General features: G+C 54.3%; 5 protein-coding genes and 1 non-coding gene across 11 annotated transcripts; 1 reads left to right on the forward strand and 5 right to left on the reverse strand.

Annotated features, from left to right (window-relative positions):
• Positions 1–8,296: 8,296 nt before the first annotated feature.
• PDCD6 (programmed cell death 6) lies at positions 8,297–24,292 on the reverse strand. Of its 2 annotated transcripts, none has more exons than XM_060009718.1 (6): positions 24,136–24,292; positions 23,162–23,223; positions 16,540–16,584; positions 15,507–15,659; positions 11,778–11,887; positions 8,297–8,866 (listed from the first exon to the last, which is right to left on the reverse strand). In XM_060009718.1, exons 1-6 carry the CDS (start codon positions 24,228–24,230, stop codon positions 8,768–8,770), a joined length of 564 nt encoding a protein of 187 aa, XP_059865701.1. In that variant the 5' UTR covers positions 24,231–24,292; the 3' UTR covers positions 8,297–8,767. The 2 variants fall into 2 exon arrangements, with proteins under 2 accessions (XP_059865701.1, XP_059865700.1); XM_060009717.1 differs by having other exon boundaries at positions 15,501–15,659.
• Positions 24,293–27,984: 3,692 nt separating this feature from the next.
• Positions 27,985–50,274, reverse strand: SDHA (succinate dehydrogenase complex flavoprotein subunit A). 3 transcript variants are annotated; one of them, XM_060009720.1, is made up of 16 exons: positions 50,191–50,274; positions 44,863–44,952; positions 43,713–43,874; positions 41,677–41,820; positions 41,294–41,458; positions 40,531–40,679; positions 39,766–39,890; positions 38,066–38,234; positions 37,056–37,251; positions 36,243–36,414; positions 34,328–34,446; positions 32,918–33,029; positions 32,625–32,755; positions 30,717–30,830; positions 29,319–29,446; positions 27,985–29,234 (listed from the first exon to the last, which is right to left on the reverse strand). In XM_060009720.1, exons 1-15 carry the CDS (start codon positions 50,251–50,253, stop codon positions 29,360–29,362), a joined length of 1,998 nt encoding a protein of 665 aa, XP_059865703.1. In that variant the 5' UTR covers positions 50,254–50,274; the 3' UTR covers positions 27,985–29,234; positions 29,319–29,359. The 3 variants fall into 3 exon arrangements, with proteins under 3 accessions (XP_059865703.1, XP_059865702.1, XP_059865704.1); XM_060009719.1 differs by having other exon boundaries at positions 27,985–29,446; XM_060009721.1 differs by having other exon boundaries at positions 27,985–29,446; positions 44,863–44,949; positions 50,191–50,273.
• A 106-nt stretch (positions 50,275–50,380) lies between these two features.
• Positions 50,381–63,956, forward strand: CCDC127 (coiled-coil domain containing 127). 3 transcript variants are annotated; one of them, XM_060007124.1, is made up of 3 exons: positions 50,381–50,458; positions 51,604–51,734; positions 62,717–63,956. In XM_060007124.1, the coding sequence occupies exons 2-3, from the start codon at positions 51,614–51,616 to the stop codon at positions 63,370–63,372; spliced, it is 777 nt and encodes a 258-aa protein (XP_059863107.1). In that variant the 5' UTR covers positions 50,381–50,458; positions 51,604–51,613; the 3' UTR covers positions 63,373–63,956. The 3 variants fall into 3 exon arrangements, with proteins under 3 accessions (XP_059863107.1, XP_059863108.1, XP_059863109.1); XM_060007125.1 differs by lacking the exon at positions 50,381–50,458 and adding an exon at positions 50,466–50,571; XM_060007126.1 differs by lacking the exon at positions 50,381–50,458 and adding an exon at positions 50,686–50,697.
• Positions 56,227–56,338, reverse strand: LOC132423749 (U6 spliceosomal RNA). The gene has a single exon (XR_009519064.1). It is a non-coding gene; the product is annotated as a U6 spliceosomal RNA (small nuclear RNA).
• Positions 63,957–70,921: 6,965 nt separating the features above from the next.
• Positions 70,922–75,911, reverse strand: LRRC14B (leucine rich repeat containing 14B). Its single transcript, XM_060007127.1, has 2 exons — positions 75,019–75,911; positions 70,922–71,809 (listed from the first exon to the last, which is right to left on the reverse strand). Exons 1-2 carry the CDS (start codon positions 75,909–75,911, stop codon positions 71,164–71,166), a joined length of 1,539 nt encoding a protein of 512 aa, XP_059863110.1. The 3' UTR covers positions 70,922–71,163.
• A 1,891-nt stretch (positions 75,912–77,802) lies between these two features.
• On the reverse strand, positions 77,803–143,339 carry PLEKHG4B (pleckstrin homology and RhoGEF domain containing G4B). Its single transcript, XM_060007215.1, is given in 25 exon segments — positions 77,803–80,788; positions 81,925–82,129; positions 82,363–82,479; positions 83,686–83,866; positions 84,462–84,632; positions 85,159–85,428; positions 85,498–85,541; positions 85,544–85,586; positions 86,531–86,779; positions 89,079–89,353; positions 89,356–89,456; positions 89,511–89,818; positions 90,418–90,579; positions 90,661–90,774; positions 94,731–94,878; positions 95,388–95,530; positions 96,125–96,223; positions 96,569–96,685; positions 98,760–98,846; positions 102,881–102,974; positions 106,702–106,825; positions 107,733–107,924; positions 110,321–111,545; positions 120,869–121,066; positions 143,266–143,339. Coding segments are annotated over 25 exon segments (4,857 nt in total). The 5' UTR covers positions 143,317–143,339; the 3' UTR covers positions 77,803–80,649.
• Positions 143,340–279,317: the final 135,978 nt, after the last annotated feature.

Raw genomic sequence — 279,317 nt, forward strand, 5'->3', positions numbered from 1 at the left:
TCCACCGTTCTTGACCATTTTGCAAGAAGCATGGCGTGCTTTTGTACCATTTTGTCGGGTTTTTTTTCTTTCTTTTTGCTAAAAAAAATAAGTAAGCATGTGTATGACGTTGGGAAGGCATATCTTGGAGTGGCAGAGGTAAGGTGGGTCCACCCTGTCAAGTCCAGGCCTGTAGGGGAACCCTCAGACCCAGGAATTTGGGCAGAGACACCTGGGTGGGTGCCCCGAGGATCTGAAGCTTTGTAGTCAGAGCCTGCGTCCCCTGCATGGGAAGACAGAGCCCACGTGTCTCAGAGGACCCGTTCTAGCCTGTTGCCTAGGCATCAGTCACCTCCACCCACCCAGTCCCATCGGGAACCAGCCTGAGCGAGACGCCTCTTTGCTTCTTGCTGCCACTTCCGGGGGCAGGACAACGGCAGGTGAGGCCGCACAGCCTGAGGTGCAGGAGAAACCCGTGTCCACTCCCCCTCCTTCCCTCCAACCCACCTTGGCTGTGCCTGTCCCCGAAGCCTGTAGTCTCCGTAGACCTGGGGGCAGTCACTGGGACTGGACACGAAAAGGATGACCCTTGCCTGTGAAGCCCCCTTTGTGGGAGACCTTGGGTGTTGTTCCCACCAGAACGCGGGTGACTCCAGGCCCCCCAGGCAGCATTCCCACGAGGTCAGCTGGACACGACTTCCCCCTGAACTTCCTGTTCACACAGATCCTGCAGACACACACAACAGTTTGCAGAGTACGCCTGGGCGTCCCCTATTTTCTTCTCCACCGTGACCACCCTGACCCACCCCCGCACCGCAGTGTTTCCCCTTTGGGGCTGCAGCTCGGGAGGCCTTCTCGGAACCTCCCTCCTCTCTGCACTCGGGACCTCCAACTGCAAGTAGGCTCCGTGTTGCTGCGTCCTCCCACTCCGCCCAAACTTCCGACCAGCTGGGGACAAATTCCTCTTTCCTGGATCGTTTGTCCTCCCAGGGTGGGAGGGTGGCTGACACCTGGCAGGAAAGAGGGCTTGGAAAAGAGACAACACCGAAGGTGCCCCCTGGCCCTCAACTGCCCACGCTGTGTCTCCACGGCTGTGTCTCAGACGTGGCCGTCCTGGGAGCTCAGTGATGTGACAGCTACACGAGCTTAATGGCCATCTGGCTCTGCCCGCCTGTCCCCCCCAGACACACCAGCCGAGGGGTGTGCTGTCACCCTGCAGGTGCCGGGCGCAGGTGTCAGGCCGCACGGTTCCCCGGGGGGACAGCTGTGTTGCTCGGGCAGTCCTTGTTCTGGTCTGTGCTTTCTCTCCCCCACCTCACTTCGCCTGCAAGCCAGAGAAAGATCTGGAGCATTTTGTCAAGAGCCGCTGCTGCCCTTGTCTCTGTGGGCCGTCCCTTGAGGGCCCCTCCCGTTGTGTGCACAGCCAAGCAGGGCTTCCCACTCCTGGGAAGGCTGCCATCATACAAGGTCTGTCAGCTTGGGGAGCCCGCCTGGCCTGCAGCAGGGTGGGGGCAGGGAGGTGCAGGACGAGGCCGCCAGGTGAGGGTGGCCGACATGCACCTGCACCCTTGAATCTGCAGGAGTGTCCGTGGGAGGCCCAGGGTCCCCGCCTGCAGGTGGAGAGGGGCCCAGCAGCGGGGGCTCCAGGTGCCTCCCCAGAGGCTCACTCCCAGGAGGCCCCAGGACAGAGGTCCCAGGAAAGGGCAGGGGCCACCCAGTGGATGCCCGTCCAGAAGGCCCTGATGTGGCTGGGGGTCCAGGACTGCCTTAGAGCCAGGTGGTGCCTGGGACGCGGGCAAAGCAGAGTGAACCAGGAGCTCTGCTGGCACAGGGACATTTGAGTCAATAAACGCGATTCAGGGGTTGTTCCCGAACACCAGAGACGTTGCTTGTGGCGGCTGGCAAGGGTCGTAGATGAAGTGGGAGAAGGTGAGGTGCCTCAGGGGATGGGCAGAGCCAGGGTCCCCACCCGGTCTGACCCCACCCCTCACCTCCACCTCCCAGCGCCCCTGCCTGGTGCCAGCAGTCACCCTGAGGCCCCTGCAGACCCCGGCCTGGCCACACGGCCCCCTGCTCCCGACATCCCCTCCTCTGGGGCTCCTGTCAGCAGGAAACAAGGAGCGGTGGGCAGGTCCCACCCCTCAGCAGACCCTCAGGGTCTCAGCCAACTCGAGGGTCCAGTGGGAACCCAGCTGCCTGCACATTCACGGCTCATGCAGCACAGAGCAGGGGAGGGACAGTGCCCTCCTTCCAGGGAAGCAGCTGGCCCTGGGAGCTGTGGCCTGGAAGGGGAGCCTGGCATGGCCTGGGGGCACCCATGTGCTGAAGCTGAGCTCCCTTCAGGGTCAGGATCCACAGGACCCCGTGCTTGTGAAGAGGGTGTAGCCAAGACCCTCCAGGCTCTGCCCTCTCCTCTGCCTGCTCCTGGGGCTTCGCAGGTGCTGTTCCTTCTGACTGGAACTCCTCCCTGAATATCTGTCCTGTCATTTCCTTCAGCTTAAGGCAGAGGCCACCCCTACCGTCCCTGGCTAGCTGACATTTGGGTTTACTGGGGGGAGAGGACGCAGGAAATTTCATCTCTAACCCTAACCTGCTACAGTCTCACAGCCCAGAACCAGCCATTGTAGGGGCAGAAGGGGGTAAGGAGAAAGAGGGGGAAGGGGAGGGGAGGGGAGGGAGGGAGGGGAGGAGGGGGAGGGGAGGGGAGGAGACGGGGGAGGGGAGGGGAGGAGAGGGGGCGGGGAGGGGAAGGAGGGGAGAGGGAGGGGAGAGGGAGGGGAGAGGGAGGGGAGAGGGAGGGGAAAGGGAGGGGAGAGGGAGGGGAGAGGGGGGAGAGGGAGGGGAGAGGGGGGGAGAGGGAGGGGAGAGGGAGGGGAGAGGGAGGGGAGGGAGGAGGCCAACTTACTACAGTTATTTCCTTTCATGCACAACCCCGGCCCCCACTGAACAATGACTCACTAGCCTGGTTTTCTTTGAACCTGCCTTGTCCTCCACATCCTTTGGTGGCCCCGTGGAATGAGCCTTCCGCAGGCTCTATGAGTCAGTCTGTCTCAGTCCCCCACCCCACCTGCATGGTCCGTCCAGGCACTGCCCACTCACGACCCCAGCCTCCTCTAGGGTGACTCCCTCTGTGTTGCTGGAGCACATTCTCCAGGAACTTCCCAGTTAAAGGAACATGGGAGGAACGTTTCTCAGAAACTGTCTCCTGTTCAGCTGACCACGGCTCCACCAAGGACTTGCAGGGTGGAACCCACTTTGCCTGCTGCATCTGAGGTCCACCCCAGCTCACCTGTGCTTCCTCCTTGTCCTGGGCTCCGGTGGTCCTCTTTGCACCCTGTCCTCCAAACCTCACCTCACCAACGTTAGCTCTGGAAAAGGTCCTTTTCAGTTTTGAATTTTTATTCCCTACAGTTTTTGTTCGTAACTTTTTCCCTTCCAGATATTCTATCTTTGATTTCTGAGTTATTTCCATTCTGTGTTATTTCTTTTTTATAGAGTTGGTACTTTTTTAATGGATGCCTTGTCTTTGGTCACCTCTGAGATACTGGCTGTAGACGACAGGGGTTCTGAGATGTTCCTTCTAGTCCCTGCTTTGCCCCTTTTACTAATGTCAGGTGAACTTTCCTGAGCTTCATACAAGAGGGAGGCACTGCCCTAAATGGACAGAGTGGTGGGCTTGTTGGGCAGTGGGTACCTGTGGGCACCATCTCAGGTGGTGGGTTTCTCTGACCTCCTGCTCTGGGGGGATGGGGTTTGCTCTGCAGGGTCCCTCAGCTCTCCTCCACCCCGCTGTGTAGGGTCCCCCTCAACCCCTTCTGCTGCCACTGCTCTTCTGAGCCTCCCCTGGCTCTTAGGGGACTGTCAGCTTTTCCCTGGAATTTGCCCTGTCTGGGTCTTTGGGGCAGGTATTTCCCTCTCTGGTTCTTTGCACTGTTTGAAGGCAATTTCAGTGGGACCTTTGCCATCTTAAAACTTCCCTGAGTTGCTGGCAGCTAGCATGAACCTATATAAACAAGGTGAGGCCCAGCGCAGCTGGTGTGGAGTGTCATCTGGTGGGAAGAGTGGGTGGGTCAGATGCGCCCCCTGAGCTCCCCACCTCTGCATGAACAGGGCGAGGACCAGGGCACCCTTCACCCGAATCCCAGCCTAACCACCACTTACCATGTGACCTCGGCCAAATTGTGGGCCCTCTCTGGGCCTTCACTTTTTTATCTATAAACCGGGTAAGTATAGGCCAACGGAACAGAATAGAGAGCACAGAAATAAATCCTCACACATATGGTCAATGATGTTTGACAAGGGTGCCAAGATCGTTCAATGGGGAAAGGACAGTCTTTCCAACAAATGGTGGGGAAATGGACATCCACTTGGAAAAGAATGAAGTTGGACCCGTACCTACCACCACATACAAAAGTTACCGCAAAAGGGACCAAGACCTAAAGTAGACATAAAACTCGTAGAAGAAAACATAGGCGAAAAGCTTCATGGCTGAATGTGGCAAAGCTTTCTTGCATATAACACCAAAAGCACAGGCAAGAAAGGAAAAAAGATCAATTAAACTACATCAAAATTTAAAACCTTTGTGCATCAACGGACACTATCAGTAAAGTGAAAAGGCAACCTATCATAGGAGAAAGTATTCCAAATCATGTATCTGACACGGGATTAATATCCAAAACATATGAACAGATCCTACAACTCAACAATTAAAGACGAACAACCAATTTAAAAATGGGCAAAGGATGCGAACAGACATTTCTCCAAAGACACAGGAATGGCCAATAAACACATGAAGAGATGCTCAACATCACTGATCATTAAGGAAATGCAAATAAAAACCACAAATGAGATACCACCTCATACCTGTTAGGATGGCTACTGTCAAAACATAACAAGTGTTGGCAAGGATGTAGAAAAATAGGAATCCTTCCTCACACACTGTCGGTGGGAATGTAAAACGGTGCAGCCACTGTGGAAAACGGTATGGAAGTTCCTCAAAAAATTAAGCATAGAGCTACCATATAATCCACTACTTCTGGGGATATAACTGAAAGAACTGAAAGCAGGGTCTCGAGGAGATGTACGTCCACCCAAGTTCACAGCAGCATATTCACAATAGCCAAGAGGTGGAGGCAGCCCAAGTGTCCATCAGCAGATGAAGGGTAAACACACGGTGGTCCATTCACACAGCGGAACATTATTCAGCCTTAGAAAGGAAGGCAATTCCCACACAGGCTTCCAGCACGGATGGACCTTGAGGACAGACATTATGCTCAGTGAGATACACCAGTCACAGAAGGACAGATCCTGTAGGATTCCACTCACGTAAGGGACCCAGAGGAGTCAGATTCCTGGAGACAGAGGAGGACGGTGGGGCCGGGGGCCGGGGGAGGGGGAGGGATGTTTACGGGGACAGAGTTTCAGTTTTACAGGATGAAGAGTTACAGAGATGGATGGTGGTGATGGTTGCTAACACTGTCAGTGTACTTCATGCCAGGGAACTGTACACTTAAAACTGGTTAAAATGTTAAATTTTATGTTACGTATATTTTAACACATGTACAACAGGTAAGAATCTCCACCTTTACCCATTTTCCCACCAGGTACGTACATTCCCAATCTCAGGGGCAGACCTGGAGTCATGGGCTGGCTTCCTGGAGCCTCTAGCCTGGACACCGATCAAACAGTCACACGCATCCTCGCACACTCACGTGCTCTTAAATGGAGCCACGCGGTGAACTCCGAGCTGGCCTGGGCCCACCTCCGTCAGGTGGTGTGAGGTGAGGAGGGCACACGGTGCCCCAGCCCCTCTGGTCCTCGAGTTCCAGGGCAGCAGGGCGGCCCCTGTGGGCTGGGGGCCGTGGTCAGACGAATTCAGGGACAGGAAGAGGACCCAGCGGGGACTCCACGGGGACTGACTCAGCCACACTGCAGAGAGTGTGCATCTGACATCAGCGCTGCCTGCAGCCCCCGACCCTCCACAGGTGAGGGGTGACAGCCTCCACCCCCGCCCCAGACCTCCCACCTGGTCCTCCCTTGACCAGGCTCACCTGGACCGGGAAGGTGACTCTCCCAGCCGGCTGAGGTGACTAGTGGTGACCAGGGTGGTGGCCACAGGTAGTCCGTCCTACCTGCCCTGGACTATTTCCTCTTCATGAAGCACCGACTTTGAACCTGGGCCAGAATTCCGGAGTCTTGAGCACATGCTTCGTGTCCCCAGAAGTCAAACGGGGAGCTGGTTCATCAGCACACGGCGCACGTGGAGAGATGGAGCACGAGAGCAGGCGGCCGGGGCGGAGCGCCGGGTGCAGACGGACAGGCACCACGGGCAGCAGCCTCCCGGAGGCCAGGCCGGCTTCCCCTGCCCCATCCCCGAGCCCCGACTCCCAGGGGGCTGGGCACGGCCTGAGAACAGAGCACCCTGCTGGAGGAAAAGCTGCAGACGTGTTGCCACCCTCACTTGACCCCCACTCCCTCTGGTTTCTCTGTTGCTTCTGTAAGTTCCACGCTGGCTGTCCCTCGAGGTCACCCCTCTGGATCTAGATGAAGCACCAGGGTCAGGCATCCCTGCAGGCGGGACAGCACTGCCCCCGTGTGGCCGACTGGCGCTAGACCAATCAGGTGCGGCCTTGGCGGAAAGGAGTCCTCATCTTGCTGCACGCCCGCCTGGGCAGGGGCTTGGGGCTCGGGACGGAACCCCCAGACCTTAAGCCCATCGCAGCCACGTCCCCACCCACTCCTCAACGTGCGTCCACTGGTTCAGGCCACAGACTCCACTGAGGGTCTGTGCAGTGCGTATCTCTACCACACACCTGACTGCACCTGTGTACCACCCACCTCTATCTGTGCCACACACCCGAGTGCGTCTGTGCCTCTCACCCGAGTATATTTGTACCCCACACAATCAGACCTTTCTTCACATTCCGCATCTCCCCTTCCCCTCGCTTCCCTGAATCAAGGAAGGCACCTAACCACGCATGCACCATCCCCTGCCCAAGGCTGACATGCATTTGAGAGCAGGCCTCTCAGGGTCCGCTCTGTCAGGCCCCCAGTGATCCTCGGAGATTAAACTGTGTACTGGGCAGGTTCCGCACTGAAGCCATGAATTGCCGTTGCCTGAGACCAGTCTGAGGGGTTCCAGCTTCCTGGGAATCCGGAATGAACCCAGAGTCCAAGGTGCCACAGGTGCAGGATGGGGGAAGAGGTGGACAGGAAAGCCAGTACGTGGAGGGCGGGGTTCCCACGTCACAGGGGGACAGAGTCCACAGAGGCTGGACACCTGCTGCCCTCACTCTGAGCCTGGGGTGTCTGCAGGCCAGAGCTCAAGGGACAGATGAGCACAGTGCCTCCCAGGGGGAGGAGGGGCCCCGCCGTCCATGCCTCCATCTAAAGGGGAACCTGTGGGGGAGGAGGGGCCCCCGCTATGCACAGCTCCATCTAATGGGGGACAGGGAGACAGGCTAAGCGGCGGTTTGGGCCGAGGCAGTGGGGCACCAGCTGGAAGAGTCTACCTGAGCACCTGGAGGTCCCAGGCCTCACGGAGTCAGGAATTTGGGGAGTGACCTCACTGGAGTACAACTTGGGATCGTGGGCTGCTGTCCTCACAAGTGTGTTGAAGTACAGAGAGGCACCCAAATGGAAAGGCGTGGAGATCCTCAGAGACCCCCTTGGACCCTCCTCCATGAGCTCACAAGGCCAGTCTGAGCCACACAGATTCTTTACCTCGACCCCCGTCGTGTGGTCAGTGACATTCCTTGTAATCAGACACCACAGATAAGAAACCCACAGCCCCCAGGCTCCATCCCCAACCAGCACAGGTCCCCCAGAACAGACCCCACGGATACCCAGTTTCTGATGCCCCAGACCCATTTATAGATCACTGCCACCCACCCAGAATCCCAACGTCCTCACAGCCCCCGCCCCAAATCCTGGTTTGGGGAAGCACACTTAAAGCGTGAGGGGACAGAAAGAGCCTGAAGCGATTCCGTGGGGGCAGGCTCAGGGCCACCCTGGGACTGGCTGTGCGCCCACCACGTGGGGGGCTGACTGCATCCCTCCTTCTGCTTTCATGTGTGAAAAGCCGTAATTAACAGTCGATCAGAGGGCACAGAGGTGCATCATTAGTAAGTGAAGGAAAACCCATTCCCTTCTACATCAAATTTGGGTTTGTATTTCCAAAGAAGTTTCACGAAATGCAAACCACCTCCTGTCATAGTGGATGGATGAATCTCGGGACTTCCACGAGCAGAGCCAGGGTGCACCCCAGAAGGTGCCGGACCCCTTGGAGCTCCAGGTGAGCAGAGCTGAGACGGATGGGGACAAGGGCACATGTGCTTTATTGCTTATGCTGCACGTTCAAATGAATACAATAAACCCCTTTAAAAAGTAAGGCACGTGAGCAGCCTTCTGTGCAAGTTCCGTATTATTTAAAATTCCTATTGGCTAATGAAGTATTTCCACTCTAGAACTGGAGCTATCTAGAAAAGCACATGATGAGTTTTTTGCAAGCTGAGTACCTGTAACATTATTGTATCGTACCTCATGGCACAATTAAACAGCCTCAAATCAAATGTATGTATCTAAGTAACGATATAACTACTGTTACAATTGCAAAACATTAACCGGCTTATCCACATATGTACAGTTGGGTCCCCAAATGGTAATCATACAAAATTTAAAGGAGGAACAGTATCTAACTCATCTGTGTACCATTTCATTACAGGTAAGAGATTTGGCATTTTCAGTCTTTTCTTCCGTAAGTCCCGTCAGTATCCGCAGGAGACGAGTGTCATACGATGCTGAAGACCATGGAAAGATACTGCTCATACGACACCTGAATCCAGCCGTCCTGGTCCGTGTCATAGCGTCTGAATATATCTGTCAACCTCTGAGGAAAAAACAGCAGGTGTTTAGATCTAATACTTATCAAACAGAAGGAACCAACTGTACTGGTAAAAGGGCATTCAGGAACCCAATTTCAGAAGCATTCACGTCTCTGCCCGCAGAGGGCCACGGGCGAGGTGCCCTCGACCACCCTCAAAAGCCAGGCCGGTCCACCCAGGAGATGCAGGACAGCAGCGCGTAGGCGGGTGGGCCGCCAGCCCAGCTCCACTACACACCGTGGCCCTGGGTCCTGGCGGAGCCCTCTGGCCCCAGAACCTGGCCTCCCAAGTCCCTGGTGGTGAGCCTGGGTCCTCCCTTCCCACTCGAAGGCTGTCCTCCGGGGGGGCCTCCCTGAAGGCTCCCCTCTGCTCTGGCCACTTGCCGCTCAGGACAAAGGGAAACCAGCCCCCACTGGGCTCCTCCTCTAGAACCTGCCGCCCAACAGGGGAAGCCCAGCGCAGGGCCAGAAGGGCAGGATGACCTCGTGCCAGCCCAGGACGCTGGCTGAAGCCCAGCCGCCCTCCCCGCTCAGGGCCCGCCCGCCCACCTCCTGTCTGACCACACCCCCAGGGCGCCGCCTCAGTCTGTTCACAAGCCTGGCCGCCTGAGAGCAGGGACGGTTAGGTAAGTACCACTCCAAATGACAGATGCTGGGCAACCATGGCAGGCTCTGAAGAATCCTCCTGACAGAAGACAGTGCCCCAGGCTCATCGTGACCTTGGTGGTCGCCTGTCCACATGCCCAGGGGCCGAGAGCAAGGCTGCAGCCTGGCCCCTGAGCCGTGTCCCCTGCACCTCAGTCTCTCCAGTTCCACCCCTCTCCTGTGCTGGGCAGGCTGACGGCCAACAGCATACGGGCTGACACAGGTGACAGTCCACACGGGCGTCAGCCAGGAGCTTCCTGTGTGTGAAACACTGGCGTGACACAAACCACAGAAACCACCAGCAGCAGTAACCTCCCACCGGGAGACCGATGGGCGATTTCCCTTTCTTTACACTTAACTGTCTTTTCCGAAGATTTCTACAAGTTTCCACGTTGCTTTGTAGAAAACAATTTTCAAAAAGCCTTTTTCTTTTTGGAAAGAGGCAGATGAAAAGAAAACGCTTTTGAGGGCTTTTGAGGATTTTTTACATGTGGCCTGCAGCTTAGCCTTTCCTTTTCGATTCCCCACCTCTGTCCAGCGTTTAGGCTCCTTCTCCAAGGCTGGGAGGGAGCAGGGCAGCAGCAGGCTTCCAGCATGGCCCAGAGGCAATGACCAGCTGCGGGCAGCCTCCCGGCTGGCCTGTGCTCCGCTCACAGACGAGCAGAGGCGCCACGTGAACTCCTCAGGGGACTCACATGCTGCTACTCTGGGGGCTGAATGCTGCCACGTGATGACCCTTTCTTAGGCAGAGATATAAGGATGAGGTGGTCACTTATGGGACGTAACCTCAGATGAAAATCCTAAGCCCACAACAATCCAGACGCAGATCCTAGTGAGAGACTTTCACGCTACACCTGTTCCTAACGTGTGCCGACAACATTGCAAACATGTAATCCTGCCTCACCAGACACCGAGAGGGAGAGACAGGGTAGGGTTAGGCTCTCCGCTTTTCAGAGACGTGAGGCTTAAATGCTCTCCAAGTCACTGAGGGACTGGGACTGCTGGGCCCAGATTCCCCGGGAAAGAAATCGGGATAGCAGACCAGGCAGAGAAACTTCACTTACTGAACTATCACTTTAACAGGGAAAAAACCTGAGAGTGCTTTCCCAAATTCCAAATTATACTGATAACCTCATGCCTAGCACACCCCTCTGTGGATTCTAAAACCAACAAGATGTAACCTCGATTTGAATGCGAAGTGCAAGGGTATCTTTCGGAGATAGGTTCTACTGAAATACTTACGGAAAACACATTCGCTTCCCATAAATGGAATTGTGACAGAATTAAGAGGGAGGGTGTCACAGAGTCTTACGTAGACTTGGCCATGAGTTGATAACTGCTGAATCTAAATAATGGGCACATGGGTTCATTATACTGTTGTCTCTGCTTTTTTTTTTTTTCTCTTGCGGTACGTGGGCCTCTTACCGCCGCGGCCTCTCCCGTTGCGGAGCACAGTCTCCGGATGCGCAGGCTCAGCGGCCATGGCTCACGGGCCCAGCCGTTCCGCGGCATGTGGGATCTTCCCGGACCGGGGCACGAACCCATGTCCCCTGCATCGGCAGGTGGACTCCCAACCACTGCGCCACCAGGGAAGCCCTTTTTTTTTTTTTTTTGAGATTTGTCAAAAAAGAAAAAGTTTTGCAAGACATGAGGGTTTATACCAATTCACTGCATTTCTAAAGCTTAACTCTATGGGCCTTGGCTCCCCACCTAGAAACAGGAGCAGGGCCTGTGTGGGAATAGCCAGCGTGGGTGCGAGCGCTCGCGCCCTCCATCCTAGGAGGGGCTCCCCTGGATGCTTTGCCCAGGCCTGCACTTACTTCTCTCCTGGGTAAGGCAGGGAGGCCGCAGGAGGATCCACAGAAGCACTGCAGGGAACCGCGAGGCGGTGGTCACTGTGATCGCCAGCCCTGCCAGACACTGTGTCTAACACCCGAACAGCCACCTGCGCTCAGGGCACGGCTCCCAGCTTAGGAGCCAGCAGCGCACACGACAGCAGCTTACCCGATTCTCATAAGACACACCAAAATAGCAGGGTATGCATGCAAAGAGGCCATCGATCCCCTCCAGAAGGACAGCTCCCGGTGCTTCCAGGGCAGGAGGGGCCCTGCTGTCTGCACCTCCGTCTAACAGAACGACCAGCTACTCCTCCAAACAGCACGCTAACTTCTCTAAGTTCCGGAACCAGTTTCCGTGTCTGACTCCTGCTCGCCTGCTTCGCCGTCCCGTCCCTTCCCGCAGTCGGCGCCTGCGGGCCCCGCGCAGCCAGTACCTGCAAGACGATGCAGCCCTGGATGAAGTCGTCAAAGGCGATCTGCCCCCGTCCTTGTCTGTCGAACTTCCGAATGAGGGTGTCGTGAAACTGGTCAGAGAGCCGGTACCCTGGAGGAGAAGAGCAGAGTCAGTACCCACGCTCCCTCCCCAGACCCCAGCCTCTCCCTCCCCAGAGAACACGGCATGGGCCCCAGGGGACGTGGGCCCCAGGGATCCCCGGCTGCAAGCACACTGCAACACACTGAGAGTCTGGTGGCCACTGTGCAGTGCCGGCCCCACCCCGAGGAGGGACTCACTCAGAGACCAGCAGCCCCTTCCTGGAGGGTCCGGAGTAACCCAGTCACCAGTTGCCGTGCCCCTCGCCCCGAGGGGTCTCCTGGACCCTGTGGACTCAGCCTCCTTAACAGCCCCTTATTGTTGAATTTTCCTACCGTATTAACTTAATGGTGAAGCTGTGAATAACTGGGCTGCCCTGGGTTACTCATTGCTGGAGGAGGCTTCGCACGCTAAGACCTCGTGCGGAGGTTGACTGACGGCCCCTCCCCTGCCTCAATCAGCTCACTGACGTCAGGACAGGAGGTCAGGACAGGAGGCCGTGAGGAGTAGGGTGGCCTCACACACACTGAAGCCCTCCAAGGGTCACCCAGGTGGCTCCACCTTCAGCTTGCTGGGCGTCCCGGAAGGTCTCCAGCAAGGACGCCCTGGGGCGGCTCTAAGCCCTTCCCCTTCCTTCCCTCCTAACCTCACCACCTGTGTGACCGTGGTTTCCTTACTTATTCAGGAGACAAGATCCAGGTGCCAACATATTTTTACTGGTTTTCAGTCTCGCTGGAATCTTTGCAAGGATATGTACACCTACTGTCTGAGTGAACGTCACAGTTAATTACCTGCACAAGCACTTCATCACTCTACTGAAAGAGTCACACATGCAAACACGTGCCAGTACTTTCCAGAGTGGTCAGCGCGCTCTATGCGTCCTGTGACTTAAATCCAGGGCCCCCTGCCCTGCAGCTGAGTAGAAGACAGGACCCCAACTTAGAAAAGAGCGACGGGCGGGTGCTGGATGGGCGCCCCCTCACGCCCGGTACCGGTGCCTGTGGCCCAGAGAGACAGAGGCCCGGCTGGTGAGGGTGAGCCTGGGACACGGTGACAGGGCAGTGCCCGCCCAAGCCATCGCTGTGCAATGGTTTCCTGCCCAGGCTGGGAAAGGACACACGAGATGGTGACAAAGACACAGCAGCAGGGAGAGCAGAGCTCCGGAATCAGACAGGGCTCCACTGGCCGCTGGGACTCTTGGGCCTCTGGGCCCGCTCCTCCCTCCAAAACCCAAGACGTGAACCCCCCTCAGCAGACCATTTTAGGGTCAGTGAGGCAGGTGGAAACCCTGCTGGCCCCTCACTGTGTGTCCCCCGGCCCCGCTGCTGCACTTCCAGGGCACAGATGCCCAATGGAGGGAACAAGCCCTTCTTTCCTGAGAACCAGCAACCTCCACTGGGCATCCAGCGCCTGCTCTCAGCACCAGGAGAAAAGCCAGACGCCAGTCAGTAACCATGGCAAAGGACAGACCCGGATCAGGGCACCACCCGTGTCTACACGGAGCCAACAGCACCAAGAAAGGGGCGGAGGCTGCCGGAGACCTGATGGGGCCTAACTCAGCCGACCCGGCTGTAAACACACTGCTAACGCGGTCAGGGGAGCCAAAGGCTGGAGATCCAGGGATGAAGTGACAGGGTGCCGGCTCGGACTCCTCAGCATGAAAGGGGGGCAGAGCAAATGCAGCAGGAAGATGGAAAGTGGTTGAAAGCGAGCAAGGAGGAAGTGAAGGTTCACTACACTCTCGTGAAATAAATTCCTTATAAAAACCACACTGGCCTTGAGCTGCCAGGGGCTGGGTGCGGGACGGGGTCGTTTGCTGGGGATGGGGCTGTCAGCCCCCCCCCACACACACACCAGCAGAGTATGAGGCCCAGGCCTTATGCACCTTCTTATTTCCAGGTCTCTGAACCTGGCATGTAGCACATACTAGGAATTAGAGCCTAAATGATGAACGGGTGCGCTGGTCAGTCACAGCCCCGCCAGGGCAGCCTGAGACCCTGTGTGACACTAGCAGAGATCAGAGGACACCTTAGGGCTTGACCTCCCCCCGCACCCCCGACTCCCTCACGCATCTGCTGGGCTACAGCACAGCCCCCAGCTGGGCTGACAGACGCTTGTTCTTAGGAGGGAAACCAAAACAGGCAATTTCACTCCGGGGGCACATTTCCTAACAGTTACTAACAAGTAACCTGCGAAAGGATGGCAACGCTCCTTGTGTGGAAGAAAAGGCTCCAGAGAAGGCCCTAGGAAATGGCGGACCAATCACAGGCAGAAACTTTGTGGAATGACTGAAGAAATGCTGCAACCGGATATTTACTTTTTCCAGGAAAAGCTGGAAGTCAGGAAGGATCTCGGCTGTGCCCAGCTCGACGGGGCCTGTCGGCTCGTGACCTTGAGGGACCACCGCGGACCTACCACGGCCACAAACGCCCCAGGTCTGACCGGGGCTTGTCAACCTCAGCGTTTCCAACGTGAGCTCCCAGGACGCGAGGGTCACCGGCACTAAGTCAAAAGAGGGCTCCGGGGCCTGACGAGGTTAGAAACACTGTGTTCGGGGACACCTGAGGTCACCAGTCCGGAAGCTAAGTCACAGGGTCCAGGTTCCAGCCGGCCAGGCCTCCGGCTCCCTCCTGCCCAGGACTGCTCTGCGGGGGCCACCCCCCTCCCAGCCCCCCACCTGAGGCACAGCAAGGCCAGCTGCGTGCCGAGTTTCAATTCAGAGAACCTGAGGTCACTGTCCTGCCCAAAGCCCGACCCACGTGTGGTAGGCTCACAACACAAACTTCCTGTGGGGTCCCAGAGCCTCTAAAGCAAGAAAGAAAACCGAGAGGACAGCCATAAAGCGCACGCCCAGAGAAAGAGAGGGGAGGGCAGAAGCACCTTACAGCCACAAGCACAGAAATGTACTTCAGATTATTAAACGCTGAACCAGTCGGAATAAAGCACATTGTGATCTACCAGAAGGGCCCTGCGAACAGAGGGCCCAGTGAATGTCAAACAAGCCAGAATGCTGGTGTGACGACCGCAGTCCTCCCTCCATAAATGACAAACCCCAAGTTCCCCTCAGGCCCACGTGGGCGCTGGACCAGAAGGCCCGCTGGCGTGCTCTGGAAGGCACCACGTGAACACTGCTCACAGCACGGCACACACTCAGGCTGGCACGCGTGTGGCACGCGTGCTGACATGCACTTGAGAATGGGAGCTTCCACACTCAGGCCTACGCTCCGCGCAACTCACGGGCTCGTCCCCTGTGGGCATTGTACCTTCTTTCTGTGTATTTTCACGTCAGGAAATATAAATAGCCCTACACTGTTTTCTTCTGACTCGTTCACTTTAAATTGTTTCAGAAGCCACATTCTCAATGTGCCTGTGACATCACTCCACTTCACAAAAGACAAACTACTGCATAGCCCTTATCTCATTTTGGATGAAAAACCGTATAGAAGCCTCCAAGTCAAGCATCAGCCTTCACGATGTAAGTAACAGGAAGATATAAAACCGTGTGACGTAAACAAAGATTTCACAGACTGCTTTCAAAATCAGTAAGCTACACGAAGTAACAAGATAAACTTTATGGCCCTGGCTCCAAAATGAAAGAGCTACGCAGTCAAGACAAGTGTTTTACCAAAACCTGAGAGGGCTTGCTTGAGCTCGTTCTTGTCGATCATGCCCGAGTTGTCCCTGTCGTAGGTGCGGAAGACGTTCTGCCAGTCCGTGATGTACTTCCAGACGCCAGTGAACTCGCTGAAGTTCACGCCGGCCTTGTTCTCTCTGTCAAACATGGCTGAGACGGAAGGGCGTGAATCAGCAAGAACCTAGAGCAGAGGCGCGCCCACACCCCCGGCGGGCCTGGCTTCTCCGGGACCCAGCCTGGTGTTCGGCCAGCGGGTCCCCAGGTGCTGGCGGTGACCCAGCCACAGCCCTAAATCGTGCTAGGTGGGCACGAGGCGTGCGAGCCCAACACCCTGGTGGAGCCACAATAAAAACGCTTTACACTGAAGGAGGTTCCTCAAAAGCATGACGGCGGCAGGGCGCACCCGCGCTCAGGAAGGAACTGGAGCCGCAGTGCAGAGCCGTCGAGGGGCCCACCCCAACCCTCCCAGCTCCGGGTCCCATTCCTGGAGCCTCCCCCTGTCCCCCAGCGGACCCGAGTCCCGAGTGGGGGCTCAGAAGAGTCCTCGGGCGAGGGAGGCCTCTACTCGGATGAGAACAGGACTATCGGCTTTAGATTATTTTAGTAAGGCCTGCCTTTCACTGAGAAAAACATCAGCCTGATTCCAGGTCCAAATAAGAACGAACTTCTAACTACATTTACATACAACTGCAGGCACAATGGGTAAAAACTCAGTGTGAAACACGGCTACAGAGAAGTAATACACCGTTCGGTGTCTTTTCAGGTCATCTGAGCGTTCTTGGTTTGGTCAGAAGCACATGCCACTTCAGAGACATTTCACATGAGAACTCGCACGCTTCCTCTAGTCAACAGGCATGCAAGACGTGACTGCGTGTGAAACGTAAGTATGTGAGATCATTAGACTGAGAAAGGAAGGACGGGTTGGACAGTCAACTCAAAGTCAAGACTCAGTGAAGGGCCAGGGCGGGTGGCAGTTCCGGAAGAGAAATCAGCTCAGAAGCACAGGCAGGATGGTGTTGCCCCTACTTACATATGATTGACCGGACAGTCACTGGATTAAACGGAGTCCAGGTGCCTGAAACAAAGAGCAGAAATTAAGAAAGAGAAGAAACTCTGAATCCCCAGTTGTAACCCCAGAAGCCAGAGAAAATAAGTAATTAGCTTTCAACATCAAGACCCTAGAGCCACGGTTCGTTCTCCGCAGGGGACGCCACCCCCAGGACGATGGGTCTGTCAGGTCCTATCCACACTGCCCGGGGAATCGCTCAGGTCCAGCCAGACATTCAAAGCTGCTCAGGAAGACCTGCACCTGGAAGCTCACTCTTGTTCACTTTATAACCAAGAGATGCTATTTTAATACTCACTGAACTTCCCAGGGCCACAGCACCAAGTAAGCTGAGAAGATGGCACTAAGCTGTGCTAAGAACGTCACCAGCTACCACTTCAGAAAGTCCCACCCCAAGGGCACCACCGCTCCCAGGACCGGGGCAGCTGCACACGTCGTGCAGCGACCCTGCTGGAAAGCACACCGTGAAACCATGCTTTACATTTTTCTCCTAAAATGACAGTCTGGGCAGCATACTATTTTCTCTGAAACTGTGAAAAGGCAGGACACACTGTTCCACAATTCACTGCAGAGCAGTAAAGGGGATGTTACCGAATATCTATCATAAAGGAGCCTGCTGACACCGATGGATTTGACGATTGAGAACCATTTATCCACTGTGATGATGGACTGCTCACCAGGTACCCTTATGCCCAAGAATCTGTTTTCAGAGTGATTTGCACCTTTACCAATTTTTACACTCACTAAAAACAACGTAAAAACATTTTTATGGGGCGGGAGAGCAGCGTCTCTTCCCATCCCCCCATTCTTCCCTCTCTACAGACGGTTTCAGCTCTGGGTGGCAGAGTCCCATCCCCTGGCCACACACGAGGCAGCACCCTTCCTGCCTGGCCGCGACCACCGGGCTCCGAGCACGTCCCCGACCTGGCCCACACGCGCTTCTCCCGATGCCCAGCATGGCCCCCCAAACACACGCACACCTTCACCTCAACCCCTGCCTCTCCTTACGCCTCCGTTTATACAAGGCTTCCTCAGAGGAGCCCTCCTGAGCGCCCCGCACCCAGGCCCCTCGGTCACTGCATCTGCTCCAGCGGCGCCCTGAGCCTGGCCCGCAGCGGGGACCCCTGGGCACTGGTGCGCATCTCTGCAGACTTTACAGGCGTTTGGGGGAGGGCAGGCAGGAGGATGTATATAAAGGTACCAGAAAAGGTCAGCATCGTTGGAAACCAGTGTACAAAGACACTGTGCTACAGAGAAGCCAAGAGAGAGAGGGGGACTCCACGTGCACAGAAGGGTGTCGCTTCTTCACCGTTCCTGACTTTCTAGCTGCCCTGGCTGGTGTTTCCACAGGAGATAACCCACCAGGACCAGGAGCCCGAGAAACCAAACGCAGCCGCTGGACTCCTTCCCGCCTTGCCTCCGCCTCGGACGCAGGCTGTGACCTGACAGCCCTCAATGATCGCCCCGCTGAGCGGCCTGCGCCCACTGCCCATCCCGGCTGTGAGCGGGGCTGCGCCCCTGGCCACGCAGGCCACGGCCGAACGCGTTTTCCACAGAAGTGACACGAGTAAGATAGTCAGATGATGATGCAAACACAGGCACTTTTCGCGGTGAGGGCCAGGCAGAGGGAGGTGTGGACCAGAGGAACCGGCAGCCGAGCTGAAGGGCCGTGAGGCTCAGCAGAGTGGCAGGTCACCCCTGGCTGAGTCAGGGGTGGAGAGGAGACCCGCAGGCTGTCCAGCTTGGGAGGTGGAGGCAGGCTCCTGGTGCCTCCCCTGGCCCGCCCTTGTTACCCAAACGGGGCCTGACTCTCCAGGGAAACCAAGGGATAATCACAATAGCCAACAGTTAATTGACTGTTTAGCTCATGCCAAGCCCTGTGGCCTGGTTCTCAGACTAAACATCAAAGCTTCACAGCCCCTAGTGAGGGCAACATTTAGTATTCCAGTTATACTAAGTGTTAAACACACTGGAGCGTCGGCCTGAAAATCTGCAGTTTTCTGTAAGAAAATGCACTGCAGTGTGGACAAGCATGTCTAACAGAGCCTACTGGAAATACAGGGTACACCGAGCAGCGAGATTCCCTTCAGTGCCAGTGACCCTCACCCGGATTTTCCAGGCCAGCCCCAATTGCAAACACTCCCAGTAAACAACATGTCTAGGAATGTCACAACCAGCAGCTTGCAAAAGATTTCCTGTCAGACTTTTACTTAGAAATACAATATACGGTCCCTGTTCCTGTAAGTCTTGCCTCAATTTCATCTGAAAAGACCAAAGAAAACAGAAACATACACAGTATTTTCCATGTAAACTGAGTACACATAACTTTTTTCACCCATAATTTGGGTACGAGTGCGTCGCAGCTCCGTTGAGGGGTGGGTCAACATCAGGACACTTAGCATTTTCCCCTGTAACCGTCAAGCACACAGATGATTTAAAGAATTTATATCTGATCCCTTCTCAAATGAGAAAAAACCCCACTCTGCTCTGTGATAGTATATTCTGTTTTTTTGCTCTCCAGAGAGTTTTGTTTCTTGAAATTGCAACCTGTTACCACAAACTTGGACTTCAGTGAGAGATAACGGGCTAAGTCGTCATGGCATCCAGCAAACGCACACTGAAATACCTGTTCATCTGGAATCTTTGGGGGAAAAAAACAGACTTTTTTTTACAGCACCACTGGCGATCTCCTTCCACTTTACTGCATCAGATCTGGGACTCCCAGCCCTTCTGGGAATTTCTTCCCGCAAGCGGAGCCAAGTAGGAAGGGGTGAGAGCAGTTCTACGGGCTCGCATGGAATCGGCCAGGACACTGGTGCCTCTTCAGGGTCACGAACTCTGTATCCCACCAGTCTCCCTCAACTACGGCCTCAAAGAGCCACGACTGGAAATACGGCCTTTCAAAAGGCCATCTGAACACCATCGATAGCCGTAACAACACCTACAGCCTCCGAGCTGATAAACGCCACTTCTAGAAACTTGTTCTATGAAATCACTACAGTATCTACATCGAAGAAAATCAGAAACAACCTAAGTGTCTCACAGTGAAACTCTGTACACTCAGTTCTGCTAGATGAGTGATGTCTCCGGTTCTGTACCAGGCGATGTGGGACCTGGTGGACATGGGCTGGGCCCGAGGCGGAGGGGCTAAGCCTCCAGTTGTCCCAGAGTGTGATCTGCCCAAGGCCAAGGTCGTGGAATAAAGCCAACCCTGTCTTCCTCTGCTTCCACCTGAAACACTGCTGCACAGGTTTCTGGGACGAGCAGATACAACAGGCTGTGTTGGGGGCCTCCAAGACCACCCCCAGGCTTGATGACTCGCTAGGACTCACAAAACTCACAGTCAGTTTATTACAGCAAGAGACATAGAGTAAAATCAGCAGAGGGAAAAGGCACAGGGAAAAATCTGGGGGGACCAGGCACCCGCTTCCCGGGGAGTGCACAGGGCGCCCCTAATCCTCCACCGAAAGCTGAGACCACACCTCGCACGTGTTGTCAACCAGGGAAGCTCCAGGCAGCGAGGGAGCACGTGCCCGCCGCAGCTGCAGTGCAAGCATGAGCCGCCCAGGCAGAGGGGCAGCAAGTTCCAGGAGGCGGCCAGCAGCCATGCAGGCAGGCCCTCCTCGGGGACGTGCAGGCTCTGAGCACAGCAGGTGCAGGGTGAAGAAGGTAAACGCCAGACCCTGCGCTGCCTCATAGGCTGGGCCTATGACGGAGTGACACTGAGGTGACCTGATGGGCAGTCAGCAGGGAACTGTCGGCTTATGTGGTCTGATCTCTCTCACTGCTAGTCAATATGGGATCCCCAGAAGAGATGAAATCTATTTTGCTAAAAATACCTCTAAAAGAATATATGACTTATTATTATTTAAAGTCCAGCTGAAAAACGCCTCCTCAAAATACATCAATATGTTATGTCAACGTAAACCTACAGAAGCACAAAAAAAGAGGCTTGAGCAAAATTAATTTCCTGTAATTCCAAGTAACAATGCTGAAGTAAAGATTAAAAAAAAAAAGCACCTAACTGAAGACAGTTTGCGACATGTCATTTCAAACAGCAGGCAAGACAGTCCTGTCTCTATTCACACCTCTTAACCGAGCAGTCATTCTCAGACGCGCTCCGGGGAGACAAGCTGCATAAAGGACTCAGTGTACAGGACCCACGAGTACTTCTTCAGGGCGGTTTCAGCTGGATTTTAACAGAGCGCGTCAGAGGCACAGATCTCACTGCAGAGAGAAACCATGCTACTTTGAACCTCCAGTTTTTCCACCAGTAACAAGCTAATTAAACTGATTTCCTGAAATAGCTTAATATTCTAGTCCTAATATGAAAAAAGAAGCCCAATCCTGGGGGAGAAATCAAAAGTCAAAAATAACTCCAATCGTATCAGCTATGGGAATTCGAGGACAGTGAAGAAAACTGACTTGTGTCCATCCTTGGTGACAGAGGTGACACGACACGACTGCAAACAAGAGGCCAGCTCGACCAGCTTCCTCCAAAAGCTGATGCTGCAAAACGACTCCAGAGGAGCCAGGAGGAGGAAAAGGGCAGCATCCAGGAAAGGAAGGTGCCGCGGGTGCCTCGAGGAAAGGCAGGTGTCCTGGGTGGGAGGAGCAGAGCCCGGCAAGCGGTGGGAGCCACGGGGCACCTGTGCGTCCGGGGGCGCCAACGGGAAGACACAGGTGGGACAGCACAGGGGTGGGGCGAGCGCCTAGCGGTGCAGGCACACACCCGGATTCTGGTCCCGCTCTCAGCCTGAGGGCTCACCGCGCGCTCTGAGGCTGCGGAAGGACGAGAGATCTGTACCCATTCATAACCTGCCTTCCTGCAGAAAGGGCCGAAGGGAACGTACAAGATATTCACGGCACAGCAAAAGAAAGCAGACTCTGGTCATGCTGGATGGGAGGAGAAAAGCATACGAAAGTTAGGGGTCTCAGACTATCAGTAAAATTCACGTCTTCAAATTCTAAGCTCATGGGACTGGCGAGCCAGAAATTTAATTTAAAATTTTTAGCAGCTAATTTGAAGAGAAAATGTGACTGGTTACAAGATTCAGGTTAAGACAGACAAGACAAGACAGAACAGCCATCACAGTTGCTCCACACAAGAGGCACCACACCCCCAGGGAGGAGTGAGGCGGCCACATGGGGGGAAGGGGGGCTGCCACGCCCGTCCCGCTCAGGGCTAGGCTACTACCCGCTTCACGGGGCAAGTTCTTACATCGCCCCAACAGAAGCTGAGGGAATCCCTCAGGGCAAATCAAGAAAAGTGACTCTACAGGGCCGCTGTGAGACGGTCCTGATACACACTTTTCGGTGGGCTTAAACCAGGTACCGATTTCAAAGCATCTTAGGAATGGAGGGCTGAACATCCTGTGGGCAATTCTGTTAAAATTCTCTCTCCAGGGCTTCCCTGGTGGCGCGGTGGTTGGGAGTCCGCCTGCCGGTGCAGGGGACACGGGTTCGTGCCCCGGCCCGGGAGGATCCCACATGCCGCGGAGCGGCTGGGCCCGTGAGCCATGGCCGCGGAGCCTGCGCGTCTGGAGACTGTGCTCCGCGATGGGAGAGGCCACAGCAGTGAGAGGCCCGCGTACCGCAAAAAAAAAAAAAAAAAAAAAAAAAAATTCTCTCTCCAGCAGGCTCCTGATTCAAGGGCACAGAACCATCTGCTTTAACAACCAGCTCAACTGGAAGCAGTACTGACTCCCCCTAGGGAAAATATTACCTGTGTTCACCTGTAAATACCAATCCACCAGCAGTAACAAAGGGAACATCCGTGGTGTGCGCCACGCGCAGGGCTGTGAGGCAGCGTCCGCCTGCCACACCACCAGCTGCTCCCACTAGGCAAGGTGAGCCTTTCAACATCTTCATTACCTCTTAAAGTCAACCCCCTTCTGGCTTAAATGCCACACCTCTGGACGGCACCACAAACTAAGAATCAGAAAAGACAGTGGCATCTGAGGGGTTAAAAAAAGGGCCACACAGCCAGGTATTTATGGAATCAAGGTCTTCAGTAGTACCTCCACGGATCAATCATGCTGAAGCCAGCAACAAGGCGACTCCACGGTGAGCTCCCAGCACCAGCACCAAGAGCTGTAACCCCCTCTAACCCATGTCTGAATGACTAGCATCCCCCACTGAGAAGCCCACCTCCCCGCGATCCGGCTGTCAGAGCCTCCAGTATCCTTAGTCGCTTCCCTATCGGTGTCTCTGGGGTCTTGATGCCCCTCTCCAGAGGAGTCACAAGACGCAGTCACCTGTGAAATTCAACAGCCCTCGACAAACCTGAAGGATGTCTGCCCTACAAAGCCGGGCTCCCTGCGCTCCTGAAGCCGACACCCCAGCCTCCATTTCTCAGGCTTTCCCCGTGTCCATGCAGTTGCCCCACCCGCTCGGCAAGGACTCAGAGCGGCACCGACACAACCACCAGGAAACCACCCGACAAAACAAGCCAGAAGCTCCTCCACCACGGGCCAGAGATGATAACTAAGTCTTGGTGATTCGGGAAATAACTTAAGAAGAAAGTGATTCACTACGGGTGGTCAGCCTTGCGGTTTACAAGTCCAGACGGCCGGGTGCCACTCACCATTGGATAGCGCTTGTTGGAGCTCGTTGTCCGATATCACACCGCTCCTGTCTTTGTCAACCCTACAAAATTAAGGTCAGTTAAGCTAGCGATTCAAAGCGCAGGAAAAGCAAACGAGGGCAAAAGCAAAGGTTTGACTCTGCAGTCAACCCTAAATTAACTCTGGCCCTTCCTTCCCTGGGCCCTTCCCTTCGGCTGCTGGACCTCTCAGTCCCATGACCCGCTGGGGAAAAAGGAAGCGCGCCTCCTTCGCTGTCCAGGCACGCTCCCTGCCGAAACCCAAGCTGCTTCTCCACTTTCTCAGGTCTCCCTCCCTCGGCCTGGCTGAATTCCACCTGCACCAGGTTTTCTCCTTTTCACAAGCAGGAAAAGATTCTCTCAGCTAACTAAATCGTTCCCTGATCATGAGTCACTCCACTTTGGGTCATTCGTTCGCTGGAAGGACGACCAGGGACGGAAGGCACTGCGGTGATGGTCACCTGCCCAACAGCCGCGGCCCGGCTTCTTTCCCGCTTGCTGGCATTTCAGCAGCCGGGGAAGAGTCTGCGTTTCTGCTCCCCTAAACAAGCATCCCTGGGAGACCCTCCGCCCCGGAGCAACTCCGGGCACCGGCTGTGAGGGGAGAGGGATGGAAGCCGAGCCCCAGGGCGAGCGGGCTGCGACCCCCGGCTGGCGGCTCTGCACCTTGGGAGGGGCCTGGGGACTGCGGGAGACAAGGCGGGGGGTGGAGAGAAGGCCAAGGGTGGGGGGGGACGGAGCAGGGGCCGGCGTGGGAGAGGCCGAGGGGATCTAGGAAGGGGGCCGGACAGGACGCCAAGGATGGAGCGTGGGGGGACGGAGCAAGGGACAGGGGCCTGGGGGCACCAGGAAGGAGGCCGGACTGGAGGCCGGGGTCACGGGGCGGGGGAAGGGCCGGGGCTGAGACCAAGAAGAACGCAGTGGAGGCCCGCAAGCGCTTGCGCGGCCGGCCGCACCTCTGGAAGACGTTCCACAGGAAGCTCTGGTCCGGCAGCGCGGCGCCCGCGGAAGGGCCAGCCCCGGGGCCCGGGCGGTACGGGTAGGCGGCCATGGGCCGAGGCGCGACTGGGCTGAAGCGCTCCTGGGACACGGACGGCTCCGGGCGGCTCCACTTCCGCCTACGCCTAGACCGGGGCGGGGGCCCGGAGCACGCCACTTCCGGGGCGGTCACGAGAGCGAGCGCAGCCAATCCAGTCGCGGCCCTGTTGCCAGGCGACGCCCGTGCATCCGGCCAGCGTGTCTGGGTCCCGTGGGCATCGCGCAGCAGGTGGCCTAGGCCAGGGTACCCCTAGGGTCGCGGACGCGCGTTGGGAGCCGCTCCCTGCAGCGCAGAGTGGACCTGAAGGGCGGAGGCGGTTCCCTCGAGCATGGTCCATTCTTGCACCAAGAAGGTCGTGGAAGGACTGTGATGGAGGGGAAGAACGCGCCCGACATTCTTGTTTTTCTGGACTTATCGCCCGCCCCCGCTCGCGCATCTCAGCGTCCCTGCGCCCCGCTTCCCAGGAGCACATGAAGCCCCCCCTCCGACATCTGACAGCGCCCGCCGCTTCCCGGCTCGGCCTGCAGGTGCGTGGCCAAGCCCAAATAGCCCCTGCTGGCCATGGTGGGCGGCTAGCGTGTCCCTCTCGGCCAGTTGACGCCACCGCCTCTGTCTGGACACCGACTGAGCCGCAGCGCACCCCGCGCAGGGAAGCCCAGCTTCATTCAGGGCGCTCCCGCCGCCTTCCAGCCTCTCAGGATTTTGAGCTCCTGATCCAATCATACGGACTCGTTTCATCCTCCTCCCCTACTTGGTTTGTGGAAGGGCCGAGCACCAAGGAAGCGCCTGACACTTCCTTCCTTGGACACGAATCCATTATTCAGCGCTTTGGCTCTGTATCTGACCTGCTGTTATTCTCCAGTTGTATTGTCCTCAGTCCCTTTTCTCTTCTAACCACCAAAGCATATGCTGGAGAGTTCTTTAAAACTCTTCAAAGAGATTAAGATACTCTGACTTGACACACAGATTATTATTCTACAAACCTCAACAATGTGGCTTTTTTCATGACTTAATGAATTCAAGTGTTTTCTAGTTTTATCCTCATAAAGCATTCACATCACTCGTTGACTAATCCTTTCTACAGTTTTCCACAGCTTTTTGATCTCTAGTTTCTGAAACCCATTTTTTCCTATCTCCCATCTCTGCCTCTTTTTTTGTTCTCTAGAAAGCTACAAAATTAGTAACTATGATTTTGCAACCCAATTTATAAGTTTTCCAGTACAGAGTGTACAGGGAAACTTCAGCAAGAAACTTCTCAGCGACTCCAGCTGGCCTCGGCTTCCCTCTCCTGACAGTGTCACGGGTTCCACCAACCCTTGATGGAGTCCAGCCTCGATTGCCGCAGCCAACACCATCTGTGGGGCCCAGGAGTGCTCCGTTCTGCTTTCCGTTTAGTTCCAGGGGTAGGAAATGATTCATTCAAGGGAAGAAGCATTTACTGAATCTACCCTAGTGTTTAAATATTACTATGTGTAATCCTCACACCAGCACCTCGTGGCAAGGTATCAAGGTCCACATTTTACTGATGAGAAAACTATGCTGGTCTAAGGTCAAAGAGGCAAGAAGAGATTGTAGCCCAGGTCTGTCTGTACTTTTCCTGCATCATCTCACCGGTGGCAAGGCTGACTCTTAAAAGGGAGATTAATTTAGGAAACGAAGATTGAAACAAAAAAAAATCATCCCCCCTAATGTATACCCCTATATATGTACAAATGAGTCTAGGATTCATCAGAGACTGGCCTGGTGCTTTCGCAACTAGGCAGCCTGTCACCTCAGCCCTGATGCGTGAGAAACTGAGACTCTGAGAGGCTAATGGGAGTGCACACATGGGCCATGGCACCTGTGCTGTGCTCTAGGGCAGGGCTTAGCCTGCAGTCCTGGCCACAGACAGTTGCCATCTATTCTGGGCGCGGGGGGGTGGGGGAGGTGTTACCTGGAGTCCTGACACCACCTTACAAAGATGTACAGCAACAGTGGCGACCGCCTTCTTACAAGAGAAAAAGGCAGACCGTTTCCTGCCCCTGGTGCTGCTGACCCAGTCATTTAAAGTATTGATGTGCTTTTGCCACTATCTCCTCGCCTATCTTGGGATTCAGTTCCCTCCTAACCAGGTCTGTTCTAAGCTTTCCATTTATATAGTGCTTCTGCGTGGAGGAGAGGAGAAATGAACTGAAAGACAACACTCCCCTAATATTGGGCCAGCCTTTCCTTTGGTCTAATTTCTCTGAGCTAATTGGAAAATGCCTCTTATTATCCTTAGAATTTTTCTAAACATTGGCCCTAGACATAGGGTGCTAGCACTCCTAACACTTTTCAGTCCACCCTCTTGTTCATCTGTCTTTGGCACATAGTAGGCCCTCAATAAACATGTTAAATGAATGGACGACCAAGTACCTTATGTGCCCTCGTTCTGTCCTTTGTACGCTTGTGCACTCACACAATCTTGTGTTACCTGCCTCACCAGCTTCCCCTCTGAAGACACTCCGGCTCGTTACTCGTGTTTATCTTCTTATCAGGACCACTCTGGCATTTGGACTGGAGACTTTTCCTCTTTCAGTCACTTTCCCCTTTTACAGCCTGGTGTGGAATTCCAGGCACAGGCTGACTGAGCCCTGCTCTCCCCTTCCTTTCCAACCAATACTCTTGCCAGAATTCAGATGAAAGCGAATGACCTTCCGGTTTTGTTTTTCCCTCGGCTTCTTACTGAGTAGCTGTCAATTTACTGAACATAGGATGTTTAGTATAATGAGAAACTACCAAACATCTACACTAGCGTTGGCCCACAGCACTTCCAATGAAGGAACTGCTCTTTATCAGCCATCCAAGTGTGGCTACTGAGCACCTGAAGTGGATCAAGGTGACTGGGGAGTGGAATTTTAATGAACTTAAGTGTAAACAGCCATGTTGCTATGGCCGTTGCTATGGACAGTGCAGGTCTGAATATTTTACCGTATATCTTACCTTTCTGCTTCTTTTGATACATATTAGAAATTACATCTCTCTGGGCAGTATTCTATTTTGTGTTATTTTATTTTTTTAAGATTTTTTTGATGTGGCCCGGTGGTTCCACACCTAGCGGAATTCCATAGGAACTTACATTTCCAGACTACCCGCTCCCCAGTGGTTTTCTTAGTCTCAGAATGTTCATGAAAATAGTTTGAAGGTTTGTTTTTGGCTCAGAAGTCGCAGACAGACATAAGGAAACCACCCCCATCCATTATTCCTTTGCAACGATCAGCCCTCCTGTTACCCTCCCTTGCTTCAGGGCTACCTGTGCTAGCTTTGAATTCCCTGTCCTAACACTTCAACGCTGCTCAAATGCCCAGGTTAACACTCCCACCTAGTTTACTAAATGCCCCGGCGTCTACTTCCTCATTATACCCACTGGCTGGAATGAAGCGGTCTGAGGCTGTCAGCAGTCTTTCCGCCAGTTATTTTCTCCTGAAAACTACCTCCTTCATATTTGTTAGGCCACATCACATTCCATGCAGGTGGTTTTCAACGTGTGGTCCCTGGACATGTTAGGAATCCAAATTCTCAGGCCCAATCCCAGAACCTACTGAGTCACAAGTTCTGGGGCAGGGCTGGGAATTCTTTACCGAGGTGATGTTGATGCATTGAAGTCTGAGAACCACTATATTAGGATTGCAAAATGGTGATCTTGAAATTCTATCATTCCTCACTCATTCATCTGCGGAATTCCTCTGTAAAGTTCCCTGATCAACTAGGTTATCGTGAATTGCAATTTGTAGAAAAAGGCAGGATAATCATTTCATCATTTTCCTTTAATTGTCCATTTTCAGTGTCAGGGTTAGTGCCCTAGTTACTTTCAGGAGTGACCAACTATATTTCTTGTTCGGTTACTTTTGGCTTTCTAAAACTATCATTATGGATTCAGTTTTTAATATATTCCATCCATTCCAATCGGATGTGGCCACCTGTTGTTTGAATTGGTAAACATCCAAAAGCTTCCCATCATACTTTCTCTGCGAAGCTGTGGGAAACAGGGACTGAGACACTGTGGTGGGAATGCAGAATGTCACAGCCCTTTTGAAGAGAACTTACCAGCATCTAACAAAACGACAAGCGCATTTGCCCTCTGACCCCGCAACCCTACTTCTAGAAATCCACTTCTAAGCAACTGGCTAAGAAAATGACTTCACAGTTACTCACTGTGGCATCAACACAAATGTCCTGCCGGGGACAAGGTACGCCCGTGCAGTGGAGGAGGGCGCGGCCGCAGGATGAGTGACAAGGAAGGACCTCCAGGATATGCAGGCAAGGGGCAGGGCCGGCTGTCTAACACAACAGAAATACACACTTGCTTTCTGTTTTCTTAGGACACTGACTAGAAAGAAAAACAACAGTGGGTCCTGCGGAGGAGAGAGAGGAGAGCATGAGGGACAGTTAAGGAGGTGAGCTCTGAACACAACAGGCTTTGAAATCATGTCAATGCTTTACATATTTACAAACTTTAAATTTTTAAAGGCAATCCCTAAACTACAAAAATAGAATCTGAAATGAATGAACTCAATTGCCTCGGACTGGATTCTACAGAAGCCGACCCTGAGACAAGAACTTGGAAGGTGGCCCCAAGCAGCATCTGCATGGAGGTGGAAAAGGAAGAAACCCATTTGCACCCACATCAGTTTCATTTAGTATTCGGTCATTTAAATACTTCAGGACACACGTTCACATGTGAAACCATTTGCTTCCTAAGAACTAGGAGGAACCGTCTGTTTTCATTTGCTCTCAGGCACTTAAACATACACTGCAGCAAAATTTCTGGATTCTGATGCAACACAATAAAAAGATAGTCACGTTTTATGTTTCAGGTCAACAAATATGCCTCAGGTCAAACAGTAAGATTTTAAAGGAACTTGGAAATCAACGCAAGTTTGTAACTTATGTTTCATCTAAGAATTGCGCCCAGTTTTATTATCTCTCAAGAACGAAGCAGGGACAAAGGCAAGCTGAACACTTCCTGGCTGTTGATTACTGGCGAGCTGCCGGCCTCTGGTAGGAATCTCTGTCAAGCAGCATCCTCAGTCACTCGAGGACAGTTTAAGAAGGCAGTTACAATGTGAACACGTGCATGAGCTATTATACATAATTACAAGAGCTGGTAAACTCCGGTCTCCTCAGTAGGAGCGGATGGCTGGGGGGACAGTGGCGCAGTCAGCCTCGTTCAAAGTTCTGTCGATTACGGGTCTGTATTCCAGGGAGACCTAAGAAGAGTCGGTGATGAGTTAGCGCACAAAAACGTACAAACAACCCTCTTGTATACTTTTGGAAAATTAACCATAAAAGCAGATTTGCAGACAAACAGGAACTTAAAAACAAAGGTATTCACAGGAACATTTTTCAATAACAAACTCAGGACTGACTATGTAAATCCATGTATGGAATACAGCAATTAAAATAACACTGTACCAAATTCTCAATGCTTGAAACTAAAACTTAAACTGAAAATGCTCAAAAAGTGGGTGAAACCCTGTATGTACTATTATCCTTTATCCGTAAATTATGTTTGTATTTGCAGTTTTTCCTACTTCTAAGTGAACGATTTTATATACATACGAAACTTGAAAGAAATATTTCAAAATGATAATAAAAGATCTCTCTGACTGGTGAGCTTATAAAGGTTGATTTTCTTCATTCTTCTTGTACTTTCTAAAATGAGCATGTATTTCTTTTACGATCATAAAAAAACCCAAACACTACAAAAGTAGGCTTGTATTAAGAGGATCGTCTGAATACACTGTCAGAAAAGAGCCTACATGAGGAACTATGAAAATTGCTGTCTGCCTGTATTAAACAATCGCACTAGGCACTCTAGAAGTATAAGGACACAGCATAACTTCTGTAAACCCAGATAGACAATTAAGACTATCCCTTAGGGAGCTCTGAAAAGCTTACACTTTACATCTTAATTATTTCTGAGTCTTAATGCCGAGCAGAAAGGCCAAATGGGTGAGTTATGCTTTGCTGGGGTAAGACCGACGGGAGCCCCACTGCTCTCTCAGCTGGTGGTTTCCAGGACCCTGCTGGCCCCCTGGCCCTCCCAACTTGTTCCCTGCCCAGGGAAGTTAAGAGCTGAACAGCATCCCCTGGGCTTCCCTGAGGCTGAGGCTGCGTCCAGGTGGTCCAGTCAAAGGGAAGGGAGGGGAGAGGTGCCTTCCCGCCCCACCCCCATCCCTGCCCACAGCTCTCTGTGGGCTCAGAACCTCCATCTGCCCCCCTACAGCAGGCCTCTGGCGCTGGCCCACCCCTGCCCAGCACCAGCACAGTGGGGGCGGCCCTTATGGACCACCCGCCCACGCGGGGTTCTGTTTCCAGGCAGAAGCCTGACTGTGTCTTTTCAGTGGTGTCTCAAATCTGTCCACAGTCCGTTTAAACCCATGCTGCTTCTCCCGGTTCACCAAACACTGACCGGCATAACATGAGGGATGGCCCACGCGCCATGGCGTACGTGAGCAGAACCCGTTCCCCGCGTACCTTCCCAGTCCTGATGTCCACGTAGGAGAGCGTGTGCTTCCTCCAGTGCCCCTCAAACGGCCTCTTGTGCTGCCCCTGGATGGGCTTGGAGTAATCGTACTCGTCAACCCGCTCCTGAGGCCACAGAAAGTACGTTTATTTCAGACAGTGCCGTCAACAAACATTCTACACGGCAAAACCAGAAAACACGGCAAAACACGGCAAACTCCTTAAAAAGATACACGAGACTAGTCTGACATTAATTCCCCAGATCCCACTCAACAAGGAGGTCTCCATCGGCAAAGCGGACCTCGTGCAGAGCCAGGACCTTCCCAGTCCAAGCATGTCTCTACAATCCCCACCGAAACCACGCGTGCAGATCTGACCCGGAAGAGCACATGGCAAGAACACGCGCCACCGACCACCACACGCAGAGGAAGGCCACGAGACTCGGGATCCCTCGGCCAGTGGCCAGTCCTCTAGACGCACCCGTGGGCCCTCACTGATGACCTGTCAGTCCTCTGGACGTAGAGATAAGCCCTGCACTCTGCGCTGGCCCAGCCTAGGGCCCCCTCCCCTTTATTCATCCCATCTGCACCCCAGCAGTCTGACAAGGTCAGGCCCCGTGCAGCACAGCTGGGCAGCAGGCTGCAGCACAGTGGGACCCAGAGCTCCACTTCTGCATTTTCTCTCTACAGCTAGCAGACGGGCGTTGGAATTAAATTGATCTTTTATGCACTTAAAAATATATCAAATCCTTTTCCTGTCTTTTTGCTCTGTACTCTTGCAGAGTTCGACTTTTTCTTTCAGCCTTTTTTATTTAAATGTTCTAGTTTTAGCAATTATATTAAATTTTTCAGAAATTTTTAAAGAGAGGCTGAATGCTGCTAAGGAATATCTTGCAGGTGGCAACAGATAAGACACACAAAAGCCTCTTCAAATAAAACCCAAAACATCCAACTACTTAGCAGCTTCTGCTGAGGGAGGCCAGGCTCTTGCCGGGGGCAATGGGGCGGGGAGCACACTCCCTCACTCCCGCACCCACACCAGTGCCTCCGGGAGGGGAGGGTCGAGCCGCCCAGGGTGAGCGGGCTCTGCCCGCACATGTGCAGTGACGTCTCAGCCGCAGGAACCAACCACGGGCTCTGGGAGAGGCTTCTCCCAGACCTGTACCTTTAGATGCCCTTTCTCCATGCTTGGTGCACAGGACGAGTGTGCTCACCAACCTCCTCCTCTAACCAAGTACTCGGCAACTGGAATCCAGCTCCAATCAGTGTCTCGTGGTGGATCGAAATCCAGTTCTTCTTGCCCAGCCTCTAGCTGAGCCACCCAAACACTGTCCCGGACCAAAGCCTCTGTGTCCACCACGGGAAAGCAGCTCAGCTCCTGCTAATGTGCTCCATCCTTAACTTGACCGCCCCCAAACAACCGCTTCCGTGAAAATCTTAACTACCACATGCCGAGTACTCTTCTCTGAAGAATCTGATAAGTGAGCTCTGCATAAAAACCAGTTCATTAAAACAACGGTGATCCAAGATGAGGCTCTATAATCCTTTCCCAAACCAGAGGTGGGTCTGAAACAATGAGTTACTCGTCACTTCAAGTCAGCAGGTGAGCACTTCCAGGCAACAGAACCCGCTGCACGCTAACCTTCGCCCTAAAGAGGCTGAGAGATGCAGCACCGGATACTGATCCAAAGCCAGAACAAGGTCAAACTAGTACTGAACTCGGTGAGAACAAAGGTACGAAGGTTATCAGAAGAGAAAAAGCATTCTTCTCAACTGACTTGCGGGAAGTGCAGAGAAAGTGCAGAGAAGTGAATGCAGAGAGTGCGGGGTCAGGGCTGAGCAACGCAGCGGGGAGGACAGCGGTGCACGCGGTGTGGCAGCGGTGGGCGGGGCGCGGGGGGGGTTGGGCATGAAGGTGCACCTTGAAATCCTCCCTGGCGTGAGCGCCGCGAGACTCCTTCCGGGCCTCTGCTCCATGAATGGTCTGCAGGGCACAAAGCATCAGGTTCTGCAGCTCCAGGGTCTCCACCAGGTCAGTGTTCCAGACCATTCCTGGGCACACAAGGCAGCCGTCAAAGACACCAGGATGCAGCCAGTGTCCACTCGGCAAGGACGAGTTACGTCAGCGCTAAACGGGTCGGGCTGCGCCCAGAAGCAGCCCGCCCTGCAGACATCCAGCAACAACCGTACGCAGGGGCCCGAGGAACCACTCACCCCTGTCAAACGTCTTCAGATGCTTTAGATCTCCATAGAGCTTGCTGATCTTCTCACAGCCTTCCTGTAACACGCTTCCCACACGGAACACTGCGGCATGACTTTGCATCGACTGTAATACAAAATATCTGTAAGCTTCTAATCCATGTGGAAAAGCCACACCAAGAACTGTTAAACCTTTAGGTTCTTTTTCTTATGCATTTCATTTTTTGTAAAATATTTATGTAAATAGAAAAACTAGGAAATTCAGACTGTGACTTTATTACTCTGAATTCTAAAACGAAGTTTGTTTGTGAGAACTTAAAAGACCTACTCTTCAAGCAACTTCCAAATGCATAGTACAGTAACATTAACTATAGTCACTATGCTGTGCGTTAGATCCCCCGGCCTTATTTTCACCTGGAGACTTGTACCTTTAGATGCCCTTTCTCCATGCTTCTGTTCCTTCACTCCTGCCCCCTGCCTTACCATCCCATGAGGCCTCCCCGAAGCCCAGTCTCGTTTGAAGATAGAACCACAGAACCACAGTCTTAGGAGAATGGCCATATTCACCTTTTCCCTTTTGGTGGTGTCTGTGTGGATGACCCAATGGAACCCTTTCAGGATGCAACTAAAGCAAGGGGCTTCTTTCCAGAAAATGCGCCCACACAGAAATTCTTGCAAATAATTTCAAGTGGATAAAGGTCTCATTCATGGACCAAGAATCCCGGTATTAAAGAATTTGATTGATTCCTAGCTGTTTTATTTACTTATTTATTTATCTAGAGAAGTCAACTGGTATTTTTAATTGACCTAAACCTGTGTTACCTCACGCAGTAGCCACTAACCATGTGTACCTACCTACATTTAAACTGAAATTGAATAAAATTAACTTAGACCGGCCTCATTTCCCACGCTCCACTATCACGTCAGAAATACAGACCGTTCCAGCGGACGTGCTGACGCAGGTGAGCACGGCTTCCGCACGCCACCCACACTCCCCTCCTGACCTCATTCAGGGGCATCAACGGGCCCAGTTTAAAGACATTTCCCAGAGTTGCCGTAAGTAGGTGTGATGATGGGATTATTCCTCAGCAACGAGACGTGCTGGGCTTGGGAAGCTCCCAGCTGGGAACCGAGCTTCTCGGACCTTCCACTGTCCCTCCTCCTTCAGGCTGGGACAGAAGACCAGGGCCAGAGACGGTCTGAGCAGGGAAGCTGCAGCAAACGCCTAGCACGTTTGACAGAAGGCCGAGTCCTGATGCTGCAGAGTTGCTGTGTCTGCCCTGGGCGGCCCTCTCCAGCCTTCAGTGTGGAAAGCACACCCTTTTATCTTACTCGGGCCTGAGCTCGCCTCCGTGACTCAGCAACCCCAGTGCAGGGCTACCAACACAGCTGGCCCGCTCATCCAGAGCGTGTCCAGGCTCCTACCTTCTGCATGTTCAGCCGTAGTTCCGATGTTCTTATGCTTCCGTTGGCAAATCTCAATTTGTCAAGATTCATGACAGATTCTTCCCCAGCATTTGGTTTAATCAAGGGAACTTTATCTCCTTTAAAAAAGACAAAAAAAAAACCAAAAAAACCCACCAAATGTGTATTATACCTTTGCAGGGAGTTTGGAAAATGCATGCATAACCTGAGTTAATATTCCACCTGGACCACTCTATCCCTGAGGAAGCATCTATTGACCTGGGGCCAAAGAGTAAACAAAAAGACAAAATTTCTGGCAAAAAGTTGGTGCCCAATAAGTAATCTTTGAATGAACAAAACAGAAACCCTCTCTTAAGGTCAAAAATTAGATTTATGCAAACAAACCTTGCACTGCTACTCTGTGAAGGAAAAAAACTTCATCCTCCATAGCTATTCTCATTCTGCCCAGCCCCGTTCTGGTTCTCAGACCTGGTTGGGGGGGGGGGGGGCGGGGGGGGGCGGGCGGCACCTGGCTGGAGGTATTTAACAGCCTCCTGCTGACCCTGGCCCTGCACCCCCTTACATAAACCTCAAGATCTTCTGTTCTTGCCTTTCTAAAAAGATAAACGCTTTGAGGGTTTTTAAGCTGCCCTGGGATGACATGTTTTTAAATGTATTTTCTGTAGAAGGTAACGCACGCAGGTGTGAAATACAGAAGACAAAGCCCTGCAGCCACTCTCTCTCCGAGGCGAGACCTGCCCAAGCTCTTCTAGGCAGGCAATTTTGCTAGCTTTTGTTTTTAATGCTTTAAAAAATGATCATTCCGTAAAATGGAGTTTTATCCTTAGGTGCACTGTTCTACAAATTTGAACACACACGTAGACTCCTGTAATTATCACGATCAGACTATAGAATTTAAGCATTTTAACGTTTAATATAGTCCCACTTTGGGGAAAGTAGTGGGGCAAACACTTTTCCTCTCCTTTTGTCTTTAGAAACTAAAGCATAACGAAGGTGTGATACCACTTTTAGTGCAGTTTGCTGCTTTTGACAAGCAGAGCTGCGTCAGCCCCACCACAAATGGACCCAGACCCTGGTGACCACCCACCGTCTCCTGCCCCGGCTTCCCTTCTCCAGATGCCACACACAAAAAATTGCACATATGTGGTCTCTTGCGTCTGGATCACACAGCCTAAGGCCCACCCGTGCTGTGCACGTGTGGGCAGTCTGTTCCTTTTTAATGCTGAGTTCCCAAGGTTTTAAACGCGTGCATTGATCCTTCAGAGAGAAAAGTATTCTCAAAACACTTCCTTTTTCTCGCTGTCAAAGAAAGGGAACCTCAGATTTTCTGTTTTGCTCTGAGAGATTGCTCCCGGGCTCTGGCGACAGCAAGAGGAGCACTAGAACTGTTGTGAGACCAGCACATGCAGCTTTTCCTCGGCAAATGACTTTAAGTCACCACAAAAGAAAATCACTGATGGAAATCCATTCTCTCACTGAGGGGAGAGAGCTGTGACCCATCTTCTATTTTGTTTGCATTAACTCCTCCCTTTCTCCCTTAACAGATTTAGTTATAGTTTGTTTTTAGTATTTTATTAATTTTCTCTAAGTACCAAAAAATTATATATTCATTTATACCTACCATTTAAAACATTTCCTTGGAGATAAGTCATACCAGACAAGTAGTATGTCATAAACCCCTATTAAATAATGCTTTCCCAACAGTGATTTTTCTGAGAACATGATGACTGCAAAAAAACCTGACTGAAGTTACTCTTCTAACTGCCCCACCTACCCTGAGTCTAGCCTCAGGTCTCTCAGCATAAAAATCTCTGACTTTCTGTTTCCTCGCTTCCAGGGAGGGAAACCGGACGCCCGCTAGTGACCGCGATGCAAAGCGCCCTGAAACAGCCAGACCGCCGGAAGGAGCACGCACCAGGCTTGCAGGACTCCGCGATGCTCAGCGCGCACGCCCGGCCGAAGACGACCAGGTCCAGGAGCGAGTTCGCCCCCAGCCTGTTGGCGCCGTGCACCGACGCGCAGGCAGCCTCCCCACACGCGTACAGGCCGGGCACGACCTGGTCCTGGCCGCCCACGTGCTTCAGAACCTGGCGAAGAAGGCTGAGATTACGGGGTGTGGTCTGCTCAGCCCCCCTCCCCTACAGTGGGGGGTCGGAAGGAGAAACGGTAAAAACTGGGCCTGCACCACCGACAGGGACCCCCACAGACACCGTGCAGCCTCCTTCCCTGGCCCCCGTGCCGAAGTCAAAGGACCCCAGGGCCACTCCACACACCCGGCAGCGCCTCACCCACCTCCCGACGTGCCCCTGCGCGCCCGCTCCGACGGTGGGCTCACAGCAGCGGAGCATGGCGGGCGGAGGGCCTTCAACGGGGAGGCGGGGGACTGGAGTCGTAAGTCAGCCTCTTACAACAGTCCCACCCAGCTTACAACAGTCCTGAGGACTGAAACCAGGTGACTAAAAAGCTCTTTGTGAGCCGCAAACCATCCAAAGGTGTTAACTGTAAAGAACACTTTGTAACACACAAGCATGCAGGAAAAACTGCAAATGACCTCATGTCTGTGACTGCGTACCAAGAAGGGATGAATCAGTTATCAGCGGTTACCTGAGGTGTGAACGCAGACACCGCAGCCAAGCCGAGGCCCCTGCCCTGCCCACCAGACTGCCCAGGGCTTCTGAGGGAGGCCCCGCGCAAGGGGCCTGCTGTGGCATGGGCTCGGCACCCTTACCTGCCCCTTGTAGTTGGTGGGGATGCCGCCCATGTTATAATGCACGGTGGGAAGCACAGGGATCGGCTCCTTGGTGACGTCCACACCCGCGAAGATCATGGCTGTCTCCGAGATGCCAGGCAGGCGCATAGCCAGCTGTTCCGGGGGGAGGTGGTGCAGCTGCAGGTACACGTGATCCTTCTCAGGGCCACAGCCTCTGGTGAAAGAGGACATCACGCCGTAAGGTCGAGAACAGCAATCCAGAAACCGTGAGGTCACAAAATCCTGGCAGCACACGAGGTTCCACATGCTTTGATGCTGGAGAAAATGCTCCCTTCATTAAGGCCACCTTTTCATGGCGTCTCTTCTCAGCACCCACCATGTGCCAGGGTAGACACCAGGTGCTGGGATGCAGCCACGAACGCGACGGAAGCCCTGCCCTCACCGGCTCCCACCTGAGGGTCGGGAGGTGCCGATTTGCCGCACTCTCCCTGGTGGGTGCATTACAGGGGTCTTTCACACCAGAGGCTCCAAAGAACCACCTGACGTCTCCTTTCTTGTGTGCGAACGTGACGCCTCACCCGCAGATACTTAACCAGCGTCACCACAGCGGCACGAAGTCCGGCACTGAGGCTTCACGCTGCTTCACCGAGGAACAAACAACCCACCCACCTTGAGGGCCCCAAGCACCCGGGACTTCAAGCAGCACACCAGCTGAAGCTCGCGCACTGCGCTCAGGACAGGGGTGTGTCTTCTCCCCCATACTGTCCGCTTCTGTCACACACTCACTCACACACACAAACCATCTGAGATGGACTTACAGCTAACTGGCTAAACTTCTCAAATGTAGAGATCCTAAACTGACAGACAACAGTCAGAGGTAACTGCACATAGGCCTCCGGGGTGGGCGGGGTGCCGACAGTCACACAGAAGCCCCCCAGCCCGTGCTGAAATGCAGACACAAATCACAGCCGCCAGAGGGGTGGGGCGTGCAGACACGCTCAGACCCCTCTGGGTACACGCACACAGACCTTCCTTCACGGATCTCCAGGGTCATGGAGCGGGATACGACGTCCCTGGATGCCAGGTCCTTTGCGACAGGAGCATAGCGCTCCATGAACCTCTCGCCTTGACTGTTGATAAGGATGCCTCCCTCTCCACGGCACCCTTCCGTGATGAGACAGCCAGCACCGTATATGCCTGCAAACAACGAACTGATTAAACAAGTATAACCTAAGGACCGCTGGGCCTACATCTCAAATGCAGATGTTTTTCCCAAGATACTTTGGGAGGAGACAGAAAGGGTGTGCGAAGAGCACCACACTCACGAGCGTAAGAGACGAAAAGTTAGGGCACAGCGCAATGCCGCGGCATGAAAAACGCAACGACCAAGCTGCAGAGAAGAAAGGTCGGCTGTGTGGACGACGCGGCTCTGCTCAATACTCCGATTACAACTGTGCTTTAAACTCTCAACACGACAAAGTTTATGTTAAGTATCTCGGTTTTAATTGTTACTACAACCTTATCAGGTTTTAATTGCTGAATGTCCTTCTGCACCATGAAATCGTGTTGGCTCCTGTAGGTCCAGAAATCAGCTTGGAAATGTGGCGTATCAAGTAACCGAACAATACGGCAATGATCACTACACCCGATACTTGAGTTGCACCCGCTGTGTACAACCCTAAGTCTCACCACAACCTGTGGGATGGTCCCCCTCTGCCGAGACAAGCCCACCAATGCGACGCCGGGAGACGCAGAGCCCCAATCCAAATGTGGCAACGGGGAGTGGGGAGCTGCGCCCCGATCTCAACCGTCCCTCTGCGTAAGGAGCACAAGGACGCCCGGCACTGGGTGTTGCGCGCCCAGCGTAGTTTGAAGGTTATCACTTTTGTTAGTGCACCAAAGGGTTACCTTGCCTTTAAAACAAGGTGCAAATTCCTGTATCTCATCTTCCAGTTTTCCTAGTTTCAGTGGCCATGTCTTCTGGTGGTTTATTTCTCATACGTTGAAAAGCAAGCAAAAGAAATGGAGCTCTAACTACAGAGGGAATTCCGAAGTCTCAGACATTGTACTGGTTAAAAACAGCAATAAGACTACCACCTACTTCTTTTTACTACTCATCCCTGCCAGGGTCAGAAGGAACACACGGACGGAGCAAAGAGAAAAAACAGGCCCTGTTCTTTAGTACAGTGGCAGCTCCTCAGCTGACAGATCAGTAAACAGCCCAGAAACAAAGTTCAGGATGGGATTCACCAACTCCCCTCCCAGGCCCCCTCCCACGTTTGTGCACTCATCACCCTCACTTGTGGACATCTCAGGGCCCCGCCTGCCGTGCTCTGTCACTGTGGCAGCCTGCCATCTGTCTGTGCCACTTCTCCACTCAAATGCATTCCCTCTGGCTCTACTGACCGAGGCCCTACCATGTGCTGGGCGCTGCGAAGACAGCGGTAAATGAGACAGACCTGCCCCCACCTCCCAGGGGGAGCTGGCACCCTAGTTGAGGAGAGGGACACCAAACAGTCACGGCCTCGCGTCTGGCTAAGTGCGCCGAGACAAGGCGCGGAAGTAAGACGCTGGCCTCCACTGCCTTGGGGGACGCAGCGAAGAATCTCCTCGGGGAAGTCACGAGTTAGGATGTGAGATATGAGAAAGCAAGTGCACGTAACTGCAGAGGAGCCTTCCCACAGGTACCGAGCACCTGAAAGGCACAAAGGGCCTGATGCCATCCTACCTGTGGGGTGGAACTGAACAAACTCCAGGTCCTGGCAGGGAAGGCCTGCCCTGGTGATCATGGCAGTGCCGTCCCCGGTGCTGGTGTGGGCGGATGTGCAGCTGAAGTAGGTGCGCCCGTAGCCTCTGGAAAACAGACAGGCCGGCAGAGAGGTGACTGCACAAGCGTCCCATCAGGACCTCCTTTCTAATGGACTGGAGTGGACCAAGCACCCAGGCAGCACCTCTGTGGGTGCGTGTGCACACGCTGCCCTGGGCAACTGGGACGGTAGCCTGGGGGGCAGAGAAGGCGCTCTCGCTTGTACCTCAGGGCGCTTCTGTGCTAAGTAACTGATTTCCCTGATAAAAATGTATAAGATAATAAAACCTAAAAACATTTATGGATGCACTTCTTAAAACGGTTAAAATAACAGACTGACAGTATATAAGATGGAATTTACTTATTTTCCTCATGTGAACAAACAACACTGTTCTACCCCAGAAATCAGCGTAAACACAGCATCCCTCAAAGCAAAGGAGACGCTGCTCCAGACAGCATCAGACTCTCCAGGCCTGTCTCCTCAAGGGTCCTCCCAGCTATGAACTGCTGACACTTTCCTGCCGCCGTGAGGCAGGTGTCGTCCCTCAGGCCCACAAAGCCACCCCTTGCCGGGTGAAGTCACAGCCTGCGCCTCAGCCATTACTCCGGGACACCCCTACTCTCATCAGAATAAATAAATTCAGCTCGCCTGCAGAGAAGTTGAACACGACTAAACCAGACTCTTACCCAGTAGCTACAACAGTGTTCTTTGCTCTGATGCGGTGGATGGACCCGTCTTCTATGCACAGAGCAATAACGCCTCGACACTCCCCGTTCTCCATCAGGAGATCCAAGGCAAAGTACTCCACAAAATAGCTGGTATCATATCGCAGAGACTGAAAAAGAAAGAAAAACAACCAAAAAAGGGGGTCCCACATTTGCAATTGCACTGTTAAAGCTAACAGATTAGAGACCTTGATCTGGAGTGGACACAGCGATCAGGCAGACCCTAGCGGAACACTGGCTTGGAAAAGGAGCCACAGACTTCAACCCATGGATGGCAGTGCTGATGCATCGTGTGACAACTCAGCTGTACAAACAATGCACCTCAGAAGAGGATGCCGCACGTGGGACACATCTCTCAGCTCCACACACCCCGAGAGGCGCCAGAGAGGCAACACTAGCCTCCCCTCAGAGCTGCTGCGAGAGCTGCGCCCGTGGGCCACGGGGTCCCGACTTAGCCCAGGGTGTACTGCACGGCGTCTGCTGCCGTCTGGCCACTTAGTCCAAGTAAGGCAAAACGCTCAGCACATTTGTGATGACTATCAATTTAAGTTTTTAGAACAGATACTTGCAAATTAACAACTATCAAGTTACTCTGCTGCTCAAAAAGCGATCCCTGGGCGGACAGGCTGACACGCTGACCTGTCCCCGGGGTGGCCTGCTTCCCATGTCACCACACGCCTGGCCTGGCCGCGTCCCACCACCCTATGCACCCAGGGCACCTCACCCTTCCATACAAAGTGTGCAGCAGCGAGTGGCCAGTGCGGTCGGCCACGCAGCAGCACCGATGGGCCTGCCCGCCTTTCCCGAACTTGAGGCTCTGTCCACCAAAGGCACGCTGGTAGATCTTCCCATCTTCAGTTCTGCTGAACGGCATGCCGTAATTCTCCAGCTGAGAAACAGAAAAACACCGAGCGCTTTAACGGGATCCAGACGCTCACGGCTAACTCACGCTAGAACACAACACAAATCTGCAAGCCCCGAACGAACACATTCTACGGAGAGCCCAGCAGCAGAAGACAGGAGCGTTCCCGTTAGAGCAGCTCGCTGCAACGGCTGAGCACTCCCACCACAACCCCCCCTGCATCGGACAGCCGGCAAGGACGTTACCTCCACCACGGAGGCCGGGGCCTGCTCCGTCATGTAGTGGATGGCATCCTGGTCCCCCAGCCAGTCGGAGCCCTTCACGGTGTCGTAGAAGTGCCACCTCCAGTTGTCCTCCTCCATGTTCCCCAGGGCGGCGTTGATCCCCCCCTGAAACACCAGCAGCCCCGTGAGCTACAGCAGACTCACCTCCCCACTGCCTCCTGCCCGGAGCCAGATTCGGAAAAAGCCAGCTACTCGCGCGAGAGGGCCAGTGAGGGATCTCACCGTCCGGCAGACTCCGAAGCGCATCTCCTCCCCCTGCAACCTAGAGGCAGGGCCCAGTTACGGCATCCCCCAGCCTCAGGCGCCTCACCCATGAGAGGGACCCGGAGCCCAACCCCTTGGGGCGTCATCTGGAGGGTCGGCAGAGGTTCCTCAGATGAGGCTTCTTCCTTACCAAGCCCGGCATGTAAAAGGGATTCAAATCTAATAGCTTCATGACAAACGTTCCCAATGGTACTGGAGTGCAGGCGCTAAAGGCAGAAGCGCTTCCTGCCGAGGGCTCAGAGCCCCAGCCCCCACCCCGCCCCGAGCCTGCCCCTCAGTCACAGAAATCGCAGTACACCTGCCCGCCCCCCAAATTAAAACTGCACATCTCTTCAGATAATCTTTCTCACAAGGCACGCTAACCTCCCTTTCTCCCAGTTGTTGCTCAGTCATAACTTTTGAGTCAGCACTCTCATTGGAATTTCTTCAGCTGTGGCTGCTGTGCGTCAGTTTCCCATGTTATGCTTGGCTACCACTAAACGAGTCACTAGCACAGAGCAAGGAACGCTGGACAGACACGCACCACGAGTCACCACGTTCCTTCCTCCCTCCCTCCTCCATCCCCTCCAATCGTAAACCCAAACACAATCCTGATAAAAAATGTTAAGTACCAGGGCAGCAGAATGTAGAAAGCTGGTTTAAAATAATGCAGAAACGAAACTGCCTTCCAAAGGGGTTATATAAATTTATATCCTCACCAGCAAGGTAAAAAAAATGTGTTTCCCCATAGCCTTGCCAACAGAGTTTTGTCAAACTTGGAGTTTTGCTAATCTAGTAAGTAAAAAATAATATCTCAATAAATAAATAATACAAAAACATGTGGCCCAGTGCATGCAAAAATGCTGTTATCCTTCCCCCAATTAAACCTTCTTTTCTCGAGAACCAGCATTCAAGTTAAGCTACCCTTTTCTCATTCTTTTTATTGCATTACTATTGCACTACCTGAAAACTGCATTTTTTGCAATACCGTTCAAAATTACCTGCTTAGATCTATTCTTGCTTTTAGACAATGAATTATCCAAGGATATTTATTACTTATTCTTCAGTTTAAAAAGCACAGCTTTCGAACAAAGTATCTAGGCAGTTGAGTGCGTAAAGAATGTGGCTGGACCCTGACTATAGCTATTCCAGATGTAACGGTGATGGGAGCTCTTGTTGCTTCGTACAAAGTCAGCACACCCTCTGTTGTCTCAATGGGGAAATGCGTTCGAATACCAGAAAAGATGGTCAAATGTGATTGTAGAATACTACCTGCATACCAGCTGGGCACTCCCTATAGTGTGCCTACAGTGAATAAACAAAATCATAAAGTCACATAATTTCCCACCTTACTTTTTCTTCTTCCCTAAAATCAGAGCATTAAAGGCCACTGTTTTCTGTGCTGCAGCTTCACACCATCATCAGAGCTCGTCACCACCACTCGAGGTCTGCCCTGAGGTTCCTCCGGCAGGCACAGAGCGAGCCCACAACAAACTTGTTCACATCGGGTAAGGGCAGTGAAGGAGCTCACACCATGATGGAGGCGGGCATGACTGGAGCAGAAATAGGAGTGACAACAAGGCTCTGGGCAGTGGGGCGGGGACAGGGTGGGCAGAGACCTCCTGGCGAGGGAGCACCAAGAACAGAGGGAGCCCAGTGGAGGGCGGCCCGAGGCGGGAGGCTGCTGTGGTGGAGCGCCGGGCTGTGCAGTGCCTCGCGAGCACCAAAAGGACGGAGAGAGCCCTTTCTCATACCTGGGCTGCGACGGTGTGTGACCTGGTGGGAAAGAGCTTTGTGACGCAGGCCGTGTTAAACCCTGCTTCAGAAAGGCCAAATGCAGCTCGCAGGCCCGCCCCTCCGGCGCCGACCACCACTGCATCGAATTCATGATCCACTACTGGGTACTGAGTAGAAATCTGGAAAAGAAAATGCCCACTGTCAATCACTGGTTCAACTAGGCCAGACACTGAGGCTGTGGTTACGGTGAAAGAGAGTCATTGCCACGCCCAGAGGGCCTCCATCCTGTGCTGAGACTGCACACCAGGTACAATGCAGTAGTCACAGCAGACGTGGTGGGCTCACCCTCGAACTGAAAGGGGACGGCAAACAGCTCTTATCAATAGCAGAGCACCAATCCCATGGAGCTAGGGCACCCACCATTTGTTGAAAGGCCGAAAACTAAGTAGGGGACCAGGGATGCAGAGGAAAGCAACATCACAAATCAAAATACCAGTTCTAACTACGGTTTTTCTTTGCAATTATCCTTTTTACTTATCTTCTCTTTTTACATTTATACCCACATGCATGTACAAATCTAAGCTTACAGTGTAGTATAGATCATGATTTGAAGCTTCTCATGAAAACACTGCAATGTTGTTTCATTTAGATAAGGACAGTCCATTCACCTGAGTGACCATCCAGGAACCAAGGACACAAGTCTACTGCAGGTCCATGTTGTATTTACGACTGAGAAAGCGCCAACAAGCATTCAGTAACTATTGTGAGCTTATGAGATAGAAACTTAGAAGCAAATTTCAGTTTCTTCAACAGACCGCAGAAGGGCCTCGTAAACACAAAAGAGCCCAAGTTGCTACACAGTCCTCAGCTGAGGAGGGTGTCTGTCACCATCCATTCCAGTAAATACCGTTCATCTGACATTTGTATTTCATTATTTTTTTACTTAAAGTTTAATCTGGCTTACAGATATGTAAGAGCTACAAACAAAAAAATGTTAATATCTATGCTTGTATTTATACTATAATTAAGTATTATTACACTAAAAATAATGAGCATGAATGAAAAATTTTTAAGTAAAACCTGTGTTACTCAAATACATTAAAACCTGGTATAGAACCCTACTCCGTTAAGTCAAAAAAATCACTTATAACAAAGTCATGAACTTACTGCGTCTGAAACTTTAGCGGACGACCTCTTACTGCTATCAACGGTGAAGTGAAAACTGCGGGCTCCTGTGTGCGATGCTGCTGGCCGCTGCTGAAACACAGATGGAACACTAAGTGTCTTCACGGAACAGGGGACTTGTAATTAAAACTTCCCTTCTAAGTTGACAACCTTCTTATGTACCCAGGTGCTCCCTTTTAAAAAAAAAAAAATTTAATTTATTTATTTTTGGCGGCGTTGCTGCATGCGGGCTTTCTCTAGTTGCGGCGAGCGGGGGCTACTCTTCGTTGCGGTGCGTGGGCTTCTCACTGTGGTGGCTTCTCTTGTTGCGGAGCACGGGCTCTAAGAGTGCAGGCTTCAGCAGTTGTGACATGTGGGCTTCAGCAGTTGTGGCTCGCGGGCTCTAGGGTGCAGGCTCAGCAGTTGTGGTGCACAGGCTTAGCTGTTCCCCAGCACGTGGGCTCTTCCCCGACCAGGGCTCGAACCCGTGTCCCCTGCATTGGCAGGCGGATTCTCAACCACTGCACCACCAGGGAAGCCCGCTGGTGCTCCCTTTCACCCAGAAGCCTTACCTGGAAGCCTCCACTTAACCCTGAAGGTTAAGGCAAGGGCTAAGGACCCAGGGTAGGCCCAGGAGGCGAGGAGTTGGCACTCCAGCGAAGGCCCTTCTAGGTGAAGTTTGTTTCCAGACAGGACACTGACTCGGGAAATGACAAAAGGCACACTTTCACATTAATGTCTTAATTTATGGTACTTCGTGGAGAATGGGGAAGGCATCTGTGCTGCCTGAGTGGCAGTTTTGCCAAGAATGAAGTACCTTCCCGGGATCCATCCCAGCCCTCTGCATGCTGGAGCTCCCCTGTGAGGTTCTGCGGGTCACTGGAGGAGGCGCCAGGCAGCGTGTTGGGAGTGGGTGCTCCAGAGCAGGCTGTCACTGGGTGTGGTGACGTCCCTTCCCCGAAGACGAGAAGATTCGGCCCCAGAGATGCTCCTGGTCCTGCCTCACCACTCTCCACACCTGCGCTAGGCTCAGCCACGCCCCTTTACCTGGCATACTCCGCGCGCCGTTCCCTCTGCTAGGACACCTGTCCCTGGGCAACCTCTACAACTACAAGTCTCAGCTCAAATGTCCCATCCTATAACCATTTACCCAAGAAAATGGTATTAATGAAATCACAGCCCAGCATGAGAGGCAACCTTCTCCATAGGCTAGCAATGGTCAGCAACTTAGGGAATGAGTTTTTCCATTCTGCTGACTGCATTTTACTAGACCACTGATAAAACAGTCTTAGAAATATCTTGAAGAACAGTTTTGGGAAATAAGTACATTCAACGATGACAAAAGGGATGCCTTCAAGTATTCTGCAATTGGAAGAGATGTTTCAATTCTGTGGGGAAAGAAATTATGCGATGGGACAAACAAGTGGGGATAACAGGGAGGAGAATTACCAAATACAAAATGAACTCCAACTGAGCCGTTTGAAACTGGACAGACTTCCCTGTAAGTGAGGGACTCAGGCCGGAGCTGGACGACCTGACCGACTACTTGCGAGCAGCGCCAGAGATGGCTCCCTCTAACTCTGAGACTGAGTGGTAGCTGACACAAACACTGAGTTGACTTTAATAGCTCCGATTCAAAAGTAGTTTCCTGGGTTTTTAAGTAGATCTGAACTGATAAGAGTCATACTCTTGAATTCTCCATTTGCAATGTTAAGTACGTTTGTTTTTATGGACAAGACCACTCTTTCAGATATGAACTAAAAAAACAAATATTTTTCAGCTGTATAATTTTTAAATGGTAAAATCATATTTTAACAAAAAACTAAGTCCCTGAAAGAATTCTAATACAAATGTTCTTGAAAATTTCATAAAGAATAATATAAATACAGCTAATAGCACCAATAAGAACAGTACATTTTGATGCCAAATTAAAATTAAAACAGAAACCGTGAGATTCCCTGTTTATTTCTTCTTTCTAGGATGTTCACACACACACACCCCCCCCAACAAGCACACAGTTAGCTTAAAAAGCAGTAGCTACCGTAAAGAAATCTTTAACAAATATCATATTATCTCTCTGTGGAAAACAGTAACATTATTTTTTGTATCTAAATCCAATTTGGGGAGTGATATTAGAATCTGGAGCCCAATTTTAATCCCATTTCTGTCTTTAGATAAAACTTGTATTATGTCACTTCTTAATCTAACGTTTTTTGAAGAGAAATTATCAAACCTTTCCCAAGAGGGTAACGAAAAAGAATGCAGAAATCTACCTAAGGTAGAATTAAAAGAACACAGAGCTCTTAATAGCATAAAGGTACAGGTGACTGAATTAGGAGGAAAAGGAGAGAAAAAGTGAGAAGGGTAGAGATACTGATGCCCTCCATCCAGCAAAGTGGTGCTGGGGGCTGTCCTCATCTAACAGAATACACCTGCGAATCATGAACAAGAAACCAATTTGTAAGCACAAGCTACACAATTACAAAAGTAGACAATAAAGGATCTGAAGTGGTTGCATAATTATATTGGGAGAACTGAGGATGTGGGTAGGAGGATGGTTTAAGTGAGCTAAATCCTCATTTACCAGCAAAAGTCAATGTCTAAACTGGACAAAAATGCACCTGCATTATCAGCTAGAGAAATGGAGGTAAACACCAGGGGCCAATACCAAAAACAGTTCAAAGTTGTTTCCACTGGGGAAAAGGTCTGGGGAAGGAGGTGGTCTTATACCTTTTCACTTATAAGGGCTTCTGTACTGACATTTTCTTTTCCAACTATGTGTAATTATTTTCACTAAAAATGTAAAGGTTTTTAAAACAGGGATGTTTCAAATACCATTCACATGATTACCGAGGGCAGGCTGTGAGCTGTGGGCCCGGCACGGAGGCCAGCTCTCCCAGGTTACCTCACAGAATCCTCATTCACCCCACAGAGAAACCGAGTCTCTTCAGGACGCAGCAGCTCTGGACTGGGTCTGCCCGGCTGGCTCCAAATCCTGTACTGTCCCCACCATCTAGGGACCCCTGGGGAAAATCTCTGGGACTCCAAACTAAGATGAATATCCAGGCTGTATGCCCAAACTGAGCCACAACTTTTCAAGTGAACCAGGAAGAACATGACACGGAATGCAGAACTGAAAACCAATGGCATTATAATTACCCCAAGAAACAAAACGTTACTACAGTGGCCTAAATAATGTAAATCTAGATACACCATTAAGACATACTCAGAATGATACATTCAAAGAGAAGAAGCTGACTTATTCTAGAACAATAGCTTGTTGAAAATTGAGAAATCTCAACTGAAGGGAGAAGGTAAGCAACTGAAGTTCTTGGCTTTACCTTCCCTTTCGATTTAACTGTCAATACTTTGCAACAGTTTGTAAAGTCTGTCAGTGCACTGGGACAACGGGAAAGGAAACAAAGGCAAAATAGGTTTGATAATTTTGTAACTTTAAAGCAGCTGTAAATATGACTTGGAAACACCACAGAATTGAACAAAATGAGATAAAGAAAAATTTTGTAGACTTTATTCAAATTATCCTCATCAAGAAGGCTTTATGAACATTCCTCGGCTGGAGATCATGAATTCCTTTCTTTTTTTGTTCTGCTAATTTGATGCTTTTGTTCTTGCCAATCTGAAACTCCAATACACAGCTTGTGGACAGATTAATTTCCATAGACGGAAATAATTTCCAAAGCTATCTACATCAGAATAAAAAACCTTTAGAAACCCAAGACCATCTTCGGCAGACCTAACCTGTGGTTCAACTTTGCTAGCTCTACCTTGCCATCATGTTCACAACCACCTGAAAATGGGACCATGGTGATGATTCAAGGAGACAGTGGAGCGCAGTGCTGGCAGCCAAGAGCGGGTTCAACCGAGATCACTTCCAATCAAGCCAATAGGAAAGGAGAGGTTTAGGCTCCAACTTGTGGTGCGCCGGAACTTTACTCTTACTTTCAGCTAAAAGCTCACAGCTGAATTCCTTCCAGCCCAGCTTGTGTAAAGGACAGCAATATTTTCATAAAATGGCAAAGGGCGAGGGGTAGGTGAAGGGTGTCTGCAGGATGGAATAAGGAACTCCTGGTTCCAGTCTGGTCTGAAGACAGACGTGTCAGCTCTTCCCCAGTCACCACCACATACCAAATCTGTCATCTCACCTAACGACAAGGGCCCACTCAGAAGTTTGCTCAAACTTTGTTGACTAAAACTACCGCGCTGACCATGTACTTCATTTCCTGCTTATGGACCCCCTGCTACAACTGTGTCTTAGAGCCCAAGATTTGGGGGCTGGGGGAACCTCTGCTCAGTAAGAACCAGCAACACATGAAAGCATTTAAAATGCTTTCTAGTGTTGGTAGGTTGTCCGACTAAACCACCTCACATTTAACATTAACTTTTAATTCCTGTATTTTAAAAAGAAGAAAACTGTGGGTATAATTACAGGCATAAATCAAGTCAACATTGTTGAAAGCCTTGGTTCCCACTGGGACCTTTACTTTGTAATTAAATTACTAACTAGTAGGCTCGAGGAGTTCATGTAAAAGAACCAAATAACTAAACCCTCTAAATTCAGTGCTTCCAATAAAACCCCCCAGGGCTTCCCTGGTGGCGCAGTGGTTGAGAGTCCGCCTGCCGATCCAGGGGACACGGGTTCGTGCCCCGGTCCGGGAAGATCCCACATGCCGCGGAGCGGCTGGGCCCGTGAGCCATGGCCGCTGAGCCTGCGCGTCTGGAGCCTGTGCTCCGCAACGGGAGAGGCCACAACAGTGAGAGGCCCGCGTACCAAAAAAAAAAACCCAAATCGACTCTGAAGGCCTCACCGTCAGGAGTGCAGGAGCCACGGTCCAGCAGCCAGGCCTCGGGAAAGCACATCCCGGACCGACCCGAGTGGGGCTAGCGGGACTCCGCAGCCCAGGAAGACACCCGCCCCGCGTCCGCCCCAGTGGCTTTGCGGTCAGTGCTCAGGGGTCACCGCACAACACCCAGAAGCAAGGTCGAGCCTAGTGCCGGGGCTCCGCTCGGATCCCACCCGCCCGGGTCCACCGCGATCAGGCCGCCCCGGGCCCGTCCCACCGTGTGACCTTGGGCGGCCGTGTCCTGGAGCGCGCGCCCGGGGCTGAGCGGGCTGCCTCGGCCGTCGCCCCGGGCTCCTGACCGGGCCCTGGGAGGGGACGGGTCCCGGGCGGCCCGCAGCGTCGTGACCTTCACCGCGCCGCAACCCGCTCGGCTGGAAGAGTCCGGCGGGCCCTCCCCAGCCCGCCCCACCTCGGGGTCGGCGTCGCGGGACCCAGCGTCCGCCCTGCCCCACCCGCAGCGCCAACTCACCGCCCAGGTCAGCGCTAGGCGCCGGGCGCGAAGCAGCCGCGACACAACCCCGATCCCAGACATGTCTGCCCTCCGCCACGGTCCCGCCAGTCCCCGCGCAGACCGCGCCTGCGCACGTCGCCGCGCTCGGGGCCGACGGTGGTGGGGCGGGACGCCGCGCCTGCGCACATCGCAGTGCCGGGGGCCGACGGGGCAACGCGGCGCCTGCGCAGAGGGACGAGCGGACGGCGGGGCTCAGGGCACAGGGGCCGAGACCTCCCGGCCGGAGGTAGGTGGGGGTCGGGGGTCTTCACGGGCTCGCCTGATTTCTCCTTCGGTCCAGACGGTGTTCGAATTTTCTCGAGTTTACGGCCGTTTTGGGAGATGAACCGGTGCTCGCAGGTAACGTGGTGTTCGCCCCGCTTTCTCTCCGGGACAGAGAGGGAGTTCCCGACGTTTAGGGGTCCCGCGGGTCCGTGCCGGGTTCCGCTGCTTTATTAGGACTGCGCGTTCCGGGAGGCGGACCCTGTAGGTTATCGGGGGGTGGGGGCGCGGACCCTCCAGTTCATGAGGTCTGGGGGGGGCGCGAACTCCATAATATAGTTTACGGTGTCGGGGTGGGGGGCGCAGGCCTTGTTATTTATGGGATCGGGCGGTCATGAACCCTGTGGGGTGGGGCTGGGGGCGCGCGGACCCTGTCGTTTACGGCAGCGGTCCCCAGCCTTTTTGGCACCAGGAACCGGTTTCGTGGAAGATTATTTTTCCACGGGGTGGGGGGAGGGGATGGTTCAGGCAGTAATGCGAGCGATGGGGGGGGGGGATGCGGAGCGACAGGTGAAGCTTCGTTCACTTTCCCGCCTCTCGCCTCCTGCTGTGCGGCCCGGTTCCTAACAAGCCGCGGACCAGTATCGGTCCACGGCCCGGGGATTGGTGCTCCCTGGTTTACCGGGTTGGGGAGAAGGGAATGCTGCTCCCAGACCTCCCCTATGAGGGTTACGAGCTTCACTACTTTAGATCTCTTTTTTATTCTGTGCTCGCCACAAGCTCCTTAAGTACTGAGCCTTTTTGTGTGTATGTCATTGCTTTATTGCCAGTTAGAATTTTATATCTTTAGGTGTTGAACAAGTATTTATTGAAAAGCCTGTTAAGAGTCTTTGAAGTTGAATTAAGTTTCTTTTGACTATATTTGCTTCGTCCTATTTGTATTTCAGTTATTTGAGACACATCTTCTCCCCCACGGTTTGTGAGTTGCTTTTGTCTGAAGTCTTGTTTTTTTCTTTTAATCCCATAAGGCTCAGTGCTGTGCAGCGCATACCTAGATCTGAACAAAATTTTTTGAAAGAAAAAAAGTCTCACGGCCATGTAGGTGATATAATTGTGACCAATGTGTTTTGTTTTTTGTGTGTGTTTAATGGTTTTATTATTTACTTCAAGGTGTATCTCCATGAATAACTTAAATGACCCCCCAAATTGGAATATCCGGCCCAGTTCCAGGGCTGATGGGGGTGATGGAAGCAGATGGAATTATGCCCTGTTGGTTCCAATGCTGGGATTGGCTGCTTTTCGTAAGTCATCGTTTTCCTAATGTGTGTTTTCTGGGCTGAAAGTGTGGCGCTCTAAGATCTTGGGCTTTGGAACCTGACAGATGTTGACTGTAAAAAAAAATGTACAATGTGAGAGCTATGAAGACTGTAGCCCAGGATACAGTCTCTCAGATAGCTGTTAGGAACTGCTCTGAAGAGGCAGGGGAGGAGCCAGGAAATACATGTGGTCCAGCATACGTCTGGGTAAAAGATTAGTACTTGTCACAGAAACCCAGGTGTGTCAAGTTAGTGACTTTAGTGCTTACCTATGTATGGGAAGATGCAGGAATTTGGGGTCACTGAAATTCTTTCTTAGTCATGTATCTTAACGCTGTAGGGTCCCATGTATCCAAAACACAGAGTGCATTCACCCTGAATCCCTTTCCGGCTGAACTTGTAGGTCAGTGACTGTGGCTAATGACTTACTCATAAATGGCGGGCAGCAGTCTTTGTTTACAGAGATGCATGTGTACAGCCTAGTGTTTTCGCATATGGTACATTGTGCGCCAATTATTTACCTCTGAGCCTCAGTTTCTCTGACCATCATAACTGCCTCAATGCAAGTGAGGGTTAAATAAGAAGATATTTAGAGGCATTTTGTGTGGAGTGAGTTCAGTAGCTGTTAGCTCCCTTCAAGGCTGTACAGCTCTGAGGGGGGCTCCCTTGCTTCAGTTGCCCTCATAAGCACTGATGAGGCAGAATAAAACAGGCATAAAAGAAAACTGGTTTTGTATGTCTGTGTCATGTTTAGGAAATCAGTCTTTGGGAGGCTTCATCCATGAAACCTCTGCTCAGGCTGGCCAGAAATTCTCTCTACTTTGAATCGACTTTGTACCTCTTTGGGGAAATTACCAGTCACCAGTCAATTGTAATTATTCCAGCTCTTAGCTTATATGCCTACTACATGATGAATTTCCTGATGTTTAGGGGTTGGTTTTATGTTTTGTCACTGTTGCAGAAGAAGAAACTTTCCTCTACCCTTTTAAGTTCTTCTGGCTGGTCTAAGAATTAAATTGATATGAGACAGATTAACAGGAGAGAATCAAACAAGTTTTTAACATGTATCCATAGGAGAGACTCAGGAAAATTGAGAATGGCATAATCCCTCACCTTAAATACCATCCCAAGCTTAAGACAAAAGAGGATGTTGAGGTTGGGGAGAGTTAGTTACCAGAGGAGACTAGAAAAAGTGCAATCATCAAGGGTAAGGTTGTTATGCAGATATAAGCTCTAGCCTTTTCCTATGATAAGAGTTTCCAGAAATTTGGTCAGCCTCTTCCTGGTACAGCCAGGGAGACACCCTTACAAATGCAGAACTCCCTTATAAATGTAAGTGTTTCTTACAAAAGGGTAACTCCTACTTGGCTTTCAAAGTTTCTCCCATGTCTGCTGTTTCTTAGAAAATAACTAGTTGAAAATAATCCGTATGCCAAAGAGACATGTTATTTCTTTTTTTGATAGGTAGGAAGTGGATTTATTTAGAGAGAAACACACTCCACAGACAGATTATGGGCCATCTCAGAAGGCGAGAGAGGCCCCGAAATATGGAGTGGTTAGTTTTTATGGGCTGGGTAATTTCATAGGCTAATGAGGGGGAGGGTTATTCCAATTATTTTGGGGAAGGGGTGGGGATTTCCAGGAACTGGGCCACAGCCTACGTTTTGACCTTTTATGGTTGGCCTCAGAACTGTCCTAGCACTGGTGAGTGTGTCATTTAGCATATGCTAACGTATTACAATGAGCGTATAATGAGGCTCAAGGTCTACTGAAAGTCAACTCGTCTGCACTCTTGGACCTAGTTGGTTCTAACCAGTTTTTGTCATGTCCTATGGCTGTGTCATTCTTTTAAAGGTTGTGCCCTGCCCCCTTCCCTCCTGTTTCATTCCCCCGTCGGAGATTTTACTCCCATATTTTTGTGGGAAGCAGAGGGGCGATGGTCCATCTTCTGAAGTTGCTTTGAGGCTGAGTAGGGGCATCGACCCCGCCTGTCAGGGAGTAAAAATCTCTAGGATGCCTGATCTAGGGGCCCCAGGAGCAGGACAGCTCCTTGTTTTAAGTCGGTATGGGCTGGAATCCTTGCATAGCCATTGTCTTGATGTGGAAGTGTTGTAACTGTTTCCTTAGCCTTCCCATGAATCTTCTTGATGATGAAGCACTTTTTTGTAACAGCATCAGAGTACAACAATAACTATCTATAAATGACAAAAGACTTAAAAGGCGTGGTTAACCGTCTGATTACATTTAATTTAACAAACGAAATAATCCTAGTTAAATGTTTTTCTTTGAGCGATCTCAGGGACCTTCTAAAGTATCCCAAAGTTAGCTGGAAATCCAAAGAACTTTGATTAAAATTTGATATTGGGAAGTTTGTCAAAAAGTTTTAAAAGACTTGGTCAAATAAGATCATAGGTCAGAGACAATACTTATTTCTTAACCAAAGTTAAAACAGATCTTGAAAGCAAATACAGATCCCTTTAAGGCGAAGTAACTCATGTTATTAAAAGCAGTCATTCAAGAAAACTTTGCAGGGAGAAACCAAATCCCGTCTTGCCCCAGCCCACTCCCAACAAAAGCCGTTTACCCAACTAAGTTTAATCCTATCTTAGAGAATCTTGATCATGTACAACTCTTTTTATTTATTATTTATTTATTTATTTTGGCTGCACTGGGCCCTTGTTGTGGCACGCGGGCTCTAGAGCGTGGGCTCAGTAGTTGAGGCGCGCAGGCTTAGTTGCAGTACGTGGGATCCTAGTTCCCCGACCAGGGATCGAACCCAGGCCCCCTGCATTGGGAGCTCGGAGTCCTAACCACTGGAACACCAGGGAAGTCCCAAGATCATGTACAACTCTTTTTTCCAGTATTTTTTTTCTCACTCTTTAACTTCTTTTACTGAAAACATACATCTTTTCTTAAAAGTTTTTTTTTTTCCCACTTCAAGTTACTTTTCTTGCTGACAGATTTGCAACATACAATAAGGTCTTATTTGACCTCTAGTAAACCTAGGTACAGCAGAAGTACTATACTTAACATTGATGACTCTAAAGACATACCTGTATTAATCAAATCAACAAGTTTAAGCCTCCTTCAACACCAGATATTAATTTAATGTTGAATATTTCCTGGATTGCGTGAACCTGAAATTCATTCTGGCCAGTTTTATATTTCTATTTATATAAGCACTTAATTTTTTTAAGTCAATTAAGTAGAGCTTCTTTACAAATTAATTTTGGTAATACTATTCATCTACAACACACATAGATACATACAAAGACACAAACACACACAGAGACCTTATAGTTCTCATTTGAAAATTTCAGCCCTCAGTCAGGTACAACAAGGTAAAACCCATCAGTTACAAGGGGTTGGATTCAAATTGGGCTTCTGGCAGATGGATCAAATCAAGGTCACCTGTCTAGATGGCTAAACCCTTTTTTCTAATGTTTACAGAAAAGACACTTAGGATTTCTTTTCGTCCTTGACAAGTCAAGTTCCAAATTACCTACCCCGTTTTTGAAATTTGCATTTTATTTTATTTTTTATTTTTTTAACCCAAATTCTTTTTTTTTTTAATTTAATTTAATTTATTTTTGGCTGCATGGGGTCTTCGTTGCTGCGTGCGGGGTTTCTCTAGTTGCGGCGAGCGGGGGCTACTCTTCGTTGTGGTGTGCCAGCTTCTCATCGTGGTGGCTTCTCTTGTGGAGCGCGGGCTTCAGGAGTTGCAGCACGGGTCCTCTGCATTGGCAGGTGGATTCTTAACCACTGCGCCACCTGGGAGGCCCGAAATTTGCATTTTATTTATTTATTTATTTATTTTTGAAATTTGCATTTTAGAAGGATGCTGGAGATAAGGGTTCCTGGAGAAGATCTGGTAGACATTTGCATCTTAAAGGCATAGGCAAGTGAGGCAAATGCCTCCTAGGATGACTTTGTTCTCTTAAGGCCAGAAGAAACAAGGTTTTTTCCCCCTAAGAATTGAGTAGCCGCCTCAATGATATCAAATGACTGACACACCCATTCACCTATGTGGCAAGGTTTTACCTTCCCTCATTTAGCTTAGGAGAGGAGAAGGCCTCCCCCCCAAACTCCTGTCAGGCCCCAAATGTCAGCTGTGGTTAGACCAGTGGCCCCCCATTTTGGTTACTGCTGGTTACAGGGATATTCCCATCCAGGTCTTAATTTAATCGTCACCAGTTGGATATTTCTGGCCAAGCCTAGAACCTTGATATTCTGCACTCCTACTAAGGCTTCTCTTGCAGCTCCAGATTTAATCTGTTACCTTCCGCTTCCGGTTAGAATCATTTGGTGATGAGGGTGGTTCCCTTGCCCCTTGAGAACCTTAGTAAGGCCCAAGGGGCCCATTTAAGGGTGGCATGTTGTGCTTCCCTACATCATACCCCATGCTTCTGGGTAGGCACTTAAGAATATGAGAAACGGGAAAAAGCTGCCCTCTGTCGCAGGGGTGCTTTTATTTTTAAATTATATGGAACACGTCACGAATTTGTGTGTCATCCTCCAGCAGGGGCTCTGCTAGTCTTCTGTGTGTTTTTCCAGTTTTTTGGTTTTTTTTAAGTATATGTGCTGCCAAAGTGAGCAGGCAGTGGTGCTTTCTATGGAGTGGCCTCGTGTGCCTGGATTTCTTAGGTGAGCAGGTTTGAGTAGAGAAAGTGGAGGCTGACGAGTAGCATTTATCAGCTTCATTTGTCTGCCTTTACTTCTAGGCTATGCTAGGGGGCTACTTAACACCCATATGTTCGATATGATTTCTTAATCTTGCAATAACACATTTTTGGAGAATCCTTACAAGAAAGCAAAGTTAAAAGTTTCCTCTGATCGCATTACCTAAGCAAGATAACCAAAAAGAAGAAAATACAATATTCCTCAACCCTTCTCAGGGACAAAAAGCATCATTTCAAAAGTATAAGAAAGCAGGAACTTCAAGAATAAAAATTACTATGAAAAGCTATAGAAGCTGGAGATGAGTCTGCAGAAACAAACGGAAAATGAAAGTCACCTCAGGGCCTCTCCCAGCCTCAACACTAATTAATTAATACGTCAGTCAGTGTAATACCTTTTTTTTGAATTTTATTTTATTTTTTATACAGCAGGTTCTTATTAGCTATCTATTTTATACATATTAGTGTATACATGTCCATCCCAATCTCCCAGTTCATTCCCCCACCCCTGCTGTCCCCCCTTGGTCCATACGTTTGTCCTCTACATCTGTGTCTCTATTTCTGCCCTGCAAACCAGTTCATCTGTACCATTTTTCTAGATTCCACATGTATGTGTTAATATATGATATTTGTTTCTCTGACTTACTTTACTCTGTTTGACAGTCTCTAGGTCCATCCACATCTCTACAAATGACCCAGTTTCGTTCCTTTTTATGGCGAGTAATATTCCATTGTATATATGTGCCACATCTTCTTTATCCATTCGTCTGTTGGTGGGCATTTAGGTTGCTTCCATGTCCTGGCTATTGTAAATAGTGCTGCAGTGAACATTGGGATGCATGTGTCTTTTTGAATTATGGTCTTCTCTGGGTATATGCCCAGTAGTGGGATTGCTGGGTCTTACGGTAATTCTATTTTTAGTTTTTTAAGGAACCTCCATATTGTTCTCCATAGTGGCTGTATCAATTTACATTCCCACCAACAGTGCAAGAGGGTTCCCTTTTCTCCACACCCTCTCCAGCATTTGTTGTTGGTAGATTTTCTGATGATCCCATTCTAACCGGTGTGAGGTGATACCTCATTGTAGTTTTGATTTGCATTCCTCTAATGATTAGTGATGTTGAGCATCCTTTCATGTGCCTCTTGGCCATCTGTATGTCTTCTTTGGAGAAATGTCTGTTTAGGTCTTCTGCCCATTTTTTGATTGGGTTGTTTGTTTTTTTAATATTGAGCTGCATGAGCTGTTTATATATTTTGGAGATTAGTCCTTTGTCCGTTGACTCATTTGCAAATATTTTCTCCCATTCTGAGTGTTGTCTTTTCGTCTTGTTTATGGTTTGCTTTGCTGTGCAAAAGCTTTTAAGTTTCATTAGGTCCCATTTGTTTATTTTTGTTTTTATTTCCAAATCTTTTCAAAAAAGATCTTGCTGTGATTTATGTCAAAGAGTGTTCTTCCTATGTTTTCCTCTAAGAGTTTTATAGTGTCCGGTCTTACATTTAGGTCTTTAATTTATTTTGAGTTTATTTTTGTGTATGGTGTTAGGGAGTGTTCTAATTTCATTCTTTTACATGTAGCTGTCCAGTTATTGAAGAGCTGTCCACTTATTGAAGAGACTGTCTTTTCTCCACTGCATATCCTTGCCTCCTTTGTCATTGATTAGTTGACCATAGGTGCGTGGGTTTATCTTTGGGCTTTCTATCCTGTTCCATTGGTCTATATTTCTGTTTTTGTGCCAGTACCATACTGTCTTGATTACTGTAGCTTTGTAGTATAGCCTGAAGTCAGAGAGTCTGATTCCTCCAGCTCCGTTTATTTCCCTCAAGATTGCTTTGACTTAGTCAGTGTAATTTTAAGCCTTCCACTTCACTCGCCAAGTTCATTGCCCTAGCCATAGGCAGCAGGCAGCCTTTCCGAGCATTTGGTAGGGGTTTTCAAGATGGCAGGCTAGTGAGTTTCTAAGTAGCAGCCCTTAGGGCTGCAATTGGGTCTTTCACTAAGACGCAGACACTGCAGGTCATTGAATCATAAAAACTACCTACTCTTGTCAGCCTCCTTGGGAGTTGATGTTCAGTTTTTGAAGAAAGTAAAAGGGTGGCGGTACCATTTTGCTTTCTGGCCAGCAGTGTATGAGGGATCCAGGTTCTTGGCATCCTCAACAGCATTTGGTGTGATCACTATTGTTTTTATTTTGCTTGTTCTTGCAGGTGTATAGTGATAACCCCATTTTGGTTTTAATTTGCATTTCCATAAGGGCTAATGATGTTGGGCATTTTTTCATATACTTATCTGCCATCGGTGTATCCGCTTCCTTGAATCCTGTCTTTCAGATTCAATCTATTTTCTAATTGGATTGTTTTTTTAATGTTGAGTTTTGAGAGGTTTTTGTTTTGTTTGTTTTGCGTTTTGTTTTGTTTTGTTGTCACCACACAGCTTGTGGGATTTTAGTTCCTTGACCAGGGATTGAACCCTCGCCCTGGCAGTGAAAACGTGGAGTCCTAAGCACTGGACCACCAGGGAATTCCCGAGTTTTGAGAGTTTTTACTGAGTTCTAGATTCTAGTACTTTGTTGGCTGTCTTGTTTTCAAATATCTTCTCCCAGTCTGTAGACTCTTACTGGAGTCTTTCATGGAGCAAAAGTTCTAATTTTGATGAAGTCCGTCTCATCAGTTTCTCCTTTTATGGGTCATGTTTTCATACCATGTCTGAAAACTCTTTGCCTGGCCCTTGATCGTAAAGATTCTCTCCTGTGTTTTTTCCTACAGTTTTAATTCTACATTTTACATGACAGTCCATGATCCATTTTGAGTTCATTTTTCTGTGAGGTACGAGACAGGTTTTGTCTCTTCCTTTCCAGTCTGTTGGCCTCTATTTCCTTTTCTTGCCTTCTCGCACTGGCCAGGAATTCTGGGACGTCGTTGGATAGTTCCTGATCTTGGAGGAAAAGCATTCAGTCTTTTCACTGCTAAGTATATGTTAGCTGTGGCTTTCATAGAGTATCAAGACAAGGAAGGTCCCCTCTGTTCCTGTTTTTCTGAGTTGCTATCATGAATGGGTGTTGTGTTTCTGTATCAGTCAATATGATCATGTAGCTTTTCTCCTTTAGGCTGCTAATTTGTTGGATTACAGCGATGGGTGTTTGAATGTTGAACCAGTCTTACATTTTTGAAGTAATCCCCACTTGGTCATGCCATGTCATTCTTTTTATATATTTGCAGAACTGTATTTGCTAGTATTTTGTTCGCATCTTCATGTCCGTGTTTGCAGGAGCTGTACTGAGTATCTTGGTGGGGTGCTCTTCTCCACACCTGTTTCACATTATGTTTTTTATTTCAGTTCCTGCCTTTGTCAGTTTCAGAAGTTCCGTTTGCTTTCTTAAATATTTTCTATTTCTCCGCTGAGACTTTCTGTATCTTTGCTTAGACTTTATATTACAATGGCTGCCTTAAACTGTCAGATGACACTAACATCTCTGTCATCTTGGTATTGGCATCAACTGATTACCTTTTAAGTCACCTTGAGATCTTCCTGACTCTTGTTATGAAGAGTGATTCCCAGCTGAAACCTGGGCATTTGCGGTATTATGAGGCTGTTCTTCATTCATATCTTCTTAGGCTGGCTTCTTGGACAGGGAGAGGTAGCACTGCCTCCTCACTCCCAGGTGGGAGTGGACGCCCAGGCTCCCCACTCGTCCTCCAGCCTGTTGACACCAAGGAAGGGTCCCCTGTTACTGCTGGGCAAGAGTGGGAGGTCCAGCTCCCCTGCGATCTGCTGATGCTTCCACACGGGAGAATCCCCACATGGCTTCCTCTGCCACCATCACCGCCCCTCAGGCTTTGCCCACATGGATGGAGGTGGGTCACAGTGTCTTCTGTGCTACGTAGCAGGGGCAGAATGGTTATTGTTTAAAAGTTTTCTGTCTTGCTAAGCCCCTTTGCTAGTTGTTTGGCCAGAGAGAGCAGACTTTTGTTGGGGCTTTTAAAGGAAATCTGCATCATTGGCATTTCAGCTTTAAGTCTGGGATCTACAAGGCAAAGTGAAGCCCCCAGGGACTCACCAGCACGGTGTTCCTTGGGTGCCAAGGCCCCTCAACAGTCTGCCTGCCGCTCTCCGCATTTCTGGTCGTCTTGTGTTAGTTTTACATACGACGTCCAGGTTTTTTGTTGTTCTTAGCAGGGAGAATAGGAGAGAGTACTTCCCTTCCATTTTCCCAAAAGCAGGAGCCCCAGCGCTTTCACAAGCCTTCTGAGACTGAGGCTCGAAAAAGTTGTGTCTGTGCAGAGTCATGAGGCGGGACTCCCCGAACGGACCAGAGCTGGGTGTCCAGACGTCCGGTCCACCAGCCTGCACTCTGGTCTCCGTACCCCCCGGCCACCTCCTCGCCCAGCCTGTCTCCACGTCCCTGTGCCACCTCTTCCAGGAGGCCTTCCTGATGAGAGGTGTTCTGTGGTCTGAGGGCCGGTGTGTGCCTGGGTGTGTATCGTGTGAGCAGTGTTGCCTTTGGGTTATTATAGCAGGACTGGCGCTCTGCTTCTGGCCTCCCGTCTGCCCCCTCCGCCCATGCCCCCTCATCTTCTCATCACAGCCAGGGCGCTGTCAGATCAGGTCAGTCCGCTTCCTGAGCGGAGTCTGGCTTTCCCAGCGTCTGCTCCAGCGTCTCCTTGGCATAAGCCCTGTGCCCCTGGACAGCAGCTCCTGGAAGCTCTCCTGTACCTGTTCATTCTGCCTAGAGGGACCTTCCTGCCAACTCCTACTGGCCTTCCAGACGTTGTCCACATTCACCCAAAACTGAATTAGTCCTTCTCTCCTCTCTTCTCCATGCATACCTTTTGCCTGCCTCCAGGGCGTGTTGAGTCATACTATGGCCCCTTCTTTCCTGGTCAGCCCCAAGGAGGAGACAAAGATGGCATGTGCGTTGGAGTAGGAGTTGTCAGCTGGGATAGGACTAGGGGCTGCTTTAGTTGCGGGAGGACGAGTTTGGTCTCCTGGTTGTAGAATCGGGGCAGCAGCACCGCACGTGAAGAGGCTCTCAGGTGCGCGGGAACGCTGTCCTCGCGAGGTGACGGCTGACGTTGTGGACTAGATGGGCTTCCCTGGGACCTGGGGAAAGGCCACACAGCAAGCAAGGACAGCACCTCGGGTGTTGATGGGAAGGGACCAGAGAGCAGCAAGAGAACCGGAAGGAGGACGGACGCCGTAGGGAGTTAGAGAAGGCAGGAGAGAAACGCGTGCGCCGCCTTGGCTGTGTTTGGAGAGCTGGGCATAAGTGATGCTTTAAGTTGCTGCTCTTGGTAACTTTGCCAGTTAGCCTTGTTGGGCAATCCTTCTGTTTTCCAGAGGACTTGGATCTGTGCTGCGTTTTGCACGTACAGGCTGGACAGGTTACCATTGTGAGAGACGAGGACTCGGCGTAGCTGCCCCAACGTTTATGAAGTTACGGGCAGGAACACCGGTACAGAACACGGTGGAGGTCCTGTAGCAGTGAAAGCCGCGCGCTGACGTTTATCTTGTTACCGGGACACACCGGCCTCTTATTGGCGGGACGGGGAAGGATTGGTGACGACACCCAGACCCAGGCACCTGCTGGCCGCAGGCTTTGTGGTCATCAGACTCCCTTTCTCTGTCCTTGGACTTCTCCGTGCAGCAGAGGCCGGAGGCCTGGTGGCTTCTCACTTTGGGGCAGAGCGGGGCATTACCCACCCCAGTTGCCTGCACCCGTCTGTCCCATGTTTGTTAGATTATGGTGGAGCCTCGTCTTAAGGCTGAACTTCCGACTCCTTATTTACATGACCCCCTGTCAGAACAGAAGCAAACACGTTGGGCTTCAGCTGTTTACTAGTGATGACCAGGCAAAGCTGAACACGCGTTGAACTTTACTCAGTTCTTAATAGCCTAGCCAACACTCTGTGAAGCACACTCACCCGTACTCATTGCTAACCCTTGCCAGTAGTATGCTGGGGCACCGTAGCCAGAGTAGGCACAGGGTGGTAGGCTTGGGAACAGAGGAAGGCAGCGGTGGCTTTTCTCAGCCATCAGACGTTAGGAGGAGGCTGAAAGGGGTCTCTGCAGCCTTGCCGTGCTTGCCTCTGGGGAGCCCTTGTCTGATTTAAGATAAGAACTTTGCAGTTGTATCGCTTCATTCAAAATGTTGTCTTTTTTGTACCTCTTGGGACTTAAGATTTTATTGAAGTCCCGTCCTTAGCTGCTTTATGTTTTCTGTGAATAAATACTATAGAACTTGAGCTTTGACTTTTCATCGTGTGTGTTTTCCTCCTCCACTTTCTTTGTGTCAGGTTGGATTTGGTCTAGGGAGTCCCGAAAAGAGATAGAAAAAGAGAGGGAAGCATACCATCAGAGAACAGCTGCCTTCCAGCGGGACCTCGAAGCCAAGTACCGCGCCACGATCTCAGAAAGTCGGCGGGCCGTGGCACAGTTGTCCCTGGAACTTGAAAAGGAACAAAACAGAACGACTAGCTACCGAGAAGCCCTCATCTCTCAGGGGCGCAAGATGGTAGAAGAGAAGAAGCTTCTGGAACAGGAGCGGGCTCGGGCCCTGCAGGAGAAGGGGCAGCCCTTGCGGAGCGTGTACCTGAGCTACCTGGGCAAGGAGGAGGAGTGGCAGCGGAGGGCCAGGCTTCTGCTGAGAGACTTCGAGGACGCTCTCACGGAAAGACAGAGCGTCTACTGCAGTCTGCTTCTCCCTCGCCACAAGCGGCTGGAGATCGAGAAGAGCCTGCTGGGCCGAGCGTCCACCGACCCAGTTGCTGCTGACCTAGAGATGGCAGCTGGCCTGACCGACATATTCAAGCACGACACGTACTGTGGTGACATCTGGAACACCAACAAGCGCCGAAATGGGAGGCTTATGTGGCTGTATCTCAGATACTGGGAACTACTGGTCGAACTGAAAAGGTTTAAGAGCGTAGAGAGAGCCATACTGGAAAAGTAAGACGGGGCTGAATGGCTCAGCGTCAGACTGTTGTGTGTTCTGGGTTATCCGATGCTTTCCTTCTGCCAGCACTCCCTGTGTTGTGGCCACGCATGCACACGGCCACCTCTCAGCAGGGGCCTTGCACTCCCACCACCCTCCGAGCAGGACGGCGAGGCCTCAGGAGACTCTCCGTCCCCCTCAGCGGCTAAGGACGCAGTCTCTCAGAAGCGTGTTCTAAGCCGTCAATATTTTATTCAGCGGAACAGGATAACCTCATAGCTTTAGGGAAAAATCGTTTCTAAGAATGCGAAAGATAATACTCACCCTTGCTGTAAGTGGTTTTTTGTCTGTTTTTATCACTCCCTAAATCAATTCTTTTTTTCCTCAAATTATTGTTCTCTCTCCTAAAATTACAGTTCGAAGTTGTCAGGTAGTGGATAGAACTGCCTAATAGATGAGAAAGGAAGGTAGTGATACCGTCAAGGTTTTGTGGTGTTTTGACGCTCTTTCCCGCCAAAGGGGAAAAAGTGTTTCTTATTTCCAGTTGATACCCTTGTGTGTGTTTATAAGCAATGACATATGATTAAAACACCTCAATTTAAAAGCAACAGTGCCACTTTTTATGTGTGTAATTCCTTACTCTTTACATTTTTAAACAGATTATCTCAATTTTTACTGCAAACTTAGACCCATTTTCCATAAAGTTAATATGACTCGGCCTTTGCGCACTTTACGCACATCACTCACGTCACCTTGACCCCTAGTGCTGTGCCCTGAGCACTGTTCTTACCCTTGGGCTCCGGGTCCCCAAGGCCACCCCACACTTGCTCAGGACTCAGCACATGGTTGTACTCACAGCTGAGACTCAAGGGACAGGCACATGGGCAACGCGGGGAGACGAGGTGCAGCTTCCAGTTCCCTCCCAGGGGTCACACGGCCATGCGGACGCTCTTCAGAAACAGCGTCCGGGGTTTCTGCGGAGGGCCGGTCACACAGGCACCCTCTGCCTGGCACAGGCCCAAATTCCAAACTCCCAGAGGAAAGCAGGTGTCCAAGCTGTTGGCAGGGTTTGGTCGCAGTGATCCACTCTTACCAGTTGATGGTGGAGGGAACCCTCCCAAATCCAGGTCCCAGATGCCAGCCGAGGGCCGACCTGTCAGCAGGCCTCTCAGGCCCACGGTCTCAGGCCTGTGGTGTGAGCCCTTCTCCGCAGCCCTCATTCTACAGGTGAGGGGTGGGAAGTCAACCTGCCCGAGGTCACACAGGTGGTCCTGGAGCTAGTATGAACCCAGGCAGCTTGGCTTCAGAACTGCCCTGATCCATGTGAAACCAGGTCCTTTTCGAGTGACTGAGCGGGTTTTCTGGGCTGATGCCAAAAGTGCTCTTCCCCGCCTGGCATACGACAGAAATAGCTGCCCTGCTTCCCTAGACATCAGGGCTTTGGTAGCAAACAACAGGGGTCAGTTCTGCTACTTACACAGTTAGGGGGCATTTGTTTTAAGGCTACCTTGTGGCACCTCAGGGCAAGGATGGAGAGTGATGGCCGGACCTCAGAGGAGAGCCAGAAATGGCTAGAAAGCAACACTGGGAACCTTGCAGTAATGACCTGGCCTCAGATGTCTGCGTGTCTGTTTAATCTTCTCTCCCTGCAAACCAGCTTTCTCTCCCCGGGCCCCATGGTGAGAACAGCTGCCTTGTTCTACTCCCGTGTGTGGCAAAGCCTGGGAACCACTGGGTTGTGCTGTGCCGTGGCTTGTGAGCGCAGTGGGAGCAGAGAACCGAGAAAGCGGGGCTCAGACGCCAGCCACTGGCTCGGGCGCTCCGAAGGAGGCGGCAGGCCCTCCAGCAGATCGAGGATTTGCGCTCACCCGTGGGATTGCCAGCGGCTGGTGGAGAGAGAAGGGGATTCCGGGGATCTAGCGGGTGGCAGCTGATGAGAGAGGGAGCTGCAGGCTGACGTCTCCGGGTCTCTGGACACGGCCACTGCACAGAGGGTCTGCTGGGCCTGCAGGTGTCTCCTAGTCTCTGAGTATATAATTGGAGAGAACCGTCTGGAACAAGAGTTGCTAAGGTAGGAAAGAAAAGTGGAAGTCCCTGAATCTGCATCCCCTCCTTGCCAGGATGGTCAACAGGAAGCACTGCTGAATTCCTGGAGGAAGTGCAATGATAAGTCCACCACAGGGGACGAGGGGAGGTGAAGACGGTGGTCCCAGAGTGTCCATCATGGTCCCCATCATGTCCCCATTCAATGCGACTTCTGGCCCCTGGGAAGACCAGGTAGGTTTGTGCAGATGATAGCCCGCCCAGGCTCACCGGGAGGAGCCCAGTCAAGTTTGCCGTGTGGCATATTCACGCCCTCCTGGCCCTTGGCACTCTGTTCTGCTCTTCACCTGCTGAGCGTGTTTCCTTTTCCCAGTTTGCCTTTGCGTGAGAGCCACGCCGTCTGCAGCACGAGAAGCACAGGAACGCTCCTGGGCCCTGACAGATGCCCACGACTGCATTCGCAGCCAACGTCACCTTGGGCATCCTCAGGGCCACCAGTCTCGGGCTGGGCAGGTACAGGTAAAACCCATCGTGGCTGCAAGTGGCACATTCAGTGTTGGGGCTGAGCGGGTCCACAGGAACAAGTGAATTACATGCACTGGGGTGAGTGGGAGGCGTGGTCCCACCTGGGCTGCTCCGTGTGCCTCAGAATTGCTCCGACGAGCCTCCCAGCCTCTCCAGCTTCACAAGAATGGGTTATTCCTCAGCGTGGGGCGGGGGCTGTCAGGGACATTCTCCACTAGTAGACACCTGTGTGCCCAGCCCTGCCCCAAATTTCAGGTCCTGGGTCACCGCAGCATCCCTGGGCTCTTCTCCACCACAGCTGCTGGGCCCAGCCATGCCCATGCTGGGTCCTACCTGCTGACCACCCAGAGGCTGGGTCTCATCAAGAAAATTCCACAGACACAAACAGCAGAAGCTACTCTACTCTTTAGAGTTAAAATCAAACCATTTCCAAATTTTGCCCTGTGCCTACTCTCTTTCCAAGAGCTTCTTGCAATAGCAAAGTCCATGTGGCTGAAACAGGGTTCCAGCATAACACAGCTAAGGAGATATGCAGAGGTGAGCAAAGAAGGCAGAGCCCAAGAGCACAGGGAGGTAGAAGCCACCACGTCCCTCCTTGCTCCTGCCCACCTGGTGGCGTCTCTCCTCTCCTGAAGGCCCAGTAGGAAGGTTACTGCCTTCCTCAGCAGGCAGATCCTGAGAGGACTTTCACTCCATTGTGGGGGGAAAGGCACGGGCCATACCTGGGGGAGGGGCTGGCACAGGAGCACCTGCAACGGGGACGTACCTGCGGAGACAGCAGCATGGCGTTGGACCTGAGGGCAAAGCCCACTCACAGGGTGATGCAAACCCCCAATGACCACTTGGGTGGTTCTAGTGTGAGGAGCATTTGGCCACATCAAGCAGTAGCCACTCTCTTGAGAAAATGTTTTCTTTTCAGACACTTACATCCTTTTTAAAATTCTGAATTACATTAAAATGTCATTTGAGTAATCAAAAACCTTCCAACAAACAAAAGTCCAGGACCAGATGGCATCACTGGTGAATTCTACCAAACATTCAAAGAAGAATTAATACCAATCCTTCTCAAACTTCCAAAAGAGAAAAGAGGGAGTTTTCCAAACTCATTTTACGAGGTCAGCATTACCCTGATACCAAAACCAGATAAAGATGCCAAAAGAAAAGACAATTACAGGCCAATATCCCTGATGAACACAGATGCAGAAATCCTCAACAAAATACTAGCAAACCAAATTCAACAATACATTAAAAGCATCATATATCATGAGCAAGTGAGATTTATCCCAGGGATGCAAGGATGGCTCAATACCACAAATCAGTCAATGTGATATACCACATTAACAAATTGAAGAATTTGAAAATCATATGATCGCTTCAATGAATGCAGAAAAGTCATTTGGCAAAATTCAACACCCATGTATAATAAAAACTCACGACAAAGTGGCTATAGAGGGAACGTACCTCAACATAATAAAGGCCATATATGACAATCCCCGAGCTAATATCACACTCAACGGTGAAAAGTGGAAAGCATCCCCTCTTAAGATCAGGAATAAGACAAGGATGCCTACTCTCACCACTTTTATTCAACAGCATTGGAACTCCTAGCCACAGCAATCAGAAAAGAAAAAGAAATAAAAGGAATCCAAATTGGAAAGGAAGAAGTAAAACTGTCACTATTCGCAGGTGACAATACTATATACAGAAAACTCTAAGGACTCCATCAAAAAACTGTTATAACTAATAAATTTAGTAAATTTGCAGGATACAAAATGAATACACAAAAATCTGTTGCATTTCTATACACTAGTAATGAAATATCAGAAAGAGAAATTAAGAAAACAATCCCATTTACAACTGCATCAAAAATTCTGAATAAATTTAACCAAGGAGATGAAAGACCTGTATGTTGAAAAGTACAAGACATTAATGAAACAAACTGAAGAAGACACAAATAAGTGGAAAGTCATTCTGTGCTCATGGATTGTTAGAATTAATATTGTGAAAATGTCCGTCCTACCCAAAGCAATATACAGAGTCAATGCAATCCCTATCAAAATTCTAATGGCATATTTCACAAAAATAGAACAAAAAAATCCTAAAATTTGTATGGAACCATAAAAGACCCTGAATGGCCAAAGCAATCTTGAGAAAGAAGAACAAAGCTGGAGGGCTTCCCTGGTGGCACAGTAGTTGGGAGTCTGCCTGCCGATGCAGGGGACGCGGGTTCGTGCCCCGGTCCGGGAAGATCCCACATGCCGTGGAGCGGCTGGGCCCGTGCACCATGGCCGCTGAGCCTGCGCGTCCGGAGCCTGTGCTCCACAATGGGAGAGGCCACGGCAGTGAGAGGCCCACGTACCGCAAAAACAAAAACAAAACAAAAACAAAACAAACAAAAAAGAACAAAGCTGGAGGCATCACATTCCCTGATTTCAAACTATATTACAAAGCAGTAGTCATTAAAACATTATGGTACTGGCATAAAAACAGACACATAGATCAATGGAACAGAATAGAGAACCCAGAAATAAATCCATGCATAGATGGTCAATTAATTTACAGCAAAGGAGCCAAGAATATACCATGGGGAAAGGACCCTCTCGTCTATAAATGGTACTAGAAAAACTGGACAGCCACGTGCAAAAGGATGAAACCGGGCCACTATCTTATAACACACATAAAAAGTTAACTCAAAAATGGTGGCGCAGTGGTTGAGAGTCCGCCTGCCGATGCAGGGGACACAAGTTCGTGCCCCGGTCCAGGAAGATCCCACATGCCGTGGAGTGGCTGGGCCCGTGAGCCATGGCCGCTGAGCCTGCGCGTCTGGAGCCTGTGCTCCGCAACAGGAGAGGCCACAACAGTGAGAGGGCCGTGTACCGCAAAAAAAAAAAAAAAAAAAAAAAAAATTAAAATGGATTAAAGACTTGAACGTTAAGACCTAGAAGAAAACATAGGTGGTAAACTCCCTGACATCAGTCTTGGCAATGATTTTTTAAAAATCTGACACCAAAAGCAAAAGCAACAAAAGCAAAAATAAACAAGTGGGACTACATCAAACTGAAAAGATTCTGCATGGCAAACAAAGTCATAAAACAAAAAAAAGGCAAACTACAGAATGAGAGAAAAATTGCAAATCATATATCTGATAAGGGGCTAGTATCCAAAATATATAAAGAACTCATACAACTCAACTGCAAAAAAAAAAAAAAATTCAATTAGGAAGTGGGCAGAATCTCTGAAGAGACATGAAAAGATGCTCAACATCATTAATCGAGAAATGCAAATCAAATCCACAAAGAGATATCACTTCACACCTGTCAGAATGGCTATTATCAAAAAGACAAGAGATAAGTGTTGGCAAGGAAGTGAAGAAAAGGGAAACTTTGTATGCTGTTGGTGGGAATGTAAATTGGTGCAGCCACTGTGGAAATCAGTATGGAGGTTCCTCAAAAATCAAAATTAGAACTACCATAGGGTTCAGCAATTCTACTTCTGGGTGTTTATCTGAAGAAAATGAGAACACTAATTCAAAAAGATATCTGCCCTCCCATGTTTAGTGCAGCATTATTTACAATAGCCAAGATATGGGCAACCTAAGTGCCCATCAATAGATGAATGGATAAAGAAGACGTGGTATATGTATACAATGGAATACTATTCAGCCATAAAAAGAATGAAAGTCTGCCATTTGTGACGACATGGATGGACCTGGAGAGCATTATGCTAAATGAAATAAGTCAGAGAAATACAAATACCATATGATCTCACTCATATGTGGAATATATATCTCCAAGTTAATAGATGCAGAGAACAGATTAGAACCAGAGGTGAGGTGGGGGGGGACTGTCTGTGGGGGGAAGGGAGAAGTGGGTGAACTGTTTTTGTTTTTGTAAATAAATGAAATTATTTAAAAAAATAATACAAGTGGGCAACAAGCATATGAAGACATGCCCAGGGACTTCCCTGGTGGTGCAGTGGTTAAGAATCCGCCTGCCAATGCAGGGGACACAGGTTCGAGCCCTGGTCCTGGAAGATCCCACATGCCACGGAGCCACTAAGCCCGTGCACCGCAACTACTGAGCCTGTGCTCTATAGCCTGTGCGCCACAACTACTGAGCCCACGTCCTGCAACTACTGAAGCCCGCGCGCCTAGAGCCCGTGCTCCGCAAGAAGCCACCGCGATGAGAAGCCCGCGCACCGCAATGAACAGTAGCCCCCACTCGCCGCAACTAGTGAAAGCCCGTGCACAGCGACGAAGACCCAACGCAGACATAAATAAATAAATCTATAAAAAAGAAAAAGACATGCCCAGTTTCATGAACATGTGGGAAACACAAATTAATGCAAGATATTTTTTTCGTCCATTAGATTGAAAAAGAAAGAAAACCACATCTGAATAAGCCACACTTTATTCGTATTTAATTACCCTAATACTCAGCACTGCACAAATCAGATCTCAGCAGAAACCAAGTCCAGACGTTGGCATTAACCACTCCTCAAGCACCAGGACTCAGACAGCTTCCCGGAGGAGCCTTCCCGCCCTCCCCGCAGCAGCAGCCCCCGCCCGCCGGGCCTAGAGTCGGTGGAGGTGGGAGTGGGGGCGGCGGCGGGCGGGGCACCGCGGTCGTGCCCTCAGAGCCAGAGGCCGCCGGAGCCCGGGGCTCAGCCTGGCACCAGCAGAGCGCACGCCTGCCGCCCAGTGGCCCGAGGGCAGGGGCAGAGCCGTCAACTACCAAAGCCCATGTCCTCGCTGGACGGGAGTTTGTAAACATCCAGACAGGGCAGCGCCGCACACCCGCGACGGGAGGGCGCCGGGCCGGCTCCCTGCCCCCCCGGACCCAGCCGCTGCGGCAAAGGGATGCGGCTTGCCCTCGGTTTTACTCTCTCCTCAGCTGCTCGCTTTCATCGCTGTGCCCCGGGAGGTGTCCTCTCACTTCCTCCCCCGCTCACGCCGGCCGGTCGTCCCGCCGCCCCGCCCCCCGCCCCGCCCCCTGCGGCCCGCACTTCACGCGGCTGCCGAGGCGCCGTGACCAGGACGGCCGCTCGCCGCGGGCTGCTTCTCTGGCGCCACCGCCGTGCTGGGCGCTGTGCTCCGTCACAGCTCCTGGGAGGCAGGGCCGTCGCTCCCGGAGCGCCTGAGGGATGCGCGTGCAGCTGCCACTAGGAGATGCGTCGGTGGTGGCGGGGGCGGAGGCTCCGTCCCAGCGCCGCCGCCGGGACCCGCCTCGTACAGTCCAGGGCCTACTCCATTTGCTTCAGCGCTCTGGAGAAGTTTTCCAGAGCAGTTTTGAAGGCTTGCAGCAAGAGCGTTCCGAGTTCATTGCTCGTTTCTTGAATGTCCGGGTCGAAGCTTCCGAAGAGGGGCGTGGAGACCCGGATGTCGTCGCGGCCGGCCCGCAGCAGCAGCGCGCGCAGGTCATCTGCGATCGCGCTGTATTTCTGCTGGTCGAATTTGGACATGGCCAGCTCGTCCTGTGGGTAGGCGCTGCCCTCGGGGTAGCAGTCCCTGGGCACCGGGAACTCCACGCTCTGCAGCCGTGGGAGCCCACAGAGCGCCACGAAAAGGCGCCGGAGCGCGCGGGCCGACATTGGGTTCCCCAGGAAGCGGAGCTCCTGCAGCCGGCGGCAGGGGCCCAGGGCCAGGCTCAGCGCGCCCACGTGCCGGTCCGCGAGGCCGCACTCCTCCAGGGTCAGGGCCCTCAGCGTCGGGGCGGCCTGGCCCAGCAGCCGGAAGAAGGTCGAGGGGAACAGGTCCACCAGGCAGTGCCCGCTGAGGTCCAGCACCTCCAGGTGGGCGGCGTGGGTGCAGTTTGCCAAGAAGGCCATGTCCGCGTGGTTCAGGGCGCAGTTGCCCAGGTCCAGCACTCTCAGCGGAGTCCGGAGGGGGCTGCGGGCAGGGCAGGAAACAGCGCGGTGAGAGCAGGCCCGGCAGGCGCTCTGGGGGCCACACACACCCTCCCTTGATTGCATTCAGCCCGAGAGCTGAAATGGGTTTTACCTTTTTAAGTAGTCGAACAAGTCAAAAGAAGAAGAATATTTTGTGATACGTGAGAATTATATGAAATTCAGGTTTCAGTGCGGGTAAGTAACGCGTAATCAGAACAGCCACGACCTTCATTTACTTCCCGTTTGTGGCTGCCCTGGGGCAACGGCAGAGCTGGGTCAGTGTGAGACCATGCGTAGCCACTGGCCGCTGTAAAGACTTAACTTCACCCAAAGACAGGCCTGGCCTTTGTCCTCAGCAATTAAAGTGATCGATCTGTTTTGTCAGCAAGGCGTTGTGTGTTCCCAAGCTTGCTAAGGGGGCAGTGAGTTGCCTGTGGATTGGCAGGAAATGAAACACTGGCTTGGCTCTGCAAGAAGAGCCTGAGCCCACAGGATCAGGGCCGGGAGGGCCCTTGGAGCGTCCAGTCCACCCTCAGCACTGCCTGGGACCTCAGAGACCCTCCGTGCTCTCCTGTAGGTGTGTAGGGGGCGGCCACGCGGAAACGCACAGTCGGTGGCTCCCTGCCCAGAAGTTCTCAGAGTCGGGAACAGACCCATAGTGGCCCTCCGGGATCCTGGGCCTGGGTCTGGGGTCACCTGGCTGGGCACTGAGTGCCGGGGCCGGGGGGGTCCGCTCTCTATTCGCCTGCTGAGGCTGCCGCTCCCACCACCTCCTGCACCTGTACTCTGGGCGCTGAGGGTCGCGGGCCCACCCGCCGCCTCCACAGTCCACGCCGCAGCGGGCTCTGTGTCTCCTTGCCCGGCTCTGAGGAGGCTGTGGCTCAGGTCCTGAGCTGTGGGGCGTGTTTCCACCTCCATCTCTCACGCCCACATCCATCCATGAGGGACCCTCTCCCCACCTGCACTGCTCGCAACCCCTTGGGGGGCTTCCTGTGTGGACAAGGGTCAGAGGACAGGCCTGACTGCGAACCGCGTCTGGGAGCTTGGATTTGGGGAGGGTCCCTCACTCAGCTGATAAGGGGTCCCTGGCCTGAGCTGTCTGCACAAGCAACGTGGTCCCTGCTGACACCTGCCTCCTCTGGGGTCTGGAATCTCGGCACATGCCAGGCTGAGGCGCCCACCCAACCAGCCCCCAGGAAAACCCCTGGCCTGGGTCTCTCATGACTCCCCCGTGGACGGCACCTCCCACGTGCCATTACAGTCCGTGCTGGCTCCACTGCGACAGGACCCTGGACTCGTGCGCCGTCTCCCCGAACCCCTCCCCACAAGCCCTTTCCCTTGGCAGATTCTGCCCCGTCCGTCTGCTGTAATAAATCTTAGCAGTGAGTCCTCCCAGGGAGTCAGCAAACGTGTCTGCTCTGTCTGCCACTCTCCCTGCCCCTCCAGCTGGGTCTGCTGTGTGGGCCAGGGAAGCCAGAGTGAGCTCTGTAATATGAAGCTGATCACCCACTGCCCTGCTCAGAGGCCTGGCTCTTCCGTCCTTCTCCTCCGCTCCCTGCTCCCTTCTTCACCTGCCCAGGACCACAGCCCCCGTCCCCGCTGCCCCAGCCCCGCCCCATCCCTGCCTACGGCCCTGCCGCACCCCCAGCTCTGGGCAGCCCCGCCCCGCCCCACCCCTGCCTACAGCCCTGCCACCCCCAGCTCCGGGCAGCCCCGCCCCGCCCCACCCCTGACTACGGCCCTGCCACACCCCCAGCTCCTGCCCTTCACCTGCGGGGTTCCTGCCTAGCACATGCTCTCTGGGCCCTCCGCTGGCTCACTGTGCCTGGTCTCCGCTCAAAGGTCACCTTGGGACCTAGCCTTCCCTGACCACTCACCCATCTCCCTCCCACTTAGGCCTGACACACTCCACGCCTGGACCTTCTGGGGCCTTGGACAGGCTCTCAGCAGCCAGCTGACTGAAGACCGAGCGTGTAGAACAGGTCAGAGTGTGACAGGCGATGTCAGGGCCGAGCTAACAAGATAGCCCTGCAGGCTTGTGACGAGTCGTCTGGCTTGTGGAACACGTTTCCCCAGAGCACAGGCACCTCTGGCTGAGGGCCCAGGCCAGCCAAACGCAGTACTGTCCTGAGGGTCCCAGGGAGCCGCCACATGGCAGAGTCGTATTTGTGTGTGGGCTCGAGGACCACCCCTTCCCCAATTGGGCGACTGGGTTCCAGGCGGGGAGGAGCAGGGATGGGGGATGGCGACGGGATCCCAGGTGCCCCCCAGGGGAGGAGAGGCAGTGTGGGCCCTGGCCAGCTGCGGCCAGCTACTTCTGGGTTTCCTTTGTATAGAAGAGAAATTCCTGTAAGCCACGGACTCCCTAAGCCAGAAAAGACATCCTTACACCCACTCAATGAGAAATGAGAAGAAATGAGAAATTTGATTCTCATCAAATTTCTCAAGAAATGAGAAGTTTGATTTTCCATAAATTTTCATGAGTATATTCACAGCTGGTGGCCGCCAAGGTGGCCCAACGGCCCTTGGGTATTGGGACCCTCGGTGGTGCCTCCCGTGGCCCAGTGACGGGCCCTCACCACGCAGTGTGCCGAAGCATCAGCACAGTGCTCTCCAGGGAAGGTCACGGGAGGCGGGCCTCCCTCCGGAGGGCCTCTGGCCCTCTGATCCGCAGCCTGTTGGGGGGTCCACGGGCCGGGCAGCCGAGGCCGCCTGCCGACAGCCATGAGAATGAGCGTGCAAGTGGGTGGCTCCGCTTTCCCGCCTCGACAAGCCTTCAGGGGAGACCACAGCTGCCCCCACCCGGCTCCTGTCTTGCCCTCGTAAGCCCCAGCACTGGGGTCATTTGTTACAATGACAGGTAATTAATACAAGGTAATGGAGTTACTTCTATGTTGTTTGCTTGCTAATGAGGACTCTTCTCTTTTTCTTACGAACTGGAGGCGGTCTCCTTTGGGTTCTGGTGCTCCCGGGTTGCACCCGACACCAGCCCCAGCTGGGCCACCTCCCCCTCCGTCTGTCCCCTCCGGCTGCTCTGGGCTGGGCAAAAACCGAGGGGACGGGGGCTCGTGGCCTTGTGAGTAACCAGGTCTGTTTTACGGTCCCCTAGTGCGTCCTCAGCCCAGGCCCCGAGTCGCCCTGACCTGGGCTGAGGGGCTGTGAGCAGATGCCCTCCCCCCGCCGCCCTCCTTCTGCTCACCCTAGACTCACCCGAGCAGTTTCTGGAGCTTCCCGGTCAGCGTGGAGAAGGCCACGCTCAACTCGGTGAGCTGCGTCATCCGGCTGAGCTCCCGGGCGATGGAGGTGAGCAGGGCGTCCTCGCCGTCAGGGGCGGGGGTGCTGGTAGGCGGCGCGTCGAAGGCCTTGGCGGGCAGGGTGAGCGACACCAGCCGGGGGAAGCCCAGCTGGGCCAGCAGCTGCTGCACGTGGCCGGCGTGCAGACGCACGTTGTGCACCACCTCCAGCCGGCGCAGCTCGCCCGGCCCCGCCAGACGCAGCACGTGCAGCAGCTGCCCGGGGCCCAGGCTGTCGGCCCGGAAGGAGAGGCAGCGCACGCGCAGTGGGGCAGGACCATCTGGCCCCAGGGCCCGCACCACCAAGTCGAAGTTACCCCCGGTGACGAAGATATCGGCGAGGACCTCTACGGGGCGCCGGGCCGCACGGGGCTCCGCCTGCAGCTCACAGCAGGTCCTGGCCAGCAGCTTGGTGCGGCCCCACCTGCCCAGCGCCCTCCCACAGGGACAGCCCTGCACCTGCACGTCTCGGATGCCCGTGAGGTCGGCCACCCGCAGACGCCGCCGGCCCCCGCCCCAGAGCGTGTGGTCCGCGAGGCCGCGCACGCAGGCCTCCAGGCAGGCCCTGCAGGCCCGGTCCCGCAGGTCCCCGGGGTGGTCTGCGCTGGGGCCCAGCAGAGCACCCAGCCGGAACTCCTCTAGCGGCCAGCGCTCCAGCAGAACGCGGATCACCTCCGCCTGCTCCAGCAAGTAGCTGGCTTTGAAGAGCAGCGGGTAGAGGTTGTGGGCCACCCCGTCCAGGCTCTGCCGGGCCGCCTGGGGGTGGGACGCCAAGGCCTCAGCAGAAATGAAGCGTAGTGACTGCATCATGCCCACCTGCAGCGGCTGGAGCCAGGACAGCGCTCTCCCCTGTGCTTCTCCCGAAGACGCGTCCCCTTCTCACCTATTTTTAGTTGCAGCTGCTGTGAGCAGCTTGCCTTGGACTGCGGTGAGCCAGCCCTCTGGTCATCTGACGGCTATTTTCGTCCTGGGTGCCTGTATGGCTTTGGCTGTGGAGGCGTCTGGTGGTGGCCGGCTTGTCCTGCTGGCGCTCAGCTGAGGAAAGCAGAGGTGCCTGAGTGCTTGGCTAGGGGGAGGGGGCTGGGCCCCTGGAATTACCGCCGTGTCCACTGCAGGGGTGGCCTGTCCGGGGGGTACCTCACCTCTCCATGGCGTGGGTCTGCCCCAACCCTGGGCCATCCCACAGGCCGGGAACTAACAAACCTTTTCTTGGACTCCCTTTGCCCCACGTCCAGAGTTAGGGACGCGGCAGTGGGCATGGGGTGGCACCTCTGATAACTGTTTCCTGACTTCAAGAGAAGTTAAATAAAGGCCCCATGAGGCGCCCGCACACTGCTTGGCACCCCCCTTCCTTTATCGTCACTGAGGACCGCGGCCGAGGCTTCCCCACCGTCCATGGGAGGGAGCTTGGCGCCCTCCAGCTGCAGGCCTCCCTGGGCTGAGCCCCAGGACCCACGCAGTGGGCGGGGCTGCAGATGACGTGCGGGGAGTGGGGGGGGGGGGCCAGGAGCCGGAAGCTCGCTCGCACGGCCTGGTGTCTGGTTCCTCGCTCTGGAGGGTGGCAGAGCATGTGCCCCAGACCACGCCGCTTTGGCTGAAGGAGTATTTTGAGCTAAGGGCGCTTGGCCCCCCCGCACCCCGTTTCTTCCTGAACGGAGATGGAATTCCGGGCAAGCCACCCTCCCTGAACCGGGAGGGGAGACATTCTCATCACCGGAGAGGGCGTCAGGATACTTCACTGTCAAAGTTACTGTCCTGTGTGTTGTAGTTACTTTTCCACAATCAATCAATCACCTCCTCGCTCAACTTAGTCCAGAAACACTTAGGCCACTGGGGTCTTCGTTTCCTTATGACGGCTCCCATGTCATCAAAAACTTATATTCAGTAAATCTGCGTGCTTTTCTCTCATGAGTCTGTTCTTTGTTACAGAGCCCCAGAAGAGAACCCAAGATGGACAGAGAAAAATTCTTCCTCCCTCCAGCTCCAGCTCTGACGGGTATTCGATCATCTCTGAATGACTTGACCTCCGCCCCACCCCCATATCACCATCATTGGAGGCAGGGCTGGAGCACTTAGCCTGACAGGCTACCCGGACAAGCGCTGCTCTGGGAGGGACCTCAGTGGGACAGAGAGAGAGACCGAGACAGTAAGATAGGGAAAGACAGAGAGACAGAGACCCACAAAGACAGAGATCAAGAGAGGGAGGAGGGGAGAGGCAGACAGAGGCACTAGGAGGGAGAAAGAGTCAGGGGCCAGGGGACACGCTGGGCTGTGTGTAGGGCTGTGGATATGGACGTGGGTGCAGGGGGTGCAGGTGCCGCTCATGGGGACCCACACGGGCCGGACCCCCCAGACCCCCCAACCCTACACTCAGGTGGGACCCTCCGTCAGACACAGTCCGGCTTGCCGTTCCCTCAGAGCCTCAGCAGTGCCTCCCCTAGGGAGGGGGCGGCATCGTGCTCCAGGGGCCCCAGCGTTGCCAGGCAGGCCAGGTGTGAGCGGAGACGGCGGGAACCCCCCCTGCCCTCACCCCCGATGGGAGGCAAGGACGTGCACCAGGCAGACCCCAGAGGGCGCTCTGCTGCCCACGCCCTGCCCCCTCAAAGTCGCAGGGGCTGCGCTCCCTAGGGGAGGCTTGTTGGTGACGTCCCTGACACAACAGAACCCCGTAGAAGAAGCACGACCATGTGGTAGAAAAAAATGTCCCATTTATTTATGTTCCTAAAGTTCGGAACAGTCAGCCCTGAAACAGGGTAACAAGGAAGAGAGTTTACAGCAGCCGGCAGATCACAAAGGCGAGGGCCGTGCCCCAGCCACCTGCTCCTGTTCTGGGTGGATGGTAGCTGATGTCGCCGCTGCCCCAGGATGGGGTCTGGGGGGAGCACCCGTGGCAGGAAGTGCGCTGAGTCCTGCATCTACCCAGGCTCTCCACCCTTGGGTGAGGGGGGGGCCCTCTCAGGGCCCCATCCACACGACAGGACCTCCCAGCACAGGCTGGATCAGAGCTTCCGGCCCAGCTGCTGTGCCCCCAACTCCACCTGGGACGCAGGGACCCTTGTCCCAGGTGGAGCCCAACTCGAGTGCCGCTGGCCACACACAGCTTGTTGAAAAGAAAACGAAACCGAGATTCCAGCTAAACTCAGGAAAGCTCCCCCTGTGTCCGGGACGCACCCCGTGGGGGCTGCACCTGGGGACTGCCGTCCATGGCCTGCATTGCCTGGAAGGCGGGGGAACACGCTCCCAGAGGGCCCCCTGCTCTGAGACACCCCACGTCCATCGTGGGACTCTGCTCGGGGGTCCACGTGATCCTACCCGGGCCTCTTGCAGCCTAGGAGTGTGGGAGCGTCCAGGGCATCACAGGGCGTCTTTGTAGGCAGGACAGCGGGGGGCCCATGACGTGATGCCCAGGCCCCGAGGGGTGTGCTGACTGGTGGCCCCGTGCCTGGCAGAGGACGTGGTCAGGAGCCTTGGCTTGAGTGTCTCCTTCCCAGACCTCGTGACCTGCTGTGCACACGTCAGGGTCGAGGTTCCTCTGCTCTGAGGGGGGTTCTCCCTGAGGGGCCACATCTCACCCAGATGCGTCACAGCTGCCCAAAGAAGGACCTCTCTTACTCGGGTCCCCTCCTCCCCCAAGGTGCTCTCGGGCTCGGGACGTGCATCTTCTGAAGAAGCAGTTGGGGCCCAGCAAGGCCAGGGATAGGGCCCCAGAAACGAGTGCGTCCTCTAAGGCTGACACCCACAGGTCTGGGCGAGTGAGTGAGCAGTGTGCCGGCTGCAGCCTCAGCCGGCAGCCCTGGGCGTCCGAGTCCCAGGGGAAAGAGGTTCGGGCCCTGCAATGTGCCAGTTCAGTGTTCGCCGTTCTGACCCAGCACGTGAGTGTGAGTGTGCGTGTCTCCCCACGTGTCCCGCAAGCAGCGACGGTGTGAACGGGAGCACTTGGACAACTTCGCATGTGGTTTGTAGGAAACGGTCTACTTGACAGGCACAAGGAATCCACCTTTACCGGCAGACCTTCAATCAGATCTGGGCGCACGTTCGCAGCTGCAGGCCCTCAGTGCAGCCCAGCGCAGGAGCGGAGAGAGGGGCTGTGAGACAGGCGGGCCCCTGCCTGGGACGGTCTCCTGGCGCCCTTCACAGCCCCCCAAGACGCCCAGGCTCTGAGACCTCCGCGGAGGAAGTGGCCTCACAGATGAGGACCCTGCAGGGCCTCTTCCTAGAGACGGCGTGTGTCCCGCGGCTCCCACCCAGGGCGGTGCCGCGCACGGCGCGCGGGGTGTGTGGGGCGCGTGCGGGCTGTGGCGCACGCAGGGGACTCCCCCGCTGAGTCGGGCGTGGGGAGGGGTGACAGTGCCAGCTGCGCCGTCTGGCGAGCAGGGCGGGAGCCTCCTCTCGGGGGGGAGTCGGGGGGATGGGGGAGCAGCCAGGCCTGGCCCGCCGCCCCCTCCCGGCGTGCCGTTAACATCCGTGGTGCATCCGCGCTCTGGAAGCATCGGGACAAGCTGGAGACACGGTCGGGCAGCCTGGGTGGTGGCAGTGTGCCCAGCGCCTCAGGGATCACGGTGGAGCTTGTGGCCTTCCAGTCAAACCACCGTCCAGACGCCCGAGACGTGAGGGGTTTTGTCCTGGCAAAGGGATCAGGTCACTGTGAGTGACCCAGGGTGTGAGCACCAAGGACTGGTCCCTGGACTCTGGCTCAGCACACACTTAAAATCGGACCTCCCCTTCTGGTGCTGCTCAGGAGGGGGCCGGAGGCATCGCCCCAGAACCTGGGACGTGCCTGCAGAGAGGAGAGCTTTACGACCCCGTGTGGGTGAAGGCACTGAACCGGCAGGCCCGGCTGGTGACGAGTGGCTTCCTGTGGGATTGGTCCCCTCAGTCTCTCCTTTTCAGGGGATGATGTCTCTGTGTGTGCGTCCAGGGTTTCTGGGGTCTCCTGTGCTCCCTACTTGCGGGGTTAGGTGTCATGGCTCTCCTGACACCCCTGAAGGTAGAAACACACGTCTGCATCAATGCAGGGAAATACTGCGTCTTGCCCAGGACGCGATCCCGTCAGAATGCGGGACTGGGGGCCGAGCAAGCGTCCCAGGGAGGGCAGAGCCCCTGAGCCTGGTCCATCTGGGACTGGGTTCAGAAACCTCCTTGGCCAACCAGTAGCCCTCCTTCACCCAGGACTGCAGGGGCTCTAACAAGGCCCGCCTGGAGTCGGGGCTCGGACGAGCCTGGAACCAGCACATGCCAGACGGCACAGGTGCAGCCTCCGCATGGCAGGCAGAGTGCGGCTGATGCTTCAGGAGGCCTGCAAACCTCTCTAAGTGACTCAGAGTCGCTGGAGACAGAGCCAGGCCTCTGGATCACAGGCAGCCCGCTGGGTGCCGGAGTGTGCGTGTGGGGTTGATTCACACACAGGATGGCCCACGAGGGGGGCTCTGTGTGGTCACCGGCGGCCCAGCATCTCTTGGGCGGCTACTGACCCCCCCACCCAGCACCTGGGCCTCTCTCGTGGGGGCCTAGAGGAGGGGTACTCATGGCCGTGATGAACTGGTCCCCATCAGGCTGCTGCTGTGAGCCCTCCCGAGACACCCTGACAGTCCTCGTCAGACGACAGCTCCGCAAGCGGCAGGGACGGCCTGCGAGGCTGGGGCCGCTGTCCCCTGACGGGCGGTGGGAAGACTCGGAATTCCCGGTCCCTGCAGAGAGAAGCCCAGTGAGGACCGTCCTCCGGCCTGGCCGGCTGCCCCTCAGGCCTACTGTGCCCGGCACTCTGGCCCTGAGGCTTGCACAATGAGAATGACTTACAAGGCACAGATTTATAACCAGATGACCCGTGATGCCGGGCTAAAGCAGGAGGACGGCACTGCCGGAGGTCAGACACCACTTATGCTCATGAACAAGAGGTCTGTGACTTTGCTTTTCTGAAATCAGGAGGCCCAGTGCAGCCGGAAGGGGAAGACTGGGAGGGAGGTCGACCCCTCCCCCAGCAGGAAGCCTCACCCTGGGCGGTAAGAGTGAGCCCAAGCAGGGGACAACACAAAACGCGGCAAGAAGGGCCACGCGGCTTTGACAGAAAGCGGGACAGGACGGGACGGGAGGCGCGCTCCCAGGGGCGTGTCCTGTGCCACCCCAGACAGAGTCGCGGCCGCAGAGCCCAGGCCCGTGGGGTCACTCCCCAGGGTGGGGCCCCTGCCAGGGTGCAGCCACAACCTCGAGTGTGGCTGGCGGGTGGCTTCTGCGGGCCGTGCTGGGGATGGCAGACCTGAGCCCTCCGACACCCTTCCGCCTGGTCTTCCTGCCGGGAGAAGTCCCGCCTCCAGATCCTGGTCTGACTGAGGCTGCCGCAACCCAGATGGGGGCCACCCGCGGTCCCGGAGCCTGAGGGACGTGTCCAGGAGAGCGCGGCCGCTCTGGGCGGGCGATGGTGCGTGCTCCCCGTGGCCGCTGCCTGTTCTGAGCAGCTCCCGCCCAGCGCTTCGCGCAGAGGCACCTCTGCGGTGGTCGGGACGCCCTCAGGGGTGACTTCACGGTGGCAGTGGTGCATTTTGGGCTTTGGAGGGCACTTGGTTTGCTTTGTCTGGTTTCTCTTTTTGCTTGTTTTAAACTTGTTCCCTGTTCCCTTGTCTTGAGTGGAAATGGAATTTTTTTTCTTAAGTAAATGAAAATTTCTAATCTGGAAACCTTTGGCAGCGTACGAAATCGGGGAAACGATGAGCACGTACGCCGGCCCCAGGCACTCATGCACTCTCACGCACACACGCAGTCACGCACTCTCGCACTCATGCACTCACTCACGCAGGGAAGGTCGGCCCCGCCTCCTGCTTCAGCTCACCCTGCTCCGTGCAGGTGTGCACGCCGCACGGACAGGGGTAGCGGGCGGGACTTGTGGGCGCGGGCGGGGGGCAGCGGCCCCCGGGCAGAGGAGGACCGGCTGCTGGAGGAGGACGTGCTGCTGTCTGAGAGGGTGGAGTGCAGTCTCTTGAGGGGGGCGGTGTGGTCACAGGAGGGCACAGCTGTGGACGCTCGGGTCCGTGCCTCTGGACGGGGACAGAAAACGAGGCTTTTGGCCTCTGCTGTAGAGGTGCAGCCTAGATTCAAGAACAAGATGGCCAGCCAGAAAACTACTAGGTTCCTTCCCCCGCGGTCACATCGGGCCTCATGGGGCCGCCACCCGTCCAGCCCGATGTGTTGGTCCGTGGGGCCCGGCGCACTGCGGCGCCTGCGTCTGAGCTGGCGGGGCCGAGCGGGAGCTGGGGCTGTGGCCGCTAACCTGTTCCCTTCCCGGTGTAACTGATGGCCCGGTCACTTATGGCCGCGTTGCTGGGCTTGACGTCCATGGATGGCTTGCTGCCTATCCCAGTGGACACCATCTCCTGTGTCCTGAGTTCTAAGATAGGAGCGTGTGGGGGAGTTTTCTAAGCAGCTCCCTGGGTTTAATTCCACCCTGAGTGTCTCTGGGGGACTGGACAGGCTGAGGTGCCCGTTCCGGCCTCTCTCAGGGAGCCCAAGGGGGTGAAGCAGGAAAAAGGAAGACGTGGGACCATAGAAACTGGGTGTCCAACCGGGAGGGGCAGGTCTCCGTCTGCGGATGAAGGGACATCCACTTGAAGTGGGACAGAGGCCTCCAGGCAGGGCATGGCTCCGGGAAAGACAAACTGACAGGTATCCGCCACGCTTGAAACTGAGAGGGGATCCAAGCACAGGGTGAGGGCCTGAGCACGAATGAATGCTCGGTAAACCAAGCAAAGAGAGAGGATGGCGATTACAGCGGGGGTGCCCAGAGGGAGGGGACACCAGGCCTTGGGTTCGTGCTGCTCCTACCGGGCGCCCCGAGCAAGGCTGCTGCGTGCGTGTGTGCACACGTGTGTACATGTGTCTCTGGGTGTCTGCATGTGTCTCTGTGAACATGTGTGTCTGTGCATGTCTGTGCATGTCTGTGTGCCTGTGTCTGTGTGCATGGGGGGGTCCATACTTAGAAGGACGTGGCAATGAGGAGGCCGTGGGGCATCGCTGGTGACAGGTCAGGGCCCTGGCCAGGGTGGTAGCCTCCGAGTGCCAAGTGGTCATGTTTGGATGTCAGGGTGTTAGCATATTAGGGTTTCTCAGGCCCAGCGGGGTGGTCAGAGCCGCCAGAAGGAGGGCCAGCTTGGAGGGGTTGCGATGAAGATGGCATGTGTGGCAGCCAGCCTGGATGAACTGCCACTCTGAAGTAGACAGAGGTGTCCCAGTGATGAACTCAGGGGAGAGGAGGGACTGGGGGCAGACATGAAGGAGGAGGGAACGAGGTGGGGGGTCTTACCTGTGGGGAGACCACAGGCTGGCCATCGGCGCAGCGTCCAGGAGGCCGGGGCCTTGACCACAGGGAGAGCAGGAGGCTGACGCCACGGGTCTGAGGGCGTCTGGGAGCTGGGGCTGAGACCTCTCTCGGAGCGTGGGGGCCGGGGTCTTGCTTGTTGTTTTAAGGAGAAGTAAGTGTTCGGTGCTGATGGGCGGTGCTAAGGAGCCCCTCGGACCGACCACGAGCCCTGCGCCCAGCCCGAGCCCAGCCCGAGCTGGCCCTGCACGCCGAGCGCCCTCCAGCCGCTCTGCCCACCTCGGCTCCGCAGAGCCTGCCACCACAGGACCTTCCCTATCACGTCCGTCCAGGAGGTCTTGACCTCCGCGGAGCTCGCCTGGCGAATGTAGGTGTCCTGGGATTTCCGCCGCCTGCGGAACCAGATCTCAAACCTCAAGCCACTGTCCCCGACGTTCTCCGTCATCCTGATCTGTGCCATCTGCAGCCACGAGCACCGCGAGGGACCTCAGATCCTGCCCTTTGGACAACTGACCACTCTCTGGCTGACGCTTGACCCCAGCGCCTCCGTGCCGGAGGTCCCCTCACCCAGACACCGAGTGGTGTGGACGAGGCTGGGCCGGGAGCCCATCGCCCCTGCCCCCCCGTTCCCCCTTGCCCCCACCCCCGCCATCCACACTGGCTCCCTTGTGAGGGCTCAGTGCCCCCCCCAGAAGGGCTCCCTGGCGCGTCATCACAGGACCCCTCCGATGAGCTCGCTGGCAGGGAAGGGGTTGTGGTGGGGCCTCTCCCGGGAGACTTCGCCCCCAGGGCCTGTCTGGGGGGAGGGGTGAGGCCCTGAGACCGCCCAGGGGAAGGCTGCCTCTGTGCTCTGCCCACCTTCACCCAAACCTGAAATGGAGTCACCGACGAGGAGACATTTGTTTTCTAGCCCCTGGACTGGCACGTGGAACACGAAGGACAAATGGCTCCTTGCGGCTTCTAGAGGCCCCAGGCTCCAAAATTCAGCCTAAGAGCCGCAATAGCAAATAACCTGGCGTTCCCTCCGGCCCCCAGCACCCTCCCTGACGCGGTACCTTGAAGGACTGCTCGTACGCGTACACGTCGTGGCCTCCGTCCACCTTCTGGGTCTTGCTGAACAGGATGAGGTCTTCAAACAGGAACACACGCCTCAGGTGCTTCTTCCCTCGGCAGCAAACGAGGAACTCGTCCTGGCATATCAGCCGCCCCTGTTCCTTCAGATCCACCTGCAGGCAGGCTGGCCTCTCTCAGGGGGACGGGGCATGACCTGATCCCAGCCCTGCCCTCGCGCCCCTGTAACGAAGCTTCCACAAGGCGACGGCTGCGTGAGGGCCAACTGCGCCCAGCCAGGCCGCCCCTTCATGGGAGGTGCCCCCCTGCCTCCCGTGGACGGCCCTGTCCTGGGTGACGCCTGGGCTGTCCCAAATCGCTGGGCTGAGCTCACTGGACAGAGGGCTCGGGGGCCTTCGGGTCTGCGGTGGCCGCCTGGGGCCGATCTATCGTCTTGGAACTCTTACTAACGCTGCTCTAACAAGGCGACCGCGTCTTCACTTGGGACGGGGAATTCGGGGCGGTCCTGCCTGACCGGGAGGTCCGCTCTTCCTCCTGGCCCTGGGCGCTGGCCCCACCATGGCCCCCACAGGGGGCGAATCGGTAGGCTCAGGCCCACAGCCTAAGGCCAAGCTCAGTTTTTCCCATATCCAGTTATTTCAGAGTAGCCCCAAACACTGACGTTTAACATTGAGAGCCCGCCTGCCTCTCCTCCCGTGGCTCCCGCCCCAGCAGCCTCTCCCGGGCGTTCCCTTCCCTCTGGGCGGGGGTCTGGGGGGTCTCAAGTGTGGGCGCCTCCCCGCAGGCCTGTCCTATGGCCCTCAGCTCGCCCAGCGCCTGCTCACGGGCGGGGCAGCCGCCAGCCTCCTGGACCAGGGCCCGGAGCAGCAGTGCGTACTTGCCCACGCGCTGCACGGGCTTCAGCAAGTAGGAGGCCAGGTCCATCTTGTCACCCAGCTCCTGCTGCTTGTTCTGCAAGGCCGGGCGATAGGGTCAGCCCGGGCCAGGCCAGGCAGCAAGGCTCACGGGCGGGACGACGACCTTGAAGAAGGCGTTGCCGTGGCTGCAGAGCAGGGCGTCCGCCCGGGCTTGTTCTTGCTGTACAGCGCGTTCCTGCCAAGCTGCTCCTCCTGCGAAGGGAGGGCTGGGGTCAGAGGCCGCCCAGCTCCGCAGGGTCTCGCCGCAGTCGGGAGCGGGCACTCGGCTCCCCGGACGTGGTGGGAGCCCTAGACTCAGTCTCAAAATACCAGTTTTCAGGGAAGAGGCAAGAGGGGTGCTCAGGGGGTGGGCGCGAGGGAGGGTTTGAAATATTCATTAACAGTCAAGAACCAACTTTGGCTAAACATTTAAAATTCTCAAGATCACTGTCAACATAAAACAACACGGAAGCTGCACACAATGGCTAAAAGCATTTTTTAAGAAATAGCTGAAAAGACACAACATGTGGGACGTGCTCCAGCGCCGGTGCTTTTGTCATATTCATAGTTAACAATGCTGAACCAGGACTGTCACCTGCCCCCAGCACAGACGCTGCCCCGGTGCCCCAAACTGTGTTTCGTAACTAACTACTTGTTGAAAGAACCTTCTTTTCAGAGTAAATTAAGAATTTTATAAAGACTCAATATTCATGGTTGAGAAGAGACTTATCAAAACCTCAGGTCTCCTCGGAATGATCTATACATCCATGCGGCTCTCAGAGCTGGTCAGGAGGGTCTGGCGCTCCTCTGGAAGGGGAGCTGGGCAGGCTCGCAGGAAGACCGTGACGGGGACCAGGTGGGCTTCCTACGTGCAGGGAGCAAACCGATTTTGGACGCTGCTTTGCGCCAGCTAGCTGTGAGGGGTGGGTTGTGGACAGATTAGGTGTGATGACACAGGTGCAGCCCCAGTGCTGAGGGGCTCTCGACCAGGGTGCCGTCTGCTGACCCTGAGGCCCAAGTGTCCAGAGCCAGGTCATAACTGGCAGGGACGTATCTCCTGACCCGGACACAAGGGATCCACTCGCCTGAAACGTGGGCCGCTCCCAGCACGAGTGGGGCTGGCCTCACCCTGTTCACACAGTGGGCTGGGGACTCACATATCTCAGGAACGCGTGGCCCACGGCCCAGGGGCAGTGCCGGCAGTGCTCCAGCCCCGGGAGGAAGCGCCCGTGGTGGAAGGCGTAGAGAGTCTCCCAGTTCCCGAAAATGACGCTGCGCTTCCCTCGGAGGTCCTGGGGCAGGTCCGTCCTTTCCATTTCTGGAAAATAGTTGTCGATGACATATCCTGAGGACCTAACATACTGCCTCTCCGTGGAGATCATCTCGGCCATCACGTGCTGCGTCGGCTGCTGAAAGACAGAGAGCCGAGGGGACGCTCAGGCCTCGCGTCATCAGCGTTATTCCTGCCTCGGAGGAAACCAGAGACTGAAACTCCAGAGAGATGAACGCGGTATGCACAGACGGGAGGCGCACAAAAGCACTGTCTCCCGTGGTTTCCCGTCTTTGGGGACGAGTAATTTGCAGGCGCTTCGCACCTGAGCTGTCCTCTCACCGGTACTGGAGGCGCTCCTCTGGCGTAGCGGAGCGCAGGGAGGTCACAGCAGAAGGAAAGCTGTGGCGACGTTTCCACGCTGCCGACCACGGCCTTTTCAGAAGAGAGATCCCTTCGGGAACTGGAAAGGAGAGATTCGCAGGCTCCCTAACTCCAACCCTGAATCCAGACGGCTTGATTCCAGCACCGTCTTAGCGGGCAGCTCTGGCAGGAAGAAGATTCGCACGCCCGCAGCAGGGAGCCCTCTGCCAGGAAGGCTGTGCTGGGGATTTGCGGGAAAACCGGTTTCTGGCGCACACCGGCGGCTAACCTACCACAAGGCGTCCCTGAAAAGTCAGCTTTACTCAGGGACCTCTGACCCAGATGCACAGAAGCCGCTGCAGCAGAGGACGGAGAGTAGGCCTGGGGGCCAGTGTGCTGCGGAGATGGACAGTAGGCGGAGGGGCCTGTCTGGGCTGGAGGTCCCCACGCACACTACGCGTTTCTTCCCTATTTGAGAGCATCCCACCAGCCGCCTTCTGAAACTACTCCATCCTAATGACACCAGTGGGGGTTGGTAGAGTTTTTCCTGCCATTATCTGTCTTTACTTTTTGTTTTTAATTGGAAGAAAAGCAGCTAACCATAGGAAATGCACCGTGGTCAGAATGCTGTGAGTTCATCCTGTTTGCAGCAGACCCTGGACGGCCCCTCTCACGCCTGCAGCACGGATTTTACAGGTGCTTCTTGTTTCTGGGAAGACGGCGCCTTCTGCTGGTGGGGGCCCTGGAGCCCTTGGCGGTGGCAGTGCCGACAAACACGGCTGCTGCCACGCGAGGTGCCCTTGTCACACCCACGCACGGCCGCTGAGTCACCTCCTGTAGACACTCGCCGAGAACAAGTGTTCTTCTTCAATATCCAGAAAAAAAATACACACTAGCATGGTCTGGGCATCTGGACCAAGTAAATGGAAATTGACTCATAAAGGATGGAAAGTTCTGGGGAAATGACTGCTGGCCAAGCGGCAGGAGCTCCCTCCAGACAGCTGGGTTTCCGGGAAGACGGGGCGGTCCGCGCAAAGCTCCCGCCCTGGCCCCGGCATGTGGGAGGACTCGCTCCCTTGAAGGTTGTGTGCGAGGTCCCCACCGCCAGGCCTGGGCTTGGTGGGTCTGAGGCCCGTGAATGGCGGGAGGGGGACCCATCCCCAGCGGCAAAGGCAGGACAGCTTCGCCAACCTGCTCCCTCCCAGACCCAGGACGTGCACTCTGGGTGGCCAGGCGGCTCCCGGTGAGTGGACCACGCCTACCCCTGCCTTCTGCTGCCCAGACACCTTCAAAATGAGCTGGAAGGCCATCCACAGACACGCAGCTCTCCCTGCGCCTGCCCACACCCCACAAGGTCCACCTTTAACAAGGTCGTTGAAGGTTGTTTCAGAAGAGCATTTTGTAACCGTCTCAGTTCAGATTCGAGCTGCTCTCTGGAGGAAACACACGTGGACCCATCCGATGAGCAAAGGACACCAGGGGATGCCCCTCCAGCCAGGGCTCACTGCAAACAGGGACAAACAACCCAGAGGCTGGGAGGCCAGGCTGGCGTCACGGACTGTCACTGGCGTGGGCGGGGTCCTTGACCACTTTTTATCCAGACAGTTAACAAGAAGTATCTTTTTGCAAACATCTTCCTAAACATTTAACAAAATAAACGGACATCTTCATTTGGGCAACAGATAAACGGGCACACACCTCTCACCTCAATACTTAGAGACTTTTTTTAAAAGCAATTTTTAAAGTAATTTCTTCACGTTGTGGGCTTGGTTTGCTTATTGTAATTTTCTAGAAATGGGCTCTAAACAACTAGAGTTGGTTGTTTAACCATCAGAGCGGGGGTGCTAGGTCACTACACGCCCTGAAAAAGGAGGCGGCTGTCAGAGATTCTGTTCTGAGCACAGGGAGATCGCTAACGTCTTGTTTAAAATCAGACGTGAGTGCTTCAGCCTGGACCTGACGCGGAAGGCCCGGGGGGCGTCCGTGGGTTTCCCACGCTGGGGAAGGGCATTTCACGGCTCTGGGTCTCTAGACCCCACTGACCACTAGGCCCACAGGTTGAGGGCATCTGCCTCACCTTCCAGCTTGCCCTTCCCATCCTCCTCGGAGGGGTGGGTCCTGGAGGGAGAGGACAGACTCCGGTTCCGAGGGAGCCGAGGGCTCTCGGCACGTGGCCTCAGCGGGGGCCGCTTCTCTGAGGCCACAGCAGTGCCGATCACCTCCAGGCCTCTGATGAAGACCCCAGTGTGGCCCAGCCGGAGGGAGTCGCTGGGGCCACTGTCAAGCTGAGGAGTCGCGAAGCTTTGTGCTTTCTTCCTAATTTTCTGCGGGGGGTGCTTCCTGGGGTGGGCGGGGAGCAGGTGCCGCTGCTGTCCTGTGCGTGCACACCTGGGCGCAGGTGCTCGCCCTGCCCACACACAGCAGCTTGTCCGGCGAGGCCGGGCAGCAGTCAGGCCCACTCCCCAGCTCGGCCCTCGGGGTCAGCAGGAGGGGTCCAGGAAGGCTCAAGGGGCTGCCCCTCGGGTCCCTGGGCAAGCTCGTGCTTCAGGGGGCTCCAGCCCAGAGGCAGGGTGCCGGGGCCCGGGGCCTCTTCTCCAAGGGCCTCTTGCCAGTGGCGTCGGGTCTGCCGGCTCTGCAGCCACAAGGTTTGGCCCCGTGGCAGCGCCCACTGGCCGCCGGGGCCCACCACCACCACGCTCGCCCTGGGGAAGCTCTGCACGGCCTGCCGGCGACACCGCTTCAGATCCTCGGTGACCAGCTCTGGGTCCGGGCGCTCTAGGCACTGACTGCACCGCAGCGTCCGCCCGCTCACCTGCCCGGCACAGGAGGGCACCGGTCAGTGCAGTGAAGGACGGTCACGGCCAAGGCGGCCTGGTAAACTCAGGTCACGCTCTGCCTGCTGACCAGGTCGCCCAAAGTGAGGACCAGGGTGAGCCAGAGGCCAGAGTGAGAGGAAGGCCCTGTGCTCGCGGTGGCAACTGCCGGCCGGACTCGACCGTGGGCATCAGGGCTGGAGAGGCCGTGAGACGGTCCGCCTGGTGTGCGACCCATGGGCCAGGGACCTCGGGCCGAGAGTTCCAGGCCTGCCCTGGCCTCTTGGGTTCTGTGCTCCTGAGGAGTCTGGCCCTGGCGCCCTAACGGCAGGCATTCTAGGGCGCTAGCGAGAGTGCGGGTGCGGCTGTGCTGCAATCGTTCTGGGATCTTTGACAGTAAGTGGACTTTTATAACTGAGCCGGTAAACAGAAAGAACAGTTCACGAGTCCTCGTGGCCTGTCTGTCCGGTACAATAAATAAACCCCTCACAGGTCTACGGAGAGCCTGGCGGGGGGGCGCCCACCTCGCAGCGAATGTCCGCAGCAAGGACTGGGCAACGTGTGCACACCCTGGGAGGGACTGGGCCGGGGCTCTTACCGTCTCGCAGAACTCGGACCCGAGGGCCTGCCTGGCCAGCTCGCCCTCCCTCCGCTCAGCCAGGCCGGCCTTGGCGCTCAGACTCCTTCTGAAGTCCTGGGTCCCTTCCTCCGCACCTTGCAAGTCCTCTTCCATCAGCCGTAGCCCTTTCGGACGATATTGCTGCGGCCCAAGGAGCAAAGAATCAGAACAAGCCCCAGCAGTGCCCTGGGTGTCCCTGCATGTGTCCTGGTGGGCACCCACCGTCAGCCTGTCCGGGAGAGCCTGGGACGCCTGCCACTGCTTTGCATTCCCCAGAGACAGCAGCTCCAAAGGCCCGAGGAATTTCTCTCTTTCTTTTTCAAACCACGATGTGATCTACGTAGGAAAAGAAGGTTTTACTTTTAAATGTGCTAAGGAGTCCGGCCCTAAGACTTCGGAGGACAAAGGAGGTGTCAGATGCCGCCTCGGGGCCGGTGCATCTGATTCCTACAGCCACACGCCTCGTCTGAACGGCGTCTCCTGAGCGCATCCGAAGGCTACTCGGCCTCAGTCTGAACCACGGTTCTCACTTGTGACTTTTCAATCTGTGAGTGGGAGTGACGCTTGGGTTGGAGAGGGACTGGGATGACCACAGACCTCCACGGCTCACATTTATAACTTTTAATTGTTTGGAGGTGGAAATTAAGATCATTGAAAAATGGATCCAGAAGTTTCAGTTTCAAAACTTGTTACTATGCTACACAAACTCCAGAAACATTCCTCAGGCTGGTGGCACCTGGGAGGGACGGAGGGGCGATGGCAGGCCTGCCTGCACCTACACAGTCCGATGTGGTCACGGTCATCACTTTAGAGACGCAGTTCCCATGGCAACAGCACTACGCTCACTGCGGGCACGTCAGAGGCAAACCCTCACAGGGCAATGCAGGGGCATCCGGTCGTTAGACACCCAGGAAGAGGTTTGCTATTAAAAAATGGAGCGATTGGGCTGGATCTATCAGGACAATAATTGTATTTAATGAACTCAGATGTATGAGCAGAGGAGAGAGACCAGAGTACATGCTCTTTGTGGACAGAGTCATGGAAAAAAACCATCAAACCTAGATTTTTGCAAGGAAGCACCTGCAGTCCTAGAACTGCCAGGTAGAGAAGAGGAAATGGTCAGCAGGGCAGAGGCGCCTCAGAGGTGGAGTCCCACTTCCGACCTCGAGAAAAAATAAATTCCAGTCGGTTTGAAAATTAAATGGAGAAATTCAAACCATGAAAGTCTTATAATGGAATACATTAGTCATTCTGTAACCGAAAGACAGGAAAAGCCACATAAATCATAAGCAAAGTTAAAGGACAAATTACAAGTATCTGCAACACAATCAAAGGATTAGAAGTGACATAATGAAACTATTACAAACTGTAGGGAAATTGGCCAAGTACACGAAAAAGCAATTTATTAGGGAAGTAAAAATAACCAATAAATGTAGGAAGAAAAGGTTCAACTGCAGCATAAAAGATCCGAATGCAGACAATGATGAGACACTTTATCGTCACCTGTCAGATGGCAAACGAGAAAGCCGGCCTCGAAGGCTGCCGAGAGCCCAGGCTGGGCCAGCTGTCTGGAAGGCTGCTGGAAGATTCTGAAAACCTCAGGAGGTGCGCCCTGACCCTCCAATCCAGCCTAGGAATTTGCAAACAATCACCAAGTGTGAAGGATGTGCAGGTGGCGATGTGAAGGATGTGCAGGTGGCGATGTCTGTAATAGCGAACAGCAGGGCAGAGCCCCGGGGACTCCCAACGGCGTGCGTGCCCACGCAGCCCCACCTCAGGGCCCGCCAGAGGAGCGCATGAGGCAGGATCTCACTGTGGTTAAAACCTAGGTCCTCTCTAGTTCTTCCACAGTGTGCGTGCAATTGCTTAGGAAAAAAAAGCAACTTAACACACTATATAGGATGATCCCATTTTTAGGTTAAAGTGCATTTAGTTTTGGGTGAAGACGGCAGGCTAAAACTTATCTAACTTTGATCCCTCCTGGAACACTGCTAAAGCTTCAGTAACCTCTTTCAAGGCATAAAGGATGGGGACAACAGACAGGCTGGGAAGGAGCGACACTGTGGGGGCCCTGGGCATCCTGCGCAGGTGGCGCAGCTGACGAGGAGGTGAGGGAGACCTGGAGCTGCGAGAGGTGGGGGCCCCAGTGCACGCGCCGTCCACCCCGCAGCGCCCGGGTGCTCTCTGCACAGGGGGAGGCAGGCAGAGGCCACGGGAACACGGAGTCTCACCTCCTCCCTGACGTGCAGCCAGGCCCTCCCCTCGGGGGTCGGAGGCCGCATCTCTGGAGGAGCCCACGAGCCCAGGAGGTGGGCCCAGCAGGGGCCTCCAGCGGCCCCGCCCCACTCGGCAGCTGGGCAGGCAACCTAGGATCACCAGGAGAGCCTCCAGCATGAAAAAGAGAAGCCAGGACAGGCCTGCAGAAGCCCTCTCGGAGGGGAGAGAGGCTGGGCAGACACCACGGCCAGTATTTCAGCCAAGAGTAAGTCAGGTGCTGTGAAGAAGGTCCATTGAGAGGAATAAACAAACAAAACCCCCATGGAAGTTAACAACGTTAGAGCAGAGGCAGAAACACACAAGTGGGGTTAGAAGATAAAGTCGATAAAATCTACTCTGAAAGTAGAGGAAAAGGCCAGCGACATGGAAAATGGAAAAGGAAGAAAACGAGCGGACCAGCAGGAAGCGTGGAATTTGGGAAACGGGGGTGCTCATCAAGAAACCCCAGAATCCCCAGAGCCTAGGGAGGCAAAGGAGGAGCCTCTGCTCACCAGGCGGAGGCGGCCTGAGGACCAGAGGTGGACGAGGTTCCCGGGAGAAAGCAGGGCCCAGCCCGAGGCCGACAGTGCAGCAGAACAGACTCTCCACCGCAACCCGTGAGGCTAAATGACCAGTACGGTGCCTCTGTTCCGGCGGGAAAATAAACTACTGAGAACTGTGAAGGAGAAGAGACAGCATCGGATGCGCAGGTCTTAGAGTTTCCATCCTTCCTCTGGGAAGTCCTGGAGGGCATTTTATAATAAAATACATAATATATAAGAAACAGTAGACCCCATAGGATGGAGGAGGCCCCAGAGGCCAGGGAATCGACCCTACGGGTAGACGGGGGACCCCACAGGATGGAGGAGCCCCAGGCAGGGCCCACCCCCAGGCTGGGGTGTCTCGAGTCAGCCATGCTCCAGGCTGCCACCACCGGGCCCAGGTGAGCTGGTCAGCCCCTTGTCTGTGCTTCCCTGCAGCCTGGATCAGCTGGGTCACCATCTCCCACCACCCAGGCCCCCCACTGGCCCGTGGCTGGGCGCTAGGGCTGTTTGTGGGGAGACCAGGGAGGGAAAATACACAGTGTGCAACCCCACTGTGACTGCTGGCTGTCCTGGGGACCAGCCTGGGGTGCCCTGGGGGTGGCGCCCCTCCCACCCTGACTGCCCCACGGTGACCAGACACTGGAGGACGCAGGGCCAGCTGAGGGTCCAGAGAGTCTCCAGCCACTCTTCACTGCCCCTATGCTGCTGGCTGGGCGGGGGGCCCTGGCTTCACATTCACTAACCAGGAAACAATGGCTGATAAAATAATAAGGATTTTACTTGAAAAACATAAGCTTTTGGAAATCGTTATATGCATATGAATATAAAGAAGATCTGGATTCAAATAGTGAGTGTTACACTGGTTATGTCAGGTAGCCCAGTGCCATACCTCCTGGAGCCCTGACTGTCACCTCCCCCTGGAGCCCTGACTGTCACCTCCCCCTGGAGCCCTGACTGGTCACCTCTCCCAGGACACTGACCTGGTAGCCTCCCCACTGGAGCACTGACTGTCACCTCCCCCTAGTGCCTTGACTGGTCTCCTCCTCCTGGAGCCCTGTCACCTCCCCATGGAGCCCTGGCTGGTCACCTCCCCCTGGAGCCCTGACTGTCACTTCCCCCTGGCTCCCTGACTGGTCACCTCCCCCTGGAGCCCTGACTGTCACTTCCCCCTGGCTCCCTGACTGGTCACCTCCCCCTGGAGCCCTGACTGGTCACCTCCCCCTGGCTCCCTGACTGGTCACCTCTCCTGGACACTGACCTGGTCGCCTCCCCCCTGGAGCTCTGACTGGTCACCTCCCCCTGGAGCCCTGACTGTCACCTCCCCCTGGCTCCCTGACTGGTCACCTCCCCCTGGAGCCCTGAATGTTCACCTCCCCCTGGAGCCCTGACTGGTCACCTCCCCCTGGCTCCCTGACTGGTCACCTCCCCCTGGAGCCCTGAATGGTCACCTCCCCCTGGAGCCCTGACTGGTCACCTCTCCCGGACACTGACCTGGTCACCTCCCCCCTGGAGCCCTGACTGGTGTCCTCGCTCCTGGAGCTCCTCCAGTGCCTGCAGACACCTGTTGGAGGCGAGGACCAGCCTGTGGACCTCTTCGTCTACTTGGTCGTACAGCCTGCAGGCAGCCTCGATGGTGTCCCTGGAAAGAGAAGGCAGCTGTCGGAGTGTCTGTTCACAGCAAGCCCCGAGTCGGTGACACCTGGTTACAAACACCAGCTGCACTCTGTACATCTGACAAAAACGGAAGCCCCCGAGGAGGCCCACAGCCTGAGCAGAGCATAAACACGCCTGTGAGCTGCAACACCCTGCCAGCCACAGGTGCGGGCACCCCGGAGGTGGCAGGGAAATGTGGGTGGGTGGACCCGGTGCCCGGGAGGCAACAGGCAAGGAAGCATTTGGTTAGGACGGATGCTGAATCCCAGGAAGTGACCCTTCTCCACTTGAGCCTTCCAAGGAATCTGCTAGGCTTCCTTCAGTTACAAAGGGAATTAATCTCTGGTCAGTCACAGTGTGTCCGTCAGAGGAATGGAGGTTTGAACTCCTTGGAGACACTGCAGGTGATGAAGACGGGCTTCCCGTGACTGGGCAGAGCACTGGGAATCGCCCCGGCTGGGCTGCGGTCCAGCGCTGCCCCAGCGGGACACTCACTGGTAGTCTTGGCCGGCGCCGTGCTCCTCCCTCCTCAGCCGTGCCAGCACGGTGCCGCCTTCCAGCCGGAGGGCCACCAGCCGCGCGTCTTCCAGGACATGCTTCATCATCGCCCTGTGCTTGCCGATCAACTCTGCGACCTCCTGCCCGGGGTAGGAGAAACGTGCTTGGAAGCCCTCCTCCAGTCCTCCCAAGCCTAGCGCTAATGGACACGTCAGTGTGACCCACGTCCTTGCTCTGTCAACCGAGCTAAAAGTGGGTGGGCTTGGCACACCCCACACGCCGCCCAGTCCCCGTAGGAACGTAGCACAGCTCCAGATGCCCTTGCCCAAGGGAAGGGAGATCTGAGGGCAGAAAGCAAGAGGGAAGCTTAAAGGCGGCAGCAGGAGGAGATGCTGGCATTTAGACGAGGCCGTGGATTTCACCGCGCACCCTGGGACCGGGAGGCATCTCCAGGGCCCTGGTTCCTAGGCTGTCGAGGTCCCTCCAGCCAGTCCACCTCTGTGTCTCCTGACAGCAAATCACTTGTGCCTCGGTGGCATGTCAGCAAATGTAGTGGTGATGTTTCTTTTCTGGGCAGAGTGGGATTTTTTTGGTCACAAGGGAAGTTTTTTGCTAATTGAAAGGGATCTATGAATGAGAAAGGGCTTGAAAATTTTTGCTGAGGATGATGGTTTTGACCCAACTGTTGTGTTCCCACCTATCTGTCAAATAAAATAAAATACACGAGAACCTACCTGTGCTGTGCTTGGGGTCCTGTGGGTGTTCAGGGAGTGGACCGAATTTTGTAGGAAAACAATGGCTTCCTCGCAGTTTGAGGTGAAGGGCTCCAGCTTCTATTGAGGTTTGAGAGCCAGGAGACATAAAGACAGGTTCTGTTAGATGTTGAAACAAGCAGCTGTGAGTTCCCACATTTAAACCCATCTCAGGTTGCAAAGCCTGCCGTGCGGCCGCCCGGTGACCTCTGCACATCAATAGAAGTTCCTCCCCTGCCCAGGGAGGGGTCTCAGTGGCATTCTCAAGGGTGCCATGGTGTGGCTGTCCAGAAACAGACTGTTGATGGCGACTATGACAGGTGTGACACTTGGTGGGGGGATGCCCTTTTCTGATTTAAGTAAAAAATCCATCTAAGGAGAAGCCCAGGAGACTGGCATGTGCAGCAGCTGTGAGTTGCACCTTACCCGACGGAAGCAGATCCAGGCACTGTGGCTGTAGGGAAAGGAGCCCTCGAGGTCTGCAGTCAGCTGGGAGCTGTCGACAAATTTGTGCAGGGCCTTCAGGGAACCCACCAGCTCACACTGCCAAGGAAGGCATTCACTGGTCATGGCCATGGACGCAGCTCTCGGGAAAAACCACTAGAATGGCTCACTCCTGGGAAAACTGCTGGGTTACTCGGTTGAGAGGATTGAGAAGCAACTTTAGGGTTCAGCTATCCTGCCTGCTGGTGGCATTACTGGAGTATATGTGGGTGGACACAGGAATCTAACTGAGACGTGAAAGGAGAGACAGCAAAGAGAAATAGAGGAAAGACCAAAAGAATGGAAAAGTTGGGGAAGAACAGACGGCACGATGTTAACAGGAAAAGGGAAAGGGCAGGACGAGGAAGGGAAAAGTGAGAGGATGAATCAAGGGTGAGCTACTTCTGGTTTGGCAGAGCTGAACCTCCCCAGACAAAACCAGACTCTGGATAAAGTATAGTGACAGCCATCCGAAAGCTCTGGCGGGTGAACAAAGCCACCATGGAGGCAACTGACACTGGGTAAAGGGACTGGCATGGGGTGGCTCCCTGTTTCTGTGGCTTTGGCCTGAAGGCAGGCTGCCAATATGGTGAGGCTGGAGTGGCTGAAGCTCTGATAGAAAATGGGCATCTTTCTGGCCTAAACAGCCAGAGGATAGAGCTGGGGCAGAACGTGAAGGTCAATATCCACCCCACGGAGAAAGCTGGGGAAAGGGAGCTCCAGTTGTGTGCAATTGGACCTACTCAGTCTAATCAAGTTAAATGCATGCTAAAACAGCATTCTGTGAAGGTTTATAATAGAGTCCAGAGTCTCTACAACAGAATATTCACAATGTTCAAAAGGTAATCCAAAATTACTTGACACACAAAGAATCAGGAAAATGTGACTATTCTGAAGCTTCAGGAAAAGACAATCAACAGAGATCAACCCAGGAAAGACCACAGATGTTGTAATTAATTACGACAGGACTTTAAAAGAGCTATTATAACTATGTCAATGATGTAAAGGAAAAGATGCTTGCAATTAATGAGACAATAGGAAATCTCAGCAGAAACATAGAAAATCTATTTTAAAACCCACTGAAAATTTTATAGCTGAAAAACACAATATCTGAACTAAAAAACTCACTGGATGGGCTTAATAGCTGAATGGAGTCAGTGACCTTGAAGATAGGTCAAGAGAAACAATCTGATCTGAAGAAAAGAGAAGAAAAAAAGTGAAAAAACCTCCCAGATTCTCAAAGACTTATGGGACAATATCACTACTGTATGTGTAACTGAAATCAAGAAAGAGAGGAGAGAATGAGCAGAAAAGACTCTTAAGAAATAATGATTGAAAACTTCCTAAATTTGGTGATAAACATAAACGTAAATGTTCAAGAAGTTCAGCCAAACTTAACAGGATAAATAAGGAGAAAACCATGCCGAGTCACGTTATAGTCAATTTGCTAAAAAAGAAGGAGAAAATCTTAGACGTGGCCAGAGAAAAATGACACATTTCCTATAGATGAACTTTTTTACTATGAACTTTTCATCAGAAACTAGGAAGGCCAGAAGACACCAGAACAACATCTTTAAAGTGCGGAAAAAACAAACAAACTACTGTCAAGCCAGAGTTCTATATCTAGCGAAAATATCCTTCAAGAATGAAGGCTGGGAACTCCCTGGCGGTCCAGTGGTTAGGACTCTGTGCTTCCACTGCAGGGGGCACAGGTTCGATTCCTGGTCAGGAACTAAGATCCCGCAAGCCACGTGGCATGGCCAAAAATAAGTAAAGAAAAATAAAGAAAAACAGAAAAGAAATCTGAGGGGAAGAGAGAACATTTTAAAAAAATGAATGAAGGCAAGGTAAAGACATTTTCAGATAAAAGAGAAAGAAGCAAGAAGAGAAGGAAAGAAAACAAATGAGGTGGAGAAGAAAAACCAGATTTTTAAAAGTTTTCTAATGTTATGCTCTGCAGGGGTCCTGCAAGAATTCAAGGCATTGGAGACAGGTTTCCAGGCTCCTGTACGGAAGCAACTACATCTTACAGAAATTCTTTCGTGCGTTATCTCATCTAGGTGCCCTAATATTTAATTTTATGCATCACTCAGGGTCTATCTGTCAGAGTCATCAGTCAGTCTAAAACCATTACCTGAATTGTTGCATCCTTGTCAGGCCTAAATGCTGATTCTTTATCCACCAGCAGCAAAATACTATGAATTAAGGGAGGAGATGTGTTCTGAAATAAGAAATACTGATTAGCTTTCTAATTTTTAACTTCATTGAGTTAATAAAATTGTCCAATTTTTATTGGTTCTCCTTTGATATGTTCCAAAAGTTCCTAAAATGCATAAAATGTAGTTGCCTTTGCTGTGAATATAAATTATTTGCCCTTATGAATTTTAAGGTAGTCAGGTTTATTGATTATAATTAACATAGGATAAATTCACCCTTTTTTGTGTACAGTTCTCTAAGCTGTGACATGCCTTATGGTCATGTAACCACCACCACAATGAAGAAATAAGACAGTCTAGCATCCCGCACATTTCTTCATGTGCCTTGTAGTCCAGCTCCGCAGTCCCTGGCAATCACCCATCTGTTTTCTGTCTCCGTAAACTGCCTTTCCATATATCATATGAGCGGACTCATGCAGTGCAGTATCGGCTTCTCTCACTTAGCACACTGCCCTGAGACGCATCCCCATTGCTGGGAGGTCAGTAGCTCACGCCTCTCACTGCTCATCATGTTACCTCGACTGCAGGCACCACAGTCTTGTCGTTCACTCAGCAGATGAAGGACATGTGTGTTGTTTCCAGTTTCTGGCCATCATAAACAAAGCCTGTAGACACTGTGTTTTCATTTCTTTTGTGTAACTAGCCAGCCATTGGTTTGCCGGGTGCTATGGTTAAGTGTATGTTTAGCTTGTGACTAACAGCCAAATAGTCTTCCCGAGTGGCTACACTGTCCTGCATCCCACCAGCAACACCCCGGTCTTGTTCTTGTCAAGTTTGTGGTTGTAGTTGTATGTGTGATCTCATTTTGGTTTTAATTTGCATTTCTCCAGTGACTAAAGACGTTGAACATATATATATATTTTTTCTTTAGCGGTACGTGGGCCTCTCACTGCTGTGGCCTCTCCCGTTGCGGAGCACAGGCTCCGGACGCGCAGGCTCAGCGGCCGTGGCTCACGGGCCCAGCCGCTCCGCGGCATGTGGGATCTTCCCGGATCCAGGCACGAACTCGCGTCCACTGCATCGGCAGGCGGACTCCCAACCACTGCGCCACCAGGGAAGCCCTGACCATATTTTCATGTGCCTATTTCCCGTTCATCAATTGTTTTTGGTAAAGTCTGTTCAAATATTTTGCCCATATTTTACTGGACTTTTTTTCTCTTTCTATTGAGTTCTGAGACTTTATATATTCTAGATACAAGTCTTTTTCAGATATGTGTTTTGCAAACATTTTATCACAGTCTTGGCTTTGTATTTTCATTTTATTAACAATGTCTTCTGAGGAGAAGTTTTAAATTTGGATGAAGTTCAATTTATCATTTTCTTCTTTTACGGATTATGCTGTTGGGGTCAGAGCTAAGAAATAGTTGACTAAACCAAGGTCATGAAGATTTTCTGTTTTCTTCTGGTGGTTTTGCAGTTTTAGATTTTACATGTAGGTCTAAGATCCATTTTCAGTTAATTTTTATATATCATATGAAGTATGTGTTGAAGATTTCTTTTTTCTCTTTTCTTTTGCATACAGATGTCCAATTGTTCCAACTCTATTGGTTGAAAAAAATCTTATTTTTAGAGAGTGTTTATGACTTTAATCAAACTCCTGTTTCTGTCTGCTAGATTATACTGAGGCCAGATCATTCCGCAATAAGATGCTTTTATTTACCCAGTGTTTCTTCATTCATATTCCCTAAGGCTTTACTTTTTAATACTTTCTTATAAACAAATTTTAGGCTTTTTTGTAATCCCCTAGTTTGAAATGAATTTACTGGATGAGCCTCAGGACTAACTGATATCTTATCTATTTTAAGTTCATCCTATGTACTTATATTTTTGTTAAGTGGCTTCTTGTGGATGACACTTTGTAAATATTTGTTGAATGAATAAGCCATAGAAAAGCCACAGAAAAGAACAATCTTGTTTTCCTATTTTAGAGCCATATTCTATTTCTCTTACTCAGTTTAGCTAAAATTTTGAGTTATCCTGCATTAAAACTACAAACAGTTTGGAAAAGTGTTTTATATTTCTTATATATTCCTATTTGAGTGAATTTTTACCATTAGGATTTGTTACTATTCCAAAGAGAATTAATGTTAATTCTCAGATAAGAGAGAACAGTTAATGATTTATGACAATTACCATGTTAATAAGGTAATAGTTACCTGCTGTGAGTGGGGTAAGGGATGCGCAAAGTCTCAGGAGTTTCTTCCACCAAGGGAAAAAAGTCACTATTCCCTTTTCAAAATGGAAAGCTTTTTATGGTATCTGAACTTTAATAATTTAACAAATTTGAAGTATACTTACTTGAGGTAGATATGAAGAACAGCTGAGATTTTTTGCCCTTTGTAAAAATATTTAAGTACTTTTATACATCCCTCAAAATTTAAATTGAAAATGGACACATGATCCTTAAATTCCAGCTCATTTCCATTCCTCTCATTTGCATCGGAAATCTTGCTGTCAGCTGAGCCAAAAACAGGGCAGAGGTCTGCAGGCCAGCTTTCTCTGCAAGGCCCTCAGGGCTGTCTGAAAGCCAGCTTTGTGGAACAGTTATGTCCAGACATGGAAAAGAATTGGATCTCCTCTCGTAACCCCATCATGAAGCTCCTTAGACTATTAGCGTGTCATAAAAGGTCCCAGACGTAGCTGACGTTTCCCCAGGTCCTAGCTTCTGCTCTGGGAGTTGCGTGGGTGGTCAGGGACCACCGCTCTCAGGCCTGACTCCCGCATGGGACCCGAGTGGCCCAGGATTTAAGGGAAGTCTGAACAAAAAGAAATGCTGGGGAAACCGGTAAGTGGCCAGGTCCGATCTGCCTAGATCTCAGGTCAACAGCTAGGGTGGGGAAGCGCGGCAGACTTTCTGCGAAGGGCTCGCTCGTCTCCGCCTGAGGCTGGAGCCCTGATTTCCACGGGCTCTTCATGGTTGATGATATTCACGTTCCCATCGGATGCCAAAGGAGCAGAGCTGCCAGTCCTCCCGCTTTAGGAAACGCCCGCAGAGTGTGCAGACGTGCATCTGCGTCTTCCTGGCTGTCTGGCCCTGCTCTGCTCCGTCCCGCACACAACACACACGCGGTACAGCACGCGGCACGGCATACAGCACGCTGTGCCCACCTCTCCCCTCGCCTGGAAGTTCGGAGCCTCTCCCCAGGCCGCTGCGGCCTGGCCTCCCCCGAGCCCCGCCCCGTGCAGAGCCTGTCTGCTGGGCCCCTCTTTGCGTTCCCCAGACTCTGCTCTCCAGCTGGTCAGACTTGCTCCAACCTCACTCACTAAATCTTTCCTTGAAAGAACTTCTGTTCGGCGTCCCTAAAATGCAGGCGCCTGGGTGAGAACAGTGACCAGTGCTGTACCATTAGAGATGGAACAGAGGAAACGGTGCTCAGGAGCCGCCGGAGCAGCTGCAGCTCCAGGTGCCTCTGAGAGCCCGGACCCCAGCACAGCGCTTGGCACACAGGAGCCCTGTGTGCACACATCTGAGGGAGACTGAATGTTCTCAGGCTCCCATCTGGCCCTGGGTCCCTGAAACATGCAGTGGTGCCTCTCTCCCTGTTCCAGGGACTCCCTGGATTCTACTCATGACCTGGAATCCAGGCTTGGGGCTTCCTGAGGCCACCGCTAGACCACCGGCCTTGACCCCGTCCCAGAGGGCTCCGGGACTCCTGGCCGCCCAATGACCAGGGCCCGCACCCCACAGTGAGTGGCGGCCGCCCCTGCAGGCCTCCATTCCTGTCTGGGAGGGTGACTAACTACCCTGCACCCGGATTTAGTCGGACAGGAGACACGGAGACGGTGTGAAGGGACGTCATCACCGTTCCTGCTGAGTCAGAGCACAAAGCAGAACGTCTGCACGGCTGACCCTGGCCAGCTGGACTTGAAGGTCTGCAGCGAGGCCGGGAGGGGGCAGAAGCAGGAACCTGCTTTGCTCCTTCCACCTCTAAGCACAGGCCCCTCCCCACGTCTCCAGATTCACACGAGGGAGGTGGCGGCCGCTGACCCCCTGTGCCTGGAGAAGCTCAGCGCCCCAGGACGGGACCCACCTGCTCACCTGCAGGGCTGCCAGGGCCCGGGAGAGGGCGGGGGCGGCCAGGCTCTTGCGTGCGTCCACCAGGATGACCAGCCCCAGCTCCCGCACCTCCTTCCTGGAGAAAGAAAGACAGGACGTGTTAAATCTTGTCCAGAGCGAGCTTCCCTGTCTCTCCACGAGACGCGTCCCCACCGAGATGCTCTTGGCTCTGCGAGTTCGGGACTCTTGGCTTGATACACATCCGCCTTCCGCTTCCTGAGGAATCAGCTGCTTCTCAGTTGGAGGTAGGGCAAGCGGGACTCACTGTGGTGGACCAGCGGTGGGGAGGTCTGCTTTCTCTCTCCTGCCCACCGACATCCACGCAGGTGCAGCTCCGGGTGAGTGAAGCAGGGCCTTCATCCAGGAGCCAGAGGTTCCTGGGAGTCTTTGTACTCGTTTGTGTGTTTGGGTTGATGCAGGGCTGCAGAGCATCCCCTGAAACTAAAAATCTCGCCACGTGCTTTTGAAAACCCCGTTGTCTGCATTGTGTGATCAGAAGCTTCAGTTCCAGATTCAATAGGAAAGAATAATAGGCCGGGACAAGTTGGTATATTCATTCTTCAGAACTTTCAGTGTCCCCGGGAACCGCCTTCCACTGTAGCTTCCGGTGTCAGCGGGCGTTCTAACTCAGCTTCCTGTCTGGACGCTGATCTCTCGATGCACACGCAGCAGCGCTGAGCCCGGGCCCTGATGCCTGCTTACACAACGCTGCAGAGCTGCACAGCTTTAGTGCCATGTTCCTGTTCGCCCCCCAGTCAGGTGTGTTCCATTTGGGGTAAAACTGCTAAAGAGCATTTGAAGGGTGTTTCTTGGGGAGGCCAGGTACGAGGACAGAAGTGGGGCTGCGGAGGCCAAGCTGACGCGTCTGGTGCTGGCGGCTCCTCGAGGCCCAGGTGGGAGCAGGCAGGTGGACGCTATGTCTCTGCCCAGGGACTTCTCGGTGCCCGCCTGCTTGGCCACACGTGTCCTGGTCAGTGCTGTCAGGAGCTGGGCGAGAGGCTGCATTTCGTCAGAGGGTCTCGTGTCCACCCTGCCGGTCAGATCGGAGGCCTCCAGCAGGGACGGCTGGATCTCGCTCTGTCGTCGTGGGCCTCCCTTCTCTGGCGCCCCCGGCCCTGGGGGTTTCCCTTCATCTGCCAAGTCAGTCGCGGCCCCACAGCCCAGCAAGTGGCCTCACCAGGACCACAGGGGCGGTCGTGCTCAGTGACTCACAGGCTCTCCTCTACGACGTCACCCACTTGGCGGCTGGCAGGACAGCCCCGCCCTTCCTGGGGGCTGTTCCCGGGGTCAGACGGCCGCTGGACCCTGGTCCTGAGTGGCTGAGACGGACCCCTTTGCTCATTCCTGCATCCACATCGGTACCAACTGGAACCCCAGAGCAGATCCCCTCCCCTTCTGCCTGCCCCTGCTCTGGATCCCCTGACGCCTCTGCTTCGCCCTCACTCCCAGCGGCAGGCAGCCTCCAGGCCCCCCAGTCTGGCCCCTTGGGGTCCCTGATCCACCCCAGGCCGCTGTGCAGACCTGCCTGGATGTCTCGGTCTGCATTTCTGCGGAAGCCTCCGAACTGTCTTCCTGAAGCTGCAGGCCGCTCGGCCTGCCACACGCCATGGTCTTCGGCCCAGGGGGGCCTGCTGTCTTCACAGCGTCTTCCGTCCTCACAAAGTGCCCGACGGCTCCAGGCCTTGTGTGTGCTCTTGCTTCCCCTCTTGTCTGCAAACCCTCTCCCTCCTCCAGGACACAGTATGTCTGGGAAGTCCCTCTCGGCACTGTGGGCTTGTCTCACCATGGGAGCTGCGACAATTCGGGTTCACCTGTGTGTCTCCATCAGGGCAGGAACTTCTGCTGTTCCCTTTTGTATTCCCAGGTAAGTGTGGATGGCAGGATGGATGGGTGGATTCCTGCATGGCGCAGGAGGGTGCATGGATAACAGCCAAGATCCTTTCCGAGTTTAAGGTTCTGTGTATCTAAGAGTTTGATGGTAGTCCTTTCACGAGGCCAACTCATAGGAATGCGGGGCTCCTTGTAACGCACCTGCAGGAACCGACGATGAGACTCTCCCGGGCGCTCCCCCCAAAGGTGCGGCATCTCAGGTGCCTCTTCCCAAGAGCTGAGGGCAGTGGCTTCTCCCGGTGCCGCTCTCTATCAGGACGTTCACGGTTACAGCCCTTGTTGGGGAATAACCAGACAAACCTTCGGGCTCCAGAACAAGCTCCCCTAAGTCTTCAGAAACATTCTTCTCCCGGGTCTTCATGTGCAGGTGAGCAGCGGCGCACTGTCTGCACCGTCTGTGGCAAAGTGGAAAAAGCAGGGGTCTGGACGTCCAGCTCAGCCCCGGTCCCACAGGCTCCACAGCAGTCTCACTCCTTTCTCTCGGGGGGCCCTGGTCAACCAGGACCTCCCTGCAGTGGTCAAAGGAAAGCTTCTGGTAAATAGAAAATGTCATTATTCTAGGGCTTTGAAGGTGTTTACCTGAGGCTTACAGAGTATGAACTAGTGCAAGGATGAAAGTAATTTTTTTCAGAGTCGTTTCCTTATGTTTTGAAATCTCTGCTGAAAGATAAGTTTGAAATCCTAGGCTCAGCGCAGTGAAAGTAGGCCCTGCAGGTAACTGCGAGCCTCGCTCTGCGAAGGAGCCTGGGGGGATGCAGCATTTTAAGTCCTTTCCTGCCTGTGTGTCCCACACTGACTGTACCCGTGCTACTTCAGAAAAAATTTCAACAGAAAGTCAATACCCCACAAACAAGCATGAGGTCACGGGTGGGAACGCTCCCACGTACCAGGAACGCTCCCACGTCACGCGAGGGCACACCAGGTAGCATGTTCCCACACGTGCGCACACGTGGCCATGAGTCACCCAGCACGCTCTCACGTGAGGTCATGTGACTTCACTCTAGGGACTGCAGAGAGATTATTTCTAGCCCCTCTAGCACACCCATGAGACATCCCTCCATCACAGGACACTACCGACTCCAGCCAAGGGCAGGGCTGGGACTCGGGGCCGGGATTCAAACCTGGGCCGTTGACCTTAGGACTGAGCCCTGGGGCTACGTCCACCCGGCACCGTGGAGGCTCTTGGTCTGATGGCCGTGAGGCAGCCCGAAGCCCGTCTGCACCTGTTGGGGGTTAGGGGCCCCAAACAATGCGCGTGACTCCGGTTCTCCATCCGCCCCCATCTCTGTCCTTGGTCCGTGGAGAGCCCTGGGGAGGGTCACCCAAGCGTGTCTGCTTCCTTGTGTAGGGCGCAGGAGGCAAGGTCCCCTGGAATTCCACACCAGGAAGGTGCGGCTCTGGAGGGGCTGGTGCACTTTCTTCCTGGCGCGTGTGCTGTGCTGCTGGCTGCCCGGAGGCCCAGCGATGCCACAAGGCCTAGTTCGTGGTCAGTCTTTCCTGCTTTCTGGCACCAGGTACCTCCTATTTGTACAATTTCTTCACCCGGTTATACTAAATATTCTGTTTCTATCAGCTCGTGTCTTTAATCAAGGTCACTTCAAATCTTTTTTAGAAAGACGTGGAGCATAAAACATGTAGACAAATAATGCCTAAAGCCAGTACTGCGCAAGGAAGAGCAACGCAGAACTCAGGCCTGCATTCGGAGGACAGGGGTCCAGGTGCACGGGAGGGACGGGGTGCGTGGGGGGCGGCACGTGAGAGCCCGGCACGAGGGCCCGGAAGGAGGGGGAGGTGGGAGACGGGACCTGCCGCAGTGACGCGCCAGACGGCGGAGCCCGGGAGCCACCCGAGATTACACCTCAGCTGGGTTTATCCTCAAAGGGTCTGAAAACTGGAGGCTGGCTCAGTCCCACCTGGGGATGGTGTGGGGGTACTTCAGCAGACGGGTTAGCTCGGCACTGGACATGTGTTCGCTGGACCAGAGTGGGCCCCTTGTACAGACCTGCACCACCGCTCTTCCCTGACGGTCTCGGGTTCCTGCAGAAACAGAGGTGCTGGAGGAGGTCACTGAGACGATGCGACCGCTAGCCGACCCCCGAGCTGGACCCAGGCCCCTGTGCTCCTCCGCCCTCCTCGTTCCCGGAACCTGCCTCAAGACGCACCTTGGAGATAACGGTGTGGCATCGAGACCGACTGGAGAGTAACATGACTGAGCCCAGTTAAGGCCTCCCTCCAGGTGAACTTTAAGACTCTGGCGGGCGGGGCGGAGATCTTGAGGCCGCCCATACAAGCCTAGTGTACAAGTTACCTGCCACCCGCCAATGTGGAGCGTGGCCTCTTTCTTCGGTCTCTCTCTGCCCTCTGTGGGCAATTCCAGATTCCACCCGGGAAGGTCCCAGAGGCTGTGAACTAACAAGGGGCCATCGTGAAAGGGGGCAGCCCCCACAGGGACACCCGCGGCTTCAAGCTCGAGGAGATGGAGCCAGGATCTGCAAACACTATCTGAGTTACCGGCTTAGATGTGAGATCTGCTGGGAGGGTAGAGCCCGGCATTCACCTGGGCAGATGACAGCCAAGCTCACCTGGGAGGGTGAGGCCCACTGCCATGCTCTGACTGTTTGTAACCCCCCAAATTCATATGCTGAAATCTTAATACCTGATTTGATGGAATTTGGAAGTGAGGCCTGTGGGAGGGGCTTTGGTCCTGAGGGTGGAGCCCACATGAATGGGATTAATGCCCTTATAAAAGAGACCCCTTGCCCACCTGCCATGTGAGGACACGGTGAAAAGGTGCTGACTGTGAACCAGGAAGGGGCCCTCACCGGCACCCACCACGCTGCGCCTTGACCGTGGACATCCAGCCTCTAGGGCCGTGGTAAGTGAAGTTGTGTTGTTGAGAAGCCGCTGGCCTGTGGTGTGTTGTTAGCAAGACAGCCATGCTCACCTGGGAGGGTGACCGCCCCGGACTGCAGTAGCTCCTGGTTGAGTTCCAGCTCCTGCCTGGGCGCCCGGCTGGGCAGGTCTCCTGTGCCAGGTGCCCACGCTTCACCCTCGGGGCACAGCGGCTCAGCAAGCAGGTCCGAACACCGGCTGGGGCTGCTTCCTCGGACGCTGCTGCCCTCTGCAGAGACATCAGCTGCACAAAGCAAAGAGACCTGGTCAACGATAACGTGCTTCTCTGGCCTGAAGGCAGCTACAAATGCAAGGAGAAAACAGGAGACCTGTGAACTTGTCCCATTTCTGGTGGGAAAGGTCAGTGAGCACATCTGCAGGTCAGGCTTTTCCTGAGGAGTAATGAATAAATCACATAACTAAACGGGTTCTCAGATCCTGACAACCAGAAAACACCCAAGGGAGAAACATTTTATACCGAATGATGTCACGGATCGTGACCGCAACCTCCTGCATCACCCCAGAGATTGAGGCCTCGAGCTCACACATAACCTCAGAGGGGGCGTCCTCACCCTCCACGCTGCGTAAAAGAAGGGATTCTCCCTCGGCCATCATGTCAGAAGGGGGCCTCGCTTTCACTCGTCCCCTCAGAGAAAGGGTCCTCGCTTCATACGTCAACTCAGAGAGGAGGCTTCACCCTCACACATCCGCTCAGTGAGAGGAGCCTCGACCTCAGGAATCACCTCAGACAGGTGGTCGCTGCCTCACACGCCTCTCCACAGAGGGAGGCACCACCCTCATGCATCGCCTCAGTGTGGGGGTCTGGCCATATACGTGGATCTTCACGCATGTATCACCTCTGAGACGGGGGCCTCATCCTCCAAACACACTCCTATTTGTACAATTTCTTCACCCGGTTATACTAAATATTCTGTTTCTATCAGCTCGTGTCTTTAATCAAGGTCACTTCAAATCTTTTTTAGAAAGACGTGGAGCATAAAACATGTAGACAAATAATGCCTAAAGCCAGTACTGCGCAAGGAAGAGCAACGCAGAACTCAGGCCTGCATTCGGAGGACAGGGGTCCAGGTGCACGGGAGGGACGGGATCTTCACGCATGTATCACCTCTGAGACGGGGGCCTCATCCTCCAAACACACCACTTCAATGAGAAAGGTTTCTTTTCGCCCTCACACATCTCCTCAGAGAGTGGGTCCTCGAGTCACTTGTCACAAAAGAGAATGGGGCCTTGCCCTCCAGTGTCACCTCATAGAGGGGTGCCTGGACCTCAAGAATCACCTCAGAGAGGGGGGGTTGCACCCTCACACAACACGTCAGAGAGGGGTTCCTCATCCTTAAGAATGATCTCAGAGAGGGTGTTTCACCCCCACAAATCTCCTCAGACAAGTTCTCACCTCACACATCTGCTAAGACACAGGGTCCTCGCTGTCACACGTCACCTCAGAGAGGGGGGCCTTGTCCTCATGCATCATCGCGACTCCTTTTTGAGCATCACCTCAGGGAGAAGGGGCCACGTCCACCAGCATCACTCAGAGAGTGGGTTCCTGGCCCTCACACATCACCTCAGAGAGGGGGGCCTCACCCTCACACGTCACCTCAGAGAGGGGGGCCCCCTCCTTGAGAATCACCTCAGAGAGGGGGGCTTCACCCTCACACGTCACCTCAGAGAGGGGGGTCCCCTCCTTGAGAATCACCTCAGAGAGGGGGGCTTCACCCTCACACGTCACCTCGGAGAGGGGGGCTTCATCCTCACACGTCACCTCAGAGAGGGGGGCTTCACCCTCACACATCACCTCAGAGAGGGGGGCCTCACCCTCACACGTCACCTCAGAGAGGGGGGCCCCCTCCTTGAGAATCACCTCAGAGAGGGGGGCTTCACCCTCACACGTCACCTCGGAGAGGGGGGCTTCACCCTCACACATCACCTCAGAGAGGGGGGCCTCCTTTTTGAGCACCACCTCAGAGAAAGTGGGGCCTCAGCCTCACACATCTCCTCAGAGATGGGTCCTCGCTCTCGTGCATCTCCTCAGAGAGGGGGGCTTCACTCTCACACAAATGCGACCTTATTTGGAAAAGGCTCTTTGCAGAAGTGAACTAGTGAAGTTTAGGGTGGGCCCTAAATTGAATGATAGGTGTCTTTACAAGAGAAAGGAGAGGGAGCTTGGAGGCACAGTGAGACACAGGGTGAAGGGCAATGAATTTGGCCAAGGGATGCCTGGGGCTCCAGTAGCCAGAAGAGGCAGGAAGGACCCTCCCCTGGAGCCTCTGGAGGGAGTGGGACCCTGGGACACCTTGATCTTGGACTTTAGGACCAGAACCGTGAGGATAATTTTCTGTTGTTCAGAGCCACGAAGTCTGTGGTACCTTGCTGTGGCAGCCCCGGAAATGAATACATGTAAACATTTTCAACAGTTGATACGGACATGGAGACAGGCTTCTACTGAATCAAGTGACCAGACCAATTGTCACAGGTGGGAGAGGGGAGGAGGAGGAGGGGAGTGTGGGGGGGAGGAGTGGGGGGGGGAGGAGAGTGGGGGGGAGGAGAGTGGGGGAGGGGAGTGTGGGGGGAGGGGAGTGTGTGGGGGAGGGGAGGGTGAGGGGAGCGGGGGTGGACATTTACCTTCCTCTCCTGTGCAGCTGGGACTCTCCACTGTGCCTGGACAGCTGGAGCCTGTGGTTCTGGTCCCCACAGCTTGTCCTCCCAGGAGACCCCCAGGCCTGGTGCTGGCTAAGTGCTGGGAGGCCCGCCAGGTGTCACCTCGGGAGCTTCTGAGGGACCTATCCCAGGATCGAGACCTCCTGGGAAGGGTCCTCCCTGCAGCTCCTGGACCATTCTCTTGTCTCGGGATCTCCTGGGGGTCTCCCGCAGGGCCAGGGATCTCTTTCTGGGTAAGACTGGCCGCTGCCCCGGCCCCCCTGGCCCTGCGGCCGTGGGTCTGGGAGCCACAGGCCTCATCCCCGATGGATTCCTCAGAGCTGGAGCCCAGGGGCATAGGGTTCTGCAGGGCCTCCATGTAGGACTTCCTGAACCAGCGTCTGGCCTCCACACTGGCTGGGGTTCTGGGTGGCCGCCTCCTAGAGCTCGGGCTGCCCCCCTCTGCGTGGAAGGCGAGGGCCTTGGAGCCGTCCTTCTTGTCCATGGGGTCCAGCCTCCCTCCTGGTCCTTCAGGGCTCTCAGGACACTCCCAGGGGTCCTGCTCTGAGGGGCCAACCCCCCTGAGGCCTCCACTGGGACTCCCGGACAGGGTCCCGGGGCTTTCGCACTCAGCCCTTCTTGGGGAAGGAAGACGGCGGGGCTGGTTACTGCTGGGATGCCCACCGCAGTGGGGCAGGGTTGGGGTGTGCTTGGAAGGTGTGCCGCCCTGGGGAGCGGGGCTGGCCACGGTTGGTGCCGGGGCTGGAGCCTCCGAGGCGCTGTCGGGTGGCGGCTGCTGAGGCCCAGGACCGCTGGGGCAGCTGGGCAGGTTGGTTCCGGTGGTGGGGACAAAGACAGGGTCTGTGACGTTGTTCCAGGGGGTGCGGTAGACCACCGAGCCCGAGGTCAGCAAGCAGTTTTGCAAGGGGACACCGTTCTGCTTCCCGTTCACCAGTTCCAGGAACTCTCCCGTGAAGACACAGCCGTACATGGTCTCAGGGACAATGACTTCCTCCGAGCCTTGTCCAAGCCGGGAAAGGCGTTTCAAGACCAGTCTGGCGCGCTGCCTCCCCGCCGCCACAGTGATCTGCAGGTAGAAGTCCCCAGGCCTGAGCCTGACTCCGCGCAGGGGCGCCAGCTGCACCACCACCTTCTCGTGGATGCACAGCGGCCACCCTTCGTGCAGGAAGAGGAGGCCTGCGTACCTGGCCTGGGACAAGAGAGGGATGCAGGGAGATTAGCGGCTGACGCGGAACCTGTCAGAGCCCCTGGCCTCTGTCCAGCAGGAGGGTGGGCGACTGGCCCCCAGCACCCCAGAACAACAAGGGCATCAGGACTGAAGACAGGGCGTTAGAAACGCATTTCTACCGCTCTTCCTGGGTGGCTGGGGGAGGCGGGCAGCTGGGGATGGGGAGACACCGCAGGCACAGTCCCAACCCCAGGGGCTGTGGGGCGAGCCGCTCCCAGGGCCGGCCCCACCTGGGCAGGGCTGGGCTTTCACCCTCTCGCCCCTGCAGCCCTTGGTCTAAGCTCGCGGCACCCACGGGCAGCCCCCAGCCTCTGGAACTGCAGGGTGGGGACCATGGTGAGAGGGCACGGGTCTAGGGCCCCGATCTAGGGCCCCCACATCACGCCAGCTCCCACCCACAGCAGCCGTCCTTTCTGCTTATTTGAAGGGGTCACTGCAGTTTGCAACCAAGCTGTCGATGATGGGGTGAGTCCTTAACCACTTCTTTGAGAAGAACTTGCTCTAGAAAAAAGGTTTCGACTTCAGGATGGATGAGCCAGTGTCTCCGTGGGGCAGGAGGGTGTCAGGCTGTTAGGGAACAGCGGTGGGACGCCCACCTGCCAGAGCTGCAGACACAGGTTCTGAAACGGGATCACATTCTCCTGTTTGGGTTTAGTTCCAGCATTTTTTTTTTGCAGCTTTCCCTACTCCAGTGCTGACTTACTGCACAAACCCTAATTAAATAATACAGAAAATGAAAAAGAAGAGAGGGCTTCCCTGGTGGCACAGTGGTTGAGAGTCCGCCTGCCGATGCAGGGGACGCGGGTTCGTGCCCCGGTCCGGGAAGACCCCACATGCCGCGGAGCGGCTGGGCCCGTGAGCCATGGCCGCTGAGCCTGCACGTCCGGAGCCTGTGCTCCGCAACGGGAGAGGCCACAACAGACAGTGAGAGGCCCGTGTACCGCAAAAAAAAAAAAAAAAAAACTCATCCTAATATACCTCTAGAGACTTTTAACTTTTCTGTGCCCTTATCCACTGTTTATTATTATTCGTTATTTAAACTGCAATAGTAATGTAGACAGAATTTGGTATTCTTGTCAGCAGTCACCCTAAACGAGCACTTCTGTTACTCAGTTACCATCCTCATGGCCACTTAACGATCCTCTATTGTCAGAACCAACAGTGCTTCTGTGGATTTCTATTGTAAATTAAAAATGCAAGGAACATGTTCATGATATCATTTTCATGATATTCTTTTAAATTATCATTTTCTGGGATTAGGATTACAGGATCAAAGGCTATGAATGTCTTTTATGATTCTTGACAGTATGACCAATTTGTCCTCAAGAGACATACTGTCAGCAGTGGGGTATCACAGTAAGGTATCACCGTGCCCACTGATTAGCAGCGTAAGGCTTTACATCAAGAAACTGTTTCCTGAATTAACACGTATGCTGTGGAATATTGTTGTTTTAATTCACATCACGTGACTGTGAAGCCAACGGTTTCCTGATGCTTGTTTTCTGTGAATTCTCATGTACTTTTGCTCTTTCTATGAATTGTGGTCCTATTTTTGCCTTAGTTACTGCGAGATTTTAAAAAAACATTTAACAGACAGTAATTTTTTTGCCCTCATCGTTAGCGGACACGTATCCACCACAGTTCTGAAAGGCAAACTCTCTACAGTTTTGATTGTAAATCTTTCTACTCCTCTGGAATCCAAATTCAACAGATGCTATAAATATAGTCACGTTCTGAATAGTTCCAGTTCTGAGAAAACTCCAGGTTGAAAAGGAGCTTTCTTTCTCCCATTTCAACGCCTTCTCTAAATGGTTGTTTGAGACTTCCCTGGTGGTCCAGTGGTTAGGGCTCCATGCTCTCACTGCTGAGGGCCCGGGTTCAGTCCCTGATCAGGGAACTAAGATCCTACAAGCCGGGCGGTGCAGCCAAAAAAAAAAAAACCCAAAAAGAACCCAAAACAAATCAAAAAAAGGTTGTTTGAGGTGTTTCAAGGAAGAGGTGTTAGAACCAAAGCTTTTTTATTCAAAAGGAGGTGGGTGGGCTGCACTGTTTAAGAGCTACAGTTCAGCTGCTAAAAACAAGTGCAGAGTCTTTCTTTATAAGGAGCTTTCACAAAGCGGTTCAGGAACCTGCATGTCACAAGATCACAGCAGGTTTTCAATCATCATAGATGCATCACATCAGTTATTACAATATTCCAAAAATCGCAGCATTCCTTTCCCGCTTGGGTGACTAAGAACAAAACAAAACAGAACTTTTCTGGTCCCTTGGAAAAGCCAGAACAGGGGCTTGGCTGTGGATTAAACGTGAAAACTACTGCTGAGCTTCCTGGGCCCTTGACGGCTTCACACACTGCTGCTCCGTGCAGACCATCCACTGTCCGGGCTGTCCTGGGCAAGGGGGCAGGCGACCTTCCTGGGCCTGACTGGGCACAGCGGGACGAGCTTCCCTCTGCGTGTGTCCATGGAACACCGTCCCAACTATCTGCCTGTTGGGGTCCTGTCTCCCTGACCCTGTGGCAGAGGATGGTGCCCAGGTGGTCCGCTCAACAACGTATTACCAGGCTCCAGAAGCACCTGAACATATTTGTTCAAATTGCAGGAAGACTGACCAGCCTCCCAGATGGTGACTAGGTGTTCTTCAACGTGCCCTTGGCCTGAGCTCTGTGCATGGGGTCTGGCTGCCACACGCAGCTTGCTGCCTCCTCAGTGTCTGTATGTTTCAGCCAGGGCTGAGAATTACACACCCAGGTCCGGAGCAGTCAGTTAGGGCTGCCATAGGCTACAACATCACCTTTTATCTCCAACTTTTTAAGCTTTCCTTTCTATCTTGCTAATTGGGGGTGTTTCCAAAGTGAAGAAAGTAGAACAAGCAGAACTGCCCTGGATCCACACTCACGGGCCTTCAACAGCACAACACGCTGAGGTCACTGCCTGTCCTCTTGTGCTTGTTTTATTTATTTATTTATTTGTGGCTGCGTTGGGTCTTCCTTGCTGCGTGTGGGCTTTCTCTAGTTGCGGCGAGCAGACTCCTCGTTGCGGTGGCTTCTCTTGTTGCGGAGCACGGGCTCTAGGCACATGGGCTTCAGTAGTTGTGGCACGTGGGCTCAGTAGTTGTGGCTCGCAGGCTCTAGAGCGCAGGCTCAGAAGTTGCGGCGCACAGGCTTAGCCACTCCGCGGCATGTGGGATATTCCCAGACCAGGGCTTGAACCCGTGTCCCCTGCATTGGCAGTTGGATTCTTAACCACTGCGCCACCAGGGAAGTCCCTTGTGCTTGTTTTTAAAATGTATGTTAAAAAACACAGGTATAAAAGAAACTTACAACCTTTTTTTGGCTTAATATTCTATCACAATCTGTGTATACTAATCCATCATATTTGTACATTATTGATTTAACCTTTCTCCTAAAATATATACCTGTTTTTTACTATTATAAGTAACATTGCAACACATATTATTGGGAATGAATCTGGACCTGCATTTTATTTTTGTTTGTTTGTTTGTTTGTTTGTTTGTTTCTGCAGTACACGGGCCTCTCACTGTTGTGGCCTCTCCCATTGCGGAGCACAGGCTCCGGACGCGCAGGCCCAGCGGCCATGGCTCACGGGCCCAGCCGCTCCGCGGCATGTGGGATCTTCCCGGACCGGGGCACGAACCCGTGTCCCCTGCGTGGCAGGCGGACTCTCAACCACTGCGCCCCCAGGGAAGCCCTGGACCTGCATTTTAGATCACTTGCTGTGGCTAAACTTTCTGAGTCAAATTGTGCATGACAATTTAAAGATTCTGCATTCATTAAAACAACTGCTTTCCAGAGAGGTCATCTCAATTTTCACCACGATGAGAAGAGCGTCACCTTGTCTATCGTACTGAACTCTCTCTGCTCTGAATACTAACCTGTCTATTTTTCTGCTCATTAGTAAGCAAAAATTTGTGTCTTGTCATTTGCTTTGCATTTCTCAGACCACATGGTATGTCTGTTTTGATTCTTTTACTTCCAGTCTTTGGATTGTCTTTGCATTTAAAGGGCAATTCTTATAACTAGCATTTAGTTGGTCTTGCCTTTTTTCCAGTCTGACAATCTCTGTATTTTAGTTAGAATGTTAAATTCACTTAATGACATTTAATATAATTATTGACATGGCTGGATTAAATCTATCATCTTGGCATAAAATTTCTATTTGCCCTACCTTTGTACCTTTGTTCTTCCTTTTATCTCCTCTTCTATTTTTTAGATTCCATTTATTTCCTCTATTGAACTTTTAGTTATACCTATCTGTGTTATTTTTAGTGGTTGTTCTCAATATTACGATATGCATCTTTAACTTATCACAGTCTATCTTAAAGCAATAGTTTATTATTTTAAAACAATGTAAGAACCTTACAGCAGTAAGGTAAAATAATGACGTTTCCAGATAAATAAAAGAGTAGACTAGCACAGATGCTATGCAAGAAATGCTAAAGCTATAATTTCAAATTTATAACTTTAGCATTATAAAGCTATGATGCTAAATGCTATAATTCGATTTACTCCCTTCCGCAGTCTGTGCTTTTGCTGTCATATGTCTTATTGCTACATTTGTTATAAATCCCACAATATGTTGCTTTAAGTGGTCAGTAATTTTTTGTGTGTGTGTGTGGTCGCTAATTTTTAAAAGAAATTCACACTTACAAATTTAACCTTTCTCTGTGCTCATTTTTCTGTAGATCTGAGCTTCTGCCTGATACCATATCCCTTCAGACTCTAGACCTCCCTTTAGCATTTCTTGCATAGCATCTGTGCGAGTCTACTCTTTTATTTATCTGGAAATGTCATTACTTTATCTTCCTGTTGAAAGATATTTTTTGCTGTATATAGAATTTTAAGTTGACTTTTCTTCCTTTAACTTTTTAAAGATATTTTTCCATTGTCTTCTGAAGTCCAATGCTTCTGATAAAAAGCCACCATCATTCTTATCGCTGCCCCTGTATGTTAAGATTTCCCCTTGATGATGGGTTTTCAGCATTTAATTACAATGTGTCTAAGTGTTGTTCTGTTGGTATTTATCCTGCTCCGGGTCTGATGAGCTTCCTGGATCTATGTGTTAGATCTGTGTTTTTTAACAAATTGTTAAATTATCCAACAATATTTCTTTAAATATTTTTTCGGCCCTATTTTCTCACTCCTCCCCTTCTGGGAATCCTCTTGCACATGTGTCTGACCTGATACTCCCGTAAGTTACTAACGCTTGCTCACCTTTTCCCCTCCTCTCTCTCCTCTCTGTGCTTCCATCTGCTTCGTTTCTTCAGGCATGTCTTCAAATCATGTATCCTATCTTTTGCTGCATCCAGTCTGCATTAGTCCCATCCAGTAAGTTTTTTTTTTTTATTGCAGATACAGTATTTTTAGTTCTAAGATTTCCATTTTGTCCTCATTTTACAGTTTCCAAATCGTTCCTGAAATTCTTCATCCACTTCATCCATATTTACTTGTAGATTATTTAATATGTTTATCATAGTTTTTAAAAAGTCGGCCTTATAATTCCAAACCTGGGTAGTCTGTGAGTCTCTTTCTATTGACAATTTTTTCTCCTTTTTATGGGTTGATAATCTGGTGCCTTTGCACATTTTGTAATTTTTAAATTTTATGCCTGAACTTTTGCCTAAAGCTGATAGTTTTTAGAAAGAGGAAAGCTTTACTCTGTTAGACAGCTAGGATGAAGGGTTTATCAGTTTAAAGCACTTAGAAACAGAGCAAGTTGCGGGTGGGTTGTGGCTTTAAACTCTCCAGGAGTCCAGTGAGGTATCTCTTCACTTTTCAGCTCAGCCCCGACTCTCTTGGCCACCAAGAATAGCTTATAAAATTTACATTGCTTGAGGCTTGGTTCAACTTTCAGAAATTTCGGTTTACCAACTGTTTCAAGTGCTCCAGTGGTTGGGTTCACAACTCTCCATCCAGGGAGGCCTGGTACCAACTGCTGCTGGACTTCTGAACTGGGACATGTTAAAACTATGAGACGAAAATTTTAAGACCGTGAGACCATGAGACCATGAGAGTTGGAAATCACACTTTGAAACTGTGTGATTTTAAGATTTTGATATATTTTGCTTTCTGGTCCCACCCCTCGGTCTCCACTTATTCTGTCAGAGAATTTCTAGGGTTAGTGGAGAGGATCATCGTTACATTCGAGGCTCCTCCAGACTCCAACCTGGTGCTCCAGCCCTGAGGTCTCTGAAGCCCGGTTCCTCCTGGTCTGAGCAGAGACGGTCCTTCTCTGGCAGCTCGTCGCCCGTCCTCCCTGAAGCCTCAGTGACTCGCCCCAGGGATGAACGTGTCTTCTGCTCTTTGCTCACTTAGGAAGGCACTGCCACTCCACGGTTAAGTTCTTTTAGCTCTTTGTGTATCCACAGGTCTTGGATGGCTTTAAAGGAAGGTGTAATTGTTTGGTTCATATCAGAATTTCTTGTTGTTTTGGCAAGAGTAAAGGTCTTTCATACACTTCTACATCCTAGATGGAAATACGACTCACCTGTTCATCAGCTCTGTTTTGCCAGTTTCCTTTGTGGTTCTCTGTTAGGAGTACCTTTACAAATTTCCAAATAGAAGGGTGTCTTTTAAAAACTTGATTTCTAGCTTTATTGCTTTGTGGTCTTAAGAAATCAATTCTTTGGTATTTGTTACCATGTTATTGCTAATGGTCAATTCTGGTCAAATTTGGTAAATGTATATGAATGCTTAAGAATGTATGTTCTTTAATATTCTCTAATTGTATACATTCTTGAGATAAATGTATATCTTCTAATGGTAAAACTTGGCTAGAATTTTATCAAACTTGGTTAAGTTTGGAGAAGGTTCCATCTGTGCTTGGGAACTATATGTATTCTAAAATTGCTGGGCTCAGCGCTCTGCGCATGCCCGTTAGCAGAGAGAGATACCGTGTTCAGATGTTTATCTTAAGTACTATGTGGCTGCTTTTCCTCTTTGCTTTGGAGGGAGGCGAAACCTCCCACTTGTAATTCCCTCAGTTTATGCTTCAAGCATTTCAGGCTGTGCTGTTAGTTTACACCTTCCTGGTTGTTAGCAGCATTATTATCGAATGGTCCTCTTCAGCCCTATCAATGCATCTGCCTTTTACTGTATTTAGTTTGTTATGAACATCGCTACATCCATGATCCTTGGTTAGAATTCTGCTGGCCTACCATTTTCAACCTGTTATTATATATGTTGTACTTTTATTTCCATGTTTTTATCTTGTTTATTCCCTTCTCCTTTTCTGATTTCCGTTTGATTTCATTTTTTAATCCCTTGCCCCTGCTTGCCCCTTGTAGAAACATTCTGTTTTATATCTTTCTGATTACTTTTCTTTTTTTTTTTTTTTTGCAGTACGCGGGCCTCTCACTGCTGTGGCCTCTCCCGTTGCGGAGCACAGGCTCCGGATGCGCAGGCCCAGCGGCCATGGCTCACGGGCCCAGCCGCTCCGCGGCATGTGGGATCCTCCCGGACCAGGGCACGAACCTGCGTCCCCTGCATCGGCAGGCGGACTCTCAACCACTGCGCCACCAGGGAAGCCCTCTGATTACTTTTCTTTAAACTTCTCCAAGCATTTTTTTGACACAAACCGTGATGAAACAAAGTTACAAATAAGTCAGCCAGTGATTTTAAGCCTGTCTGGTTTCTACAGAGGGATGGGAAAATAGTGGTCATCGAACTCTCAGGTTAACATAGAAACTTATCTTAAAATTAATATGATTAATAATGATCTCCAAGCCACATGCTTCGATGACACTTGGTAGATGAATAAAAAGTGCATTGAATTTACATTAACTAAAGTATTTTTATATTCACAGTTGTCAAGATAAGTTCATTTTCTCCGATGTCATACAGATGATCAAATTTTAATTTCTTAATTAAAAAGTAAAAAGCAATATAAATATGAAAATAGTAAGGCTGTCCCTAAATTTCATTTTATGCTTTTTAAATACTTATAAATATGCATCATATTAAAGAGTAACATTATTCATATGGCTTTTTCAGAAGATAAGCAGTTTGGAAGTGGAAAGGGTGATGACTTGTTAAAATGGAAGGAAAAAGAATATTAGAAGAAAGAAGACAAAACATTAGCTCAGAAAAGCTCTTCAAGACACGCCTTTGAAAGGGAGCAAGTGTTTTCAGATCCAACTTAACGCAGCTTGGCTGTGTGTGCTGCTTTTATCTCCTGACAGGCAAATTTCTCTGCTTCGTCCCTATCAATAAACACCCTTTACATGTGCAAAAGGTACATAATCATGAAGGAAATACCCTCTAGGCAGACTACTGCAAACCAAGAATTAAATCGAGGATATCCATGGTCATTTCTCTACCACACTCAGTTAAAAGACATTCAAAGAGTTCAAGAAATCAAAGTAGCCCAGGGGTAGTTTTTCCAAAAGCCCTAATTCAATATGAATGGAGCAGGAGAAGGTGCTGGTTAATAAAGGTCTTACTTTTTAAGATCTCGCCACGAGTCTCTGCAGCAGCTCACTGCAACACACCTGCAACGTGGCTGTCATTAGTTTTAACACGGCCTCAGAAACAACCTACAAGAAAAATATCCTCCAAATAACTAAACACATAAGAGATTCACCCAGCAGGGTCTGTCTGTGTTACTGGAACTGCTCCTGTACGTCCTGAGATGACCACTCAGGAGGGGGACTCAGTCCCTTCGTACATAGACTGCAGCGAGAGTCCCCTGGGGCACCAGAGAGAAGCCTGCGGACGGTGGGCTCCATGCTCACTGGCAGGTTGAGAAGCCCTGTTTCTGGGACATAGGCCTTATTTCACCAATTATTTGGAACCAGGGAAAGGTGGAGCCAGAAGCCAAAGGGAGTAAGCGGAGCCAGTGCCCAAAGGACCAATGGAACAGAGGAAAATGGGACGGTTGCCCCAGTCATGTGTTTAAATGCTACCAAAACAATGGCTGAGACTACAATTTATTTTTATTTTTTAATAACACCCTGCTTTCTTTCAGAAAGAAATCAACAAATGCTCACTTGAAGGATGTCCGCTTAGCCCCTGGATTAGTCTGAAACGCACAGAAGCACATCCTCCTCCTTTGCTTCCTTCACCAGTGTATTCCCCTGGATCTAAAATCCCTACGGCTCAGATGAGGTGTTTTCCAGCTACCAGATTAAGACCCTGCCTGTCTCTTCTCCCTAGTCAAAAGTGAGCGGGCGGGCCTCACACGGGCCCCATCCCCGAGGAGGTACTCACACGGGCCCCATCCCCGAGGAGGTACTCACACGGGCTCCATCCCTGAGGAGGTACTCACACGGGCCTCCCGCTGCAGGTGCTGCAGGGCCCTCTTGGCTGGGATGAGGAAGTCCAGGAGGCAGCGCAGCCCGTCCCCACCGTAGAGCTTCTCGGCCACGCTGAGCAGCTGCCAGAGCACTGTGGCTGCCGTGGCCTCAGAAGGTGGGTAGAGGGCAGAGAGCGTGTTCTGTATGTAGGTGTCGAGGGATTCCAGGTCCTGAGGTGGAAGAGAGGTTTGCGAAATTTAATACATCTAATGAGACAGGTGCACTGGACACCTTCACAGGCTAGCACTGAGGTGTCCACTGTGAAGGCACCTGTTGTATGTCCGGGGACGTGAGTTATCTTTGTGAAACACAGGAGGTATGGGCGAATCCCCAGCACAGAGAAGAGTTCCTGTCGGGGAGGATCGGTTGGTCCTCACGTTGTCACAGAGCAGAAGCATCTGAGGAAGTGCTCATGTCTGTAACGGGTACACCTGACACCTGTGCCCACGAGGGGAACCCTATCTAATGCCTGTGAGTGACGGCTGTCATTGTTATCACGGGAGGCACCACCAAGTTTGGTCTGACATAAGTTCCATCCCATCAAATTCTGAAACATGCACCTTAAATGATGCTTTTTAGGATCTTCCGTGGAGCGTGGGGAATCTCTCAGGGGCTTTCCCCTTCCCCAGCACTCCTGGCTCTGCATAGGGAATGGGGGGCCCTTGTGGGGAGGACAGAGCTGGTCCATATGCCACTTTATACTCAGAAAAGAAGTTCATCCTAGGAAATACATTTTACTTGTACTGATGATTTTTTTAAATTTAAATAGAAACCATTAGGGCATCCTGCATCATAATCCCAGAATTGTGCTCATTCAGTCATTCCAAAAACAGCTATCATTGGTATCTGATTTCCCTTAAATTTTGGTGCAACATGCTTTTATATAAAGACAGAGAGCTTTGAGTTTAAAAAATACTTAATTCTATTTTTAGATGTAACATTTCCTGAGGAATGCCGTAAGGCTTATTTGTTTGGAGAGGAAATGCAAGGCCATAAATAACAGCTAAAAGCCAAAGAGGTTAAAATTGCATAATTGATTTTTAAAGGAACAATGATTACTGTCTGAGACTCCTCTGAATGGCTAATCATACTTTCCCAAGGAAACTGAAAATAAAGCAGTGCATCCTCTAAGTCTGCAGTAAATGAGGACTCGAAGAGAAGCCATCTGTGCTGCCCGAGAGCCGAGCGCCGGGAGCCGGGAGCCAGCAGCCGGGAGCCGGGACCCGGAGCCGGCAGCCGGGAGCCGAGGGCCGGGAGGCGGGAGGTGGGAGGCGGGAGGCGGGAGCCGGAGCCGGAGCCGGCAGCCGGGAAGCGGGAGCAGGGAAGCGGGAGGCGGGAGGCGGGAGCCGTGTGCTGCAGGGTCGGTTCTGAGGCTGGAAGCCCTCCACCTCCCCGTCAGCCTGGTGAGGCCCCCAGGCCCGCACAGGCCTTCCTGCCACGTCCTGTCCCCCGCCAGACAGGGCCACTCCCTTGTCAGTAGGAATTCTCTAAATACTGATTCTTCCCCAAAGTGCCACATGCTCTGGCTTCCAAGAACTCAAATCACACCTGCGCCACAGACAAACGTCAGTCCAGGGACTGAACGGAGCTGGTCTGGAGTGTCGGGGGGAAGGGAACGCTCCTTGAGATCCCACAGCCTTGGTCACCCACGGGGCAGCAACGGCCTCCCCGGCTGCTTCTCTGCCCTTCGGTTCCCGTGGTGACGGGGTCTGGGCCCGCACTCAGCCTGGGGGACACCCCTCCACCAGCCCCCATGCCCTGTGCGGTTCCCCCACTCGGAGCCTGGTCCTGGCAAGAGCTGCCCAAGGGGAGCTGCCTGCCGTCCGAGAGGCCACTTCCCAGGTTAGGTCAGTCGAGGAAGCCTCGGGAAAGCCAAGGGAGCGGCTCCTCCAGACTCTCCCGCGCTCGCGTGCCCGAGGGCGCTGCCTGCGCAGCCCTGTCCGACTGTCGCCGCTCTCTGGGAACTGCCGTGGGAGCCCCCTGCCACCCTGGTGACGGGGCTCACTCCTGTCCTTGGGAAGAGAGTTCTGATGCACCAGCCAGGTTACCTGACCGGAGGTGGACATCCAGGGCCTGCAGCCCAGAACAGACACGAACCACCCTGCAGCCTGAAGGGTGCCCCAGGCTGGCGTGCTCGGTATAGGCAAATGTTCCTACTTGCTCACAAATTATAGCAGGCGGCAGCAGACATACAGGAGCCTGAGAGCAGAGAGGCAGGAACTATTACATTATAGCAAAACCACATTACCTTGAATACATTCAATTCTGCTTAAGAAAACAGCAAAGTATACAGTATGTTTCAGAAAGATTTCCATAAGAAATTCTTAAAAAGAGAACATTGTTTTAGTATCGTAAAGGGTGAAGTTCCATCATCTGGTACATTTGTCTGTTTAGCAACGTCTTCCGTGATGTTCGCTGGGCTGTGCGTGTGTGTGTGTCTGTGTGTGAGCGTGTGGGGTGTCTGTGTGTGTGTCTGTGCATGCGGGCGTCTATGTGTGTGCCTTTGTGGGGTGTCTCTGTGTGTGTGTACACCTAGGTAAGTAGGGAGCCAAGTGGGCAAATCCTTAAAATAGTCCCCAGGCCTCTGGGTGCAGAGGCAGAGGAGGGAGAGTGGACACAGGGAGGGAGGATGTCCGTTGAGCATTTCTGTTTCCACCTGGCCCCGCTCTCCATACGGTACAACTCACCCATTCACCAAAACCTGGCAAACCAGCAAATCATCCCAAGTAGACAGGAAAGGGCTGACTTCTGAAACGACTCAGGATTCCCGTCTGAAGCAAATGCACATATGGACATGGCTGGCTTCAGAGCGTAGGACTGTGCCTGTTTACTTGATCGTAAGTCTAACCGCGCCTTGGACTGTGACAGGTGTGAACACACAGTAGCGGGACGGCTGGGACAGCACTGGTGTGAAGACATTTGATTACCATTCCGCTGCACTGCGAATCCTGCGTTATCTGGCCGACAGCAGAACTGCTTTTTCCTTTTAACAACAGAAAATTTACATCTGGAGAAACATTGTAAAGCTTCACTCTTGACGAAGGGTTTTTTTCCCCCCGCTAAGTTTAGTAAAATTGGGGTGACATGAGAGTGACTTCGTGGCAGTAAGCTCCTCCTGCCCTGCGCCTGCAGGAGAGGACGCAGTCTCGGTGCACAGGCCCGCCCCGTGACCCTCTAAGCTCGCGTGTGCTGCAGGAGAGGAGACAGAGGCTGGGGCCTAGTGGCGGCCGGTCGCAGGGACTCGGGAAAGATGCCCGCTGGAAACAACCTGCTTCTCCCTCCCGGGGGCAAGCAACAGGCAAATGTCACAGCAAACGGAGTTTCTTCTCACTTGGAGGCTTGTGCTGACTGAAGGATGCCAGCTGCACGGGCGAGGGACCAGCAGGGTGCCCGTCCAGGGGCCGGCTGGCTGCAGAGATGCAGCTGAGGCTGGTCCGCTGTGCGGTGCTCACGTTTCAATTCAAGTGCAGCGTCCCTGAGGATGAGTGAGGGTGTGAACCCAGGATGGAGCCGCAGGCCGTCTGCAGCCGTGGCAAGGCAGCGCACACGTCAGGAGAGGGTCTGCGGGGGCCACCCCAGGGAAGGCACCCAAGACGACAGAGTGCTGGATAGAGAGGGTCCCCGGCAGGTGGCGCACAGACCAAGTTCCGAGACCCTCGCCCACTATCCTGAACAGACATGCGCTGGCCTCTGACCCAGTGCAGCCCCTCACATCGCGATGGGGACAGAGAGTGCAAGGAAGTCAGAGGCATCGGCACAGCCACCTTGGGGACGCCTGCCCTGCGGCCACCCTGACGACCAAGGAGCCCAGATGCCCAATCTTGTGGGTGACCCCTTGACGTCTGGGTCGTCATGCCCAGGGACAGTAGGGCGCGTCTAGGACACAGGACGCGGTCTTAGATGGGGTAAGGGGAAGACCGGGCAGCCAGTCCTGTCCACACCCCTCAGCCAGGCTGGGGGGCTTCTCCAGGACACAGTCATGTCACCTCGCTCTGAAAATCCACAGTGTGCTGATGTCAGGGTGCAGAGAGCAAACAGAAAGTGGGCTGGGGCACCGTCCCGGAGGCACCATCCCTGGGTGGCTGGGTGGGGGGCAGAGCAGTGGTCACAAAGGGCCCCCTTCTCGTCTGGGAGTCGGCCCCTCCTGCATCCCCATGACCAGCCCCCAGCCACACCCCAGATGGCGCACAGCCTAGGATGAGACCATCGGAGCTGGGGTGCCTGTCAGCCAGGCACTTCCACCCCAGAAATTCACCACTGTGGCCTTTGCCTTGGCCAGATTTTATAAAGAAAACTCAGGCTGTAAGGGCGGCAGCAGGTACCCAGCATGGGACACTGGAACCCTTCCGGCAGTCCGTCCGAGCAGGGGCCCCGGGGGTGGGTGGGGTGCCCACAGTGGGCCTCCCTGTGGCCCACTTTCCATCAATGGCCACTTTCTCAGCCCCATCGGCACGAATGAGGAGGCTGGCATGCAACCCACACTCCCCCGGAGGGCTGCTCTGGGCAGCCGACCTGGTTACAGCCACTCAGCTACTCTTAACAGAGGCCTCCTTCCTGCAAGGGCCCAGTGACGGCCCCCGGTGTCCTGTCCAGGGCCCCGATGGCCATCTCTGATTTCCTGTGTGCAGAGACCCAGAAACCACCTTTGAGTCAAAGGAAACCTGTCTAGGAAGCCTGGTCCCCTTGGCTGGGCTGGTGTGCTAGCCTGTCTATACCAGATCTGGCTGCATCCAGCCTGCCCACACCCGGCCCTGCTCTCCACTGGCCAGCGGCTGTGTGTTAGGGCTTCGTGGCCCTCCCGGCTGTGGAGGCTGAAGATGCTTCTAAGCCCAAACCTGTACAGGGAGGGAAGCGTGGGGAAGGGAAAGCGCCTGGCCTCTTGAGGTCCGCGCTCTAGGCTCCCGGAAGAGTTCGGAGGTCACCGAAAGCATCGTGCGCCCCAAATCCCGCTGGCCTAGCTTTAGAGGCCCCGGGCCTTGGTGAGCAGCCGCCTCCGGCACAGGTCTAGCTCTCCTGACCCGCGTTCTAACGAAATTGGCACAGGAAGCCTCCGGGAGACTGTGGATGCCAGCAGCTGGGGAGGGGGCTCCAGGGAGCCCTCGACTGCTGAGACCCTTTCTCTCTGAATTCCACAGCCCATCCAACAGCCACCTCTTAAACCTCAGTTATAACTGAGCCCAGGGTGGTGACTGTGCAGGAGGGGCATGGCTTCACTGCTCTCACTGCAGTGCCTGTCCTCCCTGAAGCCCAGGGACACTGGCCCACCTGGGACCCAGGTCTGATGCTACAGTCCCACCCAGAATTCTCAGGACCTGGGGGTGGCCTGGCTGAGCACTGGGCCTCGTGGTGACGTCTCATGCTGGTGACGGACACCACTGTGATCTGGCCAGAGGCCCCCTTCCCATACCAGGCTATGTCCTCAGGATGCCCACGGCTGGCCCAGCTCCTTCCCTCTGTCCACACCAACACAGCCAGCAAGCCCCTGCCCAGGGAAACTCTGCCCTTCACTAACTCACAGTCTGCAGGGGAGGGGATCCCCAAAACCTGACCCCAGGGAACGAGGCCAGATCCAGGGGCAGGACATGCAGGCGGGGGCACAGGGCAAGCAGACAGGCAAGCCCGGGGTCCAGGCTGGCCTTGCCACGGAAGCAGGGGGCAGCTGTGGGCGAGAAGTATTCCAGGGATCCCTTCTCTCTTCCTGCGATAGCCAGGTGCTATCCAGGAACCCACAGCAGGAGGACAGGAGGAGGATGCGGCGAGGGCCCGAGGGCCTGGGACGGGAGATGGGCAGCTGAGAGGGGCCAGGGCCCGAGTGCCTGGGACGGGAGATGGGCAGCTGAGAGGGGCCAGGGCCCGAGTGCCTGGGACGGGAGATGGGCAGCTGAGAGGGGGGGTTCAGCAGCGTCCAGTGGGCCAAGGAGGGTGTCTGCGTGGGCTAGGTTCCCAGGAGGAAGTGTCCCGTGGACGCCAGGGCCTGTCCTCGTGGGCACACGCCCTCCTCCAGCAGTGAGAGAGGCTGAGGCTGGAGCTAACTTTACAGCTGCCGAGATTGATGATGAGCCCGTTGTGTTTAATTCCTACAGCCTGAGAGAGGCAGGTCTGCGTCAGCACGTCCCAGTGGGCAGGCCCCAGAAAGCCGCATATTCCAGCCTGCTGCCTACAATCCGCACTGAGCAAATCTCAGAGCACGCCAAGCGGACAGGACTGCGCCCCGTACCTCGGCCTTCCCACATGCACGCACACACGCACACATGCATACACGCCCACGTGCACACACGCATGCACCCATGAGAACTGTGCCCTGCACCTTCATCTCCTTCTCACGCACAATGCACACACGTGCACACACACCCTCGCCCCACTCCTGCCATGCACCTCCCTGGACTCTGTGTCTCACTTCTGCAGCCTTGTTTTCCATCAAGATCTGCTCTGGATCCAGCAGCGCGTGTAGCTGGCAGAGAAGAGGCATGAGAAAACACTCTCTAATTTGAAACTTTTAAAAATGCAGTGCTAAATATTCATTACATTAAACATTAAATACTGCTTACAGATTTTTCTATCAAACTAACAACAAAGGTATTAAAATAAATAAACATGCTAGTATTAAAAAACAACAACTCTTTGTATTTAGGCCTAAAGTGTTTTTAAAATCCCAAAAGGAAAATTTCAGTCTAAGGACCAGGACCTTCATCTGAAGAAATGAGGGGGCTGGACGTGGACCTGCCCCAGTGTCTCCACAGAGCAGCCTGTGTTTCCTCAGGTCACTGAAAATAATTAAGGAAGGAACCACCTTATGCTATTCCTAGCTCTTTCATATTCAAACAAGGGTCCTTAAATTTCATGGCAGTCAGCAGAGTCTCTAAGAGAGCCTGTTCTCTGAGCTGCGGTTGGCTCTCCAGCCCTCCCTGTCTTTTCTGATATTAATGACTTGCCGGTTTAGGGTCTTGAGTGAGCGTAAACCAGGGTTCCTACACGTGCGATTTCCTTCCTGAACTGGACCTTCCACAGCTATCTGTTAGAGCGCCCCAACGTTGCTAAGGTTACCGGCTGCAGAGGAAGCAGCGGGCCTAACAGAGATGGGGGTCTCTAGTTAAACCCCTTGCAGGTGTCAAGACAGATGCAAAAGGCGGTTGTTTCCAGTGAAATTCTGGCTCCTCTGAGCAGATGTCCAGGAGTTGGGTTCTAAGGGTTCAATGAACTATGAAGCCAGAGCAGGGTTTCATAACAAGGGGCAGGAATACCGCTAGGCCCGCGGGAAGCAGCCTCGGCAGCTCCTGCCACCTGGTCGACTCTCAGGTGCCGATGGGTCCCACAGTCAGAGATGCACATGGGAACCAGCTCTAGTGAGGCCCTTCATGTGACGATCCCGAGGTGGGGGGGCGAGGCGTCCATCCACGGGGGACTGGAGGTTTAGGACGGCCTTGCTGCAGCTGCCTCTAAGCGGAGGGCCTGGGGGAAGGGAGGTTTACAAGATCAACATTGGTGTGACCTGCCTGTCCTTGGCTGGGGAAGCAGGAGCTGGACCGCTCCATCCAGCCACCACCTTTGGGCCTTTCCTGGGCTGCGGCGGCAGCACCTGCCACCTGTGGGGTGAAGCTCCTCTCCCAGCCAGTGTCCCGGCCAGTGCTTCTTGGGCCCTGACCCTTGGGCCATTGTAGCTCACCTCACGCCCTCCACAAATGCGTCTCGGCCTCCCTAATCCAGGCGAGCTCAGATCGCTCACTTAGCACTTAACTGTCTTCTCGTCCCGTGTCTCCAAAACCAGGGTCTGCTTTCAGCCAGTGCACCGTGTGGCCCACCCTGCCTGTTGATGGAGCGGAGTTACAGCCACAGCATCTTTAGAAGAGAAAGGCAGAGGAATGTTGGACCAAACGTTTATGACAAAGAAGCTCGGACTCTAAGAGAGCTTAACTTACATGGAAAGATCCCTCTGGGGGGCAGTCAGTCTCCAGGATGCTGGACAGAGCAAATGTGTTCCACTAAGGTGCCGAGCTGGCAGAAAACAGGGCAAACCCTCTGTGGGGCTGTTGTTCAGGGACCCCTGCTTCCCCAGGGAGGACGGTGCGCCCTGCCCGCCCGCATCAGGCGTGGCCGCGTGGATGCCAGTTCTGGCAGAAGCTCTGCAAGCAGGCTCGTGCTCCACCTTGAACCTTCCACGAGCCGCGCAGCACCAGAGGGGGGCCATTCCATGATTTACCTGATCACAGATAGAGTCGATGTGATGATTCCTGGGACTCAGGGTCACTGGTGACCACAGCGTCCGGGGGACACCTCCCACGAGGGCGGGCAGGGCACACATCTCCACCGAGGGGCCCCCTGGACAGGTGTTCTGCAGTGCACCTGCAGGGACAGAGCTGTCTCCACAGTCCTGAGCTGGAGCTTCCTGGGTGACCGAGCCCCGAGAGGCGGGGCCAGGAGCAGAGCCTCATGAGGCATTGAGAAGCTCCCAAAGTCGGGGGCTGTGAAAATCTTGGGAGGGTCTTTCACACAGCATCCGTCAGACAATGATGGACGCACATGGGAAGCCCGATCACATGTTCACTTGGTCTTTACCCAGGACAGAAGCAGCTGTGAACACAAAGTCCCAGACCAAAGCCTGCCCTGGGCTCAGGAACCCATTGCACCAGCAGAGCCTGCCCTGGGCTCAGGAACCCATTGCACCAGCCGAGCCTGCCCTGGGCTCAGGAGCCCATTGCACCAGCAGTGACCAGGGAGCGACCCCCTGCTTACTGTTCACCTGCTGATCCCACGGTGGTCAGTCCGACAGACACGGTCCTGCCCTCAGCACAGAGGGGAAACGGACCTCCCGGGGAAGCAAAGGAAGGAAGGGCCAGAGGGGGCTGGTGTGGAGGGGCCAAGGAAGAGGAGTCTGGCCAGGTGGTGGAGGGCATCCCCTGGCTGAGGCGAGGGCGTGTAAATGTCAGCCCTGGTCTATAGCAGCTGTGGCACAGCGCAGAGTCCCCGAGATTTCTGCACTTCTGGTTTCTCCATTTGTAAAATGGAAAGGTTACGATGAATCTACTCCACCAATTATTCCACAAGGTAACAACGTATTTCATCTCGAAAGGACTTCAGAGCTTTTCATTTTTTAGTACAAAATGCAAACTGACAATGAAATGTTGGCTTTTAAGGCATTTTGGCTGAATTTAGCTCTTAGTTCATTTAGTTCTTTGAAGGTGTTCGATAAAAAGTGTGCAGAGCTGCCATTAACCACCATCAGTCCAGATTGGCGTCCTCGTGATGAAATATGATTTCAGCTGGAAGTAAGAGTTTTGTTCATTCTAAACCAGAAAAGGTCACGTCAACTTAGAAAAATCTCCCGTAGTCTTCATTACAGCAAACCAAACTTTTCTACCCCGGGTCCTCCGTGGAGACCCAGTCCCAGCAGAGTGTGCGCGAGCTTCGGGGCCTGCAGACGAGTTTGGGCTGCTCGGCCAATGGACACCGTTTGCCTCTGCAGCCATATTTACAGTTCTTTCGGAGAAAAATTGATAGGAGCCATTCTTTCCTGCTTAATTTATCTGGAAAACCCTTTGGCAGGAAAGAAAAGTGCTCTTGAAATTTGTCAGCTCAATCAGACGTGTGGCTTCTCACGTACAAAGATAAAAACTCATTTTCATCCCTCCAAGGTTTTGTTGTCCTTTTTTGTTCACATCACTGTTAAACTGAGCCAAAACAAAACACCTTCAAAAGCAGGTTCCCTTTTGCCTGAGTCCAGCTGCTTTGCGGGCGTCTGCCTGCCTGGCATCCTGTCTTCAGCCAGCACACCTGGCCTCCCTACGCCTTTCGCATGTTTCCAACAGAGAAAAAACTAATTCTAGACGACACTCAATGGATGACTGAAATTAATTTTTCTAAATTGTAGATCTGACAGCCGATTTCACCTAAATCACCAATTACATGGTTTTTTTTTTCTTTGCTTGCTTTTCTTTTTACACTTTTGGATTACATTCCTACATAAATAAAGAAGCAGCAGGTACAGAGACGGGAAGTGGGAGTGTGATATTGTATGTTTGCACTACTAGGTTTAAAGTGTTACCTAACATCTTTCCAAAGCATCCTGAGTGGGGACCCCCGACCACAGCTGTGACACAGCAGCTGCGAGGAAAGTTGGGAACTAGTCTGACTGGGGTTCTTCAAACAAGGGTGCAGGAACCTGGAAGAGTGCCCCTCAGGCTGGCCCTGCTCCTCGCCTGATGGAGCCCTAAGGTAGCTGCTACCGGATCCTAACTTGATACTAACCACTGAGGCAGGACGCCCACAACGTCTGGGCTTTTCCACGTGGCTCCTGTGCTTTCTTAAAGGACCTCATGATTTAGCCTTAATCTTTAGTTTTGGTGGGACAGGTGAAGACTGCTGACACTGGGCTGAGGTTGTTTGGGAATTGGGGCTGGGCCTGGGCCTGCGCTGGAGCACCTTTGTTTTTTCCAGAAGGAAGGTGGGGTGAAAGCTTCAAGTCTGCAGACATTCTAGCAGGGAAAGCGCTACAGGGACACCTCACGAGGCCATATTGGAGTGCAGGAATGCAGAGGTAAGTGACAGCACGTTTAAGCAAAATTTAAGGTATTTTAAGGGAAATGCAAACTCTATATGCATGATTAGAAGAACAAAACAGATATTCTAATAAGAAACCCGTACTGTGTGTACTTGCAATGCTAAACGGTGCTTTTCATGCACCCTCCCTGCCACCGAACTGCCCCAAGAAAGTGACCACAAAGCATAATGGTCCCAGGCACAGACAGGCAGGGCATGTGTGGCTCCTGCCATGTGAATGGGCCCTGGGTTTCCTGAGAAAGGGACCTGAGAGGGACAGAGAAGGACTTGTCACAAAACTGGGAGGGATGTCGACTCTGAAGATGAAGCTAACCCTGGAGCCCCAAAGCACACTCTGAAAGGGCCTGGCAGGCCCTACACAACAGCGGGAGCCCTGGGGGCAAACACAGTAGAGAGGGGGTGGTGCTGGTGGTGCAAACTAGAAGCTCCCAGTGGCGGCCAGGCTCAGACTGCGAGGAGTCTGACGGGCAGAGCCGGACAAGTGCCGGCTGGTGGCTCTGCTGGGGGCCGCGTAGGCAGCATGTCTGCAGAGCCTGGCTCTCGGGCGCTCACTGGGAGTCACACGCCTGGTCCACAAGGGAGGTGGGCAAACACCTGTGCATGAGCACTCCTCACCCACGGAGAAGAACGACCCCAGGAGGTGGAGATACCCCAAGCCACAGACCGGCAACCAGGGCAGGGTTTCCCACACAGTTTGGGTTTTCACCTGTGGTCAAGGCAACAGCTCTCTCTTTCTCCTCAAAGTGTTCGAATTTGGACAATAAATGATATGGCTAGTCTGCTTATAACATGTGGGTTTCCTTGAGCCCATAAGGGGATAGCTCTCAGCTCAAGTCCCGAAGTTTAACCCTGAATTTTCAGTTTGATTGCTACTATAAATGGGTATACCACACTGAACAAAAGGAGGGAGTGAGTGAGCGTGGAGGTGAGTGTGGAGGTGAGTGTGGAGGTGAGAGTGGAGGTAAGGGAGGGTGGAGGTGAGGGAGGGTGTAGGTGAGGGTGGAGGTGAGCGTGGAGGTGAGGGTGGAGGTGAGTGTGGAGGTGAGTGTGGAGGTGAGAGTGGAGGTAAGGGAGGGTGGAGGTGAGGAAGGGTGTAGGTGAGGGTGTAGGTGAGGGTGTAGGTGAGGGTGGAGGTGAGTGTGGAGGTGAGGGAGGGTGGGGGTGAGTGTGGAGGTGAGTGTGGAGGTGAGGGTGGAGATGAGTGTGGAGGTGAGGGAGCGTGGAGGTGAGGGTGGAGGTGAGTGTGGAGGTGAGCGTGGAGGTGAGGGTGGAGGTGAGTGTGGAGGTGAGTGTGGAGGTGAGAGTGGAGGTAAGGGAGGGTGGAGGTGAGGGAGGGTGTAGGTGAGGGTGTAGGTGAGTGTGGAGGTGAGGGTGGAGGTGAGTGTGGAGGTGAGGGAGCGTGGAGGTGAGGGTGGAGGTGAGCGTGGAGGTGAGGGAGGGTGGAGGTGAGTGTGGAGGTGAGCGTGGAGGTGAGGGTGGAGGTGAGGGTGGAGGTGAAGGTGGAGGTGAGGGAGGGGGAGGTGAGGGTGGAGGTGAGAGTGGAGGTGAGCATAGAGGTGAGGGTGGAGGTGAGGGAGGGTGGAGGTGAGCGTGGAGGTGAGTGTGGAGGTGAGGGCGGGTGGAGGTGAGGGTGGAGGTGAGGGTGTAGGTGAGGGTGGAGGTGAGTGTGGAGGTGAGGGAGGGTGGGGGTGAGTGTGGAGGTGAGTGTGGAGGTGAGGGTGGAGATGAGTGTGGAGGTGAGGGAGCGTGGAGGTGAGGGTGGAGATGAGTGTGGAGGTGAGGGAGGGTGGAGGTGAGTGTGGAGGTGAGGGAGGGTGGAGGTGAGGGTGGAGGTGAGGGTGGAGGTGAAGGTGGAGGTGAGGGAGGGGGAGGTGAGTGTGGAGGTGAGGGAGGGTGGAGGTGAGGGTGGAGGTGAGTGTGGAGGTGAGGGCGGGTGGAGGTGAGGGTGGAGGTGAGGGAGGGTGGAGGTGAGGGTGGAGGTGAGGGAGGGGGAGGTGAGGGTGGAGGTGAGAGTGGAGGTGAGCATAGAGGTGAGGGTGGAGGTGAGGGAGGGTGGAGGTGAGCGTGGAGGTGAGTGTGGAGGTGAGGGCGGGTGGAGGTGAGGGTGGAGGTGAGGGAGGGTGGAGGTGAGCGAGGGTGGAGGTGAGCGTGGAGGTTAGTTTGGAGGTTAGTTTGGAGGTGAGGGTGGAGGTGAGCGTGGAGGTGAGTGTGGAGGTGAGGGTGGAGGTGAGGGAGGGTGGAGATGAGTGTGGAGGTTAGTTTGGAGGTTAGTTTGGAGGTGAGGGTGGAGGTGAGGGTGGAGGTGAGTGTGGAGGTGAGGGTGGAGGTGAGTGAGTGTGGAGATGAGTGAGGAGTGGTTTTTTTTGTTTTAGTTTCCATTTATAATTCTGTTTTAAGCCGATTCAGGATATGTTGAAGCTCACTTTATGAAGACTCTGTGCTGGGTCCGCCCATGTATTCAATGGCTCAGGAATTTGATGAGACACTAGTAAATATCTGACATCTGTGCCCTCAGAGGACAGTGTTTCAGTAGCAGAAGGCCTGACCCGGGTTACTGAATCCTCACAAGGACTGGCGGCGATTCTGCAAATAATGGCAGTAAACCCGGAGTGAGGTGGGAATGCAGCGCAGGGGTGCGTGTACTCGAGCAAGTCGCAGGGGTGTGAAAATAACACCCCTGCGTGCAAGGAAACCGGAGAAACAGTGTGTGAGGTTGGGACCCGCACCCGGGTCTCTGATCAGTGCTGTGCAGAAGCCCCTCTCCTCCCAGAGCGGGACCGCTGCTCTCCCCCCTCACTTGCTACATTTTACTGACCGTGTTTGAATTCAAGAGGCAAAACACATGGGCCCTGAAATATGTCACTCTGTGAACTAAGGGGGAAGGAAAAGGCAGAATGGAGATCAGTGGAACCCTACTCACGCAGGGCTGGGCCTGGCAGGGATGATGCACTTCGGCAGGAAGAGCGAGAGGTGTCAGTCTCCACCCAGCAGCTTGCTGTAAGTGTATGAGGTTGGGGGTTAACAGAAGACCCCTGATGCCGTCACAGAGCGGTGACACCCAGGTCTGTCCTAGACCAGCCGGAGCAGGGTCCAGAGAGGAAGTTGTGCCGCCACTCAGGATGGGAGGTGCAAGACTCAGGAGGCCTTTACCAGATTTGTTCCTAACAACCACCCCTCCAGGACTGCAAAGGGAAAAGCCACGTGCAACACCACCACCTGGGCAGCGCTCGAAGGCTGTGAACACCTAGGAGATCTAAGCCAGCAGTGAAGAGGCTGCTGTCCTAGTATAATTCCCGCGCACAGAGGTAAGTGGGCCAGAGGACGGTGGGTGCACAGGCTGCACAGAGCTCAGGCGTCCTGAGGATCTAGGGCCCAGGGAAGAACTAAGAGCGCCACCCCTCTAAGGCGAGGGGCAGGAGACCAGGGGAGGGGTTGGCCACTGCCAGCACCCCATGCAGCCTGCCCGAGACCCCCAAACTCATGGTGGTTGTGAACCATTTGGAGTGTGGTTGGAAGGCATCTGTTTCCTCTAGCTGGGAAGAGTGTGATGGATCTAGATGGGGTGACAGGAGGGACAAAATATTAACTGATGTGAAAACACGGAAGACAAAGCTTACGGGAATATTGAAATAACATCTGTACTTTTTGGCAGCGTGAAATTGGCTAATAAAAGCATCTATGAGTGTTGGCATTTCAGGATTTGAGAGGTGGGCCCTCGTTTGCCTAAACACCATTGAAGGGGCTGCCGAAACCCACTGCAGGGTCCAGGTGCCTCTCTCCAACTGTCGCTCCAGCCTGGACCAGGTGCTCTGCTTCCTCTCCCCTTGTGGTTTGAGCAGAAATCCCACAGGAAGCACAGCGTCAGGGGACACTTCCTCCCAGGCCCGGTCCCGATGTGCTAACCCTGTGTTTCTGCTCTTTCCTCACTCCTTACCTGTGGTCTTTCTCATGATACACTGGTCACAGAGGCACCACTCTCCTGGATCACTAAATATTTTCCACTCTCAACACCAAAGTGCATTTACGGAGTACCTACTGTGTGCTAAGCACCCTGAAGGATACAAAGATCAATGTCCTGAGCTGACAGCCTAGTAGCGGGTGTATCACAAGAAGGTGAAAACTATAGTACTGAGGCGGGTATTGCCACAGGAGAGGACGCAAGCACCTCCTGGATACTTGATTGTGCCCCAAAGACAACACGATGGGAATGTGTGAACTCTGGTATGTCAGACATGGCTTAAGCATTTTATACGGATTAACCTCATCACAGCCCTTCCCCAAGTGGCTTTTTACCCGGTAGCTACATTTTGAAGTCTTAAACTTCTGCAGATTTCCTAGTAATTTTATATTTTGGCCTTTGACACAAACTTGTTTCTTAAAGAGGTTACTTCTTATTTCAAAACATACATTCTTAAGAATTAATCTTCTACAATATAATGAAATTTTAAAGCAGAGTTATAAAATTTGTTCCAAATTCTCAACAAAATACTAGGAAACCATATCTAACAGCATATTACAAGGGTTATTGACCATGACCAAGTGGGATTTAGTCCAGGAATGCAAGGGTGGTTCAACAATCAGTCACTATAATACTCCACATGAACAGAATGAAGAAAAAGCCCCTACGATCATCTCTAATGATGCTGAAAAAGCATTTGACAAACTCTAACACTTTCCTGATAAAAACACCCAGAAAACTAGGAATAGAAAGGCTCTTCCTCAACATGATAAAAAGGCACTTATCAGTGCCCACAGCTAATTTCATACTCAACAGTGAAAGACCAAAAGGCTTTCCTCTAACAACAGGAACAAGGCAAGGATGCCCACTTTCTCCACTGCTATGCAACACTGCCCTGGAAGTTCCAGCCAGAGCAATTAGGCAAGAAAAAAATTAATGGCAAATTAATTTAGAAATGAAGAAGTAAAACTATCTCTATTTGCAGATGACACGATCTTATATACAGAAAATCACAAAGAATCTACAGATAAAGCTACTAGAGCTAATAAGTAGATTCAGCAAAGTTGCAGGATATGAGATACAAAATCAACATGCAAAAATCAGTTGCGCTTCTCTACACCAGCAATGAAGAATCCAAAAAGGAAACGAAGAAAACAATTCCATTCTATAATAGCATCTAAAAAGAATAAAATACTGAAGAATACATTTAACCCAAGAGATGAAAGACTTGTACACTGAAAACTCCAAAACATTACTGGGAGAAATTAAAGAAACCTAATTAAATGGAAAAACATTCCTGGTTCATGGATTGGAAGGCTTAACACTGTTAAGATGTCAATACCATTCAAAGTGATCTACAAATTCAATGCCATTTCTATCAAACTTTCAATTGCTTTTTTTCTAGAAATGGGAAAAAAAATCTGCAAATTAATATTGAATTTCAAGGGGTCCTGAGTAGCTAAAGGAATCTTGAAAAAGAAGGACAAATTTGGAGGACTCACACTTCCTGCTTTCAAAACCTGCTACGAAGCTACAGTAATCAAAATAGTGTGGTTTTGGCATAAAGACAGACACACAGACCAATGGAATAGAACTGAGGATTCAGAAATAAACCCCCCAAACTACAGCCAACTGACTTTCAACCAGGGTTCCAAGACTATTCAATTGGGAAAAAATAAGTTCTTCAAAAAATGGTGATGGGGCTTCCCTGGTGGCGCAGATGGTTGAGAGTCTGCCTGCCGATGCAGGGGACACGGGTTCGTGCCCTGGTCCGGGAAGGTCCCACATGCCGTGGAGCGGCTGGGCCCGTGAGCCATGGCCGCCGAGCCTGCTCATCCGGAGCCTGTGCTCCGCAACGGGAGAGGCCACAACAGTGAGAGGCCCGCGTACCAGAAAAAAAAAAAAATGGTGATGGGAAAAGTGGATATCCATATACAAAATAATTAAGTTGGACCCCTATCTCACACCACACACAAAAATCAACTAGAAATGAGTCAACGACCTAAATGTAAGCACTGAGTATACAAAATTCTTAGAAGAAAACATAGGGATAAATCTTCATGACCTTGTATGTGGCATGACCTTGTATGTTTTCTTAGATACGACACCACAAGCATGAACAACGAAAGAAAAAATATATAAATTAAATTTTATCCAAATTTAAAACTTTTGTGCATCAAAAGATACTATCAAGAAAGTAAAAGGATAGCCAACAGATGGGAGAAAATATTTGCAAATCATATATCTGTTAAGAGCCTAGTGTCCAGAGTAAAGAACTCTTAGAACTCAACAATAAAAAGACAAACAACTCAATTTAAAATGGGCAAAGAACTTGAATAGACATTTCTCCAAAGAAGATATGCAGATGGTCAACAAGCACATGGAAATAAGTTTAACATCAGTAGTCATTAGGGAAATGCAAACCAGAACTACAATATCACTTCATACCCACGAGAGTGACTATAAAACTGGAAAATAAAAAGTCTTGGTGAAGCGGTGGAGAAACTGGAACCCTCATACATTGCTGGGAAAATGTAAAATGATTAGGCTGCTGTGAAAAAAAAATCTGGTGGTTCATCAAAAAGTTAAACATAGTTGGGGACTTCCCTGGTGGTCCAGTGGTTAGGACTCTGAGCTTCCACTGCAGGGGGCATGGGTTTGATCCTGGTCGGGGAACTAAGGTCCCACATGCCACGCGGCAAGGCCAAAAAAAAAAGTTAAACACAGAATTACCATATGACCCTGAAGGTATATACCCAATAAATGAAATAAATGAAAATATATGTACACACAAAAACTTGTAAAGACATAATCATAGCAGCATTATTCATAAAACCTAAAAGATGGAAACAGTCCAATGTCCATCAACAGATAAATGGATAAACCAAATTTATGGTCCATGCATACAATGGAATATGAATTTTTTTTAACTTTTAAAAAAATATTTATTTTGGCCGCGCCAGGTCTTAATTGTGGCGTGTGAACTCTTAGTTGCCGTGTCCATGTGGGATCTAGTTCCCCGACCAGGGATCAAATCCGGGCCCCCTGCATTGGGAGTGTGGAGTCTTACCCACTGTGCCACCAGGGAAGTCCCCTACAATGGAATATTATTCAGCCATAAAAGGAATGAAGTTCTGATAATGATACAACATGGGTGAAACTTGAGGACATTATGTTCAGTGCAGTAAACCAACCATAAAAAGACAGATACCGTCTGATTCCACTTACACTCAGTGGTACTTAGTGTAGTCACAATCATAAGGACAGAAAGTAGAATGGTGCTTGCCAGGCTCTGGGGCAGGGCGGAGTCAGGAGTTACTGTCCAATAGGTGTAGAGTTTCAGATTTACGAGACCAGGGAGTCATGGGAATGGACGGCGGTGATGGTGCACAACAATGTGAATGTTCGTAATACCACTGAACTAAAAAATGGTTAAAATGGTAAATTTCATGCTATATGTATTTTAACACACAAAAAAGTCACATATTTTATGATTCCACTTATATGGAATATTCAGAGTAGACAAATCCATAGAGACAGAGAGCACATTAGTGGTTCCAGGGGCTGAGCAGAGGGTGGAATGGGAGAAGCTGCCTAAGGGGTGTGGGGTTTTGCTTTGGGCTGCAGGAATGTTCTGGAACTAGACAGAGGTGGTGGTTGCACAGCATTGTGAATGTACTAAACGCCGCCAGATTGTTTGATTTAAAATGGCTACATTTGTGTCATGTGAATTTCACCCCAGCTGTTTTTTAAAGAATTAGTTCCGGTACCTTCCAGTAATTGTGATGGTAGTTTCCTTCTCATATGTGGCTTTTGTTGCTCTGTGCCCCCAACAACCCTTCCACATGCTCCTCCTATTTAAACATGTGCTTTCGGGGGAGCTTATACTGGGCTTTGAGGCTCATCTGCTCGGTTCACATCGCCGTGCTCCTCTGGGTTGCCGTCTCTGGACGGGCGAGAATCAGTTTGAGAACCAAACGCTCATTCCTTACCCAGCGTAGTACTCTGGGCTGACTAAATGCTTCTTCCAGTTACCTTTTCTTTAGTCTCTTTGAATAATCCATAGGGAAAGCTCTGGGACCCTTGAACTCAAGTGGAGCTCATGACCTATTGATCTGGGCACTTTCACAAAGCATTTCTTTAAAAAATTCACAAATACATTGTTAAAATAGCACATAATTGTAGTTGTAACTCCTCTTCCCTGGTGATATCTTTGAGCATCAACATACCTTGAAGATAACTTCAATGAATATTTTGCCTTAAGTGATTCAAGGAAACATTATAACTCCATCGTTTTTCTCTCTTATTTGTATGAAAATCTCTCTTCCTCTCTACCACAGTCACAGAATAGCCAACATTTACTGAGCACTTACTGTATGCTAGACAGTATTCTAAAAACATCGTAATACTATTATCTTCCCCATTCTAAAGATGGTGAGGTTGAGGGGCTTACCTGCCCACCCACTCAGTGGGGGAACCAGAACTGAACCCAAGCCACTATGGCCACATAGCCTGCATCCCTAACCACCAAGCCCACTGCTTCCATCCACACTGCCCTGTGTCTCATTCTAGCCAGAGACAGAGCCCAAGAGCTCTCAGAAACTCTTTCCAACCTCTTCACTCTCCGGGCAAGGCCACCTGATGGCCCGCAGCTAATTCCAAACCGCTTGACAATGAAGGGAAGGGTCAGCCTTTTCCATTCACTGAAAATTCATTCAGGCATTTCTTCTCTTCTGCACCGTGCACTATCATCTCCACCTCAGAAACTGCAGGCAAAGTTCGTTCACTATGTCACAGCAGGTATTGCCAAGCTGTTCTCTGTACTTGCCTTGAACCTGCTTTACTGGAGTGCAGTCAGGCAAGTAAAGCTTCCCAGAATCAGCTGTAACCTGGCTGCTCCCTCTGAGGCCGTGACTTTATTCTTAAAAATCTCAGGAATCGCGTTAGCTCAGGTCACCGGGCAAGCCCTGCATCTGTGTAGCCCCGTGAGGTTGCGACTGGGCGGGGGAGTGACAGAGAGCTTCAGAGGAGGGGATACAGTTGCCACCTTGTGACAAATACTTGTTGAGCACCTACTGTGTGCCATGCACTACCCCAGGCACCAGGGAAATACGGGGAATGAAATAAAGCCGGTGCTGCCTGGGGAAGCAGGCTACTGAGGGTAGTCAGGATAGAGTGACGTCAGTTCAAATCACTGTGGGGCCGGGGGCTGCGGCAGCATGACCCAGGGGAGCTTTCTGAGGCTAACGCGTACCAGGGTTGGGGGTCCCACGTTGGGGGGCTGCAGGCAGGTGAGACTTCGCCAGGGGAGGTGCACATACTCATCACCTGGCAGACTTGCACAGTTTTAGTGCAGAACTTCAAATTAATTCCTGTCCCAAACTGTTGTTGGCATTAGATTTAATCCCTATCCTAGGTCTCAGAAACATAAGTAGTTTTAAAGTCATATAAAATAAACTCACCACAAAGTGAGTTTTCCACAACCTGATTTTCTCACTTTTGGGGAAAGTTCTGTAAGGTTGGACACTTGTCTAAAAGTATCTGAAAGCTCTGTCTTTGAGAATTTGGGCCCAGGTGTGAACTGAGGCACCTGGAAAGTTGTCCCAGATATCAGGACAGAGACAGCCTTCAACTCAGGAACATTCAGCTCGGTGATGACCTGGGTTTCCTTTCAAGAAGCATCAACTCATCCACTGTAAAATTAGACGCTATGGTGCTCCAAGAGGTGGGTGGCCACAGGTTATCCTGTAAGTGAACAGACTGAAACTCCAAGAGGCTGAACCACCGGCCCAAAGGCTGACAGATAACAGCGGGTGGATGTGGGTGCACATTCAATCCAACACCCCAGGCCTGTTCTCTGGGCACCAGGTGGAGGTCCAGAGCCTCTTCTCCACTCCCAAGGCACCTGCCCTCCTTGACCCCCTTGTAGGGTAAATGGCAATTGTGGGATGCCTTCTGCTCACAGGATCCCAGATTCCCAAGGCTTCTCAGGACCAACAGGTTCAGGGCAGGACTTGCCACCTTGCAGCCCACCCCTCTGTCCCACCACCCTCCTGACCCCTTCGGAAGTGTGCTGGGCTCTTAGGTCAGACCAACTGTCTCTCTGGGATCATTTTTCTTGGCTGGACCAGTGAGCACTGGCCGCTGCACACCTGCTGAGTGCCAGGCCCTGTGAGGGGCAGAGGGATGCAGGTAAAGAAGCTGCAATCCCGAGGGAACCTCCCATGGCGAGCAGGGCACAGAAGCCCTGTTCTGACAGGGCAGGAGGATCAATACAGAGCAGAGGCACCACTGCCCCGGCACAGCCGTGTGGAGAGGAAAGCCACCGCTTCCAGGCTGCTTCCTGGCTGGGAGCCACAGGTCAAGTGCGGAAGCCTGGCTTTCCACCATTTGTAGAATGGGTACCCTGTCCTGGAGGACGGCTGTTAGGGCTGGATGGCTCTAAGTGACTTGATTTTTGTTCAAGCACAAAGAGAGGACACATTAGTTCTGTTTGGAAGGAGGGAGGCATGGGAACTGGGCTTGAATGATTCTCATTAAAAGAATGCCTTGATCTGGGAGTCTGGGGTCTCCTGTGTTTGCCTGGATGATACAACCTGTGAACACACATCTCAGAGTCTCGGGGCAAATTCAGGCCGACTTTCTTTCCTTAGACCAGCATTTTTGGGATGCTTTACAAGTAATAAAGTATTCAGGTGAGACCACCACCAAGCTCATGAACTACAGACACAAAGGTCCACATTTCACAAAGGCGATTTCAGACTAGACCTACACGGGGCCCCTCTAACGGGATAAAACCACAGGTCACCTGCACCCAAGCCCCCAGTCCCCTGGAAAGGTCAGGGCTCTGTTCTCTGTGGCCCACCTGGGCAAGTCCACTTGTGATCCCAACCCAGACCACTGCTCCTGTTTGCAGACTGGATGCCGAACTATGAGATCAAAACGGGGCATCTCCTCAGAAGCAGAAGTGGTGCATTATCTCCGCGGGGATGCCCAGCCCTCCAGTGCAGGGATGTGGCCCCACGAGGAATGCAAACATCTTCGAGTTTGAAGGTGTCCACTGAGAGCAAACGGTGGCCTCCGAAGTTCCCCCTGATGCAGAGAGCCGGGGAGCTGGAGGGTTAGGGTCAGGAAGCCAAACCTCCCTTCTGTCCACTTTGAAATCTCTTTTCAGGACGCTGAAGCCGACTTGATGCTCAGTTGTTAATTATGCAGTTTCAGCTACCTTCAACTTATTTTTTAAATTATGTGTTTTAAGTCTTAATTAGACACCTGAAAGTACCAGCTAAACTTTTAAAGTGAAAATGCTGTTGGGTAACAGGAGTAGAGTGTAATTACTGTACCAAAACACTCTGTAATCTAGTTCACAGGAAAAAGGGAAAGACAGACCCGACGCACTTTCTGCAGTTCACAGGAAGAAATACAAGACAGCTTCCACCACACTATTCTAGACCTGAAATCACTGTCTTCTTTACTGGGCAATGTTCATTATTTAAATCGACTGCCTTTCCAATATAAGTCTATCCTGGATTTTTTAAGTAAAAGTTCTTTGTCTTCGTGCACAAAGTTCATTGGTTTGTCCCACCAGTTTTGAGGTAATGAATAACTCAGGAACATTCTCATTGTTGGCGACAACTTCACAAGCGTCTTTTTGTCCTAGCCCCCTCCCCTGCACTTCCTTCACACCCCAGGAATGCAAATCTGTCTTGAAAAGCATACTTCTCTCATAAATATTCATGAGGTTAAGGGAAAAGTTTGCTAACCCTTCGTTTAAGTGACCGGAAGAAGTGAAAGCTCCCTCCCGCCGCCGCAGCCGCGGCCTCAGGACCCTCCCCACAGCCGCCGGCCGTCCCCTACCTTGTTGCCCGAGCCCCGGTCGCCCCGGCCGAGCGCCGCGCTGAGGGCCATGGTGGCGCCGCCTTTGTCCAGTCCGCGGGGAGGACAGCGCTCGGAAGGCCCGCCCGCGGGGCGTGGGAAGGGCGGCGGGCTAGGGGCGGACCCTCCCGGCCGCGCCCCCTGCCCGCCTCACAGGTGGGGCGGGGGCGGGGCCTAGGGCCTCGGGGGACGGGGAGGGGCGCCTCTCCCCTAGGGGCTCCGGCGCGAGAGTGGGAGGGGGTCCCACCCCGGGGGCTACGGGGCGGGAAGAGGCGGACCCTCCCGGCCGCGCCCCCTGCCCGCCTCACCCGTGGGGCGGAGGGGCGGGGCCCGGGACCGCGTGGGGACGGGGAGGGCCGCCTCTCCCCCGGGGGCTCCGGGGCGAAAGTGGGAGGGGGTCCCACCACTGGGACTTCCGGGGCAAAGGTTGGAGGGGGTCTCACGCCGGGGGCTCCGGGGCGGGAACAGGCGGACCCTCCCGGGTCGCGCCCCCAGCCCGCCCCACAGGTGGGGCGGAGGGGCGGGGCCAGGGACCGCGGCAGGGGCGGGGGGAAGGGGCCTTTCACCCCCAGGGGCTCCGGGGCGAAGGCTGGGGCGGGTTTCATCCCCGGGGACTCCGAGGTAGGAGGGGTCGTCTCTCCCCTGGGGGCTCCGGGGAGAAGGTTGGAGGGGGGTCTCACTCCCGGGGGCTCCGGGACTGGGTGTTGGAGGGGGTCTCATCCCCGGAGGCTGCTGGGCGAGGCAGGTTGGGGGCGTCTCAGCCCGGGGGTGTGGGCGGCCTTGTAGGTGCCTCGGGCCGCACCCTCACCTGGGAGAAGACCCCGCAGGGGCAGAAGGCTGGGGGCGAGCTCCTCCCTCCCCGAGCAGGGGCGGGGGCGGAATTCTTTGTGACTTTTATTCTCGCAGAGCCTGGGGACCTACCATTTTGTTCGCAGACCAGTGGCAGTGGCGCTGCACCCGGTTTCCGTGGGTGTAGACAGACTGGACTCTGATTTCTGCTGGTGAACGCTATCGGATTTTGATTTCCCCCAGTGTAGATAGATTCACACCTGACATGCAACGGTGTAGACAGACTAGTGAAGATAACTGGACCCTGATTTCCACTGGTGTAGGTGGAGCGGACCGATTTCCGCCGGTGTGGAAGGACCGGCCTTCTCTTCCCGCCAAGCGAGCTCCCTGGCTTATGGGACGCTCTCTGCCGGGTAAACAGAACTCGTGAGCCTCTGGGCCTCAGCGAGAGGCCTCGTCCCCCTCCTTGGGGAGTCGGGCGCGCGGACAGTTGAACAGGCTCTCACTGGCTTTGCAACTGGAATGCCTGGGTTTCTGGAGAACCTACAGAAACAAAGTACCCCCACCTCCAGCCCCAGCCCGGGGAGACAGACGCCTTCCCTGTAGCTAGGCGACTGTAGGGCTCTGGCTTGAGGCGCACTTGCTGTGTGCTGGGGATGCAGCCGGGTTCTCAGAGGAACCCGTCCCCTCGGCGGGGGGGCGTGTCTCCCCACCCTTGTCCTGTACTGTGTCCCAACTAGAAACAGGGACACTGACTCAGTCCCCCCACTGCGGACAAACGCCCTCATTTAGAGATAAAGTTCAGTTGTGCTGGAGCTGCATGGCTTCAGGTACAGAGTGAAAGAAGCTGAGGGCGGCGGGATGAGTTCTGCCCCCTCACCCAGTACCGGTTCTTTGAATTCCTCTGTGGCTCCTCCGTTCTGCTTCCTGGAACCTCCAGCCCTTCCCACTGGGCCCAAGCAGACTCAGCCCCGTCTCAGTGCTGGGGTGTTACTCATTGTCTGCCCCTCCCTGAGGCCCCCTGCCCCATCCTCTTCTCACCACTTACCTGCCCATGACACTCCAGAAACAGGAGCCACATACACCTCGACATAAACAGGCGCTGCATAAATCTCTGTGGTCCCAAAGCACCTGCCAGGCCAGACCTGGGCTATGTTGGCATGCTTCCAGAACAGGGGACATTGTCCCTGTTCAGCGCCTCCAGGATCCGGGAGCTGACGTCAGGGGAGGACGGCAGTGGCCTGGATGCCTGGTTAGGGTGCAGCTCTGGAATCTCACTCTTACCGGAGATTTTGGGGCCCATAGGGGTTGTGCCTCTGTTGCATCTAGGCAAAGCTGGGCCTGCACTGGGAAAGCCCAGGAGTCCTCATGCGCCGTCTCCAGCCGCAATTTCTAAGGATCTGATTCTTTGCTGTGTATCCATAGAGCCAGGGATGTCTTCTAAGAAGTTTTCCCCAAAACGTGGACTATTGAAATGGCTCAGTTTATTCAGAAGGTATTTATTGGTCACCTACTTCTGGCCAGTCACTGCATGGCACCTGTCAGGCCCCTTGGGGATCTGACATTCCAATGGAGAGAGACAATAAACCAATGAACAGAGAAATACCTCTGAATAAGGCAGATGGTCAAGCCAGAGAAGACTGTTCAGGGACCCGAAGAAAGGGAGGGAGGGAGCTGCTTGTGATTTCCAGGCAGAAGGAGCCACCTGTGTAAAGGCCCTGAGGCCGGAATAGATCTGGTGTGCTTGAGGGACAGCAGGAAAGCTGGTGTACCCAGGAGCACGGTGAATGAGGGCACGCATATGCGGAGGAGACAAGGCTGGAAAGGCTGAAGGGATAAGTAAGTCCTAGTGATGAGTTTTGTTTTATTCTGAGTGTTGTGGGAAGCCACCGTGGAGAGAGTTTGGAGAGGAAGCAACATTATCGGATACATTCCAAACATCTCACCTGGCTGCAGTGTGGACACCACAGCTGCCTGAGGCAGGAAGAACGGTCAGGAAGCCACTGCCAGGATCCTGGTGAGCGCGATGGGAGCGGGCTTAAGGTAGGAATGCCAGAGGTTGTGAAAAATGGTCAAAGCAGGATCTATGTAAAGGCAGAGAGAGCTGAGAGGAGTGACCCATCTCTGGCTCTGGGGAGTGAGGGAGAAAGAAGCTGAGGAGGAAGGTGGCAGGCAGAGAATTAGCCGATCGTGGCCTCTGCGAAACGCTTCACATGCTCCCCTGGAGACCGCCAAACTACATGCCCCAGACATTACAGATGTGCCTGTTCTTGCTTTTCCGTGCACCACATAAGACGTGAGAGGAGCCACGGGAGTAGTGGCTGTCTCAGCAGATTGGCAGTGGAGGTGATTGGTTCCTCTGGGGCAGTTCACGTCTTGTCCCTGGCAGCACTGTTGTCGAGCAGAAGGGAACAGGGCAGTGGGGATTTTCCTAACACAATCCTATAGCATTATCCGTAGTTCCTCCAGGTTGCTGACGTTTCTGGCTATTCCTGGTTCCCTGACCCTCTCAGAGATGGTATAGTCCACCTGATATGTTCTTTTTTTTAATGGAAGTATCGTTAATTTACAATGTTGTGTTAATTTCTGCTGTACAGCAAAGTGATTCTTTTTCATATGCTTTTCCATGATGGTCTATCTGAGGATATTGAACGTTCCCTGTGCTGTACAGTAGGACCTTGTTTATCCCACCTGATATCTTCCGTACTGCTTAAATTAGCTACAGTGGATTCTGCTGTCTGCAGTTAAGAATCAGCACCAAGACAGCAACTCAGGGATTTGGGGCCTGATCAGCAGGTGGAAGGTGAAACCATTTCCTGAGATGGGAGAGACTGGGGGAGAAGCAGATTTGGGAGGAGAAGACACATTAACACTGAGATGCTGTTAGACGTGTTGAGTGGACGGTTTGCTGTGTGAGTTTGGCACCGAGAGGGGAGGTCAGGTTGGAAATCAGATCTGGAAGTATCCACACATAGGCATGTTTAGAGATCAGGGAACTAAATGTGCAGACAGAAGGGCAGAGGGACCAGGGCTGAGCTGAGCAACATGACGCCACAAGAGCAGATGGTCCTCCTTCTGAAACTCTTCCAAAAAACCGAAGAGGAGGGGATATTTCCCAGCTCATTCTCTGCAGCCAAAGCATAACAAGAAAAGAAACCTGCAGGCCAATATCTCTGATGAATAAAAATGCAAAAAGATCAATAAAATTGTAGCAAATAGAATCCAATAGTATATTAGAAAGATTATTCACCATGAACAAATGAAATTTATCCCAGGAATACAAGGGTGGTTCAACATAAGAAAATCAATCAATGAAACACATCACATTCACAGAACAAAGGGAAAAAAATGATCATTTCGATTGATGCAGAAAAGGCATTTTAAAAATTCCAACATCTTTTCACGATAAAAGCTCTCAGAAAACTAGGATTAGAGAGAAAATTCTTCAACAGATTAAGCAGTATTTACGGAAAACCCACAGTTAACACCACACACAATGGTGAAAGGCTGAAAAGTCTCTCCTTAATAAGATCAGGACTCAGACAAGGATGCATGCTTTTGGTACTTCTATTCAACATTGTACTGGAACTTCCAGCCAGTACAGAGAACAGAAAGAGCTGTTACAGATAGCAAAAAGAAATAAAAGGCATTCAGACTGGAAAGGAAGAGGTAAATTGTCTGTATTCACAGTGACATGATCCTATATATATAGAAAAGGCTAAAGAATCCACAACTAATAGACAATTCAGCGAAGTTGCAGGGTACAAAATCAACACACACGAATCAGTTGTGTTTCTGTACACCATCAATGAAAAATCCAAAAGAGAAATTTAAAAACTAATTCCACTAATATAGCATCTAAAAGAATTAAATACTTAGGAATATATCTAATCGAGGAGATGAAAGACTTGTATGCTGAAAACTACAAAACATTGCTGAAAGAAATTAACGATGACCTAAATAAATGGAAAGACATCAGTTGTTCGTGGATAGGAAGAGTTAACATCATCAGGACGTCAATACTACCCAAAAATGATCTACAGATTCAAGACAATTCCTATCAAAATTCCAGCAGGCTTTTTCACAGAAATGGAAACTCTGATCCTCAAATCCACATGGAAATGCAAGTGGCTACTAATAGCAAAAACAATCTTGAAAAACAGAAAAAGTTGGAAGACTCACAGAACCTGAATTTGAAACTTACTACAAACTTACTATTGAAACTTACTACTATGTCTGGCATAAGGACAGACATATAGACCAATGGAACAGAACAGAGAGCCTAGAAATAAACTCTTACATATATGGTCTAATAATTTTCAACAAGTGTGCCAAGAACATTAAGTGTGGTAAGGACAGTCTTTTCAACAAGTGATGCTGGGAAGATTGGATATACACATGCCAAATAATAAATTTGGGCCCTTATCTCGTACCATATACAAAAATTAACTAAAAAATGGGTCAAGGGGGAATCCCCTGGCGGTCCAGTGGTTAGGAGTTGGCACATTTACTGCCGGGGCCCGGATTCGACCCCTGATTGGGGAACTAAGATCCTATAAGCCAAGAGGCCAAAAAAAAAAAAAAAAGAAAGAAAGAAAAAAAATGGGTCAAAAAACCTAAATGTAAGAACTAAAGGTATAAAATTCTTTTTTTTTTTACATCTTTATTGGAGTATAATTGCTTTACAATGGTGTGTTAGTTTCTGCTTTATAACAAAGTGAATCAGTTATACATGTATAATTCTTAGAAAAAAACAGGGATAAATCTGAATGGCCTTGGATTTGGTGGTGGTTTCTTAAACTGACACCAAAAGCACAAGCAACAGAAGAAAAAAATATATAAATTGGACTTCATCAAAATTAAGAACTTTTGTCCATCAAAGGACATTGTCAAGAAAGTGAAAAGACAACTCACAGAATGGGAGAAAATATTTGTGAATTATGTATTCTATAAATTATTAATATCCAGAATATATAAGGAGCTCCTAAAAACAACAGGGACAAATGACCCATTTACAATGTGCAAAGGACTTAAATAGACATTTCTCCAAAGAAGATATACAGATGGTCAACAAGTACATGGTAAGGTGTTCAGCCTCATCAGTCATCAGGGAAATGTAGATCAAAACCATAATGAGATACCACTTCACACCCACTGGGGTGACTATAAAAAAGGGGGGAATAATAAGTGTAGCTGAGGATGTGGAGAAATTCGAATCAGTGTACACGGCCCTTGAAATGTGAAGTGGTTCAGCCTGCATGGAAAACAGTCTGGTATTTCCTCAAAAAGTTAAACACAGAGTCACTATGTAACACGGCAATTCCATTCCTAAGTATATGCCCAAGAGAAATGGAAATATAAGGTCACGCAAAAATTTGTACACAAATGTTCATAGCAGCCCTGTTCACAATAGCCAGAAGGTGGAAAAAATCCAAAGTCCGTTCATAGATGAATGGTGAACAAAATGTGGTCCATTCATACAATGGACGATTATTCAGCCGTAGAAGGGAACGAAGTTCGAATGCACCCTACAACGTGGATGAGCCTTAAAAACATTTTGCTAACTCAAAGAAGCAGGCACAAAAGCCATACATTGTATGATTCTGTTTATGTGAAACATGCAGAGCGGATAAATCCAAAGCAACTGATTGTTTGCCAGGGGCTGGTGAGAGGGCCTGATGGGGAGCGATTGCTAAATGGGTACGAGGTTTCCTTTTCGGGAGATGAAAATGTTCTGGAGCTAGAGAGTGGTGATGGTCGTGCGGCATTCTGAATGTACTAAATGTCACTGAATTGTACACTTTAAAATGGTTAAAATGGTGAATGTTATGTTGTGTGCATTTTACCTCAGTACAAATAAATTGCAAATAAATTGAAGAACTAAATATGAGAAGCAAAAGCTTAAAAAAGAAAAGAAGAACATTATAAAGTTGGGATAGGGAAGTATTTAATAAATGATGAGGCACCAAGCTCAGACAATGAATAAAATGATTGATGTATTTGACTACGTTAAAATTTCATACTGCTGGGTGATAAATTTAAAAGGTGAGCCATACAATGGGAGGTGTTTGAAACTGTCGTAGCCAACTAGTGGTCAGAGTCCAGAATACATAAGGGGCTCCTGAAAACTTATAATGGGAAAATCGGCAAATTATGAATTGGCATTTCAAAATGTCAGTCTTGAAGTTGGCATTAAACCCTAATGCTCAAGAAACAAAAAATGTTCACTCTTTCTAGTAATTAGGAAAATGCAAGTGTAAACAAGCTTTCATTTCATACCTGTCATTTGGCAAAATACTGAAGGCCTAAAAATATTTAAAGTTAAAATATTTTTTCTAAAATGTAATATAAAGCTAAAATATTTCATATTTTTTAATACTGAGATTTAAAAACCCCAGGTGTTTTGTTTGCTCAATGTTGGCGGATGTGGCAGTGAATTCACGTCAGCAGATCGCCTCAAGGCTCACGCCTGCGAGGGCAGTGGAGTCACAAGTCCTCACCCAGCACCACAAGGGCTCAGGGTCAGAGGCATCCTAAGTGCATCAACGTGAGAATGGAAAAGCGAATTGTGACCTGTGTGCAGCGGAATACAGCGCATACAGTGAATGAACACAGAGAAGCCTCAAAAGCAATGTTGAGTAAAACAGACACCAAATTACAAAAGGATCAGAACGGTATGGTGTCATTTAGGTAACCCTAGAAATACCCGCAATGCTCTGGGACTGCTACCAACACACGCCCATGCGGTTAAAAGCATAAAATTGTGCGTGGAGTGACACACAAGGTTTTATTCCAGGAGCACCCAGTGCTAGCGTCTGCCCAGATCTGCTTTTTCTCTGTGTGGGATGTTGCATGAGGAACCCCCAGGCTCATTGAGAGCTGCACTGTCTGGGGTTTCTGCTATGGGAGCTGCCGAGGGCTGGGCTACGGATCAAATTGCTTTTCAACTTTAAAATTCTATTCTAGTCTGCATTTGCTATGGCTTTCATTTTAAGCTGTAATCAGAAATTATCTTGGGAAATATACTGGCCACAGACACCAATTTTATGTGAAACAGGTGTGTGTCTTGGGAAGGCAGGGGATGGGTGGGGAGTGTATCAAACGAGACTTCCATAAAGGAGCAGCCCGTGCCACCCTCATCGGTGCGGGGCTCCTGCCCAGGGAGCCCCTTGAGGGAGGCTGCACACGTATGGGGTGTGGTGGAAGTTCCCTGCAATGACAGCTCCACCCTCAGGCCAGAGGAAACCCTGTGCGGCCAGCTTGGGTGCACTCCTTGGAGCAGCTGTGTGCACTGACCAAGGGCAACGCAGACCTCAGCAAACCGTGGTGATGCCAGCGCCATCCCGGTTCAGTTTTTTGTGCCTTCCCACATGGACCTCCCGCCCCCTGCAGGCTCCGTCACACCCACCTGGCTTCTTCCCAGCCTCCCTTCCTTCCTGGCCCCAGGGCTCCTCTGCGTCGGGCGGCTCGCCCCATCTGTGCTGTGAATTTTTCACCCCTTATTTCCCAAGGTAAAGGAAATGCAGAGAGTGGTAGACAGAGGGGAAGTGTACTTGGGGAGTGGGTGTGGGGGCCATGAGGTCTGCCTTCCAGGGAAGCAGCAAGGAGACGAGGGAGGCGCTTGTGGGCCCAGTCGCCTCTCCTGTGCACCTGCTCTTCTTTGGGTTCTGAGTTGGTCACAGGCAGATGCAAGCCCTGCCCTCAGAGGCCTCCAGTCCCAGTGGGAGAGAGGCCCCAACCAAAGAAAGGACTAAACAAGTTGTGAGAGCGCCAGGAGGAGACAGGAGGGAGTGGGGCTGGGGTCCATGTCAGGCTGAAGGGAGAGAGCGGCTCACCGCCCAGAGGTCAGAGGCCAGGCCCACCTCGCAGAAAGAGCAGCCGGCAGGGGGTCCCCGAGGCAGGATGAGCGCAGTGCGTTCCGAGCCTGCCAAGAGCCAGTGTGACCCAGAAGAGAGTCGGGGAGGGGCTGGGGACCCGGCCAGTGTGGCCTTGGGCGGCCCTGGGGGGAGGCCCGTGGCTATCTGCTGGCTGTCCACAGCAGGAAATAGGAAGTGTCCGGGTGTGGGATGGGTGACAGGGCTCCAGCCCTGGCAGGCTGTGGCCACAGCTGCCGTTAGCTTTTAGTGTTTGAGCTTTTAGGTTCTGTTGTTTGTTCATTTAGAAGTCTTAGATAGACATTTTGAACATGTTCAGTGACCCAGATTTGTTGTGAACTCTTCAATAGCTCGTTTGTAGAACATTTAAACTTTTCATAGTTTTCGTTTTACAGACCTCACTTACATTTAAAAAGTGGAAAATTCATTTCGTTTTGTTTCAATCCCTTGTTGTTCCAATAGATTATAGCAAAGAATATGATAACGGGAAATATGTCCGCGGTCACCAAACATCACAGAGCAGCCCTGACAAACGGATGTGACGGCCACTCAGGGACACAGCGGCACAAAGATGGACTCTTCTTGGACCCAGCACGGGACTTTCCTTTTGAGCCCATGTGCCCTCGACAAGGGGCCAGCTGCCGACCCTGTTCACGGGTCACCAAGCATGCTGGCCGCTGGCTGTGAGGGGAGAGCGTTTGTCTCCCCGGCAGCCCTGTCCACACAGCCCTGAGGGGAAATCCCCATGTCCTGAGTACCTGATTCTTCTTTTCCAGAAACACTTAAACAATTGCTTGCTGTGGACAAAGTAGGAAAGCAAGGATGATCAACAAGTGCCTGTGTGAAGCAGCTGAAAGTTTTACTAAAGTACAACAAGAAAAGAGCTGCATTTGTTTAAAAGTTTTGCTGCCGTGTTTACATGTTTTTTCCTCAAACTATTGGCATTTGAAATTTCAATAACGATTAGAATTCTAAGACCACTGAGATAAAGCATTTTTAACATGTTAAAAGTTTCTAACACATTCATTTGCTGATTCTTCCAAGAAAAAAACAGTAGCTACCCGCCTTGGTCACTAGCAGTGCGTCTTGGAGCATATAAATTAAAATTATTTTCATTTCAGAAAGAGTCAAAACCAAACAGTATGAAATCCACCTGCTGTAAACCTGCCACCCGTCTCCAGGGCACTCAGTGGGAGACTCAGGGAGCGGTGTGCTCACACCAGCCCCGCTGATGCACCAGAGCCAAATGGACATGTTCCTCGCTCCCTGGAGTGGGAGTCTGTTCAGAGCAGGGCCACACGAGAGGACAGGAGGACCCACGTGCGCGCAAAGCATGGCGTGGGCTCAGAAGCTGCAGGCCCAGACACCGAGCGCCAACCAGCTCTGGGCTTCAAGGACATGGCAGGGCTCTGAGGTGCTGCGGGAGGCGTCGCAGCCTGCCTCTTCCTGCTACAGAAGCTTGCTGACTGCCACGGAGCTCGGTCTGAGCTGCCTTGGGTGGAGAGTGAGGGGGAGGGGCTCACAGAGCCGGCAGGACACCCCACCCCGTCCTGCAATGAGGACAGCAATGGCCGGCAGGCCAGCTGTGCCCATAGGGACTCCACACATGCTGTTCCCCATGCTGTTCCCACCATCGGGACGGCTCTCTCCCCACCATGCCCCACCCAAGTCTTGCTCATCCGCAGGTATCAGCTTCAGCCTCCTTTTGCGAATCGCTGGGTCCCTCCGGAAGGCTCTCTCTGCAGCTGCTGCTGTTCCCAGTGTAACTTTGCATGTTATAACTCAGTTGTCCGCCTTCCCCACTAGGGCTTTGCTCCGGCAGGGCAGCACCTGTCCCCCTCCCCGTCCCCATACCCCAAGAGCCTACAGAGGAGGGACGTACGGTGGAAAGAGGGCCTTCAAGCAGCGCCTCCAGTAAGTCTGCTGAGCTCAGGGAAGCCAGCTGGCACCGTCTTCTGAGTGAGGGACTAGAGCAAGGGCAGTCGGTGCAGACGAGAGGCAGGGCTGGCTGCAGAGTGACGTCAGGAACGCGCTGGAGAAGACCTGCCATTGGCGCGCTCAGCGCACTCTGCCTGCAGGGCTGCAGAGGGGCCCGAGCTTGATGCTGGAATCCACGGGAACCTGGCATTAAACCTAGGACAAGGCGCAGTGCAATTCCTCTAGTATGAAAATAGTATTGTGAGTTCCTTATCAAGCAAAGCAGGTGCTCCGGGAACATGGCCACGGGAATGGAAAAAGCTGCCAGAGAGACACTCTAGGCCCATGGGGCTGAGAAGCCCAAGAGGCACCCCCGCGACTGTCCTCACTACAGGATGCTGGGGGGTGTCCTGTGTCCTCCCAGTGTCCTCACTGCAGGACGGGGTGGGGTGCCCTACGTCCCCCCGGTTTCCTCACTGCAGGGGTGTGATGGGAAGCAAGCTGTTAGGGCCTCACTCCTGTTGCGTCCAGCACTTTCTGGTCGGTGCCCGTAGACCATTTCTCTTGTCCACCAGAATGATCGATACTGGTCCATACACTGCCTTTGGTGCACAAGATCCCAGCCCAGCTCCAAGCCGGCAACTGTGCTGAACTCCTGCGAGGGGAGCCGGGCCCCCATCCCTGGGCGAGGGCCTAGAAAGGGAATAGGAAGCAGGCTGGCATCTGAAAGCTTCCGCTAGCTGCATATAAAAAGGTAAACAGAGGTAAACATAAACAGATGAAATATATTTTAATAATATATTTTCGTGTAACTCAACATGGAGAAAACATTGTACTATAACTCCTTACTGATCAGGGTTGAAATTACTGAGATATTTTGTGTTTTTTTCTGCACTGGGCTTATAAATCCATGTGTCCCTCAGTTCCTCCGAGTCCAAGCTCGTACCGCTCACCTCACCACACGGCAGGCCAACCAATCGAGAGACAGGTGTTGGCACAAAGAACAGCGACTTTACTTGGAAGGCAAGCAGACCGAGAAGACAGTGACATCCTAAAGAAATGTCTTGCCTAGAGTTGGATGTTAGTTTCTTTTATGCTACGAAGAGGGGAGGGGTGGGAGGAGGTATGGTCCTTGCACCTGTCTTCTTGGTGCCGGCCAGACCCCGGAGGGGGTGTGTTAAATTCTTTGTTCTTGCAGCCATTCACATGTGGGCCTGGTCAAGATATTCCTGTGAGCTAAATGAAGGTATTTTAGCTTAATGCTCGGGCATGGGAAGCAGGGTTTCCCGAAAGGGGCCATTATGTATGCTTTAAGGTTATAGGCAACATGCCTTTAGTGATTAACTTGCAGCAAAAGCAATAGAAATACAAAGGTTAAAGTAAAAGAAACAGATCCAATATGGAGTCAGATTTGTTCTTCCCTATTACACATTCACAGGCTCTCACTTTGAAGGAGCCACAGTTCAACTGCTCGACCGCCACGTGTGGCCGTGCCTCCTGCCCTGGGCACTGTGGGCTTTCAGGTTGCCCGTTGCCCTCAGCCTGCAGCCATAGAGGGGCCCCCAGGCCACATCAACCTGATCTGTTCTTACCTCTTGCTGCATTGAGGGCCAGGTGTCCCACCTGGGATCCTGATGCCCGGCTGGGCACTGAGGCCGTGTGGACCGCCTGCCCTGCCTTCCTAGCCTGGCCTTGCCCTCCGCCAGGTCCCTCCCGCTGCCAGCCTCCAGGATCCCCCCCCGAACGTACTGACACCTGGCCCTGTCAACGTGTCAGAAAGGAAAGAATTTCCATGAAGTTATTTATGAAACCTACCTTGACAAGTCAGTCTGCTGCTTTGAACTAAAATACAGTGTAAAAGCCAACTAAGTGCAATGTTTTGAGATTTCCTGCAATCTGACCATTTTATTCATGGAAGATGAGTTAATGAATTCCATTAAAACCACACTGTTCAGTAACTGCAAGCAGTGCTCTGGAGATAACTCTCATTGATTCCTTTCAAAATGGCCCCTCTTGAACATCTTGATTGTTTCTACTCTCGGAACCTTGGTTCCAAAGAGACCTTTCCCATGGATTCCTGATGACAGTGAAATCCGTGGGGTGCCCTGAAGGCGGGGCTGCAGGATGGAGCCTCTGGGCTCAGCCTCTTTGATCTAGCATCTCCTTGTTAAGATAAGGCACTTTAAGATCATAGTGCCTCCAGACTAGAAAAACAGGACCGAAGTGTTCTGTGGTGGGAGCCAAGTTCAGAGATCTGACCTGTGAGTGACCCCGCAGGGCCACACTTTCCACAAGAGGTTTGTTGTCCAGGGCCTGCTGACTAGTGACAGGAGTTAGCTCTTCGCTGTGAGGTTTCTCCTAGATAAAACTTGTTTTTTTTCCCTTTCGCTTACATGTTATTTATTTTCCCAGGCAGACAGATTTCTATAGTTTTGATTAAACTGCTGTGCTCTTTAAACTGGCTTTGCTTTGGCATGTGTGTATTTCTGGTTATCTTGATTTGATCTATTGTATCCTGGCCTCTCAATTAAATTTGAGAGACACCTTTTTTTTTTTTTTTTAAGTTAAATTTGCTAGACACTCCGATTTCTTGGTAAAGATGCAGGGAATGTCCTTGCCCCTTAAGCTGTCAGACCTCTCAGGAGGGATTATTGCTTGGTGGCTGCACTTGGCAGGGTTATGTTGACTCTTCTGTTCATCAGAGGGAATCTCATAATTATATATGACTGTCTTCAGGAAAAGGTTGAATTATCTTGGCTATTTTCTCTTTTCGGATGTAGAAAAGTCTTATTTCTACGAGCCCTGTTTATGCCCCGCAGGTCTGGGTGGTCAGGGCAAGGGAGGCCCAAGCAGAGATAAGGGCCAGGAAGGGAGCTGCGGTGGCTTTAGGGCTCACAGTTTTATTTCCCTTCTCTCGGGGATTACAGCCCTGCCTTGCCCATTTTCCAAAGTCTCTAAGCAGCTACTGCTGTCTTGTTCAGTTTTCTCATTGCTTACACGGTTCACAGCTCAGACCAACAGCAAGACCTGGAAATCTTGGTTGCCTACCTACCTCCTCCCCAAACACAACACGTTTTGTGAGTTTCTGGTGAACCCTTATTTTGGAAGCAAACTATGCAAATGCCCACACGGACCTTCTCATTCACTTTCTTTTTTCACAGACGATAGACACTGTGTGGGCTGCCCATCACCCTGCTTGTGTCTTGGGGAGCCCTCCACTCTTCCACATGGGGACCCTCCTCTTGCCTTTTTTTTTTTTTTTTTTTTTTTGCAGTACCCGGGCCTCTCACTGTTGTGGCCTCTCCCGTTGCGGAGCACAGGCTCCGGACGCGCAGGCTCAGCGGCCGTGGCTCACGGGCCCAGCCGCTCCGCGGCATGTGGGATCTTCCCGGCCCGGGGCACGAACCCGTGTCCCCTGCATCGGCAGGCGGACTCTCAACCACTGCGCCACCAGGGAAGCCCCCTCTTGCCTTTTTAACAACAAAAAAACCCATTATTTATTTATTTATTTGGTTGTGCTGGGTCTTAGTTGCAGCACATGGGCTCTTTAGTTGCAGCTCCAGGGCTCCTTAGTTGCGGCACGTGGGTTCCTTAATTGTGGCATGCAAACTCTTAGTTGCGGCATGCATGTGGGATCTAGTTCCCTCTTCAGGGATCGAACCCGGGCCTCCTGCATTGGGACTGCGGAGTGTTACCCACTGCGCAACCAGGGAAGTCCCTTCTCCTGCTCTTTATGTGCATAGTCCTGCATATGCAGATGCACTGCCGTTTATTCAGCCAGTTCCCTGCTGAGAGACATTTGGGTTGTTTCTAATATTTTGCTTTTACAAATATTGCTTTAAGTGAACACCTCAGGTATATAACATTTTGACTTGTGGAGGTGTACCTTCAGGATAGATTCCTAGAAGTGGGATTGCCAGGTCAAAGGGCAATGTACCCATAACTTTGTTAGATGGAATCAAATTCTTCTCACTGATAACATACTCTTTTTTTTTTTTTTCCATTTGAAATGAGTTGGTTTAATTCCAGGTGGAACAGAATTCAGGATAGAACAGAACCCGAAGAACACACATTCTGGGCTGGGTTTACTCTGATCTCACAGATGAGGTAGAAATGGCTGTGAAGAACTAAAGAAAAGATGAGCCACTGTATGTTTCTTAAATGTACAATAGGTTTTGACACAACACTTTATTCTAGCTGTAGGTGGCAACAGATGTTATGGCAGGGAATCCAGATGTTTACGCAAGAGTGGGACTAAGGATCATCATTGCCTCGGGCAGAAGGAAAAGCTTATTTTTTTGGCCAGATTTCTGAATTCCCCCCGTGGCAGGGGCCCTTCCCCGCGGCTTCCCTTTTAGCCCCTGGCGTTCCCTCTGCCCATCCTCCTGTTTCTGCGGGAATGCCTCACCTTCCTCATCACCCCCTTGGCCGGCTTCCTGGGCTGCTCCAGGGGCTGCTTCTTTCAGCTTTGCCACCGGACGTGGCACCTGCCGCCCGTTCCCCAGACCCTGCCTCTGAAGCTGGTAACACGCTCTTTGCCCATATTCTTCCACAGCTTCTCCAGCGGAGCATTTCGTCAGAATTCCGGATTTTTTTCGCCTCGATAGACGAGAACTAATTCATGATGTCAGTGTAATGTGATTTGCATTTCTCTATTATTGGTGAAATCAAGCATCTTTTTCTATGTTCAAGGGCATTTCTCTATTATTAGTGAAATCGAGCATCTTTCTCTATGTTCAAGGGCATTTCTCTATTATTAGTGGAATCGAGTGTCTTTCTCTATGCTCAAGGGCATTTCTCTATTATTAGTGGAATCGAGCCTCTTTCTCTATGCTCACGGGCTGTTCGCTGTCTTTTCTGGGAACAGACTGTCTGTGTATTTTGCCTAGTTTTTTTTAAAGGGCTTTAAGTTTTTTTATTTTCGATTTTTAAAAGCTCTTTATGTATTAGGAGTATTAGCCGCCCCTTAAAAAATGATGTAATACTTGCAAATTTTTGTTTTAATTTATTTATTTTATTTTTGGGTCTTCGTTGCTGTGCGCGGACTTTCTCTAGTTGCCGCGAGCTGGGACTACTTTTCATTGCGGTGCGCGGGCTTCTCGTTGCAGTGGCTTCTCTTGTTGTGGAGCATGGGTTCTAGGCACGTGGGCTTCAGTAGTTGTGGTTCGCGGGCTCTAGAGCGCAGGCTCAGTAGTTGTGGCGCACGGGCTTAGTTGCTCCAAGGCATGTGGGATCTTCCCGGACCAGGGCTCGAACCCGTGTCTCCTGCGTTGGCAGGCGGATTCTTAACCATTGCGCCACCAGGGAAACCCCGTTAGCCCCCAATTTTTTAATGAGATAAGTTGTGTGGTTTTCTGCCAGTCATTTGGATTTGTCTTTGCTCACGGGACCACCAATTCCTTCCTGAAATGTCCTCTGCCCTTGGCCTCTGGCTCCCTCTGGCTGCCTGGCTGCCGCTCCTCTGAGGCCCTTCTCTCTCTTCCTGCCAATGTCTGTGTCCTGTGCTCTACCCTCTTCTCTCCCGGCACCCTCTCTGGATGGTCTCACTTGGAACCCAGCCTCAGTGAGAACCTCTGTGCACATCTCCCAATCCGCACCACTAGCTCGGACTCTCTGCCCATCTGCCCCATCGTCACTAGACCCTCCACTTACATGTCTGCCAAGCATTCAGGCTGCGTGGGCCCCAGGCTAGAGTCAGACACACACTTACCTTGTGACCGCGCTCCTGGAGGCGGCACCCCTCTCTTAGGCAGAGATCTTGTGGTCCCAGTTCTCTGAGCTTCCCTACATCACACCTACAGGTTCCTGCTCGGATTCTGGGTGGGGCAATGTCTTCTCTTTGTACAAACTTTGTGGTGCTCTGAGAAGTTCTCGATATCCTGGTCCAGGGAGATCTTGACTGGGGGTTGAGGGTTCCACTGGGCAGGACGACCCCACCTCAGAGGCTTCGTGGCATCTGCTTCCTTTGACTTGCTTGGGATCCAGTGCCCTCGACTAAACGTCATGCTTCTGCGCCCTGGGAAGGGCCATCGTGGCTCACATAAGTAGGAGCTTCCTCCCGGGCATTTTTCCTCAGCACCTACGCCACACTCCTCACCGTGCACTTCAACCTCCAGGCCCCTTCTGCACCTGGAGTGCTGTGTGCCCCCAGGAGGCTCTGATCCTGCAAATCCAGAACCCTATGGGACACTTGGGCAGTGAGTTTTTCACCCAAGTATAGATGTGCCCAGCCTGGCGTAGCTGGACAGAGGTTGCATCAGTGCGCAATGGGGTTTCCTCAGCATGAGGAGAGTTAAACTCCTCTCTTGGCCCCAGAAGAAACCCTGTCTAATTGACTCTCTTTAGAGCAGAATTCTCAGCGCTCTGAGGATCCTTAACGGGCACCTAAAACCTAATGTAACCAAAATGGCACTTAAGCTCTTCATCTGAAACTTGCCCCGTGTCAGCACCCACTGTCTCAGCAGCAGCTCACCTGCCCACCTGATTAAGGCAGAAATCCAGGTCTTATCTACAATTTCTCCCTTTCTCTCAGTCCGCACACCTGTTTGGTTCCCAGTCCCACCCTGTATAGGACCACTTTTGTTCTTTGTGGCATCAAAACTCATGTCCTCAAGCATCAGCGGCCCCAGGGGCCTGCAGGGCTGGACTCGTGGTGTGGAGTGAGGGAGGTGGCCTGGGTGCACAGAGTGGATGGCAGAGCAGACGTGCTATGCAGCACCCTTGCATTGTTGCCGTGTGGCGACGGCCCAGTGCCGCTAAATCTTCTGAGTTTTTTCAGAAGCTAGGACTCTGGATTTGAAAACTGAAATTTCCTTTTCTTCCCTTTCTTTGGCAATCATCTGGGCGTGCCAGCCTCCTCCCTGGTTTTTATTTTATTTTCTTCTCCATTCCCTACCCTAATGTCTCCGCAGCGTCTCAGACCCCTGAGCGAAAGCGTTGAGAACATGTCTTAGGTTATGTGCATATCCTTCATGCCCTGCTTGTGTGTGTGTGCTTTTGGTCTCTGTGCACGTTACTGGGCTGCAGACCTTGCACCTCTCGCTCAGTGCAATCTCAGTGCGACGTTACACGTGCACAGTGCAGCTGTCCTGCATAGGCGCCTGCCCCGCCCAGCTCGCCTGCCCCGTGATGGGCCGGAAGGAGCCTCCAGCTCCCAGGTAAAGCTGCGACGGGCACCCTTGTCTATTCAGGAACGGCCTGGAGCTGCAGTGCTGTGTCATGGGACACGTGTGTTCAGCAGTACCAAGTGCTGACAGATTGCACTCCAGAAAATGCTTCACCGGTTTACACTCCTCCGGCCTCCACGTGCCCCACCCTTGCCTTGCCAACCTTTGTACATGCACAGGGGTAAAGTGACATGTGATTTTTGTTTTAATTCACTCCGTTTGAACAGTACTCAAAATAGCTTTATAAACAAAACTTTTCATGAGAAAAATGTTGCACAAGCAAAGGGAAATTTCTTCTACGCTGAATACTTGCCTCCATGACTATCCTGTGAAAAGGTGAGACATTTAGACCTTTCATAACTTATGTGATAGGAAGTGGAGCTGTTACAGTTCTCTGATGGCAGTAAATTTCATCCTGGCATTTGAAACTTTGCTTGCAATTTTGGAATCAGAAAAGATATTCAAACAGCTGTTTGAGTAGAAAGACCAATGAAGAAATACAGTGTGGAAGGCTATTTTAAGTTCTGCTATGATTATTTTATCTTCTTCTAAATCTCTCTTAATAAAAAATCTGTTATTTTATCACTTTCTTTGGTAATAGTTGATGAAACCATTCATTTCCTATTCCCAGCTGTTAGCATATACTGCTTTATACCTGACTCTCCACCATTCCCACGTTGAGCGAACACTTGCGTGTCGCACCAAGAGCTCCAGAAACTTTCAGTCGCTCTTGGTTGCTACTAGGATTAACTTAAGGTCACAATATGGAAAAATCATGCTTCAACATTAATGTTGTGACTTTTAACGTGGGTACTTCCTGATAGAGAGACCAGCCAGTAGACAAAAGTGTATTTATTACTTCATTGTCTTAGATACATTTTTAAAAATTGGAGTATAATTTCTCTATAATGTTGTGTTAGTTTCTGCCGTACAGCGAAGTGAATCGGCTGTATGTATACATATACCCCCTCCCTCTTGTGCCTCCCTCCCTCCCCCCCAATCCCATCCATCTAGGTCATCACAGAGCACCAAGCTGAGCTCCCAGTGCCATACAGCAGGTTCCCAATAGCTGTCTATTTTACACATGGCAGCGTATATATGTCAATCCTAATCTCCCACTTCTTCCCACCTTCCCCTTCCCCCTCTGCGTCCTCATGTTCATTCTCTACGTCTGCGTCTCTGTTCCTGCCCTGCAAATGGGTTCATCTGTACCACCTTTCTAGATTCCACATTTATTAGGTACATTTTTGATTTATCGTTTTTTAGAGAATGTCAGGGACGCACAAACTGATGTGTGAGGATTTCTAGGTTAATATGTGAGAGTTTTGGGGTAGTATTGATACACCTCACTCTTCTGTCCTGTGGCCTCCTCAGGACCCACGAAGGGAACACAGAAGGGATGCTGCTGTGCTCCTGGCATCCTTGTCCCAGGTAAGCTGAGGCTTTCCTCCCCTTTCCTAAAAGTCATTTGTCTTTGCTATAGGTAAGCATATTATCTTCCTTGGCCTGGTGCTTCACTGCTCTTCTAAAACCCACCCGTGGAACCTCAGTTCTTCTTTCCTATACAATGGGCACCAGAAGGCCCAGTGTGGCAGGTGGTGAAATTTCCTCTCTGTGAACTCCTGAGGCCTGGGCATCAGCATGTTCTCACAAGGATCATAGTGTTCCTTGTCTCTTCCCTACGTAACATTTACACACACAGTCAGTTCACATCTTCTCACCCACTGTCAGAAATGCGTTGGGCCCACAGAATGTTCAAGAGAAGTAAATAACTACATCTTTCTTCCGGGAACTCATAATTTCACATGCGGACACCATCAATAGTAGTGAAAATGAATAATTGCTTACTGTGTGCCAGGCTGTGTGCTAAGCCCTTTACGTTAATTTTCTTAAGTAAGTTCTCTTCCACAAACTATAGTGCAAGCAGACTGGGCTGCTGCTTTTATCCCGGGAATAATTCTGGGGTCTGGGGACATAGGAGCCGGTATGTCACGGGCAAGGAAACTTTGCGGGTATGAGGACAAACTAGGCACACTTTTGATGTGTTTGTGTTGGCTGGCATGGTAAAAGGGAATCTGGAGGGTAGAGTGCATCTTCCCGGCCCACCAGTTTCCCACATGGTGCTCCTGTTAAGTATACAGCAGCACTGGGCATTCTGAGCATTGCGGTGTCTCAAAGTCCCGTGGGATGCAGAGGCCTGACCCCACCATCAACACCTTTGAACCAGAGGTGAAGTGAAACTAAAGAATCAACCCAGACCTAATGCTGTTTAATTGGAAGAGATCACCCTTCACCCTTGTTGCCTGACAGAGGAAATAGTGAACGCTTTCTGGGAGAAACATTTTCTGTCTCTACTGTAGAGTGTCTGGGATACAAAATCAATTTTGAGACATGAAGCAGCAGGAGAAGGTGACCCATAATCAAGAAGGACACCCACAGATGACTCATGTGTTGAAATCAGCAGAGAAGGACTTAAAAATAATGAATCATAAATGTGCTAAAGGACTTAGAGGAAATGATGGAGAAAAGTGGGTGAAAAGATAGTGTATTTCAGCAAATAAATGGGAACTAAAAAGAACCAACAGGAAAATTGAGATCTGAAAAACACAGTATTGAAATGGAAGAATTAATTCAGTCTGTCTGGGCAGAGTGGTAAAAGGAACCATGAAATTGAAGACAGGTCAATAGAAATTATCCAAACTGAAGCTCCAAACTGAAGCACAAAGAGTAAAAGGAATGGATGAAACTAACCAGGCATCCAAGACCTGTTGGATATTATCGAAAAGTCTAACTTAGGTATAGTTAGAGTCCTGAAAGGAGAGGAGAGGAAACAGGGAAAGAAATATTTCCAAAATTGATGAAAGATGTCGATACACAAGTCCAAGAAGCTGAGGAACCCCAAGCATGATAAATACAAAGAAAGCCACCCCTAGACTTACCATGGTCATCACAGGACGAGTTACCTGGAAGCGGATGCTGAGACGGCATCAAACGTGCAAGATGCTTGTTAGGGAGTGTGGTAGCCCTAGATGGCCTCCGGTAACCCTTGCCTCCTGGTGTTCGTGCCCTGTGAAATCCCCGATCCACGACTGTGAGGTGGATCTAGTGAGTTTCAATTTTCATTATAACTTTTGATTTTGAAAAGTTTGCACTCAAAAGACCTTGCAAAAATAGCACAGAAATTTCCTGTGTACTCTACTCAGCTTTACCCAATGATAATATCTTACATAGTCATAGCATACTGGTAAATCAAGGAAACTGATTTTTGTACGATTTTATTAACTTAGTTACAGAACTTATTTGGACTTTGCCAGCTTTTACATGCACTCTTTGTTGTATAGTTCTTTCAGGTTTTTTTAAAAAATAAATTTATTATTTATTTATTATTTTTAGCTGCACTGGGTCTTCGTTGCTGCACGCAGGCTTTCTCTAGTTGTGGCTAGTGGGGGTTACTCTTCGTTGCGGTGCATGGGCTTCTCATTGCAGTGGCTTGTCTTGTTGTGGAGCACGGGCTCTAGGCATGCGGGCTTCAGTAGTTGTGGCTCGTGGGCGTCAGTAGTGTGGCTTGTGGGCTCTAGAGCGCAGGCTCAGCAGTTGTGGTGCACGGGATTAGTTGCTCCGTGGCATGTGGGATCTTCCCGGACCAGGGCTCGAACCCGTGTCCCTTGTATTGGCAGGTGGATTCTTAACCACTGTGCAACCAGGGAAGCCCCTATCAGGGGCATTTGAATAAACATCACCACAATCAGGATACAGAAATGTTCCCACTTCACAAAGAAACTATCTCATGTTATTCCTTAATAGTCACACCCTTCCCTCAGCCCTAACCCCTGGCCACTACTGATCTGTTCTCTAATACCATAATTTTATCACTTTGAGAATATTAATGGATTATACAGCATGTAACGACTCATAATGTCCTGAGATCCACCCAAGTAGCTGCGTGTATCAATAATTTATTTCTTTTTACTGTTAGGCAGTGTTCTATTGTATGGATATACCACAGTTTATCTATTCACCCATTGAAGGATATTTGAGTTTCCTGTTTTTGGCTATTATAAGCAAATCTGCTGTGAACACTTGTGTACAGGGTTTTGAGTGAACCTAAGTTTTTAATTTCTCTAGGATAAATACCCAAGAATCAAGTTGCTCTAGTCACGTGTCCACCAAAACCTCCAGCAAGCTATTCACTTCTTACCCATCTAATCTGATCAACATAATTTCAACAATGAAATGGATCAGTGTTGTGCTCTGCAGCATGCCATGATGGTCAGATCTCTTTGGACCATATTTTGACAGAGGTGAGAGAGTAAATGTATATTGTCCATTCCATGTGAATGTGAACTGTTTCTATTTTCTGAATGGGATAGAAGAGAATACAAGTACCTGGTGCCCAAGACAGGATCCTTTCATTTACCACCATCATCAGCCATGTTTTTCAGCAAATGGAAGAACTTCTTGCTGTCGCGGGAGGACAGCAAGAGCATCGGGTCGGTGGCCGCAGCCCTGACCTTATGTGAATCCTCTCCGACCTTGGGCTTCAGATTCTGTGCTGTGCAGCGGGCTGTCAGTGACGTGGAATCTCATACTTTCACCGAGCCAGCATCTGTCCTCATGTCCACGTGCAGCACCTAGCTTTCCTTTGGGAACTACATCTCACCTGCTTCCAGTCCAAACAGTTTCAGAGGGCTGACCCATGTTCCACCCACCTGGAAGATGAATGTATGATCCTCGTCTAGACAATCCCAGTTTCAGTCCTCTGCCTGCTGTGTTTGGTTCAAGGATGAGAATGTGACCCAAGCCAGGCCAAAGGCATTCAAAGTAATGTGTTTGCATGGAGCCTTAGGGAGGGAGAAACCCTTCCCAGTAGAAGGCACGTCGAGTGTGTGTCATCCTGCAGATGCAGTGAGGGAGACAGCGCCTGTGAACGGGGCCCCCAAGGCCCTCAGCAGGACTGACAGTTGGAGAGGGACCAGGCCACACTATGAGAATGTGAGCCCTTGGACCTGATACCTCCAACCCCACTCTCAACTTGTCTCTTGGAAGCGATAAGTTATTTCTGTCATTTAATATAATTTATAATATTAATTTATTTTACTTGAGTAAGCGTGTCTAAACTCTTGTAATTAAAAAAGTAATTAAAAAAGTCCTGAGATGTCAGGACCAATGGTTCCTGAGACACCCTCTGGCACCGCGTCCTCACTGGGTGGGCATGTCGGGGGGAGATGAAGATACTGGGTGGGGTCAGATCTAAGGGGAGCTGCCAATCCACTCTGTGTCTGTTTCTTCTGTGTCCCAGGAGAGGGAAACACCAGAACAATGAGAGGAGAGCTCGCTGGGAAAAAGGGTCATAGCATGGTTAATTGGTCGGCTTGTATTTTCCATATTTTAGGGTTCATTTTATTTGTGTGTTATTAGGAAATCACCCTTTTATTCTAGATTTACAGGGTGATGCAATAGCTTGTTCGTATTTGACTTTTAATTTCACCTCTCATTCTAGTTTTCTACGGAATTGTCACAGTTAATGAACAAATATGGATACCTTATTATGAACTAAAATCCGTATTTTATTCAGGTTCCCTTCATTCTCCCTTTTTCTGTCCTAGGATCCCACCCAGGCTATCACATGGCATTTCGTCATAGTGTCACTTTCGTATGTTCATGGCTCTGACCTTTTCCCACACTGCCCTTCTCTCAGTGGCCTAGGCGGACTAGCTGGGCTCCGTGCAGACTGTCCCGAGTGGGGATTTACCTGGTGTTTTTCTTGTGATTAGAATGGGGTCGTGGGTTTTGAGGAAGCAGATCACAGGGGTAAAGTGCTATCTCATTACTTTGTACCACGGGGACATACATCAAGGCAACTTACCACTGTTCATGTTAACTTTGCCTTCCTGGCTCAGGTAGTGTTTGTCAGATTTTCCCCAAGTCTGTACTGTGTGTCTTCCTTGGGATGAAGTTACTATGCGGCCCGCGCACTCCAGGAGAGGGGAGTCAGCCCCGCCTCCTTAATGGACGGTTGAGTATCTACAGCAACTCTTCGGAACCGTTCCACGTAGGAGATTTCTATTCAGCGCTCCTGAGGAAAAGAAACCTCCACTGTGTAATTATTTATTTTAACCGGTGTGGATGCCCACTCGGGTAGTTATTTTAAGCTTTTGGTTAGAAGCCAGCAGTACAGTATATGCCTGCTCAGTTCATTCCTGCTCTGGCGAGTCAGAGCTCTTTCCATTGGCTCCTGCTTTCCTCTGACATAATTCCGTCTTGGGGGTTTCTTTCTTTCTTGGTACACATCTTTTTATGTGCTTGTTCACCATTTGCATTTTTTGTCTGGTCCTTGTTGAAGTCCTTTTCCATTTTAAAATTTGGGTTGTCTTTTTGTTGATGATTTGTATAAGTTCTTGATGTGTTCTGAAGAAAAGTCTCTTGTTAGCTATATCCTGTGCAAATACTTTTTTCCGTTCTGTGGGCTGTGTTTTCACTTTCTGGATAGCACCTTTTGATGCACAAAAGTTTTTAAAATTGAGGAAATGTAAACTATCCATTGTCACACGGGTATTGTAACCATTGGCCTTTGCTTATCTGTAACATCGCGCTCCGAGGGTAAGAAACCTGGCTTCCGCCATTTGTCCTTCATTGAATCCACTGCTTGCTCCACTTCGGATTACAGATGCAGTGGTTTCAGTATTATTAGCCTCTGCCACCTTGGGAAAGAACTTGCAGAGTCCAGTGTTTGCGCGTGGCACAATTTGCCCTTGTGCTGCAGATTCCGTTCTCTCCCAAAGCTAACTAGCTCAAGTACCTTTCGTTCCACCACCAACAGTGGGTTTTCTTTCGTACATTTCTAGATCAGGTTCTTTGGCACATTCTCTCTTCCACCCTATGACACTCCCATATCCTGAATAACTACATTTGAATATTTGATTTACTTGTTGGGTTGTAAAAATCCATGAGTTTAGACTAATGCATAGTGGCAGGTATCTATCACTCAAGTATCACAGGGAATATTTCAAGCCCCCACCCCATAACCTGTTTACCATCTCTGATTTACCTGTTCCAGGATGCCACAGAAATGGAGTCATACAGTGTGTGGCCTCCTCAGACTGAATCCATTCACGTAGCAGTACACATGTAAGATTCATCCTTGTTTTTTGTTTCTTCCTTTCTATTTCTGAATAGTATTTTACTGTATGCGTATGGGAGAAAAAACAATTTTCCCTGTTCCCTCCTAGGTTCTTGATTGAGGATCCCCCCCTCCTGTAAAAAAAAGACACACAAAATCATACAGACAAATGCAAATAGATGTGTCTGTCTTTACAAAGCTTTAGCCATGAGTCAGTAAAACTGAGTAATAAAATACTATCTGTTTATATAAATAGTCGGCTCTGAATCGTGTTTCTGGCAGGTGGAACAGAAAGATTACTTGCTCAGTGAGAGCTAAAGGTTTTTACTAATATTTGTGGAGAAGATTTTTAAGATTCAGATTTGCCCTGATATGTAATCTTATGGAGGCTGTGGACTAAACTCTGGACAGAGGAATTTTTGGAAATACCATGTGTGCCTCTTGGTGTTTTTTTTGTTTTTGTTTTTGTTTTTTTGCGGTATGCAGGCCGCTCACTGTTGTGGCCTCTCCCGTTGCGGAGCACAGGCTCCGGACGCGCAGGCTCAGCGGCCATGGCTCACGGGCCCAGCCGCTCCGCGGCATGTGGGATCTTCCCAGACCGGGGCACGAACCCGTGTCCCCTGCATCGGCAGGCGAACTCTCAACCACTGCGCCACCAGGGAAGCCCATCTGAGTGGATAAAATACCCAGTTTGTCTACAGTTTGCATTTTCCTTTCCAGTCTCAGGCAGTGATTTTAGTGGTCTAAGCTACTTTCGATGGCTGAGCATGCAAAGGAAGAAAGTGTTGTGACTTTTTTTGGGGTGTGGTGGGGAGGAGATTGCAATTGCACTTATCAGGTGAAGAAAGGAATGTCTCATGTTTTATGACAGGAGGCAAGGAGCACAATTAAAGGCAAGGCACCCTCAAGTTAGAGTTATTTCCTTGGATGTTCACATTTAAAGACTCAGTTCTCAGGACCAGGAGGACAGCTCTTGCTGGCAGAAGGTTCTGAGGAAGGATGGAAGCATCTTAAAGGAGAACTTCTGGGGCCAGTATCCTATTATCAGAGGTGTAGGGCAATTACTATTTAAGTGTTTCTTCTTTCTAGAGTGTAGGACACTTCTTTTCCCAACGCCCAGACATAAGAAGAAAGTGGAGACTTTGATATCCGTAAGAAGGTTGTGTGGGCTTTGAATTCCTCCTAGAGCTGCATTTCTGCTTCTGTATAGGTGAGATTAGTAAAGCACGGAGGGTTGTTTTTTTTTTAAAATAAATTTATTTATTTATTTTTGGCTGTGTTGGGTCTTCGCTGCTGTGCATGGGCTTTCTCTAGTTGTGGCGAGCGGGGGCTACTCTTCGTTGTGGTGTGCGGGCTTCTCATCGTGGTGGCTTCTCTTGTTGTGGAGCACGGGCTCTAGGTGTGCGGGCTTCAGTAGTTGCAGCACGTGGGCTCCAGTAGTTGTGGCTCGTGGGCTCTAGAGTGCAGGCTCCGTAGTTGTGGCACACGGGCTTCGCTGCTCCGCGGCATGTGGGATCTTCCCGGACCAGGGCTCGAACCCGTGTCCCCTGCATTGGCAGGCAGATTCTTAACCACTGCGCCACCAGGGAAGTCCCAGCTCGTTGTTTTTAATTCTTTGAAGAATTGCATATCCTACTCAATGATAACTTCAAGAGGCTGACCTGCCCATCTGGAGGATGGCATGAGCACAGTGTATATATGGGTGGGATGATTGATGGTGTACAAGGATTTTAAGTTTTGTTTTGGTTGGGTTTATTTTGCCACGCCATGTGGCTTGCAGGATCTTAGTTCCCCAACCAGGGATTGAATCCAGGCTCACGGCAGTGAAAGCACCAAGTCTTAACCACTGGACAGCCAGGGAATTCTCTCTAACTTTTGCTCTAAATCTGATTTCTGTTCTTTGTTTTGTTAAGGAAGTGTTCTTAGGCTCTCCATGATACTCCTTTGTCTTTCTTTTAATTTGATCATCTGAGAGGTTTCAATAGGATCTTTGTTTTAAGGTGAAAACCTAAAAAAAAAAAAATCCTTGCAAATATTGTTTTATCAGGTGTTTGGCCAGGACAACCGGCAAATTCTCCTGGCAGTATTGAACCTGTTTCTTCCTTGCAGGGGGTCTCCAAGGGTATACCTATTCCAAATGTGAGTCAAAACCAATAAGCCTTTTTTTTTTTTTTTTTTTTTTTTTTGGCAGTACGCAGACCTCTCACTGTTGTGGCCTCTCCCGTTGCGGAGCACAGGCTCCGGACGCGCAGGCTCAGCCGCCATGGCTCATGGGCCCAGCCGCTCCACGGCATGTGGGATCTTCCCGGACCGGGGCACGAACCCGTGTCCCCTGCATCGGCAGGTGGACTCTCAACCACTGCGCCACCAGGGAAGCCCCAATAAGCCTTTTAAAAAATTAATTAATTAATTAATTTTGGCTGCTCCAGGTCTTAGTTTTGGCATGCGGACTCTTAGTTGCGGCACGCAGGATCTAGTTCCCCAACCAGGGATCAAACCCAGGCCCCCTGTATTGGGAGCACAGACCCTTACCCACTGGACCACCAGGGAAGTCCCCAATAAGCCTTTTCAGAGCTTAACCATGGACAAGATGTCACTAAAGAGGGTGAAAAAAGAGCAGCTCCCACGATCCAGAGTCACTCCCAAAGACAGCCCAAAGAAATAAAGAGTAGATGAACAAGAGGAAAGGGTTATTTCTACCGCCAAGAGCCAACCAAAAAAGTAACTGACATGTTAAATGGTGAAAGTTAAAAGCTTATAAACCTAACTTAATAGCAGAAAGGGAGAGGGGAGAATTGGCTTCTATGGGAAGAACAGATGGGTTTCTTCAGGAAAGACAGCAGGTTCTTTGGAATACAACGGGTTATAAGAAAGTTTGTGATCATGTTTGTCTGTCTGTGCATGAGTGTTCTCTGCATCTTCTTCAGGGTCATAAAACACCTCACAGAAGGGATTTATGGTAGGTTTATTTTGGTCTCTCTCTTGGGAATAGAAGCCACCCTGAAGAAGGAATTTATGGCCGTGGTCATTTCTCAAAAGTTTCTGCTTTTATTCAGATAAGGGGAACTCCGAGAAGGCTTTTTTTCTGTATCTGTTGAATGTCAAGTATATTCAGGGTTAATTGTCTTTATACCAATCGTGGGGTTCCACCTGACTCTCCATACCTCCAACGTTTTCTTCTTTTTCAAGATTCCTTGATCTGTTTTGAGCCCCTTGCATTTTTCACGTGAATTTTAGATTGGTTGTCAGTTTCCGCAAAACACAACCTGGGATTTTGGTAGCAATTCTTTGACTCTTTAGATCTATTCATGGAGTAGTTCCACCTTAACAGAATTAAGCCTTCTGACCCATGACTATGGGATTATTTTCCAGAAATTTAGAAATTTTTCTTAATTTCTTTAACAAGCTATTGTTGTTTTCAGTGTGCAAGTCTTTTTGCGTTTTCTCAATGTCATCAGATCAGTGTACAAGTCTTATCCACCTTTTTCCTCACTTCTACTGAATGCTGATTCAGAACATACACAACCTCCTGGAGAAACTTGCCCCAACCCTGCCGTGTACTGCCACCTAGCTGGCCTGGAACTGAGTCACCGAAAGCCTTTGTTATTTACTTAATTCTTAATTCCTTTAGAATTCATTATTGTCATAAGTATTTATTGTCCTTGTAATAAATCTTTTAAAAATAAAAAAGAAATAATGTACTTTAGTTACTCCATAGATGAATACAAATGGATCACACGACATACGACTTTAATCTTTGTAGAATTATTAAAGTACTACACACATTATAAAAATTGAAGTATCACCTAAGGGAGAAGAGGAGAGCTTTGCAAACCCCACCCCCAGAGGCGACTGTCACGGACGGCTTGGTGCATCTCCCTCAGGCTCTGTCTCTCCTTCTGTCTCTCTGTCTCTCCTTCTGTCTCTCTGTCTCTCTCTCTCTCTCACACACAAGCAGATTCATTCACATCTATGTTGATTTCACATATATGCATCTTACAGATGGGATCCTGGGTGCAGACGGTTGGCTTACATGCATCCCACATATAAACCCTGAAGTCTCCCCTGTCGTCAGGTCGACCCTGCAGCCACTTTCCCAGCTGCACAGCATCCATTCATCCGTGTGGACCAGGACTGATGGATCCCACCCCCTCTCCATGAACATTAGTGTTGTTTCCGATCACCTTCTGTTTCAGCCAGTGCTGTGATGAGTATCCTTGAAATGACATCTTTGAAAAATGGTGCAGGGATTGTAGTGGGATCGACTCTAAGAGTCAGCACTGCTAGTGAAGAGTCGCACCTGTGGGACTTTGATGGGTCCTGCACACTGTTCTCCCAGAGAGGAGTGTCTGGTCACTCTTCCCTCTAGGGGATCTGCTGGGGCCTCTTCTTCCTCACTTTGTCCCCTGGGCTGGTGGTCACCAGACTAGAAACCTGCCAGCGTGATGGTGACGAAAGCTGTCTCCATAGTGTTTAGTTTGCATGTGTCCCATCTGAGAGGCTGAGCATCTCTCACATACACTGGCCATATGCACGGCCTCTCAGTGGAATTGCATGTGTTTGCTCTCTTTTTAGAACATTGATCTTCAAGAGGGTTTGGAGCACAGGTATTCTCCGGCCTTGGTTGTGAGGAATGCTTTTCCAGTTTGTGTGTGTTGGCTCCTGCAAATCAGTTCATTCTGGGAACCTTCTGTCGTGACTACTGTGGTGCTAGTCAGCTTTGTGATGACAAAGCCAACTCCTCTCCCTGCCTGTTTATGAGAAAAGGCCTGAGTCTGAGCCGCTATAGATTCTCTAGATATCTTGGCACATGGACCGAGCCCCACCCTCCCATCCTGCCAGACCCCTTGTACAAACACCTCCATTTGAAGAGTTCTTTCTTTGAAGAGCACACGCCCCTCCCCCCCAATACCCAACAAACAAGCAGACAGACATCCAGCTGGCCTCCTTCCACCTCAACCTCTCCAGAGAGCCACTCTCTTAGAAATACCTTAAGCTCAATGACACACCGCTGTCTCCCTTTCTCTGGCACCATGCCAACCCCGGGTGAGCCCCGTCTTATGTGGGCACGATGGCACCATTCAGGTTAGCCGGAGACAGTACCCCGAAGTGGCCTGATGGTACCACCGTACATGGAAAATGGCCTACACACCAAATCGGCTTTAAACACGGTGGTTCAGAGACCAGAGATGTGCATGCGCCTCCGATAAAATCACTGCTCAGGAGACCCCAGCGTCTGTCAGCGACCTTCTCCGTATTTCTCTGACCTTTACTCTTCCTCTTTTCAGCTGATATCTTGCTAGATCGTTCATGGAGAAGTTAGATCCCATTTGGCAAGCAGAATCATCTTCCCAACACATGAGAAGAGAACAGGCACAGGCCCGCACCCATCTTATCCCTCCTTGCCTGCCCCGCCCGTCATGTCAGAAACATGTGTCCCTCCTCTTGTCAGAAGCCTAACCCCAGGGAAAGGACTTAGATGTAAAGGAAACCAGAATATTGTCTTGAGCTGCGGACACTTCAAAAAACAAAGCAAAAACAACTCCTCCTCCCTCCACAATACAGCAGGTGCAGAAGGGCGTTCTGAGCCTTCTCCTCTTTCTTCCTGGAAGCAGCAGATAACATGTCCCCCGGCCCCACCCCCAGAGGAAGACGCCTTCCCTCTGCTGGAAGGAGAGTGACATTGCGATTGTCAAGGGCAGAGAGTGGAGAGTGAGAGAATTCTGTGCAAACAGACCTTGTTCAACCTAATTCTCAACCTCCTTAGCCTCCCCACATAGTGTAGGTCCTTTTCCACAATCGCCTCTGTGTTCAACCCAACAGAAAAGAATTTCTGCCACTTCTCTGGGTCTTCCTTCATTTCCTTAGGAGGGGGCCCTGGGTCAGGGAAAACTTGTGGGAAATAAATGTGTATGGTTCCGTCCTGTAAGTCTGTTTCACGCCCATTTAATTCTCAGGACCAGCCGTCAGCTCTAAGAGGGTGGAGGTCAGGTTCGGTCTCGGCCACATCTTCCCTGCCGGCATCTTTGAATTCTACCTCCTTCCTTGGCTTGACTCCTCAGCATGCGGACATGCTCTCAGCGACCATCTTCAGAAGCTCTGTGAACGTGGGCTGGGTCTTTCAAAATGAAACGCATTCTTCCTCTACGATCCAGCCCTCAAACTCCTTGGTACTGATGGAGCTAAATGAGTCGAATGCTTCCGTCTACACAGAAACTTGCCTCTGGACGTTTACGGCAGCTTTATTCATAACTGCCAGAACTTGGAAGCAACCAAGATGTCCTTCGGGAGGTGAATGGACAGATAGACGGGGCTCCATCCATGCAGCAGAATGTTCTTCTCACTGAAAAGAAAAATGAGAGAGAGAGGGAGCCACGGGGTGGCAGGTGGGGCACCTTAACTGCATGTCACTCACTGAAAGAAGCCCATCTGGAAAGGTGCCACAGCTTAGGGTACCAACTACCTATGACATTCGGGAAAAGGCGAACCACGGAAAGGGTGGGTTGCTAGGTGTTTGTGGCGGGGTTAAGGGGTGGGGTATGATAAACAGCTCAAGCACAGAGGACTTTCAAGGCAGTGAAACTATTCATTGTGATACATTCATGGCGAGATACATTTGTCAAAACCCATAGAATGTACAACACCAGGAGTGAACCCTAGTGTAAACTCTGGACTCTGATGACCATGATGTGTCCATGTAGATTCAGCGATAGTGACCAACACACAGAATGTTGATAGGCTAGTTGGGGAGAGGGAAACTCTGAGCACCTGTGTGGGTGGCGGGGAGGGGGTGGATGGAGAGAGCAGTAACAGCAGAGCAGGGGGCACGTGGCACCGGTCTGTACTCTGCCCAATTTTGCTGTGAATTCAAAACTTCTTTAAAAAAATGATAAACCCCATTTAAACAAAGAAACAAATGAACATTCCAGTAGCATCACATGACTCCTCCTCTTCAAGTCCTCAATTTGCCTGGGCCACTTGAGAGTCAAACTTCAGGAGGCACTTGGCCTTTCAATCAGCATCCTTTCAAAGTTTCATCTGATGCCCGCTCTTTATCTCACTACACTCTTTTTTACACATTTTTAATTAAAAAAAATTTTTTTGGGGCTGCAGCGTGCAGCTTGCCGGATCTTAGTTCCCTGACCAGGGATTGAACCTGCGCCCTCAGTAGTGAAAGCACAGAGTCCTAACCAGTGGACCACCAGGGAACTCCCCAACACTTTTTAAAAAATATATTTATTTATTTATTTGGCTGCACCGGGTGTTTGTTACAGCACGCGGGATCTTTTAGTTACTGCATGTGGGCTCTAGTTCCCTGACCAGGGATCGAACCCAGGCCCCCTGCATTGGGAGCACAGAGTCTTAACCACTGGACCACCAGGGAAGTCCCTCTTTTTTAAAAAAAAATATTTACTTATATATTTGGTTGCATCGGGTTTTAGTTGCAGCAGGTGGGCTCCTTAGTTGCAGCACGTGGGCTCCTTAGTTGCAGCATGTGGGCTCCTTAGTTGCAGCATGTGGGCTTCTTAGTTGTGGCATGAGAACTCTTAGTTGTGGCATGCATGTGGGTTCTAGTTCCCTGACCAGGGATCAAACCCCGGCCCCCTGCATTGGGAGCGCAGAGTCTTATCCACTGCGCCACCAGGGAAGTTCCCCCTCCTCTTTTTAAGATAGTATTTTTTCTTCTTTTTTAAAATTGAGGTATACTTGACAGGCAATATTATATATTAGTTTTCTGGAACACAACATAGTGACTTGATATTTTTATACTCTACAAAATGATCACCAAGATAAGTCTAGTTACAATTTGTCACCATACAATGTTATTACAGTATTATGGACGCTATTCCCTATGCTGTAAACCACACCCCAGGACATTTGTTTTATAACTGGGATTTGGAACTTCTCAATCTTTCTCAACTAGTGCACTCATCCCTCCACTCCCTCCCATCTGGCAGCCACCAGCGTGTTCTTGGCATCTATGAGTCCATTTCTGTTTTGTGGTGTTTGTTCATTTGTTTTGTTTTGTAGATTCTACATATAAGTGATATCGTAAGGTAATTGTCTTTCTCTGTCTGCTACATCTCACTTAGCATAATGCCCTCTAGGTCCATTCATGTTGTCATATGATTTCATTCTTTTTTATGGCTGAGTAATATTCCAGTGTGTGTGTGTGTGTGTGTGTGTGTGTGTGTGTGTCCAGTTTTCATACATATACATGAAAACTTCTTTATCCAATCGTCTATTGATGGACACTTTGGTGGCTTCCACATCTTGACTATTGCCAATAAAGCTGCCATGAACATAAGGCTGCATATATCTTTCTGAATTTGTGTTTTGGTTTCCTTCAGAAAGATACCCCCAAGTGTAATTCCTGCATCATATGGTAGGTCTATTTTTAATTACTTGAGGAACCTCCATACTGTTTTCCATAGTGGTTGTACCAATGAACATTCCCAACAAAAGTGCATGAGCGTTCCCTTTTCTCCACATCCTGAGCAAGACTTGTTATTTGTTGTCTTTTAGATGGTAGCTATTCTTTGAGGTGTGAGCTGATAATCTCACTGTGGTTTGGATGTGCATTTCCCTGATGATGAGTGACGCTGACCATCTTTTCATGTGTCTTTTGGTCAACTGTATATATTCTTTGGAAACATGTTTGGTCTTCTGCCAATTTTTTATTTGGGTTTTTGTTTTTTTGGAGGCTAACTTGTGTAAGTGAGTTCTTGGTCTATTTTGTGTATGAACCACTTACCAGATATATTGTTTGTAAATATTTCTCACATTCAGTAGGCTGCCTTTTTTGTTTTGTGGATGGTTTCCTTTGCCATTGAAAAACTTTTCAGTTTGATGGAGTCCCATTGCTCTATTTTGCCTTTGTTTCCCTTGCTTGAGGAGACAGGTCCAAAAAGTATTGCTAAGACTGATGTCAAAGAGTGTACTGCCTATGTTTTCTTCTAGGAGTTTTATGGCTTCATGTCTTTGTTCTAGTTCACCTAAAAAGTCCATTGGTATTTTTCTAGAAATGGCATTGAATCTCTAGATAGCCTTGGGGTGTGGAATCATTTTTTTTTTTTTTTGCGGTACGCGGGCCTCTCACTGTTGTGGCCTCTTTCGTTGCGGAGCACAGGCTCTGGACGTGCAAGCTCAGCGGCCGTGGCACACGGGCCCAGCCGTTCTGCGGCATGTGGGATCTTCCCGGACCGGGGCATGAACCTGTGTCCCCTGCATCGGCAGGCGGACTCTCAACCACTGCGCCACGAGGGAAGCCCTGGAATCATTTTAACAATACGAATTCTTCTAATCCATGAGCATGGTATGTCTTTCCATTTGTGTCGTCTTCAGTCTCTTTCATCAATGTCTTCCAGTTTTCTGAGTACAGGTCTTTCACCTCCTCGGTTAGATGTATTCCTAGGTATTTTGTCTTTGTTAATGTCCTTGTCCATGGGGTTGTTTTCTTAATTTCTCCTTCTGGCATTTTGTTGTGAGTGTATAGAGATGCAACCAATCTCTGTAGATTGATTTTGTGTGCTGCAACTTAACTGTGCTTCCTGATGAGTTCTATTTGGTTTTGGGTGTCGTCTTCAAGGTCTTCTGTATAGAGTACCCTGTCATCTGCAAACAGTGACAGTTTTACTTTTTCCTCTGCCATGAGATTCCTTTTATTTTTATTTTTTTAAATCTCATTACTATGACTAGGACTTCTTAGACCATGTCAAATGAAAGTGGCTGGAATGGTCAGGGCTAGAGTTAGGTTTAAGCATAACTGGCCCTCTTCCCCTTCCTCTCTCTCCATGTCTCTGACACCTCCATGAAGGACAGGACTAGTCCACAGTCACAAATGGCTCAGGGAGTTGAGCTGGACCATTGTTTTTCTGCCCCCTAGTCCTGGGCATAGTTTTGTGTACTGTCTGTGTATCTTCTTTGGCCAGGTGTCCATTCAGATCTTTCCCTATTTTAATTGGGTTGTTTGTGTTAGAGTTATTTGTGTTTTGAGACAAAACCTTTATGAGATATGTGTTTGCAAATATTTTTCTCCTGGTTTGTGACTTGTCTTTTGATTTTCTGAGTAAGGTCATTCACAGAGTACAAATCTTTAATTAAGTCCATGTTATTGCTTGTTTTCATTTTTAGATTGCCTTTTTGTGTTGTGTGTTAGAACTCCAAAGCTCATGATTTACATGGGCAAACCCAAGCTCATGTCAATTTTCTTGTATAATTTGAATAGTTTTGTATTTAAAATTTGTCTGTGGGGACTTCCATGGTGGCGCAGTTGTTAAGAGTCCGCCTGCCAATTCAGGGGACACGGGCTTGAGCCCTGGTCCAGGAAGATCCCGCATGCTGCAGAGCAACTAAGCCTGCGCGGCACGACTACTGAAGCCCACGCGGCTAGCTGTGCTCCCCAACAAGAGAAGCCACCACAATGAGAAGCCCGTGCACCGCAACGAAGAGTAGCCCTGCTGGATGCAACTACAGAAAGCCCACGTGCAGCAACGAAGACCCAATGCAGTGAAAAATAAATTATAAAATAAAATAAAATTTGCCTCTGAATAACTTTGAGTGAATTTGGTATAAGTTGTAAAGTTTGCATCTACATTCATTTCATTCCAAATGGTTTCCAATTAGTTGTTCCTCAACTAATTTTAGAAAACTTTTGGAATAGAGACTCCACTTCAGTTTGAATTTCCAGTTTAATGGATTCAGCAGTTCTGTCAGTAGGGCGCGCTGTCTCCAGTGATCTGTGAAGGAGGCGCTGCCTGCACTTCCTGCACTGACCACATGGTGGCGCCAAGCTCCCCTCTCTGACCCGCAGCGCATGCTCGTCCCCCGCGAACTCGATTGTGAGCGCAGCTGAGAGGCGTTGTGCCTCCTCAGGCGCGGGGGCGGGGGCTTCGGGTGGGACGCCCGGCTCAGCGTCTCTGCTGAGAGGAGCTCGGTCTCCGTCTCCTTAGGACTCGCCGGGGTTTCGGCTTCAGGACAAAGTGGGGCTGCGTCCACGCTGACTAGGGAACAGGTTTCCTGAGGACCCAGGTGATGCCTGAGGGAAAGGTGAAGAGACAGCGAGGAAAAGTGGGGAGAAGCTTCTTGGGGGCGACTGACGGCCGAGGGGGTCCGTCTTCATGTGACCGAGGCAGGGCTTGGTGTGGAAAGCTGGGTTTTTGGTCAGGTTTGTGTGCAGGGTAGCCAGCATGAGCTATGGGGTGTCCAGTTTTCCCAGCACCATTTACTGTGGGGAGTGTCGTGCTCCGTGGTGTGTCCTTGGTCCCTGTGTCATGATTCAACTGACCCCGTCCGTGTGGGCTGAATTCTGGCTCTCCGTCCTGTTCCTCTGGTCCCTGCGCCTGTTTTGAGCCAGTTCCGCGCTGTTTTGGGGACTGTAGCTTCGTGATGTAGTGTGAAGTCAGGGAGGGAGATGCCTGCGGCCCGTTCTCCTTTCTCAGGGTCGCTTTGGCTATTTGCGGTCCTTTGTGGCTCCACACAGATACTAGGAGGATTTGCTCTATTTTGGGGGAAAATACCGTGGAATTTTGGGAGGGGTTGCATTCACTGTGTCCATTGCTTTGGGTAGAATGGGTATTTTAACAATATTAGTTGTTCTGTCCCCTGAGAACAGGATGTCTTTCCATTTATTGGTGTGTTTTTCAATTTCTCCATCAATGTCTTAAACTTTTCAGTGTGCAGGTCTTTCACATCCTTGGTTAACTTTATTCCCAGGTATTTTGTTCTTTTGGATGCAGTTGTTAATAGGGTTGCTTTCTTTCTCTTTCTGATGGTTCATTATTAGTGTTTAGAAATGCAACTGATTTCTGTGTATTGATTTTGCAACTTTACTGAATTCATTTATTAGTTCTAATAGCTTTTTTGTGGAATGAAGTGGAAAATTGGAATTCAAAAATCCCACTGTTTCTACCGTATCCAGGTCGTCCGCAACACGGAGGACAGCGGCTCCTAATATAACCTTCCCCCAGTGCCTCTAAATGACATGTGGACTTTGGGTGAACTGGATCTGGGTAAAGCTTGGCTTCTATATGGAAGTTTGATGTTTTCTCTGCTTTTCTGGCGTGCTATTGGCATACATGATGTTTTGAAAAGTAATTTACTTTCCAGTAATTTCAAACATACAACTTTACATACATAAAACAAGTCTTGTCCCTTGATTAAATATACTCCTAAATATTGATGTTGACATTATTTAAAATGGAATTGTTTTCATAAATTCTTTTTCAGATTATTTTTTGCTAGCGTATACACATAAGACAGATTTTCATGAATTGATATTTTGTTCTATAACTTTGCTTAATTAGCTCAAATAATTTCTTTGCTGATTATAGGTAGTTTTATATGTAAGATGATGTGACCTATGCTCTGTGAATAGACACAGTTTTAATTTTTCCATTCACATATGGATGCCTTTGGTTTCTTCCCTCAAAACTCTGGGTAGAACTTCCAGTACACTATTATCGGTGGTGGAGGCCAGCTTCCTGGCCTTGTTCCTGATTTCAGGAGTAAATCTTGCAGTCTTTAACATTGAGCATGATGTTTGCTGTGGCTTTGTATGCTACTCTTTTTCATATTGAACAAAATTCCTTTTATTCCTACTTTCTTGAGTGTTTGTATCATGAAATAGCGCTGGATTTTGATTATAGCTTTTTCTGCAGTAATTGATACGATCATGTGTTTTTACTTCACATCTTTATAGTTGTTCAATACATTGCTTAGTTTTTTTTTTTTTTTGCGGTGTGCAGGCCTCTCACTGTTGTGGCCTCTCCCGCTGCAGAGCACAGGCTCCGGACGCGCAGGCTCAGTGGCCATGGCTCACGGGCCCAGCCGCTCCACGGCATGTGGGATCTTCCCGGACCGGGGCACGAACCTGTGTCCCCTGCATCGGCAGGCGGGCTCTCAACCACTGCGCCACCAGGGAAGCCCCATTGCTTAGGTTTCATGTGTTGACCACCCTAGCATTTCCGGTGTGGAGATACTTGCTTATGGCATCATCCGTTTAATGTTCTGTTGGTTTCGTGTTGCTCTGATTTTGTGGAGGATCCTTGCGTTTATATTTGTGAGGTGTACTGCTGTACTTTTCTTTTTTATGACGTATTTGTGTGACTTGATTAGATTTGGCTTGGTGTTGGTGGTTTGAAGGGTTAGCATTAGGGCTGGGACTGGGTTATGGTTGCCCTATGTGACCCCACACATCCCAGACCAGGCCGCCTGCCTCTGACCTCTGCATCCTGCCCGCCAGCTCCAGCCCGGCCCTCTAGAGACTCCTCATCCCCCAGAGGACAGGGGTGACCGCCCACTTGGCCTCCCTCCCGCCTCTGCCTGTCCATCTGTCCTCCCTGAGTCAGGATACCTCTTCCTCTGTGAGGCTCCTGGATTCCGGCCTTGGAGGCCCCCCCGCCGCCCACATCTTCCCCCGGGAAGATGGACTCCCTGGGACCTCAGATTGGGACTTTGTGTGCAGATGGGCCACCACAGAGCTGCCCAGGTTGACCTGTGTGCGGGGGGTCCTCATGGGGGGAATTTGGACACAGACACACAGGGGAGAAGGCGATGTGACGGCAGAGATGGAGACGGGGCTGGGAGTGGCCTGGGACTGACTGACCTCAGAACCCGTGGAGGAGCGGGCCCCCAGCACCTTGACCTCGGGCTCCAGGCCTGAGAGGAAGTGTCCCCTGTCCCAACCCCGCCCCCTGTCTGCTGTTCTGTGCGGGGGCCACAGGAATCCCACACCTGGCCTGCGGGGCGTGGCGCTGTGCTTGCTGACACCCAGGACCATCACCGGCTGCCCCCGCTCTGGGCATGACCCCCACTCCTCCTCGGGGAGGGACTCAGGGCCCAGGACTCCTGATCCACACACCCCTGTCACGGCGACCTTCCCCCCTCACCCAGCCATCCATGGGGCACCTCAGGCCGCAGAAAGGAGCTGCAGTGGCGTGGTGACCTCGGCGAGTGGCCACAGGCCACCCCACCCCACCCCGAGACCTGAGTGTGGCCATCTGAGAAGGGACCCACAAGCCCCCCGACCCAGGCGCCGCGTTTCACAGGGCAGGTCCTCTTACCGAGTCTCTGGAGGGTGGGTGTCGAGCAGGGGTGACTGAGGGCTGTGAACATGTGGGCCAGAGAGGTCCTCCCCAGGAGCCCAGGCACAGTGAGCCCGGGGCGTGTGCATCCCTCCCCTCCTGTACCCCACGGAGTGAGGATAAAGCCCCAGTGACCCCCAAGAAGAGACAAGACACCCAGAGGACTAGACCATCCACAGATCAGGGATTGAGTGTCCACCTCATTTCCCTGGAGAGAACAATGTCTTCACAGGGGCTTAAGACTGCCCCATGTGCCCACAGACACCCAGCTTCAGTGAACCAGCCACACAGCGAACCCCCTTCCAGGGTCCCCTGTGTTAATAGACCCAGCCTTTGGGGGAGGGGGGCCGGCCCAAGCGAGGATGCACGTGCTCCAGTGCTGGACACTCACTGCCCGTCCCCCTGCCCACCCCCTGTCCCTCTCCTGCACCCTGTGGCCTCACCCCCTCAGGAACCCTCCTCTCCAGGCTCCAAGCACCCACATTTCCCACCTCCACTTCAATTTGCCTGTTTCCCCGCCAGCTGAAGAGGAGGGCAAACGTCCCGCACTGGTGTTTTCAGCAGTGTAGACAGGGTTTCCTTTCTCTTCCTGGCGGGGGTCTGGCCTGGACACCAATGGCTTCCAGCGGCGCGGGGCTAGGCGCCGCCCTGCAGGGAGCAGCCCTGATCCTGCCCTACAGCGCCGCCTGCTGGTCTCTCCGTCCTTCCATCCGGCACAGTCTTCACCTTCCCCGCTGCCTTGGATGGTCCCTCTCCACACTGTCCGGCGATCAGCCCCTCGTCCCCACCGTCGTCACCCCCAGCTCCACACCCCTCCTCCAGCCTCAGGGATGACCCAGGACCCTTCCTGGGCTCCCCGCCTGCCCACCCTTGGTCTGTGTCCTCAGTCCACCTGTGCAGACAGGTGAGGATCCCCTCCAGAGGCTCCCAAACGCTTCACCCCTACATCCTCCCTGGGGTCGGCCCGTGTCCTGTCAGGATGTTCCACCCTCAGCAAGCCCCCAAGTACATGGCAAGGGCAGGCGTCAGGCCTGCTGCGTGCACTGCTGTGTGTCCTGCTGTATACACAGGCATGACCCTGCCCCAGGGTGCAGGAAAGGCAGCCTTACCTCGGGACGTGGAGAGAGGGGCTGCCCACAGGGTGGACGTCAGCTCTCGGCTCAGCAGGCAAGGGCAGCCGGGTTCTCGCTCCTTGGACCCTTTCTCACCCAGCTGGATCATAACCCGGCTTTGTTCCCACCCCTGTTGTCCCTCCATTGGCCTCGCTCTTGTGAGCAGAGCAGGGCAGCGTGGTCTGTGGTTACAGGCTGAGACACACAGACACTGGCTGACCCGCGTGCACCCAGCTGACCACGCGGAACGGGCACCGCACCAGGGCCCGTGCGGTGTGGGTTCACCTGCCCACAGAGAGGCCGGGCCTCTGTCCTGGCTCCAGAGGTCACCTTGAGTCTGACGGGAGTGTCCGTGCTCCGTGGGCCTCGCTCCAGGCTGGTCTGTGCTGACAGCGTGATACACGGTGGGGCTTCCCGATTCCCCCCGGGGGCTGGAGGCCAAGGTCAGGCACATGGCGGTCCCCACATTGACGTGACAGACCCCAATAAACCCTGCACCTCAGGACTCGGGTGGGCTTCCCTGGGCTGCCACAGCCGAGGAGGCTGGACCCTGCTCGTCCCCCTGTCTTCTCTGATTTTAACTTGCATCCTTCACCGTAATAAACCCTGAGTATAACAGCTTCAGGGAATTCTGGGAGCCTCCAAGGACAAAGAAGCCGGGGAGGGGGTCTCTTGGTCCCCGACTTTGCAGTTGGGGGCAGAAGTCGGTGGGGAGGATCTTGGGGCCCTGGAATCTGAAGGGCCCCCCTACCAGGGGAGGGGTGGGAGACCCTGGGTGGTAGTTAAGCTGAGTCCAAGGCCCTCCTGTGTAGGAGGCATCCTAGCCCCGGGGATCCTGAAGCGGCCGGCTCCCTCCTCCCCTCCGCCTCCAGGCCTGGTCCGGGCTCTTGAGAGATTCCCTAGGGTGGGGTCCTGGTGCTGGAGGTGCCCCGATGCTGTGGCCTCCTGAGTCTCCAGGGAGGATAACGGGAGTGGGGGAAGACCTGTTCACAGAAAGGGAGCTTCTGCCAGAGCAAAGCCTGGGTCTGCTGCTCCCGACCCCAGGTGCACTGGGGCAGGAATGTGAGAGCGAGGCTCCCTCCCCTCCCAGGACACACAGGACACATGGGCGCTGGGCACTGGACTCCCGCACGATATTAAAATCTCCCACGCAGGCCTCATGGATGAGAGACACTATTTAAAGACTATTAATGGGCCCAGGGGGGCCCAGGGAGAGAGGCGGATGTGGGGAGAGTTGGAAATCACCCAAGGATGCACTATCCCTGCAACGACCCCCCAGGTGAGCCCAGGTGGACGTGGACCCATCAAGTCAGAGCCCACATCCTGGGTCTTTGGGGGACAAATAGCCAAGCACCCCCAGTCCTTGCCTCCACCTGCTGCAGTTAGGGCCTGCCCTGTCTTCTTCATGGCCAAGTTCTCACCCCTCCCAGAAGGCCTCTTGGGGGCTAATGGGATGGGGGTGTCCATGGCAGGACTGGAGGGTCTGTGGTGGGCTGGAGGCCACATGGCAGGCAGGGGGGCTCCCACCGATCCTGCCGGTCCACACCTCCTGGTCATAGGCCCGCACAGAGTCCACCAGGCTATGGATGTGGTAGAAGGTGCCAGGGACCAGTCCAGCCCATGCAGGTGTCTGACCACCGAGCGGTCTGTGTGGAGTATTCCCAGGGAGCCCTGGCCATGCTCGCACCCTCCCGGGAAGGACACGTCAGCATCGTCCCTGGAATGACCGGGAGGTCAGCCAGAAGTGCCCCCACCCAACCTCACTGTTACCACAAGAAATAAGAGACAACTCCGTGAGGAAACACAGAACATCACCAGCCTGATGCTGATGCTGTCCTGAGGAAGGTCGGCTGGCATCTGGGAACTGGGTGCTATAGTGGGTTGAATGGGGGGGTCCCCAGAAGTTATGTCCACGTCATGCCCCCCAGAATCTGAGAATGGAACCTTATTTGGAAGTAGGGTCTTTGCAGGTATAATTAGTTACGGATCTGAAGATGAGGTCATCCTGGATCAGGGTGGCCCTAAATCAGTGACAGTGTCCTTCTAAGAGACAAGCAGAGAGACACAGACACACAGGAGACACCATGTGAAGATGGAGGCAGAGACGGGAGGGATGCGGCCACAAGCCCAGGGACGCCTGGAGCCCCCAGAAGCTGGAAGAGGCAGGCAGGACCCTCCCCTGGAGTCTCCGGAGGGAGCGCAGCCCTGGGACACTTTGACCTCAGACGTCTGGTCTCCGGGACTGAGAGAGGACAGGTTTCTGTTGCTCTGAGCCTCCGTTTGTGGTCGTTTGTCACAGCTGCCCCGGGAAGCTAACGCAGCTGGTGAGCAGCTCCCTGCCCTGATCTAAACCCTCCCGCCTCCCGTTAGGGGCAGCCCGCTGCGCCTGTGCTGTTTGCACAAACCATGTGGTTCATACTGAACCCCGGCTCCCCTTCTGGGCACCGGCATTTTGGGGGGTGAGGGCAGAGCACACCACGTGACCGCCCCCAGCCGGGTACCAAGCCGCTAATGAGCTTCCCTGGGGGGACGGGGGTGGTAACTGTCATGGTTCTGCCCTTCATCGCTGGGGGAAGAGACACCCTAGAGACCCTCGAGGGAAGGAGGGGGCATGAAGGGTCATGAGGTGACTGGAGCAGGGCCTCTCCCTCCCGGGCATCCCTACTGCGTGCTGTGACCCATCTCAGCTGTGAGAACACAAGTCACAAGCATGTGCCGGGTCCCGTGAGCCTCCCAGCCGATACCTGAAGGTGAGGGCGGCCCTGCAGACCACAGCCCTCTCCTGCACGTCTAGTAGGTGGAAGACCCACTTCTGCTTGCCATTCCAGAAGCGGTTCTGGAGCTGTCCTGGGAGGGCTTCTGGGGTTATGCAGGCTGAGCCCCTGTTGCTAAGTCCCCACTTCCCCACAAGAGCCTCCAGAGCAAGCTGTTTGCCCTGTTGCCTGAATGACCGCCCACCAGTTTTCTCAGGAAAGAATCAGGGGTTTCTGTAGCAGCGTCTGCAGGCAGCTCTGCATCTAGGCCCACGTTCACAACTTCTGTGTGAACACCGAGAACCTTCCCTGACACGTGCCCCCGGCTGACCGCCTCCACATGCCGACCACAGGTCCCAGTGCGGGCGTCAGACTGACCGCCCATCTCAGCCTCCTCTTGTTGTCAGAGCTGCTCCAGGCCCTGCTCAAGCCCCGTGCACCCACCTTTCACAGGGCTGTCCTGCACCCCCACCTTCAGCAGCAGTTCACCTAAGTATTTAAGTGAAGGGGTCCAGAGGTAAGAAAGGAAGCCAGAAACAAACAGATGGACCCAGCTGGGACCAGGCTGGCAACGAATGTGACCTCCAACAGACCCCGAGTCTCATCACGTGTTGCATTTACTATATCGGCATATTAGGTGACACACCCACCGGCGGCCATGGCTGGACATGAAGGACCAGAAACGGGTAAAAGGAGGTGGTACCCCAGCCCCTTGGAAGAAGCCCCGCCCCTTCCCCGGAAGGCCTCTTCATCCCATCACTAGCCTCCCTCCTCCTCCCTGTCTTTACTCTTTAAAATTAAACCTCTCTCTCCAGGAGGGCGAGAAGGTGATCTGTGAACTCAGTTCCCGCTTCTCCATTCTTTGGCCACTGAGTAGAGCCTGTGCTGTATTGGTCTCGGCTTTGGTTCTGTTCTTTGCCTACTGGAACCCACGTGGGAAAAGGAAACCTTCCCCGCTGGGGCAGAGCACCTCGCAGGCTGGGGCCCGAGCAGGGTCCACATGACTTCACCTGGTAACAGTCTGTAAGGGGACGGTGGTCTCTGCCCGCGGGGTGGGGAGGGAACACCTACAGCCACAGCACCGGCTCCGTGGACGGCACGGCCCCTCTTGGGCCTGGACCGTGTGCTCTCGTTCCCCCACGCCTGACACCGCTGACAGTCGTGACGTGGTGACACTGGCTGCTGGGCGTCCAGCCAGGGGGGACCAGAGGCAGCACCTGGTGCCAGGTGAGACGTGCCTTTTCACAGGCAGGGGACATAGGAGATATTAGGACTTTGTGTCTAGAAAACAAACCAAACGGCTAGAAGGTGATCTGAGCTGTGGACTTGAAACCCACGTGCGAGGTGAGGGCTCCCACTGGACAGTGGCTCGGGAGCTTCCGCACAGGCGAGACCACACCCGTGCTTCCCGCCCGACCCCTCCAGGCCTCCCTGCGGGCACAGCTGGGCCTGCACCCCTCAGGCTCCCCGACCCAGAGCCTGGAGGGCTGATGCTGGCAGGGCCTGGGGACACGAGGGGTCCCTCCACCAGCGCTGCTCGGCCCCTCCTGCCCAGTGACCAGGGGAGGGAAGCCCCGTGGAGTCTGAGGCCCGGCACAGGCGAAGCTCGCACCCCCTCCCAGGACCCCTGGCCCTGCCCTGCTTCCTCAGGCCCACCGCCTGCCCCTCCCGGTGCCCGCGTCCCACCGACCCCCATTCCCGGCGTGCACGTCCACGTGCACAAGCCGCTCCGTGTCCTGTTCCCACATGGGACACCCCCATCCCTGCTTCTCCCTAGTGACGGCCTGGACGCCGAATTTTCTGGGCAGGAAGAGGGCCGAGGAGGACGCCGGCCTGTCCCGCCTGCCTCCCGGGGGCCCAGACACAGGGCTCGGGGCTGCTGGGCCTTGAGGTCTGGATGCTCCCAGGTGTGGGATGAAGCTGCCACTGCCCGCTGGAGCTGCTCCTTCCGAGATTCGGGAACCAGGGGGACCCACCAAATGGAGCCCGTCCCCAGGCTCTGCTGCCAGTCTGCTCGGCTTTGCTCTCCTGATCCTGAAGACAGCCCTGCGGGAAACAGGGCCTGCGATTCCCATACTGATGGTGTTCTGTGGAATTTCCACTAGACCCCTTCCTACCCTGTTCTGAGCAAATTACTAGTCAGTCCATGCTACCATCACCCCACGAGCAGACCGGGAAGCTGAGGCTCCGAGAACCCAAGTAATCCAGCCGGAAGCACAGATGTGGGGCCACGGAGTGGGGTCTGCACCCACCGCCCGCCCAGGGGGACTGCCCACTCCCCGCAGCTTCCACGCCTGTTCCCTTCACCCCCTCCCGGGACCAGCTCACAGAGCCTCCTCCTGGGGGGACTCACTTACCTTCTTCTAACAGGATCCGTCTCACTGTCCTGTTCTGGGATCACCCGGAAGGCTTGTCACTCTGAAGCAGGATCAGCCTCACGTCACCAGGGCAGCTTTCCTGGATCACACTCACCACCTGCACGTCCACTCTCAGCTCAGACCCAGAATGGCCCCCTCGGCCCCGAGCCCCATGGCTCTGCCTGGGCTCCCACCCCCTCCTGCCTGGTCCGTCCATCTCATGTCCCCTGCAGCGTCACCAGGAGCTCCCACCTGCCCCAGGCAGGCTCTCTGTCCTGGGGAGGCCTCTGTGGTGTCAGGTGGAAGACACAAGAGGTACCCGTGGGGCCTCCCTCATGCAGCCCAGTGGCCAGCACCCGCCTACTCACCTCATCACTCTAGATGGACGGGTTCAGGGGGCCTGTGGCATCTCCTGGTTCTCATTTCATCCCAGCACTGCCCACAGGGAAGTTGCTAAGCAACTCTGTGCCGGCTGCACAGAGAGGGCGCTCATACACACGCCCTACACCCAGCACACAGGGCTCTCGTGGCCAGGCCCCTCCCAGGGTATGGAGCTCACCTGGGCAGGATCCCAGCAGCCCACGGGGCTCTCGTGGTCAGGCACCTCCCCGGGTATGGAGCTCACCTGGGCAGGAACCCAGCAGCCCACGGGGCTCTCGTGGTCAGGCCCCTCCCTGGATATGGAGCTCACCTGTGCAGGTACCCAGCAGCCCACGGGGCCCTCGTGGTCAGGCCCCTCCCCAGGTATGGAGCTCACCTGGGCAGGCACCCAGCAAGGCTGGGCACCCAGGAACCATGCATGTAGCCCTCATTGCAGAGCACCCCCAGCTCACCTGTTGCTCAGAGCTGACCCTGAGCACCTCAGAGCAGGACCTGAACTAACAAACAGCACCTCTGACAGATCTGTGACCCTGGGCTTCACTCTGTGTGGCCTCCCTCCACCGGGTCTTCCAGAGGCTTCCACTGCAGCTGGGGCACCAGGCCTCTGTTTTCACCCACCACCCCTCCTCTCCCTGACTCCTGGGTTCCTTTCATTAGGAGAGGGTCTTGAAGTTGTCTCCCACTCATGGACCATAAAAAATGATTAGAAAACAAGCAGGGATGCAGCCCCGTGTCTATCCTGACCCTGAGGACCCTACACCTGTTCCTTGGACCTGGCCAGTGCAGCAAGGCCCGTTTTCTGCAGCTATGAGCCCCTGAGGGGCGAGGATTGGCTGACCTGGGCAGCCTGACCCAGCCCACCAGCCCTCCCCAGGTGTGCCTGGGTTGACGTCTATATAAACACCCCTCCAGGCAGCAAGAGCTCCTGCAGCTGTGCCTGACGCCATATTCTCTGCCCCGTCAGCAGTGTCGGGGCTGGGCTGGTGGGAGGGAGTAGGGCCCATGGCTCTGTGGGTGGCCTGGTGTGAGTGGGGCTCTGCTGGACTTTCCGCAGGAGTTGCTGGGCTGCCACCTGCTAAAGAAGAGGATGTGTCACCCATACCTGCAGCTGGAATTTCTCCCCGGGAAGAGGTGAGGAAGGAGAAAAGCAGTGGGGGCCGGGACAGGAGGGGTATGTCAGGCAGGGAAATGGAAAGCTTCCAGAAGAACGCCCGGGGCCAGGACCATCCCGGCTGGCCTGCAGGCACCAACTCAGCCTGCGTGCTGTGGCTGGTGTGGCTCCACGGTCCTTTCTCTAGGCTTTCAAGTCCTTGCACACATTCAGGTATTTTACCTGGGAAGGGTGGGAACAGTTCAGCAGCAGCTGGCCTGGGGCTCAGCTCACGTTTACTCACAGACGCCTCGGCACCGTCCCCCAGCCCTGCAATGAGGACGCTCCTTGCAGCGGGGGGCTTCTGGTTGCATGGGAGATGATTCCCCACCTCTGTTGGTCATAATTCTTTACCACTGGAGCAAGTGTTCTGATAAGGTTTTCATCTGTGTAGCTAGTGGGTTCTTAATTAGCAACGTGAACGGTGACATCAGAGGTCCTGAATCAGGATGGAAATACTTATCCCCAACATGTACAGGCGTAAAAACCTGGGGAGGGGGCTTCCCTGGTGGCTCAGTGGTTGAGAGTCCGCCTGCTGATGCAGGGGACACGGGTTCGTGACCCGGTCCGGGAGGATCCCACATGCTGCGAAGCAGCTGGGCCCGTGAGCCATGGCCACTGAGCCTCTGTGTCCAGAGCCTGTGCTCTGCAATGGGAGAGGCTGCAACAGTGAGAGGCCCACGTACCGCAAAAAAAAAAAAAAAAAAAAAAAGAAAAATCCTGGGGAGGCTGTGTGCAGCCGGCATCCTTAGGGATTGGCTTCCGACTGACCCCTGAACATTCTGGTGTCCAGCCACTGCTTTAGGATTTCTGGGGCCCAGTGCTGACTCTATGGGTTCTGCAATCCAGCCTCTGTCGGCCTTTAATGAGACCCGCACTTCCAGGATCCTACAGAGCAGGGTCTGTGTGACTGTTCTGTGGCTTCTATAAAAAATGACACAAGCTGGGTGGTTTAAAATAACGGGAATTCATCCTCCCCCAGTCCTGGCGACCAGACATCTGAGATCAAGGTGTTGCAGGACAGAAGTCCCTCCAGAGGCTCCAGGATAGGGTTCTTCCTGCCTTTTCCAGCTTTTGGGGGCTCCAGGCATTCCCAGGCTTGCGGCTGCATTCCTCCCGTCTCTGCCTCTGTCTTCACGTGGTTTCTCCTCTATGTCTGTGTTTCTCCTCTTTTGTCTCTCATAAGGACTCTCTCAATTGGATTGAGGGCCACCCTAACCCAAGATGACTTCACCTCGAGATCCTTAACTACATATAGAAAGATGCTTTTCCCAGATATGGTCCTGTTCACGTGTTCTTGGGGGGCACATCTTTCGGGGCCAGCATTCAACCCATTACCTGTGTATAAAATAACACTCTTTTAGGAGATTACCAAGGTCCCGTATGGACTGGCAAAGACAGTAGCCATGTAGGTGGTGCACGTGGGGCCGTGGTGGTCTGGGGAGAATGAGGACCCTGGAATAACCTGGAAGGGATGAAGTCCTCGTTGCATTAGGTGAGCTCTTCCACCACGGGGTCCGTGGAAACAGCCACTCCACTCTGTCCGTGGAAAGGGACCCAGTGCCGAGTCCAGAAATGGTTATATTGCAAAGCTGGCTCTTCTGGGATTTCATCATCAATAGCATCATGTAACCAATAACTACGGGCTTGGAGGAGTCACTCTCTGGCACATGATGACAGCACTGTCTCTTTAGGCTCATCAAACCTATAATAGGAATGTTTGAAGGAGAAGAGTTTTGGAGATTGCTAAGCTTGGTTGTCAAGGAAACTGAGCAGGTTTGACAAGGTTGTCAAGGAAACTTCTCCCTTAAACTGAAGGCAGGGCTGGGAGAGCTGAACTCCAGGGGTCTTTTAAAGGGGATGCTCTGAAGCACCATCACCTAAGAGGAGGTCTCAGCGTGAGCTGGGGTTTGAGAAAAGTGTGATGAGATGAAGGCTGACTTTCTGTGACAGCTGGGGAGGGGTTTGTAAAGCACCTTGACTTTTAAGGCAAAGTTTGTTTGCTGGAACGAAGTGTCTCCCAAAACTGGACTGGAGCTCGAGATGTCTCTGTCCTTTTCTTGTGAGAGTCCAGGGCAGGTGGGTGTCGGGTCCCAGGCTCTGTCCCCCTTGCTTCTCCTCCCTGCTTCCAGGTGAGGGCTCCAACCAGCAGGGTGGGGTGACCAGGAGGGCATCATGTCCTCCGTCCTAGGATGCAGACTGGCCAAGGCCCTCACCGCCTCCACCCTTTCTCCTTGGTAACACGAGACACTGCGCCCCAGCTGTAAAGGGTGGGAAGGCTGGGAGGTGCAGGGTAGCTGTGAATAGGAAAAAGGGAAATGGGTTCTGATGGGCAGCTGCACGGCCCTGTTGTGACGGTCACCTGGACGGTAGCGCACAGACACTGGGTCCTGTGAAGCTTCGATGCTTTGTGGTTCTGGAAATCCTATAGGAGACAGTCCACAGCAGGTGAAGCTAATGCTCTCAGTGGAGCTGGTGAAGCCCAAGATCTGCAGTTCAGACTGAAGGTGCCGATGTACATAGAAGACAAAAGCATCTCGTGTGATTGGACTTCAGGCACGTTTAACATGAATGCAGCCATGTTAATGCCTAGCATCTTCTATCTTGTGCCGCCCCTCAGGGACCCCCTCCTCAGTTCCTGGGGTTCCTGTAACCCACGTACAGGGGGATGGAGAGTGGGCTGTGTCCAGTCTGAGCCCTGAGTTAACCCTGCATGTGAGTCTGCTCAGGACCGCCGTAACAAGTAGCACAGACAGGGCAGCTTGGGTAACAGACCTATCTCCCAGTCCTGGATGCTGTCTGAGATCAAGGTGTGTGCACGCTGGCTTCTCCTGAGGCCTCTCTCCTTGGTGCTTAGACAGCTGTCTTCTCCCCAGGTCCTCACATGATCTCCCCCTGTGCCTATCTGTGTCCTAATCTCTTCTTGTAGGACATCAATCCTATTGAATTAGGATCCACCCTAGTGACCTCATTTTTACCTTGATCACCTCTTTAAAAATCCCATCTCCAAATACATCCACGTCCTGGGGTCCTGGGGGTTAGGGATTCAGCATGTGAATTTGGAGGGACCTGACTGAGCATATACCATCCTCCTTAAGAAACAAGTGTGTTTCAGTCCTTCCTTCCCTCAAGTCACTCGAGGTGATGTAATGGCTGAAGGAGAGGCCACTAGTGCAGAGTTTGTGTCCCAGCTGGGGAACCCATCTCTGCTGTCTCTGATCAGGCCGTGGCAGTGCCGGCCCGGTCCTGAGGTGAGCAGTTCTGGGGTTTCCTGCCGTGTCTCCCGGCCTGCTGAGGTGCACATTGTCAGGGAGCTCAGGAGCCAGCAGCCTAGTGGGGATGCCGGGGACTCTCAGGGCCTTGGCAGATGTCTCTTCCGGCAGATACCCTAGCGAAAGTGGGGAAACATTTGGGGGATTACAGGCGGGAGAGAGTCAGTCTCGTTTATGCTTCAGAAAGACCAGGTTGGGGTGGGATGTGAGACGCACCGTGCGGGCAGGGAGCTTTGTCAGGCCTGATGGAGGAACCAGGCACAAGTTCAGGCTTGGGCCAGGGCTGTGGACGTAGAGGGGAATTAGTGTGGGAACTGGCCACAGACTGTTGTCGAAATCTCGGCTTCCCTGTGCACCGAGGCTGAACAGAAATACGGAGACAGGTTTTGGAGGAAAAGGGATGGCTTTATTTTTCTGCCAGGCAGAAGGGAAGACACAGCTGGCTAGAGCCTCAAGAACTGGGCATCCCCTCCTTGAAAATCAGGGAAGATTTTATATGTGGGGCTCTCGCAGTCCGGGGTATAGGATAAGGATCAAAGTAGTGAAGGTCTTGCATTCCTCCTTTCCTTTGCATTATTTCAAAACAGTCACAGTTGGCATCAGGCCGTGTGGTAATTGGGGTCCGGCAGTCTGGTAATTGCGTCCGTTTGCCTCTGGCTTATCGGTGGTGACCTCGTTTCTGAAATGCAAAAACTGTAGGGGGTGATTTGTTATGAGGGGCGTATAGAATGTAAGTGCCGGACATAATAAGGTTAGGGAGTGAGAGGCAGGGGATGTAACTCACACAGAGTCAGGGGTGATGGGAGCCGAATGTAAATTACATAGTGTCAGGGAGTGAGGTTAGCTTTGTAAAGTACAAATCTAGTCACTACAAATGAGTGACAAAGTAAAACAAGGAGTGATGAACTCTTTCAGGCCAGGTTATGTTTCTTCTCTAGCCTGTTCGCTGTTCCCTTTGTTTTCCTTGTTCTCAGGGCAGGGAAAACTTCATTTCTATTTTTGCTGCAACACGACTCTGGAGGAGCAGACAACAGTCAGTGGGGCACAAGGAGAGTGGGAGCGTGGGAGACCCCAGTGTTTCTGAACAAAATGTGGGTCCGCTTGCCCGAGTGCAGTAAATCCAGTCTGACACCAGGTGTGGTGAAGGAAGGTGCAGCCTTAATTGTACAAGTGCCAATACAAGGAGGCCAGGTGGCTTGTGCTCTAAAACCCCAAACTCTCTGAAGGATTTCAGCAAAGCAATTTTAAAGGCCAAGTTAAGGAGGGGTGTCGCAGGGTATGTGATCAGCTGGTGCACAATTCTCTGGTTGATGGTGAGGTAACAGGCGGTTAACATTATAAATTCTTAGGCACCAGAAGCTCTGGGGATAGGGTTAGGGGTAGGGGTAGGGTCAGGGTACGGGTGAGGGTCAGGGTACAGGTTAGGTTTAGGGTACGGGTTAGGGTATGGCTACAGGTTAGGGTTAGGGTACGGGTTAGGGTGTGGGTTAGGGTATGGGTTAGAGTTCAGGTTAGGGTATGGGTTAGGATATGGGTTAGGGTTAGGGTATGGTTTAGGGTTAGGGTATTTATTAAACCTGTCCCATTCTCCAGATATCACTTAGCACGTAAAGGAATATTATTGGGGTCCAGCCATGGAGAAGACTTTAGACACTAGGATAAGACAAAGAACACACACATTATAAATAAACCACATTAGGATTTTGTTTTTAACCTGTCCATTAAAACACTAGTGCTTAGGAAATCTAATGGAGGCAGAAGCAGTAAAGGATACTTTTATGGGAATAACATCACAGGTTTTCTGTAGAATACACAGATTTTGACTGGGTAGAAAGTCAAGGAGGAATGCTTTTGTTCTGAAGATATAAACCCTCTTCTAAATTGAGCTGTTATTGGAAGTTAGAAATTTTGTGTTGCTGTTGTGTTGCTTTGTGTTTTCATGATTATTCTGCTTGCATCTCCCTAGTTAAACCTTTGATTTGGGGAAGAGTGCCATTACTGGAAATGAGTTTACAGAATTATTCTCAAAAGAGAAGGAAATAGTTCTCACCTAAATATTAAGAAATAATCTCTATACTGGTGTACAAACAGAATTATGATTCAGGGATAATAATTCTATGAAATGTAATTAAACACACAACATATATTTTTTTCTTTCAAATTTCCATTGTTAATTTTTAAAAGTACAATTATATTTCAAGTTCTTTGTAACAAGTGAAATTTAAAAAGATTAAAGGGAAAGATAATACTTTACCACATGGATCCTTTCCCACTCCCTGAAACGACCAGCATAATGTGTAGATTTCTCATTTTATGCAGGTGTTCCTTACATGTGGAACATCATGTTTCTCACTGTAGAAAAACAGATTTAGCTCTCACATTTTTATCGGCTACATAACAGTCAATAGAACAGAAGTACGAAGTATTTCAGACGGAGATATTTGAGGGGCACTCAGGTTAGTTTCTGCTTTATTTAGTTGTTGTGCTAATTTGTTTTAACCCCAGAAAAAATTTTTTAAAATACAAAAAAAAAAAATAATTTGGGGTAAGGATTAGGGTTAGGGTAGGGTTAGGGTCAGTGATAGGGAATGGAGACGGTTTAGGGTACAGGTTAGGGTACGAAAATGGTTGAGGGTTAGCGGACGTTTTAGGGTATGGTTTAGTGTTAGTGCACGGGTAAGGATAGGGGACAGGTTAGGGGAAGGCTTCGGGTAAGGGTTGGGTTAGGGTTAGGGTTAGGGGACGGGGACGGTTTAGGGTCCAGGTGAGGGTACAACAACGCTTTAGGGGGAGCGTACGTGTGAGGGCGCGGGTTAGCGTTAGCGTACGGGTTAGGATTAGGGGACGGGTGAGGGTCAGGCTTCGGGGAAGGGTTAGGGTTAGGGTTCGGGCTAGGGTTAGGGTTAGGGGATGGGGACGGTTTCAGGTCCAGGAGAGGGTACGACAACGCTTTAGGGGGAGCGTACGTGTGAGGGCGCGGGTTAGCGTTAGCGTACGGGTTAGGATTAGGGGACGGGTGAGGGTCAGGCTTCGGGGAAGGGTTAGGGTAAGGGTTCGGGTAGGGTTAGGGTTAGGGGACGGGTACGGTTTAGGGTCCAGGTGAGGGTACAACAACGCTTTCGGGGAGCGTACGTGTGAGGGCGCGGGTTAGCGTTAGCATACGGGTTAGGATTAGGGGACGGGTGAGGGTCAGGCTTCGGGGAAGGGTTACGGTTAGGGTTCGGGCTAGGGTTAGGGTTAGGGGACGGGGACGGTTTAGGGTCCAGGTGAGGGTACGACAACGCTTTAGGGGGAGCGTACGTGTGAGGCCGCGGGTTAGCGTTAGCGTACGGGTTAGGATTAGGGGACGGGTAAGGGTCAGGCTTCGGGGAAGGGGTAGAGTTAGGGTTCGGGCTAGGGTTAGGGTTAGGGGACGGGGACGGTTTAGGGTCCAGGTGAGGGTACGACAACGCTTTAGGGGGAGCGTACGTGTGAGTGCGTGGGCTAGCGTTAGCGTACGTGTTAGGATTAGGGGACGGGTGAGGGTCAGGCTTCGGGGAAGGGTTAGGGTTAGGGTTCGGGCTACGGTTAGGGTTAGGGGACGGGGACGTTTCAGGGTCCAGGTGAGGGTACGACAATGCTTTAGGGGGAGCGTACGTGTGAGGGCGCGGGTTAGCGTTAGCGTACGGGTTAGGTTTAGGGGACGGGTGAGGTTCAGGCTTCGGGGAAGGGTTAGGGTTAGGGTTCGGGCTAGGGTTAGGGTTAGAGGACGGGCACGGTTTAGGGTCCAGGTCAGGGTACGACAACGCTTTAGGGGAAGCGTACGTGTGAGGCCGCGGGTTAGCGATAGCGTACGGTTAGGATTAGGGGACGGGTGAGGGTCAGGCTTCGGGGAAGGGTTAGGGTTATGGTTCGGGCTAGGGTTAGGGTTAGTGGACGGGGACGGTTTAGGCTCCAGGTGAGGGTACGACAACGCTTTAGGGGGAGCGTACGTGTGAGGGCGCGGGTTGCGTTAGCGTACGGGTTATGATTACGGGAAGGGTGAGGGTCAGGCTTCGGGGAAGGGTTAGGGTTAGGGTTCGGGCTAGGGTTAGGGTTAGGGGACAGGGACGGTTTAGGGTCCAGGTAAGGGTACGACAACGTTTTAGGGGGAGCGTACGTGTGAGGGCGCAGGTTAGCGTTAGCGTACGGGTTAGGATTAGGGGACGGGTGAGGGTCAGGCTTCGGGGAAGGGTTAGGGTTAGGGTTCGGGCTAGGGTTAGGGTTAGGGGACGGGGACGGTTTAGGGTCCAGGTGAGGGTACGACAACGCATTAGGGGGAACGTACGTGTGAGGGCGCGTGTTAGTGTTAGCGTACGGTTTAGTATTAGGGGACGGGTGAGGGTCAGGCTTCGGGGAAGGGTTAGGGTTAGGGTTCGGGCTAGGGTTAGGGTTAGGGGACAGGGACCGTTTAGGGTCCAGGTGAGGGCACGACAACGCTTTTGGGGGAGCATAGGTGTGAGGGCGCGGGTTAGCGTTAGCGTACGGGTTAGGATTAGGGGACGGGTGAGGGTCAGGCTTCGGGGAAGGGTTAGGGTTAGGGTTCGGGCTAGGGTTAGGGTTAGGGGACGGGGAAGGTTCAGGGTCCAGGTGAGGGTACGACAACGCTTTAGCTGTAGCGTACTTGTGAGGGCGCGGGTTAGCTTTAGCGTACTGGTTAGGATGAGGGGACGGGTGAGGGTCAGGCTTCGGGGAAGGGTTAGGGTTAGGGTTCGGGCTAGGGTTAGGGGACGGGGACGGTTTAGGGTCCAGGTGAGGGTACGACAAGGCTCTAGGGGGAACGTACGTGTGAGAGCGTGGGTTAGCGTTAGCGTACGGGTTAGGATTAGGGGACGGGTGAGGGTCAGGCTTCGGGGAAGGGTTAGGGTTAGGGTTCGGGCTAGGGTTAGGGTTAGGGGACGGGGAAGGTTCAGGGTCCAGGTGAGGGTACGACAACGCTTTAGGGGGAGCGTACGTGTGAGGGCGCGGGTTAGCGTTAGCGTACGGGATAGGATTAGGGGACGGGTGAGGGTCAAGCTTCGGGGAAGGGATAGGGTTAGGGTTCGGGCTAGGGTTAGGGTGAGGGTACGGGGACGGTTTAGGGTCCAGGTGAGGGTACGACAACGCTTTAGGGGGAGCGTACGTGTGAGGGAACGGGTTAGCGTTAGCGTACGGTTTAGGATTAGGGGACGGGTGAGGGTCAGGGTTCGGGGAAGGGTTAGGGTTAGGGTTCGGGCTAGGGTTAGGGTTAGGGGACGGGGACGGTTTAGGGTCCAGGTGAGGGTACGGCAACGCTTTAGGGGGAGCGTACGTGTGAGGGCGCGGGTTAGTGTTAGCGTACGGGTTAGGATTAGGGGACGGGTGAGGGTCAGGCTTCGGGGAAGGGTTAGGGTTAGGGTTCGGGCTAGGGTTAGGGTTAGGGGACGGGGACGGTTTAGGGTCCAGTTGAGGGTATGGCAACGCTTTAGGGGGAGCGTACGTGTGAGGGCGCGGGTTAGTGTTAGCCTACGGGTTAGGATTAGGGGACGGGTGAGGGTCAGGCTTCGGGGAAGGGTTAGGGTTAGGGTTCGGGCTAGGGTTAGGGTTAGGGGACGGGGACGGTTTAGGGTCCAGGTGAGGGTACGGCAACGCTTTAGGGGGAGCGTACGTGTGAGGGCGCGGGTTAGTGTTAGCCTATGGGTTAGGATTATGGGACGGGTGAGGGTCAGGCTTCGGGGAAGGGTTAGGGTTAGGGTTCGGGCTAGGGTTAGGGTTAGGGGACGTTAACATTTTAGGGTCCAGGTGAGGGTACGGCAACGCTTTAGGGGGAGCATACGTGTGAGGGCGTGGGTTAGTGTTAGCCTACGGGTTAGAATTAGGGTACGGGTGAGTGTCAGGCTTCGGGGAAAGGTTAGGTTTAGGGTTCGGGCTAGGGTTAGGGTTAGGGGACGGGGACGGTTTAGGGTCCAGGTGAGGGTATGGCAACGCTTTAGGGGGAGCGTTCGTGTGAGGGCGTGGGTTAGCGTTAGCGTACGGGTTAGGATTAGAGGACGGGTGAGGGTCAGGCTTCAGGGAAGTGTTAGGGTTAGGGTTCGGGCTAGGGTTAGGGTTAGGGGACGGGGACGGTTTAGGGTCCAGGTGAGGGTATGACAACACTTTAGGGGGAGCGTACGTGTGAGGGCGCGGGTTAGCGTTAGCGTACGGGATAGGATTAGGGGACGGGTGAGGGTCAGGCTTCGGGGAAGGGTTAGGGTTAGGGTTCGGGCTAGGGTCAGGGTTAGGGTACGCGGACGGTTTAGGGTCCAGGTGAAGGTACGACAACGCTTTAGGGGGAGCGTACGTGTGAGGGTGCGGGTTAGCGTTAGCGTACGGTTTAGGATTAGGATACGGGTGGGGGTCAGGCTTCCGTGAAGGGTTAGGGTTAGGGTTCGGGCTAGGGTTAGGGTTAGGGGACGGGGACTGTTTAGTGTCCAGGTGAGGGTACGGCAACGCTTTAGGGGGAGTGTACGTGTGAGGGCGCGGGTTAGTGTTAGCGTACGGGTTAGGATTAGGGGACGGGTAGGGTCAGGCTTAGGGGAAGTGTTAGGGTTAGGGTTCGGGCTAGGGTTAGGGTTAGGGGACGGGGACGGTTTAGGGTCCAGGTGAGGGTACGGCAACGCTTTAGGGGGAGCGTACGTGTTAGGGCGCGGGTTAGTGTTAGCGTACGGGTTAGGATTAGGGGACGGGTGAGAGTCAGGCTTCGGGGAAGGGTTAGCGTTAGGGTTCGGGCTAGGGTTGGGCTTAGGGGACGGGGACGGTTTAGGGTCCAGGTGAGGGTACGACAACGCTTTAGGGGGAGCGTACGTGTGAGGGCGCGGGTTAGCGTTAGTGTACGGGTTAGGATTAGGGGACGGGTGAGTGTCAGGCTTCCGGGAAGAGTTAGCGTTAGGGTTTGGGCTAGGGTTAGGGTTAAGGGACGGGGACGGTTTAGGGTCCAGGTGAGGGTACGACAACGCTTTAGGGGGAGAGTGCGTGTGAGGGCGCGGGTTAGCGATAGCGTACTGGTTAGGATTAGGGGACGGGTGAGGGTCCGGTATCGGGGAAGCGTTAGGGTTAGGGTTCGGGCTAGGGTTAGGGTTATGGGACGGGGAAAGTTTAGAGTCCAGGTGAGGGTACGACAACACTTTAGGGGGAGCGTACGAGTGAGGGCGCGGGTTAGCGTTAGCGTACGGTTTAGGATTACAGAACGGGTGAGGGTCAGGCTTCGGGGAAGGGTTAGGGTTAGTGTTCGGGCTAGGGTTAGGGTTAGGGGACGGGGACGGTTTAGGGTCCAGGTGAGGGTACGACAACGCTTTAGGGGGAGCGTACGTGTGAGGGCGCGGGTTAGCGTTAGCGTACGGGTTAGGATTAGGGGACGGTTGAGGGTCAGTCTTCAGGGAAGTGTTAGGGTTAGGGTTCGGGCTAGTGTTAGGGTTAGGGGACGGGGACGGTTTAGGTTCCAGGTGAGGGTACGACAACGCGTTAAGGGGAGCGTACGTGTGAGGGCGCGGGTTAGCGTTAGCATACGGGTTAGGATTAGGGGACGGGTGAGGGTCACGCTTCGGGGAAGGGTTAGGGTTAGGGTTCGGGATAGGGTTAGGGTTAGGGGACGGGGACGGTTTAGGGTCCAGGTGAGGGTACGACAATGCTTTAGGGGGAGTGTACGTGTGAGGGTGCGGGTTACCGTTAGCGTACGGGTTAGGAAGAGGGGATGGGTGAGGGTCAGGCTTCGGGGAAGGGTTAGGGTTAGGGTTCGGTTTAGGGTTAGGGGACGGGGACGGTTTAGGGTCCAGGTGAGGGTACGACAACGCTTTAGGGGGAGCGTACGTGTGAGGGCGCGGGTTAGCATTAGCGTACGGGTTAGGATTAGGGGACGGGTGAGTGTCAGGCTTCCGGGAAGAGTTAGCGTTAGGGTTTGGGCTAGGGTTAGGGTTAAGGGACGGGGACGGTTTAGGGTTCAGGTGAGGGTACGACAACGCTTTAGGGGGAGAGTGCGTGTGAGGGCGCGGGTTAGCGATAGCGTACTGGTTAGGATTAGGGGACGGGTGAGGGTCAGGTATCGGGGAAGCGTTAGGGTTAGGGTTCGGGCTAGGGTTAGGGTTAGGGGACGGGGACGGTTTAGGGTCCAGTTGAAGGTACGGCAACGCTTTAGGGGGAGCGTACGTGTGAGGGCGCGGGTTAGTGTTAGCGTACGGGTTAGGATTAGGGGACGGGTGAGGGTCAGGCTTCGGGGAAGGGTTAGGGTTAGGGTTCGGGCTAGGGTTAGGGTTAGGGGACGGGGACGGTTTAGGGTCCAGGTGAGGGTACGGCAACGCTTTAGGGGGAGCGTACGTGTGAGGGCGCGGGTTAGTGTTAGCGTACGGGTTAGGATTAGGGGAAGGGTGAGGCTCGGGCTTCGGGAAAGGATTAGGGTTAGGGTTCGGGCTAGGGTTAGGGTTAGGGCTAGGGTTAGGGTTAGGGTACGGGGACGGTTAAGGGTCCAGGTGAGGGTACGGCAACGCTTTAGGGGGAGCGTACGTGTGAGGGCGCGGGTTAGTGTTAGCGTACGGGTTAGGATTAGGGGACGGGTGAGGTTCAGGCTTCGGGGAAGGGTTAGGGTTAGGGTTCGGGCTAGGGTTAGGGTTAGGGGACGGGGACGGTTTAGGGTCCAGGTGAGGGTACGGCAACGCTTTAGGGGGAGCGTACGTGTGAGGGCGCGGGTTAGTGTTAGCCTACGGGTTAGGATTAGGGGACGGGTGAGTGTCAGGCTTTGTGGAAGGGTTAGGGTTAGGGTTCGGGCTAGGGTTAGGGTTAGGGCACGGGGACGGCTTAGGGTCCAGGTGAGGGTATGGCAACGCTTTAGGGGGAGCGTATATGTGAGGGCGCGGGTTAGCGTTAGCGTACGGTTTAGGATGAGGGGACGGTTGAGGGTCAGGCTTCGGGGAAGGGTTAGGTTTAGGGTTCGGGCTAGGGTTAGGGTTAGGGGACGGGGACGGTTTAGGGTCCAGGTGATGGTACGGCAACGCTTTAGGGGGAGTGTACCTGCAAGGGCGTGGGTTAGTGTTAGCATACGGGTTAGGATTAGGGGTCAGGTGAGGGTCAGGCTTCAGGGAAGGGTTAGGGTTACGGTTCGGGGTAGGGTTAGGGTTAGGGGACGGGGACGGTTTAGGGTCCAGGTGAGGGTACGGCAACGCTTTAGGGGGAGCGTACGTGTGAGGGCGCGGGTTAGTGTTCGCGTACGGGTTAGGATTAGGGGACGGGTGAGGGTCAGGCTTCGGGGAAGGGTTAGGGTTAGGGTTCGGGCTAGGGTTAGGATTAGGGGACGGGGACGGTTTATGGTCCAGGTGAGGGTACGACAACGCTTTAGGGGGAGAGTGCGTGTGAGGGCGTGGGTTAGCGATAGCGTACGGGTTAGGATTAGGGCACGGGTGAGGGTCAGGAATCGGGGAAGCGTTAGAGTTAGGGTTTGGGCTAGGGTTAGGGTTAGCGGAATAGGACGGTTTAGGGTCCAGGTCAGGGTACGGCAACGCTTTAGGGGGAGCGTACGTGTGAGGGCACGGGTTAGCGTTAGCGTACGGGTTAGGATTAGGGGACGGGTGAGGGTCAGGCTTCGGGGAAGTGTTAGGGTTAGGCTTCGGGCTAGGGTTAGGGTTAGGGGACGGTTTAGGGTCCAGGTGAGGGTACAACAACGTTTTAGGGGGAGCGTACGTGTGAGGGCGCGGGTTAGCGTTAGCGTATGGGTTAGGATTAGGGGACGGGTGAGGGTCAGGCTTCGGGGAAGGGTTAGGGTTAGGGTTCGGGCTAGGGTTAGGATTAGGGCAAAGGGACGGTTTAGGGTCCAGGTGAGGGAACGACAATGCTTTAGGGAGAGCGTATGTGTGAGGGCGCGGGTTAGCGTTAGCATAAGGGTTAGGATTAGGAGACGGGTGAGGGTCAGGCTTCGGGGAAGGGTTAGGGTCAGGGTTCGGGCTAGGGTTAGGGTTAGGGGACGGGGACGGTTTAGGGTCCAGATGAGGGTACGACAACGCTTTAGGGGGAGCGTATGTGTGAGGGCGCGGGTTAGCGTTAGCGTACGTGTTAGGATTAGGGGACGGGTGAGGGTCAGGCTTCGGGGAAGGGTTAGGGTTAGGGTTCGGGCTAGGGTTAGGGTTAGGGGACGGGGACGGTTAAGGGTCCAGGTGAGAGTACGACAACGCTTTAGGGGGAGCGTACGTGTGAGGGCGCGGGTTAGCGTTAGCGTACGGGTTTGGTTTAGGGGACGGGTGAGGGTCAGGCTTCGGGGAAGGGTTAGGGTTAGGGTTCGGGCTAGGGTTAGGGTTGGGGACGGTGACGGTTTAGGGTCCAGGTGAGAGTACGACAACACTTTAGGGGGAGCGTACGTGTTACGGCGCGGGTTAGCGTTAGCGTACGGGTTAGGATTAGGGGACGGGTGAGGGTCAGGCTTCGGGGAAGGGTTAGGGTTAGGGTTCGGGCTAGGGTTAGGGTTAGGGGACGGGGACGGTTTAGGGTCCAGGTGAGGGTACGACAACGCTTTAGGGGGAGCATACGTGTGAGTGTGCTGGTTAGCGATAGCGTACGGTTAGGATTAGGGGACGGGTGAGGGTCAGGCTTCGGGGAAGGGTTAGGGTTAGGGTTCGGGCTAGGGTTAGGGTTAGGGGACGGGAACGGTTTAGGGTCAAGGTGAGGGTACGACAACGCTTTAGGGGGAGCATAGGTGAGAGGGCGCGGGTTAGCGTTAGCGTACGGGTTAGGATTAGGGGACGGGTGAGGGTCAGGCTTCGGGGAAGGGTTACGGTTAGGGTTCGTTGTAGGGTTAGGGTTAGGGGACGCGGACGGTTTAGAGTACAGGTGAGGGTACGACAACGCTTTAGCGGTAGCGTTCTTGTGAGGGCGTGGGTTAGCTTTAGCGTACTGGTTAGGATGAGGGGACGGGTGAGGGTCAGGCTTCGGGGAAGGGTTAGGGTAAGGGTTCGGGCTAGGGTTAGGGTTATGGGACGGGGACAGTTTAGAGTCCAGGTGAGGGTACGACAACACTTTAGGGGGAGCGTATGAGTGAGGGCGCGGGTTAGCGTTAGCGTACGGTTTAGGATTACGGGACGGGTGAGGGTCAGGCTTCGGGGAAGGGTTAGGGTTAGTGTTCGGGCTAGGGTTAGGGTTAGGGGACGGGGACGGTTTAGGGTCCAGGTGAGGGTACGACAACGCTTTAGGGGGAGCGTACGTGTGAGGGCGCGGGTTAGCGTTAGCGTACGGGTTAGGATTAGGGGACGGTTGAGGGTCAGTCTTCGGGGAAGTGTTAGGGTTAGGGTTCGGGCTAGTGTTAGGGTTAGGGGACGGGGACGGTTTAGGGTCCAGGTGAGGGTACGACAACGCGTTAAGGGGAGCGTACGTGTGAGGGCGCGGGTTAGCGTTAGCATACGGGTTAGGATTAGGGGACGGGTGAGGGTCACGCTTCGGGGAAGGGTTAGGGTTAGGGTTCGGGATAGGGTTAGGGTTACGGGACGGGGACGGTTTAGGGTCCAGGTGAGGGTATGGCAACGCTTTAGGGGGAGCGTACATTAGAGGGCGCCGGTTAGTGTTAGCGTACGGGTTAGGATTAGGGGACGGGTGAGGGTCAGGCTTCAGGGAAGGGTTAGGGTTAGGGTTCGGGCTAGTGTTAGGGTTAGGGGACGGGGACGGTTTAGGGTCCAGGTGAGGGTACGGCAACGCTTTAGGGGGAGCGTACGTGTGAGGGCGCGGGTTAGTGTTAGCGTACGGGTTAGGATTAGGGGACGGGTGAGGGTCAGGCTTCGGGGAAACGTTAGGGTTAGGGTTCGGGCTAGGGTTAGGGTTAGGGGACGGGGACGGTTTAGGGTCCAGGTGAGGGTACGGCAACGCTTCAGGGGGAGCATATGTGTGAGGGCGCGGGTTAGTGTTAGCGTACAGGTTAGGATTAGGGGACGGGTGAGGGTCAGGCTTCAGGGAAGGGTTAGGGTTAGGGTTCGGGCTAGGGTTAGGGTTAGGGGACGGGGACGGTTTAGGGTCCAGGTGAGGGTACGGCAACGCTTCAGGGGGAGCGTACATGTGAGGGCGCGGGTTAGTGTTAGCGTACGGGTTAGGATTAGGGGACGGTTGAGTGTCAGGCTTCGGGGAAGTGTTAGGGTTAGGGTTCGGGCTAGGGTTAGGGTTAGGGGACGGGGACGGTTTAGGGTCCAGGTGAGGGTACGGCAACCCTTTAGGGGGAGCGCATGTGTGAGGGCGTGGGTTAGTGTTAGCGTACGGGTTAGGATTAGGGGACGGGTGAGTGTCAGGCTTCGGGGAAGGGTTAGGGTTAGGGTTCGGGCTAGGGTTAGGGTTAGGGGACGGGGACGGTTTAGGGTCCAGGTGAGGGTATGGTAACACTTTAGGGGGAGCGTACGTGTGAGGGCGCGGGTTACTGTTAGCCTGCGGGTTAGGATTAGGGGACGGGTGAGGGTCAGGCTTCGGGGAAGGGTTAGGGTTAGGGTTCGGGCTAGGGATAGGGTTAGGGGACGGGGACGGTTTAGGGTCCAGCTGCGGGTATGGCAACGCTTTAGGGGGAGCGTACGTGTGAGGGCGCGGGTTAGTGTTAGCCTACGGTTTAGGATTATGGGACGGGTGAGGGTCAGGCTTCGGGGAAGGTTTAGGGTTAGGGTTAGGGCTAGGGTTAGGGTTAGGGGACGGGGACGGTTTAGAGTCCAGTTGAGGGTACGGCAACTCTTTAGCGGGAGCGTACGTTTGAGGGCGCGGGTTAGTGTTAGCGTACGGGTTAGGATTAGGGGACGGGTGAGAGTCAGGCTTCGGGGAAGGGTTAGGGTTAGGGTTCGGGCTAGGGTTAGGGTTAGGGGACGGGGACGGTTTAGGGTCCAGGTGAGGGTACGGCAACGCTTTAGGGGGAGCGTACGTGTGAGGGCGCGGGGTAGTGTTAGCGTACGGGTTAGGATTAGGGGACGGGTGAGGGTCAGGCTTCGGGGAAGGGTTAGGGTTAGGGTTCGGGCTAGGGTTAGGGTTAGGGGACGGGAACGGTTTAGGGTCCAGGTGAGGGTACGACAACGCTTTAGGGGGAGTATAGGTGAGAGGGCGCGGGTTAGCGTTAGCGTACGGGTTAGGATTAGGGGACGTGTGAGGGTCAGGCTTCGGGGAAGGGTTACGGTTAGGGTTCGGTGTAGGGTTAGGGTTAGGGGACGCGGACGGTTTAGAGTACAGGGGAGGGTACGACAACGCTTTAGCGGTAGCGTTCTTGTGAGGGCGTGGGTTAGCTTTAGCGTACTGGTTAGGATGAGGGGACGGGTGAGGGTCAGGCTTCAGGGAAGTGTTAGTGTTAGGGTTCAGGCTAGGGTTAGGGTAAGGGGACGGGAACGGGGACGGGGACTGTTTAGGGTCTAGGTTAGGGAACGACAACGCTTTAGGGGGAGCGTACGTGTGAGGGCACGGGTTAGTGTTAGCGTACGGGTTAGGATTAGGGAACGGGTGAGGGTCAGGCTTCGGGGAAGGGTTAGGGTTAGGGTTCGGGCTAGGGTTAGGGTTAGGGGACGGGGACGGTTTAGGGTCCAGGTGAGGGTACGACAACGCTTTAGGGGGAGCGTATGTGTGAGGGCGCGGGTTAGCGTTAGCGTACGGGTTAGGATTAGGGGACGGGTGAGGGTCAGGCTTCGGGGAAGGGTCAGGGTTAGGGTTCGGGCTAGGGTTAGGGTTACGGGACGGGGACGGTTTAGGGTCCAGGTGAGGGTACGACAACGCTTTAGGGGGAGCGTATGTGTGAGGGCGTGGGTTAGCGTTAGTGTACGGGTTAGGATTAGGGGACGGGTGAGTGTCAGGCTTTGGGGAAGGGTTAGGGTTAGGGTTCGGGCTAGGGTTAGGGTTAGGGGACGGGGACGGTTTAGGGTCCAGGTGAGGGCACGACAACGCTTTAGGGGGAGCGTACGTGTGAGGGCGCGGGTTAGCGTTAGCGTACGGGTTAGGATTAGGGGACGGGTGAGGGTCATGCTTCGGGGAAGGGTTAGGGTTAGGGTTCGGGCTAGGGTTAGGGTTAGGGGACGGGGACGGTTTAGGGTCCAGGTGAGGGTACGACAACGCTTTAGGGGGAGCGTACGTGTGAGGGCGCCGGTTAGCGTTAGCGTACGGGTTAGGATTAGGGGACGGGTGACGGTCAGGCTTCGGGGAAGTGTTAGGGTTAGGGTTCGGGCTAGGGTTAGGGTTAGGGGACGGGGACGGTTTCGGGTCCAGGTGAGGGTATGACAACGCTTTAGCGGGAGAGTGCGTGTGAGGGCGTGGGTTATCGATAGCGTATGGGTTAGGATTAGGGGACGGGTGAGGGTCAGGCTTCGGGGTAGGGTTAGGGTTAGGGTTCGGGCTAGGATTAGGGTTAGGGGACGGGGACGGTTTAGGGTCCAGGTGATGGTACAACTACGCTTTAGGGGGAGCGTACGTGTGAGGGCGCGGGTTAGCGTTAGCGTACGGGTTAGGATTAGGGGACGGGTGAGGGTCAGGCTTCGGGGAAGGGTTAGGGTTAGGGTTCGGGCTAGGGTTAGGGTTAGGGGACGAGGACGGTTTAGGGTCCAGGTGAGGGTACGACAACGCTTTAGGGGGAGCGTACGAGTGAGGGTGTGGGTTAGTGTTAGCGTACGGGTTAGGATTAGGTGACGGGTGAGGGTCAGGCTTCGGGGAAGGGTTAGAGTTAGGGTTCGGGCTAGGGTTAGGGTTAGTGGATGGGGACGGTTTAGGGTCCAGGTGAGGGTACGACAACGCATTAGGGGGAGCGTACGTGTGAGTGCGCGGCTTAGCGTTAGCGTACGGGTTAGGATTAGGGGACGGGTGAGGGTCAGGCTTCGGAGAAGGGTTAGGGTTAGGGTTCGGGCTAGGGTTAGGGTTAGGGGACGGGGACGGTTTAGGGTCCAGGTGAGGGTACGACAACGCTTTAGGGGGAGCGTACGTGTGAGGGCGGGGGTTAGCGTTAGCGTACGGGTTAGGATTCGGGGACGGGTGACGGTCAGGCTTCGGGGAAGTGTTAGGGTTAGGGTTCGGGCTAGGGTTAGGGTTAGGGGACGGGGACGGTTTAGGGTCCAGGTGAGGGTACGACAACGCTTTAGGGGGAGCGTACGTGTGAGGGCGTGGGTTAGCGTTAGCGTACGGGTTAGGATTAGGGGACGGGTGAGGGTCAGGCTTCGGGGAAGGGTTAGGGTTAGGGTTCGGGCTAGGGTTAGGGTTAGGGGACGGGGACGGTTTAGGGTCCAGGTGAGGGTACGACAACGCTTTAGGGGGAGCGTACGTGTGAGGGCGCGGGTTAGCGTTAGCGTACGGTTTAGGTTTAATGGACGGGTGAGGGTCAGGTTTCGGGGAAGGGTTAGGGTTAGGGTTCGGGCTAGGGTTAGGGTTAGGGTACGGGGACGGTTTAGGGTCCAGGTGAGGGTACGACAACGCTTTAGGGGGAGCGTACGTGTGAGGGCGCGGGTTAGCGTTAGCGTACGGGTTACGGTTTGGGGACGGGTGAGGGTCAGGCTTCGGGGAAGTGTTAGGGTTAGGGTTCTGGCTAGTGTTAGGGTTAGGGGACGGGGACGGTTTAGGGTCCAGGTGAGGGTATGACAACGCTTTAGGGGGAGAGTGCGTGTGAGGGCGTGGGTTAGCGATAGCATACGGGTTAGGATTAGGGGACGGGTGAGGGTCAGGCATTGGGGAAGGGTTAGGGTTCGGGCTAGGGTTAGGGTTAGGGGACGGGGACGGTTTAGGGTCCAAGTGAGGGTACGACAACGCTTTAGGGGGAGCGTACGTGTGAGGGCATGGGTTAGCGTTAGCGTACGGGTTAGGATTAGTGGACGTGTGTGGGTCAGGCTTCGGGGAAGGGTTAGGGTTAGGGTTCGGGCTAGGGTTAGGGTTAGGGGATGGGGACGGTTTAGGGTCCAGGTGAGGGTATGACAACGCTTTAGAGGGAGCGAACGTGTTAGGGCGAGGGTTAGCGTTAGCGTACGGGTTAGGATTAGGGGACGGGTGAGGGTCTGGCTTCGGGGAAGCGTTAGGGTTAGGGTTCGGGCTAGGGTTAGGGTTAGGGCACGGGGACGGTTTAGGGTCCAGGTGAGGGAACGACAACGCTTTAGGGAGAGCGTACGTGTGAGGGCGCGGGTTAGAATTAGCGTACAGGTTAGGATTAGGGGACGGGTGAGGGTCAGGCTTCGGAGAAGGGTCATGGTTAGGGTTCGGGCTAGGGTTAGGGTTAGGGGACGGGGACGGTTTAGGGTCCAGGTGAGGGTACGACAACGCTTTAGGGGGAACGTACGTGTGATGGCGGGGGTTAGCGTTAGCGTACGGGTTAGGATTAGGGGACGGGTGAGGTTCAGGCTTCAGGGAAGGGTTAGGGTTAGGGTTTGGGCTAGGGTTAGGGTTAGGGGACGGGGACGGTTTAGGGTCCAGGTGAGGGCACGACAACGCTTTAGGGGGAGCGTTCGTGTGAGGGCGCGGGTTAGCGTTAGCGTACGGGTTAGGATTAGGGGACGGGTGAAGGTCAGGCTTCGGGGAAGGGTTAGGGTTAGGGTTCGGGCTAGGGTTAGGATTAGGGGATGGAGACGGTTTAGGGTCCAGGTGAGGGTACGACAACGCTTTAGGGGGAGCGTACGTGTGAGGGTGCGTGTTAGCGTTAGCGTACGGTGTAGGATTATGGGAAGGGTGAGGGTCAGGCTTCGGGGAAGTGTTAGTGTTAGGGTTCGTGCTAGGGTTAGGGTTAGGGGACGGGGACGGTTTAGGGTCCAGGTGAGTGTACGGCAACGCTTTAGGGGGAGCGTACGTGTGAGGGCGCGGGTTAGTGTTAGCGTACGGGTTAGGATTAGGGGATGGCTGAGGGTCAGGCTTCGGGGAAGGGTTAGGGTTAGGGTTCGGGCTAGGGTTAGGGTTAGGGTACGGGGACGTTTTAGTGTCCAGGTGAGGGTACGCCAACGCTTTAGGGGGAGCGTACGTGTGAGGGAGTGGGTTAGTGTTAGCCTACGGGTTAGGATTATGATACGGGTGAGTGTCAGGCTTCGGGGAAGGGTTAGGGTTAGGGTTTGGGCTAGTGTTAGGGTTAGGGGACGGGGACGGTTTAGGGTCCAGGTGAGGGTTCAAAAACGCTTTAGGGGGAGCGTATGTGTGAGGGCGCCAGTTAGTGTTAGCGCACGGGTTAGGATTAGGGGACGGGTGTGGGTCAGGCTTCGGGGAAGGGTTAGGGTTAGGGTTCGGGCTAGGGTAAGGGTTAGGGGACGGGGATGGTTTAGGGTCCAGGTGAGGGTACGGCAACGCTTTAGGGGGAGCGTACGTGTGAGGGCGCGGGTTTGTGTTAGCCTACGGGTTAGGATTAGGGGACGGGTGAGGGTCAGGCTTCGGGGAAGGGTTAGGGTTAGGGTTCGGGCTAGGGTTAGGGTTAGGGTACGGGAACGGTTTAGGGTCCAGGTGAGGGTACGACAACGCTTTAGGGGGAGCATAGGTGAGAGGGCGCGGGTTAGCGTTAGCGTACGGGTTAGGATTAGGCTACGGGTGAGGGTCAGGCTTCGGGGAAGTGTTACGGTTAGGGTTCGGTGTAGGGTTAGGGTTAGGGGACGCGGACGGTTTAGAGTACAGGTGAGGGTACGACAACGCTTTAGCGGTAGCGTTCTTGTGAGGGCGTGGATTAGGTTTAGCGTACTGGTTAGGATGAGGGGACGGGTGAGTGTCAGGCTTCGGGGAAGGGTTAGGGTTAGGGTTCGGGCTAGGGTTAGGGTTAGGGGACGGGGACGGTTTAGGGTCCAGGTGAGGGTACAACAATGCTTTAGGGGGAGCGTACGTGTGAGGGCGCGGGTGAGCGTTAGCGTACGGGTTAGGAAGAGGGGATGGGTGAGGGTCAGGCTACGGGGAAGGGTTAGGGTTAGGGTTCGGTTTAGGGTTAGGGGACGGGGACGGTTTAGGGTCCAGGTGAGGGTACGACAACGCTTTAGGGGGAGCGTACGTGTGAGGGCGCGGGTTAGCGTTAGCGTACGGGTTAGGATTAGGGGACGGGTGAGGGTCAGGCTTCGGGGTAGGGTTAGGGTTAGGGTTCGGGCTAGGGTTAGGGTTAGGGGACGGGGACGGTTTAGGGTCCAGGTGAGGGTACGACAACGCTTTAGGGGGAGCGTACGTGTGAGGGCGCGGGTTGGCGTTAGCGTACGGGTTAGGATTAGGGGACGGGTGAGGGTCAGGCTTCGGGGAAGGGTTAGGGTTAGGGTTCGGGCTAGGGTTAGGGTTAGGGGATGAGGACGGTTTAGGGTCCAGGTGAGGGTACGACAACGCTTTAGGGGGAGCGTACGAGTGAGGGTGTGGGTTAGCGTTAGCGTACGGGTTAGGATTAGGTGACGGGTGAGGGTCAGGCTTCGGGGAAGGGTTAGAGTTAGGGTTCGGGCTAGGGTTAGGGTTAGTGGATGGGGACGGTTTAGGGTCCAGGTGAGGGTACGACAACGCATTAGGGGGAGATTACGTGTGAGTGCGCGGGTTAGCGTTAGCATACGGGTTAGGATTAGGGGACGGGTGAGGGTCAGGCTTCGGAGAAGGGTTAGGGTTAGGGTTCGGGCTAGGGTTAGGGTTAGGGGACAGGGACGGTTTAGGGTCCAGGTGAGGGTACGACAACGCTTTAGGGGGAGCGTACGTGTGAGGGCGGGGGTTAGCGTTAGCGTACGGGTTAGAATTCGGGGACGGGTGACGGTCAGGCTTCGGGGAAGTGTTAGGGTTAGGGTTCGGGCTAGTGTTCTGGTTAGGGGACGGGGACGGTTTAGTGTCCAGGTGAGGGTACGGCAACGCTTTAGGGAGAGCGTACGTGTGAGGGCGCGGGTTAGTGTTAGCCTATGGGTTAGGATTATGGGACGGGTGAGGGTCAGGCTTCGGGGAAGGGTTAGGGTTAGGGTTCGGGCTAGGGTTAGGGTTAGGGGACGGGGACGTTTTAGTGTCCAGGTGAGGGTACGGCAACTCTTTAGGGGGAGCGTACGTGTGAGGGCGCGGGCTGGTGTTAGCCTACGGGTTAGGATTACGGGACGGGTGAGGGTCAGGCTTCGGGGAAGGGTTAGGGTTAGGGTTCGGGCTAGGGTTAGGGTTAGGGGACGGGGACGGTTTATTGTCCAGGTGACGGTACGAAAACGCTTTAGGGGGAGTGTACGTGTGAGGGCGCGGGGTAGTGTTAGCGTACGGGTTAGGATTAGGGGACGGGTGAGGGTCAGGCTTTGGGGAAGTGTTAGGGTTAGGGTTCGGGCTAAGGTTAGGGTTAGGGGACGGGGACGGTTTAGGGTCCAGGTGAGGGTACGGCAACGCTTTAGGGGGAGCGTACGTTTGAGGGCGCGGGTTAGTGTTAGCCTACGGGTTAGGATTAGGGGACGGGTGAGGGTCAGGCTTCGGGGAAGGGTTAGGTTTAGGGTTCGGGCTAGGGTTAGGATTAGGGGACGGGGACGGTTTAGGGTCCAGATTAGGGTACGACAACGCTTTAGGGGGAGCGTACGTGTGAGGGCGCGGGTTAGCGTTAGCGTACAGTTTAGGATTAATGGAGGGGTGAGGGTCAAGCTTCGGGGAAGGGTTAGGGTTAGGGTTCGGGCTAGGGTTTGGGTTAGGGGACGTGGACGGTTTAGGGTCCACGTGAGGGTACGACAACGCTATAGGGGGAGCGTACGTGTGAGGACGCGGGTTAGCGTAAGCGTACGGTTTAGGTTTAAGGGACGGGTGAGGGTCAGGCTTCGGGGAAGGTTTAGGGTTAGGGTTTGGGCTAGGGTTAGGGTTAGGGGACGGGGACGGTTTAGGGTCCAGGTGAGGTACGACAACGCTTTAGGGGGAGCGTACGTGTGAGGGCGCGGGTTAGCATTGGCGTACGGGTTAGGATTAGGGGATGGGTGAGGGTCAGGCTTCGGCGAAGGGTTAGGGTTAGGGTTCAGGCTAGGGTTAGGGTTAGGGGACGGGGACGGTGTAGGGTCCAGGTGAAGGTACGACAACGCTTTAGGGGGAGCGTACGTGTGAGGGCGCGGGTTAGCGTTAGCGTACGGGTTAGGATTAGGAGACGGGTGAGGGTCAGGCTTCGGGGAAGGGTTAGGGTTAGGTTTCGGGCTAGGGTTAGGGTTAGGGGACGGGGACGGTTTAGGGTCCAGGTGAGGGTACGACAACGCTTTAGGGGGAGCGTACGTGTGAAGATGCGGGTTAGCGTTAGCGTACGGGTTAGGATTAGGGGACGGGTGAGGGTCAGGCTTCGGGGAAGTGTTAGGGTTAGGGTTCGGGCTAGGGTTAGGGTTAGGGGACGGGGACGGTTTAGGGTCCAGGTGAGGGTACGATAACGCTTTAGGGGGAGAGATCGTGTGAGGGCGCGTGTTAGCGATAGCGTCCGGGTTAGGATTAGGGGACGGGTGAGGGTCAGGCATCGGGGAAGGGTTAGGGTTAGGGTTCGGGCTAGGGTTAGGGTTAGGGGACGGGGACGGTTTAGAGTCCAGGTGAGGGTACGGCAACGCTTTAGGGGGAGCGTACGTGTGAGGGCGCGGGTTAGTGTTAGCGTACGGGTTAGGATTAGGGGACGGGTGAGGGTCAGGCTTCGGGGAAGGCTTAGGGCTAGGGTTCGGGCTAGGGTCAGTGTTAGGGGACGGGGACGGTTTAGGGTCCAGGTGAGGGTACGGCAACGCTTTAGGGGTAGCGTACGTGTGAGGGTGTGGGTTAGTGTTAGCGTACGGGTTAGGATTAGGGGACGGGTGAGGGTCAGGCTTCGGGGAAGGGTTAGGATTAGGGGACGGGGACGGTTCAGGGTCCAGGTGAGGGTACGGCAACGCTTTACGAGGAGCGTGCGTGTGAGGGCGTGGGTTAGCGTTAGTGTACGGGTTAGGATTAGGGGACGGGTGAGGGTCAGGCTTCGGGGAAGTGTTAGAGTTAGGGTTTGAGCTAGGGTTAGGGTTAGTGGACGGGGACGCTTTAGGGTCCAGGTGAGGGTACGACAATGCTTTAGGGGGAGCGTACGTGTGAGGGCGTGGGTTAGCGTTTGCGTACGGGTTAGGATTAGGGGACGGGTGAGGGTCAGGCTTCTGAGAAGGGTTAGGGTTAGGGTTCGGGCTAGGGTTAGGGTTAGGTGACGGGGACGGTTTAGGGTCCAGGTGAGGGTACGACAATGCTTTAGGGGGAACGTACGTGTGAGGGCGCGGGTTAGCGTTAGCGTACGGGTTAGGATTAGGGGACGGGTGAGGGTCAGGCTTCGTGGAAGTGTTAGGGTTAGGGTTCGGGCTAGGGTTAGGGTTAGGGGACGGGGACGGTTTAGGGTCCAGGTGAGGTTACGGCAACGCTTTAGGGGGAGCGTACGTGTGAGGGCGCGGGTTAGTGTTAGCGTACGGGTTAGGATTAGGGGACGGGTGAGGGTCAGGCTTCGGGGAAGTTTTAGGGTTAGGGTTCGGGCTAGGGTAAGGGTTAGGGGACGGGGATGGTTGAGGGTCCAGGTGAGGGTACGGCAACGCTTTAGGGGGAGCGTACGTGTGAGAGCGCGGGTATGTGTTAGCCTATGGGTTAGGATTAGGGGACGGGTGAGGGTCAGGCTTCGGGGAAGGGTTAGGGTTAGGGTTCGGGCTAGGGTTAGGGTTAGGGGACGGGGACGGTTTAGGGTCCAGGTGAGGGTATGGCAACGTTTTAGGGGGAGCGAACATTTGAGGGCGCCGGTTAGTGTTAGCGTACGGGTTAGGATTAGGGGACGGGTGAGGGTCAGGCTTCAGGGAAGGGTTAGGGTTAGGGTTCGGGCTAGGGTTAGGGGACGGGGACGGTTTAGGGTCCAGGTGAGGGTACGGCAACGCTTTAGGGGGAGCGTACGTGTGAGGGCGCGGGTTAGTGTTAGCGTACGGGTTAGGATTAGGGGACGGGTGAGGGTCAGGCATCGGGGAAGGGTTAGGGTTAGAGTTCGGGCTAGGGTTAGGGTTAGGGGACGGGGATGGTTTAGGGTCCAGGTGAGGGTACGGCAACGCTTTAGGGGGAGCGTACGTGTGAGGGCGCGGGTTAGTGTTAGCGTACGGGTTAGGATTAGGGGACGGGTGAGGGTCAGGCTTCGGGGAAGTGTTAGGGTTAGGGTTCGGGCTAGGGTTAGGGTTAGGGTTAGGGGACGGTTTAGGGTCCAGGTGAGGGTACGGCAACCCTTTAGGGGGAGCGTATGTGTGAGGGCGTGGTTTAGTGTTAGCGTACGGGTTAGGATTAGGGGACGGGTGAGGGTCAGGCTTCGGGGAAGGGTTAGGGTTAGGGCTAGGGTTAGGGTTAGGGGACGGGGACGGTTTAGCGTCCAGGTGAGGGTATGGTAACGCTTTAGGGGGAGCGTACGAGTCAGGGCGCGGGTTACTGTTAGCCTACGGGTTAGGATTAGGGGACGGGTGAGGGTCAGGCTTCGGGGAAGGGTTAGGGTTAGGGTTCGGGCTAGGGTTAGTGTTAGGGGACGGGGACGGTTTAGGGTCCAGGTGCGGGTATGGCAACGCTTTAGGGGGAGCGTACGTGTCAGGGCGCGGGTTAGTGTTAGCGTACGGGCTAGGATTAGGGGACGGCTGAGGGTCAGGCATCGGGGAAGGGTTAGGGTTAGGGTTCGGGCTAGGGTTAGGGTTAGGGGACGGGGACGGTTTAGGGTCTAGTTGAGGGTATGGCAACGCTTTAGGGGGAGCGTACGTTTGAGGGCGCGGGTTAGTGTTAGCGTACGGGTTAGGATTAGGGGACGGGTGAGAGTCAGGCTTCGGGGAAGGGTTAGGGTTAGGGTTCGGGCTAGGGTTAGGGTTAGGGGACGGGGACGGTTTAGGGTCCAGGTGAGGGTACGACAATGCTTTAGGGGGAGCGTACGTGTGAGGGCGCGGGTTAGCGTTAGCGTACGGGTTATGATTAGGGGACGGGTGAGGGTCAGGCTTCGTGGAAGTGTTAGGGTTAGGGTTCGGGCTAGGGTTAGGGTTAGGGGACGGGGACGGTTTAGGGTCCAGGTGAGGGTACGGCAACGGTTTAGGGGGAGCGTACGTGTGAGGCCGCGGGTTAGTGTTAGCGTACGGGTTAGGATTAGGGGACGGGTGAGGGTCAGGCTTCGGGGAAGGTTTAGGGTTAGGGTTCGGGCTAGGGTAAGGGTTAGGGGACGGGGATGGTTGAGGGTCCAGGTGAGGGTACGGCAACGCTTTAGGGGGAGCGTACGTGTGAGGGCGCGTGTATGTGTTAGCCTACGGGTTAGGATTAGGGGACGGGTGAGGGTCAGGCTTCGGGGAAGGGTTAGGGTTAGGGTTCGGGCTAGGGTTAGTGTTAGGGGACGGGGACGGTTTAGGGTCCAGGTGAGGGTACGGCAACGCTTTAGGGGGAGCGTACTTGTGAGGGCGCGGGTTAGTGTTAGCCTACGGGTTAGGATTATCGGACGAATGAGTGTCAGGCTTCGTGGAAGGGTTAGGGTTAGTGTTCGGGTTAGGGTTAGGGTTAGGGGATGGGGACGGCTTAGGGTCCAGGTGAGGTACGACAACGCTTTAGGGGGAGCGTACGTGTGAGGGCGCGGGTTAGCATTGGCGTACGGGTTAGGATTAGGGGATGGGTGAGGGTCAGGCTTCGGCGAAGGGTTAGGGTTAGGGTTCAGGCTAGGGTTAGGGTTAGGGGACGGGGACGGTGTAGGGTCCAGGTGAAGGTACGACAACGCTTTAGGGGGAGCGTACGTGTGAGGGCGCGGGTTAGCGTTAGCGTACGGGTTAGGATTAGGGGACGGGTGAGGGTCAGGCTTCGGGGAAGGGTTAGGGTTAGGTTTCGGGCTAGGGTTAGGGTTAGGGGACGGGGACGGTTTAGGGTCCAGGTGAGGGTACGACAACGCTTTAGGGGGAGCGTACGTGTGAAGATGCGGGTTAGCGTTAGCGTACGGGTTAGGATTAGGGGACGGGTGAGGGTCAGGCTTCGGGGAAGTGTTAGGGTTAGGGTTCGGGCTAGGGTTAGGGTTAGGGGACGGGGACGGTTTAGGGTCCAGGTGAGGGTACGATAACGCTTTAGGGGGAGAGTGCGTGTGAGGGCGCGTGTTAGCGATAGCGTCCGGGTTAGGATTAGGGGACGGGTGAGGGTCAGGCATCGGGGAAGGGTTAGGGTTAGGGTTCGGGCTAGGGTTAGGGTTAGGGGACGGGGACGGTTTAGAGTCCAGGTGAGGGTACGGCAACGCTTTAGGGGGAGCGTACGTGTGAGGGCGCGGGTTAGTGTTAGCGTACGGGTTAGGATTAGGGGACGGGTGAGGGTCAGGCTTCGGGGAAGGCTTAGGGCTAGGGTTCGGGCTAGGGTCAGTGTTAGGGGACGGGGACGGTTTAGGGTCCAGGTGAGGGTACGGCAACGCTTTAGGGGTAGCGTACGTGTGAGGGTGTGGGTTAGTGTTAGCGTACGGGTTAGGATTAGGGGACGGGTGAGGGTCAGGCTTCGGGGAAGGGTTAGGATTAGGGGACGGGGACGGTTCAGGGTCCAGGTGAGGGTACGGCAACGCTTTACGAGGAGCGTGCGTGTGAGGGCGTGGGTTAGCGTTAGCGTACGGGTTAGGATTAGGGGACGGGTGAGGGTCAGGCTTCGGGGAAGTGTTAGAGTTAGGGTTTGAGCTAGGGTTAGGGTTAGTGGACGGGGACGCTTTAGGGTCCAGGTGAGGGTACGACAATGCTTTAGGGGGAGCGTACGTGTGAGGGCGTGGGTTAGCGTTTGCGTACGGGTTAGGATTAGGGGACGGGTGAGGGTCAGGCTTCTGAGAAGGGTTAGGGTTAGGGTTCGGGCTAGGGTTAGGGTTAGGTGATGGGGACGGTTTAGGGTCCAGGTGAGGGTACGACAATGCTTTAGGGGGAACGTACGTGTGAGGGCGCGGGTTAGCGTTAGCGTACGGGTTAGGATTAGGGGACGGGTGAGGGTCAGGCTTCGTGGAAGTGTTAGGGTTAGGGTTCGGGCTAGGGTTAGGGTTAGGGGAAGGGGACGGTTTAGGGTCCAGGTGAGGTTACGGCAACGCTTTAGGGGGAGCGTACGTGTGAGGGCGCGGGTTAGTGTTAGCGTACGGGTTAGGATTAGGGGACGGGTGAGGGTCAGGCTTCGGGGAAGTTTTAGGGTTAGGGTTCGGGCTAGGGTAAGGGTTAGGGGACGGGGATGGTTGAGGGTCCAGGTGAGGGTACGGCAACGCTTTAGGGGGAGCGTACGTGTGAGAGCGCGGGTATGTGTTAGCCTATGGGTTAGGATTAGGGGACGGGTGAGGGTCAGGCTTCGGGGAAGGGTTAGGGTTAGGGTTCGGGCTAGGGTTAGGGTTAGGGGACGGGGACGGTTTAGGGTCCAGGTGAGGGTATGGCAACGTTTTAGGGGGAGCGAACATTTGAGGGCGCCGGTTAGTGTTAGCGTACGGGTTAGGATTAGGGGACGGGTGAGGGTCAGGCTTCAGGGAAGGGTTAGGGTTAGGGTTCGGGCTAGGGTTAGGGGACGGGGACGGTTTAGGGTCCAGGTGAGGGTACGGCAACGCTTTAGGGGGAGCGTACGTGTGAGGGCGCGGGTTAGTGTTAGCGTACGGGTTAGGATTAGGGGACGGGTGAGGGTCAGGCATCGGGGAAGGGTTAGGGTTAGAGTTCGGGCTAGGGTTAGGGTTAGGGGACGGGGATGGTTTAGGGTCCAGGTGAGGGTACGGCAACGCTTTAGGGGGAGCGTACGTGTGAGGGCGCGGGTTAGTGTTAGCGTACGGGTTAGGATTAGGGGACGGGTGAGGGTCAGGCTTCGGGGAAGTGTTAGGGTTAGGGTTCGGGCTAGGGTTAGGGTTAGGGTTAGGGGACGGTTTAGGGTCCAGGTGAGGGTACGGCAACCCTTTAGGGGGAGCGTATGTGTGAGGGCGTGGTTTAGTGTTAGCGTACGGGTTAGGATTAGGGGACGGGTGAGGGTCAGGCTTCGGGGAAGGGTTAGGGTTAGGGCTAGGGTTAGGGTTAGGGGACGGGGACGGTTTAGCGTCCAGGTGAGGGTATGGTAACGCTTTAGGGGGAGCGTACGAGTGAGGGCGCGGGTTACTGTTAGCCTACGGGTTAGGATTAGGGGACGGGTGAGGGTCAGGCTTCGGGGAAGGGTTAGGGTTAGGGTTCGGGCTAGGGTTAGTGTTAGGGGACGGGGACGGTTTAGTGTCCAGGTGCGGGTATGGCAACGCTTTAGGGGGAGCGTACGTGTCAGGGCGCGGGTTAGTGTTAGCGTACGGGCTAGGATTAGGGGACGGCTGAGGGTCAGGCATCGGGGAAGGGTTAGGGTTAGGGTTCGGGCTAGGGTTAGGGTTAGGGGACGGGGACGGTTTAGGGTCTAGTTGAGGGTACGGCAACGCTTTAGGGGGAGCGTACGTTTGAGGGCGCGGGTTAGTGTTAGCGTACGGGTTAGGATTAGGGGACGGGTGAGAGTCAGGCTTCGGGGAAGGGTTAGGGTTAGGGTTCGGGCTAGGGTTAGGGTTAGGGGACGGGGACGGTTTAGGGTCCAGGTGAGGGTACGACAATGCTTTAGGGGGAGCGTACGTGTGAGGGCGCGGGTTAGCGTTAGCGTACGGGTTATGATTAGGGGACGGGTGAGGGTCAGGCTTCGTGGAAGTGTTAGGGTTAGGGTTCGGGCTAGGGTTAGGGTTAGGGGACGGGGACGGTTTAGGGTCCAGGTGAGGGTACGGCAACGGTTTAGGGGGAGCGTACGTGTGAGGCCGCGGGTTAGTGTTAGCGTACGGGTTAGGATTAGGGGACGGGTGAGGGTCAGGCTTCGGGGAAGGTTTAGGGTTAGGGTTCGGGCTAGGGTAAGGGTTAGGGGACGGGGATGGTTGAGGGTCCAGGTGAGGGTACGGCAACGCTTAAGGGGGAGCGTACGTGTGAGGGCGCGTGTATGTGTTAGCCTACGGGTTAGGATTAGGGGACGGGTGAGGGTCAGGCTTCGGGGAAGGGTTAGGGTTACGGTTCGGGCTAGGGTTAGGGTTATGGGACGGGGACGGTTTAGGGTCCAGGTGAGGGTACGGCAACGCTTTAGAGGGAGCGTACGTGTGAGGGCGCGGGTTAGTGTTAGCGTACGGGTTAGGATTAGGGGACGGGTGAGGGTCAGGCTTCGGGAAAGGGTTAGGGTTAGGGTTCGGGCTAGGGTTAGGGTTAGGGGACGGGGACTGTTTAGGGTCCAGGTGAGGGTACGGCAACGCTTTAGGGGGAGCGTACGTGTGCGGGGGCGGGTTAGTGTTAGCGTACGGGGTAGGATTAGGGGACGGGTGAGGGTCAGGCTTCGGGGAAGGGTTAGGGTTAGGGTTCGGGCTAGGGTTAGGGTTGGGGGACGGGGACGGTTTAGGGTCCAGGTGAGGGTACGGCAACGCTTTAGGGGGAGCGTACGTGTGAGGGCGCGGGTTAGTGTTAGCGTACGGGTTAGGATTCGGGGACGGGTGAGGGTCAGGCTTCGGGGAAGGGTTAGGGTTAGGGTTCGGGCTAGGGTTAGGGTTAGGGGACGGGGATGGTTTAGGGTCCAGGTGAGGGTACGGCAACGCTTTAGGGGGAGCGTACGTGTGAGGGCGCGGGTTAGTGTTAGCGTACGGGTTAGGATTAGGGGACGGGTGAGGGTCAGGCTTCGGGGAAGGGTTAGGGTTAGGGTTCGGGCTAGTGTAGGGTTAGGGGACGGGGACGGTTTAGGGTCCAGGTGAGGGTATGGCAACTCTTTAGGGGGAGCGTACATGTGAGGGCACGGGGTAGTGTTAGCGTACGGGTTAGGATTAGGGGACGGGTGAGGGTCAGGCTTCGGGGAAGGGTTAGGGTTAGGGTTCGGGCTAGGGTTAGGGTTAGGGGACGGGGATGGTTTAGGGTCCAGGTGAGGGTACGGCAACGCTTTAGGGGGAGCGTACATCGGTTTAGGGTCCAGGTGAGGGTATGTCAACACTTTAGGGGGAGCGTACGTGTGAGGGCACGGGTTAGTGTTAGCGTACGGGTTAGGAATAGGGGACGGGTGAGGGTCAGCCTTCGGGGAAGGGTTAGGGTTAGGGTTCGGGTTAGGGTTAGGGTTAGGCGATGGGGACGGTTTAGGGTCCAGGTGAGGGTACGGCAACGCTTTAGGGGGAGCGTACGTGTGAGGGCGCGGATTAGTGTTAGCGTACGGGTTAGGATTAGGGGACGGGTGAGAGTCAGGCTTCGGGGAAGGGTTAGGCTTAGGGTTCGGGCTAAGGTTAGGGTTAGGGGACGGGGATGGTTTAGGGTCCAGGTGAGGGTACGGCAACGCTTTAGGCGGAGCGTACGTGTGAGGGCGCGGGTTAGTGTTAGCGTACGGGTTAGGATTAGGGGACGGGTGAGGGTCAGGCTTCGGGGAAGGGTTAGGGTTAGGGTTCGGGCTAGGGTTAGGGTTAGGGGACGGGGACGGTTTAGGGTCCAGGTGAGGGTACGGCAACGCTTTAGGGGGAGCGTACGTGTGAGGGCGCGGGTTAGTGTTAGCGTACGGGTTAGGATTAAAGGACGGGTGAGGGTCAGGCTTCGGGGAAGGGTTAGGGTTAGGGTTCGGGCTAGGGTTAAAGTTAGGGGACGGGGACGGTTTAGGGTCCAGGTGAGGGTACGGCAACGCTTTAGGGGGAGCGTGCGTGTGAGGGCGCGGGTTAGTGTTAGCCTACGGGTTAGGATTAGGGGACGGGTGAGGGTCAGGCTTCGGGGAAGGGTTAGGGTTAGGGTTCGGGCTAGGGTTAGGGTTAGGGGACGGGGACGGTTTAGGGTCCAGGTGAGGGTACGGCAACGCTTTAGGGGGAGCGTACGTGTGAGGGCGCGGGTTAGTGTTAGCCTACGGGTTAGGATTAGGGGACGGGTGAGGGTCAGGCTTCGGGGAAGGGTTAGGGTTAGGGTTCGGGCTAGGGTTAGGGTTGGGGACGGGGACGGTTTAGGGTCCAGGTGAGGGTACGGCAACGCTTTAGGGGGAGCGTACGTGTGAGGGCGCGGGTTAGTGTTAGCCTACGGGTTAGGATTAGGGGACGGGTGAGGGTCAGGCTTCGGGGAAGGGTTAGGGTTAGGGTTCGGGTTAGGGTTAGGGTTAGGGGACGGGGACGGTTTAGGGTCCAGGTGAGGGTACGGCAACGCTTTAGGGGGAGCGTACGTGTGAGGGCGCGGGTTAGTGTTAGCGTATGGGTTAGGATTAGGGGACGGGTGAGGGTCAGGCTTTGGGGAAGGGTTAGGGTTAGGGTTCGGGCTAGGGTTAGTGTTAGGGGACGGGGACGGTTTAGGGTCCAGGTGAGGGTACGGCAACGCTTTAGGGGGAGTGTACGTGTGAGGGCGCGGGTTCCTCTTAGCCTACGGGTTAGGATTAGGGGACGGGTGAGGGTCAGGCTTCGGGGAAGGGTTAGGGTTAGGGTTCGGGCTAGTGTAGGGTTAGGGGACGGGGACGGTTTAGGGTCCAGGTGAGGGTATGGCAACTCTTTAGGGGGAGCGTACGTGTGAGGGCACGGGGTAGTGTTAGCGTACGGGTTAGGATTAGGGGACGGGTGAGGGTCAGGCTTCGGGGAAGGGTTAGGGTTAGGGTTCGGGCTAGGGTTAGGTTTAGGGGCCGGGGATGGTTTAGGGTCCAGGTGAGGGTACGCAACACTTTAGGGGGAGCGTACGTGTGAGGGCGCGGGTTAGTGTTAGCGTACGGGTTAGGATTAGGGGACGGGTGAGGGTCAGGCTTCGGGGAAGGGTTAGGGTTAGGGTTCGGGCTAGGGTTAGGGTTAGGGGACAGGGACGGTTTAGGGTCCAGGTGAGGGTACGCAACGCTTTAGGGGGAGCGTACGTGTGAGGTCGTGGGTTAGTGTTAGCGTACGGGTTAGGATTAGGGGATGGGTGAGGGTCAGGCTTCGGGAGAGGGTTAGGGTTAGGGTTCGGGCTAGGGTTAGGGTTAGGGGATGGGGACGGTTTAGGGTCCAGGTGAGGGTACGGTAACGCTTTAAGGGGAGCGTACGTGTGAGGGCGTGGGTTAGTGTTAGCGTACGGGTTAGGATTAGGGGACGGGTGAGGGTCACGCTTCGGGGAAGGGTTAGGGTTAGGGTTCGGGCTAGGGTTAGGGTTAGGGGACGGGGACGGCTTAGGGCCCAGGTGAGGGTACGGCAACGCTTTAGGGGGACCATATGTGTGAGGGCGTGGGTTAGTGTTAGCGTACGGGTTAGGATTAGGGGACGGGTGAGTGTCAGGCTTCGGGGAAGGGTTAGGGTTAGGGTTCGGGCTAGGGTTAGGGTTAGGGGACGGGGACTGTTTAGTGTCCAGGTGAGGGTACGGCAACGCTTTAGGGGGAGCGTACGTGTGAGGGCGCGGGTTAGTGTTAGCGTATGGGTTAGGATTAGGGGACGGGTGAGGGTCAGGCTTTGGGGAAGGGTTAGGGTTAGGGTTCGGGCTAGGGTTAGTGTTAGGGGACGGGGACGGTTTAGGGTCCAGGTGAGGGTACGGCAACGCTTTAGGGGGAGTGTACGTGTGAGGGCGCGGGTTCCTCTTAGCCTACGGGTTAGGATTAGGGGACGGGTGAGGGTCAGGCTTCGGGGAAGGGTTAGGGTTAGGGTTCGGGCTAGGGTTAGGGTTAGGGGACAGGGACGGTTTAGGGTCCAGGTGAGGGTACGGCAACGCTTTAGGGGGAGCGTACGTGTGAGGGCGCGGGTTAGTGTTAGCGTACGGGTTAGGATTAGGGGACGGGTGAGGGTCAGGCTTCGGGGAAGGGTTAGGGTTAGGGTTCGGGCTAGTGTAGGGTTAGGGGACGGGGACGGTTTAGGGTCCAGGTGAGGGTATGGCAACTCTTTAGGGGGAGCGTAAGTGTGAGGGCACGGGGTAGTGTTAGCGTACGGGTTAGGATTAGGGGACGGGTGAGGGTCAGGCTTCGGGGAAGGGTTAGGGTTAGGGTTCGGGCTAGGGTTAGGTTTAGGGGCCGGGGATGGTTTAGGGTCCAGGTGAGGGTACGCAACACTTTAGGGGGAGCGTACGTGTGAGGGCGCGGGTTAGTGTTAGCGTACGGGTTAGGATTAGGGGACGGGTGAGGGTCAGGCTTCGGGGAAGGGTTAGGGTTAGGGTTCGGGCTAGGGTTAGGGTTAGGGGACAGGGACGGTTTAGGGTCCAGGTGAGGGTACGCAACGCTTTAGGGGGAGCGTACGTGTGAAGTCGTGGGTTAGTGTTAGCGTACGGGTTAGGATTAGGGGATGGGTGAGGGTCAGGCTTCGGGAGAGGGTTAGGGTTAGGGTTCGGGCTAGGGTTAGGGTTAGGGGATGGGGACGGTTTAGGGTCCAGGTGAGGGTACGGTAACGCTTTAAGGGGAGCGTACGTGTGAGGGCGTGGGTTAGTGTTAGCGTACGGGTTAGGATTAGGGGACGGGTGAGGGTCACGCTTCGGGGAAGGGTTAGGGTTAGGGTTCGGGCTAGGGTTAGGGTTAGGGGACGGGGACGGCTTAGGGCCCAGGTGAGCGTACGGCAACGCTTTAGGGGGACCATATGTGTGAGGGCGCGGGTTAGTGTTAGCGTACGGGTTAGGATTAGGGGACGGGTGAGTGTCAGGCTTCGGGGAAGGGTTAGGGTTAGGGTTCGGGCTAGGGTTAGGGTTAGGGGACGGGGACTGTTTAGTGTCCAGGTGAGGGTACGGCAACGCTTTAGGGGGAGCGTACGTGTGAGGGCGCGGGTTAGTGTTAGCCTACGGGTTAGGATTAGGGGACGGGTGAGGGTCAGGCTTCGGGGAAGGGTTAGGGTTAGGGTTCGGGCTAGTGTAGGGTTAGGGGACGGGGACGGTTTAGGGTCCAGGTGAGGGTACGGCAACGCTTTAGGGGGAGCGTACGTGTGAGGGCGCGGGTTAGTGTTAGCCTACGGGTTAGGATTAGGGGACGGGTGAGGGTCAGGCTTCGGGGAAGGGTTAGGGTTAGGGTTCGGGTTAGGGTTAGGGTTAGGGGACGGGGACGGTTTAGGGTCCAGGTGAGGGTACGGCAACGCTTTAGGGGGAGCGTACGTGTGAGGGCGCGGGTTAGTGTTAGCGTATGGGTTAGGATTAGGGGACGGGTGAGGGTCAGGCTTTGGGGAAGGGTTAGGGTTAGGGTTCGGGCTAGGGTTAGTGTTAGGGGACGGGGACGGTTTAGGGTCCAGGTGAGGGTACGGCAACGCTTTAGGGGGAGTGTACGTGTGAGGGCGCGGGTTACTCTTAGCCTACGGGTTAGGATTAGGGGACGGGTGAGGGTCAGGCTTCGGGGAAGGGTTAGGGTTAGGGTTCGGGCTAGGGTTAGGGTTAGGGGACAGGGACGGTTTAGGGTCCAGGTGAGGGTACGGCAACGCTTTAGGGGGAGCGTACGTGTTAGGGCGCGGGTTAGTGTTAGCGTATGGGTTAGGATTAGGGGACGGGTGAGGGTCAGGCTTCGGGGAAGGGTTAGGGTTAGGGTTCGGGCTAGTGTAGGGTTAGGGGACGGGGACGGTTTAGGGTCCAGGTGAGGGTATGGCAACTCTTTAGGGGGAGCGTACGTGTGAGGGCACGGGGTAGTGTTAGCGTACGGGTTAGGATTAGGGGACGGGTGAGGGTCAGGCTTCGGGGAAGGGTTAGGGTTAGGGTTCAGGCTAGGGTTAGGTTTAGGGGCCGGGGATGGTTTAGGGTCCAGGTGAGGGTACGCAACACTTTAGGGGGAGCGTACGTGTGAGGGCGCGGGTTAGTGTTAGCGTACGGGTTAGGATTAGGGGACGGGTGAGGGTCAGGCTTCGGGGAAGGGTTAGGGTTAGGGTTCGGGCTAGGGTTAGGGTTAGGGGACAGGGACGGTTTAGGGTCCAGGTGAGGGTACGGCAACGCTTTAGGGGGAGCGTACGTGTGAGGTCGTGGGTTAGTGTTAGCGTACGGGTTAGGATTAGGGGATGGGTGAGGGTCAGGCTTCGGGAGAGGGTTAGGGTTAGGGTTCGGGCTAGGGTTAGGGTTAGGGGATGGGGACGGTTTAGGGTCCAGGTGAGGGTACGGTAACGCTTTAAGGGGAGCGTACGTGTGAGGGCGTGGGTTAGTGTTAGCGTACGGGTTAGGATTAGGGGACGGGTGAGGGTCAGGATTCGGGGAAGGGTTAGGGTTAGGGTTCGGGCTAGGGTTAGGGTTAGGGGACGGGGACGGCTTAGGGCCCAGGTGAGGGTACGGCAACGCTTTAGGGGGACCATATGTGTGAGGGCGCGGGTTAGTGTTAGCGTACGGGTTAGGATTAGGGGACGGGTGAGTGTCAGGCTTCGGGGAAGGGTTAGGGTTAGGGTTCGGGCTAGGGTTAGGGTTAGGGGACGGGGACTGTTTAGTGTCCAGGTGAGGGTACGGAAACGCTTTAGGGGGAGCGAACATGTGAGGGCGCGGGTTAGTGTTAGCCTACGGGTTAGGATTAGGGGACGGGTCAGGGTCAGGCTTCGGGGAAGGGTTAGGGTTAGGGTTCGGGCTAGGGTTAGGGTTATGGGACGGGTACGGTTTAGGGTCCAGGTGAGGGTACGACAACGCTTTAGGGGGAGCGTACGGGTGAGAGCGCGGGTTAGTGTTAGCGTACAGGGTAGGATTAGGGGACGGGTGAGGGTCAGGCTTCGGGGAATGGTTAGGGTTAGGGTTCGGGCTAGGGTTAGTGTTAGGGGACGGGGACGGTTTAGGGTCCAGGTGAGGGTACGGCAACGCTTTAGGGGGAGTGTACGTGTGAGGGCGCAGGTTACTCTTAGCCTACGGGTTAGGATTAGGGGACGGGTGAGGGTCAGGCTTCGGGGAAGGGTTAGGGTTAGTGTTCGGGCTAGGGTTAGGGTTGGGGGACGGGGACGGTTTAGGGTCCAGGTGAGGGTACGGCAACGCTTTAGGGGGAGCGTACGTGTGAGGGCGCGGGTTAGTGTTAGCGTACGGGTTAGGATTCGGAGACGGGTGAGGGTCAGGCTTCGGGGAAGGGTTAGGGTTAGGGTTCGGGCTAGGGTTAGGGTTATGGGACGGGGACGGTTTAGGGTCCAGGTGAGGGTACGGCAACGCTTTAGGGGGAGCGTACGTGTTAGGGTGCGGGTTAGTGTTAGCGTACGGGTTAGGATTAGGGGACGGGTGAGGGTCAGGCTTCGGGGAAGGGTTAGGGTTAGGGTTCGGGCTAGTGTAGGTTTAGGGGACGGGGACGGTTTAGGGTCCAGGTGAGGGTATGGCAACTCTTTAGGGGGAGCGTACGTGTGAGGGCACGGGGTAGTGTTAGCGTACGAGTTAGGATTAGGGGACGGGTGAGGGTCAGGCTTCGGGGAAGGGTTAGGGTTAGGGTTCGGGCTAGGGTTAGGTTTAGGGGCCGGGGATGGTTTAGGGTCCAGGTGAGGGTACGGCAACGCTTTAGGGGGAGCGTACGTGTGAGGGCGCGGGTTAGTGTTAGCGTACGGGTTAGGATTAGGGGACGGGTGAGGGTCCGGCTTCGGGGAAGGGTTAGGGTTAGGGTTCGGTCTACGGTTAGGGTTAGGGGACAGGGACGGTTTAGGGTCCAGGTGAGGGTACGGCAACGCTTTAGGGGGAGCGTACGTGTGAGGTCGTGGGTTAGTGTTAGCGTACGGGTTAGGATTAGGGGATGGGTGAGGGTCAGGCTTCGGGAGAGGGTTAGGGTTAGGGTTCGGGCTAGGGTTAGGGTTAGGGGATGGGGACGGTTTAGGGTCCTGGTGAGGGTACGGTAACGCTTTAGGGGGAGCGTACGTGTGAGGGCGCGGGTTAGTGTTAGCGTACGGGTTAGGAGTAGGGGACGGGTGAGGGTCAGGCTTCGGGGAAGGGTTAGGGTTAGGGTTCGGGCTAGGGTTAGGGTTAGGGGACGGGGACGGCTTAGGGCCCAGGTGAGGGTACGGCAACGCTTTAGGGGGACCATATGTGTGAGGGCGCGGGTTAGTGTTAGCGTACGGGTTAGGATTAGGGGACGGGTGAGGGTCAGGCTTCGGGGAAGGGTTAGGGTTAGGGTTCGGGCTAGGGTTAGGGTTATGGGACGGGTACGGTTTAGGGTCCAGGTGAGGGTACGACAACGCTTTAGGGGGAGCGTACGGGTGAGGGCGCGGGTTAGTGTTAGCGTACAGGGTAGGATTAGGGGACGGGTGAGGGTCAGGCTTCGGGGAATGGTTAGGGTTAGGGTTCGGGCTAGGGTTAGTGTTAGGGGACGGTGACGGTTTAGGGTCCAGGTGAGGGTACGGCAACGCTTTAGGGGGAGTGTACGTGTGAGGGCGCAGGTTACTCTTAGCCTACGGGTTAGGATTAGGGGACGGGTGAGGGTCAGGCTTCGGGGAAGGGTTAGGGTTAGGGTTCGGGCTAGGGTTAGGGTTAGGGGACAGGGACGGTTTAGGGTCCAGGTGAGGGTACGACAACGCTTTAGGGGGAGCGTACGGGTGAGGGCGCGGGTTAGTGTTAGCGTACAGGTTAGGATTAGGGGACGGGTGAGGGTCAGGCTTCGGGGAATGGTTAGGGTTAGGGTTCGGGCTAGGGTTAGGGTTAGGGGACGGGGACGGTTTAGGGTCCAGGTGAGGTTACGGCAACGCTTTAGGGGGAGCGTACGTGTGAGGGCGCGGGTAGTGTTGGCGTACGGGTTAGGATTAGGGGACGGGTGAGGGTCAGGCTTCGGGGAAGGGTTAGGGTTAGGGTTCGGGCTAGGGTTAGGGTTGGGGGACGGGGACGGTTTAGGGTCCAGGTGAGGGTACGGCAACGCTTTAGGGGGAGCGTACGTGTTAGGGCGCGGGTTAGTGTTAGCGTACGGGTTAGGATTAGGGGACGGGTGAGGGTCAGGCTTCGGGGAAGTGTTAGGGTTAGGGTTCGGGCTATGGTTAGGGTTAGGGGACGGGGACGGTTTAGGGTCCAGGTGAGGATACGGCAACGCTTTAGGGGGAGCGTACGTGTTAGGGCGCGGTGTAGTGTTAGCGTATGGGTTAGGATTAGGGGACGGGTGAGGGTCAGGCTTCGGGGAAGTGTTAGGGTTAGGGTTCGGGCTAGGGTTAGGGTTAGGGGACGGGGACGGTTTAGGGTCCAGGTGAGGGTACGGCAACGCTTTAGGGGGAGCGTACGTGTGAGGGCGCGGGTTAGTGTTAGCGTACGGGTTAGGATTAGGGGACGGGTGAGGGTCAGGCTTCGGGGAAGGGTTAGGGTTAGGGTTCGGGCTAGGGTTAGGGTTAGGGGACGGGGACGGCTTAGGGCCCAGGTGAGGGTACGGCAACGCTTTAGGGGGACCCTGTGTGAGGGCGCGGGTTAGTGTTAGCGTACGGGTTAGGATTAGGGGACGGGTGAGGGTCAGGCTTCGGGGAAGGGTTAGGGTTAGGGTTCGGGCTAGGGTTAGGGTTAGGGTACGGGTACGGTTTAGGGTCCAGGTGAGGGTACGGCAACGCTTTAGGGGGAGCGTACGTGTGAGGGCGCGGGTTAGTGTTAGCGTACAGGGTAGGATTAGGGGACGGGTGAGGGTCAGGCTTCGGGGAATGGTTAGGGTTAGGGTTCGGGCTAGGGTTAGTGTTAGGGGACGGGGACGGTTTAGGGTCCAGGTGAGGGTCCGGCAACGCTTTAGGGGGAGTGTACGTGTGAGGGCGCAGGTTACTCTTAGCCTACGGGTTAGGATTAGGGGACGGGTGAGGGTCAGGCTTCGGGGAAGGGTTAGGGTTAGGGTTCGGGCTAGGGTTAGGGTTAGGGGACAGGGACGGTTTAGGGTCCAGGTGAGGGTACGACAACGCTTTAGGGGGAGCGTACGGGTGAGGGCGCGGGTTAGTGTTAGCGTACAGGTTAGGATTAGGGGACGGGTGAGGGTCAGGCTTCGGGGAATGGTTAGGTTCAGGGTTCGGGCTAGGGTTAGGGTTAGGGGACGGGGACGGTTTAGGGTCCAGGTGAGGTTACGGCAACGCTTTAGGGGGAGCGTACGTGTGAGGGCGCGGGTAGTGTTGGCGTACGGGATAGGATTAGGGGACGGGTGAGGGTCAGGCTTCGGGGAAGGGTTAGGGTTAGGGTTCGGGCTAGGGTTAGGGTTGGGGGACGGGGACGGTTTAGGGTCCAGGTGAGGGTACGGCAACGCTTTAGGGGGAGCGTACGTGTGAGGGCGCGGGTTAGTTTTAGCGTACGGGTTAGGATTCGGGGACGGGTGAGGGTCAGGCTTCGGGGAAGGGTTAGGGTTAGGGTTCGGGCTAGGGTTAGGGTTATGGGACGGGGACGGTTTAGGGTCCAGGTGAGGGTACGGCAACGCTTTAGGGGGAGCGTACGTGTTAGGGCGCGGGTTAGTGTTAGCGTACGGGTTAGGATTAGGGGACGGGTGAGGGTCAGGCTTCGGGGAAGGGTTAGGGTTAGGGTTCGGGCTAGTGTAGGGTTAGGGGACGGGGACGGTTTAGGGTCCAGGTGAGGGTATGGCAACTCTTTAGGGGGAGCGTACGTGTGAGGGCACGGGGTAGTGTTAGCGTACGGGTTAGGATTAGGGGACGGGTGAGGGTCAGGCTTCGGGGAAGGGTTAGGGTTAGGGTTCGGGCTAGGGTTAGTGTTAGGGGACGGGGATGGTTTAGGGTCCAGGTGAGGGTACGGCAACGCTTTAGGGGGAGCGTACGTGTGAGGGCGCGGGTTAGTGTTAGCGTACGGGTTAGGATTAGGGGACGGGTGAGGGTCAGGCTTCGGGGAAGGGTTAGGGTTAGGGTTCGGGCTAGGGTTAGGGTTAGGGGACAGGGACGGTTTAGGGTCCAGGTGAGGGTACGGCAACGCTTTAGGGGGAGCGTACGGGTGAGGTCGTGGGTTAGTGTTAGCGTACGGGTTAGGATTAGGGGATGGGTGAGGGTCAGGCTTCGGGAGAGGGTTAGGGTTAGGGTTCGGGCTAGGGTTAGGGTTAGGGGACGGGGACGGTTTAGGGTCCAGGTGAGGGTACGGCAACGCTTTAGGGGGAGCGTACGTGTGAGGGCGCGGGTTAGTGTTAGCGTATGGGTTAGGATTAGCGGACGGGTGAGGGTCAGACTTCGGGGAAGGGTTACGGTTAGGGTTCGGGCTATGGTTAGGGTTAGGGGACGGGGACGGTTTAGGGTCCAGGTGAGGGTACGGCAACGCTTTAGGGGGAGCGTACGTGTGAGGGCGCGGTGTAGTGTTAGCGTATGGGTTAGGATTAGGGGACGGGTGAGGGTCAGGCTTCGGGGAAGGGTTAGGGTTAGGGTTCGGGCTAGGGTTAGGGTTAGGGGACGGGGATGGTTTAGGGTCCAGGTGAGGGTTCGGCAACGCTTTAGGGGGAGCGTACGTGTGAGGGCGCGGGTTAGTGTTAGCCTACGGTTTAGGATTAGGGGACGGGTGAGGGTCAGGCTTCGGGGAAGGGTTAGGGTTAGGGTTAGGGGACGGGGACGGTTTAGGGTCCAGGTGAGGGTACGGCAACGCTTTAGGGGGAGCGTACGTGTGAGGGCGCAGGTTACTCTTAGCCTACGGGTTAGGATTAGGGGACGGGTGAGGGTCAGGCTTCGGGGAAGGGTTAGGGTTAGGGTTCGGGCTAGGGTTAGGGTTAGGGGACAGGGACGGTTTAGGGTCCAGGTGAGGGTACGACAACGCTTTAGGGGGAGCGTACGGGTGAGGGCGCAGGTTAGTGTTAGCGTACAGGTTAGGATTAGGGGACGGGTGAGGGTCAGGCTTCCGGGAATGGTTAGGGTTAGGGTTCGGGCTAGGGATAGGGTTAGGGGACGGGGACGGTTTAGGGTCCAGGTGAGGGTACGGCAACGCTTTAGGGGGAGCGTACGTGTGAGGGCGCGGGTTAGTGTTAGCGTACAGGGTAGGATTAGGGGACGGGTGAGGGTCAGGCTTCGGGGAATGGTTAGGGTTAGGGTTCGGGCTAGGGTTAGTGTTAGGGGACGGGGACGGTTTAGTGTCCAGGTGAGGGTACGGCAACGCTTTAGGGGGAGTGTACGTGTGAGGGCGCGGGTTACTCTTAGCCTACGGGTTAGGATTAGGGGATGGGTGATGGTCAGGCTTCGGGGAAGGGTTAGGGTTAGGGTTCGGGCTAGGGTTAGGGTTAGGGGACAGGGACGGTTTAGGGTCCAGGTGAGGGTACGACAACGCTTTAGGGGGAGCGTACGGGTGAGGGCGCGGGTTAGTGTTAGCGTACAGGTTAGGATTCGGGGACGGGTGAGGGTCAGGCTTCGGGGAAGGGTTAGGGTTAGGGTTCGGGGTAGGGTTAGGGTTATGGGACGGGGACGGTTTAGGGTCCAGGTGAGGGTACGGCAACGCTTTAGGGGGAGCGTACGTGTTAGGGCGCGGGTTAGTGTTAGCGTACGGGTTAGGATTAGGGGACGGGTGAGGGTCAGGCTTCGGGGAAGGGTTAGGGTTAGGGTTCGGGCTAGTGTAGGGTTAGGCGACGGGGACGGTTTAGGGTCCAGGTGAGGGTATGGCAACTCTTTAGGGGGAGCGTACGTGTGAGGGCACGGGGTAGTGTTAGCGTACGGGTTAGGATTAGGGGACGGGTGAGGGTCAGGCTTCGGGGAAGGGTTAGGGTTAGGGTTCGGGCTAGGGTTAGGGTTAGGGGACGGGGATGGTTTAGGGTCCAGGTGAGGGTACGGCAACGCTTTAGGGGGAGCGTACGTGTGAGGGCGCGGGTTAGTGTTAGCGTACGGGTTAGGATTAGGGGACGGGTGAGGGGCAGGCTTCGGGGAAGGGTTAGGGTTAGGGTTCGGGCTAGGGTTAGGGTTAGGGGACAGGGACGGTTTAGGGTCCAGGTGAGGGTACGGCAACGCTTTAGGGGGAGCGTACGGGTGAGGTCGTGGGTTAGTGTTAGCGTACGGGTTAGGATTAGGGGATGGGTGAGGGTCAGGCTTCGGGAGAGGGTTAGGGTTAGGGTTCGGGCTAGGGTTAGGGTTAGGGGACGGGGACGGTTTAGGGTCCAGGTGAGGGTACGGCAACGCTTTAGGGGGAGCGTACGTGTGAGGGCGCGGGTTAGTGTTAGCGTACGGGTTAGGATTAGGGGACGGGTGAGGGTCAGGCTTCGGGGAAGGGTTAGGTTTAGGGTTCGGGCTAGGCTTAGGGTTAGGGGACTGTGACGGTTTAGGGTCCAGGTGAGGGTACGGCAACGCTTTAGGGGGAGCGTACGTGTGAGCGCGGGTTAGTGTTAGTGTACGGGTTAGGATTAGGGGACGGGTGAGGGTCAGTCGTCGGGGAAGGGTTAGAGTTAGGGTTCGGGCTAGGGTCAGGGTTAGGGGACGGGGACGGTTTAGGGTCCAGGTGAGGGTACGGCAACGCTTTAGGGGGAGCGTACGTGTGAGGGCGCGGGTTAGTGTTAGCGTATGGGTTAGGATTAGGGGACGGGTGAGGGTCAGACTTCGGGGAAGGGTTACGGTTAGGGTTCGGGCTATGGTTAGGGTTAGGGGACGGGGACGGTTTAGGGTCCAGGTGAGGGTACGGCAACGCTTTAGGGGGAGCGTACGTGTGAGGTCGCGGTGTAGTGTTAGCGTATGGGTTAGGATTAGGGGACGGGTGAGGGTCAGGCTTCAGGGAAGGGTTAGGGTTAGGGTTCGGGCTAGGGTTAGGGTTAGGGGACGGGGACGGTTTAGGGTCCAGGTGAGGGTACGGCAACGCTTTAGGGGGAGCGTACGTGTGAGGGCGCGGGTTAGTGTTAGCCTACGGTTTAGGATTAGGGGACGGGTGGGGGTCAGGCTTCGGGGAAGGGTTAGGGTTAGGGTTAGGGGACGGGGACGGTTTAGGGTCCAGGTGAGGGTATGGCAACACTTTAGGGGGAGCGTACGTGTGAGGGCGCGGGTTAGTGTTAGCGTACGGGTTAGTATTAGGGGACGGGTGAGGGTCAGGCTTCGGGGAAGGGTTAGGGTTAGGGTTCGGGCTAGGGTTAGGGTTAGGTTTAGGGGACAGTTTAGGGTCCAGGTGAGGGTACGGCAACACTTTAGGGGGAGCGTACGTGTCAGGGCGCGGGTTAGTGTTAGCGTACGGGCTAGGATTAGGGGACGGGTGAGGGTCAGGCATCGGGGAAGGGTTAGGGTTATGGTTCGGGCTAGGGTTAGGGTTAGGGGACTGGGACGGTTTAGGGTCCAGGTGAGGGTACGGCAACGCTTTAGGGGGAGTATACGTGTGAGGGCGCGGGTTAGTGTTAGCGTACGGGTTAGGATTAGGGGCGGGTGAGGGTCAGGCTTCGGGGAAGGGTTAGGGTTAGGGTTCGGGCTAGGGTTATGGTTAGGGGACGGGGACGGTTTAGGGTCCAGGTGAGGGTACGGCAACGCTTTAGGGGGAGCGTACGTGTGAGGGCGCGGGTTAGTGTTATCGCATGGTTTAGGATTAGGGGACGGGTGAGGGGCAGGCTTCGGGGAAGGGTTAGGGTTAGGGTTCGGGCTAGGGTTAGGGTTAGGGGACGGGGACGGTTTAGGGTCCAGGTGAGGGTACGGCAACGCTTTAGGGGGAGCGTACGTGTGAGGGCGCGGGTTAGTGTTAGCCTACGGGTTAGGATTAGGGGACGGGTGAGGGTCAGGCTTCGGGGAAGGGTTAGGGTTAGAGTTCGGGGTAGGGTTAGGGTTAGGGTTAGGGGACGGTTTAGGGTACAGGTGAGGGTACGGCAACGCTTTAGAGGGAGCGTACATGTGAGGGCGCGGGTTAGTGTTAGCCTACGGGTTAGGATTAGGGGACGGGTGAGGGTCAGGCTTCGGGGAAGGGTTAGGGTTAGGGTTTGGGCTAGGGTTAGGGTTAGGGGACGGGGACGGTTTAGGGTCCAGGTGAGGGTATGGCAACACTTTAGGGGGAGCGTACGTGTGAGGGCGCGGGTTAGTGTTAGCGTACGGGTTAGGAATAGGGGACGGGTGAGGGTCAGGCTTCGGGGAAGGGTTAGCGTTAGGGTTCGGGCTAGGGTTAGGGTTAGGGTTAGGGGACGGTTTAGGGTCCAGGTGAGGGTACGGCAACACTTTAGGGGGAGCGTACGTGTCAGGGCGCGGGTTAGTTTTACCGTACGGGCTAGGATTAGGGGACGGGTGAGGGTCAGGCATCGGGGAAGAGTTAGGGTTAGGGTTCGGGCTAGGGTTAGGGTTAGGGGACTGGGACGGTTTAGGGTCCAGGTGAGGGTACGGCAACGCTTTAGGGGGAGCATACGTGTGAGGGCGCGGGTTAGTGTTAGCGTACGGGTTAGGATTAGGGGCGGGTGAGGGTCAGGCTTCGGGGAAGGGTTAGGGTTAGGGTTCGGGCTAGGGTTATGGTTAGGGGACGGGGACGGTTTAGGGTCCAGGTGAGGGTACGGCAACGCTTTAGGGGGAGCGTACGTGTGAGGGCGCGGGTTAGTGTTATCGCACGGGTTAGGATTAGGGGACGGGTGAGGGGCAGGCTTCGGGGAAGGGTTAGGGTTAGGGTTCGGGCTAGGGTTAGGGTTAGGGGACGGGGACGGTTTAGGGTCCAGGTGAGGGTATGGCAACGCTTTAGGGGGAGCGTACGTGTGAGGGCGCAGGTTAGTGTTAGCGTACGGGTTAGGATTAGGGGACGGGTGAGGGTCAGGCTTCGGGGAAGTGTTAGGGTTAGGGTTCGGGCTAGGGTTAGGGTTAGGGGATGGGGACGGTTTAGGGTCCAGGTGAGGGTACGGCAACGCTTTAGGGGGAGCGTACGTGTGAGGGCGCGGGTTAGTGTTAGCGTACGGGTTAGGATTAGGGGACGGGTGAGAGTCAGGCTTCGGGGAAGGGTTAGGGTTAGGGTTCGGGCTAAGGTTAGGGTTAGGGGACGGGGATGGTTTAGGGTCCAGGTGAGGGTACGGCAACGCTTTAGGGGGAGCGTACGTGTGAGGGCGCGGGTTAGTGTTAGCGTACGGGTTAGGATTAGGAGACGGGTGAGGGTCAGGCTTCGGGGAAGGGTTAGGGTTAGGGTTCGGGCTAGGGTTAGGGTTGGGGACGGGGACTGTTTAGGGTCCAGGTGAGGGTACGGCAACGCTTTAGCGGGAGCATACGTGTGAGGGCGCGGGTTAGTGTTAGCGTACGGGTTAGGATTAGGGGACGGGTGAGGGTCAGGCTTCGGGGAAGGGTTAGGGTTAGGGTTCGGGCTAGGGTTAGGGTTAGGGGACGGGGACGGTTTAGGGTCCAGGTGAGGGTACGGCAACGCTTTAGGGGGAGCGTACGTGTGAGGGCGTGGGTTAGTGTTAGCGTACGGGTTAGGATTAGGGGACGGGTGAGGGTCAGGCTTCGGGGAAGGGTTAGGGTTAGTGTTCGGCCTAGGGTTAGGGTTAGGGGACGGGGATGGTTTAGAGTGCAGGTGAGGGTCCGGCAACTCTTTAGGGGGAGCGTACGTGTGAGGGCGCGGGTTAGTGTTAGCGTACGGGTTAGGATTAGGGGACGGGTGAGGGTCAGGCTTCGGGGAAGGGTTAGGGTTAGGGTTCGGGCTAGGGTTAGGGTTAGGGGACGGGGACGGTTTAGGGTCCAGGTGAGGGTACGGCAACGCTTTAGGGGGAGCGTACGTGTGAGGGCGCGGGTTAGTGTTAGCGTACGGATTAGGATTAGGGGACGGGTGAGGGTCAGGCTTCGGGGAAGGGTTAGGGTTAGGGTTCAGGCTAGGGTTAGGGTTAGGGGACGGGGACGGTTTAGTGTCCAGGTGAGGGTACGGCAACGCTTTAGGGGGAACGTACGTGTGAGGGCGCGGGTTAGTGTTAGCCTACGGGTTAGGTTTAGGGGACGGGTGAGGGTCAGGCTTCGGGGAAGGGTTAGGGTTAGGGTTCGGGCTAGGGTTAGGGTTAGGGGACAGGGACGGTTTAGGGTCCAGGTGAGGGTACGACAACGCTTTAGGGGGAGCGTACGGGTGAGGGCGCGGGTTAGTGTTAGCGTACAGGTTAGGATTAGGGGACGGGTGAGGGTCAGGCCTCGGGGAATGGTTAGGGTTAGGGTTCGGGCTAGGGTTAGGGTTAGGGGACGGGGACGGTTTACGGTCCAGGTGAGGGTACGGCAACGCTTTAGGGGGAGCGTACGTGTGAGGGCGCGGGTAGTGTTGGCGTACGGGTTAGGATTAGGGGACGGGTGAGGGTCAGGCTTCGGGGAAGGGTTAGGGTTAGGGTTCGGGCTAAGGTTAGGGTTGGGGGACGGGGACGGTTTAGGGTCCAGGTGAGGGTACGGCAACGCTTTAGGGGGAGCGTACGTGTGAGGGCGCGGGTTAGTGTTAGCGTACGGGTTAGGATTCGGGGACGGGTGAGGGTCAGGCTTCGGGGAAGGGTTAGGGTTAGGGTTCGGGCTAGGGTTAGGGTTATGGGACGGGGACGGTTTAGGGTCCAGGTGAGGGTACGGCAACGCTTTAGGGGGAGCGTACGTTTTAGGGCGCGGGTTAGTGTTAGCGTACGGGTTAGGATTAGGGGACGGGTGAGGGTCAGGCTTCGGGGAAGTGTTAGGGTTAGGGTTCGGGCTAGTGTAGGGTTAGGGGACGGGGACGGTTTAGGATCCAGGTGAGGGTATGGCAACTCTTTAGGGGGAGCGTACGTGTGAGGGCACGGGGTAGTGTTAGCGTATGGGTTAGGATTATGGGACGGGTGAGGGTCAGGCTTCGGGGAAGGGTTAGGGTTAGGGTTCGGGCTAGGGTTAGGGTTAGGGGACGGGGATGGTTTAGGGTCCAGGTGAGGGTACGGCAACGCTTTAGGGGGAGCGTACGTGTGAGGGCGCGGCTTAGTGTTAGCGTACGGGTTAGGATTAGGGGACGGGTGAGGGTCAGGCTTCGGGGAAGGGTTAGGGTTAGGGTTCGGGCTAGGGTTAGGGTTAGGGGACAGGGACGGTTTAAGGTCCAGGTGAGGGTACGGCAACGCTTTAGGGGGAGCGTACGTGTGAGGTCGTGGGTTAGTGTTAGCGTACGGGTTAGGATTAGGGGATGGGTGAGGGTCAGGCTTCGGGAGAGGGTTAGGGTTAGGGTTCGGGCTAGGGTTAGGGTTAGGGGACGGGGACGGTTTAGGGTCCAGGTGAGGGTACGGCAACGCTTTAGGGGGAGCGTACGTGTGAGGGCGCGGGTTAGTGTTAGCGTACGGGTTAGGAATAGGGGACGGGTGAGGGTCAGGCTTCGGGGAAGGGTTAGGTTTAGGGTTCGGGCTAGGGTTAGGGTTAGGGGACGGGGACGGCTTAGGGCCCTGGTGAGGGTACGGCAACGCTTTAGGGGGACCATATGTGTGAGGGCGCGGGTTAGTGTTAGCCTACGGGTTAGGATTAGGGGACGGGTGAGGGTCAGGCTTCGGGGAAGGGTTAGGGTTAGGGTTCGGGCTAGGGTTAGGGTTAGGGGACGGGGACTGTTTAGTGTCCAGGTGAGGGTACGGAAACGCTTTAGGGGGAGCGTACGTGTGAGGGCGCGGGTTAGTGTTAGCCTACGGGTTAGGATTAGGGGACGGGTCAGGGTCAGGCTTCGGGGAAGGGTTAGGGTTAGGGTTCGGGCTAGGGTTAGGGTTATGGGACGGGTACGGTTTAGGGTCCAGGTGAGGGTACGACAACGCTTTAGGGGGAGCGTACGGGTGAGGGCGTGGGTTAGTGTTAGCGTACAGGGTAGGATTAGGGGACGGGTGAGGGTCAGGCTTCGGGGAATGGTTAGGGTTAGGGTTCGGGCTAGGGTTAGTGTTAGGGGACGGGGACGGTTTAGGGTCCAGGTGAGGGTACGGCAACGCTTTAGGGGGAGTGTACGTGTGAGGGCGCAGGTTACTCTTAGCCTACGGGTTAGAATTAGGGGACGGGTGAGGGTCAGACTTCGGGGAAGGGTTAGGGTTAGGGTTCGGGCTAGGGTTAGGGTTAGGGGACAGGGACGGTTTAGGGTCCAGGTGAGGGTACGACAACGCTTTAGGGGGAGCGTACGGGTGAGGGCGCGGGTTAGTGTTAGCGTACAGGTTAGGATTAGGGGACGGGTGAGGGTCAGGCTTCGGGGAATGGTTACGGTTAGGGTTCGGGCTAGGGTTAGGGTTAGGGGACGGGGACGGTTTAGGGTCCAGGTGAGGGTACGGCAACGCTTTAGGGGGAGCGTACGTGTGAGGGCGCGGGTAGTGTTGGCGTACGGGTTAGGATTAGGGGACGGGTGAGGGTCAGGCTTCGGGGAAGGGTTAGGGTTAGGGTTCGGGCTAGGGTTAGGGTTGGGGGACGGGGACGGTTTAGGGTCCAGGTGAGGGTACGGCAACGCTTTAGGGGGAGCGTACGTGTGAGGGCGCGGGTTAGTGTTAGCGTACGGGTTAGGATTCGGGGACGGGTGAGGGTCAGGCTTTGGGGAAGGGTTAGGGTTAGGGTTCGGGCTAGGCTTAGGGTTAGGGGACTGTGACGGTTTAGGGTCCAGGTGAGGGTACGGAAACGCTTTAGGGGGAGCGTACGTGTGAGCGCGGGTTATTGTTAGTGTACGGGTTAGGATTAGGGGACGGGTGAGGGTCAGGCTTCGGGGAAGGGTTAGGCTTAGGGTTCGGGCTAGTGTAGCATTAGGGGACGGGGACGGATTAGGGTCCAGGTGAGGGTATGGCAACTATTTAGGGGGAGCGTACGTGTGAGGGCATGGGGTAGTGTTAGCGTACGGGGTAGGATTAGGGGACGGGTGAGGGTCAGGCTTCGGGGAAGGGTTAGGGTTAGGGTTCGGGCTAGGGTTAGGGTTAGGGTTAGGGGACGGTTTAGGGTCTAGGTGAGGGTACGGCAACACTTTAGGGGGAGCGTACGTGTCAGGGCGCGGGTTAGTGTTAGCGTACGGGCTAGGATTAGGGGACGGGTGAGGGTCAGGCATCGGGGAAGGGTTAGGGTTAGGGTTCGGGCTAGGGTTAGGGTTAGGGGACTGGGACGGTTTAGGGTCCAGGTGAGGGTACGGCAAAGCTTTAGGGGGAACGTACGTGTGAGGGCGCGGGTTAGTGTTAGCGTATGGGTTAGGATTAGGGGACGGGTGAGGGTCAGGCTTCGGGGAAGGGTTAGGGTTAGGGTTCGGGCTAGGGTTAGGGTTATGGGACGGGTACGGTTTAGGGTCCAGGTGAGGGTACGACAACGCTTTAGGGGGAGCGTACGGGTGAGGGCGCGGGTTAGTGTTAGCGTACAGGGTAGGATTAGGGGACGGGTGAGGGTCAGGCTTCGGGGAATGGTTAGGGTTAGGGTTCGGGCTAGGGTTAGTGTTAGGGGACGGGGACGGTTTAGAGTCCAGGTGAGGGTACGGCAACGCTTTAGGGGGAGTGTACGTGTGAGGGCGCAGGTTACTCTTAGCCTACGGGTTAGGATTAGGGGACGGGTGAGGGTCAGGCTTCGGGGAAGGGTTAAGGTTAGGGTTCGGGCTTGGGTTAGGGTTAGGGGACAGGGACGGTTTAGGGTCCAGGTGAGGGTACGACAACGCTTTAGGGGGAGCGTACGGGTGAGGGCGCGGGTTAGTGTTAGCGTACAGGTTAGGATTAGGGGACGGGTGAGGGTCAGGCTTCGGGGAATGGTTAGGGTTAGGGTTCGGGCTAGGGTTAGGGTTAGGGGACGGGGACGGTTTAGGGTCCAGGTGAGGGTACGGCAACGCTTTCGGGGGAGCGTACGTGTGAGGGCGCGGGTAGTGTTGGCGTACGGGTTAGGATTAGGTGACGGGTGAGGGTCAGGCTTCGGGGAAGGGTTAGGGTTAGGGTTCGGGCTAGGGTTAGGGTTGGGGGACGGGGACGGTTTAGGGTCCAGGTGAGGGTACGGCAACGCTTTAGGGGGAGCGTACGTGTGAGGGCGCGGGTTAGTGTTATCGCACGGGTTAGGATTAGGGGACGGGTGAGGGGCAGGCTTCGGGGAAGGGTTAGCGTTAGGGTTCGGGCTAGGGTTAGGGTTAGGGGACGGGGACGGTTTAGGGTCCAGGTGAGGGTACGGCAACGCTTTAGGGGGAGCGTACGTGTGAGGGCGCGGGTTAGTGTTAGCGTACGGGTTAGGATTAGGGGACGGGTGAGGGTCAGCCTTCGGGGAAGGGTTAGGGTTAGGGTTCGGGCTAGGGTTAGGGTTAGGGGATGGGGACGGTTTAGGGTCCAGGTGAGGGTACGGCAACGCTTTAGGGGGAGCGTACGTGTGAGGGCGCGGGTTAGTGTTAGCGTACGGGTTAGGATTAGGGGACGGGTGAGAGTCAGGCTTCGGGGAAGGGTTAGGGTTAGGGTTCGGGCTAAGGTTAGGGTTAGGGGACGGGGATGGTTTAGGGTCCAGGTGAGGGTACGGCAACGCTTTAGGCGGAGCGTACGTGTGAGGGCGCGGGTTAGTGTTAGCGTACGGGTTAGGATTAGGAGACGGGTGAGGGTCAGGCTTCGGGGAAGGGTTAGGGTTAGGGTTCGGGCTAGGGTTAGGGTTGGGGACGGGGACGGTTTAGGGTCCAGGTGAGGGTACGGCAACGCTTTAGCGGGAGCATACGTGTGAGGGCGCGGGTTAGTGTTAGCGTACGGGTTAGGATTAGGGGACGGGTGAGGGTCAGGCTTCGGGGAAGGGTTAGGGTTAGGGATCGGCCTAGGGTTAGGGTTAGGGGACGGGGATGGTTTAGAGTGCAGGTGAGGGTACGGCAACGCTTTAGGGGGAGCGTACATGTGAGGGCGTGGGTTAGTGTTAGCCTACGGGTTAGGATTAGGGGACGGGTGAGGGTCAGGCTTCGGGGAAGGGTTAGGGTTAGGGTTCGGGCTAGGGTTAGGGTTAGTGTACGGGGACGGTTTAGGGTCCAGGTGAGGGTACGGCAACGCTTTAGGGGGAGCGTACGTGTGAGGGCGCGGGTTAGTGTTAGCGTACGGGTTAGGATTAGGGGACGGGTGAGGGTCAGGCTTCGGGGAAGGGTTAGGGTTAGGGTTCAGGCTAGGGTTAGGGTTAGGGGACGGGGACGGTTTAGTGTCCAGGTAAGGGTACGGCAACGCTTTAGAGGGAACGTACGTGTGAGGGCGCAGGTTAGTGTTAGCCTACGCGTTAGGTTTAGGGGACGGGTGAGGGTCAGGCTTCGGGGAAGGGTTAGGGTTAGGGTTCGGGCTAGGGTTAGGGTTAGGGGACGGGGACGGTTTAGGGTCCAGGTGAGGGTACGGCAACGCTTTAGGGGGAGTGTACGTGTGAGGGCGCGGGTTAGTGTTAGCCTACGGGTTAGGATTTGGGGACGGGTGAGGGTCAGGCTTCGGGGAAGGGTTAGGGTTCGGGCTAGGGTTAGGGTTAGGGGACGGGGACGGTTTAGGGTCCAGGTGAGGGTACGGCAACGCTTTAGGGGGAGCGTACGTGTGAGGGCGCGGGTTAGTGTTAGCGTACGGGTTAGGATTCGGGGACGGGTGAGGGTCAGGCTTCGGGGAAGGGTTAGGGTTAGGCTTCGGGCTAGGGTTAGGGTTATGGGACGGGGACGGTTTAGGGTCCAGGTGAGGGTACGGCAACGCTTTAGGGGGAGCGTACGTGTGAGGGCGCGGGTTAGTGTTAGCGTACGGATTATTAATAGGGGACGGGTGAGGGTCAGGCTTCGGGGAAGGGTTAGGGTTAGGGTTCGGGCTAGGGTTAGGGTTAGGGGACGGGGACGGTTTAGGGTCCAGGTGAGGGTACGGCAACGCTTTAGGGGGAGCGTACGTGTGAGGGCGTGGGTTAGTGTTAGCGTACGGGTTAGGATTATTGGACGGGTGAGAGTCAGGCTTCGGGGAAGGGTTAGGGTTAGGGTTCGGGCTAAGGTTAGGGTTAGGGGACGGTGACGGTTTAGGGTCCAGGGGAGGGTACGGCAACGCTTTAGGGGGAGCGTACGTGTGAGGGCGCGGGTTAGTGTTAGCGTACGGTTTAGGATTAGGGGACGGGTGAGTGTCAGGGTGCGGGGAAGGGTTAGGGTTAGGGTTCGGCCTAGGGTTAGGGTTAGGGGACGGGGACGGTTTAGGGTCCAGGTGAGTGTACGGCAACGCTTTAAGTGGAGCGTACGTGTGAGGGCGCGGGTTAGTGTTAGCGTACGGGTTAGGATTAGGGGACTGCTGAGGGTCAGGCTTCGGGGAAGGGTTAGGGTTAGGGTTCGGGCTAGGGTTAGGGTTAGGGGACGGGGACGGTTTAGGATCCAGGTGAGAGTACGGCAACGCTTTAGGGGGAGCGTACGTGTGAGGGCGCGGATTAGTGTTAGCGTAAGGGTTAGGATTAGTGGACGGGTGAGGGTCAGGCTTCGGGGAAGGTTTAGGGTTAGGGTTCGGGCTAGGGTTAGGTTTAGGGGACGGGGACGGTTTAGGGTCCAGGTGAGGGTACGGCAACGCTTTAGCGGGAGCGTACGTGTGAGGGCGCGGGTTAGTGTTCGCCTACGGGTTAGGATTAGGGGACGGGTGAGGGTCTGGCTTCGGGGAAGGGTTAGGGTTAGGGTTCGGGCTAGGGTTAGGGTTAGGGGACGGGGACGGTTTAGGTTCCAGGTGAGGGTATGGCAACGCTTTAGTGGGAGCGTACGTGTGAGGGCGCGGGTTAGTGTTAGCCTACGGGTTAGGATTAGGGGACAGGTGAGGGTCAGGCTTCGGGGAAGGGTTAGGGTTAGGGTTCGGGCTAGGGTTAGGGTTAGGGGACGGGGACGGTTTAGGGTCCAGGTAGGGTACGGCAATGCTTTAGAGGGAGTGTACGTGTGAGGGCACGGGTTAGCGTTAGCGTACGGGTTAGGATTAGGGGACGGGTGAGGGTCAGGCTTCGGGGAAGGGTTAGGGTTAGGGTTCGGGCTAGGGTTAGGGTTAGGGGACGGGGACGGTTTAGGGTCCAGGTGAGGGTACGGCAACGCTTTAGCGGGAGCGTACGTGTGAGGGCGCGGGTTAGTGTTAGCGTACGGGTTAGGATTCGGGGACGGATGAGGGTCAGGCTTCGGGGAAGGGTTAGGGTTAGGGTTCGGGCTAGGGTTAGGGTTAGGGGACGGGGACGGTTTAGGGTCCAGGTGAGAGTACGCCAACGCTTTAGGATGAGCGTACGTGCGAGGGCGCGTGTTAGTGTTAGCGTACGGTTTAGGATTAGGGGACGGGTGAGGGTCAGGCTTCGGGGAAGGGTTAGGGTTAGGGTTCGGCCTAGGGTTAGGGTTAGGGGACGGGGACGGTTTAGGGTCCAGGTGAGGGTACGGCAACGCTTTAGGGGGAGCGTACGTGTGAGCGCGCAGGTAGTGTTAGCGTACGGGTTAGGATTAGGGGACGGGTGAGGGTCAGGCTTCGGGGAAGGGTTAGTGTTCGGGCTAGGGTTAGGGTTAGGGGACGGGGACGGTTTAGGGTCCAGGTGAGGGTACGGCAACGCTTTAGGGGGAGCGTACGTGTGAGGGCGCGGGTTAGTGTTAGCGTACGGGTTAGGATTCGGGGACGGGTGAGGGTCAGGCTTCGGGGAAGAGTTAGGGTTAGGGTTCGGGCTAGTGTAGGGTTAGGGGACGGGGACGGTTTAGGGTCCAGGTGAGGGTACGGCAACTCTTTAGGGGGAGCGTACGTGTGAGGGCACGGGGTAGTGTTAGCGTACGGGTTAGGATTAGGGGACGGGTGAGGTTCAGGCTTCGGGGAAGGGTTAGGGTTAGGGTTCGGGCTAGGGTTAGGGTTACGGGACGGGGACTGTTTAGGGTCCAGTTGAGGGTTCGGCAACGCTTTAGGGGGAGCGTACGTGTGAGGGCGCGGGTTAGTGTTAGCGTACGGGTTAGGATTAGGGGACGGGTGAGGGTCAGGCTTCGGGGAAGGGTTAGGGTTAGGGATCGGGCTAGAGTTAGGGTTAGGGGACAGGGACGGTTTAGGGTCCAGGTGAGGGTACGGCAACGCTTTAGGGGGAGCGTACGTGTGAGGGCGTGGGTTAGTGTTAGCCTAGGGGTTAGGATTAGGGGACGGGTGAGGGTCAGGCTTCGGGGAAGGGTTAGGGTTAGGGTTCGGGCTAGGGTTAGGGTTAGGGGACGGGGACGGTTTAGGGTCCAGGTGAGGGAACAGCAACACTTTAGGGGGAGCGTACGTGTGAGGGCGCGGGTTAGTGTTAGCGTACGGGTTAGGATTAGGGGACGGGTGAGGGTCAGGCTTCGGGGAAGTGGTAGGATTAGGGTTCGGGCTAGGGTTCGGGTTAGGGGACGGGGACGGTCTAGGGTCCAGGTGAGGGTACGGCAACGCTTTAGGGGGAGCGTACGTGTGAGGGCGCGGGTTAGTGTTAGCGTACGGGTTAGGATTAGGGGACGGGTGAGGGTCAGGCTTCGGGGAAGGGTTAGGGTTAGGGTTCGGGCTAGGGTTAGGGTTACGGGACGGGGACTGTTTAGGGTCCAGTTGAGGGTTCGGCAACGCTTTAGGGGGAGCGTACGTGTGAGGGCGCGGGTTAGTGTTAGCGTATGGGTTAGGATTAGGGGACGGGTGAGGGTGAGGCTTCGGGGAAGGGTTATGGTTAGGGTTCAGGCTAGGGTTAGGGTTAGGCGACGGGGACGGTTTAGGGTCCAGGTGAGGGTACGGCAACGCATTAGGGGGAGCGTATGTGTGAGGGCACGGGTTAGTGTTAGCCTACGGGTTAGGATTAGGGGACGGGTGAGGGTCAGCCTTCAGGGAAGAGTTAGGGTTAGGGTTCGGGTTAAGGGAAGGGGACGGTTTAGGGTCCAGGTGAGGGTACGGCAACGCTTTAGGGGGAGTGTATGTGTGAGGGCGCGGGTTAGTGTTAGCGTACGGGTGAGGATTAGGGGACCGGTGAGGGTCAGGCTTCGGAGAAGGGTTAGGGATAGGGTTCAGATTAGGGTTAGGGGACGGTTTAGGGTCCAGCTGAGGGTACGGCAACGCTTTAGGGGGAGCGTACGTGTGAGGGCGCGGGTTAGTGTTAGCCTACGGGTTAGGATTAGGGGACGGGTGAGGGTCAGGCTTCGGGGAAGGGTTAGGGTTAGGGTTCGGGCTAGGGTTAGGGTTAGGACACGGGGACGGTTTATGGTCCAGGTGAGGGTACGGCAAAGCTTTAGGGGGAGCTTACGTGTGAGGGCGCGGGTTAGTGTTAGCCTACGGGTTAGGATTAGGGGACGGGTGAGGGTCAGGCTTCGGGGAAGGGTTAGGGTTAGGGTTCGAGCTAGGGTTAGGGTTAGGGGACGGGGACGGTTTAGGGTCCAGGTGAGGGTACGGCAACGCTTTAGGGGGAGCGTACGTGTGAGGGCGCGGGTTAGTGTTAGCGTACGGGTTAGGATTAGGGGACGGGTGAGGGTCAGGCTTCGGAAAAGGGTTAGGGTTAGGGTTAGGGCTAGGGTTAGGGTTAGGGGACGGGGACGGTTTAGGGTCCAGGTGAGGGTACGGCAACGCTTTAGGGGGAGCGTACGTGTGAGGGCGCGGGTTAGTGTTAGCGTACGGGTTAGGATTAGGGGACGGGTGAGGGTCAGGCTTCGGGGAAGGGATAGGGTTAGGGTTAGGGGACGGGGACGGTTTAGGGTCCAGGTGAGGGTATGGCAACGCTTTAGGGGGAGCGTACGTGTGAGGTCGCGGGTTAGTGTTAGCCTACGTGTTAGGATTAGGGGACGGTGAGTGTCAGGCTTCGGGGAAGGGTTACGGTTAGGGTTCGGGCTAGGGTTAGGGTTAGGGGACGGGGACGGTTTAGGGTCCAGGTGAGGGTACGGTAACGCTTTAGGGGGAGCGTACGTGTGAGTGCGCGGGTTAGTGTTAGCGTACGGTTTAGGATTAGGGGACGGGTGAGGGTCAGGCTTCGGGGAAGGGTTGGGTTTAGGGTTCGAGCTAGGGTTAGGGTTAGGGGACGGGGACGGTTTAGGGTCCGGCTGAGGGTACGGCAACGCTTTAGGGGGAGCGTACGTGTGAGGGCGCGGGTTAGTGTTAGCGTATGGGTTAGGATTAGGGAACGGGTGAGGGTCAGGCTTCGGGGAAGGGTTAGGGTTAGGGTTCGGGCTAGGGTTAGGGTTAGGGGACGGGGACGGTTTAGGGTCCAGGTGAGGGTTCGGCAACGCTTTAGGGGGAGCGTACGTGTGAGGGCGCGGGTTAGTGTTAGCCTACGGGTTAGGATTAGGGGACGGGTGAGGGTCAGGCTTCGGGGAAGGGTTAGGGTTAGGGTTAGGGGACGGGGAAGGTTTAGGGTCCAGGTGATGGTACGGCAACGCTTTAGGGGGAGCGTACGTGTGAGGGAGCGGGTTAGTGTTAGCCTACGGGTTAGGATTAGGGGACGGGTGAGGGTCAGGCTTCGGGGAAGGGTTAGGGTTAGAGTTCGGGGTAGGGTTAGGGTTAGGGTTAGGGGACGGTTTAGGGTACAGGTGAGGGTACGGAAACGCTTTAGAGGGAGCGTACGTGTGAGGGCGCGGGTTAGTGTTAGCCTACGGGTTAGGATTAGGGGACGGGTGAGGGTCAGGCTTCGGGGAAGGGTTAGGGTTAGGGTTCGGGCTAGGGTTAGGGTTAGGGGACGGGGACGGTTTAGGTTCCAGGTGAGGGTATGGCAACGCTTTAGTGGGAGCGTACGTGTGAGGGCGCGGGTTAGTGTTAGCCTACGGGTTAGGATTAGGGGACAGGTGAGAGTCAGGCTTCGGGGAAGGGTTAGGGTTAGGGTTCGGGCTAGGGTTAGGGTTAGGGGACGGGGACGGTTTAGGGTCCACGTAGGGTACGGCAATGCTTTAGAGGGAGTGTACGTGTGAGGGCACGGGTTAGCGTTAGCGTACGGGTGAGGATTAGGGGACGGGTGAGGGTCAGGCTTCGGGGAAGGGTTAGGGTTAGGGTTCGGGCTAGGGTTAGGGTTAGGGGACGGGGACGGTTTAGGGTCCAGGTGAGGGTACGGCAACGCTTTAGCGGGAGCGTATATGTGAGGGCGCGGGTTAGTGTTAGGCTACGGGTTAGGATTAGGGGACGGGTGAGGGTCAGGATTCGGGGAAGGATTAGGGTTAGGGTTCGGTCTAGGGTTAGGGTTAGGGGACGGGGACGGTTTAGGGTCCAGGTGAGGGTATGGCAACCCTTTAGTGGGAGCGTACGTGTGAGGGCGCGCGTTAGTGTTAGCCTACAGGTTAGGATTAGGGGACAGGTGAGGGTCAGGCTTCGGGGAAGGGTTACGGTTAGGGTTCGGGCTAGGGTTAGGTTTAGGGGACGGGGACGGTTTAGGGTCCAGGTGAGGGTACGGCAACGCTTTATGGGGAGCGTACGTGTGAGGGCGCGGGTTAGTGTTAGCGTACGGGTTAGGATTCGGGGACGGATGAGGGTCAGGCTTCGGGGAAGGGTTAGGGTTAGGGTTCGGGCTAGGGTTAGTGTTAGGGGACGGGGACGGTTTAGGGTCCAGGTGAGAGTACGCCAACGCTTTAGGATGAGCGTACGTGCGAGGGCACGGGTTAGTGTTAGCGTACGGGTTAGGATTAGGGGACGGGTGAGGGTCAGGCTTCGGGGAAGGGTTAGGGTTAGGGTTCGGCCTAGGGTTAGGGTTAGGGGACGGGGACGGTTTAGGGTCCAGGTGAGGGTACGGCAACGCTTTAGGGGGAGCGTACGTGTGAGCGCGCAGGTAGTGTTAGCGTACGGGTTAGGATTAGGGGACGGGTGAGGGTCATGCTTCGGGGAAGGGTTAGGGTTAGGGTTCGGGCTAGGGTTAGGGTTAGGGGACGGGGACTGTTTAGTGTCCAGGTGAGGGTACGGCAACGCTTTAGGGGGAGCGTACGTGTGAGGGCGCGGGTTAGTGTTAGCCTACGGGTTAGGATTAGGGGACGGGTGAGGGTCAGGCTTCGGGGAAGGGTTAGGGTTAGGGTTCGGGCTAGGGTTAGGGTTATGGGACGGGGACGGTTTAGGGTCCAGGTGAGGGTACGACAACGCTTTAGGGGGAGCGTACGTGTGAGGGCGCGGGTTAGTGTTAGCGTACAGTTTAGGATTAGGGGACGGGTGAGGGTCAGGCTTCGGGGAATGGTTAGGGTTAGGGTTCGGACTAGGGTTAGGGTTAGGGGACGGGGACGGTTTAGGGTCCAGGTGAGGGTACGGCAACGCTTTAGGGGGAGCGTACGTGTGAGGGCGCGGGTTAGTGTTAGCCTACGGGTTAGGATTAGGGGAAGGGTGAGGGTCTGGCTTCGGGGAAGGGTTTGGGTTAGGGTTCGGGCTAGGGATAGGGTTAGGGGACGGGGACGGTTTAGGGTCCAGGTGAGGGTACGGCAACGCTTTAGGGGGAGCGTACGTGTGAGGGCGCGGGTTAGTGTTAGCGTACGGGTTAGGATTAGGGGACGGGTGAGGGTCAGGCTTCGGGGAAGGGTTAGGGTTAGGGATCGGGGTAGAGTTAGGGTTAGGGGACAGGGACGGTTCAGGGTCCAGGTGAGGGTACGGCAACGCTTTAGGGGGAGCGTACGTGTGAGGGCGTGGGTTAGTGTTAGCCTAGGGGTTAGGATTAGGGGACGGGTGAGGGTCAGGCTTCGGGGAAGGGTTAGGGTTAGGGTTCGGGCTAGGGTTAGGGTTAGGGGACGAGGACGGTTTAGGGTCCAGGTGAGGGAACAGCAACACTTTAGGGGGAGCGTACGTGTGAGGGCGCGGGTTAGTGTTAGCGTACGGGTTAGGATTAGGGGACGGGTGAGTGTCAGGCTTCGGGGAAGTGGTAGGATTAGGGTTCGGGCTAGGGTTCGGGTTAGGGGACGGGGACGGTCTAGGGTCCAGGTGAGGGTACGGCAACGCTTTAGTGTGAGCGTACGTGTGAGGGCGCGGGTTAGTGTTAGCGTACGGGTTAGGATTAGGGGACGGGTGAGGGTCAGGCTTCGGGGAAGTGTTAGGGTTAGGGTTCGGGCTAGGGATAGGGTTAGGGGACGGGGACGGTTTAGGGTCCAGATGAGGGTACGGCAACGCTTTAGGGGGAGCGTACGTGTGAGGGCGTGGGTTAGTGTTAGCCTAAGGGTTAGGGTTAGGGGACGGGTGAGGGTCAGGCTTCGGGGAAGGGTTAGGGTTAGGGTTCGGGCTAGGGTTAGGGTTAGGGGACGGGGACGGTTTAGGGTCCAGGTGAGGGTACGGCAACGCTTTAGGGGGAGCGTACGTGTGAGGGCGCGGGTTAGTGTTAGCGTACGGGTTAGGATTAGGGGACGGGTGAGGGTCAGGCTTCGGGGAAGGGTTAGGGTTAGGGTTCGGGCTAGGGATAGGGTTAGGGGACGGGGACGGTTTAGGGTCCAGGTGAGGGTACGGCAACGCTTTAGGGGGAGCGTACGTGTGAGGGCGCGGGTTAGTGTTAGCGTACGGGTTAGGATTAGGGGACGGGTTAGGGTTAGGGTTCGGGCTAGGGTTAGGGTTAGGGGACGGGGACGGTTTAGGGTCCAGTTGAGGGTACGGCAACGCTTTAGGGGGAGCGTACGTGTGAGGGCGCGGGTTAGTGTTACCCTACGGGTTAGGATTAGGGGACGGGTGAGGGTCAGGCTTCGGGGAAGGGTTAGGGTTAGTGTTCGGGCTAGGGTTAGGGTTAGGGGACGGGGACGGTTTAGGGTCCAGGTGAGGGTACGGCAACGCTTTAGGGGGAGCGTACGTGTGAGGGCGCGGGTTAGTGTTAGCGTACGGGTTAGGATTAGGGGACGGGTGAGGGTCAGGTTTTCGGGAAGGGTTAGGGTTAGGGTTCGGCCTAGGGTTAGGGTTAGGGGACGGGGACGGTTTAGGGTCCAGGTGAGTGTACGGCAACGCTTTAGGGGGAGCGTACGTGTGAGGGCGCGGGTTAGTGTTAGCGTACGGGTTAGGATTAGGGGACGGGTGAGGGTCAGGCTTCGGGGAAGGGTTAGGGTTAGGGTTCGGGCTAGTGTTAGGGTTAGGGGACTGGGACGGTTTAGCGTCCAGGTAAGGGTACGGCAACGCTTTAGGGGAAGCGTACGTGTGAGGGCGCGGGTTAGTGTTAGCGTACGGGTTAGGATTAGGGGACGGGTGAGGGTCAGGCTTCGGGGAAGGGTTAGGGTTAGGATTCGGGCTAGGGTTAGGGTTAGGGGACAGGGAAGGTTTAGGGTCCAGGTGAGGGTACGGCAACGCTTTAGGGGGACCGCACGTGTGAGGGCGCGGGTTAGTGTTAGCGTACGGGTTAGGATTAGGGGACGGGTGAGGGTCAGGCTTCGGGGAAGGGTTAGGGTTAGGATTCGGGCTAGGGTTAGGGTTACGGGACGGGGACGGTTTAGGGTCCAGGTGAGGGTACGGCAACGCTTTAGGGGGAGCGTACGTGTGAGGGCGCGGGTTAGTGTTAGCGTACGGGTTAGGATTAGGGGACGGGTGAGGGTCAGGCTTCGGGGAATGGTTAGGGTTAGAGTTCGGACTAGGGTTAGGGTTAGGGGACGGGGACGGTTTAGGGTCCAGGTGAGGGTACGGCAACGCTTTAGGGGGAGCGTACGTGTGAGGGCGCGGGTTAATGTTAGCGTACGGGTTAGGATTAGGGGACGGGTGAGGGTCAGGCTTCGGGGAAGGGTTAGGGTTAGGGTTCGGGCTAGGGTTAGGGCTAGGGGACGGGGACGGTTTAGGGTCCAGATGAGGGTACGGCAACGCTTTAGGGGGAGCGTAGGTGTGAGGGCGCGGGTTAGTGTTAGCGTACGGGTTAGGATTAGGGGACGGGTGAGGGTCAGGCTTCGGGGAAGGGTTAGGGTTAGGGTTCGGGCTAGGGTTAGGGTTAGGGGACGGGGACGGTTGAGGGTCCAGATGAGGGTACGGCAACGCTTTAGGGGGAGCGTACTTGTGAGGGCGTGGGTTAGTGTTAGCCTAGGGGTTAGGATTAGGGGACGGGTGAGGGTCAGGCTTCGGGGAAGGGTTAGGGTTAGGGTTCGGGCTAGGGTTAGGGTTAGGGGATGGGGACGGTTTAGTGTCCAGGTGAGGGTACGGCAACGATTTAGGGGGAGCGTACGTGTGAGGGCGCGGGTTAGTGTTAGCCTACGGGTTAGGATTAGGGGACAGGTGAGGGTCAGGCTTCGGGGAAGGGTTTGGGTTAGGGTTCGGGCTAGGGTTAGGGTTAGGGGACGGGGACGGTTTAGGGTCCAGGTGAGGGTACGGCAACGCTTTAGGGGGAGTGTACGTGTGAGGGCGCGGGTTAGTGTTAGCGTACGGGTTAGGATTAGGGGACGGGTGAGCGTCAGGCTTCGGGGAAGGGTTAGGGTTAGGGTTCGGGCTAGGGTTAGGGTTAAGGGACGGGAACGGTTTAGGGTCCAGGTGAGGGTACGGCAATGCTTTAGGGGCAGCGTACGTGTGAGGGCGCGGGTTAGTGTTAGCGTACGGGTTAGGATTAGGGGACGGGTGAGGGTCAGGCTTCGGGGAAGGGTTAGGGTTCCGGTTCGGGCTAGGGTTAGGGTTAGGGGACGGGGACGGTTTAGGGTCCAGGTGAGGGTACGGCAACGCTTTAGGGGGAGCGTACGTGTGAGGGCGCACGTTAGTGTTAGCGTACGGGTTAGGATTAGGGGACGGGTGAGGATCAGGCTTCGGGGAAGGGTTAGGGTTAGGGTTCGGGCTAGGGCTAGGGTTAGGGGACGGGGACGGTTTAGGGTCCAGATGAGGGTACGGCAGCGCTTTAGGGGGAGCGAACGTGTGAGGGCGCGGGTTAGTGTTAGCCTACGGCTTAGGAATAGGGGACGGGTGAGGGTCAGGCTTCGGGGAAGGGTTAGGGTTAGGGTTCGGGCTAGGGTTAGGGTTAGGGGACGGGGACGGTTTAGGGTCCAGGTGAGGGTACGGCAACGCTTTAGGGGGAGCGTACGTGTGAGGGCGCGGGTTAGTGTTAGCCTACGGGTTAGGATTAGGGGACGGGTGAGGGTCAGGCTTCGGGGAAGGGTTAGGGGTAGGGTTCGGGCTAGGGTTAGGGTTAGGGGACCGGGACGGTTTAGGGTCCAGGTGAGGGTACGGCAACGCTTTAGGGGGAGCGTACGTGTGAGGGCGCGGGTTAGTGTTAGCGTACGGGTTAGGATTAGGGAACGGGTGAGGGTCAGGCTTCGGGAGAGGGTTAGGGTTAGGGTTCGGGCTAGGGTTAGGGTTAGGGGACGGGGACGGTTTAGGGTCCAGGTGAAGGTACGGCAACGCTTTAGGGGGAGCGTACGTGTGAGGGCGCGGGTTAGTGTTAGCGTACGGGTTAGGATTAGGGGACGGGTGAGGGTCAGGCTTCTGGGAAGGGTTAGGGTTAGGGTTCGGGCTAGGGTTAGGGTTAGGGGACGGGGACGGTTTAGGGTCCAGGTGAGGGTACGGCAACGCTTTAGGGGGAGCGTACGTGTGAGGGCGCGGGTTAGTGTTAGCGTACGGGTTAGGATTAGGGGACGGGTGAGGGTCAGGCTTCGGGGAAGGGTTAGGGTTAGGGTTCGGGCTAGGGTTAGGGTTAGGGGACGGGGACGGTTTAGGGTCCAGGTGAGGGTACGGCAACGCTTTAGGGGGAGCGTACGTGTGAGGGCGCGGGTTAGTGTTAGCCTACGGGTTAGGATTAGGGGACGGGTGAGGGTCAGGCTTCGGGGAAGGGTTAGGGTTAGGGTTCGGGCTAGGGTTAGGGTTAGGGGACGGGGACGGTTTAGGGTCAAGGTGAGGGTACGGCAACGCTTTAGCGGCAGCGTACGTGTGAGGGCGCGGGTTAGTGTTAGCGTACGGGTTGGGATTAGGGGACGGGTGAGGGTCAGGTTTCGGGGAAGGGTTAGGGTTAGGGTTCGGCCTAGGGTTAGGGTTAGGGGACGGGGACGGTTTAGGGTCCAGGTGAGGGTACGGCAACGCTTTAGGGGGAGCGTACGTGTGAGGGCGCGGGTTAGTTTTAGCGTCCGGGTTAGGATTAGGGTACGGGTGAGGGTCAGGCTTCGGGGAAGGGTTAGGGTTAGGGTTCGGGCTAGGGTTAGGGTTAGGGGACGGGGACGGTTTAGGGTCCAGGTGAGGGTCCGGCAACACTTTAGGGGGAGCGTACGTGTGAGGGCGCGGGTTAGTGTTAGCCTACGGCTTAGGATTAGGGGACGGGTGAGGGTCAGGCTTCGGGGAAGGGTTAGGGTTAGGGTTCGGGCTAGGGTTAGGGTTAGGGTTAGGGGACGGTTTAGGGTCCAGGTGAGGGTACGGCAACGCTTTAGGGGGAGCGTACGTGTGAGGGCGCGGGTTAGTGTTAGCGTACGGGTTAGGATTAGGGGACGGGTGAGGGTCAGGCTTTGGGGAATGGTTAGGGTTAGGGTTCGGGCTAGGGTTAGGGTTAGGGGACGGGGACGGTTTAGGGTCCAGGTGAGGGTACGGCAACGCTTTAGGGGGAGCGTACGTGTGAGGGCGCGGGTTAGTGTTAGCCTACGGGTTAGGATTAGGGGACGGGTGAGGGTCAGGCTTCGGGGAAGGGTTAGGGTTAGGGTTCGGGCTAGGGTTAGGGTTAGGGGACAGGGACGGTTTAGGGTCCAGGTGAGGGTACGGCAACGCTTTAGGGGGAGCGTACGTGTGAGGGCGCGGGTTAGTGTTAGCGTACGGGTTAGGATTAGGGGACGGGTGAGGGTCAGGTTTCGGGGAAGGGTTAGGGTTAGGGTTCGGCCTAGGGTTAGGGTTAGGGGACGGGGACGGTTTAGGGTCTAGGTGAGGGTACGGCAACGCTTTAGGGGGAGCGTACGTGTGAGGGCGCGGGTTAGTGTTAGCGTACGGGTTAGGATTAGGGGACGGGTGAGGGTCAGGCTTCGGGGAAGGGTTAGGGTTAGGGTTCGGGCTAGGGTTAGGGTTAGGGGACGGGGACGGTTTAGGGTCCAGGTGAGGGTACGGCAACGCTTTAGGGGGAGCGTACGTGTGAGGGCGCGGGTTAGTGTTAGCCTACGGCTTAGGATTAGGGGACGGGTGAGGGTCAAGCTTCGGGGAAGGGTTAGGGTTAGGGTTCGGGCTAGGGTTAGGGTTAGGGGATGGGGACGGTTTAGGGTCCAGGTGAGGGTACGGCAACGCTTTAGGGGGAGTGTACGTGTGAGGGCGCGGGTTAGTGTTAGCCTACGGGTTAGGATTAGGGGACGGGTGAGCGTCAGGCTTCGGGGAAGGGTTAGGGTTAGGGTTCGGGCTAGGTTTAGGGTTAGGGGACGGGGACGGTTTAGGGTCCAGGTGAGGATACAGCAACGCTTTAGGGGGAGCGTACGTGTGAGGGCGCGGGTTAGTGTTAGCCTACGGGTTAGGATTAGGGAACGGGTGAGGGTCAGGATTCGGGAGAGGGTTAGGGTTAGGGTTCGGGCTAGGGTTAGGGTTAGGGGACGGGGACGGTTTAGGGTCCAGGTGAGGGTACGGCAACGCTTTAGGGGGAGCGTACGTGTGAGGGCGCGGGTTAGTGTTAGCCTACGGGTTAGGATTAGGGGACGGGTGAGGGTCAGGCTTCGGGGAAGGGTTAGGGTTAGGGTTCGGGCTAGGGTTAGGGTTAGGGGACGGGGACGGTTTAGGGTCCAGGTGAGGGTACGGCAACGCTTTAGGGGGAGCATACGTGTGAGGGCGCGGGTTAGTGTTAGCCTACGGGTTAGGATTAGGGGACGGGTGAGGGTCAGGCTTCGGGGAAGGGTTAGGGTTAGGGTTCGGGCTAGGGTTAGGGTTAGGGGACGGGGACGGTTTAGGGTCCAGGTGAGGGTACGGCAACGCTTTAGGGGGAGCGTACGTGTGAGGGCGCGGGTTAGCGTTAGCGTACGGGTTAGGATTAGGGGACGGGTGAGGGTCAGGTTTCGGGGAAGGGTTAGGGTTAGGGTTCGGCCTAGGGTTAGGGTTAGGGGACGGGGACGGTTTAGGGTCCAGTTGAGGGTACGGAAACGCTTTAGGGGGAGCGTACGTGTGAGGGCGCGGGTTAGTGTTAGCGTACGGGTTAGGATTAGGGGACGGGTGAGGGTCAGGCTTCGGGGAAGGGTTAGGGTTAGGGTTCGGGCTAGGGTTAGGGTTAGGGGACGGGGACGGTTTAGGGTCCAGGTGAGGGTACGGCAACGCTTTAGGGGGAGCGTACGTGTGAGGGCGTGGGTTAGTGTTAGCGTACGGGTTAGGATTACAGGACTGGTGAGGGTCAGGCTTCGGGGAAGGGTTAGGGTTAGGATTCGGGCTAGGGTTAGGGTTAGGGGACGGGGACGGTTTAGGGTCCAGGTGAGGGTACGGCAACGCTTTAGGGGGAGTGTACGTGTGAGGGCGCGGGTTAGTGTTAGCGTACGGGTTAGGATTAGGGGACGGGTGAGGGTCAGGCTTCGGGGAAGGATTAGGGTTAGGGTTCGGGCTAGGGTTAGGGTTAGGGGACGGGGAAGGTTTAGGGTCCAGGTGAGGGTATGGCAACGCTTTAGGGGGAGTGTACGTGTAGGGGCGCGGGTTAGTGTTAGCGTACGGGTTAGGATTACAGGACGGGTGAGGGTCAGGCTTCGGGGAAGGGTTAGGGTTAGGATTCGGGCTAGGGTTAGGGTTAGGGGACGGGGACGGTTTAGGGTGCAGGTGAGGGTACGGCAACGCTTTAGGGGGAGCGTACGTGTGAGGGCGCGGGTTAGTTTTAGCGTACGGGTTAGGATTAGGGGACGGGTGAGGGTCAGGCTTTGGGGAAGGGTTAGGGTTAGTGTTCGGGCTAGGGTTAGGGTTAGGGGACGGGGAAGGTTTAGGGTCCAGGTGAGGGTACGGCAACGCTTTAGGGGGAGCGTACGTGTGAGGGCGCGGGTTAGTGTTAGCGTACGGGTTACGATTAGGGGACGGGTGAGGGTCAGGCTTCGGGGAAGCGTTAGGGTTAGGGTTCGGGCTAGGGTTAGGGTTAGGGGACGGGGACGGTTTAGGGTCCAGGTGAGGGTACGGCAACGCCTTAAGGGGAGCGTATGTGTAAGGGCGCGGGTTAGTGTTAGCGTACGGGTTAGGATTAGGGGACGGGTGAGGGTCAGGCTTCGGGGAAGGGTTAGGGTTAGGATTCGGGCTAGGGTTAGGGTTAGGGGACGGGGAAGGTTTAGGGTCCAGGTGAGGGTACGGCAATGCTTAGGGGGAATGTACGTGTAGGGGCGCGGGTTAGTGTTAGCGTACGGGTTAGGATTACAGGACGGGTGAGGGTCAGGCTTCGGGGAAGGGTTAGGGTTAGGATTCGGGCTAGGGTTAGGGTTAGGGGACGGGGACGGTTTAGGGTCCAGGTGAGGGTACGGCAACGCTTTAGGGGGAGCGTACGTGTGAGGGCGCGGGTTAGTGTTAGCGTAGGGATTAGGATTAGGGGACGGGTGAGGGTCAGGCTTCGGGGAAGGGTTAGGGTTAGGGTTCGGGCTAGGGTTAGGGTTAGGGGACGGGAACGGTTTAGGGTCCAGGTGAGGGTACGGCAACGCTTTAGGGGGAGCGTACGTGTGAGGGCGCGGGTTAGTGTTAGCGTACGGGTTAGGATTAGGGGACGGGTGAGTGTCAGGCTTCGGGGAAGGGTTAGGGTTAGGGTTCGGGCTAGGGTTAGGGTTAGGGGATGGGGACGGTTTAGTGTCCAGGTGAGGGTACGGCAACGCTTTAGGGGGAGTGTACATGTGAGGGAGTGGGTTAGTGTTCGCCTACGGGTTAGGATTAGGGGACGGGTGAGGGTCAGGCTTCGGGGAATGTTTAGGGTTTGGGTTCGGGCTAGGGTTAGGTTTAGGGGACGGGGACGGTTTAGGGTCCAGGTGAGGGTACGGCAACGCTTTAGGGGGAGCGTACGTGTGAGGGCGCGGGTTAGTGTTAGCGTACGGGTTAGGATTAGGGGACGGGTGAGGGTCAGGCTTCGGGGAAGGGTTAGGGTTAGGGTTCGCGCTAGCGTTAGGGTTAGGGGACGGGGACGGTTTAGCATCTAGGTGAGGGTACGGCAACGCTTTAGGGGGAGCGTACGTGTGAGGGCGCGGGTTAGTGTTAGCGTACGGGTTAGGATTAGGGGACGGGTGAGGGTCAGGCTTCGGGGAAGGGTTAGGGTTAGGGTTCGGGCTAGGGTTAGGGTTAGGGGACGGGGACGGTTTAGGGTCCAGGTGAGGGTACGGCAACGCTTTAGGGGGAGCGTACGTGTGAGGGCGCGGGTTAGTGTTAGCATACGGGTTAGGATTAGGGGACGGGTGAGGGTCATGTTTAAGGGGAAGGGTTAGGGTTAGGGTTCGGCCTAGGGTTAGGGTTAGGGGACGGGGACGGTTTAGGGTCCAGGTGAGGGTACGGCAACGCTTTAGGGGGAGTGTACGTGTGAGGGTGCGGGTTAGTGTTAGCGTACGGGTTAGGATTAGGGGACGGGTGAGGGTCAGGCTTCGGGGAAGGGTTAGGGTTAGGGTTCGGGCTAGGGTTAGGGTTAGGGGACGGGGACGGTTTAGGGTACAGGTGAGGGTACGGCAACGCTTTAGGGGGAGAGTACGTGTGAGGGCGCGGGTTAGTGTTAGCGTACGGGTTAGTATTAGGGGACGGTTGAGGGTCAGGCTTCGGGGAAGGGTTAGGGTTAGGGTTCGGGCTAGGGTTAGGGTTAGGGGACGGGGACGGTTTAGTGTCCAGGTGAGGGTACGGCAACGCTTTAGGGGGAGCGTACATGTGAGGGAGCGGGTTAGTGTTAGCCTACGGGTTAGGATTAGGGGACGGGTGAGGGTCAGGCTTCGGGAAATGTTTAGGGTTAGGGTTCGGGCTAGGGTTAGGGTTAGGGGACGGGGACGGTTTAGGGTCCAGGTGAGGGTACGGCAACGCTTTAGGGGGAGCGTACGTGTGAGGGCGCGGGTTAGTGTTAGCGTACGGGTTAGGATTAGGGGACGGGTGAGGGTCAGGCTTCGGGGAAGGGTTAGGGTTAGGGTTCGGGCTAGCGTTAGGGTTAGGGGACGGGGAAGGTTTAGGGTCCAGGTGAGGGTACGGCAACGCTTTAGGGGGAGCGTACGTGTGAGGGCGCGGGTTAGTGTTAGCGTACGGGTTAGGATTAGGGGTCGGGAAAGGGTCAGGCTTCGGGGAACGGTTAGCGTTAGGGTTCGGGCTAGGGTTAGGGTTAGGGGACGGGGACGGTTTAGCGTCCAGGTGAGGGTACGGCAAAGTTTTAGGGGGAGCGTACGTGTGAGGGCTTGGGTTAGTGTTAGCCTAGAGGTTAGGATAAGGGGAAGGGTGAGGGTCAGGCTTCGGGGAAGGGTTAGGGTTAGGGTTCGGGCTAGGGTTAGGGGACGGGGACGGGGACGGTTTAGGGTCCAGGTGAGGGTATGGCAACGCTTTAGGGGGAGCGTACGTGTGAGGGCGCGGGTTAGTGTTAGTGTACGGGTTAGGATTAGGGGACGGGTGAGGGTCAGGCTTCGGGGAAGGCTTAGGGTTAGGGTTCGGGCTAGGGTTAGGGTTAGGGGACGGGGACGGTTTAGTGTCCAGGTGAGGGTACGGCAACGCTTTAGGGGGAGCGTACGTGTGAGGGCGCGGGTTAGTGTTAATCTACGGGTTAGGATTAGGGGACAGTTGAGGGTCAGGCTTCGGGGAAGGGTTAGTGTTAGGGTTCGGGCTAGGGATAGGGTTAGGGGACGGGGACGGTTTAGGGTCCAGGTGAGGGTACGGCAACGCTTTAGGGGGAGTGTACGTGTGAGGGCGCGGGTTAGTGTTAGCGTACGGGTTAGGATTAGGGGACGGGTGAGGGTCAGGCTTCGAGGAAGTGTTAGGGTTAGGGTTCGGGCTAGGGTTAGGGTTAGGGGACGGGGACGGTTTAGGGTCCAGGTGAGGGTACGGCAATGCTTTAGGGGCAGCGTACGTGTGAGGGCGCGGGTTAGTGTTAGCGTACGGGTTAGGATTAGGGGACGGGTGAGGGTCAGGCTTCGGGGAAGGGTTAGGGTTAGGGTTCGGGCTAGGGTTAGGGTTAGGGGACGGGGACGGTTTAGGGTCCAGTTGAGGGTACGGCAACGCTTTAGGGGGAGCGTACGTGTGAGGGCGCGCGTTAGTGTTAGCGTACGGGTTAGGATTAGGGGACGGGTGAGGGTCAGGCTTCGGGGAAGGGTTAGGGTTAGGGTTCGGGCTAGGGTTAGGGTTAGGGGACGGGGACGGTTTAGTGTCCAGGTGAGGGTACGGCAACGCTTTAGGGGGAGCGTACGTGTGAGGGCGCGGGTTAGTGTTAACCTACGGGTTAGGATTAGGGGACAGGTGAGGGTCAGGCTTCGGGGAAGGGTTAGGGTTAGGGTTCGGGCTAAGGTTAGGGTTAGGGGACGGGGACGGTTTAGGGTCCAGGTGAGGGTACGGCAACGCTTTAGGGGGAGTGTACGTGTGAGGGCGCGGGTTAGTGTTAGCGTACGGGTTAGGATTAGGGGACGGGTGAGGGTCAGGCTTCGGGGAAGGTTTAGGGTTAGGGTTCGGGCTAGGGTTAGGGTTAGGGGACGGGGACGGTTTAGGGTCCAGGTGAGGGTACGGCAACGCTTTAGGGGGAGTGTACGTGTGAGGGCGCGGGTTAGTGTTAGCCTACGGGTTAGGATTAGGGGACGGGTGAGGGTCAGGCTTCGGGGAAGGGTTAGGGTTAGGGTTCGGGCTAGGGTGAGGGTTAGGGGATGGGGACGGTTTAGGGTCCAGTTGAGGGTACGGCAACACTTTAGAGGGAGCGTATGTGTGAGGGCGCGGGTTAGTGTTAGCGTACGGGTTAGGATTAGGGGACGGGTGAGGGTCAGGCTTCGGGGAAGGCTTAGGGTTAGGGTTCGGGCTAGTTTTAGGGTTAGGGGACGGGGACGGTTTAGGGTCCAGGTGAGGGTACGGCAATGCTTTAGGGGGAGCGTACGTGTGAGGGCGCGGGTTAGTGTTAGCCTACGGGTTAGGATTAGGGGACGGGTGAGGGTCAGGCTTCGGGGAAGGGTTAGGGTTAGGGTTCGGGCTAGGGTGAGGGTTAGGGGACAGGGAAGGTTTAGGGTCCAGGTGAGGGTACGGCAACGTTTTAGAGGGAGCGTACATGTGAGGGCACGGGTTAGTGTTAGCGTACGGGTTAGGATTAGGTGACGGGTGAGGGTCAGGCTTCGGGGAAGGGTTAGGGTTAGGGTTCGGGCTAGGGTTAGGGTTAGGGGACGGGGACGGTTTAGGGTCCAGGTGAGGGTACGGCAACGCTTTAGGGGCAGCGTACGTGTGAGGGCGCGGGTTAGTGTTAGCGTACGGGTTAGGATTAGGGGACGGGTGAGTGTCATGCTTCGGGGAAGGGTTAGGGTTAGTGTTCGGGCTAGGGTTAGGGTTAGGGGACGGGGACGGGGACGGTTTAGGGTCCAGGTGAGGGTACGAGAACGCTTTAGTGGGAGCGTTCGTGTGAGGCCGCGGGTTAGTGTTAGCGTACGGGTTAGGATTAGGGGACGGGTGAGGGTCAGGCTTCGGGGAAGTGTTAGGTTTAGGGTTCGGGCTAGGGTTAGGTTTAGGGGACGGGGACGGTTTCGGGTCTAGGTGAGGGTACGGCAACGCTTTAGGGGGAGCGTACGTATGAGGGCGCGGGTTAGTGTTAGCGTACGGGTTAGGATTAGGGGACGGGTGAGGGTAGGCTTCGGGGAAGGGTTAGGGTTAGGGTTCGGGCTAGGGTTAGGGTTAGGGGACGGGGACGGTTTCGGGTCCAGGTGAGGGTACGGCAACGCTTTAGGGGGAGCGTACGTGTGAGGGCGCAGGTTAGTGTTAGCCTACGGGTTAGGATTAGGGGACGGGTGAGGGTCAGGCTTCGGGGAAGGTTTAGGGTTAGGGTTCGGGCTAGGGTTAGGGTTAGGGGACGGGGACGGTTTAGGGGCCAGGTGAGGGTACGGCAATGCTTTGGGGGAGCGTACGTTTGAGGGCGTGGGTTAGTGTTAGCGTACGGGTTAGGATTAGGGGACGGGTGAGGGTCAGGCTTCGGGGAAGGGTTAGGGTTAGGGTTCGTGCTAGGGTTAGGGTTAGGGGACGGGGACGGTGTAGGGTCCAGGTGAGGGTACAGCAACGCTTTAGGGGGAGCGTACGTGTGAGGGCGCGGGTTAGTGTTAGCCTACGGGTTATGATTAGGGGACGGGTGAGGGTCAGGCTTCGGGGAAGGTTTAGGGTTAGGGTTCGGGCTAGGCTAGGGTTAGGGGACGGGGACGGTTTAGGGTCCAGGTGAGGGTACGGCAATGCTTTGGGGGAGCGTACGTGTGAGGGCGCGGGTTAGTGTTAGCGTACGGGTTAGGATTAGGGGACGGGTGAGGGTCAGGCTTCAGGGAAGGGTTAGGGGTAGGGTTCGGGCTAGGGTGAGGGTTAGAGGACTGGGACGGTTTAGCGTGCAGGTGAGGGTACGGCAACGCTTTAGGGGGAGCGAAAGTGTGAGGGCGCGGGTTAGTGTTAGCGTACGGGTTAGGATTAGGGGACGGGTGACGGTCAGGCTTCGGGGAAGGGTTAGGGTTAGGGTTCGGGCTAGGGTTAGGGTTAGGGGACAGGGACGGTGTAGGGTCCAGGTGAGGGTACGGCAACGCTTTAGGGGTAGCGTACTTGTGAGGGCGCGGGTTAGTGTTAGCCTACGGGTTAGGATTAGGGGACGGGTGAGGGTCAGGCTTCGGGGAAGGGTTAGGGTTAGGGTTCGGGCTAGGGTTAGGGTTAGGGGACGGGGACGGTTTAGGGTCCAGGTGAGGGTACGGCAACGCTTTAGGGGTAGCGTACGTGTGAGGGCGCGGGTTAGTGTTAGCCTACGGGTTAGGATTAGGGGACGGGTGAGGGTCAGGCTTCGGGGAAGGGTTAGGGTTAGGGTTCGGGCTAGGGTGAGGGTTAGGGGACGGGGACGGTTTAGGGTCCAGGTGAGGGTACGGCAACGCTTTAGAGGGAGCGTATGTGTGAGGGCGCGGGTTAGTGTTAGCGTACGGGTTAGGATTAGGGGACGGGTGAGGGTCAGGCTTCGGGGAAGGCTTAGGAGTAGGGTTCGGGCTAGGGTTAGGGTTAGGGGACGGGGACGGTTTAGCGTCCAGGTGAGGGTACGGCAACGCTTTAGGGGGAGCGAACGTGTGAGGGCTCGGGTTAGTGTTAGCGTACGGGTTAGGATTAGGGGACGGGTGAGGGTCAGGCTTCGGGGAAGGGTTAGGGTTATGGTTCGGGCTGGGGTTAGGGTTAGGGGACGGGGACGGTTTAGGGTCCAGGTGAGGGTACGGCAACGCTTTAGGGGGAGCGTACGTGTGAGGGCGCGGGTTAGTGTTAGCGTACGGGTTAGGATTAGGGGACGGGTGAGGGTAAGGCTTCGGGGAAGGGTTAGGGTTAGTGTTCGGGCTAGGGTTAGGGTTAGGGGACGGGGACGGTTTAGGGTCCATGTGAGGGTATGGCAACGCTTTAGGGGTAGCGTACGTGTGAGGGCGCGGGTTAGTGTTAGCGTACGGGTTAGGATTAGGGGACGGGTGAGGGTCAGGTTTCTGGGAAGGGTTAGGGTTAGGGTTCGGCCTAGGGTTTGGGTTAGGGGACGGGGACGATTTAGGGTCCAGGTGAGGGTACGGCAACGCTTTAGGGGGAGCGTACGTGTGAGGGCACGGGTTAGTGTTAGCGTACGGGTTAGGATTAGGGGACGGGTGAGGGTCAGGCTTCGGGGAAGGGTTAGGGTTAGGGTTCGGGCTAGGGTTAGGGTTAGGGGACGGGGACGAATTAGGGTCCAGGTGAGGGTACGGCAACGCTTTAGGGGGAGCGTACGTGTGAGGGCGCGGGTTAGTGTTAGCGTACGGGTTAGGATTAGGGGACGGGTGAGGGTCAGGCTTCGGGGAAGGGTTAGGGTTAGGGTTCGGGCTAGGGTTAGGTTTAGGGGACGGGGACGGTTTAGTGTCCAGGTGAGGGTACGGCAACGCTTTAGGGGGAGCGTACGTGTGAGGGCGTGGGTTAGTGTTAGCGTACGGGTTAGGATTAGGGGACGGGTGAGGGTCAGGCTTCGGGGAAGGTTTAGGGGTAGGGTTCGGGCTAGGGTTAGGGTTAGGGGACGGGGACTGTTTAGGGTCCAGGTGAGGGTACGGCAATGCTTTGGCGGAGCGTACGTGTGAGGGCGCGGGTTAGTGTTAGCGTACGGGTTAGGATTAGGGGACGGGTGAGGGTCAGGCTTCGGGGAAGGGTTAGAGGTAGGGTTCGGGCTAGGGTTAGGGTTAGAGGACGGGGACGGTTTAGCGTGCAGGTGAGGGTACGGCAACGCTTTAGGGGTAGCGAACGTGTGAGGGCGCGGGTTAGTGTTAGCGTACGGGTTAGGATTATGGGACGGGTGACGGTCAGGCTTCGGGGAAGGGTTAGGGTTAGGGTTCGGGCTAGGGTTAGGATTAGGGGACGGGGACGGTGTAGGGTCCAGGTGAGGGTACGGCAACGCTTTAGGGGGAGCGTACTTGTGAGGGCGCGGGTTAGTGTTAGCCTACGGGTTAGGATTAGGGGACGGATGAGGGTCAGGCTTCGGGGAAGGGTTAGGGTTAGGGTTCGGGCTAGGGTTAGGGTTAGGGGACGGGGACGGTTTAGGGTCCAGGTGAGGGTACGGCAACGCTTTAGGGGGAGCGTACGTGTGAGGGCGCGGGTTAGTGTTAGCGTACGGGTTAGGATTAGGGGACGGGTGAGGGTCAGGCTTCGGGGAAGGGTTAGGTTTAGGGTTCGGGCTAGGGTTAGGGTTAGGGGACGGGGACGGTTTAGGGTCCAGGTGAGGGTACGGCAACACTTTAGGGGGAGCGTACGTGTGAGGGCGCGGGTTAGTGTTAGCGTACGGGTTAGGATTAGGGGACGGGTGAGGGTCAGGCTTCGGTGAAGGGTTAGGGTTAGGGTTCGGGCTAGGGTTAGGGTTAGCAGACGGGGACGGTTTAGTGTCCAGGTGAGGGTACGGCAATGCTTTAGGGGGAGCGTATGTGTGAGGGCGCGGGTTAGTGTTAGCCTACGGGTTAGGATTAGGGGACGGGAGAGGGTCAGGCTTCGGCGAAGGTTTAGGGTTAGGGTTCCGGCTAGGGTTAGGGTTAGGGGACGGGGACGGTTTAGGGTCCAGGTGAGGGTACGGCAACGCTTTGGGGGAGCGTACGTGTGAGGACGCGGGTTAGTGTTAGCGTACGGGTTAGGATTAGGGGACGGGTGAGGGTCAGGCTTCGGGGAAGGGTTAGGTGTAGGGTTCGGGCTAGGGTTATGGTTAGGGGACGGGGACGGTTTAGCGTGCAGGTGAGGGTACGGCAAAGCTTTAGGGGGAGCGAACGTGTGAGGGCGCGGGTTAGTGTTAGCGTACGGGTTAGGATTAGGGGACGGGTGACGGTCAGGCTTCGGGGAAGGGTTAGGGTTAGGGTTCGGGCTAGGGTTAGGGTTAGGGGACGGGGACGGTTGAGGGTCCACATGAGGGTACGGCAACGCTTTAGGGGGAGCGTACTTGTGAGGGCGCAGGTTAGTGTTAGCCTACGGGTTAGAATTAGGGGACGGGTGAGGGTCAGGCTTCGGGGAAGGGTTAGGGTTAGTGTTCGGGCTAGGGTTAGGGTTAGGGGACGGGGACGGTTTAGGGTCCAGGTGAGGGTACGGCAACGCTTTAGGGGGAGCGTACGTGTGAGGGCGCGGGTTAGTGTTAGCGTACGGGTTAGGATTAGGGGACGGGTGAGGGTCAGGCTTCGGGGAAGGGTTAGGGTTAGGGTTCGGGCTAGGGTTAGGGTTAGGGGACGGGGACGGTTTAGTGTGCAGGTGAGGGTACGGCAACGCTTTAGGGGGAGCGTACGTGTGAGGGCGCAGGTTAGTGTTAGCGTACGGGTTAGGATTAGGGGACGGGTGAGGGTCAGGCTTCGGGGAAGGCTTAGGGTTAGGGTTCGGGCTAGGGTTAGGGTTAGGGGACGGAGACGGTTTAGGGTCCACTTGAGGGTACGGCAACGCTTTAGGGGGAGCGTACGTGTGAGGGCGCGGGTTAGTGTTAGCCTACGGGTTAGGATTAGGGGACAGGTGAGGGTCAGGCTTCGGGGAAGGGTTAGGGTTAGGGTTCGGGCTAGGGTTAGGGTTAGGGGACGGGGACGGTTTAGGGTCCAGGTTAGGGTACGGCAACGCTTTAGGGGGAGCGTACATGTGAGGGCGCGGGTTAGTGTTAGCGTACGGGTTAGGATTAGGGGACGGGTGAGGGTCAGGCTTCGGGGAAGGGTTAGGGTTAGGGTTCGGGCTAGGGTTAGGGTTAGGGGACGGGGACGGTTTAGGGTCCAGGTGAGGGTACGGCAACGCTTTAAGGGGAGCGTATGTGTGAGGGCGCGGTTTAGTGTTAGCGTACGGGTTAAGATTAGGGGACGGGTGAGGGTCAGGCTTCGGGGAAGGGTTAGGGTTAGGATTCGGGCTAGGGTTAGGGTTAGGGGACGGGGAAGGTTTATGGTCCAGATGAGGGTACGGCAACGCTTTAGGGGGAGTGTACGTGTAGGGGCGCGGGTTAGTGTTAGCGTACGGGTTAGGATTACAGGACGGGTTAGGGTCAGGCTTCGGGGAAGGGTTAGGGTTAGGATTCGGGCTAGGGTTAGGGTTAGGGGACGGGGACGGTTTAGGGTCCAGGTGAGGGTACGGGAACGCTTTAGGGGGAGCGTACGTGTGAGGGCGCCGGTTAGTGTTAGCGTACGGGTTAGGATTAGGGGACGGGTGAGGGTCAGGCTTCGGGGAAGGATTAGGGTTAGGGTTCGGGCTAGGGTTAGGGTTAGGGGACGGGGACGGTTTAGGGTCCAGGTGAGGGTACGGCAAGGCTTTAGGGGGAGTGTACGTGTAGGGGCGCGGGTTAGTGTTAGCGTACGGGTTAGGATTACAGGACGGGTGAGGGTCAGGCTTCGGGGAAGGGTTAGGGTTAGGATTCGGGCTAGGGTTAGGGTTAGGGGACGGGGACGGTTTAGGGTGCAGGTGAGGGTACGGCATCGCTTTATGGGGAGCGTACGTGTGAGGGCGCAGGTTAGTGTTAGCGTACGGGTTAGGATTAGGGGACGGGTGAGCGTCAGGCTTTGGGGAAGGGTTAGGGTTAGTGTTCGGGCTAGGGTTAGGGTTAGGGGACGGGGACGGTTTAGGGTCCAGGTGAGGGTACGGCAACGCTTTAGGGGGAGCGTACGTGTGAGGGCGCGGGTTAGTGTTAGCGTACGGGTTACGATTAGGGGACGGGTGAGGGTCAGGCTTCGGGGAAGCGTTAGGGTTAGGGTTTGGGCTAGGGTTAGGGTTAGGGGACGGGGACGGTTTAGGGTCCAGGTGAGGGTACGGCAACGCTTTAAGGGGAGCGTATGTGTGAGGGCGCGGGTTAGTGTTAGCGTACGGGTTAGGATTAGGGGACGGGTGAGGGTCAGGCTTCGGGGAAGGGTTAGGGTTAGGATTTGGGCTAGGGTTAGGGTTAGGGGACGGGGAAGGTTTAGGGTCCAGGTGAGGGTACGGCAACGCTTTAGGGGGAGTGTACGTGTAGGGGCGCGGGTTAGTGTTAGCGTACGGGTTAGGATTACAGGACGGGTGAGGGTCAGGCTTCGGGGAAGGGTTAGGGTTAGGATTCGGGCTAGGGTTAGGGTTAGGGGACGGGGACGGTTTAGGGTCCAGGTGAGGGTACGGCAACGCTTTAAGGGGAGCGTACGTGTGAGTGCGCGGGTTAGTGTTAGCGTACGGGTTAGGATTAGGGGACGGGTGAGGGTCAGGCTTCGGGGAAGAGTTAGGGTTAGGGTTCGGGCTAGGGATAGGGTTAGGGGACGGGGACGGTTTAGCGTCTAGGTGAGGGTACGGCAACGCTTTAGGGGGAGCGTACGTGTGAGGGCGCGGGTTAGTGTTAGCGTACGGGTTAGGATTAGGGGACGGGTGAGGGTCAGGCTACGGGGAAGGGTTAGGGTTAGGATTCGGGCTAGGGTTAGGGTTAGGGGACGGGGACGGTTTAGGGTCCAGGTGAGGGTACGGCAACGCTTTAGGGGGAGCGTACGTGTGAGGGCGCGGGTTAGTGTTAGCGTACGGGTTAGGATTAGGGGACGGGTGAGGGTCAGGCTTCGGGGAAGGGTTAGGGTTAGGGTTCGGGCTAGGGTTAGGGTTAGGGGACGGGAACGGTTTAGGGTCCAGGTGAGGGTACGGCAACGCTTTAGGGGGAGCGTACGTGTGAGGGCGTGGGTTAGTGTTAGCGTACGGGTTAGGATTAGGGGACGGGTGAGGGTCAGGCTTCGGGGAAGGGTTAGGGTTAGGGTTCGGCGTAGGGTTAGGGTTAGGGGACGGGGACGGTTTAGGGTCCAGGTGAGGGTACGGCAACGCTTTAGGGGGAGCGTACGTGTGAGGGCGCTTGTTAGTGTTAGCGTACGTGTTAGGATTAGGGGACGAGTGAGGGTCAGGCTTCGGGGAAGGGTTAGGGTTAGGGTTCGGCCTAGGGTTAGGGTTAGGGGACGGGGACGGTTTAGGGTCCAGGTGAGGGTACGGCAACGCTTTAGAGGGAGCGTACGTGTGAGGGCGCGGGTTAGTGTTAGCGTACGGGTTAGGATTAGGGGATGGGTGAGGGTCATGCTTCGGGGAAGGGTTAGGCTTAGGGTTCGGGCTAGGGTTAGGGTTAGGGGACGGGGACGGTTTAGGGTCCAGGTGAGGGTACGGCAATGCTTTAGGGGGAGCGTACGTGTGAGGGCGCGGGTTAGTGTTAGCGTACGGGTTAGGATTAGGGGACGGGTGAGGGTCAGGCTTCGGGGAAGGGTTAGGGTTAGGGTTCGGGCTAGGGTTAGGGTTAGGGGATGGGGACGGTTTAGTGTCCAGGTGAGGGTACGGCAACGCTTTAGGGGGAGCGTACATGTGAGGGAGCGGGTTAGTGTTCGCCTACGGGTTAGGATTAGGGGACGGGTGAGGGTCAGGCTTCGGGGAATGTTTAGGGTTAGGGTTCGGGCTAGGGTTAGGTTTAGGGGACGGGGACGATTTAGGGTCCAGGTGAGGGTACGGCAACGCTTTAGGGGGAGCGTACGTGTGAGGGCGCGGGTTAGTGTTAGCGTACGGCTTAGGATTAGGGGACGGGTGAGGGTCAGGCTTCGGGGAAGGGTTAGGGTTAGGGTTCACGCTAGCGTTAGGGTTAGGGGACGGTGACGGTTTAGCATCTAGGTGAGGGTACGGCAACGCTTTAGGGGGAGCGTACGTGTGAGGGCGCGGGTTAGTGTTAGCGTACGGGTTAGGATTAGGGGACGGGTGAGGGTCAGGCTTCGGGGAAGTGTTAGGGGTAGGGTTCGGGCTAGGGTTAGGGTTAGGGGACGGGGACGGTTTAGGGTCCAGGTGAGGGTACGGCAACGCTTTAGGGGGAGCGTACGTGTGAGGGCGCGGGTTAGTGTTAGCCTACGTGTTAGGATTAGGGGACGGGTGAGGGTCAGGCTTCGGGGAAGGGTTAGGGTTAGGATTCGGGCTAGGGTTAGGGTTAGGGGACGGGGAAGGTTTAGGGTCCAGGTGAGGGTACGGCAACGCTTTAGGGGGAGCGTACGGGTGAGGGCGCGGGTTAGTGTTAGCGTACGGGTTAGGATTACAGGACGGGTGAGGGTCAGGCTTCGGGGAAGGGTTAGGGTTAGGATTCGGGCTAGGGTTAGGGTTAGGGGACGGGGACGGTTTAGGGTCCAGGTGAGGGTACGGCAACGCTTTATGGGGAGCGTACGTGTAAGGGCGCGGGTTAGTGTTAGCGTACGGGTTAGGATTAGGGGACGGGTGAGGGTCAGGCTTCGGGGAAGGTTTAGGGTTAGGGTTCGGGCTAGGGTTAGGGTTAGGGGACAGGGACGGTTTACGGTCCAGGTGAGGGTACGGCAACGCTTTAGGGGGAGCGTACGTGTGAGGGCGCGGGTTAGTGTTAGCGTACGGGTTAGGATTAGGGGACGGGTGAGGGTCAGGCTTCGGGGAAGGGTTAGGGTTAGGGTTCGGGCTAGGGATAGGGTTAGGGGACGGGGTCGGTTTAGGGTCCAGATGAGGGTACGGCAACGCTTTAGGGGGAGCGTACTTGTGAGGGCGTGGGTTAGTGTTAGCTTAGGGGTTAGGATTAGGGGACGGGTGAGGGTCAGGCTTCGGGGAAGGGTTAGGGTTAGGGTTCGGGGAAGGGTTAGGGTTAGGGGACGGGGACGGTTTAGGGTCCATGTGAGGGTACGGCAACGCTTTAGGGGGAGCGTACTTGTGAGGGCGTGGGTTAGTGTTAGCTTAGGGGTTAGGATTAGGGGACGGGTGAGGGTCAGGCTTCGGGGAAGGGTTAGGGTTAGGGTTCGGGCTAGGGTTAGGGTTAGGGGACGGGGACGGTTTAGGGTCCAGGTGAGGGTACGGCAACGCTTTAGGGGGAGCGTACTTGTGAGGGCGCGGGTTAGTGTTAGCCTACGGGTTAGGATTAGGGGACGGGTGAGGGTCAGGCTTCGAGGAAGGATTAGGGTTAGGGTTCGGTCTAGGGTTAGGGTTAGGGGACGGGGACGGTTTAGGGTCCAGGTGAGGGTACGGCAACGCTTTACGGGGAGCGTACGTGTGAGGGCGCGGGTTAGTGTTAGCGTACGGGTTAGGATTAGGGGACGGGTGAGGGTCAGGCTTCGGGGAAGGGTTAGCGTTAGGGTTCGGGCTAGGGTTGGGCTTAGGGGACGGGGACGGTTTAGGGTCCAGGTGAGGGTCCGGCAACGCTTTAGGGGGAGCGTACGTGTGAGGGCGCGGGTTAGTGTTAGCCTACGGCTTAGGATTAGGGGACGGGTGAGGGTCAGTCTTCGGGGAAGGGTTAGGGTTAGGGTTCGGGCTAGGGTTAGGGTTAGGGGACGGGGACGGTTTAGGGTCCAGGTGAGGGTACGTCAACGTTTTAGGGGGAGCGTACGTGTGAGGGCTTGGGTTAGTGTTAGCCTAGGGGTTAGGATAAGGGGAAGGGTGAGGGTCAGGCTTCGGGGAAGGGTTAGGGTTAGGGTTCGGTCTAGGGTTAGGGGACGGGGACGGGGACGGTTTAGGGTCCAGGTTAGGGTACGGCAACGCTTTATGGGGAGCGTACGTGTGAGGGCGCGGGTTAGTGTTAGCGTACGGGTTAGGATTAGGGGACGGGTGAGGGTCAGGCTTCGGGGAAGGGTTAGGGTTAGGGTTCGGGCTAGGGTTAGGGTTAGGGGACGGGGACGGTTTAGTGTCCAGGTGAGGGTACGGCAACGCTTTAGGGGGAGCGTACGTGTGAGGGCGCGGGTTAGTGTTAGCATACGGGTTAGAATTAGGGGACGGGTGAGGGTCATGTTTAAGGGGAAGGGTTAGGGTTAGGGTTCGGCCTAGGGTTAGGGGACGGGGAAGGGGACGGTTTAGGGTCCAGGTGAGGGTACGGCAACGCTTTAGGGGGAGCGTACGTGTGAGGGTGCGGGTTAGTGTTAGCGTACGGGTTAGGATTAGGGGACGGGTGAGGGTCAGGCTTCGGGGAAGGGTTAGGGTTAGGGTTCGGGCTAGGGTTAGGGTTAGGGGACGGGGACGGTTTAGGGTCCAGGTGAGGGTACGGCAATGCTTTAGGGGGAGTGTACGTGTAGGGGCGCGGGTTAGTGTTAGCGTACGGGTTAGGATTACAGGACGGGTGAGGGTCAGGCTTCGGGGAAGGGTTAGGGTTAGGATTCGGGCTAGGGTTAGGGTTAGGGGACGGGGACGGTTTAGGGTGCAGGTGAGGGTACGGCAACGCTTTATGGGGAGCGTACGTGTGAGGGCGCGGGTTAGTGTTAGCGTACGGGTTAGGATTAGGGGACGGGTGAGGGTCAGGCTTTGGGGAAGGGTTAGGGTTAGTGTTCGGGCTAGGGTTAGGGTTAGGGGACGGGGACGGTTTAGGGTCCAGGTGAGGGTACGGCAACGCTTTAGGGGGAGCGTACGTGTGAGGGCGCGGGTTAGTGTTAGCGTACGGGTTACGATTAGGGGACGGGTGAGGGTCAGGCTTCGGGGAAGCGTTAGGGTTAGGGTTCGGGCTAGGGTTAGGGTTAGGGGACGGGGACGGTTTAGGGTCCAGGTGAGGGTACGGCAACGCTTTCAGGGGAGCGTATGTGTGAGGGCGCGGGTTAGTGTTAGCGTACGGGTTAGGATTAGGGGACGGGTGAAGGTCAGGCTTCGGGGAAGGGTTAGGGTTAGGATTCGGGCTAGGGTTAGGGTTAGGGGACGGGGAAGGTTTAGGGTCCAGGTGAGGGTACGGCAACGCTTTAGGGGGAGTGTACGTGTAGGGGCGCGGGTTAGTGTTAGCGTACGGGTTAGGATTACAGGACGGGTGAGGGTCAGGCTTCGGGGAAGGGTTAGGGTTAGGATTCGGGCTAGGGTTAGGGTTAGGGGACGGGGACGGTTTAGGGTCCAGGTGAGGGTACGGCAACGCTTTAGGGGGAGCGTACGTGTGAGTGCGCGGGTTAGTGTTAGCGTACGGGTTAGGATTAGGGGACGGGTGAGGGTCAGGCTTCGGGGAAGAGTTAGGGTTAGGGTTCGGGCTAGGGATAGGGTTAGGGGACGGGGACGGTTTAGCGTCTAGGTGAGGGTACGGCAACGCTTTAGGGGTAGCGTACGTGTGAGGGCGCGGGTTAGTGTTAGCGTACGGGTTAGGATTAGGGGACGGGTGAGGGTCAGGCTACGGGGAAGGGTTAGGGTTAGGATTCGGGCTAGGGTTAGGGTTAGGGGACGGGGACGGTTTAGGGTCCAGGTGAGGGTACGGCAACGCTTTAGGGGGAGCGTACGTGTGAGGGCGCGGGTTAGTGTTAGCGTACGGGTTAGGATTAGGGGACGGGTGAGGGTCAGGCTTCGGGGAAGGGTTAGGGTTAGGGTTCGGGCTAGGGTTAGGGTTAGGGGACGGGAACGGTTTAGGGTCCAGGTGAAGGTACGGCAACGCTTTAGGGGGAGCGTACGTGTGAGGGCGTGGGTTAGTGTTAGCGTACGGGTTAGGATTAGGGGACGGGTGAGGGTCAGGCTTCGGGGAAGGATTAGGGTTAGGGTTCGGGCTAGGGATAGGGTTAGGGGACGGGGACGGTTTAGGGTCCAGATGAGGGTACGGCAACGCTTTAGTGGGAGCGTACTTGTGAGGGCGTGGGTTAGTGTTAGCCTAGGGGTTAGGATTAGGGGACGGGTGAGGGTCAGGCTTCGGGGAAGGGTTAGGGTTAGGGTTTAGGCTAGGGTTAGGTTTAGGGGACGGGGACGGTTTAGGGTCCAGGTGAGGGTCCGGCAACGCTTTAGGGGGAGCGTACGTGTGAGGGCGCGGGTTAGTGTTAGCCTACGGGTTAGGATTAGGGGACGGGTGAGGGTCAGGCTTCGGGGAAGGGTTAGGGTTAGGGTTCGGGCTAGGGTTAGGGTTAGGGGACTGTGACGGTTTAGGGTCCAGGTGAGGGTACGGCAACGCTTTAGGGGGAGCGTACGTGTGAGGGCGCGGGTTAGTGTTAGCGTACGTGTTAGGATTAGGGGACGGGTGAGGGTCAGGCTTCGGGGAAGGGTTAGGGTTAGGGTTCGGCCTAGGGTTAGGGTTAGGGGACGGGGACGGTTTAGGGTCCAGGTGAGGGTACGGCAACGCTTTAGAGGGAGCGTACGTGTGAGGGCGCGGGTTAGTGTTAGCGTACGGGTTAGGATTAGGGGATGGGTGAGGGTCATGCTTCGGGGAAGGGTTAGGGTTAGGGTTCGGGCTAGGGTTAGGGTTAGGGGACGGGGACGGTTTAGGGTCCAGGTGAGGGTACGGCAATGCTTTAGGGGGAGCGTACGTGTGAGGGCGCGGGTTAGTGTTAGCGTACGGGTTAGGATTAGGTGACGGGTGAGGGTCAGGCTTCGGGGAAGGGTTAGGGTTAGGGTTCGGGCTAGGGTTAGGGTTAGGGGACGGGGAAGGTTTAGGGTCCAGGTGAGGGTACGGCAACGCTTTAGGGGGAGCGTACGGGTGAGGGCGCGGGTTAGTGTTAGCGTACGGGTTAGGATTACAGGACGGGTGAGGGTCAGGCTTCGGGGAAGGGTTAGGGCTAGGATTCGGGCTAGGGTTAGGGTTAGGGGACGGGGACGGTTTAGGGTCCAGGTGAGGGTACGGCAACGCTTTAGGGGGAGCGTACGTGTGAGGGCGCGGGTTAGTGTTAGCGTACGGGTTAGGATTAGGGGACGGGTGAGGGTCAGGCTTCGGGGAAGGGTTAGGGTTAGAGTTCGGGCTAGGGTTAGGGTTAGGGGACAGGGACGGTTTAGGGTCCAGGTGAGGGTACGGCAACGCTTTAGGGGGAGCGTACTTGTGAGGGCGCGGGTTAGTGTTAGCGTACGGGTTAGGATTAGGGGACGGGTGAGGGTCAGGCTTCGGGGAAGGGTTAGGGTTAGGGTTCGGGCTAGGGTTAGGGTTAGGGGACGGGGACGGTTTAGGGTCCAGGTGAGGGTACGGCAACGCTTTACGGGGAGCGTACGGGTGAGGGCGCGGGTTAGTGTTAGCGTACGGGTTAAGATTAGGGGACGGGTGAGGGTCAGGCTTCGGGGAAGGGTTAGGGCTAGGGTTCGGGCTAGGGTTAGGGTTAGGGGACGGGGACGGTTTAGGGTCCAGGTGAGGGTCCGGCAACGCTTTAGGGGGAGCGTACGTGTGAGGGCGCGGGTTAGTGTTAGCGTACGGCTTAGGATTAGGGGACGGGTGAGGGTCAGGCTTCGGGGAAGGGTTAGGGTTAGGGTTCGGGCTAGGGTTAGGGTTAGGGGACAGGGACGGTTTACGGTCCAGGTGAGGGTACGGCAACGCTTTAGGGGGAGCGTACGTGTGAGGGCGCGGGTTAGTGTTAGCGTACGGGTTAGGATTAGGGGACGGGTGAGGGTCAGGCTTCGGGGAAGGGTTAGGGTTAGGGTTCGGGCTAGGGATAGGGTTAGGGGACGGGGACGGTTTAGGGTCCAGATGAGGGTACGGCAACGCTTTAGGGGGAGCGTACTTGTGAGGGCGTGGGTTAGTGTTAGCTTAGGGGTTAGGATTAGGGGACGGGTGAGGGTCAGGCTTCGGGGATGGGTTAGGGTTAGGGTTCGGGGAAGGGTTAGGGTTAGGGGACGGGGACGGTTTAGGGTCCATGTGAGGGTACGGCAACGCTTTAGGGGGAGCGTACGTGTGAGGGCGCGGGTTAGTGTTAGCGTACGGGTTAGGATTAGGGGACGGGTGAGGGTCAGGCTTCGGGGAAGGGTTAGGGTTAGGGTTCGGGCTAGGGTTAGGGTTAGGGGACGGGGACGGTTTAGGGTCCAGGTGAGGGTACGGCAACGCTTTAGGGGGAGCGTACTTGTGAGGGCGCGGGTTAGTGTTAGCCTACGGGTTAGGATTAGGGGACGGGTGAGGGTCAGGCTTCGAGGAAGGGTTAGGGTTACGGTTCGGTCTAGGGTTAGGGTTAGGGGACGGGGACGGTTTAGGGTCCAGGTGAGGGTACGGCAACGCTTTACGGGGAGCGTACGTGTGAGGGCGCGGGTTAGTGTTAGCGTACGGGTTAGGATTAGGGGACGGGTGAGGGTTAGGCTTCGGGGAAGGGTTAGGGTTAGGATTCGGGCTAGGGTTAGGGTTAGGGGACGGGGAAGGTTTAGGGTCCAGGTGAGGGTCCGGCAACGCTTTAGGGGGAGCGTACGTGTGAGGGCGCGGGTTAGTGTTAGCGTACGGGTTAGGATTAGGGGACGGGTGAGGGTCAGGCTTCGGGGAAGGGTTAGGGTTAGGGTTCGGGCTAGGGTTAGGGTTAGGGGACAGGGACGGTTTAGGGTCCAGGTGAGGGTACGGCAACGCTTTAGGGGGAGCGTACGTGTGAGGCGCGGGTTAGTGTTAGCGTACGGGTTAGGATTAGGGGACGGGTGAGGGTCAGGCTTCGGGGAAGGGTTAGGGTTAGGGTTCGGGCTAGGGATAGGGTTAGGGGACGGGGACGGTTTAGGGTCCAGGTGATGGTACGGCAACGCTTTACGGGGAGCGTACGTGTGAGGGCGCGGGTTAGTGTTAGCGTACGGGTTAGGATTAGGGGACAGGTGAGGGTCAGGCTTCGGGGAAGGGTTAGCGTTAGGGTTCGGGCTAGGGTTGGGCTTAGGGGACGGGGACGGTTTAGGGTCCAGGTGAGGGTCCGGCAACGCTTTAGGGGGAGCGTACGTGTGAGGGCGCGGGTTAGTGTTAGTGTACGGCTTAGGATTAGGGGACGGGTGAGGGTCAGGCTTCGGGGAAGGGTTAGGGTTAGGGTTCGGGCTAGGGTTAGGGTTAGGGGACGGGGACGGTTTAGGGTCCAGGTGAGGGTACGTCAACGTTTTAGGGGGAGCGTACGTGTGAGGGCTTGGGTTAGTGTTAGCCTAGGGGTTAGGATAAGGGGAAGGGTGAGGGTCAGGCTTCGGGGAAGGGTTAGGGTTAGGGTTCGGTCTAGGGTTAGGGGACGGGGACGGGGACGGTTTAGGGTCCAGGTTAGGGTACGGCAACGCTTTATGGGGAGCGTACGTGTGAGGGTGCGGGTTAGTGTTAGCGTACGGGTTAGGAATAGGGGACGGGTGAGGGTCAGGCTTCGGGGAAGGGTTAGGGTTAGGGTTCGGGCTAGGGTTAGGGTTAGGGGACGGGGACGGTTTAGTGTCCAGGTGAGGGTACGGCAACGCTTTAGGGGGAGCGTACGTGTGAGGGCGCGGGTTAGTGTTAGCATTCGGGTTAGGATTAGGGGACGGGTGAGGGTCATGTTTAAGGGGAAGGGTTAGGGTTAGGGTTCGGCCTAGTGTTAGGGTTAGGGGACGGGGACGGTTTAGGGTCCAGGTGAGGGTACGGCAACGCTTTAGGGGGAGTGTACGTGTAGGGGCGCGGGTTAGTGTTAGCGTACGGGTTAGGATTACAGGACGGGTGAGGGTCAGGCTTCGGGGAAGGGTTAGGGTTAGGATTCGGGCTAGGGTTAGGGTTAGGGGACGGGGACGGTTTAGGGTCCAGGTGAGGGTACGGCAACGCTTTACGGGGAGCGTACGGGTGAGGGCGCGGGTTAGTGTTAGCGTACGGGTTAAGATTAGGGGACGGGTGAGGGTCAGGCTTCGGGGAAGGGTTAGGGCTAGGGTTCGGGCTAGGGTTAGGGTTAGGGGACGGGGACGGTTTAGGGTCCAGGTGAGGGTCCGGCAACGCTTTAGGGGGAGCGTACGTGTGAGGGCGCGGGTTAGTGTTAGCGTACGGCTTAGGATTAGGGGACGGGTGAGGGTCAGGCTTCGGGGAAGGGTTAGGGTTAGGGTTCGGGCTAGGGTTAGGGTTAGGGGACAGGGACGGTTTACGGTCCAGGTGAGGGTACGGCAACGCTTTAGGGGGAGCGTACGTGTGAGGGCGCGGGTTAGTGTTAGCGTACGGGTTAGGATTAGGGGACGGGTGAGGGTCAGGCTTCGGGGAAGGGTTAGGGTTAGGGTTCGGGCTAGGGATAGGGTTAGGGGACGGGGACGGTTTAGGGTCCAGATGAGGGTACGGCAACGCTTTAGGGGGAGCGTACTTGTGAGGGCGTGGGTTAGTGTTAGCTTAGGGGTTAGGATTAGGGGACGGGTGAGGGTCAGGCTTCGGGGATGGGTTAGGGTTAGGGTTCGGGGAAGGGTTAGGGTTAGGGGACGGGGACGGTTTAGGGTCCATGTGAGGGTACGGCAACGCTTTAGGGGGAGCGTACGTGTGAGGGCGCGGGTTAGTGTTAGCGTACGGGTTAGGATTAGGGGACGGGTGAGGGTCAGGCTTCGGGGAAGGGTTAGGGTTAGGGTTCGGGCTAGGGTTAGGGTTAGGGGACGGGGACGGTTTAGGGTCCAGGTGAGGGTACGGCAACGCTTTAGGGGGAGCGTACTTGTGAGGGCGCGGGTTAGTGTTAGCCTACGGGTTAGGATTAGGGGACGGGTGAGGGTCAGGCTTCGAGGAAGGGTTAGGGTTACGGTTCGGTCTAGGGTTAGGGTTAGGGGACGGGGACGGTTTAGGGTCCAGGTGAGGGTACGGCAACGCTTTACGGGGAGCGTACGTGTGAGGGCGCGGGTTAGTGTTAGCGTACGGGTTAGGATTAGGGGACGGGTGAGGGTTAGGCTTCGGGGAAGGGTTAGGGTTAGGATTCGGGCTAGGGTTAGGGTTAGGGGACGGGGAAGGTTTAGGGTCCAGGTGAGGGTCCGGCAACGCTTTAGGGGGAGCGTACGTGTGAGGGCGCGGGTTAGTGTTAGCGTACGGGTTAGGATTAGGGGACGGGTGAGGGTCAGGCTTCGGGGAAGGGTTAGGGTTAGGGTTCGGGCTAGGGTTAGGGTTAGGGGACAGGGACGGTTTAGGGTCCAGGTGAGGGTACGGCAACGCTTTAGGGGGAGCGTACGTGTGAGGCGCGGGTTAGTGTTAGCGTACGGGTTAGGATTAGGGGACGGGTGAGGGTCAGGCTTCGGGGAAGGGTTAGGGTTAGGGTTCGGGCTAGGGATAGGGTTAGGGGACGGGGACGGTTTAGGGTCCAGGTGATGGTACGGCAACGCTTTACGGGGAGCGTACGTGTGAGGGCGCGGGTTAGTGTTAGCGTACGGGTTAGGATTAGGGGACAGGTGAGGGTCAGGCTTCGGGGAAGGGTTAGCGTTAGGGTTCGGGCTAGGGTTGGGCTTAGGGGACGGGGACGGTTTAGGGTCCAGGTGAGGGTCCGGCAACGCTTTAGGGGGAGCGTACGTGTGAGGGCGCGGGTTAGTGTTAGTGTACGGCTTAGGATTAGGGGACGGGTGAGGGTCAGGCTTCGGGGAAGGGTTAGGGTTAGGGTTCGGGCTAGGGTTAGGGTTAGGGGACGGGGACGGTTTAGGGTCCAGGTGAGGGTACGTCAACGTTTTAGGGGGAGCGTACGTGTGAGGGCTTGGGTTAGTGTTAGCCTAGGGGTTAGGATAAGGGGAAGGGTGAGGGTCAGGCTTCGGGGAAGGGTTAGGGTTAGGGTTCGGTCTAGGGTTAGGGGACGGGGACGGGGACGGTTTAGGGTCCAGGTTAGGGTACGGCAACGCTTTATGGGGAGCGTACGTGTGAGGGTGCGGGTTAGTGTTAGCGTACGGGTTAGGAATAGGGGACGGGTGAGGGTCAGGCTTCGGGGAAGGGTTAGGGTTAGGGTTCGGGCTAGGGTTAGGGTTAGGGGACGGGGACGGTTTAGTGTCCAGGTGAGGGTACGGCAACGCTTTAGGGGGAGCGTACGTGTGAGGGCGCGGGTTAGTGTTAGCATTCGGGTTAGGATTAGGGGACGGGTGAGGGTCATGTTTAAGGGGAAGGGTTAGGGTTAGGGTTCGGCCTAGTGTTAGGGTTAGGGGACGGGGACGGTTTAGGGTCCAGGTGAGGGTACGGCAACGCTTTAGGGGGAGTGTACGTGTAGGGGCGCGGGTTAGTGTTAGCGTACGGGTTAGGATTACAGGACGGGTGAGGGTCAGGCTTCGGGGAAGGGTTAGGGTTAGGATTCGGGCTAGGGTTAGGGTTAGGGGATGGGGACGGTTTAGGGTCCAGGTGAGGGTACGGCAACGCTTTAGGGGGAGCGTACGTGTGAGTGCGCGGGTTAGTGTTAGCGTACGGGTTAGGATTAGGGGACGGGTGAGGGTCAGGCTTCGGGGAAGAGTTAGGGTTAGGGTTCGGGCTAGGGATAGGGTTAGGGGACGGGGACGGTTTAGCGTCTAGGTGAGGGTACGGCAACGCTTTAGGGGTAGCGTACGTGTGAGGGCGCGGGTTAGTGTTAGCGTACGGGTTAGGATTAGGGGACGGGTGAGGGTCAGGCTACGGGGAAGGGTTAGGGTTAGGATTCGGGCTAGGGTTAGGGTTAGGGGACGGGGACGGTTTAGGGTCCAGGTGAGGGTACGGCAACGCTTTAGGGGGAGCGTACGTGTGAGGGCGCGGGTTAGTGTTAGCGTACGGGTTAGGATTAGGGGACGGGTGAGGGTCAGGCTTCGGGGAAGGGTTAGGGTTAGGGTTCGGGCTAGGGTTAGGGTTAGGGGACGGGAACGGTTTAGGGTC

Source organism: Delphinus delphis, chromosome 3, assembly GCF_949987515.2.
Source record: "Delphinus delphis chromosome 3, mDelDel1.2, whole genome shotgun sequence".
NCBI lineage: Eukaryota > Metazoa > Chordata > Mammalia > Artiodactyla > Delphinidae > Delphinus > Delphinus delphis.

Coding starts and splice junctions, on each gene's coding strand:
- CCDC127 (XM_060007124.1), top strand. CDS start 51,614: ATGAATAACTTAAATGACCCCCCAAATTGGAATATCCGGCCCAGTTCC. Junction 51,735..62,716: donor GCTGGGATTGGCTGCTTTTC/GTAAGTCATCGT, acceptor TCTTTGTGTCAG/GTTGGATTTGGTCTAGGGAG.
- SDHA (XM_060009720.1), bottom strand. CDS start 50,253: ATGTCTGGGATCGGGGTTGTGTCGCGGCTGCTTCGCGCCCGGCGCCTA. Junction 33,030..34,327: donor TACGGCTGAACATGCAGAAG/GTAGGAGCCTGG, acceptor TTTGTATTACAG/TCGATGCAAAGTCATGCCGC. Junction 29,447..30,716: donor TGGACATCAGGACTGGGAAG/GTACGCGGGGAA, acceptor GACTCTTCTTAG/GTCTCCCTGGAATACAGACC.
- PDCD6 (XM_060009717.1), bottom strand. CDS start 24,230: ATGGCCGCCTACCCGTACCGCCCGGGCCCCGGGGCTGGCCCTTCCGCG. Junction 15,660..16,539: donor GACTGTCCGGTCAATCATAT/GTAAGTAGGGGC, acceptor CTTCCGTCTCAG/CCATGTTTGACAGAGAGAAC. Junction 11,888..15,500: donor GCAAGCCCTCTCAGGTTTTG/GTAAAACACTTG, acceptor CTTCTCCTCCAG/GGTACCGGCTCTCTGACCAG.
- LRRC14B (XM_060007127.1), bottom strand. CDS start 75,911: ATGATGCAGTCACTACGCTTCATTTCTGCTGAGGCCTTGGCGTCCCAC. Junction 71,810..75,018: donor AAGCTCCAGAAACTGCTCGG/GTGAGTCTAGGG, acceptor CCCTGCCCGCAG/CCCCCTCCGGACTCCGCTGA.